Raw genomic sequence first — 264,102 nt, forward strand, 5'->3', positions numbered from 1 at the left:
GTATAAGCGCAGGGGGAAGGTTAACACCAAAAATGTACAAAGATTCATAAGCCATCCCACTTCTGTCTTATCAGCACTAATTTCTAAGCTGTCCCTAGTTATTTTCAATTTCTCCAGCCTTCAGAAATCCCAAGTCATAAAACACCTTCAAAACAGTTGTAAAATGGTCTGAAATAAATTCAACACAATTCTCAGGATTTTCTCCATGATTCCTTTTTGTGATCAAAAAGCTAGAGTTTCCTCTGAAACTGAAAGTGAAAGTTGCTCAGTCCTGTCCAACTCTTTGCGATCCCAGGGACTGTATAGTCCATGGAATTCTCCAGGGCAGAATACTGGTGTGGGTTGCCCTTCCCTTCTCCAGGAGATCTTCCCAACCCAGAGACTGAACTCAGATCTCCCTTATTTCAGGCAGATTCTTACTAGCTGAGCCACCAGGGAAACCTCTTTAGCTACAAGTCCCCTCTAGAAGCCCCTCTAGAAGTTTCCTCTAGTTCTCAGAAATTAATCAGCTTGAATCAATGCTTTTTTGATATTATTTGGTTAGAGTTCTTTGTGAGTTGTTTTTTCCTACATAGATTTGCACTGTTTCCAAATAACTAGTCTTCCTGTGAATTTTATACCAATTTCTCCCTAATCCAAAGTTAAACATCTACATTTGCAGCTCAGACTGAATTTTGTGTGTGTATATATATATATATATATATATATATATTTTTTTTTTTTTCCTTCTTCAACTAGAACTTCAAAATTAGTTTTATGTATATCTGCCTACAACACAGAACAAACTTCACCACTAGTGGTGAAACATTAGAAGTACTTCCTTTGAGAACAAGAACAAGAAAAGGAAAGCTTCTGTCACCACTTCTATTTAATTTTGTTCTGGAAATCCTAGCCAATGCAATAACAAAAAGAAGAAGAAAGGGAAATGAAGATTTAAAAAAATAAACTGTTATTTACTGATAATAAACAATACTAAAATATTTACAGGTAATACAGATAATGTCTAAAATTGGAACTGTTCAAACTATAAGACACAGATCATTATGCAATTACCAACTGAGTCAAACAATCAGAATATACAATTGTGGAAAGAGATCTTTTTAGATACCAAAAGAAAAATTAGGAATAAACTTAATAAAAGAGAAGCAAGCTTTATATGGAAAAAATTATTACATTTTATTAAAGGACATAAAATAAGATGTAAACAAAAACAGATGTTCCACGCTTATGGATGGGAAGATACAAAATAATGAAAATTTTCATTTCTTCCCCAAACTAAAACATAAATACTTTGAAATTCCAACCAAAATCCCTATAGGATTCTTCAAAGGACATGGCAGGCTTATCTTAAAATTCATATAGAAGATAAAGGGTTAAGAAAAGCCGAGACTTTCCTGAAGAAGAATGAGGATGGGAGACTTAACTTCACAATCATCAAGAGTTATAACAAAGGGATGAGAGCTAAACCATTATAGTAGTGATGCTGGGAAAAACCAATGTAACAAAGGGACATCAAAAAAAATCCCAGAAGCAGACCCACACATATCAGAGAAATGAACCTATGTCCGAAAATGCTGCTGCCACAATTAATTATCCTTGTGGAAAAAAATTAGATCTCTTCCTTATACCATATGCTAAAATCAGTTGTACATTGAGTAAACACATAATTGGGAAAAGCAAACTTTAAGACGTTTATAATATCTTTATACCTTGGGATAGCAAAGAATTTCTTAAACAAGATACCAAAAATAAAAACTACAAAGAAAAAAACTGGCAAATTATACACATAAAAACCTCTGTCCTGAAAATGCACCTTAAAATTTTGAGTAGACAAGGTATAAAACTGGGGAAATATATTTGAATACATATAACTGACAAAGAATTACTATCCAGAATATGTTAAAATTCCTACAAGTTATTAAAAGAAAAAACATCCACTAAAAAATGATTAAAAGATATGAATAGACAATTTACAGAAAATAAAACTCAAGTGCCCAATGGAAAGATGCACAGACTCACCAATAAGCAGAGAAATTCCATTTAAAACTATATTTCATAGGCATGAGATTAGCAAAAATAGAAGAACTGGACAATTAAAGTATTGATAAGCCACTGAGCCACCTGGGAAGCCCAAAAATACATTAAAGACAATTTAAATAAACAGAAAAACTATGCTATGTTCACAGACAGGAAGACTCTACCATATAAAATTTCAATATCTTAAAACTTGATCTGTATATTCTATGCAATAACAATGGGTTTGTAAGAAATATGACAAGCTAATTCTAAAGTTGATATGGAAAAGCAAAGACTCACAGACAACCAAGATATTTCTGAAGAATAAGGAAAAGGAAACTGCTCTACCAGATATCAAGAATTCCTATAAAGCTACAATAGTTAAAACAGGATGATTTTGATGCTGGGAAACCAGTGGATAAGAGTAATGTAGCCAGAAACAGAATCACAAATGTGGGAGAACTTCATCTATGACAAAGGTCTGTAAAACACACGACATCAGCACAGTCAGCTATCTACATGGTAGACTCTACCTCCTACCATACACAAAATTCAACTTCAGCTGAATTACAGACTGAAATGTGAAAGATAAAACTTCAAAACTTTTAGAAGAATATAGGAAAAAATATCCTCATGTTCTCAAGACAAGATTTCTTTAGATAGACTAAAAGTTTTATTCATAAACGATTAATAAGCATGACAACATTAAAATTGAGAACTTCTGCTAACAAGATGATACTTTAAGGAAAACAAAAAGACAAATTAGAAACTAAGAGACATGTGTCCTAGGAAGCAAAAAGTATTTTAATAAGATGTTGAATTATCCCTCAGTATCCAAATTCTAGTTAGTTTTTACATGAAAAGCAAGAACCAAATAGATCTGAAAAGTAGGTGTTCTTCATTATTTGAATTCTGGCTATCTGAATTCAGAAACTGCATAAATGTTGATAGTAAGGAATGTTTTATTTTTAACATATGCCATCAACCAAAGATTAATATCTAGAATATTTAAAGAGCTACTTTCTATACAACAATAAAAAAAAAGACATATTCCAAGGGCATAACTAGAATTTTACAGAATAAAAAATCCTAATTGTGAATAAACATATGAAAAGATACTCAACCTCATGAAAATCAGAAAAATTTACATTAAGATGAAAGAGTTAACCCTTTTGCACTCACCAGATTGGCAAAATCTAAATTTGGCAAGACCAGTGACCAGGGAAGATAGGAATTCTATTCATTGCTGGGAAGAGTATAATTTGATAGAGCCACTTTGAAAAACACTCACTAAGATAAGCAAAACTATAAAATTGTACATGTGCATTCCCTACAGATGAGAAATTCTAATACTAGACACTGTATATCCCCTGTTGAAAATCTCATACCTGTAGACCAGGAGATATGTTGTGAAAAAGTCCACAGTAGCATCATTCAGAGAAACAAAAACTGGAAACAATCAATTATTCAGCAGCAGAACAAATAAGTAAATTGTGCTATATTTACATAATTGCATATTTTAACTGCCTTATTGATAATAATTCACATATCATATAACTCACCCATACAAAGTATTTTACATTCATAGTACATTATTAGTTTTTTATTTGTGGTAAAAAATACATATACATATATAGCAAAATTAACCACTTGAACCATTTTTAAGTACAGTGGCACCAATTACAATTTACCCTGTTGTGCAACCATCACAACACTGTCTATTTCCAAAACTTTTCCATCACTCCAAACAAAAACTATAATCACTAAGCAGTAACTTCCTATTCCTGCTTTCTCCAGCCCCTGGTAACCTCTATATGAATTTTTCTATTCTAGACATTTCATATAAATAGAAACTTACAATATTTGTCCTTTTGTGTATGACTTGTTTCACTTAGCGTAATGTCCTCAAGGTTCATCCATGCTGTAACATGTGTCAGAACTTCAGTCCTCTTTATGGTTGAATAATATTTCATAATATAGATATATCACATTTTGTTTGTCCATTCATCTGCTGATGGACACTTGGGTTGTTTCTACCTTTTAGCAATTGTAAATAATGCTACAATAAACATTGGCATTTTATAAATATCTATTCAAGTCCTTATTTTCTATTTCTTTGGATAGATACCTAGGACTGAAATTACTGGGTCTTATGTTTACCTTTTTGAGAAAGCACCAAACTATTTTCCATAGCAGTTATACGGTTTCACATTCCAACTTGCTGCAATGTACAAAGGTTCCAATTTCTCTCCAACTTTGCCGACAAATATATTTCCCAGTCTTTGACTTGCCTTTTCATTGTTTTAACAGTGTCTTTCTCGGAGTAGAAAACTTCAACTTTAATAAAGCCCAACTCATCAATTTTCTCTTTCATGAAATTGCTTCTGGTGTTGTATCTAAAAAGTCATCATCAAATCGAGTCATCTGGATTTTCTCCAAAGTTGTTTTCTATTTGCCATAGCTTTGTGTTTGGAGCTTAGATCTATGTTCCATCTTGAGTTAATATTCGTGAATGGTGAGAACTCTGCATTTAAATTTATTATTTTGCAATGTGGATGTCCAGTTACTAAGCTGCTGCTGCTAAGTCACTTCAGTCGTGTCTGACTCTGTGCGACCCCATAGACGGTAGCTCACCAGGCTCCCCCGTCCCTGGGATTCTCCAGACAAGAACACTGGAGTGGGTTGCCATATCCTTTTCCAATGCATGAAACTGAAAAGTGAAAGTGAAGTCGCTCAATCGTGTCCGACCCTCAGCGACTCAATGGACTGCAGCCTTCCAGGCTTCTCTGTCCATGGGATTTTCCAGGCAAGAGTACTGGAGTGGGGTGCCATTGCCTTCTCCAAGTTACTAAGCACCATTAGTCAAAAAGACTATCATTTATCCACTAACTTGGCCTTATTTTTTGTCAAAGGTAAGTTAACTGTATTTGTGTGAGTCTGTTTCTGGGCTCTCTATTCTGTTCCATTGATCTATTTGCGTATTTTTTCATCAGTATCACACTGTTATGATTACTGTAGCTTTATATTAAATCCTGAACTTTAGTCGTGTTAAGTCCTTTGACTTTGTTCTTCCTCTTCAGTATTGCATTGACCAGTCTAGGTCTTTCATCTTTCCATATAAACTTTAGAATTAGTTGGTTGATATCTACAAAATAAGCTTCCCTTTTGGCTCAGTCCGTAAAGAATCTGACTGCACTGCAGGAGATCCCAGTTCAATCCCTAGGTTGGGAAGATTCCCCTGGAGAAGGAAATGGCAACCCACTCCAGTATTCTTGCCTGGGAAATCCAATGTACAGAGGAGCCTGGTGGGCTCACAAGTCCATGGGGTCACAAGAGTTGGACTTAGCGACTTAGCAACTAAACCGCCACCATCTACAGAATCACTTGCTCAGATTTTAATTTAGATTAGACTAAATCTATAGATCATGTTGGAAAGAATTGGCATCCTAACAGCATGAAGTTTTTCTCTATATAAACTTGAAATACCTCACCATTTAAATCTTTGATTCCTTTCATCAGAGTTTTGTTAATCATATAGACATTATACATCTGCCTAAATATCTTTTTCTTTCTTCATTTTTTTGGTACTAACATAAATGATATTGTGTTTTTTATTTCAAATTACAATTACAGGAAAGCGATTGCCTTTGTATATTGACTTAGTAATCTGCAACCTTGTTATAATCACATATTAGTTCCAGAAGGTTTTTTATTTTTTGAGATAACAGGGTCTCCAGTTTGTTTTATTGAATATTACATATACAACAATCTGAGAATAAAAATACTAATGTTACAACTCAACAGTATGGTTAATGATAAGGATTTCCTTTGCATGTGTACTCAGTTAGAAATATGAGATTAAATAATTTTTTGGAATGACTTGTAAATTCTATGTGATATATATATGACATACCTGTTATATATATGATATGATATATATGATAAGTATACATATATATCATATATATGACATACCTGTTATATATATGATATGATATATATGATAAGTATACATATATATGTGTGTATATCTCTCAACTTTTACTTTTTAATTAATTTATTTATTTGAATTGGAGGCTAATTACTTTACAATATTGTGGTGGTTTTGCCATATACTGACATGAATCAGCCACAGGTGCACATGTGTCCCCATCCTAAACCCCCCTCCCACCTCCCTCCCCATCCCCTCCCTCTGGGTTGTCCCAGTGCACCGGCTTTGAGTGCCCTGTTTCATGCATCAAACTTGGACTGGTGATCTATTTCACATGTGGTAATATACATAGTGCAGTTCCAGAAGGTTTTTTAAACAATTCTTTGGGATTTTCTACATAGACAATCATGTCATCTATGAACAAAGACTTTTATTTCTTCCTTCCCAATCTATGTGTACCTTCCCTCTCCTAGTCTTGCTACATTCAGTATGATGTTGAATCAGAACAGTGAGTAGAGGAGACATCCTCATTTTGTTTCTGATCTTAGAGGGAAAGCATCTCGTTTTTTACCATTAGGTATGTCAGCTGTAGTTTTTTATACATCTTCTTTACCATGTTGAGGATGGTCCCCTCTAGAAAAGGGGGAACCTTTTTGAGAGCTTTACATCATGAATGAATGTTGGATTTTGTCGATGCCTTTTCTATATCTATTGATACAGTCATAGGATTCTTTTCTTCTTTAGCCTGTTGATGTGATGGATTATATTAATTTTATATTCACTGATTTGTTAAATGTTGAACCAGTCTTGTATACTGGGAGTAAACCCCACTTGCTAGTAATATAAAATTCTTTATATATTGCTGGACTCTGTTAATACTTTGTTGAAGAATTTTGCATCTATTTTCATAAGAGATATTGACCTGTAATTTTTCTTTCTTGTAATATCTTTGTCTGGTATTGGTATTAGGATAATATTGGCCTCATAGAATGAGTTAGGAAGTGTTCCTTCTGCTTCTATTTTCTGGGAAGAAATTATGGAGAATAGGTATTATTTCTTCCTCAAATTCTTGGTAGAATTCATTGGTGAAACCATCTTGGCCATAATTAAATTTCATAAGGATTATACACAAAATAAATGAAATAGAGACTAGAAAAAAATAGAGTAAATCAACAAAACCAAAACTTGGTTCTTTGAAAAGATCAGCAAAATTGACAAATCTTTAGCTAGACTGACCAAAAGAAAAAACAGAGAAATGCATATACTAAAATTAGAAATGAAGGGGGGGAACATCAATATTGATACAACAAAAATAAAAAGGATAATAAAGAAATATTATGAACAACTGTTTGCCAAGAAACTACAAAACTTAGATGAAATGGATACATTCCTAGAAAGACACAACCTAACAAAACTGACTCAAAAAGAAATACATAATCTGAATTCAACCAAAAAGATTGAATTAGTAATTTTCAAATTTCTAGTAAAGAAAAGCCAAGGCCCAGATGGTTTCATTGGTAAATTCTACCAAAAATCTAAAGAAGTAATATAAATCCTTCAGAAATGCTTCCCAAAAATAGAAGAGGAAGCAACACTTCTAACTCATTCTATAAGGCTAGAATTACTCTGTTATCAAAACTAGTCAACATATCAGAAGATAAGAAAATCACTGACCAATATCTCCTATGAATATGAAAAAAGTTTTCAACAAAATACTAGCAAACTAAATGCAATGATCATAAAGAGGACTATACACCATGATCAAGTAGGATTTATCTCAGGAATAAATAATTCATTAAGGTCTGAAAATAAATGTAATATACCATATTAATAGAATAAATGAAAAAAATCTACATGATCATCTTAATAGACTGGAAAAAGTCTTTGATGCAATCCAACACCCTTTCATGATAAAAGCATTGAGCCAAGTAGTAATAGACAGGAACTTCTTCAAACTGATAAAGAGTGTTTACCAAAGGATACCATCAAAAAATTATTAATAGGAAAAAGAACAATTCACAGAATGAGAAAAAATATGTGCAAATAATATGTCTGATAAGGAATTTATAATCAGAACATATGGAAAAGGTTTATAGATCAGTAATAAAAAGACAACCCAATTAAAAGTGGACTTCCCTGGTGGTCCAACAGTTAAGAATCTGCCTGCCAATGCAGCGGACGTGGATTTGATCCCTGGTAAGGAAAGATTCCACATGCTGCGGAGCAACTAAGTCCATGCGCAACAACTACTGAGCCTACGAACTGCAGCTACTGAGGCCCGTGTGCCCCAGAGCCTGTGCTCCTCAACAAGGGAAGCCACCACAATGAGAAGCCCATATACCAAACTATAAAGTAGCCCCTCACTGCAGCTGGAGAAAGCTCACGTGCAGCAACCAAGACCCAGCGTGACCAGAAATAAATTAAAACATAAACTGTTCTTAAAAAGTAGGCAAAAGATTTGAAGAGACATTTCTTTGAAGAAAATATAAAAATGATCCATAAGCACATGAAAAAATTGTTCAATATGATTATGCACTGAAGAAATGCACATCAAAACCACAATGTGATATCACTTCACACTAAATGGGACGGCTATAATAATTATTTTTAAAAAGACATATCAACAAGTGTTGACTAAGATATAGAAAAATTAGAATGCTCACACATTACTGGTAAGAATATAAAACGGTGCAGCTACTTTGGAAAACAGTTTGGCAGTTTCTCAAAATGCTAAACATAAAGTTACCATGAAGTGAAGTGAAGTCCCTCAGTCATGTCTGACTCTTTGCAACCCCATGGACTGTAGTCTACAAGGCTCCTCTGTCCATGGAATTTTCCAGGCAAGAATACTGGAGTGGTTGCCATTACCTTCTCCAGGGTATCTTCCCGACCCAGGTACTGAACCTGGGTCTCCTGCACTGCAGGCAGACACTTTACCATCTGAGCCACCAGGGAAGCCCAAAGTTACCATATGACCTACCAATTCTATTCCTAGGTATATACCCAAGAGAAATAAAAACATATGTCTATACAAAAACCTGTGCACACAGGGAACTATAGTCAATGTCTTGTAGTAACCCATAATGGAAAATAATTTCAAAAATACATATGTATATATGTATAACTGAATCACACACATTAAAAAAAATTCTACTTTTTGAAACAGTAATGTCTATCTTTTTGCCAATTTTTCTAAATGTCCTATGGACATCTAATAACAGTGTATGAGATACAAAGTTTTAAATATATTTGTGTAGGATATGATCAATATAAATTAAATAGAAATATATTTAAATTATTAATGACATCATTCAAGATACTCCTATTATTTTTCCTGCACTTGATAAAAATATTCTCAGAGAAATGTTAGTATATCTCACAATGATTATACACTTTTTCTTTTCCCTTTAATTTCTTCTGATTTTTGCTTTACTATCTTTGCTTCTTTGTTGCAGGTGTCTAATAGTTTATGATGTCTATCTTCTTTGTGAATTGTAACTTTTATCATTAAAAATATTCATCTTTGTTTCTTTTAAAATAAATAAAATTTTTTAAACCTGTGCACAAATGTGCATAGCAGCACTATTCTTAATAGCCAAAATGTGGAATTAAACCAAATGTCCATCAACTGAAAAATAAAGAAAATCTGATATACCAATACAGCAGAGTATTACTGAACTGATCATAAAAATGTTAAGTAATGATACATGTTACAACATTCATAAGCCTTGAAAACATTATGCTAAGTGAAACAAGACAGTCACAAAAGACCACATGTTGTATGATTCCATTTATATGAAATACCCAGAATAAGCAAATCCAGAGAAGACAAAAAAATAGATTAGTATTTGTCAGGGTCTGGGAGTCTTAGAGGAAGAGGGAGTGACTGCTGATATATAATATGGGGCTTCTGTTTGAGATTTTGAAAATATTCTAAAGTCAGATTGGGTAACAATTATATAACTTTGTGAATATACTAAAAACCATTGAAGTATACACTTTAAAAGGGTAAATTTATGATATGTGAAATCTACCTCAGGGAAGCTGCATTTTTAAAATACAGAGATATTTAGCCACAAAAAAGAATGAAAGCTTGCCATTTGCAACAACAGGAGAGCATTATGCTAAGTGAAACAAGTCAGAAGAGAAAGACAAATACTGTATAATCTCAGGTACATGTGTACTCTAAACAAAAACAAAAGCCAAGCTTCTAGATACAGATAACAGACTAGTGGTGGTCAGAGACAAGGAGTGGGGAGTGAGTGAAAGGGGTGCAGGGGGACAAAAGATACGAACTTCCGGTTATAAAGTAAACCAATGAGGGGGAGATAATGCACAACATGGTGACTCTAGTTAATAACACTCTACTGCATATTCGAAAGTTGCTGAGAATAGACCTTCAAAAGTTCTCATCATGAAGAAAGGGGTCAAAAGCTACCCAGAATATGTAAAAAGAATGGTTTAATAAAGCTCCATTTCTCAGTTTCAACCATTATCAACTCATGGCCTACCTTATTTCATAAATACTCTCATGCTGGATTATTTGAAAAGAAAAATCTCAGATATTATTTCTTCTGTAAATATTCAGCATTTTTTCAGTAATATTCAGTAATATCTTTCCAAAAAATAAGGACTCTTTAAAAAATAATGATACTATTATCACATGCAAACAATTTTAAATTAATACCATAAGATTAAAGCAACTGCTTTATTCAAATCAATTTCAACCCATTGCATTTGGTTATTTGTCTCTTCTATTTCTGTGTATCTATAAGCTCTCCATCTTTTATTTTTCTTGCAATTTATTTATCGAGGAACTGGGTTGTCCTGTAGAGTTTCCTACATTCTGGATTTTGCTGATTGCATCCTTGTGGTGTCATTTAACATAATCACTATTTTACAGTGATTCACTTTTAGGTGCTTGTTGCTACCATGTTATTTATTACACTATAAACAAGATAATTCATACTTCATCAAGAGAGTCATCACTCCTTTAGTGCTTACTGAGCACCACATCCTTTGTAGCCTACTTGACACAAATTATCTCATTTCATCTTCACAACAGCCCCATGTAGTAAGTATTAATATTCCCAGTCTAGGGGTGAAGAAAATGAAGCTTAGAAATGTTAATGAAATTTGACCACAGTCAAGCAAGCAATAAATAAATAGGTTCAATCCAGATCTGTCTAGATTGGAAGCCATAGTTTAACCATAGTTAAAATGCATGCTTCTATCCATAAGGTGATAATATCCCTATTCTTTGTCTTGGGTTGTGGTTGTTGTTTGTTTTTATTAACTTCATTCCATCCAAAGAACTTGTTTTCACATTTCATCTGCAACACTTAGGATTCTTTCCGCTTCAAGTAACAGAAAACTCTATCTCAAATGGTCTCAACAATAAGGATATTTATTATCTCATATTACAAGAAATCCAGAAGCTGGGCAGCACCAGGGCTGATTGGTTTACTGACTCAACAACAGCATCACAGACCCAAGTTCATTCTCTTTAATCTGCTGTCATCAGTGTGTTGGCTTTGTCCTAAGCTTGGAACCTCTGATTAGCTCTAAGATGGCTATTCCAGTTTCAGGGAACACAGCCAGATGCAACAACATCCCATGGAGATGGTGGCATATTTCTCTGTATGTCTCCATTTAAAAGCAAGAAAACCTTTCCCAGAAGGCCTTCAGCAAACCCCTCCTTAGGTCTCACTGGCCAGAACTCTGAAAGGCCAGTCAAGAGGATTCCATTCCCCATACCCATGATAGGCTGGTATGGGATGGTAATAGCGTCACGTTCCCCAATAGACAAACATCTGAACAGGCTTCTGTAAAGAGGGAAGAGAGGGGAATGGATGATGGGTAGGCAAGCAACAGTATCTTCTGTGTGTTCTCAGTGGTGTATGCTATATGTTCCATTGAGAATTTACTGTTGATGTATCAGCCTCCTCATTGCATGAGGAAGAGACGAGACAAGATGATCTGTAAGGTTCCTTCCAGCTCTAGGAGTTGTGTTTCAACTTTGCATTTTCATATAAATGGGGCTGGGACTGTTGGATAGCTCTTGTATCTCTGCTTTGACTGTCAACTCTGCCTTTAACCTACGAAATCATTTGTTTGCCAGCTTCTTTCACAGTCTTCAACTGAAACCGTGCTTCATTCACCTCATCACATGCAGACATTTTCCTTGTGGGAAAACACAAGGAAGCCAGTGAGAGGGAGAGTACACCGAACTGTACAAAAAGCTCTTAATGACCCAGATAACAATAATGATGTGGTCACTCACCACTTAGAGACAGATATCCTGGAGTGTGAAGTCAAGTAGGCCTTAGCAAGCATTACTATGAACAAAACTAGTGGAGGTGATGGAATCCAGCTGAGCTATTTCAAATCAGATGATTCTGTTAAAGTGCTGCACTTATTAATGCCAGCTAATTTGGAAAACAGCAGGACTAAGAAAGACCACAGGATTGGAAAAGGTCAGTTTTCATTCCAATCCCAAAGAGAGGCAAAGCCAAGGAATGTTCAAATTACCATACAATTGCACGTATTTCACATGCCAGCAAGATTATGCTCAAAATCCTTCAAGCTAGGCTCCAGTAGTACATGAACCAAGAACTTCCAGATGTTCCAACTGGATTTAGAAAAGGCAGAAGAACCGGAGATCAAATTGCCCACAAACACTGGATCATAGAAAAAGCAAGGGAATTCCAAAATAAAAAAAATCTACTTTTGCTGCACTGACTGTGCTAAAGCCTTTGACTGTGTGGATCACAACAAACTATGGAATATTCTTAATGAGATGGGAATACCAGACTACATTACCTGAGAAACCTGTATGCAGGACAAGAAGCAACAGTTAGAACCGGACATGGAACAATGGACTGGTTCAAAATTGAGAAAGGAGTATGTCAAGGCCATATACTGTCACCCTGTGTATTTAACTTATATGCTGAGTACATCATGCAAAATGCAAAGCTGGATGAATCACAAGCTGGAATCAAGATTGTTGGGAGAAATATCAACCACCTCAGATATGCAGATAATACCACTTTAATGGCAGAAAGTGAAGAGGAAGTAAAGATCTTCCTGATGAAGGTGAAAGAAGGGAGTGAAAAACCTGGCTTAAAACTCAACATTCAAAAAACTAAGACCATAGCATCCGGTCCTATTACTTCATGGCAAACAGATGGGGAAAATGTGGAAACAGTGTCAGATTTCATTTTCTTGGGCTCCAAAATCAATGTGGATGGTGACTACAGCCATGAAATTAAAAGATGCTTGCTCCTTGGAAGAATAGCTATGACAAACCTAAACAGTGTGTTAAAAAGCAGAGACATCACTTTGCCAAAAAAGGTCTGTATCATCAAAGCTATGGTTTTTCCAGTAGTCATGTACAGATGTGAGAAGTGGACCATAAAGAAGGCTGGGCACTGAAGAATTGACGCTTTTGAACTCTGGTGTTGGAAAAGACTCTTGAGAGTCCCTTGGACAGCAAGATCAAACCAGTCAATCCTAAAGGAAACTAACCCTGAATATTGGCGATGGCACCCCACTCCAGTACTCTTGCCTGGAAAATCCCATGGATGGAGGACCCTGCTGGGCTGCAGTCCATGGGGTCGCTAAGAGTCAGGCACGACTGAGCAACTTCACTTTCACTTTTCACTTTCATGTATTAGAGAAGGAAATGGCAACCCACTCCAGTGTTCTTGCCTGGAGAATCCCAGGGACGGGGGAGCCTGGTGGGCTGCCGTCTGTGGGGTCGCACAGAGTCAGACACAACTGAAGTGACTTAACAGCAGCAGCAGCAGCATTCATAGGAAAGACTGATGCTGAAGCTGAAGCTCCAATACTTTGGCCACCTGATATGGAGAGTTGACTCACTGGAAAACACTCTGATGCTGGGAAGGATTGAGGGCAAGAAGAGAAGGGGACAACAGAGGATGAGATGGTTGGATAGCATCACTGACTCAATGGACCTGAGTTTGAGCAAACTCAGGGAGATAGTGAAGGACAGAGAAGCCTGGTGTGCTGCAGTTCATGGGTTTGCAAAGAGGTGGACATGACTTAGTGACTGAACAACAACAAAGTATCTTTGCTATGTTAAACATTTGCTACCCTTTCTTACAATCTGAATAAAATTGCTTTGTTATTTTCAGCTTATGCCTACCACCAGCTTTCTCTGGGAAAGCTACTAGCTTGATCTGTAAGCAGTCCTATTCTTATTTAACAGAAAGCTATAATTTTTGACAAATGTACAACATAACTAAAGTCAAAGGCATCTGGTCTGTTACATAGGACATTTGGAATTAAAAAAATACAGGAAAACACGGGAATGTGATTTAAATTGATGTGGCCACACCTCCCTTTCATTTCACTCCTTCTCTTGCAGATTTGCCACTCTGGTAAGGAGGTTCACCAGAGTCTGTAGTGCATCACTACAGTGTAGTGATAGAAGCTGTAGTCCATCACTACAATGCTGCTGGTGGACACAACACTGGGCTCTCAGTCAGCAGCTATGGGATGCCATTGTTCTAGCTTATAGTTCCAAGGGCCTTTGAGAATTAACTTTATTTTCTGGTTCAGCCCTCTTCCTGGGGAAAGCATGGCCCTGTTTTGAAATGTACAAATGAAAGACAGCACTGAGAGTGCCTCTTCAGAGAAGGCCAGGACAACAGGAGAGAAGAAGGCTTAGTGACCAGCTGGATGGCCTTGAATAACTCATATCATCTCTCTGCGCCTCTTGGAACTCTGACTGAAGAAAATCCTCACCCTGCATCTCACAATGTTGTTGGAAAAGTCAAATGAGAACATGGATAGAAACGTACTTCCACAAATGCAAAGTGATGCTACTATTTTCAAACATGGAATTTTCTCTGCAGCATTTTTTGGTCACGTGACCACTGTACAGGTCATTGCCACATTATGATGCTCTTTCACATCCATTCACTCTTTGCCTGTTTCAGAGATTATGCCAGCAATGCTGCATTCATCCCTTTGGTTCATTTTCCTTCCACCACATCTGGAAAATGCAAACCCCACCATAAGGTGAAATATTGCATTGAAAGTATGCAGCAAGAGTTCAAAAAGGAGAGTTGTCACATGTGGTAGAAAATGCTTTTGGAAAGTAACCCTATTATGCCATGTATTTTCATAATTCCAATCTTTGTCCTAGGTAGTACCACCTCCTGCCTCCACCCCCTACCCCCGCTTCCATGCTTCACAGACCAGACAGTATTTTCTCTGTCTTTGTAGCTCCCAAGATCCTGGCATAGAGGACACACCACAGTACATATTCCGGGTGAAGTGAGCCGGCTAAATAGCTGACAACAGCAAACCCGGTGGGCTTTAACATTTATCTATCCAGACCAACGAGGCCAACTATCTTTAGCTTAGCATTATACACGGGGCTTTCAAGATCAAGTGTGCCCGGGTCTCCCTGTAACTCCTGAGGAACGTTATTGAGTATGTGCTAAGGGCCTGACCACAGGGGCTTCCACATACTACGCACCTAAAATGTATTTGGTCCTCACAACTTACCTTCAAGCTTTAAGTCTATACGTCACAGATGAGGATGCTGAGGCTCTCCTCAGGGAAGCCACCGCGTGTGCGTGGGCTGGCGAACATCCTCACCCACAAACTTTAGATCAGCCTCGCCACACACCCCCTCCCTACCCCCAGGCATGTGCCCCAGCCTCTACTCCCCACGCTCCGCCCGAGGCCAGCGTAAAGCCAGTAAAACCCAGGACAGGCCTCGTCTGTGTCTAAGCCGGTGTTCTCACGGCTTCAAAGTAACGGTGCTCACTCACCTAGCTGCTCCTCACAAGCCTGGAAAGCCTTTGCCACCCACCCTATCCGTAGCCCCAGGCTTCTCAAGAGAGCCCGTCACAGCCTGGTCCCAGGGCTGAGGTCCTGTTCGCCCGCACAGCGCTTAGAGGGTCGGGACTCAGATTCCGGGCGAGGACACCTGCAGCGGAGGGTGGGGAAGCCCGGGGTGACAGCCCGGGGGCAGGGGGTCCAGCCTCCGCGCGGCCGCCGCTCTCCGCTCCGAACTACGCTTCCCAGCCTGCTCCGAGGCAGCCGCGCGCCCCGGCGCCGCGCCCGGCCGGGAGCCGCCTGTTGATCGCCGCGCTCGCCCGGGCCACGGCGCCGCCCTGCTCGCCGGCCCCGCTACTTCGGGGCAGACGGACTGACGGCCCGCACCGCCCGCTCCGGGATGGGCGCACGCACGGGTGAGCGCGCCGGGGGTGGGTGGGGGCCCCCCGGGAGAGGTGCCGTCTGCAGCCCCCAGGCCAGCAGCACGGGGCGGCCGCGCCCTCCCTGCCCGCGGGAGGATGCTGTGCGGGGTCAGCGCTCAGCCGGCGGGGCGCGCGGAGCCGGCACCGCCTCTGGCCTCCTCCGCTCGGCCGGCGGCGCGGAGGAAAGCGCGGTGGAGGGCTGCGCGGGAGGGAGGCGCCCAGCGGGTGTGGGTCCCACGCGCTGCACTGCGGCTCCGCAGTCTCTGCATCCCCTGCCGCCGCAGGGAGGGCGCGGTCTCTGTCCGCCCTGAGCTGCGGTGCCGGGTGTTGCCACGCTGGGCTTTGTTCCCCGCTTCTCTCCTGTGAACATTTGACAAGCTCCTGGAGCCTAATGCCTGCCACTGCAGCGTTAGATCCGGCGGCGGGGAAGGGTGGACTCCGGCTGGAGCTGTCACCCGCAGGGTGTTTCAGCCTCCGAGAAAGCAGCGTTCCGAGAGCGGCCTGATGCAGGTCGTGAGACTCTTTTTATTTTTATTTTTCTGGTTTAGATAATGTTAGCATGTGCTCCCTTGAGTCTTCCTAAATTTTCCTTGTTGACCTGCAGGAGTGAAAATTGGTTTTTCGTAATAACAATGACAATAATGGCTCCTAATGGGAATTTTTGAAATGTTCAAAGATGGGAAGGTGATGCAGGCAAAATGCGAATTAGCAACGAAGGCTGTGAATGCTACGGGCTTCCTCTTGCCTATTAAACATGGGGATCACCAGGTCCTTGGGAAGGGAATGAAAAGAGGGTTGGAGCAGGTATCATAAAAACCCATTTCCCTAGCTCTGCCATTAAGGAGCTGAGGAACCCTGGGCAAGTCTCTTCACCCTCTTTTAACCTGTTTCTCCATGTAAAACGGGGTATTCCGCCTAAATGATTTCCAAACCTCTGTTCTTCCAAGGCTCTCATATCAAGAAACTAAGGAGAGGAGGGTGCGTCTGTTGAACACCATTATAGAAAGCCTGACACTGACAGAACAGGAGGTTTTACCTAGTGAGGAAGAAAGATTTTTCAGGGTTTAGGCAACTTGATTTTTTCAAAACTAGAACTGGTTTTCTCTACTCTCTGCAGTCTAATCCAATAAATCATGCATTACAACTATTTTAATTTTTGTGAATTACTATAAATATGTAGACAACAACGTGCTGTGGATTTTCTGTGTTTGTTTTTAATTGGCTGAAGGTGAACTGATGGACTCATCAGGTAGAGTGAGATGTAAATGGCTCCCCAGGGCAAGGCAGGAGCGCTCAGAGGTGTTGAGCAAGGAGGAGGGGAGGAACCGCGGAGAAAGTAACCAGAGAGTTCAGACACTGAGGGTAGAGAGGATGGATACTGATGGGTCATTGTTTGAATAATAAATACACAATACAAGGAATGAGAGAATCAGAAAACCAGCACTCTGCAGCTCTAATGTAACTGATTACATTACATCAGGCAAGGATTCATCCACAGATGACAAAACCTTTGAGCCAGAGGTTGTTGGGGAAGAGGATTTTGAATTATTTCAAAGTATCTTGCCACATATTAGCTAGGGAAAATGTGTCCTTACAATAGAGAGATGAGAAAGTCATCACCTCAGCTGAATGATCAAGCATACCAACACGTACCATGAGTCTCCTGTTGGGTTATGCAATAAGGTGGTCATAACTTCACCTGCTTAATGTTCCTGCCAAAAAGATGGTGGGGTCAGGGTATTGTAGATTAAAATATTCAACTGACTTAACAATAAATTGGGATGTGTGAACTTTGGATCCTAAATCAGAAAAAAAGGAAAAAGCTATGATTGATGAGTTGGAGACAATTGGAGAGATTTGAATATGGACTACATATTAGATAAATACCATGGAATTACTTTTCATTTTCTTAGGTGCAGTGATGGTATGGTGGTCATGTAGGACACTGTCATTTTCTTTTGAGGTGTAGGTATTAGAGGCAAAACGGCATGACATCTGCCACTTTCAGCCCGTTCAGGGTAGGGGGAAGTAAAGGGTTGGGGAGGAAGCTGGAGAATGTAGCAAAATGATGACAGTGAATCAGAGAGAATGGTATATAGGTGTTCTGTTCTTTTACCTTTTCTGTAGATTTGAACTTTTTAAATTAAAAATTGGGGTGATCAATAAAATAGATAAGCAAACAAAGGGGAAGTATCCAGAGGACAGTGTGGACATCTGCAGTGAATCTGCAGGGAACTCACAGTGAGTCTGTGTCTCACTGCGCTCACTCAAGATTTCAGCCCTGTTGGAGGAGTGAGCGGGGTCAGGGGAAGTTCTCTTTCTTGCTTTGTCTTAACTACTATCAATCGTTTATTCTTAAGACACCCCATCCCCTAATTCCAACCTCAAATTCTGAAATTTCCATACCTTAGAATTTCTAGCCCTCCACACAAACCATCCTGAAAGCGCTATCCCTTTTCTCTCTGAGTTCAAGATCTGCGCCTCTATAGCAGGAAGTTCTAGGTGCTGGTTCTTTTTATTTTGAATTAGGGGAACATTGGAGGAAAAACAGACCCAGCTTTCTGACAGAAGTTCAAGGATTTCCTCTTGTTCGCTTTTTATGTTAATCACATACAACCAAATGTTTCCTTATAGACTATAAGCGGCTCAAAGGAGCTCATAGAAGGCAAGTGCAGAAGAGATTTCCTATTACCAGACTAAGAAAACAGAACCAATTCTTAAGATATAACACTTTAATTTTATACTGAATCTTTTGCTACAAGGATTTTTTCCTACACACACACACTCATATGCTTTTATGTTTTGCCCCCCTGGTTTGGCACCAAGGCTATCCCATCTCTTTCATGTGTATCATCAGTACTCCTGGGTTTCCCTGGTGATAGCTGAATAGAAAGGGAATGAGAAGATCAGCCCTAGGACTTTGGGTAATAGGAGCTCATGAAACAAGGCACAAGACCAGCTGCAGCAAGACAGGATATGAGGAGTAAGGAGCAAATCTGAGGTTTCAGTCCAGTGAAAGAACCAGGAAGCCTCTTGTCAGAGCAGAGGGAGGGATCCGGAGTCTAGGGAGCTGGGCTGCTGTTCAGCCAATATATGCCGGGTCAGCCACCCCTCTTGTTTATAGCCGACATCCATTCTGATGGCCAACGCCCATTTTGTACCAGTTATTAAATATTTTGCATATCATCTTGATAAGCAGTCATGAGTCAAAGGGCACATTGCACCTGTAACCCTTAACAAAGCTTTGATCAAAACCAAACTGGGAAACAGATGCCAGAGAGGGAGAGAAGATAGGTGAGTCAAAGATTCATAAGCAAACGGAAGCCAGCTTTTGTCAACAAACAGTAGAGAACCCTTGATGCCAGTCAGGAAGTGAGAAGCCCATAACTTCCCAAAGCCAAGATGAGGGGACATAGCTAGAACCAACAGACAGCTGGAGACGCAGACACCCAAGTGGAAGGCAAGGCGGTACGCAGAAGTCCAGAAACAGGAACTCCTTAGAAAGCAGAGAATAGGGCCAGACAAGGGGATAGGGCAGCGACAGGGAGGAGGACCTGCCAAGAGAATTAGAAGCCAGGTGGCGGTCTGAGCAGACAGTGAAATTTCCATGCTAGAGCCCTTCTGCCCCCGCCAGGAAGCTTCTTGGCAACTTCCTGCCCAGGTGGAAACCTATCTCATACTTTGGCCAGCCTCCCCATGGCAGCTCACTATACCTGGCAGCGCTGACCCAGGGTTCCTATAGGGTGCTGCCTCTGCACGTTCAACAGATCCCGACAAGGATAATGGAGGGAACAAATAGCCCACGTAGAAGACTGCACCCAAGGACAAAAGAGAAATGGCTTTGACTGAGGGCTCGCATGTGTTAGCAGCTGTTCCTGGTAGATACGTCACCACATTAAACATCACCTCCACCCTCTGAGATAAATACTGCTCTGCCTGTTTCACCGAGGATGAGACAGAGGCTCGGAGAGGCTGTCACTCGCACATGAATTGTAGCCATCAGATCCAGGGCTAGTTGACTCCAAGGCCTATGCTTTTTGTCTTCTGTTCTCTTCTGAACCTGGAGGGAGTGGTTACTGGTGGGCACACTGTTTTAAAAGGAGACTGTTTTGAGCAGTTTAAGTTATGGCCACGTTTGTGTTGTGAGATGGAACAGCTTTTCATTCTGTAAGATCTATTCCTCATTCTCCATTCAGCTTGCCACTTCCAATTGCTTTCTCATATTTTTTGCCTGAAATTCCTCCTTATCACACCCCATTCTCTGTCCCACATCTCCTGCACAGATTTCTGAGGCTATGGCAAGAGCCACTCGGTTATTTAAAACAAACAAACAAACAAAACAGACTTGAAAGAGCCATCTTGAAATAGCTAGGCTATTTCAAGACACAGGCTATGTGTTTTGTACACATCTTTGTATTTGCCTGCAGCTAGAAAGAAATTAAATATGTAGGATTACTATATGTTTTGATAACTAGTGGGGAGCTACTTTATAACACAGGCAGCCTAGCTCAGTGCTCTGTGATGACCTAGTGGGGTGAAGAAAGGGATATGTATATATATATATATATGTGTGTGTAACCGATTCATTTTGTTGTACAATAGAAATGGACACAAATTGTAAAGCAATTATACTCCAGTTTTAAAATTCCTGTTTTGTTTTGTTGGAGGATATATTGATAAGCTGATTTTTTTTTCTAATTTATTAGTTTTAGGAAATGTAGATTTGGCTCTTTTGTTCAAACTGGTTCACTCACTGTTTAAAGATTATTATAAAATATTGAAGATACGTAATAAAGAATAACAACTTCTCACACACTGACTTCCCCTCTTGGGATGAAATCATCATCAGTGAAGTGGAAGGTCAGGTTGTCCTTTCCCAGTCAGATCCCCCACCCCTCCTTCTGAGATGTCTGTCCTTTCCACGTGTTGTCCTTTGTAGCTTTCCCAGATACATATGTACTCCTAAGCAATTCATGGCAGTTTTACCCATTTAAAAAACTTTTTGCTAGGTTTTACAAGTATTTTTTGTTACTCTTCTGTAAAAATGGGTCTTTGGTTTGGAGCAGGCTTATTAAACAGGGCTGAATGTTCTAGGTTTGATTCCAAGTCTGCATGGAGGTGAGGCCAAAATTTGGGCACTTTGTGTTGTTTCTGATTTTCCTCTTTCATACCAGTTATGAAATACATATAAAGTAAGGTAGCGGAAGAAGAAGTAAAGAAAGCCACACTCCTTGTTCTCCTTCTCAGGGTTCATGTCTCGGATAGGAAGAGTTATTGAAGGGCCCACGTCGCCCTTCCTTCAGCTCCGTCCTTGCTCCTGTCTTCTGTTTTCTAACCTTCTTGGTATGCACGTGCACCTGGACTCCTGAAAGCGCTGCTTGGCACTTGCTTCACTCCAGTGTGCCCATTAGTCTCTTGTTGCATGCTGAGAGCTCCCCATGGGACAAGCACTCTGCCAGAGGTGAGACTGCAGTGATGTTTGGAAGCTTTCCACTGTGGCGTCACTAACAGGAGGAGAGGGCAAGTGTGAACACTCGGTGCCCTGGGTAGGGGCTAAAGCAGGCCATCCTTGAGCCAGAAATCTGTGATTTGACTTTAAAAGCTGTGTGAATAATATGTCCACATACCTCCATATTTGTTATTAAAAATAAAACCAGCTTTCCCCCAAATCTTCAAAGTTGTGCTTTAAGAGGGTGCATTATTTTTTTTTCTCTCTTCTGGCTTTCATGCCCTCCTGGTGCACTAGTGCAACACATGCAGTTTGTTTTAACAGGGACTGTTACATAGTATTAACATGTTATTGTAACTGCTTAATTAATGTCTCTCCTACTGCCAAACTGTAAGCTCAGCTCCTGTACAAGATATCATCTGTTTTGTTCACTGCTCTTGTCCCAGCAGTGAAAAAAGGTGGGCTGTCAGTAGATATTTGTTGAATGAATCTACAAGAGACCCGGGAATAGAAAGAATCATAACATCATCCCTGTCCTCTAGGATTCGGCGGTGTAGTTGAATTTGGGGAACAGAGCAACTGTTCTGTGCTTAGGTGGCCTCAGAAAGTTCCATGACAGAAAGTGGAGGCTGTGGATATGGTGGAATGAGTTTTGAACCAACAGGTCACTTCACCTTTCTGAGCTCATTTCCTTCATTTGATATTTGTTGGATGCCTATCCTGGGTCAAGACCTGTGCTGGGAGCCAGGACCATAACAGTGACTAAAACAGATACGGTCCCCACCCTCACAGAGCTTAGCAAAAAAAGACAGAGATAAAATAAGCAGTTGTAATAAAGTCAAGAGAGCTGTGAACAAGGGGTGTGCCTTGGGGTGGGGAATGACTCAGACCTGCCTGGGATTACAAACAAGGCAACTTCGAGGAATTGAAGCTTACATTCATATTTATTTTTTAATTGGAGTATAATTGCTTTAAAGGGTCTGTTAGTTTCTGCTGTTCAACAATGCGGATCAGTTATACGTATGCGTGTATCACCTCGCCTCCCTGCTGAGCTTCCCTCCCACTCACCCCCCCATCCCACCCCTCTAGGTTATTACAGAGTACCGAACTGAGTGAAGCTTACTTTGAGACTGGAAGATGAGCTGAGCTGGCTAGCAGTCAGCCAGAGGAAGAAGGGGTATGAGTGCTCTGAGCAGAGGAAACAACATAAGGCGTGATCCAGGAGTTGGAAGTAGTCCAGCAGGCTGGAGGCAGGGGAAGCTGGGGGGTGCAGTGCAGGATGAGGCTGATGAGGATGACAGAGGTTAGACTGTGGGTCTGAACCTTATCCTCAAGGCAAAGGGAAGCCACAGGAGGATTATAAGTAACTAGGGCAGAATTGTTTAAAAATACCACTTTGGCCATTTATATGAAGAATTGGTCAAAATGGACTAAGACTGGATGTGGAAGTGCAGCTGAGTGAAGCAGATGGATCCTCAACATGTTTAGGTTTAAGGACTGGACTGATGAATGGGAGGAGACAAGGAAGAGGAGATGTCAAGGATGGTTCCCTGCTTTCTTGGCTAAATTTCTGAAATTGGAAATTCCAGAGGAGGAGAAGCTATTTGGCAGGAAAGATGGTACAAGTACTTCTACCATTTGAGATGCCTGATTCAGTGAAGTGGAGATGTTGGTTCAGCAGTGGGAATACATGGATCTAGTCCTCAAGGAACAAAGTCTTAATCAAAGATTTGAGGGTCCTCAGAATGTGGATTATAGTGAGAATTTTAGAGGGGACGAGTTTCTCACAGGGAGAATGTGCAGTGTAAGAAAAGAAATGGTAAGACAGGATCTTGTAACATGCCAGTACTTAAGGCAGAGGAAGAATTGCCGAAGGAGACCAAGAAGAAGTGGTCGGAGAAGCAGGAGAAAAACCATCTATGTTGCTGGACTGGATGTCCCTTCAGGCCTCACTCAGCCCTGACATTCTGTGGTCCGCAGAGCTGGGACCTGAGCCAGGTCTCCAAAGCAGAGCGCGTGGATAGGCCATGAGAGCAGAGAACAGCATTCCAAGTGACATTACAGTATCAGCCAAGGTCCCGACAAGAAACAGAGGACACACTCAACTGAGTAATTTGAGGGAATTTAAATAAAGATCCTATTTACAGGGTTGTAGGGAGGGTGTAAGGAGTCCAACAAGGCGGAAATCTGGCACCAGCCACACAGGGACCCTTCATCACCCCCAGGCCTCAAGTCAGCAAGGCAGGGGTGGGGGCAGCCCTAGAGGGAAGGCTTGCTAGTGGGCCACTCTCTCTTCTGCACCAGCCTCCCTCCAGTTTCCTGGTAGTGCCTCCTGTTGGCCAAACGAGTCACAGAGCTAGGACGCCTGATGATGCCGTGTAAATACATCACCTTCCTGGGGCACAGAACAGTGCCGGGAGTGAAAGGGGAGGGGAAGGGCAAACGAGATGTCCAGAAAAATTATCTGGGAAAATGGAAGTCCATGAATAAGGGAGTATATTAGTTTCCGATTGGAGCTGTCACAAATGCAGGAGCCTAAAACAGCACAAATTTATTATGGCATTGCTCAGGAGGTGGGAAGTCCAAAGCGGGTTTCACTGGGTTAAGATCAGCATGTCAGCAGGGCTGCATTTCTTTCTGAAGCCTCTGGGGAGAATTCATTCCCCGGCTGCCAGAGGCCGTACACATTTCTTGGCTCTTGGCCCCTTCCTCTGTCTTCAAAGCCAGCAGTTGCATCACTCTGTCCTTCTGCTTCTGTCATCACATCTCATTCTCCGACTCTTCTACCTTCCTCTCCCATTTTTTAAGAGCCGTTGTGATTACAGTGGGCCCACCCAGATAATCCAGGGTAGTCTCCCTAGTTTACGATACTTGATTTGATCACACCCAGTCCTTTTTGCCATGTAAAGTAACATCCCAGATTCTGGGGATTAGCATGTGGACATCTTTAGGGCACCATTATTCTGCCTACCACAGAGAGTGAATAAACCATTTTGGCTGGATTGGAGGGCTCCCTTAGGAAAGTTATGAAGAAAGAAAATACAAAGTGCAGACCAAACCCAAATAGTGGGAGCTTGGGATGCTAGGTTGTATAAATTTCATTCTGTAGACAAAAGGGAGCCATTGTAAGTCCTTAATCAGGAAAGTGGCTTGTTTGCAGTGTGAAGAAAGATGATCTAACTATGGTACTCTGGTGGCTTAGAAGGAAGAATAGAATCCTTTAAAAAGGCAATGAGGGTACTCCAAGTCCAAAGGAACAAAGATCTAAAACAAGACTGACAGAAAAGGGTGATGTGAAAAGTACCATGCAGTAAGAATCCAGTGGAAGTGGTAACCAGTGAGACAGGGTGGAAAGGGAGGAAATTCAGCTGATCAGAGTTTTGGAAGTGAGTGGTAGATTCAGCTTCCCAGGTGGCTCAGTGGTAAAGAATCTGCCTGCCAGTGCAGGAGATGCAGGAGATGAGGGTTCAGTCCCTGGGTCGGGAAGATCCCCTAAAGGAGGAAATGGCAACCCACTCCAGTATTCTTGCCTGGAGAATCCCACTGACAGAGGAGCCTGGCAGACTACAGTCCATAGGGTCTCAAAGAGTCGGACACGACTGAACGACTGAACATGCACACGAACACGTATGCACGATTGGTAAATTAATGGTATGATCAAGAAAACCAGAACTAGTCTGTTTCAGGGGAAGGTAAGAAGCTGGGGTATACTTGTAGAATTCTGGACCAGAACTACAAATAGAATCTTATCTAAGATACCATCAGTCATAAAATATACCAATATTTTACATAGCACTGTGAAGAAAAATTATGCCAATTATTGTCTTTACTTTTTTTCATCATTTGTCTACATCGCACAGCATGTGAGATCTTTTTCCCTCCGCCCCACCCCCCATCAGGGATCAAACTTGCATGCCCTGCATTGGAAACATGAAGTCTTAACCACTGGACTGCTAGGGAAGTGCCCATGCTACCAAATAAAATGTGACCCTTCTTGGGAATTCCCTGGTGGTCCAGTGGTTAGGACTTGGTTCTTTAACTGTCAGGGCCTGGGTTCAGTCCCTAGTCAGGGAACTAAGATCTTGAAAGGCATGCAGCATTGCGAAAAAGAAAAGTGATCCTTCTTAAAAATGTATTTTTTACTTTATTGAAGAGCTGTTTTAGATTTACACATAGTTTTTTGAATTGACATTCAACAAATTGCACATATTTGAAGCAAAAGTTTGATGAGTTTTGACAAATGCATATACCTATGAAACCATTATGAGAAACCCACCAAATTTCTTCATGCCCCTTCATACTCCTCTTCCCCTCCCTACCTCTCTTCTATCCCTAAGCAGCTACTGATATGCTTACTGTCATATAGATCAGTTTACATTTTCTAGAATTTTAGACAAATGGAACCATGCCACATACATTCTTTTTGGTGTGGCTTCTTTCATTCAGTATAATTGTTTTGAGATTCATCTATGTTGTTGTGTGTATCAATAGTTCATTACTTTTTATTTCTGAGTAGATTCTGTTGACTTAAAAAATACTCACAACCTAAAAGTTGAGAGTTATGTTATATTCAGTGGGAATTTTTAGGATGTCAAGCCTGGGAGACAGCATCTCAAGTAATCCTGAGAGACCACTTTGAGGAGGCAAATGGGGGTGGCAGATTATATAGAAGTTTTGCAACAAAGGACAAGTAATCTGAACATCAGAAGATTATTGTTAATTAAAGGGAAACCAGATATCTCAAATTAAGGAACTTTGTGGTTTTGTCTGTATGGGAAGATGCAGGAGTCTGGGCTCACTGAAATCATTCCTTTCATATATACCTCACCTCTCTGGGGCCAGTATCCTGTGTTTCACATCCTGACTTTCCTCAAGGCTTACTCTAGAGCATGACTGTGGTCTGATGGCTGCTAGATGGCAGGTATTCTTTCCTTCCCAAGTTCCTTTGGGGCTCAGCATTGATGGTGGCTGCAGTCACTGATGACTGTGAGATCCTTTGTTTACTGATACGGCAGGAAATATTCTGCTTCTCTGTTCCATTAGGTGGATGTACCACAATTTGTTTATCTAGTCACCTACTAATGATCATTCAGGTTGTTTATGGTTTTGGCTATTACAAATAAAGCATCTACAAATATGCATAGTTAAAAAAAATCATATATCACCTCTGTGCATACATAATAAGGGAAAATGGAAATGAATTGGTTAATAGTCTTAAAGCTTCTTCATGCTCAGATTCCAACTTTCTGAATCACTGGTCATTTCCACACAATATCTCCTCCATGCCATGAAGAGTGGTAATTTTTTAAATTTTAAATAAATGGTAAATTATTTAAATTAAATTTTAAAAACCTGTAAAGGATCTAAAAGCCTTTGATGTTGGCTCTTAAACCTTATGATAAGTTTTAAAAGAGTGTTTCACTCTTTTAAAAAGTCCCTGGGACATTTTGCAAATCCCTGACACCCCTTTTGCTAGTTTTGAAGCTGTTGCTTTTCATATTTATGTATATATAGGCATGGCAGATATGACTTCTTGACCACTGCTAGGTCACAAGTAATTGTAGGATCATCAGTTGTGGGACAGGCCTCAGTTTCCGAGTGGTAAATGTGAGAAACTGTGTGTCTTAGAATCTATTCGATAGGGTAGTTCAACCATTTCATTTGATAGCTAAGAGCATGGCAGGCTGAGATTCTTGTCCAGACTCACATAATAAATTAGTGGTAGTTGGGACCAGAAAACAGTGTATACAGTCCAGTTGGTTTCTCTGACTTTAGTAGGATAGGGTTTTTCTGGGTTTTTTTGTTTTTTTTTTTTTTTTACTGAAATATTGCAATTGAAGTTTAAAAGAAGGGAGGCTGGTGGAAGGGAAAGAGAGTTACATTGGATATGGAAAATACACCAAAACAGAAAACCAAAAACCGGTACATGGTAAACAGTAGAAATAAGGAGAGAGGAACAATATTCCAATAGCTCTTAAGTGGCCCACCCACATCCAATCTCTTTCTATAACAACCTGTTTTTCATTCTTACCATTTGAATTATCTTATTGAAAACAAGTCTTCTCAGACCAACTCCTCTACTTGAAAAATGTGTAGTGACTCCCCGTCTGGAACAGAATAAAGCCCAGATCTGGGCGAGATGTATAGCGAAGGCCTTTCACAGGCCTCCCCACCTTGTCTTTTGTTGTTTCCTCTCCCCTCTGCTCCTCCCCTCTAGCCACACCAGCCATTCACCAAGCATCATGTACTTTCTTTCTTTTTTGTCTGTTTTATTTTTGTTTTTTCGCCACACCTTGCAACATATGGGATCTTTGTTTCCCAACCAGCTATCGAACCAGAGTCCCCGGCAGTCGAAGTGCAAAGTCTTAACCACTGAACCAGCAGGAAAGTCCCTCATGTACTTCCTTATCCTGTACCTTCGTTTATGCTGTTGCCTTTCCCTGCATACATCATCCACCTTATGACCTTTTCCTTCAAGACTCAAATACAACTTTTTTCACAGTTTCCACTCAACTCCCCCACCCCATCCTACTGTGTTCATGATTTCTGTTATAACACTTGTTGACTGAAAAAAAAAAAATGCACAACCTCAAAGCTGAGAATTGTGTTTTATTCAGTGGACTTTCTGAGGACTCAAACCTGCTCAGAAGTCTCTCAGATAACTCTGAGAGGTATGCTAGGAACCCGTGTATATATAGGGGTTTTTGCTACAAATACCAGGGAATCAGACCATCAAAAGATTACTACTATTAATGAAAACCAAACATCTCAAGTTAATGAATTTAGCACTTTTTAATGTGTGGGAAGCTGCAAAGGACTGGACTCACTGAAATCATTTCTTTGATATGCACCTTCTCTAGGGCCAGTATTCTGTTCTTTCCTATCCTGAGTCCCCTCAGGGTGCACCATTGGGCTGGCTGCACTGGCTGAGGGCTGTAACATGCTTTGTAGCCTATATATCAAAGGTTATATATCTATTGAAAAATGTATAGTAACTCCCCATCTGGAACAGAATAAAGCCCTGGTTCTTTGGCAAGACATATAGGGAAGACATCCTATAAATATATATGTATATACACACACACACACATACATATATATCACTGAGCTGTGATCTCCTTGGGAAAGGGGTCATATCTTATTTATCTGTGTATTCCTGTTTTTTAAAACCATACCTGGCAAACAGTAGGTTTACACAGGTATTTATTGCCTTGAAATATCTGCTTGATATTAATACTGCCAAAGGAGAAACACAGTCAGTTAAGCACATTGCTATTTCCTGAATGCAGTATTATCTTTCTAGAGAAGATTGGTAAAGTCCCTCTGCCAGAAGAAGGGATTGGAGAAAATTTTCATTCTGAGTGGAAGTTTAGGAGGGAGGTAGTATAAAAATTCACATCCACAGCTCGGTATTTACTGGAGATCAGTGGAGAAATAACTCCAGAAAGAATGAAGGGATGAAGCCAAAGAAAAAACAATACCCAGCTCTGGATGTGACTGGTGATAGAAGCAAGGTCTGATGCTGTAAACAGCAATATTGCATAGGAACCTGGAATGTCAGGTCCATGAATCAAGGCAAAATGGAAGTGGTCAAACAGGAGATGGCAAGAGTGAACGTCGACATTCTAGGAATCAGCAAACTAAAATGGACTGGAATGGGTGAATTTAACTCAGATGACCATTATATCTACTGCTGTGGGCAAGAATCCCTCAGAAGACATGGAGTAGCCATCATGGTCAACAAGAGTCCAAAATGCAGTACTTGGATGCAATCTCAAAAATGACAGAATGATCTCTGTTCATCTCCAAGGCAAACCATTCAATATCACAGTTATCCAAGTCTATGCCCCAACCAGTAACACTGAAGAAGCTGAACGGTTTTATGAAGACCTACAAGACCTTTTAGAACTAACACCCAAAAAAGATGTCCTTTTCATTATAGGGGACTGGAATGCAAAAGTAAGAAGTCAAGAAACACCTGGAGTAACAGGAAATTTTGGCCTTGGAATGCGGAATGAAGCAGGGCAAAGACTAATAGAGTTTTGCCAAGAAAATGTACTGGTCATAGCAAACACCCTCTTCCAACAACACAAGAGAAGACTCTACACATGGACATCACCAGATGGTCAACACCAAAATCAGATTGATTATATTCTTTGCAGCCAAAGATGGAGAAACTCTATACAGTCAACAAAAACAAGACCAAGAGCTGAGTATGGCTCAGATCGTGAACTCCTTATTGCCAAATTCAGACGTAAATTGAAGAAAGTAGGGAAAACCGCTAGACCATTCAGGTATGACCTAAATCAAATCCCTTATGATTATACAGTGGAAGTCAGAAATAGATTTAAAGGCCTAGATCTGATAGATAGAGTGCCTGATGAACTATGGAATGAGGTTCGTGATGTACAGGAGACAGGGATCAAGACCATCCCCATGGAAAAGAAATGCAAAAAAGCAAAATGGCTGTCTGGGAAGGCCTTACAAATAGCTGTGAAAAGAAGAGAAGTGAAAAGCAAAGGAGAAAAGGAAAGATATAAGCATCTGCATGCAGAGTTCCAGAGAATAGCAAGAAGAGATAAGAAAGTCTGCTTCAGCGATCAGTGCAAAGAAATAGAGGAAAACAACAGAATGGGAAAGACTAGAGATCTCTTCAAGAAAATTAGAGATACCAAGGGAACATTTTATGCAAAGATGGGCTCAATAAAGGACAGAAATGGTATGGACCTAACAGAAGCAGAAGATATTAAGAAGAGGTGGCAAGAGTACACAGAAGAACTGTACAAAAAAGATCTTCACGACCTAGATAATCATGATGGTGTGATCACTAATCTAGAGCCAGACATCTTGGAATGTGAAGTCAAGTGGGCCTTGGAAAGCATCACTACCAACAAAGCTAGTGGAGATGATGGAATTCCAGTTGAGCTGTTTCAAATCCTGAAAGATGATGCTGTGAAAGTGCTGCACTCAATATGCCAGCAAATTTGGAAAACTCAGCAGTGGCCACAGGACTGGAAAAGGTCAGTTTTCATTCCAATTCCAAAGAAAGGCAATGCCAAAGAATGCTCAAACTACCGCACAATTGCACTCATCTCACATGCTAGTAACATAATGCTCAAAATTCTCCAAGCCAGGCTTCAGCAATACGTGAACCGTGAACTTCCTGACGTTCAAGCTGGTCTTAGAAAAGGCAGAGGAACCAGAGATCAAATTGCCAACATCTGCTGGATCATGGAAAAAGCAAGAGAGTTCCAGAAAAACATCTATTTCTGCTTTATTGACTATGCCAAAGCCTTTGACTGTGTGGATCACAATAAACTGTGGAAAATTCTGAAAGAGATGGGAATACCAGACCACCTAACCTGCCTCTTGAGAAATCTGTATGCAGGTCAGGAAACAACAGTTAGAACTGGACATGGAACAACAGACTGGTTCCAAATAGGAAAAGGAGTACGTCAAGGCTGTATATTGTCACCCTGCTTATTTAACTTCTATGCAGAGTACATCATGAGAAATGCTGGACTGGAAGAAACACAAGCTGGAATCAAGACTGCCAGAAGAAATATCAATAACCTCAGATATGCAGATGACACCACCCTTATGGCAGGAAGTGAAGAGGAACTAAAAAGCCTAACAGAAGCAAGTGATGAAAGTGAAAGTGGAGAGTGAAAAAGTTGGCCTAAAGCTCAACATTCAGGAAACGAAGATCCTGGCATCTGGTCCCATCACTTCATGGGAAATAGATGGGGAAACAGTGGAAACAGTGTCAGACTTTATTTTTGGGGGCTCCCAAATCACTGCAGATGGTGACTGCAGCCATGAAATTAAAAGACGCTTACTCCTTGGAAGAAATATTATGACCAACCTAGATAGTATATTCAAAAGCAGAGACATTACTTAGCTGACTAAGGTCCGTCTAGTCAAGGCTATGGTTTTTCCTGTGGTCATGTATGGATGTGAGAATTGGACTGTGAAGAAGACTGAGTGCCGAAGAATTGATGCTTTTGAACTGTGGTGTTGGAGAAGACTCTTGAGAGTCCCTTGGACTGCAAGGAGATCCAACCAGTCCATTCTGAAGGAGATCAGCCCTGGGATTTCTTTGGAAGGAATGATGCTAAAGCTGAAACTCCAGTACTTTGGCCACCTCATGCGAAGAGTTGACTCATTGGAAAAGACTCTGATGCTGGGAGGGATTGGGGGCAGGAGGAGAAGGGGACGACTGAGGATGAGATGGCTGGATGGCATCACGGACTCAATGGACGTGAGTCCAAGTGAACTCTGGGAGTTGGTGATGGACAGGGAGGCCTGGTGTGCTGCAATTCACGGGGTTGCAAAGAGTCAGACACGACTGAGCGACTGAACTGAACTGAGTATAAAAAGAGAAAGTTGAAAAAAGAATAGTATGGGGTACAAAGAATTACAGCTTCCCAGGTGGCAGCAGGTGGTGAAGAACCTACTTGCCAATGCAGGAGACATAAGAGATGTGGATTCACTTCCTGGGTCGAGAAGATCCCCTGGAGGAGGACATGGCAACCCACTCCAGCATTCTTCCCTGGAGAATCCTGTGGACAGAGGAGCCTGGTGGGCTACAGTCCATGGGATCACAAAGAATCAGACACGACTGGAGTGACCTAGCATGCACAAAGAATTAGGGAGAATGGCTTTAGAAACAAAAAGAAAGACTAGAAAGAGAATGGGAGATGGAGAAAGAAGAAAAGAAAGGAGAAGAGTGGAGGGAGTAGCCAGAATTTTAGATTCTGTCTTAGTTTACTTGCAGGGGAGTTTCTTGACAATGCTTTCTCACAGGGATCGTTCAAACTCTCTTTCCTGAATGAGCCCCATTTTGTATTCTTCACATCACCCTCCCTCTGAAAAGACACAAGTCTGCTCCTTACAACTGCCTTACAATTAGTGCATTGTTTTTCATTGTTGTTCTCTGTGGAAAGCTGGAGGAGGCAAAGTAATCTGGTGGGAAGGCATTCACTCCATGGGGACTCCCCAGGCCTGGCACATCCCAGCTCTGAGACCTCAAGCAAGGCGCTCAGTCACTTTCATAAACCATGCAACTCTGATTGGGGTTTGAACCTGCGATCTTTTAACTGAGAGCACACACCTGATCTCAGGACTTAATGAAGCATGGGTTCTTGATGTCTCATTGCAGAATGAATTCAGTGAGAGACAAAGTTATAGGTTGCTGCTGCTGCTGCTAAGTTGCTCAGTGGTGTCCAACTCTTAGTGACCCCATGGACTGCAGCCTACCAGGCTCCTCCGGATTTTCCAGGCAGGAGTACTGGAGTGGGGTGCCATTGCCTTCTCTAAAGTTATAGGTATGAAGTACATTTATTTAGAAACACACTTCACAGACAGAGTGTGGGCCGTCCCGGGAGGATAGAGCAGCACCAGGGTATGGGGTTGTCAGTTTTTATGGCAATGGGTAATTTCATAAGCTAATGAGGGGGAGGGGGCAAGTGGACCTTAGGAAGCATCTCTATGAACAAAGCCAGTGGAGGTGACAGAATTCCAGTTGAGCTATTTCAAATCCTAAAAGATGATGCTGTGAAAGTGCCGCACTCAATATGCCAGCAAATTTGGAAAACTCAGCAGTGGCCGCAGGACTGGAAAAGATCAGTTTTCATTCCAATCCCAAAGAAAGGCAATGCCAAAGAATGCTCAAACTACAGCACAACTGTGCTCATCTCACATGTTAGCAAAGTGATGCTCAAAATTTTCCAAGCCAGGCTTCAACTGTGAAATTCCATGAACTGTAAAATTCCAGATGTTCAGGCTGGATTTAGAAAAGACAGAGGAGCCAGAGATCAAATTGCCAACATCCAGTAGATCATTGAAAAAGCAAGAGAGTTCCAGAAAAACATCTACTTCTGCTATATTACTACACCAAAGCCTTTGACTGTGTGGATCACAATAAACTGTGGAAAATTCTTAAAGAGATGGGAAATCTCTTGAGAAATCTGTATGCAGGTCAAGAAGCAACTGTTAGAACTGAACATGGAACAACAGACTGGTTCCAAATTGGGAAAGAAGTGTTCAAGGCTGTATATTGTCACCCTGCCTATTTAACTTATATGCATGCAGAGTACATCATGAGACATGTTGGACTGGATAAAGCACAGCTGGAATCAAGACTGCCAGGAGAAATAACAGTAACCTCAGATATGCAGATGACACCACCCTTATGGCAGAAAGCAAAGAGGAACTAAAGAGCCTTTTGATGAAAGTGAAAGAGGAGAGTAGAAAAGCTGGCTTAAAACTCAACATTCAGAAAACCAAGATCATGGCATCTGGTCCCATTACTTCATGGCAAATAGATAGGGAAACAATGGAAGCTGTTACAGACTTTGTTTTGGGGGCTCCAAAATCACTGCAGATGGTGACTACAGCCATGAAATTAGAAGACACTTGCTCCTTGGAAGAAAAGTTATGACCAACCTAGATAGCATATTCAAAAGCAGAGATATTTCTTTGCCAGCAAAGGTCCATCTAGTCAAAGCTATGATTTTTCCCTTAGTCATGAATGGATGTGAGAGTTGGACTATAAAGAAAGCTGAGCACCGAAGAATTGATGCCTTTGAACTGCGGTGCTGGAGAAGACTCTTGAGAGTCCCTTGGACTGCAAGGAGATCCAACCAGTTCATCCTAAAGGAGATCAGTCCTGAATATTCATTGGAAGGACTGATGTTGAAGCTGAAACTCCAATACTTTGGCCACCTGATGCGAAGAGCTGACTCATTTGAAAAAGACCCTGATGCTGGGAAAGATTGAAGGCGGAAGGAGAAGGGGATGACAGAGGTTGAGATGGTTGGAAGGCATCACCGACTCAATGGACATGAGCTTGATCAAACTCCGGGACACTGTGAAGGACAGAGAAGCCTGACATGCTGCAGTCCATGGGATCACAAAGAGTCAGACACGACTGAGCAACTGAACTTAAGCTGAAACTGAAACTGAATAAGGGGGAGGAGTATTTCAGCTATTTGGGCAAAAGGGTGGAGATTTCCAGGAAATGGGCCACTGCTCACTTTTCGGCCTTTGCTGGTTGACCTCAGAACTGTCCTGGCTCCTGTGGGTGTGTCATTTAGATGCTAACGTGTGACAGTGAGCATATAATAAGGCTCAGTGTCTACTGGAAGTCGCGTCTTCTGCCACCTTGGACCTTGTTGGTTCTAACCAATTTTTGTCATGTCCTATGGCTATGTCATTCTTTGAAAAGTTGTGCCCTGCCCCCTTGCCTCATGTTTCACTTGGGCCTCAGGATATTCACCTGTAAAATGTGGTATCTATATCTCTCCAGGCTTCCTTTCCATGTCATTGTAAAAGTCTAAATAAGGGAGATAATATGTATGAAAATACTTTGTAACCAGACAGGCTGCTCTATAAATGAAGATAATACTACTTATTTTGTTGACTATTTCGTCCAGTGGAAAGACTCCATGGGCAGATAGCATAGCTCTGTCTCCTGCTAATAAGTCCTATTTATCGAAAGGAGGTAACAGTCTTTCTTTCTTCTTATTAGTATTCTGAAGTCTTAGGAAGCTGGCACAGTTAAATGTTCGTGGCCCATGAGAAAGACATATAAGAAACCATGGCACTCCCTTTTCAAAAAGAGCTGGAGAAATACAAGAACATTGATGAAGATGAGCTTCTTGGCAAACTCTCAGAAGAGGAACTGAAACAGCTGGAAAATGTTCTTGATGACCTAGATCCTGAGGTTAGTGACCTGGAACTGAAGCAGGTGGTTCGTGATAAGGTGGGATAAATGATATAACATGTCCTTAAAACAATAGTATAGGAATCCCTGAGCTCCAAATGCAGATTCTGTGTTCTTCCCTAATTGGTTCTGAGTCACTTACTTTTTTATAAACCATGGAGAACCTCAGTAGCCACATATTTGATATGGCAATTTCATTTCTCAAAAACCAGTTTAATGTAAATGCCAGAAAATATTTTCCCTTGACTCCAAGAAGGACTAGACTGACTTGTGGAAAAAGAAAGAGGAAACAAACATGACCAAGTTTTTTCTGAGTCATGTATTCTGCTGGGCCCAGAAGTCCTTGACTTAAATTATATTATCCCTATTTCAGAAATAAGGGGACAGACCAGGAAAAGTAATTTACATAAGATCCCATACTAGTAACCTGGTAAATGTCAGAGATGGTATTTAAACCAAATCTTTAACCCCCAAAGCAGGTATTTTTAATATCTTATTTCTTTAACATATATAAACAAGTTAAAATCTTGGTGATCTCACAATAATGGATAGATTAGAATAACTGTAACTGTAATATCAAATAAATTTAAATGGAGCATCTCATGTTTTTCTGAGCTCTTATAAAGGTAAATAGCTTGTTATAATGTTTGTTTAGCAAGCACTTTCTTCAGCCCTGCTAGTATTGTGTCAAACTTAGAGGCAGAGACATCTAAAATAGTGATTTTACTATAAATAAAAAATCCACTAAAATATTTATGTGATATTCTATAATGCCAGATAATTTGGATATTGTTTTATTTAAAAAATACAAGTATCTTTTTTTTACTTTTTAAACTTAAAAGAAATATTTCTATGTTTAATCAGGCAGGTATCAATAGCTATCATAATGTTCACTTACCACCTTGGATGTTTCCCAGGAGAGATTAGAAATGAGTGTGGGGACTTCCTTGGTGGTCCAGTGGTTAAGAATCCACCTTCCAATGCAAGGGAGATGGGTTCAATCCCTGGATGGGAAACTTAAGATCCCACATGACTCAGAAGAACTAAGCCTGAGTGCCACACCTAGAGAAGCCCACGAGACAATGAAGACCCAACACAGACAAAAAAGCTTTAAAAAAAAAAAAGAAATAAGAGAGTGTGGCCATATTGGCTCTTCCATATGCGTGCCTGGGAGCACTGCTGGACAGACCTAAGTGGGATCTATAAGGAAAGAGGCTGTGAAGGGTGGCTGGCCTTTTGCCACCATGTTCTGGAAGGCAGCTGCAGCAGTCTGAGGCTGTTTCAGCCGCCTGAGTTCTGCCTGAGCTCTTTGGGATCACCTGCCGTCAACACAGAATGTTAGAGTGAATAGGCCCCAGAGGTATGCCGGAGCTCCAGCCCTCATCTCTGCCAGGTGTGGTCTGCCCAAGTTCCCCCTACACAGCAGGGGTCAGGGAGGAAAAACATATCAGACACCCCCTTTCCTGCTCATTCCTCTGTCTCATCAGAGTGCACTGCTGCCAGCTGGATTTCGACAGAAAGACCAGACACAGAAAGCAGCCACGGGCCCGTTTGACCGCGAGCACCTCCTTATGTACCTGGAGAAGGAGGCTTTGGAGCAGAAAGACAGGGAAGACTTTGTGCCCTTCACTGGAGAAAAGAAAGGTAAGGACCACAGGTGCAGTCTGACAACATAAGTACCCCAATATGTTGTTGTGGAGGGTCAGATGAGGGAACTGGCCTGACAGTGGGAACTAAGCCTGAACTGGATTCAGTAGGATTAAAAAGCATCGTGGCTGGTGGACATATGTGTGTGTACACATGTCCAGACCCACAGACTGTACACCACCAAGGGTGAGCCCTCCATGTCTCTACAAATGACCCAATTGTGTTCCTTTTTATGGCTGAGTAATATTCCATTGTTTGAGCATTCTTTTGCATTGCCTTTCTTTGGAATTGGAATGAAAACTGACCTTTTCCAGTCCTGTGGCCACTGCTGAGTTTTCCAAATTTGCTGGCATATTGAGTGAAGCACTTTCACAGCATCATCTTTCAGGATTTGAAACAGCTCAACTGGAATTCCATCATCTCCACTAGCTTTGTTCGTAGTGATGCTTTCTAAGGCCCACTTGACTTCACATTCCAAGATGTCTGGCTCTAGGTTAGTGATTACACCATCATGAATATCTAGGTCGTGAAGATCTTTTTTGTACAATTCTTCCATGTATTCTTGCAAACTCTTCTTAATATCTTCTGCTTCTGTTAGGTCCATACCATTTCTGTCCTTTATTGAGCCCATCTTTGCATGAAATGTTCCCTTAGTATCTCTAATTTTCTTGACGAAATCTCTAGTCTTTCCCATTCTGTTCTTTTCCTCTATTTCTTTGCATTGATCGCTGAAGAAGGCTTTCTTATCTCTTCTTGCTATTCTTTGGGACTCTGCATTCAGATGCTTATATCTTTCCTTTTCTCCTTTGCTTTCTGCCTCTCTTCTTTTCACAGCTATTTGTAAGGCCTCCCCAGACAACCATTTTGCTTTTTTGCATTTCTTTTCCATGGGGATGGTCTTGATCCCTGTCTCCTGTACAATGTCACGAACCTCCTTCCATAGTTCATCAGGCAGTCTATCTATCAGATCTAGGCCCTTAAATCTATTTCTCACTTCTACTGTATAATCATAAGGGATTTGATTTAGGTCATACCTGAATGGTCTAGCGGTTTTCCCTACTTTCTTCAATTTGAGTCTGAATTTGGTAACAAGGAGTTCATGATCTGAGCCACAGTCAGCTCCTGGTCTTGTTTTTGTTGACTGTAGAGAGCTTCTCCGCACAATTGCACTCATCTCACGTGCTAGTAAAATAATGCTCAAAATTTTCCAAGCCAGGCTTCAGCAATATGTGAACCGTGAACTCCTTGATGTTCAAGCTGGTTTTAGAAAAGGCAGAGGAACCAGAGATCAAATTGCCAATGTCCGCTGCATCATGGAAAAAGGAAGAGAGTTCCAGAAAAATATCTATTTCTGCTTTATTGACTATGCCAAAGCCTCTGACTGTGTGGATCACAATAAACTGTGGAAAATTCTGAAAGAGATGGGAATACCAGACCACCTAACCTGCCTCTTGAGAAACCTATATGCAGGTCAGGAAGCAACAGTTCGAACTGGACATGGAACAACAGACTGGTTCCAAATAGGAAAAGGAGTACATCAAGGCTGTATATTGTTACCCTGCTTATTTAACTTATATGCAGAGTACATCATGAGAAACACTGGACTGGAAGAAACACAAGCTGGAGTCAAGATTGCCAGGAGAAATATCAATAACCTCAGATATGCAGATGACACCACCCTTATGGCAGAAAGTGAAGAGGAGCTAAAAAGCCTCTTGATGAAAGTGAAAGAGGAGAGTGAAAAAGTTGGCTTAAAGCTCAAAATTCAGAAAATGAAGATCCTGGCATCTGGTCCCATCACTTCATGGGAAGTAGATGGGGAAACAGTGGAAACAGTGTCAGACTTTATTTTTGGGGGCTCCAAAATCACTGCAGATGGTGACTGCAGCCATGAAATTAAAAGGTCACGTATGGATGTGAGAGTTGGACTGTGAAGAAGGCTGAGTGCCAAAGAATTGATGCTTTTGAACTGTGGTGTTGGAGAAGACTCTTGAGAGTCCCTTGGACTGCAAGGAGATCCAACCAGTCCATTCTACAGGAGATCAGCCCTGGGATTTCATTGGAAGGAATGATGCTAAAGCTGAAGCTCCAGTACTTTGGCCACCTCATGCGAAGAGTTGACTCATTGGAAAAGACTCTGATGCTGGGAGGGATTGGGGGCAGGAGGAAAAGGGGACAACCGAGGATGAGATGGCTGGATGGCATCACGGACTCGATGGATGTGAGTCTGAGTGAACTCCAGGAGTTGGTGATGGACAGGGAGGCCTGGCGTGCTGCGATTCATGGGGTCGCAAAGAGTCAGACACCACTGAGCGACTGAACTGAACTGAACTGAATATTCCATTGTATATAGTCCACATCTTCTTTATCTATTCATCTGTTGATGGATATTTAGGTGAAGTGAAGTAAGTCAGAAAGAGAAAAACAAGTATCATATATTAATACACATATAGAAAACTGGTACAAATGAACCTATTTGCAGGGCAGGAATAGAGACAGACATGGAGAATGGACATGTGGGCATGGCCCGGGAGGGAGGTGGGATGAATTGGGATATTGGGATTCACATATGCGCACTGCCGTGTGTAAAGAGATAGCCAGTGGGAACCTGCTGCATAGTACCAGTCATTACCAATGACTACTCTGTTCTCTATTTGTAGCCTACATCTTTTGCCATGGTTCTTTTTTTTTTTTTTTTAATTAATAGACTTTATTTTTTGGAGAAGCTTTAGGTTGGCATTGGAAAGTACAGACAGTTCCCATGTCTGCCCTGTCCCTAATTCACAACCTCCCCTCTAATGACAGCCCACAGCACAGTGTGTACTTGTTACAACTGCTGAACCTACACTGACATCATTGTCACCCATTGTCATAGTACTATGACTACTACCAGAAGGGAAGAAAGGAGAGGAAGGGTGAGATAGAGGTATGGGGTTAAGAAACACATACTATGTATAAAGTAAGTAAGTAACAAGGACGTATTATATAGCACAGGAAAATATAAACATTCTTTTGTGATAACTTTAAATCTAATGGATTTATAAAATATTGAATCACTCTGTTATATACCTAAAACTGATATAATATTGTAAATTGATTATACTTCAATAAAATTTTAAAAAATACAGACTAATGTGCAGAAAGATTAAAGATCTGAACAGCAAGAACAACAAAAGAAGCTGCCAGTTCAAAAGAGAGAATATTGTCATTAGAAAAGTGTGAATCTGGCTTCTGAAACCCACACAGGTAACCATAATTTATTAAAAAAAAAATATCTACCTAGCCAAGAAAAGTAATAGTCTGCTTGAGTAAGGGGGCAGAAAAAGGAATCCACAGGCTAATTAACTGAATGTGCTGTGCTGTGCTAAATTGTTTCAGTCGTATCCGACTCTTTGCAGCCCTATAGACAGTAGCCCACCAGGCTCCTCTGTCCATAGAATTCTCCAGGCAAGGATACTGGAGTGGGTTGCCATGCCCTCCTCCAGGGGATCTTCCCCACCCAGGGATGGAACCCGCATCCCTTAAGTCTCCTGCATTGGCAGGTGGGTTCTTTACCACTAGCACCACCTGGGAAGTCCAAAATGAACTGAATACTTAAGAGTGTCAGTTCAGTTCAGTCGCTCAGTCGTGTCTGACTCTTTGTAACCCCATGAATCGCAGCACGCCAGGCCTCCCTGTCCATCACCAACTCCCAGAGTTCACTCAAACTTATGTCCATCGAGTCGGTGATCCCATCCAGCCATTTCATGCTCTGTCGTCCCCTTCTCCTCCTGCCCCCAGTCCCTCCCAGCATCAGTCTTTTCCAATGAGTGAACTCTTCGCATGAGGTGGCCAAAGTACTGGAGTTTCAGCTTTAACATCATTCCTTCCAAAGAAATCCCAGGGCTGATCTCCTCTATCGAGTGTAATGGTATTCAAATTTGTTTCATAAAAAAATATTTTTTTAAGCCCCAAAGAAGCAGTTTGGAAGTGTAAAGTAGCATCAAGCACTGGCGTGTTCCTCTTAACCGGGGACTGTCCCAGTTGCAGGTACCCCAGGTCTGCCTCTGTTGTGTTAGATGCTTCCACTAGAGGCCAGTGCAGTTAATCATCTGTTCATCTAGCATCTACCAGCCACCTCCTGGCTTCAGAGCCCTGTGCCAGGTGCTGGGACCACAGAGCAGACCCTGCCCTGCCCTCAGGGAGCATGTGGTGAGAAACATTCTGATAGACCTGGAAGGGGCCTGAGGAGTAAGAGGATGTTCCTTCAGCAGGGAGTGAGCTCTGAACTAAGACAGGAAAATCCTCCTTCCTAGCTCCCCACCCTGAGCTCCCCTTTGGAGGAAAAGTGGCTACCAATCCCCTATCCAGGTTTCTCAGCTGTAACAGTGACTTGGTCCCCAAAATACGACTGGAATCGCTGATAACCTCGTGGCATCCATTGTCTTTTTAAAACACAGATCCGATCATGTCATTCCCCGCTTAATGTCTCGAACCATTGCCATGGTGCACACAGCCATGGAGAGCTCACCTGGCCCACCTCTCTGACTGCGTCTCCCCTCCCCTCACTAAGCTCAGCCCCCCTGTCCTCACTCCATTCCCCAAACCTGCGAAGTTCTCTTCCCACCCCGAGGTTGTCTTCTCTCTGACCTGCCTCCCCATTTTTTACCTCCTGAGGGTCCCAGCTTAAATGTCAGGGCCTCCAGCTTTCCCTGACCTCTCTGTCTAAACCACGCTCCTTCTATCATGACATCCATTTATTGCTCCCATAGCACTGTGACAACATTCATCCTTTTGTTTACTTATTTCCAGTTTTGTGTGTTTGTCACATGAATCTGAGATCCACAGTGGGACTGTTTCTCTCTTGCATCCTGGCACAGAAACTGGCATGGTGCAGGCACTGGACCACTTGGATTAGAATGAATGCCATCTCTGAGCTTCTGTGCTAGGGCCACGGAAGCAGGAGTACCGGCCCCTTGGCTGCTGCCTTCCCTATGCAGCGTCACGGCTGCTCTGAACCATGTGCATCCAATGCCTCGTGAACCACTGATGATGTCATTTTATTAAGAAAGTAAGGTTGGGCAGTGACAAATTGGGCAAATAACCAAGGTTTGCAGTAGAAACATGGAGCTGTTTCTATGGCAGCATGGTTATTGTTAGACTAATTGTGAAGGAAAAAATAAATTGTAATGTCAACTCTTCAATAAAAGGGCAATTAACTTGCAGTAATAGGGTAGTAAGAGAATAACAAGAGGAAAGCTGTCGTCTTCTGTTCTCGGAGCAGAGGTCTGGGGAGCAGCTATGGTGAATTAACTCCTGATCCAGATTAATCTGCAGATGGTTCTTAGGGGGTTAGGCGTCCAGGAGCAGTCAGAGTAATAAATAGGGGTCCAGACGGGGTGGACAGCTGCTCAGGGGAGCTTAGGAGAAGCCACATGATTGGGTTAAAGGAGCAGAGAGCAAGTTTTCCAGAAAGAGTGGAAGGATCAGAGTGAGGTGTGCACAGGGCCCCAGGAAGACCACCAGTGACCCAGGAGCATGTCTAGCCAGGATTCCTTAATTTCTGAAAGGATGCCAATGTCACTAATCCACTACTCCTGGTTAGACCTGCATTGGTTTAATGCTTCAGCTCTTAATGACCAGAGCTGTGCATTCTCTGGTTAGTTCACTTCCCCTATAACAAGGCAGCAGCACACAATGTTTTTGTTTTTCTTCTGATTTAAAGGGAGAGTCTTCATCCCCAAAGAAAAGCCCATAGAAACTCATAAAGAAGAAAAGGTGACCCTGGACCCAGAACTGGAAGAAGCTTTGGCCAGCGCCTCCGACACTGAACTCTATGACCTTGCAGGTTAGTCCTCAGCTCTGGGAAGCTTTTCTGTCTAGCACTGTGACCTCCAGACATCCACTGACCCCCTGGAAGCAGCCTCTGAGCCCCTGTGTCACTGTTGATTGTTATTATGATATCAAGTTGACTTCAGCCATTAGGCAGCTGAGATGCTGGATGCAGGTCACCTAAGCTCTCTGAGCAAACATTTCACCGTATCTCAGCTATAAAATGTAAAATCATATTTCAGTTGTAAAGCACCCACAGTAATGCCTATCCTACAAAATCCAAGAGTTACTGTGAGAAATCAAAGAGAAGAAATATGAAGGAGTGTTGAGAACTTAAACAATAAAATAACAGCCCTTATGCCTTCAAAAAAGCTCCACATTTGGCATTTTATAATCACAAAATTTCCATTTCCATCACAAAATTTCTTGTTCTTTCCCACAGTCGCTGTTTTTCATTCCCACTTAGAGTTATATTAGCCTAACCATGGAGCAGAACCCGTTTTACTGTTACATTTCCCCAGTAAAGTAGATCCATATTCAGCCCAGTCTGCTCATTTTTTTTCTAGTTTTCTTAACAATAGCAACAGTATAATAATAATTATTATTATATGTGAATTGTGAATTGGTTATACAAACAGATAGAAAAAACCCAGGGAAGGGATAGTTAGGGAATTTGGGATCAAATGTACACATTGCTATATTTAAGATGGATAATCAACAACGACCTACTGTATAGCACAGGGAATTCTACTCAGTGTTATGTGGCAGTCTGAATGGGAGAGGAGTTTGTGGGGAGAATGGATACATGTATATGTGTGGCTAAGTCACTCTGCTGTGCACCTGAAACCGTCACAACATTGTTAATTGGGTATGCTGCCACTGCTGCTGCTGCTAAGTCAGTTTAGTCATGTCCGACTCTGAGCGACCCCATAGGCAGCAGCCCACCAGGCTCCCCCATCCCTGGGATTCTCCAGGCAAGAATGTTGGAATGGGTTGCCATTTCCTTCTCCAATGCATGAAAGTGAAAAGTGAAAGTGAAGTCGCTCAGTCATGTCTGACTCTTTGAGACTCCCTGGACTGCAGCCTACCAGCCTCCTCCATCCATGGGGTTTTCCAGGCAAGAGTACTAGAGTGGGTTGCCATTGCCTTCTCCGGTTAATTGGCTATACTCCAATATGAAGTAAAAAGTTTTTTTCTAAGAAAAAACCCAAATAGTACAAAATAATATGTAATGAATTATATAAGCTTCCTCCCTTTTCTTGTACTTCCTTTGAAAAAGATTCCATGCATATACCCGCATATTTGTGTACTAATTCGATGGAAATTTGCATTATTAGGGTCATTAGATCCCCACAGGATAGAAGTGCTTTGAAAAACAGTCCACAGCTTTGGCAAGAATTTTCACATTGTTATTCCATTGGAAGACATGAGTAATAATAATCTCCTTCCTCCCAGGAGAACCAACTCTGCCTTATTCTAAAATTAAAACTTGACAAGGGGAGTGAAATTATAATCACAAGTTGCTTAGTGAATATGGGGCCAAAGCAAGATATGCTTGTTGGATGGTCTCAGTGTCCTGTGTTTATTCTTCCTAGACAATGCCAAAAACACAGTGACAAATTCTTATTTATTTAACAAGAATTTGTAAAGCACTTAGAACAGTGCATAACACATAGGAAGTCATTTAACCCTTGTAATAGGTAAAGTGCAATGATTATCCTTGTTTTACAGATGGGGAAACAGGCTCAGCGGTATTTAATGACTTCTCAAGCCATACTGATAGTACATAGCAGAGTTAGGATTTAAACTCAGGCTGACTGCTCCTGACTGCTGCTCTAAACCCATACACTCACTGGCTCTGAACATTTACCTTTTGTTGGCGATACGGGCTGTCCTTCTAGAGTATAGTTTACAGCAGTTGAGGAGCTCAGAGGTAGGCCCCTGCCACCACTGGCAAATTATTCTGGGATCCTTCCCTAGGAGGCCTCCTGGAATTTCTCACCTGGAGTTTCCTTAAGGAAGGGAATGCTGGGTGGGCAGTGGCAGTTAGTGCCTGCTCCGTGTTCAGTTATGGCCAGTGCTGTCTCCTGCATTGGAGAAGGCAATGGCACCCCACTCCAGTACTCTTGCCTGGGAAATCCCAGGGACGGAGGAGCCTGGTAGGCTGCAGTCCATGGGGTCGTTAAGAGTCAGACACGACTGAGCGACTTCATTTTCACTTTTCACTTTCATGCATTGGAGAAGAAAATGGCAACCCACTCCAGCATTCTTGCCTGGAGAATCTCAGGGACGGGGGAGCCTGGAGGGCTGCCGTCTATGGGGTTGCACAGAGTCGGACATGACTGAAGTGACTTAGCAGCAGCAGTCTCCTGCATACTGTACTGCCCTCTGGTGCAAGTTCTGTGTAGTACAGGAGACTCAAAATAGCCTGCTTACCGGACCTTTTATTGCTGATATCTCTTATTTCCCACCCTGGGATGCTCTAAAAGGGAAAAGAACCACTCTTTTCGGTACTGAGAGATGAAAGCAATGGGGACGCTTACACTGAAATAGGACCATGATCTTTCAGCCCTTTGTCTCCAGAAAAACTACATACTATAGTCTACATAATGTTAGAGCTTAAAATATTAGACTCAGTCCCACGTTCAAATTTTACAGATGAGGAAACATAAGGGATGAATCTACTTAACTAGGAGATCTAAGCAGATTTTCAGTTTTGAGACAACTAGACCATTGTCCCTCAGATGCTACACGATTCCACATATATAGATGTAGAAAGACGCTAAGAATGCTAGTGATCTTAGGAGGAGGGATTTTTTTAAAAAAGCTTATTTAATACTATACATGTGTCACACACTTTGCAAGGCAAGTGAGGTCAAGAGACTTATCTTTATGGTGTGAAGAATTGTTCTGCAAAGGGAAAATTAACAATGTGGACATCTTAGCAAGCTTTCTCAAACTTAAGTTTTATTCACAGATTATTTTTGCTTTTCAGCTGTTCTTGGAGTACACAATTTGCTCAACAACCCCAAGTTTGATGAAGAAACGACCAACACGAAAGGTGGCAAAGGGCCTGTGAGAAGTAAGCTGACGTGAAATCTGTGGTTTTATGAAACCTGGGAGCCTCCGGGTGTTGCTAATAGGAGAGAAGCTTGTTGACTGGGCCCCTGGGGAGTCTGGAATTCTTTTAGGCTTTCAAGGTGGATTTTGTCAATTCACCAAGGATCACTGGGCTGTGAGCAATCAGATCAGAATAGAGTGGCCAGCACTGGGAGCTCTGTCTGGCAGTGTGACTAGTACCGATCAGTTTGTGTTGCCCAGAACACACTCCTGATGAAAGTGAAGTCACTCAGTTGTGTCCGACTCTTTGCAACCCCATGGACTATACAGTCTATGGAATTCTCTAGGCCAGAATACTAGCCTTTCCCTTCTCCAGGGGATCTTCCCAACTCAGGGATTGAACCCAGGTCTCCTGCATTGCAGGTGGATCCTTTACCAGCTGAGCCACAAGGGAAGCCCAAGAACACGGGAGTGGGTAGCCTATCCCTTCTGCAGGGGATCTTCCCAACCCAGGAATCGAACCAGGATCTCCTGCATTGCAGGCAAATTCTCTCCTGATTCAGTCAAAGGAGGAAATGATAGATAAAAAGGTTTGCTTAGTCAGCACAGAAAGGAGAGTTTTATGTCATAACGATGCTTTAATTAGCTATAGTATCTTAGCTAAGTTTTCCTTCTCTATTCGAGAAACGTCTTTTTGTCTTAATTATGGATGTTTGTGATTGTTGCTGTTGTTCAGTTGCCAAGTCGTGTCTGACTCTTTGCAACTCCATGGACTGCAGCATGCCAGGCTTCCCTGTCTTCCAGAGCTTGCTCAATCTCATGTCCATTGAGTTGGTAATGCCATCCAATCATTTTATCCTCCATTGCCCTCTTTTCTTCTTGCCCTCAATCTTTCCCTGCATCAGGGTCTTTTCCAATGAGTCAGCTCTTCGTATCAGGTGGTCAAAGTATTGGAGCTTCAGCTTCAGCATCAGTCCTTCCAAAGAATATTCAGGGTTGATTTTCTGTAGTATCTTAGATAAATTTTCTTCTCTATTCGAGTGCCTCTTTGTCTCAATAATGGATGTTTGTCATTCGAATTTGGGTATCTACTTCCCCCAGAGAGCATGAAAGACACACTGGTGTGGATTTCCCACAGAACATTCCAGACCACTCTCTTCTTTGTCACCGTTTTCTGGAGAAATGTACCCTTCATTAGCCTCTCTCACTTACTCATTCATCAGTCATTTACTAAATATTTACTGTGTCAGGAATGTTCTAGGCTTACGGACAAAGGTGAAAAAGATGATGCCTGCCCAAAGGAACTTATCTATCTGTGGGAGGGACAGATCAATAATCAAATAATTTCAGTACAGTGTGATCCAGCTGTTATGAAAACTCACAGAAGATCACAACTTTTCTTAATAAAATTATATTTTATTCTCTCTGATGGTGACTTTGGCAGTGCTTTCTAGTTTCACCGATGTGTCTGTCAGCCACCATTTTTACTGGGTAATTTACCCAGACAGTGAGCAATATTCCTTTTATTTTCCTTCTGGTTTCTTATGCATACAAATGAAAAATATTCATCCTTTTAATCTCAATACCAAAATGTAACATTCTGACATGTTTGTTATGAAAAAAAAGTCTGGTGCATAGCCTACTGGGCTTTTATACATACACATACACACATATCATTAACTTTTAAAAATATTATTTTTTTAGAACAGTTTTGTGTTCACTGCAAAATTGAGAGGAAGGTACAGAGATATGCCGTTCCATAGGCACAGCCTTTCCACTTAGCCATATCCTACACAGAGTGGTGCATTTATTACAGTTAATGACCCTACACTGACACATCATTATCACTTTGAGCCCAAAGTTTACAACAGGGCTCACTGCTAGGTTTATACATTCTGTGGGTTTGCACAAATGTACAATGACAGTTTCCACCCCTACAGTATCAGGCAGAGTGGTTTCACTGTCCTGAAACTTCTCTGTGCTCTGCCTGTTCATCTCTCCTTCCCCACTAACCTCTAGCAACTGCTGATCTTTTAACTGTCTCCATCATTATGCCTTTTCCAGAATGTCATATAATTGAAACCATATAGTATGTAGCCTATTCAGACTGGTCTCTTTCACTTAGTAATATGCATTTAAGATTCCTCTGTGTCTTTTCAAGATTTTGATAGAGCCTTTCTTTTCTTTATTGGGAGTAACAGTTGATGTACAATATTATATAAATTATAGGTATACAGCATGTGATTCAGTTTTTAAAGGTTATACTCCATTAATAGTATTATATATTACTATGGAGTTGGCTATATTCCCTATGTTATATAGCATATCCCCATAGTTTATTTTATTCATAAAAATTGGTACTTCTTAATTCTCTATTAAGAGAATTCTTAATTCTCTGTCTTGCTCCTCCCCCCTTTCCTCTCCCCACTGGTAACCACCAGTTTGTTCTCTGTATCTGTGAGTTTACTTCCTTTTTGTTGTATTCACTAATTTGTTTTTTTAAGATTCACATATAAGTGACATCTTAAAGTAGTTGGCTTTCTCTGTCTGACTTATTTCACTTAGCATACTACCTTCCAAGTTAACCCATGTTGTTGTAAAATGGTAACATTTCTTTCTTTATCATGGTTGCGTAGTAGCCCATATTTGTTTGTACATATGTGTATATATTATCCTTTCATCTGTTGATATATGTTTAGGCTGCTTCCATATCTTGGCAATTGTAAATAATACTTCTGTGAACATGGGGGTGCACGTGTCTTTTCAAATTAGTGTTTTTGCTTATTTTATGCATATGCCCAGGAGTGGAATTGCTAAATCATGTGGCAGGGATAGATCATTTCTTTTTAACACTGAATAATGTTCCATTATTTGGATATACCACAGTTTATCAGATCACCTACTAAAGAACATCTTAGTTGCTTCCAAATTTTGGAAATTAAGAATAAAGCTGCTACAAATATCCGTGTTCAAATTTTGGACATAAATTTTCAACTCTTTTGGATAAACATAAAGGAGCATGATTGCTGAATCTTATGGTAAGGTGTTTGGTTTTGAATTCCATGAGCAATGAATGAGAATTTCTGTTGCTCCACATCCTCACTAGCATTTGGTTTTGTCAGTGTTCCAGAATTTGGTGATTCTAATAGATGTGTAGTGGTGTGTCACTATTTTAATTTGCATTTCCCTAAACTAAGATCATGTCATCTGGTCCCATCACTTCATGGGAAATAGATGGGGAAACAATGGAAACAGTGTCAGACTTTATTTTGGGGGGCTCCAAAATCACTGCAGATGGTGATTACAGCCATGAAATTAAAAGATGCTTATTCCTTGGAAGGAAAGTTATGACCAACCTAGATAGCATGTTAAAAAGCAGAGATATTACTTTGCCAACAAAGATCTGTCTAGTCAAGGCTATAGTTTTTCCAGTAGTCATGTATGGATGTGAGAGTTGGACTGTGAAGAAAGCTGAGCACCGAAGAATTGATGCTTTTGAACTGTGGTGTTGGAGAAGACTCTTGAGAGACCCTTGGACTGCAAGGAGATCCAACCAGTCCATTCTGAAGGAGATCAGCCCTGGGATTTCTTTGGAAGGAATGATGCTAAAGCTGAAACTCCAGTACTTTGGCCACCTCATGTGAAGAGTTGACTCATTGGAAAAGACTCTGATGCTGGGAGGGATTGGGGGCAGAAGGAGAAGGAAATGACAGAGGATGAGATGGCTGGATGGCGTCATCGACTCAATGGATGTGAGTTTGGATGAACTCCGGGAGTTGGTGATGGACAGAGAGGCCTGGCATGCTGCAATTCATGGGGTCTCAAAGAGTCGGACACGACTGAGCGACTGAACTGAACTGAATAACATATGATGTGGAGCATCTTTTCATATGCTTATATTTCATTTGTATATCTTCTTTGGTGAGATATCTCTTAACTTTTTTGGCTTATTTTTAAAATCATGTTGTTTCCTTATCATTGAGTTTTAAGAATTCTTTGTGTATTGGATAAGTACTTTATCATATGCGTCTTTTTCTGATTTTTTTAATGAATCAAAGATTTTTAAAATTATATAATGTTTTACAAATGGCAAAATTTTCACACAGTTCAGTTCAGTCACTCAGTCATGTCCAGCTCTTTGCAAGCCCATGGACTGCAGTATGCCAGGCTTTCCTGTCCATCACCAACTACTAGAGGTTGCTCAAACTCATGTCCATTGAGTCGGTGATGCCATCCAACCATCTCATCCTCTGTCATCCCCTTCTGGTCCTGTCTTCAATCTTTCCCAGCATTAGGGTCTTTCGCAATGAGTAACTTCTTTGCATCAGGTGGTCAAAGTATTGGAACTTCAGCTTCAGCATCAGTCCTTCCAGTGAATATTCAGGATTGGTTTCCTTTAGGATTGACTGGTTTGATCTCCTTGCAGCCCAAGGGACTCTCAAGAGTCTTCTCCAACACCACAGTTCAAAAGCATCAATTCTTCGGCACTCAGCTTTCTTTATAGTCCAACTCTCACATCCATACATGACTACCTGAAAAACCATAGCTTAAACTAGATAGACCTTTGTTGGCAAAATAATGTCTCTGCTTTTTAATATGCTATCTAGGTTGGTCACAGCTTTTCTTCTGAAGAGCAAGCATCTTTTAATTTCATGGCTGCAATCACCATCTGCAGTGATTTTGGAGCCCCAAAAAATAAAGTCTGTCACTGTTTCCATTGTTTCCCCATCTATTTGCCATGAAGTGATGGGACCAGATGCCATGATCTTAGTTTTTTGAATGTTGAGTTTTAAGCCAGCTTTTCCACTCTCCTCTTTCACTTTCATCAAGAGGCTCCTTAGTTCCTCTTTGCTTTCTGCCATAAGGGTGGTATCATCTGCGTATCTGAGGTTATTGATGTTTCTGCTGGCATTCTTGATTCCAGCTTGTGCTTCATCCAGCCTGGCATTCCACATGATGTATTCTGCATATAAGTTAAATAAACAGGGATACAATATACAGCCTTGATGTACTCACACACACGATTTCAAATAATCCCATAACAACCCTTTTTCACTATACCCATATAGTGTCCCTCCCCTCCTCCTGCTCCCCACTGGTAACCACTAGTCTATCAGATGTGTCTTTTGCAAATATTTTCTCCCAGTCTGTGCTTTATCTCCCCATTGCTCTTGATTGCCAGGAGCCAGCGTGAGGAACTCTGCCCATGGCAAAGGTCATGAGGAAGGAGGCTCGGCATACGCAAAGGCAGGTTCGAGCCTCAGGAGACCCCCTGTTCCCAAGAATCTACCCCCAAAAACCAGAGTCTGCCTGCTTTACTGTGTTATGCTTTCCACCTACTCTTCTGACATTAACAGGGGGCTGTCCCCCCACCACCTTTTTCTGGAAAAATTTAATTTAGACCTTTTAAATAGTAAGTCTCCTGGGCATAAGAGTGTTTCAATCCAAAAACCCCTCTGATGGCTTTCTAGCCTGCCTACAGGACTCTTACAGCTGCGCATGTGATTGTTTGCGGACTCCCAACTGCAAGAGGCACAGGAAGCTTAAAACATCCTAGGAATGTAGGTTCTTCCGAGGAGTCAAAATCATTAGAATAGGACTGATTAAGGGTTTCATTTGTTGAGCCAATATTTGCTGCCAAATTTTCATATCTTTTATTTGTAGATATAGTTGGAATGTAGAAAAAACAGGTAGTAGACCTGGTATTAGCAACATTAGATCTTTGAGTTAAGTACTTTCTTTGTTATAACCCACTGCAGCTTTGTTCTACAGGAATGTAACTTTATTTAGTACTTTGAGGGTGATGCAGATTAAAGAAAAAACACTTCAAGGGAAAAAGAGTCTTCTGGTTGATAGACATTTATCTAGGAAAAGAGCCATAAAAATGTTAACAGGCCCCCTGGCCATAAGATGATGTAAAACTACCTGGGACCTTTTGTATACAGGAAGGTATGCAAAAAGAAAGCCTGGTCTCAATAAGGGTCAGGACTGCTGCCCCTGCGTAACTCTGCATATTCCATTATTTCTTTATGTACAACTTGGGGAAAATCCCACGGATGGAGGAGTCTGGTAGGCTGCAGTCCATGGGGTCGCTAGGAGTCGGACACGACTGAGCAACTTCACTTTCACTTTTCACTCTCATGCATTGGAGAAGGAAATGGCAACCCACTCCAGTGTTCTTGCCTGGAGAATCCCAGGGACGGGGGAGCCTGGAGGGCTGCCGTCTATGGGGTCGCACAGAGTCAGACACGACTGAAGCGACGCAGCAGCAGCAGCAGCAGGGGTATATAAGCTGCTTTTGAAAATAAAGTTGTGGGTCTGGCACCGATGCTTGACTCCCCCATGTTGTTCTTTTCTCCCTTTTCTGGCTGAATTCCCGTCTGGAGCGTGGAGGCTCACCATGTATACTTATTTGCCCTGGCTTCTAAGACCCACGAGAGAGGGAGCCCAAGGCGGGGCACCCTCCGCTATTCAAGCGGGCGCTGGTGGCCTACGTAGATGGTGCAAGTTCCTTGTCTTGGAACTTTATTGGTTCTCCACGTAAACCAAGTTATTCAGCCTCTTTTCTCCACTAATTTTCTTACTATGCTATTCTTTCCTAATCTCTCTTTATATTTCTAAACAAATAAGTTTTTCCTCGCTGACTCCGTCCCCGCTTCGAATTCCCTAGATCCACCGGGGCTGGACCCCGGCACTTGAGAGTATTTTCTGCAGAGTGTAAATGTTTAATTTGAATGCATGTCAGTTTATCAATTCTTCCTTTTAAGGATTATGCCTTTAGGGCTGTATCTAAAACTTCATCTTCAAACCCAAGGTCATCTAGATTTTATCCTATGTTATCTCCTAGGAGTTCTATAGTTTTGCATTTAAATTTAGGTCTATGATCTGTTTTGAGTTAATTTTGGGGAAGAATGTAAGGTCTGTGTGTGCGTACTAAGTCACTTCAGTCGTGTCCAACTCTTTGCAACCCTATGAACGGTAGGTAGCCTGCCAGGCTTCTCTGTCCATGGAATTTTCCAGAAAGAATACTGGAGCTGGTTGCCATGCCCTCCTCCAGGGGATCTTCCCAACCCGTGGATTGAACCAGCTCTTACATCTGCATTGCCAGGTGGGTTCTTTACCACTTGCACCACCTGGGAAGCCCATAACATCTGTATCTAGAGTCACTTATTTTTTCTTTCATGTAGATGTCCAGTTGTTCCAGCACCATTTGTTGAAAAGACTACTTTTTTCTCCGCTATATTACCTTTGCTGCCTTGTCAAAGATCAATTGATTGTATTTATGTGGGTCTATTTGTGGCCTCTCTATTATGTTCCACTGATCTATTTGTATATTTTCACCAATATCACTATCTTCCTTCCTATAGCTTTAAGTCTTCTTTAAGTTGAATTGCTGGATTTGTTTTTCTTTTTCAAGATTTTTTTGGCTATTCTGTTTATTTTTCCTCTTTATATAAACTTTATAATCATTTTTTAATATCTGAAAAATAAATTTCTGAGATTTTCTTTGGGATTGCATTGCATTTGGAAGAACTGACATCTTGACAACACTGAATATTTCTGTACATGGAATATCTCTCCTTCCCACTAACAATATATGAAGATGCTTTTTCCTCCACATTGTTGCTGACTCTGAATATTATCTTTTTACATTTTTTGGCAAATCAAACAGTATCTCATTTTTAAATTTCTCAGAATTTAATTACTTTTTATATTTTTTTGGTTGACTGATAGAGATTCCTCTGATCATTAGCTGTTCATTTTCCACTGGGTTATCTTACTGCCTTGTAGAAGCTCTGTGTATATTGAGATATGAACCCTTTGTGTGTTACATACATTGCAAACATTTTCTGTTAACTGCTTTTGAGAATTCTTTTACTTCTTTTCTGTTCCTTTCTCTTCCTATACCATCCTCAAAATTAAAGCTCCAAGATGGAAATTAGAGGATGGGCCAGGGGAGAATTACGGTTTGGGAAATAAAGGAACTCATTTTTGTGCATCTTAGATTCTTTGGTTTGGTTATTATATTTTGAAAAAGGTCCATATGGAGCAGCTATAACTACCTGTGGATATTCTTTTAGGAGTTTGAGTTTGCTGTAGAGCCTCCTGCACTTTTGGCTCCATGGAGCATCAACCACTGAGACTTCTCATTGCAGCTGAAAACACCAACCTGGGAGGCTGTAACTCAGAGCCACACCATTCCTCTGCTTGCTGAGTTGAGAATAAGCGTGCTGTCACTGATATTAGAATATTATTAGAATCACCACATATGAAAAGAAGGTCATTTGGGGGGAAGTTGTCTCTGATTTTTATGGGAGAGACCTTAAATTTTATTTTTTAAATTAAAACTTGTGTCTTAGATGTGGTCAAAGGTGAAAAGGTCAAGCCAGTATTTGAGGAACCACCCAACCCCACAAATGTGGAAGTAAGTCTACAGCAGATGAAAGCCAATGATCCCAGCTTGCAAGAAGTCAACCTCAACAATATTAAGGTATTTCATTATGATTGTTGTCAGTCACTTGATTTATTGTTCAGTCAGAAAACTTACAGGAGATGACTGCCTGCCTTTACACATGTTCTAAATCCTTTATAGTTGCTGATTTTGAGGCAAAATATCCTATTCAGAAAGAGTGGATTTATTTGCTCAATGCTATGTGGCATCCTGGATGGGAAGGGAGTTTAGGGGAGAATGCATACATGTGTATATATTGCCAAGTCCCTTTGCTGTCCACCTGAAGCTATCACAACATTGTTAATTGGCTCTTCTCTTATATATAAAATAAAAAGTTAAAAAATTATAATAAATAAATGTTTTAAGTAAATTAAAGAAGTAGGTTTTAAAAAAAGAATTATTTCTAGAATTCTTTGAAAAGAATTACAGTACTTGTGTTAAACAAGTGTTATTAGTTTTCTACTACTGAGTAACAAATTACCCCAAAACTTAGAGGCTTAAAACAATAAACAGTTTATTATTTTACATAATTTCTGAGTGTCAGGAATCTTGAGAGTGACTTGGCCAGGTAGCTGTGGCTCAGGGTCTCAGATGAGGCTGTAGTAAAGCTGTCAGCCAGAGCTGCAGTCATCTCAAGGCTTGACCAGGGCTTGGGGCTCCATTTGCAAGATGGCACACTCATGTGACTGTTGGCAGGAGGCCTCAGTTTCCTCAGCACATGGACCTCTTAATAGGGCTGCCAACATATCTTCACGTCATGACAACTTCCTTCCCCCAGAGCAAATGAACCAAGAGAAAAAGAGAGAGTAAACTGAAAGCCACAATGTCTTTTATGACCTATTCTCTGAAGTTACTTCTGCTTTGACAATGTCTTAGCACTCTCAAAGGGAGGAGAAATTGTGTTGTGTGAGAGAGAAAGAATGAGAGAAAGAGAAACACTAGCTGACACCTTTTGTGTTCCTTCTTATTAGGCCAATTTCTAGCATTTAATAATAGCAACTGATTTTTATTGACTACTAACTGGACATGGAACAACAGACTGGTTCCAAATAGGAAAAGGAGTACATCAAGGCTGTATATTGTCACCCTGCTTATTTAACTTATATGCAGAGTACATCATGAGAAATGCTGGACTGGAAGAAACACAAGCTGGAATCAAGATTGCCAGGAGAAATATCAATAACCTCAGATATGCAGATGACACCACCCTTATGGCAGAAAGTGAAGAGGAGCTAAAAAGCCTCTTGATGAAAGTGAAAGAGAAGAGTGAAAAAGTTGGCTTAAAGCTCAACATTCAGAAAATGAAGATCATGGCATCCGGTCCCATCACTTCATGGGAAATAAATGGGGAAACAGTAGAAACAGTGTCAGACTTTATTTTTTTGGGCTCCAAAATCACTGCAGATGGTGACTGCAGCCATGAAATTAAAAGACGCTTACTCCTTGGAAGAAAAGTTATGACCAACCTAGATAGTATATTCAAAAACAGAGACATTACTTTGCCAACTAAGGTCCGTCTAGTCAAGGCTATGGTTTTTCCAGTGGTCATGTATGGATGTGAGAGTTGGACTGTGAAGAAGGCTGAATACCGAAGAATTGATGCTTTTGAACTGTGGTGTTAGAGAAGACTCTTGAGAGTCCCTTGGACTGCAAGGAGATCCAACCAGTCCATTCTGAAGGAGATGAACCCTGAGATTTCTTTGGAAGGAATGATGCTAAAGCTGAAGCTCCAGTACTTCGGACACCTCATGCGAAGAGTTGACTCATTGTAAAAGACTCTGATGCTGGGAGGGATTGGGAGCAGAAGGAGAAGGGGACGACCCAGGATAAGATGGCTGGATGGCATCACAGACTCGATGGACGTGAGTCTGAGTGAACTCCGGGAGATGGTGATGGACAGGGAGGCCTGGCATGCTGCGATTCATGGGGTCGCAAAGAGTCGGACACGACTGAGCGACTGAACTGAACTGAACTAGCTATGTGCCATATACTTTGCTAAATACTTGAAATTCATTATCTCATTTAATCCTTAGTGGGACTTTAAAAGATTCAGGTGTCCCGGTCACAGAGCTGGCCTGTAGTGCTCCATGCACTCATGTTAGCCTCTAGCTGTGCCTGGTATTGCCTGCCTCTCCGGTGCTCAGTACTGTGCTAAGTGCTATGGCAGGGGGAGTAAGATTCATTCAGTCTCGAGTCTGAAGAACTTAAAATTAGGAGAAAAACACTAAGCAGATATTATAACATGATGTGGTAAGCCCCCAAATTCTGTGGAACTGCAGGTAAGGGAAGTTGATTCTGCCTAAGAGAACCAATAAACAAAGGAGGTGATGTTTCTGCTGGGTCTTGAAAGATGAGTAGGAATTAGAGCTAATTTAATTCTAGTCTGGCTAGAATATAGAGGATGAAAGAGAAAAAGAGGGAAGGGTGGTATGTGCATAATTTGGAGGGTGAACAGAAGTGATGCCGGAGTGTCACACTGTGTTAGATTCCCTTATTGGACACTAAGTGGTGCTATTGGCTCTGGATAGGTTGGTTGCTAGAGATGGACGATCAATGTCTTTTAGAGGATAAAATCTAAGGTACATCCAAGTCACCAAAATACGAAGCTTCAAATTGTGAACTTTCAAAGATGCAAACATACATGCCAGCTCCTGTATGCCAGCTGTTGTACTCTACTATTGTACTTTTCAAGGTTCTGTACCGTAAGATTAAAAATGTTTGGTTTTTGTGTTTGTTTTTATATATGCATTATTTGTGTGAAAAGCAGTATACACCTGTTACAGTATAGTATTATCTAGCTGATTGTGTTAGTTGGGTACCTAGGCTAACTTTGTTGGAGTTACGTACACTTGGGACCTGGGAATGTGCTCTCAGAACGAAACTCATGCGTAGGTCGGGGACCTGCTGTATGTAAAAGCTGTGGGTCCTGAGCTTAGGGTGAAGGTGCTATAGAAGGATTCATCAACAATCTGTGTCTTTCTCATAGAACATTCCAATTCCAACCCTGAAGGAATTTGCAAAGTCTCTGGAGACCAACACTCACGTGAAAAAGTTCAGTCTGGCTGCAACCCGCAGCAATGACCCTGTGGCAATTGTGAGTAAAATCCTTAGGAATACAGCCCTCAGATATTTAATTCAGTAGAAGCTATTTTTAATTTGTTTTATCAATTGACAATGTTCAGATCTGGTCAATTTATTTTCTGTATAATTAATAAACAAAATTAGTTATAATGAGACGATAAGAACCCACAAGTCAGGCACTTTGAATTCACTAGAATTTTGTTAACACTACACTTTTACGAAAAAGATATAAGATTAGATTAGGCATCTACCTAAATAAATATTTAGATTTTGTTCTATTCTTAGTATAAATTTTCTGAAATGTTTGCACCTGCAGTAGCATTCCATCACAATAAATGGCTATGAGACCCCTCCCCCCATGAAAGCCTACAGGAACTCAGCACATAGAAAAAATGTTAATGTATATTTCATTTTAATCTTTTAAGTGGATTCATATGTCTCAAAAATATTTTAAACAACCAAATCTTAAAACATTTTTGTTTGATATTGTTAACCAGAAGATGAAAGAAAAACAAAACGGCTATTCCTTCTATGCACCTTAGTTGATTCAGGTAAATAAGGAAACCCCTGAGCCCAAGTAAATACTACTACTGCTATTACATTAATACTACTGTTATTCCTCCTATTAATAGCTCACATTTCCTGAGCAATTAGTAACTGCCAGCTCTGATCCCTGTCCTTTGCTAGGTCATCTCACTGAATCCTCAGTACACACAAGAATGCTCAGCACTTGAAAAGTAAAAGTTTCTTGACTTGATGATGTGATTTAAAGTAACATGTCTTTTGGAAGATTTAAAATAGCATTAAAAAGAGACAGCAAGAAAGTAATGCTACCCACCACGGTGCTAGTGCAGAGTAGATGTTGAAAAACAACTACTCAAAAATACTTGTTAAATGAATGAATGGATGTGCCCTCTAACCTCTGAACAATAGGCAGTATTTCCATGATGACGACAGCAAATGTGAAGTAAGCACTCATGTAAGAGAGTGGCTACGCTACAGAACTGATGTTTTCACCAGCAATTATTACATGTCTAAATTGGTAGGTTGAAAGCAGTTTTGAATTTGAAGCCTATCATTGAAATAGAAGAAGAACAGAACTAGATCATTGGTGAGGCGAAGGTAGCAATTTAAGGGTTCTTATCTATGTATGATTTTGTGTATAATCTCTGCCCTTTACTAGATTTGTTTTCAGTTAAGCAAAAATATTCACAGTGCATTTTGTATGTGAATAACTAAAGGGATAAATAAAGAAAGGATTTGTAATTTCTGTTTAATATAATATTTACAGTAAAATGGCAGGGATGCAACTAGTTCATAGTCTACTGTCAGGACTACTAGTAAATAATCTAACTTCTCCTCCAGGTCAAATAGATAACTTGCTAAATGGACTAATACAATGTATATATCCATTACACAGCCCAATATGTTAATAATATACATTAACACATTATATCTATAATGTATTTATATTCTATATTATTATATAGAATATGATATAGCCCCAAATGTATTAATAATATATTAAGATATATATTATTATATCAAATATAATAATCTGCTTGGTATAGTTTTCAATCCAACAACTATGTATTGAATGTACGCCTTGTGACAAGCACACCATACAACTGAAAGGAATAACTGTTATCCTTTAGAGTGAAAAGAAAAGCCTCTTTCAGCCTTATGCCTGGATGGCTTCATATGGTCCAGCCCTCACCTGGCTGACCCCAGATGGTTTTCCTTTCAGCTAAGAAAAGGAAAGAACTTTCCTATAGGTTGAAGATTGGTTGATTATCCCATAAGCAGCAGAGATATTCAGACTGTGATTATGGCAGAACTGTTGAGAATTACAGATCAGCATTAAAGCAAGAGCTTGGAGACTCTTTTCTATGTAAGGTTCAGAAATAGACTCTACAAAATACTTGTGGGATTATAGTGAATATAGACAAGCTATGTGGATATGAGATGACATTATCCCCATTTTACAGATGTGGCAACTGAGGCTCAGAGTTTGAGTATCTTAACTAAGATTACCCAGCTTGTGACCAAGCCAGGAAGCAAATTTAAGTGATCTGTAATCAAATTCAGTTTACCATGTTCCAAGTACTTCCATATAATCACACCTATAGCAGAAATGTTAATGAAACTTGCCACACTAATGAATGCCAATGTAGAAAAGCCCCAAATATGTTTTTTAAAAATGCTGTTATTAATAGGGATGCCACATAAACATCAGAAGTTTAGGACAGCACTATCAAATAAAAATAAAATGAGAACCACAAATGTAAGCTACACATGAACCTTTAAATTTTCCAGTAACCACATTAAAAAAAATGGGTGGAATTAAATTTAATAATATATTTTATTTAAACCACCATATCCAAAATACCATCATTTCAAAATGTATATGTAATGAGGTCTTTTGCAGTATTTTTTCCATACTACATCTTTGAAATCCGATGTATTTTCATATTTACAGCACATCTCAGTTCATGAGGCACTTTTCAAGGCCTCCATAGCCTCCTGTGGCTACCCCTGTGAGGGTACAGGTTTGGACAGTGCAAGAAACTGCAATTTCCACACAACACTATGAAGTACAGAAAGCAAAACCTTCTCTTTAAAAATGTATTTCTATACTGTTTATACAACCTTTAAGAAATCTAGTCTTGGTTTCACTAACGTTATTATCCTCAGCACATGTAATAGATGCTCAAATATTTGCTGAACTGCAGTGAACCTGGGCCTGGAGCCCAGGGTTGTGTTTGGCTGGGTCTCTCTTCCCTGTTTTGTTCAGTATAAGAGAAGTGTTTTCTCCAGTTTAAAAGAAATTGGCAAGATGGTGGCTACTTGCCAGTAGGTCCTGCAAGTTTTTTTATAAAGGCCTAATTGCTCTGACATTTTGTTATTCTAATAGCAGAAGTAAATCTCAAAGCTTGGAGAATCCATAAGGAAAGGCCTGATGCATTCCTTTTTGGGGCTCTAATTAAAATGTGTACATTTAATTCTAATTAAAGACCTTGCACTGAATAAATGCACTTCAATTTACATGGTGTATACTAACATCAGTGCAAACCCTTGAGCTTTCCTTGTAGTTCAAACAAGTGCTTGACTAATACACAGAATTATTCTTCTAGTCCAGTGGTTCTCAACTCAGGGTTATTCTGCCCTCCAGGGAACATTTGGCAGTGTCTGGAGATATTTTTGGTTGTCATGACTGGGAGGGTACTGTTGACATTTTGTGGGTCTCAGAGGCTGCTAAACCTCCCACAAGACACAGGATACCTCCCACAACAAAGAATTCTCCAGCCTCAGATGTCGATAGTCTCGAGGTTGGAAAACCTGTTCTTGTCCCAAGTTGAAATCCCTCTTCTCTTCCTTCTTCTTGTCCTTTCTGCCATAAAAACAAGAGTTCAGAAGTTCCTTGTTCTACTCCCGAGAGCAATCACTGTTAGCAGTTTGTTTTTCATTCCTTTCATTGTTGTCTATATGATTTCAATTAAAGTGATTTTGAATCCTGGCTGAACATTAGTCACTGAACAGCTTTTAAAAAATACAATCATAAATCAACTACAATAATAAAAAACAAAACAAACAAAGTAGCTGTCTAGGCCACAGTCTGAGATTCTGATTTAATTCATCTGGTGGGGCCCAAGCATTGGTATATTTTTTAAAGCGTCCAGGTCATTCTAGTATACAACCAGGTATTTCTACCTAATACACATGCACTTTTATTTTTGATTTATTATCTCAGAGGGTTTTTGATTCTCCATTAGGAAAGATTGGGCAACTCTGTACTCTCTCTTCTTTCTACTTCATCTTCCTTTTCTAGCTCTAACTTGTAGTTATTCTATTGTTTCACACATTGGAGCTTTATACATTTTATCTCATTATATTCAGTTAGGTGTATAGATTGACACCAAAAAGATTAGAACTTATCTCCAGCATTTACAATTATCTGGCTGTATAAATATATTAAAGCCTGTGTTCTATGGGCCTTAAAGTCTAGTGACTAATGGCAGTCTGATTCTTGTTTCTTTGTGAATAGATTACAGTGTTTTTTCTTTCTCTATTTTCTTTCTTTCTTTTTCTTTTGTGGGGCAAGGTGGAGAGAGTTGATAACATTTCGAAGTTTTACATATTTCTGTTCTCTGAATATTCTGTGTTCCCTGCATAGCATGCTGGCCTGTTTCGTGAACTCAACTTTTCTCCTGGTGTTGGTTTTCCTATTAGGTCTAGCAGTCATTGTTTGCCTGTTCATAGTTCCAAATAGAGAACAAAATTGATTTGTGTAAACTGGGACTATTTCCTCTGCAGTTATGTAGATCTGGTTCACCAAAAGACCTATCCCTTAAAAGGGAAGCCCGTTTATATTTCTCCATTTGTTACCATCTGGCAGGCCATACATTTTATTTAGTAATTACTGACTCTGCCTCTCCTGCTGAAATATAAGCTCCCTAAAACAGGGATTTTGTTTTCTCTACAGCTAGCACAAAGCAGAAGCCTGACACATAATCTTTTCTAAGTGAATGAGTGAATAAATGAATGAATGAGTGAGTGCTTTTGTAAGCAGGCAGATGAGTTGATGAGCAGCCTTCTCTGTAGTGTGTGTATGAGAAGCTAGCAGGCAACCGGGGAATCCTCAGCAACTGCTCTAGTTGGGAGGGCTTCCCTCTGGGAGGGACACGGTCCAGTGTATTTCCATCCTGGGCATTGCCGCCTCTCCTGTCTCTTCTCCCACTCTGTATCTGGTGGAAGAGCTGGGGGTGCCTCCATTTCTGCACTTCTTCACTCTCGGGACCCAGCACCCTCACCGAGCCTCTTCCTGGGAGATTTCTCACTGATGGCTGTGCAGGCAGTTGCTCTTTTTCAGGGAAGCCTCAGGAAGAGCTGGTGTGCTCTCCACCTGCTTTCGCTGATCCACCTGTTCCTAAGGCAGCTTTGTAGTGAGACACCCTAATTGGGGCTTCCCAGGTGGCACAGAACCCACTTGCCAGTGCAGGAGACTTAAGAGGCGTGGGTTTGATCCCTGAATTGGGAAGATCCCCTGGAGGAGGGCATGGCAGCCCTCTCCAGTATCCTTGCCTGGAGAATTCCATGGACAGAGGCATTTGGAGGGCTACAATCCATAGGGCTGCAAAGAGCTGGACACGACTGAGACAGCCGCACACACACGCACACCGCTGGGCCTTACCTCGGGCATCTCAGGCAGTTCTGTGGTCATTTCTCCACCAACCTTTCTGTTTTCTGTATTTTAGCAACTCTTCAAGATACTGGCCCTCTGTTTTTGTCTTCTTGCTCTGTAGGAGTTCCAGCCCCTTAAAAATTATACCTTTTCTTTATGACAGCAGGAAGCTTTGGGAATAAAGGGAACAGACAGGTGTATGTGTGCCATCTATTGTCTTAATCTGGGAGTCTTTAGTGCCGCTCTGAGTGGTGGTTTTGTTCCAAAAGTTACCTTTGAAAAATCCTGATTTACAGATGACCTGCAATAATATGACTAAATTAGTAGTGCCCAAATGCTAGTCAATGATAAACATCTTTATCCATTTGTAGTAAAAGGAGAAAAATGAAATAATTCTGAGATTAATCCTTTCTACGTTTTTTTTCCTAATGTTAAAATGCCTTTTCTCAAAAAAATTAACAATGATAACAGATGGTTGTGGGTTTTTTAATGTCCTTACCTAATAAAACAAAGTTGTTAATTCTATGTCAGTGTCTTTTTAGGGGGGCTTCCTTAGTGACTCAGTGGTAAAGAACTTGCCTGCCAATGCAGGAGACTCAGGTTCGATCCCTGGGTTGGGAAGCTCCCCTGGAGAAGGAAATGGCCACCCAGTCCAGTATTCTTGCCTGGAAAATCCCATGGACAGAGGAACATGGAGGGCTGCAGTCTATGGGGTCGAAAATAGTTGGACACAACTTAGCAACTAAACAACAACAATCTTTGTTTTTTTTTAATTTTGCAAGTATGTGGAATTTATAAGTCTGAGCTGCTGAACTGAACTATTTTATTGCACTTTAAAATTATTATCTTTGTTACTTGAAGGTGAAGGTATGATTTAACTAAGCTTTTCTTTAAGTACTGTAAAAAAATATTTAATATGGTAGTGAGAAGTTTGGTAAATAAATCTTTAGAAACCCTAATGGTTATTTCATTTTCATATCATAAGGCCTTTGCAGATATGCTAAAAGTAAACAAGACCTTGAAAAGTCTAAACATAGAATCCAATTTCATCACTGGTGCTGGGATCCTGGCCCTTGTAGAAGCACTAAAGGAAAATGACACATTGACTGAGATCAAGATCGACAACCAGGTGAGTTAACTCACAGGGTACATGTGAAAGGGAGGGGTACCATAACGGAGGGAGTTAAAAGACAAAGTTCCGTGAAAAAGTTTAATTTGATATTCTGGCTTCCTGGTAATTAGGACAGCTTCTGGCCTGTGGAGGATGAGTGGGAGAACGTTTTAATAATTAAACAATGTCTAGAGGGGCAGCCTGAGACGGAAAGAGGCAGCCCTCCCCCAGCCCTGGGCTGGTCAGGCACCAGAGGAAAAAGAGAGGAGACCGGCAGAGGTGTTGACAGCAGCTTTGTTCGGCCTTCATCATCCTTGCCTGTTAGTAGGAACCTTGGCGCAGTCCTACCCCAGTCTTGCTGTTGCCTCTTACTGGGACTATGGAAAAAAGCAGAGTGGCCACACCCAGAAATAGCCTCCCTCCCAGGCAGCAACCCCAGGCTCCTACTGTCTGGTGCTGACCATAGAGCCTATTTAAAGGAGTTGGGATTCTAGCAGATGGTCTGGTTTAGAGTGACAGGCCTCACCCACAGTGTGATCACAATCTCAGCTCTGCTGCAGCACTTCTTGGGGTCCCAGCAGCCAAAGCAAGCTGCTTTTCCCTGGAGACACCCTCTCCTGTACACTCTTTTCCCAGCCTCAGCCTACAGAGTCGCTGGAGTTGCTCTACCGGCTTCAGCTGGCTCCTGCCTGCAAGCAGCAAGTCTCCATTCTCAGCATGATGTCGTGCCCTGTCCCTTTGGCTGCAGAGACGTGTCTGCCATGGGATTCAGGAAATCTGAAAGGTCTACACACAGTATAGTTGGAATAAAGAACCCTGGAATGGACCAAAAAGAGCGAACAAGGAGACTAGTGCTTCAAGCATCCTCTCTGTGGGGTGATGGGAAGGGCAGTGGGGGGAGCGTCCCCTGCATGTCTGGGAAAATCCCTGGTCTAGACCCCACCTGAAACTGTCACCTAAGCCTGGAAAGCCACGGCAGACCCATGAATAGCTCTTCTCTCCTTTATTTGGCTCCAGGACACATGGGTTGTTTCAGTGTTATATGAGTACATCCCAAATATTTCTTGAAACATACTTGTACTAAAAATTATTCATTGTCTGGTTGAAATTCAAATTTAATTTGAATTAATTAATTAGAGGTAGGTTAATCTATTCCTAGACTCCTCCTGAGGCTTGTTGCCAGGGGAGCAGGGGAGCCCCACCAGGAGACAGGCACCCTTTCAGTCTCACCCTCCCCAGAGGGCTGCATCATCAAAACAGCTTTCCCATGCAGAGATGTGGAGTGAGTCCTCAGGAATGTGCACATGTGGCCGTACCCTCTCAGGAAGCTCACTCCTTGTATCCTGATATGTGTCCAGCTGCTAGGCAATTAAGAGGGAAGCATGAAGGAGGGGAGAGTGGGAAGACAAGCTAGAGGGAAATAGGAAGGGAGTAAAAAGGAGCTATGGTTCAGGGATGTATACCAAATAGACTAGTGTCAGGAAGAAGTAAAGAGGACTCCAGGTAAATGTTTCCAGGAGAGCTAAGACAGAAGTGGATACCTTGTTCCAAAGCAGGTTTAACTTTCTGTGTTGGTTTAGGCCATTGTGAAACCCCTCATCTGAAATAATGTCCCAGATACTGTTTCTAGTTCCTCTTAAGATATTTAATACTACTTAGTTAGGGTTGCCAGATAAAATATAGTTAAATTGGAATTTCAGATAAACAATGAAGAGTTTTTAATACAAGTGTGTCCTATGAAATATTTGGGATGTACTCATACTGAAAAATTGTTATTTTATGAAATTCAAATTTAACCACGTGTCCTATATTTTTATTTGCTAAATCTAGAAACTTTATACCTAGTAAATGTGCTGAAATCCTGAAAATTTAGAATAGAGTACCTTTTAAGAATGCATGTGGGGGCTTCCCTGGTGGCTCAGTGGTAAAGAATCCTCCTGACAATGCAGGAGACATGGGTTCGATCCCTAGTCCAAGAAGAGCCCACTTGCCACGGAAAAACTAAGCCCATGTGCCACAGCTACTGACCCTGTGCTCTGGAGCCCGCAAGCCACAACTGCTGAGGCCATGTGCCAGAGCTGCTGAAGCCTGCACACTCTAGAGACACTCCAGAGTGCTCCACAAGAGAAGCCACTGCAATGAGAAGCCTGTGCACCGCAATAGAGAATAGCCCCTCTCTACTCACCACAACTAGAGAAAACCCCACATCAACCAAGACCCAGCACAGCCAGAATAAATAAATACATAAAAGGTTTTTTTAAAAATGCATGTGACGAAGACCCTGAAATACAATGTCCAAACTTGCACTGAAGCATCAACCTCCTCTTCCTCCTTGGTCAGCTCGGAAGGGATTTGTGTCCTTTTTCAACTTTCATTCCCTAATTTGCCTCTGAAATGGCTTCTCTTCACTTGTGACAAGAGGATTAAGTTCTAGAGCAGCTGGAAAAATTATTTGCTTTATTCCCAGAAGGAGGAAATTCAGAGTCAAAACCTGTCGTCCATCCAAATTTTGTTGTTGACTCATAGACTGTTAGAAGCAGACCTCAGTTTCCTTATCTGTATAATGAAGGGTCTGAAATAAAATCATCTCTAAGATAGTGTCTCAGGCAGGAGCAGCAGCTGAGACCAATTTAGCACCATTGCAGCAGGCAGCTGCACCAAAGCTAAGGCCTGCAGAGAATCCTGCACTGGGCTGGCTGCCGTGGCTAGGCTCCAGGTAAACAAGCTGTGATTGAATCAGGTGCCCCTGTGAGAAGAACAATCAGTGATGTGTATTGGTGTAACAGATGGGTAACTGCTGAATAAATCTGCGTAGAACAAAGTGGTCACTTCAAAAAAGATGATCTGAAGAACCATATGCTTAAATTTTGTTTCTTTTCCTTTGTATTTAGTGGCTTAAAAAAAGAGAAATATATCCAAATTATAAGAAGTTTTGGTGCCCATTTATTGCCCTAGGTTTGTATAACACAAAACATCTCAAAAAAGAAAAAAAAAAAACACTCAGGCTAAGAAAGATGCTCTATGGTGTATCACTTCCTCACCTTCTTTTATGTGCCCTTTTCCCAATATAATTGTCTTGAGATCTTATGTCCTTTATATCCACCTTCGCATACCCAACCTGTGTGTTACCCAAATCTAGGTCTCCAGATGCCTAAGCTTTGTGAAAGGAAATAGAGGGACTTTATGTCACCCTCCTTGGTCAGCTACCTCCACCCTTAGCACCTGTGGCACACCCCGGGGACGTAAGTTGTAACTACGGCAGCCCTGACCTTAGCTCAGGTCTCAACTCCTGGTCCAGTCCTGCTTTTCCAAAGTGTGGGTTTCCCTGGTGGCTCAGATGGTAAATAATCCATCTGTGTAATGCGGGAGACCTGGGTCTTCGATCCCTGGGTTGGGAAGATCCCCTGGAGGAGGGCATGGCAACCAGCTCCAGTATTCTTGCCCAGAGAATCCCATGGACAGAGGAGCCTGGCGGTCATGGGGTCGTGTCATGAGCTAAAGTTGCTCATGAAGCGTTGAGGTCAGTATCTCTAACATTTTTGCTGCCTCTCCCTCCCATAACCATACATTGCTGAGCACACTAATCTCTATGCTGTGGATATCCAGAATTGTTATTGTCTGACTGGAAATATCACATTTTGTTCTTTTCTTGAGGAAAAACTCGTTTGACAGGTTGCTGGATGAAAAGAAAGAAGAGGAGCAGAGTTAAGCCTTAGAACTTGCCTAGGACATAAAAATTCCTTCACTAACTTTTCTTCCTCATGTACTCAGTACTTAAATTTTCCAAACTTAAAAGGTATATGTATTAAAATATATGTTTCAATATATGTATTATATTTTAAAGTATTATAATAATATATAATTTAATATATTTAACTGATATGTAATTTAATATATTTAATCAAAATTACATGAGTCAGGCACAGACATAGACTTGGCAGAACTATAAGGTCCAGAAACACAGCCTAGTACACCTGAGAATTTTGCAGCAAGGTAGCATTTTAACTCAGTGGGGGAACAAATGAAGTAAAAGATGGTGGGACTACTCACTTGCACTTTAAAAAAATTTCATTGGCGTATAGTTTATTTACAACATGACTCTCTCCAGCATTTTGGAACAAAATGACATTGCGGGTATATCTTAATTTTTCTACTAAAATTCATTCCAGGTAAAATGAAGATTTAAATATTAAAATATATGAAGTCATAAAACAAATGAAAGAAACCAGAAGTGGAGAGGTTTCCTGAGCATGATATAGAATCTAAGAGACACAAATTTGACGATATGAAAATGAAAAATGGTCCTGTATAATAATCAAAAGGAAAGTCAAAAGACAAACTGAGCAAAATTTTTTCATCATTTTTGACAAAAAGCTAATTTCCTAATGTATAAATTTTAAAAACAGGAACCACAAGCTGGTAGAAAAGTATACAAATGACAGGTTCAGGTTGGTAGTTTCCAAAGAAATACAAATGCATAAGAAAATTAATTGTTCTTAGTCGTAATTTGAGAAGTATAAGTTAAAGCAATTAAATATAAGTGAAATACATTTTTACCCCTTGGATTGAAAAAGATGAAAAAGATTCGTAATATCCCATGTTGGCTAGAGTAGGGAAAACTAACTTTCTGATTCTATCAGCAGGAGTACAAATTGTCATAACCTTTGAGGGTAAGTCAATCATTTATCAAAATCTGGAAAACCTTCCTCTTGGAGCCAACTATCGTGTACCCTACAGGCACACTGGCAGAAATGCCCCAGGACATATTGGTACTTTGTGTGCAAGGGAAGTTCACCACAGCCTTGTTTGGAACTGTAGGAATGGAAAGCAGTGTAACAGTCAGTAGGATGTAGCTAAATCAAACATGATCACTTACTACAATGGAATGCTATGCAGTTGTTCACAAGGATGAGGGAAACATATATTTACCTACATGAAATGATGTTCTTAATGTTAAATGAAAAATAAAAAACCCTAGAATAATATGCTGAAAGTGAAAGTCGCTCAGTTGAGTCTGACTCTTTGTGGGTCACCTGCCAGGTTCCTCTGTCCATGGAATTCTCTAGGCCAGAATACTGGAGTGGGTAGCCATTCAGCCATTCCATTCTCCAGGGGATCTTCTCAACCCAGGGACTGAACCCAGGTCTCCCACATTGAAGGCGGATTCTTTACCATCTGAGCCACCAGGGAAACCCAGAATAATATTCTAGTGTAATCCATTTATGTGAAGAAAACATAGACATTACATGTGATTACATGGACATGAATGCACAGAAAATATTTCAAAAACTACATGCCAAACTGACTTTCTTCATGGGAAATGGGAGTCTGGAGGAAGGGAGCTTTTTATTTTATATACTTTTTTGTCTTGTCTTTGTAGTTTTTAAAATTAATGATAAAGTATGGAAAAAATGTACTATGTTCCTTAAATTTATCTGTGTATTCCTATATTTACATGCCCCTATTTTTAACCCTATTTTTAAAATTATTGTCCTATTTCTCAAAAAAAACAAGCAAAAAAAGCAAAAATACTCTTTCCGCCACTTAAAAAAACAGAGTTTTCTGTAACTCAATAACCCATTTAGTGTTTGATAATTCACCTGGCCATGGTTCAAACCACACTAATAAAACCTCTTGAGGATCTTCCAGTGAGACTCTGTTCTGAGAGAATGGCCGCCCATCTAGTTGATGATCTTCAGATACCTTTGGATAGAGATCCCAGAATAGAAGATTTTGTAACTGGATTGATTGCTATAAGACTGTGTCACTATAAAAAAAAAAAAATCCTTTGTTTAAACAACAGATACTGGGGTAAAGTGGAAACACCACGTGTTAGTTTTGCTTTAATTTTATATCTGGAATTGTCATTTCCTTCATAAATAATTTGCCTAGTCTTTTCAATTTAACATGCCAGCAGATTCAGCTGCCTCTTGGATTTTCCTTTTAAACAAGGAACAGGTGTATGAGAGAAAATATCTCAAGTGACTGTTTCAAATTGAGACTTTTGCCTTTTTGTCCAACAAATAGCTGTACATCTTTCCGTGCATCGTTAGTGTGAGTAACTATTCCCTCTTCTTTCTTGACCATCCTCTGTTTGTGTCCACATCTGCAATCAGAGACAGCAGTTGGGAACAGCTGTGGAGATGGAAATTGCCCAGATGCTGGAGGAGAATTCCAGGATCCTCAAGTTTGGATATCAGTTTACCAAGCAAGGACCACGAACAAGAGTGGCAGCTGCCATCACAAAGAATAATGACCTGGGTAATGCAGGCATAATATGTGCTGTTAGTAATTACAAGAGCGGGATGACCATTCATTTCTGCACTTCAGATATAACATCTCACAGATACCCATTCCACTGGGCTTTGGTGTCAGCCCTTCATCAGAAGTATATTATTACATGGTCATAGGACTCCACATTATCTCTACAGAGTTTACATTTTATCATGGGATTCTTTCAAGAGAAATATTTTTTCCCAAGCAGCCTTTGATTTTTACTTGGTTTCCTTTGTGTATTTATTTCTCCTTTACTTACTTCTTATGCGTAATCACCCTCTGTTGTTAATCTACACCGGAAAGTGGACACAGTGACATGGAAATTCCCAGTTTACTTATGTTTGACTCCTAACTGTGTTTTTGTACTTGGGTTTAAGTATGGTTATGTCTGATACCTTGGTGATTTACATGTGAAATGACCTAATAGAGCTATGTTTTTTAATGGTTAAACTCAAAAGTAGCTTTTTCAGTTAGTCCCTCTTTCATCTTTCCTGCTACCCACTCTTTTGTGACTTATGTTAGAAAGAGGTGGGGAATGTCCTGGTCAACCACAGTGAAAAGAATGGCACTGATTGGGAAGGCTTGATCTGGGGACATCCTAGCCACCTGAAACAGTGTGGAAAAAGACCATCCAGGTACCAGCAGTCCACTTGGCAATTAGCCTGCCAATAACAGGCTTCAGTCCTCAATAGAGGTACGGGGACATAATGCCAGGCCTTAGAGAAACTGGACAAGGTGTCCCACCAAGTACATTGCTGACCTTGGGGAGGGTTCAGATGGTAGACAAAATGGAAGCCAAGGGTTAGAACTGTAAGAAGGCAGGTGAACGTGAGTGTGCAGTTCCCTGCCCACACGTGCTTACCCACACCCCTGAAGCCCAGCCAAGGTGCACTGAATGGCACCCAGAGAGTGGCTGGGCATATCGCAGTGCTTGCCTCCAAGGTGCAAGGGTGGGGCGCAGTGGGCAGCAAACGGGAATGATTAGCGCAGCAGTCAGAAGATACCTGGGAAAACACGTAGGTCCTCATCTGAACGAAGAGAAACGGGCAAAACTGGAGGTTTAGAGTAAATGGAGAGGTGATCCTGAGCCCAAGAGCAGCAGTCATGGGAATAGCTTTTGTCAGATTTTCTGCATCTGAGGCAGGAGCAGTCTGGGTTATGTAAAGTGAGGAGATGAGATAGGGCACGGGCCAGGGCACTTTTTTTTTTTTTTTGCCAAATCCAGAAAGATTAGAGCAGTCCTCTTCCTGTCCACCAGAGGAGCCTGCAGGTAGGGATGTGAAAGGGGGAAGAAGGTTGTACAAGTTGGGAAAGGCAGTCAGGCTAGCTCCTTTGTTACCAAGTACCAGATTACAGGGGGCTTCCCAGGTGGCTCAGTGGGTCAAGAATCTGCCTATGACACAGGAGATGTGGGTTCAATCCCTGGATTGAAAAGATCCCCTGGAGGAAGGCATGGCAATCCAATCCAATATTCTTGCCTGGAGAAACCCATGGACAGAGGAAACTGGAGGAACCTGGCGGGCTACAGTCCATAGAGTCGCAAAGAGGCTGAAGCGACTTGAGCACTCACGCACTCACACCGGATTAAATGAACCTTAATCTCTGAGTTTGCTAGACACCTGAATAACACCTTCCTTGTTGTTGTTGTTTTGCTCAGTTGTGTCCGACTCTTTGCGACCCCATGGACTGTAGCCTGCCAGGCTCCTCTGTCCATGGAATTCTCCAGGCAAGAATATTGGAGTGGGTAGCCATCCCCTTCTTCAGCACACCTTCCTTGGAGGTTGCTATTTTGAAGTTTCCATTTAAAACAGGTTTAGAAACTTTAAACTTCTGTTTGCAGCTCCTCCTGGTCTTCAACTCAAAATCAGAATTGTAACATCCTAGGGAATTAGTTTTAGCCAGTTGGTGACTGAGTTACACAGAAGCTGAGAAGATTCGCTGTGGATAAACATGAGAGGTTCACTGTCTTGTGGGTATCTTTCAGATTTCTACTCCGTTGAAATTGGAAAGCTCTAAGATTCACGTTCCCAACTATCAGACATAGCTTTATTTAAATGTAAATTCCACAAAGCACTGGGCTATTCTATCATTTCCATGTGTTGCCATGGATAATTATTGAAATTTTTGATAACTGTCCTCAAGCGTGTGGGATTGCTGTTCTGTGTGATTATTGTTGTTTTTCTGAAATTTAAGGAATATTCCCTCTCCTTCATTTTGTCTTTTCAAACCTTTTTCTCTTTCTCATCTAGTTCGCAAAAAGCGAGTTGAAGGAGACCGAAGGTAAACGTCCACAAAAAGAGGCGAAGTTTCCCCACGGCAGCAATTGAAAAACAGAAGCTCTTTTCCTTCTTCACTGGGACCATTTTATCAAAGGTTGTTCATTTCCATTAACCAAGCAACTAATAATTTAGCTGTTATTCTTTTTTAGTGCTACATATTTGTCTTGGATTTTTTTAACGTATGCAACTGCTTTATTTGTCCCTGGACACCTCTGGCGACTTGCACCAATGGATTTATGCAGATCTTAGTCAGTGACAGCAATCAAAAATGACTTAACCATTTTCATATTGGGTTATCTTGCTTTCTTATGTAAACTTTTTTTTTAAGCATTGAAAGGAACTTAATATATAAATGTGTTTGTAACTGTGATTAAGATAGAGGCCTATCTCTGTTTACATGCATAGCTTTGAGTTAGGCTAAATACATCAGAAGTGTTCTGCTGACCACATAAGAAGTTAGTATTGCCAATCTTTCACTGAGTGAGAAAATGTGACCAGCTTAGCACAAGTTCTCCCTTAGTTCCAGAAAAGTCACTAAATGCAAATGCGCTGCTGGTTGAAGATCAGTGGTGTCATCCTCATAAAAAGAAAACAGCATTATGATACATAAACACAGCTTTAGCAAATAAGTATGAAATATTTATTCACCCACATATATAGCTTTAAGCCAGACTCACGCGTAGCAAAATGAATTAGCTACTTTTACTGATTATTTCACATACATTTGATCTTTAACATCACTCTATGGATAACATTTTACAAAACTGTTTTAAAGTTTTCCAGCCATGATGGGAAATTTTTAAATTTTAGTAAGAGGAAAGCTTTTCATATAGTACATTCCTAAATAAAACAGTAATAATTGCACTTCAAGGTTATCTGTTACACAGGATTACATTATTTTGGCAGATTTTAGAAGCATTTATTGCTTTGTCTTTAGGGCAACAAGATCATAGGATGAGATATGAACGTTCAAGGTAATTATGTAGATTTTGTCCACATGGCATGATCCATCCAGACATTTGCAAACATCAGGAAAAAATATGAATTATTATTTATCCAGAGTTTGTCATCTCAAGGACAAAGCCTGTGAAAGTACAACTAAGATGACTGCCTGATAGATGCTTGAATCTTTTCATCCAGCAGCCAACAGTGTCATGTTAAGCTAAGGACATTTGTGACTGCAGCCTCTGGCACCAGCTCTTTGATAACTGTCAGTGCCTAAGGCTAGAATTAATGGCCCTCTGACATTGCCTTAGGCTCCTCTCCCTCCTCTTCCCCCTCCTTGCATTCCAGTTCATTCTCTTTCTTCTCTGTAATTCTGAGCCTTGTAAAGATGATGTCCTTTGTTGATAACACCTGGAGCTAAAGGAGTTGCTGACTCAGGCAGATAAATTCACTAAGTAATTGAGTGTTCCTGAGTTGCTTGATAGCAATAAAACAAATAAATGGGAAAGCATTTCATACATTATTCTAGTTAGTTTATAAAACACACAGAAACTGGAGAGAAAGTCCTTTCATTAGCCACAAAAGTCTGTTGGGTTTTCTGTAATATCTTTTTGACCAACTTTTTTGACCTTTGAATGAACTTTTTGACCAACCCAATAAAATTAGATATTTACTTGTAAGTGCCCACATCTCTAGCTCTAAAATCTTTTGAAAAAAGAAAAAGAAAGAAGAAGAAAACAAAATAAAATCCTTTAAGATCTAAGAATATTTTATTATACTTTTTGAGGGAATAATGAGCAGAGCATATTGAATTTTGGAAATCACAAAGATTGTTTAGTTTTCTGCTAGATTTCCCTATCAAAAAAAAGTAGTAACTACTATTTGATTTTTTTCTTTCCCTTTTACTCATTTAGGTGTGGTATGTTGGAGCCAACTCATACAGGTTTCACCATTATTAAATTATCAAGAATCTTGCAAACTGGTTGCTAAGCACAACCATTATTAAAAATTAACAGCATGCACTTATGATTAAATAATTATATCAAAAAAACAAAAGTAATACTCAAAAATACATTTTGCCATTTTCGTACTCGAGATTATTTGCACCTATTGTGTTTCTGGCACAAATTGTTTTTGGCAGAAATGCTATATCGTGGTATGGTATTATACATCTCTCCCCAACTTGCTAGTTCTTCCCAACTAAGAAGTTCTGTTCTTCTTGTTGGTAGTTTGAAATTGATCATGGCATGGAAATTGATAAATGTTATAAATCAAGACTTTCCCCTATCTCACCTATCCCCAGGTTGCTGGTTCATGCCTCTACCATCAGCATAGCACTGGGTAAAATGGACACAGTTTTTCTTCTTCTTTTTTTTTGTATACATGTTTTGGTTACCATGTTGCCAAAGGGAAGAACACTTCTGTTTCTTAGTTGTCTTTCTCCTTTCCCTTCAGATTTGTTGCAAATTTATTCAAGTGCAGAGACCCTGACATGCCCCACTAAGTAAGGCTTTTTCCTTTCTGGTCTCATTTACTCTCTTTCTTGCCTTCTCCCCTAAGAAATCTTGGATCCTACACAGAGTATTTCCTGCAGCCCCAAGATATTGTGGACCTGGGGCTAAAGCAGTTCTTGGGAAACCCTGGCAGGAAGAAGGAAAAAGGTCAGGACTTGATAGTGACTGTGCTGCAGTTGTTGATAGTATTAAAGCAAAATAATGGGATATTGTCAAAATTTAGCACTGTTTTTAGCTTATAAAATAGTTAGGTCAAATGTATATAGAATATATTAAATCAAATATTATTAATCAACTTATCATTACCTGTGTTTTTGAAGTAGCTTTAAAGGTGGCATTTCCATGAGTATTCACGTAACTATTAGAAGATAAACTTAAATTTAGAGGGCCTATATATCATTTAATTAACCTAGGACTTCATTTCCCCATCTCCACAGTGTTTGTAAGTAGAAGTTCCTTCATGATCCTGAGCATGGTTAATCCCTTACTATCCATCATGGTGGAGCATAATGTATATACAATATCTTTATACATATGCATTTTGTCAAATATTATGTCAAGATATTTGGCAGCATCTGGACAATTGATTGAAGGGAGGTCATCTTTCCCCAGATGACCTCCTTTCCCCTGTTAGACTTGTACAGGCCCACCCTAAGTGTAAAATCATTCACCTGGACTTACAGGCTCCTGTCACCAACACCCATCCCAGCATATGTGGAAGATAACTTTTAGGAGATATTCTGGAAGTCTAGAGAGATCATGTCATTAGTCCAGCACATCTCCCCATCCGCCAGAAGTGTGTAGTGAAAGCTGCTTTATCCTCATTAGCACAATTAAATTCCTGCCTTTCATCTTAGTAGGGCATAACATAAATAAATGTCGTGTGAGTGTGTGTGTATTGCCAAATATCTACCTGGGTATTTGGCTGCATCTGGACCACTGATTGAAGGGAGATATTCTCTCCCCAGCCCCATTTCCCTTGTTCTTTTTAGAGCTGTTTTAGGCCCAGGTTGAATATGAAATCACTCACTAGAAATTGCAGCTTAGGTCACCAACCACCAAATTTCACAGCACTATGGAAGATAACTCTTAGGGAAGCCTGGAAATCATTTCATTGTTCCAGCACCAAATCTCTCCATATGCCTAAAGTATATGAGTGAAAGTGCTTTCATCTCCATCAACATGCTTAGGCCCCTTCCTTCCATTTGTGTAGGATATATTGTATATAAATATTTTGTACATTAAAGATTGCCAAATACTATAAAGGAGGTATTTGGCCAAAGCTGGACTCCTGATTGAAGGGAGATGCTGTCTCCCAGTCTCTCTTCCATCCCCTCTCTCAGTGTTGATACGGGCCTAGGTTAGGTAGAGAATCGCTAACCTGAAGGGGCTCGTGCAACTCACCCATCTTAAAGCATGCATTTCATCTTACAATACAAGCCCATCTCCATTTAAAAACTCACAAAACATCCCAAGGCCTATACTCCTCAAAACAATTTCCATAAGGGAAGCCTGGCACATCAAATCAAAAGAACGGCTGCTTCCCTTCCAGACAGAAATGTGGCCCCTGGCAGGGCACCAGCATTAAGGAAACCAGTGTGTTCTGAATAACTGCCATGAGAACATTTCAGTCAAACCTGAAACCGATTTAAGCATCAACATGCTTTAAGTGTAAGATAGCCCTTTAAAAGTTCCAAGAGTTTGAGGATATTTTCCTTTTTTGTGGTCATGATGTACTTAGCCCTCTTCTAGGCACTGTGAAGGAGACAGGAAGTGTGAGATTATTATAATTTGACCTGTGCTTCTGGGTTTTGGGGTAGAGTGCCCTTTTGAAAAGTAGATACCATTTTTTAGCTCAAGTATTGATTGCATATGCAAAAACTAGCAGGGAGCAGGGAGCTGTGAACACTGGGTTCTGTGCTGTGTTACCTATCCCCAGGAGAACTGTTTCTGGAGTTGGATTTGAAATCATGGTTCTGTAGCTTCCTTCTTCTCTTCCACTAATGAAGCAATGATAGCTTTATTCATTGTAATGAGCAGGGAACTAAGAAAAATTTTAGCTTTGCCTTCCAGTAACAGTAACAGTTTCCCCTTATTGCTCCTAATTTAGAACATCCCTGCCACTCACTGTGCCATCCTCAATACTCAAGGATGGAGACACATGCAAAGGAAAGGTGTGAGAATGCTTGGGAGCATCAGGCATGCCCTCTGGATGAAAGTCACATGATCAGCCCCCTGGTAACAAGCTGGAGAGAGAAAAGTACCCAGAACTTCAAGGATGTAGTCACTGTTCTTGCTCCCAACTCTAGGTCAGATCAAATTTTATTTTGTGGTTCAGGAGTTTAGTAGTGTGGAGGGGCTAGGTGCTGTGGAAAAGGCAGATGCAAATCAATGTTTTTCATTTGCCTAAGGGTAGAAGCAAGCTCTGCTCAGCTTACCTCTTTCTCCTCTGCCCATAACAGCTATGATTAAACATTCAGAAGATGGATGAAGGAGGAGTGGCAAAGTTTGAATTTATAACCTGCCTGTGCTAGGAAGGTTGTACACATATCAGAGATTATCTCAGTTCTGTGGTGCATCGTTGACTTGGAGGAGGGTGAAGGAGACTAGACTTTTCTCTGACATCTTCCATGGTAGTCATTCTGAGCACATTGGCTCTGCTAGTTGGTATGGTGGAAGGGCACCATACCAACAGATTTGGAGACTGACTCCTAATCCCATCACCAACACTTAGCAGGTATATGATCATGGGCAATTCATTCAATTGCCTGACAATTATAGACTATATAGGGGGAAGAGCACTGGATTTGGAGTCAAGACACTTGGACACTTGGCTCCATACTTTCTTAGCTGGGAGACTATGGGGCAAGTCACTCAGTCTCTCAAACCTAAGGTTCTTCAGTTATACTATAAGGGGAATAATCTTCACTAACTACCTCACAGAGTTGTGGTGAGAATATAATCAGCTATTGGGATGAAAACACTATACTGGAAAGGGCTCTACAAAAGTGGGAGATCATTTTTTATTATCTATTCACTACTGTTTTCCACTGCCTCTTGAATCTGTTTTCTTTTCTTCTAAGCAACAATTACATCTTTCACGTGTTTTTGAATATGGGGAATTGAAGCATGAGTATGATGTCGGGGACTGGAGTTATTTTACTTTCAACATAGAAGTAGGAGAAGTGGTAGGTAGGTGCTGTGGGTGTTAGACATACCAGTGAAGTGTGTGGGGCGGGGTGGGGGGAGCATTTTCCTGGGCCATTTTGACAGCACCCTGGGATGTGGTCAGGACCCTTGCAGAGAGCCTAAGGCTGGACACAAGGGGGAAACAAACAGTAATTAAGAATTGAGGGGAGGGTCTGGAGCACCGCTACTCTCCAGTCAGCTCTGTCACTACCCAGGGGGTGGGTTCGGCTAAGGCTTGAGGTGTGATTGGAGGCCTAGGAAAGAGGACTGTTGTTAGGGCCCCAGCAGCTGTGTAACAGGCTTGAGCCCTAATAGCAAAGGGGAGAAAGTATGACTTGTGAGGTCAGCTCTCCCAGGCATCAGCTGCTTTGTTATCACCAGCAACCTTAGCCCTGATCAGTATTATTTTCTGCTAAGATATTGAAACATAGCCTCAAGGGACTTTCATAAGCACTGGGAGGCAGGGACTGTCTCATGAATCTTTGCATCTTCAGTAGCATCTAGTAAGGTGCCTTGTACATAATAGGTGCTTAATAAATGTTGCTTGAATTGAAATGTCCTCCAGCCCCATAAGAATCATGCTCCATTTGCCACCAAGTGATACTTTTGGAAAATAATACTGATTTCGATGTCAGCTCTGTGTGGATTCCCTAGTGGCTCAGGCAGTAAAGAACCTGCCTGCAAAGCAGGAGGCCTGGGTTTGATCCCTGGGTCGGGAAGGTCCCCTCAGAAGGGAATGGCTGCCATTCCATTATTCTTGCCTGGAGAATTCCATGGACAGAGGAGCCTGGCGGGCTATAGTCCATGGGGTCACAAAGAGTGAGATAATTGAGCAACTAACACTCTCACTTTTTTTCACTATGTCTGACTTTGGTCAGGTCTTTCATCGAATCTTCATTTCCTTTCTAAAATGAGTGAGTGGATTAGATGCTGTCTAAGGTCCCTTCCAGCTCCCAAATGTTACAATCCTGTGATTCCAAATGTTTCCGTCACCTGTGAACGTGGGTGCTCTATGTGGCTCCTTCTCTCCTCCGTAGGCTTTGTTCAGAGGAAGGGGTCTGAACATTCCACAGAGCTATTTCTTCTTCAGTGGTTTTTACTGTCTTCAGAATAGTTCTAGAGGAGCAGCCTTTTCAAAAAGGACATTTTAAAATATATTTTCTCCTCAATAGTAGAGAAAGAAAGAAGGAAATGTAAAGAAACTGAGCACAGTAAACATGGCATGTTTTTCATAGATTTTTATTTAAAGATGGAGAGAATCTGAGCACATAAAAGCCAATCGCACAGTACACTGTGCGACTGAGAGAAGCTTGTCCAGGATTAACACTTTCCCATGGATAATCTAAATGTGGATAGATAAGAACTGGCCATATGGTGAGATGGATAGAAGGTATACTTTTAAAGGACATTTTATTTTAGTACCAAATTTTGCCAGTGACAATCTTTAGTTAAGAAAGAAATTCTTCGGAACTAAAATTCTCATCTCTGCCACTTTGCTTTTTAAAAAACCCCATTATATTCATGGAATAATATTTATATTTTAATTAAAACTTTATCTTAATTCTGTTTCATCTATTTAAAGAAAATAAGAGCATTTTTCATTGCATTAAAAAATGTAAAATACTTGCATGCCACCAGTGTGTAATACTTTCCCAGTTCAGATGCTTGTAATATGTGACTTTATGTGTCTCTGTATTATTTTGAAAAGAACAAAGGAAATAATACTTTGTAAGCTGTTTAAACTTATAATGGCAATATTTATTTGGCTAAGTGGTTATTGGAAAATGCACATAGTTTCGTTTTTCACTTTGAAACTTTCCAATCAAAGGTAGATATTAATTATATTCATTAGGGAATTGAAGACTAATTTGCCTTTTAAATGTGAAATTGAACATTTTGTGGGAAATGTGTGAAAAAGCAAAATGTATGAAGTGTGAAGAACTTTTCCCATGATAATTAATAAGGATCCCAGGTGGCATAAATAGATGCAGTGTTTGACTCTTTGGAATTTGCCAGCCTGATCTGACGCTAAGGTAAATGTATACTGTTTTAATTAAACAATATCCTTCTGCTTTTAAAAGATAATAATGTATTCATTTGTGTCTGGAATGAAATTTCCAAGTGAAAATGTACAGAACACTAGGAATTAATAAACTTTTCTTTTTAAAAATGAAAGCAAGGACTGATTTAATCTGGATAATTTTAAGACATCTGATCTTTTTAAAATAAATGGTTGGCACCGTGTTCTCATATTAGAAAAGTACATTTGCTAGAAAGGACCTTAGAGTGTCCCTATTATGAAGAAGATAAGAAGAAGACAGACAACCAGAAATAGCCAGAGGAGAAAAAAGACGCTATTATCAAAAGGAAAACACACACACACACACAACATTCAGCTAAACAGTTCACGTTTGTTCCAATAAATGGGAACAAGAACACAGGTAACTCAAAGAGGTTAAGTGTTTTACCTTGATTTTTTTATATAAACTTTGGAATTGCTTTCTTTGTAAAGTATGCTGGAATTCAAAACAGAGAACACTAAAAATAATAAAGTTATATTGTAAAGGCTTGTCCTGGAAAAACAGGAAAACCTATTCTTTCTGCTGCCCTGTTGAACTATACTCAAACTCTTTGTCACTTGGACTGATGACAAAGCCCAAGAAGAAGCACGGAAGGCCTGTGTCGAGTTTTGGTATTTGCTGTCTCACACCTTTTCATGGTCAAGGAGGTATAGTAATTATTTGAAGGATTCTCTTTCAGTCTATGAGGCTGTAATGAATAGGCATTACAGGTGTGCACTTTGGAATCAGAATCTGACTTCTGTTAGTTGTGTGAGTTTCTGCAAATTACCCAGCCTCAGTTTCTTCACTTCTAAAATAAGAATCACAACCCAGCTTCCCATTAGGGCTATCATGAGGATGCATGTGTAAACATTTAGAGCAGTCCCTGGCATATAGAAGACACTTAGATATTAGAAAAATTCTAATCTAAATAAGTATCCATGAATATTAACAACAACAAAGTTCTCCATTTTATGCTGACAGTGTTAGGAATTTAAGAAGGACTGACTCTTACTGGTTTTTGTGTTTTCATCGTCCATCCCCTTTCTGTCAGATAGGCCGTCCCCCATCCCTCCGTGAATCAAATATGAATAAGATGGAGCTGACTCAGGAGTTACTCCTGACCCACCCCCTCACTTAGCTTTTCGTGAATCCCCTGACGTTTCACCCTGCTTGCATTTGCCCTGCTTGCTGGGTGCTCTCCTTTGGATTTGGCAGTCTGGCCTCAGGAGTGACTCCTTGATTTTGGGTCAGTTGTATGTTATGCTTGATTTTGTTATGGACCACCTTCTCTTGGTTTGATCATACAACCTTTCTCTGGGGCTGTAGGAACTGGTGCTCCACACCCTCTCTGCCCTGCTTCCAACTAACTTCTCAGTCCTACCAGTCAGGGAACACAATCAGATGCCCACAGCATCCTGCAAGTGTCCCACATATTGCAGGGCCTTCACAGGAACTAGGTGTATGTGTGCTTTAGTGAGACGGGCTACACTTTGGGCCCAACCAACCTAAGAAATGAGATGCTGTAGGAGAATCAGTGCATGACTCAAAAGGTTTGGTGGTAGAGGTAGAAGCTGGGCAGAGATGGGAGAGCTCCAAACTGTAGACTACTGAACTTACTGGTCCTGAGCAACAGTTTAGAAAAGTGTATTATCCACTTTAGTGGTTTGTAAGCACGTAGAAGTGAAGCAGTGATCTCTAAGAGGCAGCATGCTGCTACTGTTGCTGCTAAGTTGCTTCAGTCGTGTCCGACTCTTGTGCGACCCCATAGACAGCAGCCCACCAGGCTCCCCCGTCCCTGGGATTCTCCAGGCAAGAACACTGGAGTGGGTTGCCATTTCCTTCTCCAATGCATGAAAGTGAAAGTGAAAATGAAGTCGCTCAGTCATGTCCGACTCTTTGTGACCCCATGGACTGCAGCCTACGAGGCTCCTCGGTCCATGGGATTTTCCAGGAAAGAGTACTGGAGTGGGGTGCCATTGCCTTCTCCAAAGAGGCAGCATAGGTTCATGTAACATAAATGGTAGGAAATCATGAGAGTACCGTCCAAAGAACATACAGTGTTTAGATCTCATTGAGACATTTGAGAAAGTCTCACATTTAGATTGAATCTTTAGCTCATGGGCTCCAGGATAGACAAGGAATACTTTGACAGGTTCAAAACTATCTGGACAGGCCAAAGTCCATGCCTGTATCTAAACAGATAAAATTGAATAGAAACAACAGTACAGTTTTCTACTCTTAATCCAAAAACCAACTACAAAAGATAGAATGGAAAAACTGTGACTTAATTACCATCTGTGCGGATAAAGACTTCAGTGTTGACTAAAATCTTAACTGTGAGCAAGAAGTAGAATGTGCCTGCCTAAAAGTTAACTCTAGCTTAAGTGACTAGACAAGGAGTCCTGATAGTTGGCCAAGAATCTGCTATTTGTCCTGGGCTTTGGGCCTCAGCTTTTGGAATGCCTACTTCACTATTATTTCCGTCATCCTTGAACTTTGTCATGATTTGTGTTTATATGTTTTTAAGTGTTATTCTTATATCTAATCAGTCAACAGTATCACTGATAAGAACAAAGTATGTCATTTAGATTTGCTATTATTTTATGAATGTTCATTTTTAGATATAGGCAGGTATTCTAGATTTAATCTTGTGAAAAATCTCTGTTATTTGTTGCAGTTCTATTGCAATATTGTTGCAATATTAAATTATATTGCTGATTGGCTAAGTAAAATCTGTAGTAATTCCTTTATTTTGTGTTAAACATCAATTAGAAAGAAATCAACTCAAAAATTATTAAGAACTTTCAAGCAGTTAAGTAGAGAAATAGGTTGACAGGTACTACAAATAAGGACTGCATTAGCTAGATACCTTAGGAATAACAAGTATATCTTTTTTATTCAATAAATGTTTCTAAAACTTTAAGTAATGATACAAGGAAGGATAAGAAGAGATTATATCATAACTCTATTCTTTGTGGAAATCTTTGGTGTACCTAGAACATATAATTTAAAACAAGAATTTAATTCTTGCTTGGTTACATTTAGGACATGGCTCTTGTTCATCTACTCACCTCAGCTGAAATATGACTCTCTCCAGTGACTGTACGAGTCTTACAGCTCACAGAGCTTGGAAATTATTATGCCTATGCTATGTTAAGCTTTACTATTTAAGTACTAATACTTTAAATAATATTAAAACAGTAAGTTAGATTTTGGCATCAGTTTTTAGGTTTGTGTATCCTAGAAATTTATTTTTTGATAGTGACATTTGTGAGCAGCTTTGGCTTTGGCTGAAAATTTGAATTAGCCCGTTGTCATCTGGCTGAAAGGTGGGTATATTTAGTGCACCTCCAGTGGAGGCACAATAGGATATGAAAATGTGAGGAATGGCAAAATTAATTCCAGCTGATGGCATTAGGGGAAGTTTGAGTGAGAAACAGGCATTTGAGATGCACAATGAAACATGAGGAAGCTTCTAACAAGCAGACATGGGGGTGCTAAGGAAGGATATTTCAAGGTAAAGGCTTAAATCCTTCCTTTAAAATCATACACACCAGCTATGGTGTCTGTCTTCTCTGATTCCTACCTCCCACTGCCTTAACCAACTCCAGGCTCCCAGGAATGAAATCTTTACCTTTTTTGTTACAACTTGATGTCTTCAGCTTAAGTTTTCTCTGCTGGCCTATAAAATACATTAAAAAAAATAAGTATATCAAGGAAACTATTTCCTAAAGAAAACTTTTGATAACAAGAAAATTAAGCTGCTGGCTTTAATTTGCAAATGATGATTCAGTGTAACAGGCTTTATGAGTTACTCTGGCTGGAAATTTAAAGATAACACTAATTAGGCTTGTAATACATTAATTAAAGTTACTGTGTCACTTTATCAATCACTTTCACTCTCACTAAACCCTGAAAACAGGAAGTGTACTCTGTTCCTTACTCAAATATTTTACCTAACAGCCTCAGATTTGTTCTCTTCTGTACGTTAAACTTAATGAAAGTGAAAGTGAAATTCAAGTCACTCAGTCATGTCTGACTCTTTGCGACCCTGTGGACTGTAGCCCACCAGGCTTCTCTGTCCATGGGATTCTCCAGGCAAGCATACTGGAGTGGGTTGCCATTTCCTTGGAGTGGGTTGCCATTTCCTTCTCCAGGGGATCTTCCCGACCCAGGGATCAAACCCAGGTCTCCCGCATTAGAGGCAAATGCTTTAACCTCTGAGTCACCAGGGAAGCCCCAAACTCCCCCATGCGTTTAGCCCCACTTCAAGTAATTGAAGTAACTTTCTTCAGTGGGGGAGGGGTGCCATACCACTTCTATTTCAGAGGCTTGCCTTTCATGGACTAGTCACTGCAGTAGTCAGCTTTGCTAGGTCAGTCTATAGTAACAAACAAACCTAACTCTCGTTTACTTCCTGCTCACATTACATGTCAACATTTGCTTTTGGCCAAACCTCTGATTCCATGTGACCTGTTCTAAAACCCAGGCAGAAGGACAAGACTTGATCTGAGACATGCCATCCTCCTGGTAGAAGGAAAGAGTAAGCAAACGGGTGGAAAGAGTAAGCACATTGGTGGAAATAGCATTCTTAGAGCCTCCACCCAAAGATGTCTTATTGTCACTTCCACTCATTTTACTGGCCAAAGAAAATTCATGTTTATAAGTTTTGCGATGATGATATTAAAACATTCGTGTGAAGAAAGAAGGAAAAGAAACCTGAAAATATATACAGGGAGGCACTCCAAATCATATAACAGTGGGTAAAGCAGTCCTTACAGGAGAGCAAATAATTGGGAACAATATTGAAATCTGCCATTTAGTTAGATTATTTAGTCAGATTAACCTTTTAGTTAGATTACCCTTTCCACTTAATTATGTAAATATAATTTTCAAGTTTTGTCTTTTTTTTTTTCTTTTCCACAATTGTGCTTTTCGAACTGTAAGCTAATAATGGCAACTCACAAAGCGTAGTCCTTTAAAAAGAAAGCTCTGTCTCCATTTCAGGATGAGTTTCACTGGATCTTGCCTGTGGAGCCAAATCCTATCACAGCTGGTGTTTATGGCTGCATCAGAACCTTGACTGGTCTTTACCATGAACCCTGTGGTTCTGTGTCCCACTCATGTGCAGGAGGGGGAAGGAAGGTTATTTCATGTATTTATTGAATACCTACTATATGTCAGGCATTGTTGCAGATGCTAGGGAGAGAGGGGTAAATGATGTGAACTCCTGGAGCTTACATTAGTATATCAAGCAAGATGTTAGGTAGCAACAGGGTGCTAAGAAGACAAATTAAGGGGAGAAAGGGTAAGATGATCAGAGAAGACATTTCAGAGGTGACATTTGAACAGAACCTTCGTGAAAATGAGGGCATGAGCCAGGAGTATTTGGGAGGAATGCATTCTTCAGTATACTGGAAAGAACTTGAAGTGACTGGAGCAGAGAGAAAGAGTGTGTGTGTGGCAGGAAATAAAACAATCACATAAGGACTGGTGGGCGTGGTAACTTTGGATTGTATTGGAAATATTTTGGGAAGCCCTAAGTGGTTTGGAGCAGGGGGTGACATGATCTCATTTGTTTTAAAAAGACCCATTCTGGCACTTGTATAGAGAAATAGATTATAGTTAGAGAGAGAAAGCAATGAGGAAGATTCTGGGTTTTGTTTTGCTTTTACAGTTTTATCCAATACTCAAATGTTATTCTTAATGCCTCTGGCCCCATTTGTGATATTTAATGTGTGTGGGTTTAGGAGATTCATATTTGTCAGCCTTGTCATTATAATATGATAACACTTGTCTGAAGAAAGGAAAAGAATCCATCACCAAATCACTTTATTTTCAAAAGATGAAGGCATTTGTTAGGGACAAGTTAAAGAGCTAAAAAAGAAAATATATTTAGTGTATGCCTAATACCAAAGGAAATGGCAACCTACTCCAGTATTCTTGCCTGGAGAACCCCATGGATGGAGGAGCTTGGTGGGCTACAGTCCACGGGTCGCAAAGAGTCAGACATGACTGAGCGACTTCACTTTCACTTTCAATACCCCGTATTGGAAGGTCAGGGAGGAAATGTGTCATCTTTAAATCAGTCAGATACTGAATTAAAAGCCCTCTCTGCCTAAAGAGTAAAGCAGAAGAAGCCATATTACTGCAAAGTCCTGAAAATAAACCATATCTGGATAACCCTGCTCCCTTGCTTTTTCAGACACTCTGGTTTGTCAGTTTTTCCTGAGGTGTAGCATGAACTCACAAGAGACTTTCTGGTTAGCCACAATACCTATATATTAACTTATAATGAAATCTAGAACTATCAAATGAATCCACATATTCAGCTCTTCCAGTAAGAGCATCATCTTCCTGGACTGTATTAGAAAAATTTTTAATGTACCTTAGATGTGGTCACAGCAAGGAGATCCAGCCAGTCCATCCTAAAGGAAATCAGTCCTGAATGTTCATTGGAAGGACTGATGTTGAAGCTGAAACTCCAATACTTTGGCCACCTGATTCGAAGAGCTGACTCATTTGAAAAGACCTCAGTGCTGGAAAAGATTGAAGGCATGAGGAGAAGGGGACGACAGAGGATAAGATGGTTGGACGGCATCACCGACTCAATGGACATGAGCTTGAGTAAGCCTCGGGAGTTGGTGATGGACAGGGAGGCCTGGTGGGCTGCAGTCCATGGGGTCGCAAAGAGTCAGACCTGACTGAGCGACTGAACTGAACTGAACTAAGATGTAGTCACAGATTATCTTAAAGAATTTGATGAAATTTAGGAGACAATCTGATCAATGGTGGAAAGCATGCTAGAATTTGAGTCAGGCTACCTGGACCACCTGACCTGCCTCTTGAGAAATCTGTATGCAGGTCAGGAAGCAACAGTTAGAACTGGACATGGAACAACAGACTGGTTCCAGATAGGAAAAGGAGTACATCAAGGCTGTATATTGTCACCCTGCTTATTTAACTTATATGCAGAGTACATCATGAGAAATGCTGGACTGGAAGAAACACAAGCTGGAATCAAGATTGCCAGGAGAAATATCAATAACCTCAGATATGCAGATGACACCACCCTTATGGCAGAAAGTGAAGAGGAACTCAAAAGCCTCTTGATGAAAGTGAAAGAGGAGAGTGAAAAAGTTGGCTTAAAGCTCAACATTCAGAAAACGAAGATCATGGCATCCGGTCCCATCACTTTATGGGAAATGGATGGGGAAACAGTGGAAACAGTGTCAGACTTCATTTTCTGGGGCTCCAAAATCACTGCAGATGGTGACTGCAGCCATGAAATTAAAAGACGCTTACTCCTTGGAAGAAAAGTTATGACCAACCTAGACAGCATATTCAAAAGCAGAGACATTACTTTGCCAACTAAGGTCCGTCTAGTCAAGGCTATGGTTTTTCCAGTAGTCATGTATGGATGTGAGAGTTGGACTGTGAAGAAGGCTGAGCACTGAAGAATTGATGGTTTTGAACTGTGGTGTTGGAGAAGACTCTTGAGAGTCCCTTGGACTGCAAGGAGATCCAACCAGTCCATTCTAAAGATCAGTCCTGGGTGTTCTTTGGAAGGACTGATGTTGAAGCTGAAACTCCAATACTTTGGCCACCTCATGCAAAGAGCTGACTCATTTGAAAAGACCCTGATTCTGGGAAGGATTGAGGGAAGGAAGAGAATGGGACGACAGAGGATGAGATGGTTGGATGGCATCACCGACTCGATGGACATGGGTTTGGGTGGACTCCAGGAGTTGGTGATGGACAAGGAGGCCTGGCGTGCTGTGGTTCATGGGGTCACAAAGAGTCTGACACGACTGAGCAATCGAACTGAACTGATACTGGGTGTAGCTGGAATGTATCTCAAGCAGGCACTTCAGTCCTCTATCTGGATGCATTTTTTTTTTTTTTTTGAAGAAGGTGTATCAAAGTGGAGCTTGCTCGAAGGAATGGTTTATTCCTGAAGGGCAGACCAGGAAAATTACCGGCGAGTGATTAATGAATGCAAGGTCATGGCTGTTTCCTCTCCTCAGAGCTCAGGACAAAAAAGGCAGCCATTTCATAGGCCACCGGGGAGCTGTCTTCTAAAGTATTCCTGCTCTTTCCCTCCTCACCTCCAGAGTGTCCACCTGCCCCAGCTCCTGGCTAAGCAGCTCTTCTATTTTTTCTCCCACTGACATCAGTTCAGTTCCACTGCCTGGCGTACAGTTTGTAGCTAAAATGCGAGGTTGGGATGGGGCTGAAACAGATCTCTGCAACATCATCCCTGGTTTCATACCTAAGGAACTCACTAGGGTCACTATGCCCTTGAGGCGACATCTCCTTATTTATGTCTCTCTCGTGTCTTGGCCTTTGTTTCCTTTCCTATCAGTTTTTCACAAAAAATTTAGAGGACTCAAAGTCATGTTCTCACATTAGCAACCAAGCATACAAGTCCTGCCTTGAGTCCCTCTTGACTAAAAGTCAAAGTAAAAAAGGAAATCTATACTAATAAGCCTTTAGCTTCTGTTTATAGCTCCCAAAGGGTCCAAGGTAGATAATTCCACGAGCAGAGGACGTTTCCTCGGGCTGATGCTAAGTCTTGGTATTCTCAGCCTCTTTCAACGTCCACCAAATAGAAAATACCAGGGTTTCGCCGAGTCGCGCCCTCCTCGCTCGGACTACAACTCCCAGGATGCCTCCTCGACCTGGGAGTGCGCACGCGCGTCTGGGGGCGGAGTGGGAACCAGCGCCGTCGAGCTGGGGGAACGCCGGCGGGTGGATCCGACCACTCCCTGGGAGGCGGACGCAGGCGGACGGGCGGGTACTGGGAACCGAGCGGCAGGCAGTCCCCGCAGGTTTGTGAAGGAGGTCGGTGGCCGCAGCGGACGCCAGTCAGGTAAGCCCAGCCCGGTGCTTTCCAGGAAGGCCGTCTGCGGGCGCGGGCAGGGAGTCGCACCGGCCATGGTGGCTGAGGCGGGAGAGGTTACTGCTTTCCAGCCGCCTGGCTTGCGATCTCCTTCCCTACGGATCCCACTCGGGGAGCGAGGGGACGCTGAGGGCTGCTTCAGAGCTGACGGGCCGGGGTAGCAGCCGTGGGACGTGCTGGGGCGTCGCCCGCTGTGGAGGCGCGCGAACCCCGAGTTGCTGATGAATCACTCGGGGGCCCGGCCTCGCGGGGCTCGGGACCGGCCCCTTCCCCGCCGGGCTGGAGCTCGCGCGGGCCGCTGTCGTGAGAGCTCGAGGTGCCTGCCCTTTCCCCCTCGCCGGGCTGTAGCTCGGGGGACTAGCGTCTAAAGGTTTTTTTCACCAAGACTCCTTCAAAGATTTGATTTCTGCTTGGTTAAAGTTGGAAAGAAAAAAAAAAAAAAAAAAAAAGCAGGGCACACCCTTTCCTTTTTGATTGAAATCTGGCTTGTCTTGCGTTCCCCGTTTTGATCTATTTGCTCTTAGAATAAGTTCCTGGCTCCCATGCAGGACAGCTGGATCCGGCTGTGAAGTTTGTACGTTGGTTTGTTTTGAGGACGTGACTGGGTCGTTATATTTTTGCTTACAGAAATTGGGGTGTTACCTCTGCAAGCTTGCATTCTCATTACAAACAACTGAGAACAGACATGGGGTTTTTTTTTGTTGTTTGTTTGTTTTTTTATGTTTAGTTCAGAATCGCATTTCCAACTTGCCCTTGGCTTCTCTTAAAACCAAAAGTCATCTGGTAATGAACATTGCAGTAAAACGTAATCCCAGGAGGTCGTACTTGAACAGGAAATAAGCCTGTGGAGATTTAAGCTAGTTATGTGCGGTCTCCCTTGGTTTGTAACGTTTTCGTGCACCTCGTGTTTCTTTTTTCTGAGAATTCCTTCAGATTAATTTTTCAGATTAAATTTATTAATTAATTGGCCTGTCCAAAAATATATTAGGCTTAGAAAAATAATTTTCTTCAATCTCATTTGCCTTTGCTAGTCTCTCCTTCCTAGTCCTAGGCACCTTTTAAAAGTTTTATTTATTTGCTTGTTCTGGATCTTCATTGCCTCAGGCAGGCTTTCTCTAGTTGTGGCAAACGGGGGCTGGGGGGCTGTTATTCTTCCTTGGGTGGGAGGACTTCTCATTTCGGTGACACAGGTTAAAAGGCCAAGCGACTTTGCAGCACACAGGCTCAGTATTTGTGGCTCTCAGGCTTAGTTGCACACCGCCTGTGGAATTTTACCCTATCAGGGATTGAATCCGTTTCCCCTGCCTTGGGAGACGGACTCTCATCCACTGTATCACCAGGGAAGTCCTTTGGCACCTTTTTTTTTTTTAACCGTCTCACTTCTTTAAGAGCCAAAGTTATTTTATTAGAATACTTAGAATCACTTAACACATTTCTAGGAAAGGAAGAAAAAGGGAAAATGTCAGATGCAGTGTATTTTGGCTTGTTTAGCTTGCTTGCTTTCAAAGCTCTCAGGATTTCTAGTTTGCTCATCTTTAAAATGAGGTTGTTCGGCCAGATGACCCCAAGATTATCAGCCCTAAATACCTGACTTTAAAAATTCATTTTGTTCATTCAGGAAACATTGGGCACACCTGTCATTCCAAGCCTTTGTACTAGGCAGAAAGGAACAAAAATAGTTCTTTAGGATGTCACTGACCTAATAATGCTCAATTTGTGTGTGTTGTTATGACTAATTCCAAAGTTTTGTGGTATATCTTCCAGGTCAAATAACTCTGCAATGAATAACTTCACCTAAAGCTAAATACAGGTCAAATCCAGTTACAGTGCTCAGGTTCCTCTAATCAGATTTTTCAACTTTCAGCTGCTGGTTTATTTAAATGAAACACAGATTCATCACAACAGAAAGGACTTGAATGGGGTAGAGTGGCTCTTCTCACCATAAATTACCCAGTGTCTGGTAGGTTTGAAGTGGCGCTTTTGTATCTTCTGGTCAGATAGGCAGTACTGTAGTTGCATTGGGAGATGACACTTTGAATATGAAGGGCTGAGAGATGCTTTAGGGTGTTTATAATGACAGTTGAAAGACCAGTGCTAATAGCTGTGATATGAGATGCATAGCAATGGCTTTTTCCAACTCTCTTTCATTACTAAAAAATAATAATCCTTCTAACAAAAATAATTTCCTTAACAAGGTTTCTCCCTTTCTTTTTTCTCTCTTGCTCCTTCCCTTCTCCTTTCTCTTTGTTGTATTCTTTTTTTCCCATCTCTTCCTCTTTTACCCTCACATGTTTTCACTCACATTAATTAGGTAATTCACTGATTGAACATGTGTTTTGCCCCCACCTGTACAAGACCCTGTCTTAGGCTTTTGGTGAATACAGACATAAAGATACTTTTTTTTTTGTCTGAGAGTCTGCTGTCTCTGAGATTAGGCATGTGTACTTGTTTATAGTTCAGAGCACTGTAAGCTTGTCTGTAGGGAATAAAAACATGCTGTAGGATTTCAGAGGGAGAGATCTTCAACAGTCATGGGAGTAGGTAACAAATGAAGTCATCTTTTTCCCACTAAGTGATCATCTGCATTCCCCTAGGCTATACTCTCTATACTGTTTGAATGTATTTATGATATATCTACATAGAGTAGAGTGCAACTTCATAAGTTTATTTATTTGGAATCTGGCGTGAGGTGGCTTTATGAAAATCAGTTAGATCTGAGCACTGTCCTGTGGAGGGTAAGAGGTGGTGAAGATGGAAACAGACCTGGATGGAGGCACGGAGGAGGACTCAGTGATAACAGTAGAAAAGGTCTCAGTGAGTTTTAGGTGTCTGTGTGATGTACACTGCTGTTGTTATTTAAGATATGTTATCTTTTAAAGATCAAATTACCTGGCAAATTATTCTTCATGCTTTTCAGTTGTCCTTAAATTTAAACATACATGACTGTCTTGATTGAAGTAGTTGAGAGCCTTATTCTTTGGGTTTGCCAGGCTGCCTTTTCCGTTCTCAGTTTTATTTCAGACCCTCTAAAATGACAACTATAAAATCATATTAGAAAACAAAATTTTACTGAACTTCTCACAGTCCATTAGGCACGTATTGAAATTTGTGAATAGTCAAAGTTGATTTGACATTAATGAAACCAGAACATGAACACATATACTTTTGATCTATATACCTATAGGCATCTGTAATCCATTAGATGGTTTACAATAACGAAGGAATAGAGGGGTGAATAGCGAGTAATTGAACATGTGTGTGGTATTCTAAAATTTCATTTGAAACAAAATCATTAACTGCTGTCTTGAAGCAGAGCACTACATTATATATATTTTTTTTTACTGAGGTATAATTCACATTCTATAGAATGCACACATCTTCAGTATCCAGTTCAAGGAGTTCTGTCCATTTTATACACTGTAACTTCTACTAATGAGATAGAACATATTTTTATCACCATAGAAAGTACCCTCATGCCCTTTCCAGCCGTTTCCTTTACACATTCTCCAAAGCCCACCACTTTCTTACTCCCTGTTTCTGACACCATAGGTTTGTTTTGCCTAGTCTTGGACTTGACATAAATGGTAACATAATGCTTCTGAGATTTGTCAGTGTTGTGTGTATCAGTGGTAGGTTGTATCAGTGGTTCCTCTTTTACTGATGGATAGTATTCCATTGTATGAATATACTCCAGTTTGTGTATCTCATTTCCTCTTGATGGATATTTGGGCTATTTCTAGATGTGAGTTGTTAGGAATAAAGTTGTTATGAACATTTTATGAGTCTTGTGCGGATAAGTGTTTTATTTCTCTTTATAAGTTCCTAAGAGTGGATTTACTGAGTCATAGGGTAAGATGTACATTTAATTTTATTAAAAAGTTGCCAAACAGGTCTCCAGAGTGGTTTATGTGAGTTCTAGTTGCCAAATTTTAATTTTAAATGTCGCCAAATTTTAGTGCCATCAGCTCTTTTTATTTTAGTCATACTAAAAGATATATGGTACCTCACTGTGCTTTTAATTTGCCTTTTTTTTTTTTTTTTTTTTATGATTAAGGATGTTGAGTGCTTTGCATGCTTGCAGGCTCAGTGTGTCTGATTCTTTGCCACCCCCTGGACTTAGCCCACCAGTCTCCTCTGTCCATGGGATTTCCCAGGCAAGAATACTAGAATGGGTTGCCATTTCCTCTTCCAGGGGATTTTCCTGACCCAGGGATAGAACCGGGTCTCTAGCATTGCAGGCAGACACTTTACCCTCTGAGCCACCAGGGAAGCCCTGAGGCTGCTCAGTATTGTGTTAATATAGAAAGCATTCATTGGGGTCAAGGAATGGTCCTGAGGCCAGCCATCTTTTCAGGGTGAGGAAAGCCAATATACCCTTTATAAACTTAGAGGATCTGCATGTACACGTAATTGGTTTTGATACTCTTACCAGTAAGTTCCCCTGTTTAAGTTACATGATTGGTCTGTTAATCTCTATACTCTCTTCTGTGGAAGAAAGCAGGAGGGCACCTGCCTTTGTTCAGCACGCACGTGCACACACACACACACACACACACACATGTATAAGGCTTCCCTGGTGGCTCAGATGGTAAAGAATCTGCCTGGAACGCAGGAGACCCAGGTTCAGTCCCTCGGTCGGGAAGATCCCCTGGAGAAGGGAATGGCAACTCACTCCATTATTCTTGCCTGGAAATTCCCATGAATAGAGGAGCCTGGTGGGCTACAGTCCACGGGTCGGACACAGCTGAGCGACTGACACACATATATATACACATAGACACATATATATATATAACCCATGCATTGTAGTTTTCATCTTTCTGCTACACTACTTCAGTCCAATCCTTTTTGCCATACAGTTCCTGAATTTGTCTTAAAACAATTTCCAAGGTTGGTTCTTTTTTCTTGGCTATCAGATTATCAGATTTTATTGACTGATAATGCAATACAGTAACATTTTAAAAAGAACATCACCTTAATCATATTACTCTAATATAACTATTTTGTTTTTTCTCATTTCCTTCCAGGCTTTGTTCATCCACATACATATTTTTGTATGGTTGAAATCATAGTGTACATGTCCTTTTCTGTGGTAACCAGTGGACACCGTGTTTTGTATGTGGGTCACCCTTGTTAGTACAAGACTAACAAAGCTGGAGATGGAGATGAGACCACTAAGGGACTTAGCAGTGGGAAATCTTGAAACTAAAGCTTGATTGAAACTGAAGTAGAAGACAGTTGAAATTTTCGAAGATAGGGTTACCCTTCCATGGAAATGCAGGACAACTTTGGTTTCCTTATTCTTTTTCTTTTTAATGTATAACAGCTTTATTGAAATATAATCACATATACAGTTCACCTGAGGCAAAGAGCCGACTTATAGGAAAAGAACCTGAAGATAGGAAAGATTGAAGGCAGAAAAAGGGGACGACAGAGGATGAGATGTTTGGATGGCATCACTAATTCAATGGACATGAGTTTGGGCAGATAGTAAAGAACAGGGAAGCCTGGTGTGCTACAGTCCAGGAGGTCGAAAAGAGTCAGACACGACTGAGCAACTGAATAACAGCATACAGTTCACTCATTTAAAGTATAAAAGACAGTGGATTTCAGTATATTCATAGAGTTGGGTAACCGTCACCACATTCATTTTAGAACGTTCTCATCACATCAAAAAGTAACCCCATGCCCATTAGTAGTCGCTACCCACTTTCTCCCAACCCCCCTAGCCATAGGTAACTGTTGCACTTTCTGTCTATGAATTTGCCTGTTCTGGACATTTTATATAAATGGAACGGACCTCTTTTGCCCTTATACTCTTTCTTTTTTTCCTCTTTTTGCTTGTTTTCTATTTTTTATTAATTTAAATAATAATAATTTTTAATTATTCACCTTTTAATAATTCACTTTGAGAATTGTACCACAGGCTAGGTTCCTCCACAGACATGCACCCTTTTTGACCTGTAGAGAGACACTCCCTCGGGTATGTGTGCTCAAAAACTTATACCTACTGTTTGAGGGAGGAACGCAAACACACCAAGACACACTTAAACTCTAAGGTAATTGATGCACAGAGATTACTCTTTAAAAGTAACAGTTTCATATCTGGACACATCTAAGCACTAATAGCACTACAGGCACACACATGTGAACATAATTCCTGAAGCACATGTGAGAACACTGGTGAAAATATGGTAAGCTGGGAGGGAGGCATGAGTGGACAAGAGTGAATGAGAACTGATGGCAAGTTGAGTTTATTTCAAGTATTTTCTCCTGGTGTTAAAACACTTCCTGAAACTTTCAATCTGTTAAATCAGTAGCAGTCATCTGATGTTTGTATTATTTAATATGTATCAATATATTGGCTAAGAGGTTAAAGCGTCTGCCTCCAGTGCGGAAGACCCAGGTTTGATCCCTGGGTCGGGAAGATCCCCTGGAGAAGGAAATGGCAACCCACTCCAGTATTCTTGACTGGAGAATCCCGTGGACGGAGGAGCCTGGTAGGCTACAGTCCACGGGGTTGTAAAGAGTCGGACACTTTCACTTTCATAGACTTGTAGGTAAGATTGTTGTAGTTAGCTTAGATTTGGTACAACCCCAGGATTTATTTTTGTTCATGGTGGGTGATTATTAACCCAAGTTAGTATTCTTAAAGAACTGTTCTTCCCCCCTCCCCCTGCCTTTGTCATAATGGCCTCTGGGCTACTTTGCTTGGCTTGAAGATGGGATTGGAGGGTTGGTTGGGATGGGGGAGTGGGGAAGTAGGGAAGCAAGATTATTATGATTAGGAAAAATCAGTAAAGGATTATTTAAAAGTCTACCCCCTCCATTTGTTTGTCCCAAGGAACTATAGTATCTTAGAGAAGATGGTAGAACCATACACCGAAATGGACCTTGGCGGATTTACACATTTTTATCTCTGCCAAGCCCTCTGTGCAGCTACACCTGCTTTTGCTTTGCCACTTTTGAGCCCCTGTTAGTCCTCTTTGTCAAAGAGTCTCACCTCCTATTCTCCCCTAAGACATCATTTGCTCTCCACCAGGGTACAGTTCTTGTCACTGCATTCAGCTTCTTAGTTAGCCTTCCCATCTGCCATTTCCTCTTGTCTATCTTTTCCCACTGCTAAATAGGAGTTCTGGCTTATAACTCCTTCTGAGTCAGATACTAGGGGTGCCTCTTCAAAGAAATGTTTGAACTGGTCCCTGAAAGAACAGATCTCAACATGAGCAGAGGGTGAAAGGACATTTCAGGTGTAATGAGCAGTGTTAACTGAGGGCTGGAGGCAGAAGAGCAGGGAACCATGTTTACTTTGTGGCTGTAATACAGAGTATGTGAGGATCACATCTTCCCCTTTAAGTTTCTTCCTTTCCTTTCCCTGGTTCCCTTCTCATCCTCCTCCCATCCCTTTTTAACATGTACTTTGATCTTCTAGCTTCAAATATAGCTCCGCCCTGCTGTCTGGATACAGGATCCTTCCCTGATCACCCACAGTGATCTCTGAACTTCTGTAGCAGTAATTGCTGGTACCATTCTTTTGTCAGTTATTTATATATTGCCTTGATTTTAAAACACACACACACACACAAAAGCTTTATGTGCATGTCTCATTTTCCCAAAACAGAGTTTATCAATCAGGGTTCTTAGGTCTCAGAACACTACCCGCTTAAGCTAGCTTACTCAAAGGTATGGCAGAAAGGCTGGGAATTATAGTGGGTGTTACCCAGTTAAGATGCCTGAGCTCCTTGCACCGAACTACAGCTGGAACCCAGAGCAGGCACTTGGAAAGCCCCTGTCCTTCCTCCCTCTGAACAGTTTGCATGGGCTCTCTTCAGCTTCTTTCTGTGCCTCCACTCCATTCCAGAGCAGTAATTTGGATTTTTAAAAATATCGTCTGTCTTTGTAACTGAGTCTCTTGGTGCCCTCTTAAATCTTACACCTGGGGCAAATGTCCCAGCCCTGCTCCATCCCCTCCTGACTTCCTCTGTTTTCCTTTGGCTTCTGCTTCCCCCTTAGCCTCAGCTTAATTTGTGACTTTGGCTTGCTATGAGGCTACCTCCAGACTAGACTGGATGATACATGATCTCTCAATTTAGGTTTTGTTTCTCAGCTTTTCAGATTCCTGAAGATGGATTTGATCTGTCTTTCTTAGGCTGGGGTATTCCCTGTATGAACATCTGTGAGGAAGGAGGCATTGTTATGGCTGTGTGCTTCATAAGGCCTGAGGTAAGGGAGGTCTCAGACAAGGGGGTTTAGGCTTGGTCATCCCCAGCCATGCTTACTTTGGTACCGGAGGTCATTGTGTTTCTGTATCTGCACTTCATCTGGCAGATTGACAACTAAAAAGTAGGTGTGTCTCTTCAGATCAGTTTATTGCTATGACTTCTGGCCTGGAAAATCCCATGGACGGAGGAACCTAGTAGGCTGCAGTCTGTGGGGTTGCAAGAGTCGGACATGACTGAGCAACTTCACTTTCCACTTTCTGACCATTAGAATTAACTTTGGGGCATAACAGGCAAATCAGCAGTATTTTTAATATTAAAGATAAATTATCAAAGTTTGTTTTATCATCATCACTTGAAAGATTTCTCATTTTAGAGCAAATTAACTATTTTTTAAACATTTTTGAAATGTATTTCCTAGTTCAGAAGGAATAGAGGAGTAGAATATTGATAATCAATTAAATAAAAAGTGAAAACAAGTTGACTCATTGGGAAAGACTCTGATGCTAGAAGGGAGTAGGGGCAGGAGGAGAAGGGGATGACAGAGGATGAGATGGCTGGATGGCATCACCAACTCGATGGACATGAGTTTGGGTGAACTCCGGGAGTTGGTGATGGACAGGGAGGCCTAGCGTGCTGCAGTTCATGGGGTCACAAAGAGTCGGATACAACTGTGTGACTGAACTGAACAGGTTTTTACTGACTCTTCCGCCAGTCCTGTTAGGACTGGTAAAATCAGGTACGCCCATCATTGATCTCAAATCTTACTGAGTCCCACTCCCTTCTAATTTTGTTATACATTTAGTATCTGCTATGCTGCAAGCCCTGTACTGAGCTGATAATATAAAAATAAGTGCCTGCCCTTAAAAGACTCTTGGCCTATGAAGAAAATAGATATTAAGCAACTGATTATATTATGAGATATATGTTGATAGAAGTGTAGGCAAAGTGGTGACTTAACATCTCTCTTGTACTGCTTTCTTTGTACATTTGTCATCTCTCACTTTTTTATAATCTTTTTTTAGTCTTCATTGCTCTCACCCAGAATTTTCAATTAATTTCTTGGATTATATGGATCTCAGTATGATATCTCATTTACCTAGCATGAACTAATGAAGGTATTCCTTTAAAATGAACTTTGAAGATAATGACTTTATTAGCCAAAATTTATCGAACATTTGCTCTATGTCAAGAACTGTTTTGATTTAGATGTATTCATTTGATGAATTAATATATCAGCTGCCTGAGATAGGTACTATTATTATTCTCATTTTACAGATGAGAAAACAGAGACAAAAGGTCACTCGCTAGCTTGCCCAAGTTTGCAAAGTGAACTATCTGTAAGAAGACTAAGTTCTTTTTAAAAATCTATTTTAAATGTCATTTTTGGTAAAATGCATTCTTTTAAGATGATTTGGAGGACATAGAATTCAGAGTTCATTGTGTTCAGCTGAACATGCATACGCTTGGGCATCAGGTATTATTCTGTGCTACTGATTTGCCTTCTGAGGTTGTTGGCAGTTTGGGGGTAGTTATATTAAATTGTCCCACACTTTTCTCTTTGCCTCCAGCTGTGGCTTCTTGTTGCCAATTACTGCTGTTTCAGCAACTTGCTTCTGTTAGTATGTGGTGTGTAGTAACATAAAAGTAAAAACATGGTAGAAAGTATTTTATAAAGGCAGCATGATAGAGTGTGAAAAACGGATTTTAGGGTCAGGTTCAAATCTCACATCTCATTGTTGAGAAACAAGTTATGTATCCTTGGACAGACTTTATCCTGAGCCTCAGTTTTGTCATCTATGAAATGGGGATGGCAATATTTTAAACATTTTGCTATGAGGAGATGTATTTGCGGAAGTAGCTGACACATAACAGGTATGCAAATAAAAATCATTCCTTTATTTTTCTCTTCATTATGTTGGAGTATGACATACGGCCTCTTTGTTAATCTGAGAACTCAGATTAATGAAAGAAATTTGTTTCTAAGATGTAAGATATAGACAGTCTTATTCTAACTCTTAAAAATTTTAGTTTATAGTTGGCATCATAAGTGCCCATTTGAATATTATCCTAAACTCCTGTTTTGGGTCTTATACTAAGCTCTTAGTAGCCTCCTCCCCTTCTCTGCATTAAATTAAGTTGCCTTTATTCCTTTCTATGTGGCTTTCTTGATTTCCTTTGTTTGCTGTTAAAGGAAAAATGTCCCTTAACCCTTTATAAAAGAATGTATGCCAAGGCAGACATTATGACCTTGGGGACAGTAAACCAAGCTTCTTGACCAATAGCAATGATTTCTAAGATTTCCTTTCTTTCATCACTTCTGCTTTTTTCCAACTATCAGCAGTCTTAAATATTAGTTTTTCTTTCCACCCCACCCCTTCCATTTCTCCTTTCTCCAAAACTATCCCCACTAGCTGAACAGTTCTATTTCATTAGTTTTATATGGTTTGGTTTTTATTGTATGTATATGTATTTCTCAAAGACTATATTTTGATAATTTTTATTATTTATTGGAAGCTCTACTATCATAATATGATGAAAATTTTCAGCTTTTGCACCAAAGGTTTTGTGCCTTCTGTCTTGAAATTCCAATAAAAATCTGTGGCACCCTCTCCTTACAGGACTGTTAGATGCTTCACCCCAAGCAAGTACTCCAGCTCAAGTCACCCCAAAGTTTTTTAAACAGTTTTACTGAAGCATAATTTATGTATCATAAAATTTATCCGCTTTAAGTGTACAGTTAGTAACAGCAAATAACTTTCTCTTCTCAAAAATTATTGAGTGCTGTCTTTAGTCTATAGGAGAATAGTCATCTTGGCCTTCTCCCTTTTTGTTCCTGAGATCACTTGTGGTGGGCTGTGTGATCTTGCTCCTGGTTGCCAAGTGGTTACTTACATGTCTCCATCTGTTGGTCATTGCTTCAGTTATTCACTTGGGATACCATAGTATCTCATTAACACTGACGTTCTCTATGCTCGGGACACAAAGTCAAAGTGTTATGATAGTGCTATTTTCTTGGAGAATGGCTCCTTTTTGGCATTAAGTGAGGGATTCTTTCCTCTTAGGTATTCCTCATTCTTTCCTGTTAGGTATTCTTCACCTGATGAGAATTATACCCTAATTACTACCCCTTGAGACATCAAGACATGTTATGTAAATTGTAGGCATGTGCCTCTCCAAACATAACAGCTTGTCTATGTTAGTCTGAAAATTAATTGCTATGGCAAAGCTTGGTGTGTCCCTGGTCTCCTGAAACTGATTAGGGTAAAATGAGTGGTATCCCTAAAAGTCACACGTGTGCTATTTCTCCAATGTTATGTATGAAATACTTCACCATGTAGGAGTAAGGCACAGCCCAAGGGGAGCATGCATTCATAGCAGGTAGGGCACCAGACACTTAATGAAAGTGCTGGGGCTAAATGGTGTGGTTTATCTTGAGCTTTGTTAACCTTCAGAGTGGAAAAGAGGCCAAGTAGGCTGGGAGGAGCTAGGAAAGGCTTTGAGGAAGATGGACTTGAGCTAATCTTTGAAGGGTATGCAAATTTGGATAGGATGGAGAAGTGAAATTTGGCACTGGGGTAGGGAGGATTGTTGAAGAGAAGTGCAGTCCATTTGGGGCAACCAGTGAGGCACAGATGTAAAGGTGAACTTCAGGATATTTGTGTGACCGTGAGCCAGCTTGATTAGGGCTGAAGATTCCTAATCCTTAGTTAAAAAGTAGAAAGGTGGAGTTTTAGCAAAATCACCCAAGAAACTGTCAAAATACAAAACCATTAACAAATAAAAATTAATTCTAAGCAAACAAGTGTAATGTAGAAGCACTGTTTCAGGAAGCGTAGTTGGGTGACTGTGATCAAGATCGTTAGAGCAGGAAAGCACAAGCTTACGTCAGGCGAGGAGTTCATTTGTCCCTAGGAAAGAGGGCTTGGTAAAGCATTGTTTTCACTTCCCCTCTTTATGAGACTCCAGAAATTTTCCTAGGTACTGGAACCATTCCTGGGAAGAGGCAGAGTCCAGAAACAGAAGTCTTTAAAGGCCTGCACAGAACTTTGGAAAAGCTAAAGTGATTCCTCTTGATGTTTCCTTAGAGGAAAAGCACCCCAAAACTGGCCCCTTCCCAGTTTGAGTTTTAATTATATAGGGCCTTTGGTCCCAAGCTTCTGGAGCTTTGGAGAATTGATAATTATGTATCTCTTTAAATGATTTTTACTATTGGTCTCATTAATTGTTAGGTTTTCCTCTTAATGTTCTGAAATTCTTTTAATAGTACTCTTTAATGAAACTTTTTGTTATGGCATGCATAAACCCAGAGGCAATATTTGTCACTTTTTCATACACAACTGCAAAGTATAATGAATGATTTGTTATTTAAATTAGAAATTACATGTTCGTGATACAGAACTCAAAAGGGACCGCTGGAGATCTAGTGCACACTCTCCCTGTTTCTTTAGTTCTCTAATTTGTCTCTGGTTCTTATGAGCCCTTCCAGAGTTGGTCCCCAGGCCCGTAGTTTTAAAACTTGAGTGATCCTAGGGATCATTTGTTTACCATTAGTATTTTTTGTAGTAATAGAGAAAAGTGCCAGATTTGAGGGATGGACATGGATGAATTAATGGGGTTGAGTGACTCCTCTAAAATTTCTTAGACTATCACCTTCTGAAACTAAAGCATTTATGAAGCCTGTTTCCCAAACACCTCTTTCCTAGATTCTAAATGTTTTCCCAGTCTGTTTTCCTTGTTCTAAAATCTTTTCCCTAATATCTTCTAGTACTGTCCTGTTTTTGAGTGTCTTGGTTTTAAATTTTAATTGAAATAGAGACAGAAGTTACTTGTAAATTTATTTTAAAAAGAAAAGATGAAATAACAAGGCAGAAGTGCATATGCTGCTCTATACTTCAGCATTTTTACTATATTAATAAAATTTGTATTTAATTTTGTGATTAAAATTCTTTTGCATTCATTCTTATGATTTATTATATATTGGGAATTCATGTTTTCATAGAACCATTTCTAATTTTATTATGGGAAAATAGGAAATGATCTGTAAAAATGTGCTTGATTTGGCAACTTTCCAAGAAAGCATTTATTAATGTGGTCATTCCACTTTAACTTCTCTAGTGCATAACAGCATAGGCCCATGTTTGACTTCGTTATTTACTTTTTTTGTTGTCTAATCTGTTCTTGTTTTCCAAGTCACTTTCCTAAAGTGTTTCACTGTATGGTTTTTGAGCTTACCTAGCATGATTCAGCACTCATATTTTCCCTTTCTACTTATACATTGTTCATCTTGACAGCGATAAGGGCAAGTTACTATTTTCCCCCCAAGTTTAGATTAGTGTTCCTTTAAGATCACAGACAGTAGAGCTAGCAGAGACCTGAGGGCGTTGGAGTTGGGAATGAAGTTAATGGGCCTCACCCCTTTGCCACTTCTCTTCTGGTGGTAGTGGCTGCCTGAAGACTGAGGCAGAGTTTACGCTGACTGGGAGAAGGCTGTTTGATTTGCTGTGTCTGGACCTGGAGGAGTCTGTTGTCAGAACTAGGACATATTTTGGTTATTCCTCATCTAGCCTGAAAAACTGAGAAGGGAAGTAACTTGCTCAAAGTCGCAGAGCCCTTAAATCCATGGATCTACTGACCCCCAATGTTTGGAACTAAATGCTAAGCTTTTCTCCTCCCAAGAATTGTGGATTTCTTTCTGTATTTTTTGGTTTGTGTTTGTTTTTTTCTCCTTGAGGGATAAGTGGATTCTATTAAGTATTGGGTTGGCCAAAAAGTTCGCTTATTTTTTTCCATACCATGGCTCTAATTGTGCTTGGTGGTCTTTAACTTCATTTAAGACAGTTTTATTAGATTGTATTGTTACAGCTGTTATTATCAGTGTGGCATTTAAAAAAAAGAAAAAATAGGTCAGTTTTTATGTAGCCATTTTAATATTGAAGGTGGAAGGAAAAAAGCATTTTCAGCATATTATGCTATATTATTTCAAGAAAGGTAAAAACACAATTAAAATGCGAAAAAAGATTTGTGCAGCGTATGGAGAAAGTACTATGATTGAACATGTCAAAAGTGGTTTGCAAAGTGTCATGGTGGAAATTTCTCACTGAACAGTGCTCCAGTCAATTGACATTGATAGTGATCAAATAGAACAGTCAACATTATACCATGTGGGAGATAGCCAACATACTCAAATCATCCAAATCAAGCATTGAGAATCATTTGCACCAGCTTGGTTATGTTTATTGGTGGTTATGTTAATGGTTTTCGCATAAGTTAAGTGAAAACCTTGATTGTATTTCTGCATGTGATTCTCTAAAACATAATGAGAATGTTCTGTTTTTAAAACAAATTGTGATGGTGATGAAAACTGGATACTGTACAATAATGTGGAACAGACAGATCGTGGGGAAGTGCAGTGAACCACCACCAACCACACCAAAGACCGATCTTCATCTAAAGAAGTTGATATTGTGTACATGGTGGAATTGGAAGGGAGTCCTCTATTATGAGCTCCTTCTGAAAAACCAAACGATTCGTTCCAACAAGTACTGCTCCCAGTTAGACCAACTGAAAGCAGCACTCTATGAGAAGTGTCGAGAATTAGTCAACAGAAAACCCAAAATCTTCTGTCAAGATAACAGAAGATTGCATGTTTCTTTAATGACTAGGCAAACACTATCACAGCTTGGCTGGGAAGTTCTGATTCGTTTGTTCTATTCACCAGACATTGTACCTTCAGATTCCATTTATTTTGGTCTTTACCATGTTCTCTAAATGGAAAAAAATTCAATTCTCTGGAAGACTGTAAAAAGTGCCTGGAACAGTTCTTTGCTCAAAAAGATAAAATGTTTTAAAAAGATGGAATTATGAAGTTCCCTGAAAAATGACAGAAGGTAGTGAAACAAAATGGTGAATATGTTGTTCAATGAGGTTCTTGGTGAAAATGAAAAATGTATCTTTTATTTTTACTTAAAAACCCAAGGAACTTTTTTTGCTAACCCAGTACTTCAATTTGTCATAGTCTGCTGTATCTTCAGGAAAGACTCAGAAGTTTTCATCATGCAGTTTAGAAATAAAATTTTCCTCATTCTAGGAAAGAAGGGGAACTTGAGTTATAGTCTAGCTAAAACTGAGAACTTTCTTTTCACTTATTTTTAAGACTGAAAAGTTTTCCTATTAAACTTTTAAACCTTGCTATCTTATCCTCATTACAATCCAACCAGACCTCCCCTCCAAAAAAGGCAGGGAAAGTAGAATTTTATTAGAAAGAATGAATTTTATTAGAGATTGTTGGTTCAAAACAAAATCTGGTCTGGAAGGATTAAAACACTAGCAGATTTATCACCTGTACTAGTTGACATTTTGGGCAAGATTGTGCATTATTTTGTAATTACAGATACAAATATCACAGTACACAACACAGATAACAATAGTAGCTGTATTCTGTGTGTATGTTATGGATATGGGCTTATTTTGATGACTTAGGTTAGTTCTAATAATTCCTTAGAGCACTTTGTCCCATGTTTTACCAAAACCTTCACTTTTTTAAGTCTCGCAAATGCTGGGACAGCTTTCACACAAAGTATTTTGATGCCTTATTAAAAATGTTTATCAGCAGGTCTGCAAGTATTGCTAGCAACACTTATGTACATCTTCATATAGTCACATTTTGTTGAGAATAGTGGATTTCTCCCAGGATAGCTTCCTCATTCGGAGGTATATTTTTCTATAGAAACACATTTTCAGTTAAACAGTGAACGTTGCACTTCTTAATCCTTTTCTGTGGCACAATTATTGATACATCGCATTGCTGTAGGATAGGGTTGTACATACCCGTGGATGTTAAAAGGGAGTGGAGAAGCAGAAGTGAAGAGACATCCCAGTGTTGGGTTCATTCTAATGTACCACCTGGGCTGTACTCTTACGATGGAAAGTGGCAAGAGAGGGTCTGAGGGAGAATCAGATTTACTCTCACTGTGTGCCCTGCTTGCTGGTCACCACACTGGCATATTGAGAGAGCTCAGCAGTGTATCTGAAGAATACTTTACAGTGTTGAGTATGAATCTGCATTTATCATTAAATCTGCAGTTGAATATTATGATCTCTATGCCCTATTTTTGCCATGTCTTTGATTCTTATGACCTTTAGATTTCAGTTTGACAAATGTTATATATTAATGTATATACATGGAATCTAGAAAAGTGGTTCAGATGAACCTATTTGCAGGGCAGGAATGGAGATGCAGAGGTGAAGGAAAGACATGTGGACACAGCAGGGGAAGGAAAGGGTAGGGCAAATTTGGAGATTATCATTGACATATATACACTACCATGTGTGAAATAGCTGGCTAGTGGGAAGATGCTGTTTAGCACAGGAAGCTCAACTCACTGCTCTATGATGACCTAGCAAGGTAGGATGTTGGGTGGGGTGGGAGGGAGGCTCAAGAGGGAGGAGATATATGTATACATATCGCTGATTCACTTTGTTGTACAGCAAAAACTGATACCACATTGTAAAGCAATTATACTCCAATAATAAATTTTTTAAAAAATCCTGTTTGATATACAAGCAGCTTATGCAGCTCAATACCAGAAAAATAAATGACCCAATCAAAAAATGGGCCAAAGAACTAAACAGACATTTCTCCAAAGAAGACATACAGATGGCTAACAAACACATGAAAAGATGCTCAACATCACTCATCAGAGAAATGCAAATCAAAGCCACAATGAAGTACCATCTCATGCCAGTCAGAATGGCTGCTATCCAAAAGCCTACAAACAATGAATGCTGGAGAGTGTGCTGGAGAAAAGCACCCTCTTACACTGTTGATGTGAATGTAAGCTAGTACAGCCACTATGCAGAACAGTGTGGAAATTCCTTAAAAAACTGGAAATAGAACTGCCATACGACCCAGCAGTCCCACCGCTGAGCATACAAACCAAAGAAACCAGAATTGAAAGAAACATGTGCACCCCAATGTTCATTGCAGCACTGTTTACAATAGCTAGGACAGGGAGGCAACCTAGATGTCTATCACCAGATGAATGGATAAGAAAGCTTTGGTACATATTTACAGTGGAATATTACTCAACTATTAAGAAAAATGCATTTGAATCAGTTCTAGTGAGGTGGATGAAACTGGAGCCTATTACACAGAGTGAAGTAATAAGTCAGAAAGAAAAACTCCAATATAGTATATTAATGCATATATATGTAATTTAGAAAGATGGTAATGAAGACCCTGTATGTGAGATACCAAAAGAGACACAGATGTAAAGAACAGACTTTTGGACTGTGTGGGAGAAGGCAAGGGTGGAATGATTTGAGAATAGTATTCAAACATGTATATTACCATATGTGAAATAGATCACCAGTCCAAGTTCGATGCATGAAACAGGGCACTCAAAGCCGGTGCAGTGGGACAACCCAGAGGGATGGGATGGGGAGGGAGGTGGGAGGGGGGTTCGGGATGGCGGACACATGTACACCTGTGACTGATTCATGTCAATGTGTGGCAAAAACTACCACAATATTGTAAAGTAATTAGCCTCCAATTCAAATAAATAAATAAATTTTAAAAAATTCCAGTTTGAGGAACATAAAATGGGGAGAGAGAATAGCAATCTGTTTATGGAATTATCTGAAATTCTTTTCCTTTCATTCTCATGATCCTTTTCCTCTCCCTATATCCTACCTGCTTACGTCCAGTGTCTCCCTTCTCCTGGACAGCACATTAAGTATAATTTGCACTTAATAAATGTATACAAATACATTTACTGATTTGAAGATGGGGAAATTGGTAAGGCTGAAAAGGAGTTTTTCAGAATGAAGGAAAAAATCTGGTCTGAAGCCCAGGAAATTCAAAAGGGTGAGACTGAGGAAAGATGTTGCTGTTCACCTTTTGCTCACTGTGTAAAACTCAACTTGATCTCAGCATGATTTCTTTTAGATCTAGTCTAGTTTATTTTAGGATTTAGTATCTAGTTCATTGCTTACTAACTCGGTGTATTAAGCAAATTCTTGCAAGAGGAAGAATGAGTCATAGCAATACTTCCCTTGGGAGAGAGAGAGAGAAAACTCTCAGTCTCTCCATTGTATACTTGGAGTGGATGCAGTATTTTGACTGATGGCTGAGCACTGATAAGCTTTTCCTGCAAGTCACCTCATATTTGGTTTTGCTCACAGTGTGACTGGTAGAAGGATCCTTTAGGTTAACCAACAGAGATAAAGAGCTCTGTAACCTTAATACCCTGAGAGACTTGTTTATGATGTCATTTCTATTTTAAGGTTTTTTTGAGTTTGCAGTAACTTTTAGAAAAGCTTGAACATTTCCTCGTTCACCCAGTCTGTTAAACAAACCAAAAAGAAGACTGGAAAACATGTGGTACTTATAAACTGGGTTTGCTAAGGGTGTGGTTGATGTGGCATTCATCCAAATAGAGTGGGTTCCTCTCTGACCTTGCCCTGGATCTCTGATGCTGCAGCTACACCAAGAATAAAGAGGAGGTGGGCTACAACTGGGAGCTGGCTGGGCTACAACTGGGAGCTGGCTTGGCTACTTTGAACCATAAAAGGAAGTGGGTGCTCCCATGGGAGCCACAAGGTCTCTCAGTAGAGTCTTGTTGAAAGATTGTTTTTGAAGTGGTATGAATAACCTATGAAGTATTTCTCCTAATAGTCACAGAAATGACCTGGTTGCTTTTGCCCTTAAGGTCGCACTGGGTAACCGGCTTCCAGTTAAATCTCTTTTTTGTTCTGGCCCTAACAAGTTTTTCTGGACTGCCCTCAGTCTCCAGACTTTATATTCTTTCCTTGTGCTTTTGGGGTGAGTCTATAGACCTCATTTAAAAAAAATAAATCAAGATAACATCAGTTACAATGGCAAGAAAGACAGCTGCTTAACTAATCTCATACTTAGTGAAGGTTATAAGTTTCCAGGGAACTTTTACACAGAATAATCAACTACCATTTTCTCAAACTTCTGTGTGCTGAGCAACTTCCTCACTCAGATGTACCCCCATCTGGGTCAACTGTAGCATCCTATGAATGCCACAAAAATCATTATTTAACACCCTGCCTTTTATGCTTCATGGTATAGAAGAGGTAGTGAACAGAATAGGAAGATTTAACATCCAATTATCTCCTTTAAAAAAGTCTTATTTACTGCAAAAGTAATACACATTATATACACCTAAAATAAAATGGTTTTTATATTTTAGAAGGTAAATATGGTATGCATAGTATTTTGGACACAGTGGTGTCCAAAGTACATTTTTTGGTTATACTGTTATCTAGAATCATAAGCTCATAAAAAGGAAATGACCTGTGAGACTTTTAAACTCTTGCAGTTGAGGAATCTGCTGCACAGTATTCCTGACAGATATTCCTGTGCTTTAGCAAATGCCAGGAATAAAGGACTTTCTTTACTCCAGCCTTCTCCATCAAAGGGAATGTTCCTCAAACCAGCAGAGTTGAAACTCAGGGCTGACACTAAATAGGACAGATTTAGATGCTTTAAATGTTAGCGATAGCTTATTTTAAAATTGTTTCCAGGTTATTTTTGAAGCCAGGCCCAAACGAGAAAGAAAAAGGAATGTTGATTTGAATTTTTTTAACCAAAACATATTGAATCAGATACTTAACAAGTTTTGGATGGTGAACCATATTCAGTTCAAAAGACTAATAGATATGTACCCAGAGAAAATATTTTGATCCTAAGTACTGTTATCTAATATGTATCAACATTGAAATACTTTTATTGGTTAAAAAGATATATGTAGTCATTAAATTTTCTTTAGCATAAAAGGATAAGACTACTAGCCAATAGTCAATACCTGAAACAAAAAGACAAACCTGAATTTAATACCTACTGTAATTAGAGAGAGAGCTGTACTAGCTAAACACAGTATCTCTGAGCAGAGGAGACCAATTTCTTATATATGGTTTTTGGAAAGAGTGGAATTATGGGACTGGCAATTGCTACACCATTGTGGTATGAGTATTCTAAACTGGTTGACTCAGTTTGCATTCTGTTAGCAAATTATGCATATCAGTTGCTCCATATCCTTTCCAATATTTGATATTGTCATTCTTAACAGTACTTGGTATTGTCATTCTTTTTTGTTTTAGCTATGCTTGTAGGTATTTGTATTTTTTCAAAAAGGCAAATTTTGAAGGAAAAGCTAAAAATATAGAGTTAGCTCAATCAAATGTTAATTTTCCTATTAATTTTTAGCTTGATTTATTTGCTTCTTAGTAAATAAGCATTGATTTATTTCTTAAACAACTTCTTAACTTATATTTGATCTAGGAAGAAACATCCTAAACAAAGCTACTGTCCTTTAAAGGTAAGAAGTTAGTGTTTCAGTAATCCTGAGTGACTCCAGGTTGACTTAACATGACTTTCGTAAGTTTACCCTTAGTCTTAAGGTTAGATATGTTTGCTGTTTTTTAGTTTTGGCCTGTGCCATGATGTATTCTCTGATGATGTAGCACTAAACAAAGCAAAGTCCTTGATGGACTATAGTTTAGGTTTTAGTGACAAGATGTAGATAATACATAGCATGTTAGACAATAATATACAGAGAAATACAGGGTAAGAAAGTAGAGAATGCCTAGTACAGTAGTAGAGGAGCCTGTGAGAGTTGTTATTTTATAGACAGAGTTGTTATTTTATAGACAAAAAATGCTATTTTATGGACAGAGAACTCCTCTCAAATCAGTTGATATTTAAGCAGAGATCTTTTCTTAATATATTTATTTTATTGAAGTATAGTTGACTTACAGTGTTTCAGGTACACAGCAAGGTGAATCAGTTACACATACGCACATATATTATTTTTCAGATTATTTTACATTATAGGTTATTACAAGATATTGACTACAGTTCCATGTGCAATACAGTAAACTTTTGTTGCTTGTTAAGCAGAGATCTTAAAGAAGTGAAACAACAGGTCATTTAGCCATTTTAAGGAAGATTTTTCCAGGTAGAAGGAACATCAAGTGGAAAAGCCCTCAGGCAGGAGTATGCCTGGTTTGTTGGAGGAAGAACAAGAAGATAAATGTTGCTGAAGTGCTGTGAACAAAGTGGAGAATGGTTGGAGATGTGTTGGGGCTTGGGTTGGGGGAGCTGCGATGTTGTACAGCTGTGTGGACCATTGGAAAGCCATTTGGTTTTTATTCTGATTGAGATGAGATGACATTAGAAGATGTGAGCAGCAGAGTTAATGGGATCCGGCCAATTCACACAAGAACCTATACACAAAGGTTCATAGATACTTTATTTGTAATAGTCAAGAACTGTCTTTCAACATCTGAATGGTTAAACTACAGAAAATACATACCATGGAATATAACTTCTAAAGTGAACTATTGATACAGAGCATCTTGGATGAATCTTTAGGAATTTATGCTTATGATAAAAGCCAGATCCCTAAGGTTGCATATTGTGTGAGTCTATGTATATAACCTTTTTTAAAATTACTTAATTTTAGAAATGGAGGGCATTTCTTAATTTTAGAAATGAAAGTGAAGTTGCTCAGTCATGTCCGATTCTTTGCGACCCCATGGGCTGTAGTCTATCAGGCTCCTCCGTCCATGGGATCTTCCAGGCAAGAGTGCTGGAGTGGGTTGCCATTTCCTTCTCCAGGGGACCTTCCCTACCCAGGAATCGAACCCAGGTCTCCCGCATTGCAGGCAGACGCTTTACTGTCTGAGCCACCAGGGAAGCCTTTAAATTACTTAATTTTAGAAATGGAGGGCATCAAATGTTGTTTGATAGAGTTAGAGAAGGAGATGGGTATGGTTATAAAAGGACAACATGGGGAATCTTTGTGATGTTGAAACTATTCAGTATCTTGACTGTAGTGGTGGGCACACAAATCTAAAAGATAATAAAATTGTATGGAACATACTATACGTATATGCCCAAATATGAGTATAAGTAAAACTGGGAAATCGGACTAAGATCAGTGGGCTATGTCGGTGTCAGTATGTTCATTGTGATATGCTATAGTTTTGCAAAATGTTCAGTTCAGTTGCTCAGTTGTGTCTAACTCTTTGCCACCCCATGAACTGCAGCATGCGAGGCCTCCCTGTCCATCACCAACTCCCGGAGTCCACCCAAACCCATGTCCATTGAACCTGTGCTGCCATCCAACCATCTCATCCTCTGTCGTCCTTTTCTCCTCTTGCCCCACTCCCTCCCAGCATCAGGGTCTTTTCAAATGAGTCAGTTCAGTTCAGTTCAGTCGCTCAGTTGTGTCCGACTCTTTAAGAGGTGGCAAGAATACACAGAAGAACTGTACAAAAAAGATCTTCACGACCCAGATAATCATGATGATGTGATCACTAATCTAGAGCCAGACATCTTGGAAAGTGAAGTCAAGTGGGCCTTAGAAAGCATCACTATGAACAAAGCTAGTGGAGGTGATGCAATTCCAGTTGAGCTGTTTCAAATCCTGAAAGATGATGCTGTGAAAGTGCTGCACTCAATATGCCAGCAAATTTGGAAAACTCAGCAGTGGCCACAGGACTGGAAAAGGTCAGTTTTCATTCCAATCCCAAAGAAAGGCAATGCCAAAGAATGCTCAAACTACTGCACAATTGCACTCATCTCACATGCTAGTAAAGTAATGCTCAAAATTCTCCAAGCCAGGCTTCAGCAATATGTGAACTGTGAACTTCCTGATGTTCAAGCTGGTTTTAGAAAAGGCAGAGGAACCAGAGATCAAATTGCCAACATCTGCTGGATCATGGAAAAAGCAAGAGAGTTCCAGAAAAACATCTATTTCTGCTTTATTGACTATGCCAGAGCCTTTGACTGTGTGGATCACAATAAACTGTGGAAAATTCTGAAAGAGATGGGAATACCAGACCACCTAACCTGCCTCTTGAGAAATCTGTATGCAGGTCAGGAAGCAACAGTTAGAACTGGACATGGAACAACAGACTGGTTCCAGATAGGAAAAGGAGTACATCAAGGCTGTATATTGTCAAATGAGTCAGTTCTTCCCATCTCTGTTAAGCAGAGATCTTAAAGAAGTGAAACAACAGGTCATTTAGCCATTTTAAGGAAGATTTTTCCAGGTAGAAGGAACATCAAGTGGAAAAGCCCTCAGGCAGGAGTATGCCTGGTTTGTTGGAGGAAGAACAAGAAGATAAATGTTGCTGAAGTGCTGTGAACAAAGTGAAGAATGGTTGGAGATGTGTTGGGGCTTGGGTTGGGGGAGCTGGGATGTTGTACAGCTGTGTGGACCATTGGAAAGCCAAGGGACTGTCAAGAGTCTTCTCCAACACCACAGTTCAAAAGCATCAATTCTTCTGCACTCAGCTTTCTTTATAGTCCAACTCTCACATCCATACATGACCACTGGAAAAACCATAGCCTTGACTAGACGGACCTTTGTTGACAAAGTAATATCTCTGCTTTTTAATGTGCTGTCTAGGTTGGTCCTAACTTTCCTTCCAAGGAGTAAGTGTCTTTTAATTTCATGGCTGCAATCACCATCTGCAGTGATTTTGGAGCCCAGAAAAATAAAGTCAGCCACTGTTTCCCCATCTATTTGCCATGAAGTAATGGGACTGGATACCATGGTCTTAGTTTTCTGAATGTTGAGCTTTAAGCCAACTTTTTCACTCTCCTCTTTCACTTTCATCAAGAGGCTCTTTAGTTCTTCTTCACTTTCTGCATGTCTGAGGTTATTGATATTTTCCCCAGCAATCTTGATTCCAGCTTGTGCTTCCTCCAGCCCAGCGTTTCTCATGATGTACTCTAAATATGTTATTATATGTATATAATATATTCATGTATGTATATATATAATATATATAATATATGTAGTAATATATACGTATATTACTGTCAGAGAAGACTGGACAACATGTTGAAGGGATCCCTCTGTGTCGCTTCTTGCAACTGCATGTGAATCTATAAATATCTCAATAAAAACTTCAATTAAAAAGAATAAGGTACCTGTGGTACCTTTGCTGAAAATGGACTACAGGCTATATGGGCCTACAGAAGCCCCAGTTACGAGGGGTTTGCAGTAGCCCAGGAAACAGATAATGATGACTTAGACCAAAGTGGAAGCAGTGGAGATGGTAAGTCCATGATGTTTTAAAGATAGAGCCAAATGTTTGATGGATCAGATGCGGGGTGTGAGAGAAGTCCAAGTTAATGCCGAGATTTGTGGACCGAGTTGCTGTTTATTAAATGTAAAATCATGGCGGGAGTAGTAGGTCTGGGGCGGGGGGGAGAGTCTGTTTGTTTATTTGTGTTTGAGATATCTGTAAGCCATCCATTTCTATCTATGTAGAAATGTTACATAGGTAGAAATTTTTAAGTCTGGAGTTTGGGAGAGAGGTCCACATTGAAGATACAAATCCAGGAGTTGTCAGTATATGAAGTCACCTGGGGAGTAAGTATAGAAGAGAGGCTGTCCAAAGCATTAAGTCCTAGGAATGCTTCCTTGTTTAAAAGTAAGGAAGACGAGGAGAAACTAGCAAAGGAGAATGAGGTGAGGCAGCCAAGAGATATGAAGAGACCAAGAGAAAATAATGGCCCCATAGCCAAGTGAGAAAAGTGTTTTGGGATGAAAAGCGTGATCTCTTTAAGTGACAGTTGGATTTGGCACCATGCAGGTTATTGCTGACAAGATCAGTTTGGGTGGAGTAAGTGCTATGAATGAACACCAGATTGAAGAAGGTAGAATAAGAGGGTGGGAACTTGGGGTACCAAAACCAAATAGTTCTTTTTAGGAATTTTGCTATAAAGAGTCAAGAAATAGTTGAGAGGGAGATGTGAAGTGTCTGGAGGGGGATATAAAGTCAAAGGAGTGCTTGTTTTTAATTTGGGAAGGTATGTTCCTGTGTGCTGATAGGCATGATCCTGTTGAGAAAGGGCCAACTTAATGGAGTAATAATGTATATATGCGCATGAATGGATCTTGTCACGGACTATGGGATTGGCCTTAAATAAGAGTCTGAACAGCTTATGAAAACAAGAAGGAAAGTAGACTTATGGGTACACATTCAGGTCAGTTGGTAGACGTAGCAGTGGGAACTTAAACGTATCCTTTTATGATTGCTTCAGTATTCTTAGTGAAATATTAAGGTGGAATCTTCATCTGAGAGTGATAGGTAAGAAATATTAAAGTTTGAGGGAAAATGAGAAAGTAAAGAAAATAAGTAAAATAGTCACATTAGATTGTGAGAGAGTTGACTGGACCAGGGAAATACAGTGGGATTACCCACTAGTTTGATGTTAGTGGGATGATAAATATTAAATATGGTTAGTCAGTTTGTGTGGTTTTTTTTGTGCTTTATCTTCCAGTCTGGTACAGGTGAGAGGTAGGAAGAGTGTTTTAACCAGGATTGGGGTTTTGCTAAAAGAGTTCCCGAGAGAGATAGAAGATCAAAGAAATTGAGTTATGAAGGGATATAATTATTGGTAATGATTAGCATTAGGTTACAGCCATGGGACTGTAGAGCTAATATAGGGCAGAGGACCAGACCCTCAGAAGAAAGTCAGGGAACTCAGACTGGGTGTTGGAAGAGTCAGCTGTGTGGATCTTGAAATCACACTGATTGCTGTGTGCCAAATTCATGATCACCTCTTCCTCAGCAGTTTGACAATAATTGTCAAAAATATTGGAGAGAAAATAAATTAGGAACAGTAGTTGTGTAGTATTTAAAAAAAAAATCATGGCAGATATTTGCTTGTTTCACTTTTTAGACTCAGCTCTTTGCAAAAGATGATGCCAAAAATAGTATTAACAAAGTCATACCCTTTTTTGGGGGGAGGGGCGGGTATGGAGGAGCCATGCCACACAGCTTGCAGGATCTCATTTTCTGGGCCAGGGATTGAACTTGGGCCACAGCAGGGAAAGCCCAGAATCCTAAACAAAATGATCACATGGATCACAGCCTTGTGTAACTCAGTGAAGCTATGAACCATGCTGTGCAGGGCCACCTCCTAAGACAGATGGGTCATGGGAGAATTCTGACAAAATGTGGTCCATTGGAGAAGGGAATCACAAACCACTTCAGTATTCTTGCCTCGAGAACCCCATGAACAGTACGGAAAGGGACACATAGAGGGACTACCAAAAAAAGGAAAGGGGAGAGTGATACATGATCCTGTTAAATCAAAATTGTCTTACCTATGAATAACCAAGTATTGTGCCTCTTGATGGCATCCCAGTAAGAAATGAGTTCTGGGAGAGAATCTCTTCTGCGAGGGACTTACAGTGTCTAGCGAGACAGACAGACAATAACTGAATACACTGTCATTGTTGCTTTGACTTGAGATAGAGGATGTCTTTATAAGTAGTTGGCCAGCCAACCTTGGGATAGAATTTCATGTGGTGGTCCTCAGCTTTGCTTTTGCAGAGGCCTGATTTCAATCCATCAGTAGGTGCCTGATTTCTTAAAAAACAGCCCATACTAACCACGCTCATAAAAGACTGGTGCTTCAGTGAAAACATCAGTTTATTAATTTACAGTGAGGAAAGCTATGGAGAAGACAATGGCAACCCACTCCAGTACTCTTGCCTGGCAAATCCCATGGACGGAGGAGCCTGGTGGGCTACAGTCCATGGGGTTGCTAGGAGTCGGACACTATTGAGCAACTTCACTTTCACTTTTCACTTTCATGCATTGGAGAAGGAAATGGCAACCCACTCCAGTGTTCTTGCCTGGAGAATCCCAGGGACGGGTGAGCCTGGTGGGCTGCCATCTGGGGTCGCACAGAGTCGGACACAACTGAAGCAACTTAGCCGCGGCAGCAGCAGCAGCAAGCTGTGTGAATAGCCAAGTTTTAATTAGATTACTTGGTGAGCACAGAGAAGAATAAGGGGAACTGAGTAAATATTGAATGACATTAAGCATTGGCCATCTGAGCTGCTTCATACAAGGCATATAACTGCAGTGGGAATTAGCCAATCACATCTGCTGATCAGGACACTGAGCTTCCCTTGTGCTGAATGAACACAGCCAAATCTTGGTTCAGTTCAGTTCAGTCGCGTCCAACTCTTTGCGACCCCATGAATCTCAGCACGCCAGGCCTCCCTGTCCATCACCAACTCCCAGAGTTCACTCAGACTCACGTCCATTGAGCCAGTGATGCCATCCAGCCATCTCATCCTCTGTCGTCCCCTTCTCCTCCTGCCCCCAATCCCTCCCAGCATCAGAGTCTTTTCCAATGAGTCAGCTCTTTGCATGAGGTGGCCAAAGTACTGGAGTTTCAGCTTTAGCATCATTCCTTCCAAAGAAATCCCAGGGCTAATCTGCTTTAGAATGGATTGATTGGATCTCCTTGCAGTCGAAGGGACTCTCAAGAGTCTTCTCCAACACCACAGTTCAAAAGCATCAATTCTTTGGCGCTCAGCCTTCTTCACAGTCCAACTTTCACATCCATACATGACCACAGGAAAAACCATAGCCTTGACTAGACAGACCTTAGTCGGCAAAGTAATGTCTCTGCTTTTGAATATGCTATCTAGGTTGGTCATAACTTTTCTTCCAAGGAGTAAGCGTCTTTTAATTTCATGACTCCAAAAATAAAGTCTGACACTGTTTCCACTGTTTCCCCATTTATTTCCCATGAAGAGATGGGACTGGATGCCATGATCTTCGTTTTCTGAATGTTGAGCTTTAAGCCAACTTTTTCACTCTCCTCTTTCACTTTCATCAAGAGGCTTTTTAGTTCCTCTTCACTTTCTGCCATAAGGGTGGTGTCATCTGCATATCTGAGGTTATTGATATTTCTCCCAGCAATCTTGATTCCAGCTTGTGTTTCTGCCAGTCCAGTGTTTCTCATGATGTACTCTGCATATAAGTTAAATAAGCAGGGTGACAATATACAGCCTTGATGTACTCCTTTTCCTATTTGGAACCAGTCTGTTGTTCCATGTCCAGTTCTAACTGTTACCCCCATTTTCTTATATCTGCATGGCAACCCCTTCTTTCTGTGGTTATGTTACTACCATTCTAGAGTCATTTGTTCTACTTTTTTGGGAAACATTCTCTTTTCATCCTCATATGTTGATCTTATCAGTTGAAGATCTTTCCTGGGGGTGGGCATGGAGAGCAGAGAAAATGTCCAGGATGATATGTATGACGTTTACTTAGGCCTTAAAGAATATGTAAGGATTTGAGGACAGAGGAAGATGAGAAAGAGTGCATTCATTGTGGAGAGAGGGAAATAAGCAACAGCCTAGAGACCTAAAACTTGAGGGTCTATTTGGCATATAGGCTATGTGATGGTCATCAGCCAGAGATAATGTTGCAAAGCTAGCTGGGATCCGTTTATAAACTTTGTATCTCATGTTGAGGAGTTTGGATTTTATCTGGTAGGTCAGGAGTTGGCAAATGTTTTCTTTGAAGGACCAGATAGTAAATACTTCAGGTTTGACACACCATATGGGTCTTTGTTGTATTTACTCAACTTTACCATTGTGGCACAAGGAGCAGCCACAGACAATACATAAGAGTGTGACTGTGAGTCTGTTGCAGTAAAACATTATTTATAAAAAAAAGCAGAAGGCCAAATGACACTGTACTTTACCTTATCCCATTGAAGATACTGTGAGACTTAAGATTTTTGAACCAGAACACAAGACCACATGTGTGCATTAAAGAGAGAAAAGATAAGAGGCTGAACCCAGAGCCTGCCCTATTGAAATAGTGATGAAATGAGGGTTAACTCCTCGTATATTAAAAGAATGTAACTCTGAATCATGTAATTCCAGTCGTGGGGGTTTTTTTTTTGTCTTTTTTTTTTCCTTGAAGAATTTTAAAAATTAATTTATCTTTTAATTGGAGGATAGTTGCATTACAGAATTTTGTTGGTTTCTGCCAAACATCAACATGAATCAGCCATAGGTACACACCCCTCCCTCTTGAACCTCCCTCTCACCTCCCTCCCCATCCCACCTCTCTAGGTTGTTTCAGAGCTCCTGTTTGAGTTCTCTGAGTCTTATAGCAAATTCCCATTGGCTGTTTTACATTACGTATGGTAAATGTACGTTTCCATGTTACTCTCTCCATGGTCTCACCCTCTCCTTCCTCCCCCTCCTCCGACCACATCCACAGGTCTGTTCCCTGTGTCTGTGTCTCCGTTGCTGCCCTGCAGATAATTTCATCAGTACCATCTTTCTAGATTCCATATATGTGTGTTAGTATATGATACTTATCTTTCTCTTTCCAACATACTTCACTTTGTACAATAGGCTCTAGGTTCATCCACCTCATTAGAACTGACTCAAATGTGTTCCTTTTTATGGCTGAGTAATATTTCACATATATGTACCATAGCTTCTTTATCCATTCATCTGTCAGTGGACATCTAGTTTGCTTCCATGTTCTAGCTATTGTAAATAGTGCTGCAGTGAACATTCGGGTACATGTTTCTTCTTGAATTTTGGTTTCCTAAGGGTATATGCCTAGAAATAGGATTGCTGGGTCATATAGTGGTTTCATCCTAGTTTTTTAAGAAATCTCCATACCGTCTTCCTTAGTGGCTGTATCAATTTAGATTCCCACCAACAGTGCAAGAGGGTTCCCTTTTCTCCATACCCTCTCCACCATTTACTGTTTATAGACTTTTTGATGATGGCCATTCTGACTGGTGTGAAGTGATATCTCATTGTAGTTTTGATTCGCATTTCTCTAATAATGAGCAGTGTTGAGCATCTTTCCGTGTGTTTGTTACCATCTCTATGTGTTTTTTGGAGAAATGTCTGTTTAGGTCTTTTTTCCCACTTTTTGATTCAGTTGTTTGTTTTTCTGGTATTGACTTGTATGAGCCACTTGTATATTTTGGGAGTTAATCCTTTGTCAGTTGTTTCATTTCCTGCTAATTTCTCCCATCCTGTGGGTTGTCTTTTCACCTTGTTTGTGGTTTCCTTTGCTGTGCAAAAGCCTTTTTTAAAAAAAATTCTTCAATTTTTTAATTGAAGGATAATTGCTTTACAGAATTGTGCTGTTTTCTGTCAAACCTCAACACAAAAGCTTTTAAGTTTAGTAAGGTCCCACTTAATGTGGTGTTGCAGTCCCTTGGACTACAAGGAGATCAAGCCCCAGGCCATCCTAAAGGAATTCGGTCCTGAATATTCATTGCAAGGACTGATGCTGAAGGTGAAACTCCAACACTTTGGCCACCTGATGCGAACTGACTCCTTAGAAAAGACCTTGATGCTGGGAAGGATTGAAGGCAGGAGGAGAAGGGGATGGCAGAAGATGATATGGTTGGATGGCATCACCAAATCAATGGACATGAGCAAACTCCGGGAGTTGATGATGGACAGGGAAGCCTGGCATGCTGAAGTCCATCGGGTCGCAAAGAGTCAGATACGACTGAACAACTGAACTGAACTGAGGTTCCACTTGTTAATTTTTATTTCTCTTACTCTGGGAGGTAGGTCATAGAGGAGGTAGGTCATAGAGGATCTTGCTTTAAATCATCGAGTATTCTGCCTGTGTTTTCCTCTAAGAGTTTTATATAGTTTCTGGTCTTACATTTAGGTCTTTAATCCGTTTTGAATTTATCTTTGTGTGTGGTGTTAGGAAGTATTCTAATTTCATTCTTTTACATGTAGTTGTCCAGTTTGAAGAGGCTATCTTTGCCCATTGTATACCAGTTGTTTTCTAAATAGTGTCAAGATCTAATTCTATTTTTAAAAAAAAAAAGTGAAACTAAGGGAGAATAAGTGGAGACTGGTAAAGTAGAGAAGTATTTCTCTTAAATTATTGTGGATCCTAGTGTTAATTGATTATTTTCACAAAAAAACAAAATTGCTGTCAATGGGAATATGGTACTGACTGCTTCAAGTTCTGTATGAATTCATTATGCCTGTCCGACCATCTGCCGTGTGTGAACATAATTCTTCCTACTATTTTTCTGTATTTGAGCCTCAGAGAATCCTTTGGTTACATAGTACTTTGTCTCTATTTTGTGCAAATGCATCATTTAGGTATTAAAACTGCCTGTGTATTCAGTTCAGTTCAGTTGCTCAGTTGTGTCCAACACTTTGTGACCCCCATGGACTGCAGCACACCAGGCTTCCCTGTCCATCACCAACTCCTGGAGTTTACTCAAACTCATGTCCATCGAGTCAGTGATGCCATCCAACCATCTCATCCTCTGTCCTCCTCTTCTCTTCCTGCCAACAGTCTTTCCCAGCATCAGTGTCTTTTCCAGTGAGTCATTTCTTCGCATCAGGTGGCCAAAGTATTGAAGTTTCAGCTTCAGCATCAGTCCTTCCAGTGAATATTCAGGACTGATTTCCTTTAGGATGGACTGGTTGGATCTCCTTGAAGTCCAAGGGACTGTCAAGAGTCTTCTCCAACACCACAGTTCAAAAGCATCAATTCTTTGGCACTCGGCTTTCTTTGTAGTCAAACTCTCACATCCTTATATGACTACTGGAAAAACCATAGCTTTGACTAGACAGACCTTTGTTGACAAAGTAATGTCTCTGCTTTTTAATATGCTCTGTAGGTTGGTCATAACTTTTCTTCCAAGGAGCAAGCATCTTTTAATTTCATGGCTACAGACACCATCTACAGTGATTTTGGAGCCCAGCAAAGTAAAGTCTGTCACAGTTTCCATTGTTTCCCCATCTATTTGCCATGAAGTGACGGTACCCGATGCCATGGTCTTAGTTTTCTGAATGTTGAGTTTTAAGCCAACTCTCACTCTCCTCTTTCACTTTTCATCAAGAGTCTCTTTAGTTCTTTGCTCTCTGCTCTAAGTGTGGTGTCATCTGCATATCTGAGGTTATTGGTATTTCTTCTAGCAATCTTGATTCCAGCTTGTATATCTCATGATGTACTCGGAATATAAGTTAAATAAGCAGGGTGACAATATACAGCCTTGACCACTTCTTTCCTGTTTTGGAACCAGTCTGTTGTTCCATGTCCAGTTCTAACTGTTGCTTCTTAACCTGCATACAGATTTCTCAGGAGGCAGGTCAGGTGGTCTGGTTTTCCCATCTCTTTAAGAATTTTCCACAAGAACAATTAAAGCAGTTCTACTTGGTGCTAATGCAATGATAAATATAAATGTAAATATGGCATCTGGAATCTCACAATAGTGCTTCATTTAAAGTGATCCCAAAAATCTAGAATATAGCTATTTTAAAAAATTCTAAATAGAAAGCTAAAATTTAAAACATCTGTCAAATGAGATGGCTGACAATCCATCTGGAAGTCATGTGTGGAAAAGGAGAAGGATTCTAGAGACAGGTAATAACTGAAAAGAAGTCAGTTAATGGAATGAAGGCTTTTGGCAGAACATTCCAGAGTTTCCCTGTGTTCCTGGTATTGCTTCCACTAACTGAATCCAAGGGAGCAGGAGTGAAAAGGAAGCCGCGCCCTGGCAACAGCCCCTCTAGCCTTTGGGGCTCTTCTGACAGCTCTCCAGCCTGTGGGCAGGGCAAGACAGCTGCCAGGAGGATGAGCAATCCGGCTGTCAGACCTTTCACAGTCAGCTCCTCCAGAGCAGAGCAGTGACTCTCAAAGCCTGGCTCCAGACTGACTGCGTCAGCACCAGCTGGCAGCTTGCTAAAAATGCAGCTTTTAATAGCCAAGACATGGCAACCTAGATGTCCACCAGCAGACGAATGGATAAGAAAGCTGTGGTACATATACACAATGGAGTATTACTCAGCCATTAAAAAGAATACATTTGAATCAGTTCTGATGAGATGGATGAAACTGGAGCCGATTATACAGAGTGAAGCCAGAAAGAAAAACACCAATACAGTATACTAACATATATATATATGGAATTTAGAAAGACGGTAATGATAACCCTGTATGCGAGACAGCAAAAGAGACACAGATGTATAGAACAGTCTTTTGGACTCTGTGGGAGAGGGCGAGGGTGGGATGATTTGGGAAAATGGCATTAAAACATGTATAATATCATATAAGAAATGAATTGCCAGTCCAGATTCGATGCAGGATACAGGATGCTTGGGGCTGGTGCACTGGGATGACCCAGAGGGATGGGATGGGGAGGGAGGAGGGAGGGGGGTTCAGGATTGGGAACACGTGTACACTCGTGGCGGATTCATGTTGATATATAGCAAAACCAGTACAATATTGTAAAGTAATTAGCCTTCAATTAAAATAAATAAATTTAAATTTTAAAAAAATGCAGCTTTTCAGCCCTATCCCTCAACCTACTCAATCAGGAAACTTGGGGTGGGGCCTCAGGGTGACATTCTAACAAGCCCTCCAGGGGGTTCTGATTCACTCTAAAACTTGAAAACTGCTGCTCCAAAAAGGGAGTCAAGGATAGAGAATTAAAGAGTCTGATCATATCAGAATTTCAAGTTCAAAAATTTTCTACTTCTGCCTTAAAGTTTACCTAATTGGCAAAACTAACTTTTGCTTATATACAACGTTTAAAAAAAATGACTTGAGACTATTATGTTTTAAAAAAATCTATTCCTGTACTGTGTAAATTGTGAAGTGTATTTTTATGAAATGGATTTTACATTAGCTTGGCAATTAAAAGAAGTTCCTGTAGACTCAGTGTAGATTTAAGATACTTCTCTAGGACACTGGTTGAAACCATTTAGCATTTATTCTCCTTCCAATACACAGATGTCAGAGGGCAAGCAAGAGAGGACATGTTATCCATGGACAGAAAGCAGAGCTAAGCACAGCTTCCAGAGCTTCCCTTCCTAAGAAGTTTGAAGCTTCTCTTGCTAATGCTTGGCATATTGTCACTACACAGCTAATCCTCAGTGAAGGATGAGAGGTACAGTCAGGTTAGGAATCTGAACCCTTTTGCTGAGTTTTGAGCAATGTTAGGTAGGATGAACTACCTGGAAGTTCTTGCCTCTTGGCAAAATTTCATAGTCTGAACTTAAAGGAAATGCCTTTGCATTGCTTTGAAAAGGAAAAAACAAGCCAAGGAAGTAAATTCCTTAGATAACTGAAAAACATTTTGATACATTTTCCCCAAGAAATACCTTAATAAATTAGTAAGAGTTAAAATAGAAAAAGAGATTAGAAATGTATAACTGACAAAGATTAGTATCCAGAAGATGGTAAAGAGCATCTATCCTGTTTTTTAAAGATAACACAATATAAAAAAGGGCAGAGGTTCTTCATAGACTAAGGAATACCACTGTGTCTAAGTGACAAAGGCCAAGAACATAAAAAGATGCACAGCCTCATCACAACTCAGCAAAATGCAAATTAAAACCACAATGAAATATCATTTCATATCCACCAGAGTGGGTAAAAATACCCCCACCTCTGATAATATCAGTAGTTAGCAAGGATGAACAACATGAACTGTCATGCACTGAATCTTCCAGGAATCTAAATTGGTACAACCACTTTGAAAATAGTTTAACATTACCTAGTAAAGTTGGTAATACCATACCCTTGTCCCAGCAATTCCATTCCTAGCTTTCGACAACTTGGAGAAACTCTTGCACATGTATACCAGGAAAATAGGCAACAAGCAGCCTATTTCACAGCAGAAAGATAGAGCAGGAAAGACGGCAGGTCTTCAGATGTTCATTTATACAGTGGAATATTATATAGAAATGAAAAGAAAGAATTTCAGCTCTAAATATGAACGCAAAGCAATGTTGAGTATAGAAAGCAAGTCATACTTATGGACACAGTGTGGGGAGGGATAGTGAGATGAATGAAGAAAGCATCAGTGTATATCCACTATCAGGTGTAGGACGGATAGCTGGTGAGAAGGTGCTGTGTCGCACAAGGAGCCCAGTCTTGCGCTCTGTGATGACCTGGAGGGATGGAATGTGGGGAGGGGAGGCGGGGAATGTTTGTATAATTATGGCTGATTTGCATTGTTGTATGGCAGAAACCAACACAGCACTGTAAGAAATTTTTAAATTAAATAAATACATCAGAAAAAAGAGAAAATACATAATGTACAAGTCTACATATGTATATGTACCAAAAATAGCAAAACTAAAACTGTTTCAAGATATGTACATTTGAGGTAAAACTGTGAAGAAAGTAAGAGAATGATTAATTCAAAATTCGATACGTCTACTGGCTACTACTTCTAGAGGAATAGATGGAAAGGGGAACATGAAAGTATTGGTAGTGTTCTCTTTCTGAGACTGGGTTGTATGTTCTCATGGTGTTCATTTTATTAATCTTTAAGCAGTACTATTCAGTGCTTTGTGTGACAGCTTTTACTTTGGGATAAGGAGCCATCGCTTGAAGTATTCAGTCACTTTAAGAGAAGTCATGCTCCAAACCTATAGATTCTTTTTTAAAATTTTATTATTATTATTATTATTATTTTACTTTACAATATTGTGTTGGTTTTGCCATACATCAACATGAATCCGCCACGGATGTACACGAGTTCCCAATCCTGAACCCCCCTCCCTCCTCCCTCCCCATCCCATCCCTCTGGGTCATCCCAGTGCACCAGCTACAAGCATCCTGTATCCTGCATCGAACCTGGACTGGCGATTGGTTTCTTATATGATATTATACATATTTCAATGCCATTCTCCCAAATCATCCCACCCTCGCCCTCTCCCACAGAGTCCAAAAGTCCGTTCTATACATCTGTGTCTCTTTTGCTGTCTTGCATACAGGGTTATCATTACCATCTTTCTAAATTCCATATATATGCATTAGTATACTGTATTGGTGTTTTTCTTTCTGGCTTACTTCACTCTGTATAATTGGCTCCAGTTTCATCCACCTCATTAGAACTGATTCAAATGTATTCTTTTTAATGGCTGAGTAATACTCCATTGTGTATATGTACCACAGCTTTCTTATCCATTCGTCTGCTGGTGGACATCTAAGTTGCTTCCATGTCCTGGCTATTATAAACAGTGCTGTGATGAACACTGGGGTACATGTATCTCTTTCAATTCTGGTTTCTTTAGTGTCTATGCCCAGCAGTGGGATTGCTGGGTCATAAGGCAGTTGTATTTCCAGATTTTTAAGGAATCTCCACACTGTTCTCCATAGTGGCTGTACTAGTTTGCATTCCCACCAACAGTGTAAGAGGGTTCCCTTTTCTCCACACCCTCTCCAGCATAAAAAGGTGAAATTCATTGTTTTGGGGTGAAATGTCCTATAGATATCAATTAGGTCTAACTGGTCTATTGTATCATTTAAAGTTTGTGTTTCTTTGTTAATTTTCTGTTTAGTTGATCTATCCTTAGGTGTGAGTGGGGTATTAAAGTCTCCCACTATTATTGTGTTATTGTTAGCATACTTGTTAGCATTTGTCTTACGTATTATGGTGATCCTATGTTGGGTGCATATATATTTATAATTGTTATATCTTCTTGGATTGATCCTCTGATCATTAGGTAGTGTCCTTCTTTGTCTCTTTTCACAGCCTTTGTTTTAAAGACTATTTTATCTGATATGAGTATTGCTACTCCTGCATTCTTTTGGTCTCTATTTGCATGGAGTATCTTTTTCCAGCCCTTCGCTTTCAGTCTGTATGTGTCCCTTGTTTTAAGATGGGTCTCTTGTAGACAACATATATAGGGGTTTTGTTTTTGTATCCATTCAGCCAGGCTTTGTCTTTTGGTTGGGGCATTCAACCCATTTACGTTTAAGGTAATTATTGATAAGTATGATCCAGTTGCCATTTACTTTATTGTTTTGGGTTCGGGTTTATACACCCTTTTTGGGTTTCCTGTCTAGAGAGTTTAGTTAAGTCGCTCAGTTGTGTCCGACTCTTTGCAACCCCATAAATCTCAGCACGCCAGGCCTCCCTGTCCATCACCAACTCCCAGAGTTCACTCAGACTTATGTCCATCGAGCCAGTGATGCCATCCAGCCATCTCATCCTCTGTCGTCCCCTTCTCCTCCTACCCCCAATCCCTCCCAGCATCAGGGTCTTTTCCAATGAGTCAACTCTTCTCATGAGGTGGCCAAAGTACTGGAGTTTCAGCTTTAGCATCATTCCTTCCAAAGAAATCCCAGGGCTGATCTCCTTCAGAATGGACTGGTTGGATCTTCTTGCAGTCCAAGGGACTCTCAAGAGTCTTCTCCAACACCACAGTTCAAAAGCATCAATTCTTCGGTGCTCAGCCTTCTTCACAGTCCAACTCTCACATCCATACATGACTACTGGAAAAACCATAGCCTTGACTAGACGGACCTTAGTTGGCAAAGTAGTGTCTCTGCTTTAGAATCTGCTATCTAGGTTAGTCATAACTTTCCTTCCAAGGAGTAAGCATCTTTTAATTTCATGGCTGTAATCACCATCTGCAGTGATTTTGGAGCCCCAGAAAATAAGTCTGACACTGTTTCCACTGGTTCCCCATCTACTTCCCATGAAGTGATGGGACCGGATGCCATGATCTTCGTTTTCTGAATGTTGAGCTTTAAGCCAACTTTTTCACTCTCCTCTTTCACTTTCATTAAGAGGCTTTTTAGTTCCTCTTCACTTTCTGCCATAAGGGTGGTGTCATCTGCATATCTGAGGTTATTGATATTTCTCCCGGCAATCTAGCAATTGTTGGAGAGCTGGTTTGGTGGTGCTGAATTCTCTCAGCTTTTGCTTGTCTGTAAAGCTTTTGATTTCTCCTTCATATTTGAGTGAGATCCTTGCTGGGTACAGTAATCTGGGCTGTAGATTATTTTCTTTCATCACTTTAAGTATGTCTTGCCATTCCCTCCTGGCTTGAAGAGTTTCTATTGAAAGATCAGCTGTTATCCTTACGGGAATCCCCTTGTGTGTTATTTGTTGTTTTTCCCTTGCTGCTTCCAATATTGTTCTTTGTGTTTGATCTTTGTTAATTTGATTAATATGTGTCTTGGGGTGTTTCACCTTGGGTTTATCCTGTTTGGGACTCTCTGGGCTTGGACTTGAGTGATTATTTCCTTCCCCATTTTAGGGAAGTTTTCAACTATTATCTCCTCAAGTATTTTCTCATGGTCTTTCTTTTTGTCTTCTTCTGGGACTCCTATAATTCAAATGTTGGAGCGTTTAATATTGTCCTGGAGGTCTCTGAGATTGTCCTCATTTCTTTTAATTCATTTTTCTATTTTCCTCTCTGATTCATTTATTTCTAGCATTCTATCTTCTACTTCACTAATCCTATCTTCTGCCTCCATTATTGTACTATTTGTTGCCTCCAGAGTTTTTTTTTATCTCATTTATTGCATTATTCATTATATATTGACTCTTTTATTTCTTCTAGGTCCTTGTTAAACCTTTCTTGCATCTTCTCAGTCCTCGTCTCCAGGCTATTTATCTGTGATTCCATTTTTAATTTCAAGATTTTGGATCATTTTCACCATCATTATTCGGAATTCTTTATCAGGTAGATTCCTTATCTCTTCCTCTTTTGTTTGGTTTGGTGGGCATTTATCCTGTCCCTTTACCTGCTGGGTATTCCTCTGTCTCTTCATCTTGTTTATATTGCTGCGTTTAGGGTGGCCTTTCTGTATTCTGGCAGTTTATGGAGTTCTCTTTATTGTGGAGTTTCCTTGCTATGGGTGGGGTTGGACGGGTGGCTTGTCAAGGTTTCTTGGTTAGGGAAGCTTGTGTTAGTGTTCTGGTGGGTGGAGCTGGATTTCTTCTCTCCGGAGTGCAATGAAGTGTCCAGTAATTAGTTATGAGATGTCAGTGGTTTTGGGGTAACTTTGGGCAGCCTGTATATTGAAGCTCAGGGCAGTGTTCCTGTGTTGCTGGAGAATTTGCATGGTACGTCTTGCTCTGGAACTTGTTGGCCTTTGGATAGTGCTTGGTTTCAGTGTAGGTATGGAGGTGTTTGATGAGCTCCTGTCGATTAATGTTCCCTGGAGTCGGGAGTTCTCTGATGTTCTCAGGATTTGGACTTAAGCCTCCTGCTTCTGGTTTTCAGTCTTATTTTTATAGTAGTCTCAAGACTTCTCCTTCTGTACAGCACCATTGATAAAACATCTAGGTTAAAGATGAAAAGTTTCTCCACAGTGAGGGACACCCAGAGAAGTTCACAGAGTTACATGGAGAAGAGAAGAGAGAAGAGGGAGTTAGAGATGACCCTAATGAGATGAGGTGGAATCAAAAGAGGAGAGAGCAAGCTAGCCAGTAATCATTTCCTTATGTGCTCTCCACAGTCTGGACCACTCAGAGATGTTCACGGAGTTATATAGAGAAGAGAAGAGGGAGGAAGGAGACAGAGGTGGCCAGGAGGATAAAAGGGGGAAATGAAAAGGAGAGAGATCCAGCCAGTAATCAGTTCCCTAAGTGTTCTCCACCGATTGGAACACACAGAGATTCAGAGTTGGGTAGAAAAGAGAAGGGGGAGGGAGGAGATAGAGGCGGCCTGGTGGAGAAAAAGGAAAGTCCAACGGAGGAGAGAGCAGTCAAGCCAGTAATCTCTCTCCCAAGTAAAAATGGGTACTGAAGATTGGGTTTTTAAAGGTACAAAATTGATAACAAATACCAAAAAGCAAAGATTAAAAATCTAGAGTAGAAGTTGGATTTTCAAAAATATAATATTAAAGAAAAGATGAAGAAGAAAAAAACAAAGTCACAAAAATTATTAAAATATATATATATGAAGTTTACTTTTAAAATAGGGTCTTTTTTTTGAAAAGTAATAGGTTATAAAAATGAAAATTAAAGGAGTAATAGAGGACTTAAAATTTTTAAAAAGTTTAGAAAAAAGAAAAGAAAAAAAAAGAATAATTGTAAAAATAGTAAAGATATATCTAGGACTTTCTCTGGTGGTGTTGTGGGCAATGTGGGGTCAGTTCATTTTCCGATAGTTCCTTGGTCTGGCTTATATTTCTCAAGATCTATAGGCCCCTTCCCATGTAGTCGGTGCTAACTACAGGGTTTTAATCTCCTGCACCTGTCACTTCAAGGCGGTTCCCTCTGTTTTGGCTTCTTCTGTTTGCTGGTCTCTTCAGTGTCTGATTTCTGCCCTGACACAAGGTGGGCGGTGGTGGACACTTTTTTTTTAAGGCTCACTTGTTCAGTTGTGCTGTGGGGAGGGAGGGATGCTGCAAACAAATAACACTGGCGTGTGCTCGCAGTGTCTCAGCCACACTGGGCCTGCCCCTGCTTGCGGGGCACACAGCTCAGGCTCTAGGTTGCTCTCCCGGGAACTGTCTGAGGCCAGCCCTCGGCTGCATGCACCTCCCAGGTCTAAGCCACTCAGGTAGTCCTCAGTGGTGCAGACTCGGTTGGGCCTGCGTTTTGTGCCCTTCCCAGGTCCGAGTAGTTCAGGTGTTTGGCGAGTGCAGTCACTGCGACTTATCGCCTCTCCTGTCCCTGCTGCTCGGTTTTCTGGGTGTACAACTGGTGCGCCTTCTCAGGCGGATGATGACTGTCCAGAACCCCAAGAAGTCTTAGTTAGCAAAGAAGCCTGCTTGCAGTTTGGTAGATAATGTCTCTCTGGGGCTCGATTGCCCCCTTCCAGCCCTTCTGGCTGTGGCTGCCTGTCACCAGAGGGGGATGGTCTGCAGCCGGCTATTTCTGTTCTGTCCTTTGTTCTATGCGTGGTCTTGGCGGTGTCTTATGTTAGAGCTTCTCGCATGGTAGATATCCCACAGGCTGGTTTGCTAGCCCAAGTTAGTTCGCTCTGGTTACCCTTGGGGCATTCGGCCTGATCCTTAAAAAGCAGTGCAGCCCGCGCCTCCCTGCCCAGCACCCTCTTGCTAGTGGCGGATGCAGGCGTCTGCGCTGCTTCTCTGCTGGGGGATTTACCGTTGGGCTCCTGATCTGCGGGGTTTAATTATTTATTTATTTTTCCTCCCTGTTATGTTGCCCTCTGCGCTTCCAAGGCTCGCCACAGACTCGGCAGTGAGAGTGTTTCCTGGTGTTTGGAAATTTCTCTCTTTTTAAGACTCCCCTCCCGGGACGGAGCTCTGTCCCTACCTCTTTTGTCTGTTTGTTTGTCATTTATATTTTTTCCTACCTCTTTTCGAAGACAGTGAGCTGCTTTTCTGGGTGCCTGATGTCCTCTGCTGGCATTCAGAAGTTGTTTTGTGGTATTTACTCAGCGTTTAAATGTTCTTTTGATGAATTTGTTTGGGAGAAAGTGGTCTCCCCGTCCTGTTCCTCCGCCATCTTAGGCCTGCCTCAGGACCAAACCTATAGATCCTGAGTGGCATGTAATGTTGCCTTTGCCCCTAATGCCTTATTCCTATCATATTGCCCGTTACAGTACCTTATTAGTAAGATTGAAATGGAGCAGGACCCTATAGATATTGTCCTTCATGTCCTCTACCTGCCTTTTTTCTGTAGAAACTATTTAGCTAAAGAATAAGTTTAATCAGAGCAGTGAGAACATGCAGAAACAAAGGAAAACAGTCAAAGGAGGCCAAATAACACTAGCTTAGCCGTTAAGCAAGGTCAAGGACTTTTAGTTCCTCCTCAAGGGCTGTATGTATGTGTTAGTCACTCAGTTGTGTCTGACTCTTTACTACCCCATGGACTGTAGCCCACCAGGCTATTCTGTCCCTGGAATTCTCCAGGCAGGAATACTGGAGTGGGTAGCCATTCCCTTCTCCAGGGATCTTCCTAAACTAGAGATTGAACCCAGGTCTCCTGCATTGCAGGCAGATTCTTTACTGTAAGCTCTGGTAAATTCCAGGAACAGAGGGGCCTGGCAAGCTAGAGTCCATGGGGTTGCAAAGGGTCAGACATGACTGACTGACACACACACAAGGGCTGTAGATAATGTTTTGAGCCATGTCTTGTGAGCTGTCATAGATACTGAAACCCCCACCAGGTGGAAAAGTTAATTATATGATGACCAGATTGTAGCCAAGATTTAAGTTGACACAATTCCAAGAGCTGGCCTCAAGAAATGGAAACCAACCAACCCTGGAACTAAAGATTAACTGTACTTACAACATATCAAGATGATGCTGATCAGACCACCAGTGACCAATTTCAGATGCCTGTCAGAGGTGACTGTGCTGTTTCCGTATGTAGCCCCCTCCCTTGGCCTATAAAAACTCTAGCCCACTGATTGTTGGCCGGGAGAGTGGGGGTTGCCTTTGGACAGCCCCCCACCCCCAGCTGCTGGCATCCAAAATAAAGCAAAGTGTCCTTTTCACCAGCCTTGCCTCTTTATTGGCTTTTGAGCAGTGAGTTACAGGATGACCTTTATTTTATGGCCCAAGCTGGAACACTTGAGTAAGGTGAGGGGATGCTCAAAATAATTAATACTTATTTCTTTGAAATATTTATTGAGCAAGGTGTTGGCTTTATTGTATGCTATAAACCTCATGGCAAATAGATGGGGAAACAATCGACAGTGAGAGACTTTAGTTTTGGGGGCTACAAAATCACTGCAGATGGTGACTGCACCCATGAAATTAAAAGATGCTTGCTCCTTGGAAGAAAAGCTATGACCAACCTAGACAAAATATTAAAAAGCAGAGATATTACTTTGCCAACAAAGATCCGTCTAGTCAAAGCTATGGTTTTTCCAGTAGTCATGTATGGATGTGAGAGTTGGACTATAAAGAAAGCTGAGTGCAGAAGAATTGATGCTTTTGATCTGTGGTGTTGGAGAAGACTTTTGAGAGTCCCTTGGACTGCAAAGAGATTCAACCAGTCCATCCTGAAGGAAATCAGTCCTGAATATTCATTGGAAGGACTGATGCTGAAGCTGAAACTCCAATGCTTTGGCCACCTGATGAGAAGAACTGACTCATTTGAAAAGACCCTGATGCTAGGAAAGATTGAAGGCAGAAAGAGAAGGGGACGACAGAGGATGAGATGGTTGGATGGCATCACCGATGCACATGAGTTTGCGTAAACCCCAGGAGTTGGTGATGGACAGGGAATCCTGGCACGCTGCAGTCCAAGGGGTCACAAAGAGTCAGATATGACTGAGTAACTGAACTGAACTGATAAACCTCAAAATATGTTAAACTACAGTAAAGACTTTTTGAATTGATTGTTCAAACATTAAAAAATATCAAAAGCTAATTACTCTTAGTACATATTCATGTACTTTTATCAGTTTCTTACCCTTCAGTTCAGTTCGGTTCAGTTGCTCAGTCATGTCCGACTCTTTGAGACCCCATGAATCTCAGCATGCCAGGCCTCCCTGTCCATCACCAACTCCTGGATTTCACCCAAACTCAGGTGCATCGAGTCAGTGATGCCATCCAGCCATCTCATCCTCTGTCGTCCCCTTCTCCTCCTGCCCCCAATCCCTCCCAGCATTAGAGTCTTTTCCAATGAGTCAACTCTTCGCATGAGGTGGCCAAAGTACTGGAGTTTCAGCTTTAGCATCATTTCTTCCAAAGAACACCCAGGGCTGATCTCCTTCAGAATGGACTGGTTGGATCTCCTTGCAGTCCAAGGGACTCTCAAGAGTCTTCTCCAACACCACAGTTCAAAAGCATCAATTCTTCGGCGCTCAGCCTTCTTCACAGTCCAACTCTCACATCCATACATGACCACTGGAAAAACCATAGCCTTGACTAGATGGACCTTTGTTGGCAAAGTCTCAAATACCATATCACTGATACTTTAATGAAGGAAGTATTTTTTCAAAATGTTTTCTATTTTTTCCCCTTTAGTTACCTACCACCTTCTTTAAAATTGCATTTTATGGTTAATATATTTGAAAGTGCTGATACCTTCTATTGAATAGTCTCCACAAACTTTATTGTTTTTAGTTGAGCAGATACACTCCCTGGATGCTTGATAAGCGTGTATTCCTAAAGTTGGAAGTACAGAGGAGGTTTACCAAGCTTAGTAATAACAATAATGATAATAATTATGTGTTCAAAAAAGTGAAAAATAATCCAGGGTTGCTGCTAAACCAGATGAGGCGCCAGCAGAACAGGTGTAAGCCAGACCCATCTAGGGCTATTGTACAAAATGCCTCTGATTTAACATCTGCGTAAGTACGGCTCCATTTATTTGCTTGTTATTGGACCCAGATGTTCGCTAGCTGACAGACCCCTGTAGTGAACCTTCCTTTCTTCATAGGAGATGAAAACACATAAAAGGATCCACGAAGTGTTACTAGTTTGAGGAGGAAAATGTATTAGTAAAAATACTAAGTTAGGAAAAATTGGGAGAAGGGAGTAGGAAGTGTATCCCAGCTTTAAAGTACTGGGCGTTTTATAGCCGAGAAAAATTTAGCCACATCACTGGGTCTCAGGATTATTTCTTAATCACACAGAAACATTTGTGAGACAATGATCCACATATGTGGCTAGCATTTCTAGAAATACTTCATTTTTATTTCACACTTTTTGTGGTACTTATTTTAAGTATTTTTTTTCCTGTGGTACAGTCCTGCTGTATCTGGAAAGATGCTGCTTTTTGAGTCACTTCAGAGCTGTTTGGGAGGGATGGACATGGTGAGGAAATGGTGGGATCCTTTCCTATCACCAGACCCACCTGACCAGTCTTTCTGGTCAATGAATGACATATCGCAGCATAGTATTGAGTTTTTTCTAAAGCATTTTCAGAATGCTGTGTTGTTTTTTTTTTCCTTTAAAGATGCCTTTTCTTAAGAATGTTAGTATGTATTGTTTAAAATATATATAATATTTCATATTTAAAAAATAATCAGTACACTTTCTTCAGAATTTTATTTCAACTTGGAACCTAGATTACTTTGCCAAATAAATGTATTATTTTCATAATGCAGCAAAATATAAATTAGAAGGAAAAATGCCTTATCAAAAATATTTTTTAAATGTATCTGCTCATTTTTTTCCAACGGCCGCTTCTCCTGTGGAAAGTATATTAATATCCCCTCTACATTGAGTCAGAAAATACTGTTCTTCTAAGCAGTTTACAGCAAAACACGCATACCTCAAACATACTGTGCTTAAACAAAGTACTCTGGTAGCAATCATTCGAAAACCATTGATGGAAAAAAAAATTATATTTTGATATATAAATTCTTCCCCCCACTAAAACAGAGTTATCAGGAAATCTAAGTACTATCAAGAAGCTGTCTTAATGGATTTGAATTATATTCGCTCCTTCACCTCTTTCTTCCTAGTTGTGGCTTTCTGTTTTTGTTTGGTTGCTTTTTGTCAACAAAAGGCAAAAGGTAAAGGCATTTAATGATTCATAGAGGAGGGTAGTGCGTGATATATGGTCAAAGAATTTACTACACATGGAAATTACATTTCATTTAACCTAGAATAGATTGAAGTAAGGTGGACATGACATAACATTTTAAATGTTTTTGTTTTCTCTCTGTAGTTTTGAGGAAAAAAAAAATCACTTCTCACTGTACTGGATAGCAAAAATTAAGTGACTTCCTCTACTGTGAACCATGGCGCTGTCATTCCGGAAGGACTTAGAAAAATACAAGGACCTGGATGAAGATGAACTCCTTGGGAATCTGTCAGAAATAGAACTGAAACAGCTGGAAACTGTTCTGGATGATCTTGACCCTGAGGTAGGTGCTAGGTCATAAAGAGAAATGAAATAATTTTTGAAACCCTTTGATACTAAGTAGCTGCCTTCGAGCACTTATCTTTTTCATGACTTCCCTGACACTGCCCTCCCACTCCTTCTCTTCATCCAAATGAACTTTTTGCCTCCTTCTCAGTTCCCCCACTTTTGCCTTGTATCTCTAATAACATAACTAGTCTAAGCATTTTTTTCCAACATTTTTATTTTCAAACATATCCCGAAATTTTCTCCCTTTTAAGAAATCTTTTCTTTCTGGGCAGGGAATAATGTTTTGGGTAAAATACAGCATATGCCAGCCTCTGTGCCTCTTCAGGGCTTCTATACCAGGATGGTTGCAGTGTAGAAAGTGTCTCTAGAAGGTTCTTCATGACCTTAAATCTAATGCTTACCTTTCTGAAAGATGCTGAACAAACTAGATCAAAGTTTCCAGTCATTGGTAGAATAGATCTAAGCAGACTCTGGGCAGTACTTCAATCCATGTAAAGCAGACCTGAATATATGTTTTGTTTTCCAAAATGGATGTTGTTTATCTTATACATTACTTAAGGCTAAGGTAGAGACCCTTGATCCTTGAATTATTAATCCCTGATATGTTTTGGGGGGCAGCAGCAGATGGGTAGGGGGTGAAGGTAAGTGGCAGTGAGGGGAGAACACTGAGTTAATGGCTCCCTAATCTAAAGGTAATGACTATTTGCTGTGCTTCTTTACCATGTTTTATTATGCCAAAACATTGATTTTTAGTGCCTTTTATGGATTGTGGTAGAGTTTGTTTTATGAAAGTGTTCTTGTCACTACCACACGTTTATTTCCTGTGAGAATATTTTTTAATTTTATTGAGCATTACACTCCTATTCTCAGCATTACTTCAGCACGTGGTTAATGTGTCTGTACTACAGATCAAATCCCTTAACCATAATTGTTATTGTAAGGAAGATTTTTTAGTGCACCTAAGTCTGTGGGTTAACTCAGAATAACAGTGCTCTTTTGCATGTCACAGCAGAATCTTCCCCAGGTAGTTCAACCTATCAGCCCTATTTGAATCAAACAGTAGGAACGTGAAGCTTTCATCTAGTCCAGAGTTTCTCAACCTTGGCACTATTGACATTTGGGGCTGGGTAATTCTTTGCTGTGGGCTGTCTGATGCTTTATAGGAGGTTTAGCAGCATCCTAGACCTCTGCTCACTACATACTAATAGCACACCCTCCTGTTTTAAAATGTACCTGGGATTTTGTTTTAATCAGGTCTGGTAAGATGACATGTAAAAATAACTTACTTGAAAGAAGAGTTTATTACAGTTCCCAACAGCAGGAGGCACACCAAGCTGCACAGGGCTGCAGGGGAAGCAGGGGGTTGGCCAGGAGTCAGAAGGAATGAGGAGCAAGTGTGGCCTAGAAATTTTATTGTGCTTTCCAAGGGGAAAAACAGGTGAGACAGAGTAAGCAAGTGTGGGCAAGCTTAGGATTGGGCAGTTTGAGTAATTCAGTGTCTCTGGGCTACAGGAGTGGCTTCTAGTTATCTGGTATCTGGTCCTGGGTCGATTTAGGGCAGAGCAAGTACTGGCTTTGTGTGTGAGAGGTAAAAGAGGTGGTTGGGGATATAGTCTTGGTTTTCGTATGAAAGGCACACTGATGACAGACAGAGTTGTTTGCTATCCCTAGGAACTAACTGATTAGCCCTGCGAGGGGCGTTCTTTCCAGGATTAGCAAGGCCCCCACAATGTCAAAGCATCATAGAATACAGAAAAATTTAAAATATGGTTAACATGCTCTCCCGCCAGTTGTGACAATCAAAAATATTTCCAGATATTGCCAGTTGTCCCCTGGGGAACAAAAACACCCTTAGTTGAGAAAAACTGATCTAGCTCTTGTCCTCTGTTTCACAGACAGAAAACAAAAAGTTAGGTGGCTTGCCTCAGTTCTACAACTATGGAAAGGCCTGAACTAGATGCCTCACTACCTGATTGATGCCTTGTAGAGTCTAGTGGTCTTTCTGTTAAATGACAGCGAGTCCCCTTTAATTTGTGCCTTAAGCTGTAGGTCTAAAAGCTGATGGCTTTTATTTTCTTATTTGGAAATTCATAGCCTGCTTCTTGTATGGAGAGACTTGAGTTCTAACTTTTGGATGTATTTTGTAAACTCCCCAATCCTAGTTGTGACTCCCCGACCCCTGGTACTATTAGTTGAGACTAGAAGAACAGTGATGTTTATTGACACCTTGATGCAGTGTGAATATGATATCTCATTATAAATATTTTGGAGGGCTATTTTACTTTCCTTATGCTACATTCAGTTTACTTATTTGCTAACTTAACTGTTTTTTGAAACTTCTGTCTCCAAAAGACAGCCAATCAGTCTAGCAAAAGCTATTTTTTCAATTCTAAACTGGGAATTAATTATTAAACAGCATTTCACTGTAAGGGAGAAGCGTGTAATTTTAATGAGATTTTAATCTATTTATTAATAGATAAAATATACTTTTATCTGGGGCTTTCCTCGTAGCTCAGTCAGTGAAGAGTCTGCCTGCGGTGCAGAAGACCCGGGTTCGATCCCTGGGTCGGGAAGATCCCCTGGGGAAGGGAATGGCAACCCACTCCAGTATTCTTGGCTGGAAAATCCCATGGACAGAAGAGCCTGATGGGCTACAGTCCATGGGGTCACAAGAGTCAGACACGACTTAGTGATCAAACCCAACTTGATTAAAGTGTACTTCTAATAAAGCTTAGCTTTTGGCCTCCAAAGCCAGATAGCTCTCATTTATTTTGTGGTCAAAGAGTGTATTTAAGGAGCCAGGATTCTAGCTAATGTATCATTTAAAACCTGTATGTTTAATATGGGCTTGAATAGGCAGGTGGAACACTGCAACTCTATTGCTACCACCATGAAATAGCAGTATATGTATAAGGGTCTTATTGATGGTGAAGGGAAGTAGCTTGTATTAATTTGCCTTAATGAGCATTTTTCTTTAAAAATATCCTTGGGACTTCCCTAGTGAACTAGTGGTTAAGACTGTGCCTTCCAATGCAGGGGGTATGACTCTGACCCCTTGTCTGGTAGGTAAGATTCCACATGCTTTGAGGCCAAAAGAATCAGAATATAAAACAGAAGCAGTGCTATAACAGATTCAGTAAAGACTTTAAAATGGTCAACATCAAAACAATCTTTTTTTAAAAAGTAGTCTCAAAGCCTTATTCAGGGACTTCCCTGATGGTCCAGTGGCTAGGACTCCACGCTGTCAGTGCAAGGGGCGCAGGTTCAATCCCTGGTCAGGAAACTAGGTCCCACATGGGGCAGCTAAATATCCCGCATGCCACAACTAAAGACCCCATGTGCTGCAACGAAGGTCAGAGGTGCCGAGTGCTGAAACTGGGACCTGGCACAGCCAAATGAATACATAAAATAAATGTATTTTAAAGTCTTTATTCAGTAATTATTGGGGGTGGGAAGCAACCTATATATCTCAGGTACTGTGCTAGGCTTAGGGATGCAAGAGTGATCTAAACAAGCGTGGTCTTTGCCCTCAAAATAATCATGCCGTATAAGAGCATATAATGGGAGGTTAGGAAAAGCTTTCTGTGGAGGGATGAAGCTGCATTCTGAAAAATGAATAACAAAAAAGGATGGACAGAGCATCCCAGGGAAGGAAGTATATGGCAGGTAAAAGGGAGGAACAAGGGCTGGTGGAGCTAGAATGGAGAGGGTATGTGAGGTGAGGCTGGGATAACCTCTAGGGTGGGTGGATGGGGTGGGAGTGAGTGTTGAAGAGTATTTGGCAACTGATCCAGGGAGACCAGTTGAGAGGCCTCTGCAATTTTCCATCCCAGCTTGGATTGTAGTGTAGACCAGAGTAATTGTGTTAGAGATGGAGGAAAGTTAGACAGTTCTTTAGGAAGTAAAAATGGTAGGATGGTTGATTGGGAGTGGATTCCTCATGTGAAGCTCTTGCCTTGATTTCAAAGCCAGAGGATAGAAATCTTGTGTTTCTTTTTTTTGTTCTTATAGACAGTTTTGTGATGTAGAAACCTTTTTGGGGCATGGTTAGGAACAGATCTCTTTTGTATTTCATCTTGAAAGATGAACTTTCTGTGTAATACATGCAACATTACATGAGGAAAACACAAAAGATGAATTTTATGAAAATTATTGTGGATTTCAGCAAATGGCCAGAGTTGAAGTGCCATACCATATTTTTAGTTATACAGTGAAAATTTGTTTTTATCGTTATCCATATAAGATTACCCCGAATGAAAAATGATCTTATAACAGCCAGGAGATTCAACATCCTCACGGATATTGGGAGGAACTTCAGAACAGAGTTGGCCCTTTTATGTGACTTTTTCTCTGCCTCCCATTTTCAAAGCAAAGAATACTTAAGAACTGTGAGACAAGGTAATATCACCTCTTTGGTTTTTGACAAGCAAAAGGATGACCCTCACGTTGTCTAGTCACTGCTTATTATTCTTGGGCTTAGTGAAAATACAGAGTGGGACCTAAAAGAGACAACTTTAGTCCATCGCCTCCCACCTCTCCCCCAACCGTCAGTTGCTCCATGCACTCAAAAAGACTGTACCCATATGGAAACCTAGGGATATAACTCTTGCCATAGAATCTCTGAGTGTCTTAGTGCATGAGTAGCCAATGACAGTGGTTGCTCCAAATACATCCTAGTTCTGATGTATACACACATACGTACACATAGAAGTTGAACATATTGCGTTTAAACACAAGTAAATGTTAATTGCGTGATATCCTGTATAGATATACTGTATGTATACATATTTGTCTTATGAAAAAAATCTTTATGATGAAGTAGACATTATGAAGGACTATGATGTATATAGTCATTTAGCATTCTTTTGCAATGAATGTTACAATATTTTCCATATATACATATATGTTGAGCTGTTATTAAGCATCACAAACTATTTTTTGTTACTGTCCCAGAACACTTAAAAAATAAAAGGTGTTTCCTGCTAGTAGAATACTCTCTGAAGAAGAGGTAAATGTGCCTATTTTAAAAATAGTGTAAGTTAATTCTACGTAATTTTAAAAAACTTCATTTGGAATACTTTTATGTTGCTGCCCTCGAACCCTGTAATGAAGTGTTTAATGCCTACATCTCATTCTAGTCTATAATTCTTTCTTAGATGGGTAACATCTGGACGCATACAGCATTAGCATTCTTGCTGGTCATAATGGCTGATTCATTCTCTTTGGCAGAACGCCCTTCTGCCTGCAGGGTTCCGGCAGAAGAACCAGACATCAAAGTCTGCCACAGGGCCATTTGATCGAGAACACCTCCTTTCATATCTGGAGAAGGAAGCTTTGGAGCATAAGGACAGGGAAGACTATGTGCCCTACACTGGAGAAAAAAAAGGTAAGTACAAAACTTTGAAGCACAAAACATGATTCAGTAGCACTTGATTTTTTTTCTTATAGGTAGAACTGGAGAAAATATTTTTAAAGCTGCATCATGGGTAGCCTCAAAGATATAATACTGTTGACTTTAAAAATTATTAGGTAATTTGGGCATTTCTTTTACATTCATTAACTTGGCCCGTAAGTTCCTTGTTAATGATTTGTTAGTGAGGTTTTATTACATAGTGATTTTTAGTTCTCTGAGGAACTCTTTAGTTCTCAACTGTAACAAATACTAAAAGTTAACTGAGGTAAAATTTTAAATGCAATACTACATTACGAAATGCAGTGATGTCAAAGCGCCATTCAATCCTAACTCTTATGTTTAAAGTGGAATGCCATTAAAAAAAATTCAGGTCATATTTTCAAAGACTTTTTAAGACCCTACAGCCTTCTTTACAGCCTCTAATTCAGTGATTCATAACCATTATAATTTTAATTATCAATGCTTCATAATTATTACTTTTGGGAAATTCTTCGAGCCCAGGTCCTTCCCACTGAAGATTTTGACCTTAGCCTCAGTGGAGAATGAGTACAGCTATGTTTTTTAAAGCTTGCTATGTAATAATATTTAACATGAAATAGGTTGTTTCTCAGCTTTCAATACAGGTTGGCCCGAGAAGCCAGGTTCTGCTTGCTCTTCTGTTGAGAATACTGTGCCCAGAGCCCTGGGGAATGGTGGCAGCAGTAGACCTGATCTTCATTTCTTCCAGGCACTGCTTTTACATCTGAATCCTTCGTAGACCAGGCAGGGAGAATGGTTAGAGCATGGTGCTTTCTCCTAGTGAGGCTTTAGCTTTTTATTCAGGACGGAAGCCATTCTCAAGAATATGGCCACAGCTCTGTCACAGGGTTACCCCTTAGCTGCAGGCAAAGGTAGAAAATTCATTTTAGCATTTTCATCTCTGTAATAGACAAAGGTTGTGAATGGCTTTTGAATCAGTATTCACAAAGTCTGCATCAGGCCTTTTCAAAATTACCTATTATCCCCAACTCCTTTGCTCTTTTTATCAACCCCACATCTCCCTCATCTCTAGTTGAGAATCAGTGCCTTACTTAGATACTTATGTTTGTCAGTGTTCTACAGAGAAAGAACCAAAAGGGTGTGTGTGTCTGTGTGTAGAGACAGAGATTTATTTATTCATTTGTTCATTCATTCCTTTTTGTGAAAATTGAGGTATAGTTGCCTTACGAAATATAAGTTTCAGGTATACAACACAATGATTCACATTTTTAAAGGAGATACTTCATTTGGTTATTAAAAATATTAGCTATATTCCCTGTGCTGTACAATATATCCTTGTAGCCTGTTTATTTTATACATAATGTGTCTGTCTGTGTGTTCATTTGTGTCTGCCTCTTTGCAACCCCACGGACTGTAGCACACCAGGCTCCTCTGTCTACGAAAGTTTTCAGGCAAGAATACTGGAATGGGTTGCCATTTCTTACTCCAGGGGATCCTGACCCAGGAATCAAACCCACGTCTCTTGAGTCTCCTGCATTGGCAGGCAGATGCCTTAACACCGAGCCACCTGGGAAGCCCACACATAGTAGTTTATGCCTGTTAATACCCTGTCCCTATTTTTCCCCTCCCCCTGTCTTCTGCTGGTAACCACTAGTCTGTCTTCTGTATCTGTGAGTCTGCTTCTTTTTTGTTATATTCACTAGTATATTCTCTCTTTTTTAGATTCTACATGTAAGTGATAACATACAGTATTTGTCTTTGTCTGTCTGACTTATTTCACTAAGCATAATACCATCCAAGTTTATCTGTTTTGTTTCAGATGGCAAGATTTCATTCTTTTTTTTTTTTTATAGCTGAGTAGTATTCCATTGTGCATACATACCACAACTTCTTTATCTGTTCATTTGTTGATGAACACTTAGGTTGCTTCCATATCTTGGCTGTTGTGTTATAAATAATGCTGCTGTGAATACTGAGTGCATGTATCTTTTTGGATTAGTGTTTTTATTTTTTTCAGATATATACCCAGGAGTGGAGTTGCTGGATCATATGGTAGTTCTGTTTGCAGTTTTTTGAGGAACCTCCATACTATTTTCCACAGTGGCTACTCCCATTTACATTCTCACCAAGGGTCCCCTTTTCTCTACATCCTCACCAACGTTTGTTATTTTAATTCTTTTTGATGACAGTCATTCTGACAGGTGTTGTGTGATATCTCATTATGATTTTAATTTGCATTTCTCTGATGATTAATGATGTTGAGATGTGCCTGTTGGCCATCTGTTTGTCTTCTTTGGAAAAATGTCTCTTTAGGCCTTTTGTCCATTTTTAATTTTTTTTTGATGTTGTGTTTTATGAGCTATTTATGTATTTTTGGGTAGTAACCCTTTATCAGTCATATCATTTGCAGATATTTTTTCCCATTCAGTAGGTTGTCTTTTCATCTAGTTGGTGATTTCCTTTGCTGTGCGAAAAGCTTTTAAGTTTAATTACATCCTTTTGTTTATTTTTGCTTTTCCTTTGCCTTAGGGGACAGATCCAAAAAAGGACTGCTAGGATTTATATCAAAGAGTGTTCTGTGTATGTTTTCTTCTGGGGTTTTTATGGTTTCCAGTCGGACATTTAGGTCTTTAATCCATTTTGAGTTTATTTTTGTATATGGTGTTAGAGAATGTTGTAATTACATTATTTTACAGTTAACTGTCTAGTTTCCCCAGCACCACTTATTGAAGAGACTGTCTTTTCTCTGTTGCATATTCTTGCCTCTTTTATCATAGAAGATTTGACCATAAGTGCATGGGTTTATCTATGGGCTCTCTGTTATTTTCATTTGATCTATGTTTCTCTTTTTGTGCCAACACCATGCTGTTTTGATACCTGTGGCTTTGTAGTATAGTCTGAAGTCAAGGGAGCCTGATTCCTCCAGCTTCATTTTTCTTCCTCAAGATTGTTTTAGGGTCTTTTGTGTTTCCATATAAATTTTAAAATTATTTGTTGTAATTCTGTAAAAAGAAAAAAATGCCTTTGATATTTTGATAGGGATTACATTGAACCTGTAGATAGCCTTGGGGAGTATGACCATTTTAACAATATTAATTGTTTGAATTCATGAACATAGTATGTCTTTTCATCTGTTTGTGTTGTCTTCAGTATCTTTCCTCATTGTCTTTAAGTTTTCGAGTACAGGTCTTTTACCTCCTTAGGCAGGTTTGTTCCTAAGTATTTTATTCTTTGATGTAGTTGTATATATAATAGGTTGTTTCGGTTGTTTCCTCAGTGAAAATAGATTTATTGTAAGGAATTGGCTCATGTGATTATGGAGGCTTAGTAAGTCTAAAATCTACCAAATAGGCTGGCAGGCTGGAGACCCAGGGAAGAGTTACAGTTGTAGCCCAAAGGCAGTCTTCTGTCAGAATTCCTTCTTGCTCTCAGCCTTTGTTCTGTTAAGGCCATTGACTGATAGTAAGACCCACCACATTATTGCTTTCTCAAAGACTACTGGTTTCAATGTTAATCTCATCCAAAAAATGCTTTCACAGAAACTTCTAGAATAATATTTGACCAAATAGCTGGGCACCATGCTCAGCCAAATTAACCGTCAGACTGCTGTTATGTTGGGTATGTCATGTTCCTTGGGTGTTTGGGGCCCAGAAAAGGCATTGAAAACTAATGCCTAGTTTTGAAGTGTGGAAAATCACAAAGACAGAAAAAGCATCAATTTCTTTGCATTTGTCAAAGGAAAGACTGCCGGCTATATTTTCATATGTACAGCCATACTTGTAACACTATTTAAAGCTTCAGTCCTGTTTATATAGAGGAACAGAATTTTACAAGACTGCTTTTTACAATTATGTGCATTTCATGTGAACTCAGGGTGTATAATGAGGAAGAAGAACAGATGTAAGAAACACAAGGAGAGATATGAGAAAGATATGGTGGGAAAAATATGGAATTTGAAGACAAGAAGAGAAAATAAGAGATGTGAAAGAGCTGCATTTGTCCTCAGCTGACCCAGGAAGCTCCCCAGAATGCTCTTGTTTCATCATCTCCAGTTATCTTGAAAAAGATCTTGGAGGGTTAGAGGAGATAGGAAAGAAGGGGGAGAATTGTGGAAAATAAGAAAATATCAAAAGGGAGAAATGATAGAGGTGGGGAATATGGTGATGATAGAAAAAAATATTCTTAACTATAAAAGTTTTTGTTTCCTTTTTTCTTATTTTTTACTTTGCATTGTAAAGGGGTATGAAATAAATGGAACTGGCTGAATTAAAAAGTAATTTTTCATTCACAATTAGTGGTTTTCATTTTATAATACATTCAGTATTTTTACTGGCTCTTTCACCATATATGTCTGTTCAGTTCTACTTATAAGCAGCTTTGATGCAGTGATTAGTACCACATCATTTTAAAAAATAAACTTTTTATTGAAGTGTAACATGGTTACAGAATATGCCCAAATAAGGAGGATACAAATCAATGAACTATATAGTGAGCATACCCATGTAATCACCAGCCAGGTCAAGACATCAGCACCTCCAGAAGATCCCTTCATGCTTCTTCCCAGTCACTTGTCTTTCTTCTTCCCAAAGGAAACCACCATCATAACTTTTAATATAGTCATTAGTTCTGCTTATTTTGACATTTGTGTAGATGGACTCACATAACCTGCACATCTGCCCTGCCTACTTCATATAGTTTTTGAGAGGATCAAATTTGTTCATGAATATAGTGAAATCAGTGTTAAAAATCTTTTATAGTGTAATCATTGTACAGGATCATATTGTGTAGTTACCAAATAAGAGATTTCCATTCTCTGTCATGAAGGAGTGGTTCAGAACCACAGAACATAGGTGTCTGTGTGTATGTTTTTAAAGATTTATTGATTTATTTTATATTTTGGCTGTGGTGGATCTTCACTGCTGATGCAGGCTTTCTCCGATTGCAGCAAATGGGGGCTCCTCTCTAGTTGAGGTGAGTGGACTTCTCATTGCAGTGACTTCCTTTGTTGCAGAGCATAAACTCTTGAGTCACGTGGGCTCAGTAGTTGCAGCTTATGGGCTCTAGAGCTCAGGCTCAGTAGTTTTGAGTGCATGGGCTTAATTGCTTCACAGTGTGTGGATGTGACTGGTGATAGAAGCAAGGTCTGATGCTCTAAAGAGCAATATTGTATAGGAACCTGGAATGTCAGGTCCATGAATCAAGGCAAATTGGAGTGGTCAGACAGGAGATGGCAAGAGTGAATGTCGACATTCTAGGAATCAGCAAACTAAAATGGAAAGGAATGGGTGAATTTAACTCAGAGAACCATTATATCTACTACTGCAGGCAGGAATCCCTTAGAAGAAATGAAGTAGCCATGGTCAACAGAAGAGTCCGAAATGCAGTACTTGGATGCAATCTCAAAAACGACAGAATGATCTCTGTTCGTTTCCAAGGCAAACCATTCAATATCATGGTAATCCAAGGCTATGCCCCAACCAGTAACACTGAAGAGGCTGAAGTTGAACGGTTCTGTGAAGACCTACAAGACCTTTTAGAACTAACATCCAAAAAAGATGTCCTTTTCATTATAGGGAACTGGAATGTAAAAGTAGGAAGTCAAGAAACACCTGAAGTAACAGGCAAATTTGGCCTTGGAATATGGAATGAAGCAGGGCAAAGACTAATAGAGTTTTTCCAAGAAAATGCACTGGTCATAGCAAACACCCTCTTCCAACAACACAAGAGAAGACTCTACACATGGACATCATCAGATGGTCAACACCGAAATCAGATTGATTATATTCTTTGCAGCCAAAGATGAAGAAGCTCTATACAGTCAGCAAAAACAAGACCGGGAGCTGACTGTGGCTCAGATCATGAACTCCTTATTGCCAAATTCAGACTGAAATTGAAGAAAGTAGGGAAAACCACTAGACCATTCAGGTATGACCTAAATCAAATCCCTTATGATTATACAGTGGAAGTGAGAAATAGATTTAAGGGCCTAGAACTGATAGACAGAGTGCCTGATGAACTGTGGACGGAGGTTCGTGACATTGTACAGGAGACAGGGATCAAGACCATCCCCATGGAAAAGAAATGCAAAAAAGCAAAATGGCTGTCTGGGGAGGCCTTACAAATAGCTATGAAAAGAAGAGAAGTGAAAAGCAAAGGAGAAAAGGAAAGATATAAGCATCTGAATGCAGAGTTCCAAAGAATAGTGAGGAGAGATAAGAAAGCCTTTCTCAGTGATCAATGCAAAGAAATAGAGGAAAACAACAGAATGGGAAAGACTATAGATCTCTTCAAGAAAATTAGACGTACCAAGGGAACATTTTATGCAAAGATGGGCTCAATAAAGGACAGAAATGGTATGGACCTAACAGAAGCAGAAGAGATGGCAAGAATACACAGAAGAACTGTACAAAAAAGATCTTCACAACCTGGATAATCACGATGGTGTGATCACTCATGTAGAGCCAGACATCCTGGAATGGGAAGTCAAGTGGGCCTTAGAAAGCATCACTACCAGCAAAGCTAGTGGAGAAGATGGAATTCCAGTTGAGCTATTTCAAATCCTGAAAGATGATGCTGTGAAAATGTGCTGCACTCAGTATGCCAGCAAATTTGGAAAACTCAGCAGTGGCCACAGGACTGGAAAAGGTCAGTTTTCTTTCCAATCCCAAAGAAAGGCAATGCCAAAGAATGCTCAAACTACCGCACAATTGCACTCATTTCACATGCTAGTAAAGTAATGCTCAAAATTCTCCAAGCCAGGCTTCAGCAGTACATGAACCGTGAACTTCCAGAAGTTCAAGCTGGTTTTAGAAAAGGCAGAGGAACCAGAGATCAAATTGCCAACATCCTCTGGATCATGGAAAAAGCAAGAGAGTTCCAGAAAAAACATCTATTTCTGCTTTATTGACTATGCCAAAGCCTTTGACTGTGTGGATCACACTAAACTGTGGAAAATTCTGAAAGAGATGGGAATACCAGACCACCTGACTGGTCTCTTGAGAAACCTGTATGCAGGTCAGGAAGCAACAGTTCGAACTGGCCATGGAACAACAGACTGGTTCCAAATAGGAAAAGGAGTACATCAAGGCTGTATATTGTCACCCTGCTTATTTAACTTCTATGTAGAGAACATCATGAGAAACGCTGGACTGGAAGAAGCACAAGCTGGAATCAAGATTGCTGGGGGAAATATCAGTAACCTCAAATATGCAGATGACACCACCCTTATGGCAGAAAGTGAAGAGGAACTAAATAGCCTCTTGATGAAAGTGAAAGAGGAGAGTGAAAAAGTTGGCTTAAAGCTCAACATTCAGAAAATTAAGATCATGGCCACTGGTCCTATCACTTCATGGCAAATAGGGCAACAGTGGAAACACTGGCTGACTTTATCTTTTTGGGCTCCAAAATCACTGCAGATGGTGATTACAGCCATGAAATTAAAAGATGCTTACTCCTTGGAAGGAAAGTTATGACCAACCTAGATAGCATATTCAAAAGCAGAGACATTACTTTGCCAACAAAGGTCCGTCTAGTCAAGGCTATGGTTTTTCCTGTGGTCATGTATGGACGTGAGAGTTGGACTGTAAAGAAGGCTGAGCGCCAAAGAATTGATGCTTTTGAACTGTGGTGTTGGAGAAGACTCTTCAGAGTCCCCTTGGACTGCAAGGAGATCCAACCAGTCCATCCTAAGGGAGATCAGTCCTGGGGATTCATTGGAGGGACTGATGTTGAAGTTGAAACTCCAATACTTTGGCCACCTCATGCGAAGAGTTGACTCACTGGAAACGACCCTGATGCTGGGAGAGATTGGGGGCAGGAGGAGAAGGGGATGACAGAGGATGAGATGGCTGGATGGCCTCACCTACTAGATGGACATGAGTTTGAATGAACTCCGGGAGTTGGTGACAGACAGGGAGGCCTGGCGTGCTGTGATTCATCAGGTCTCAAGGAGTCAGACACAAGTGAGCGACTAAACTGACTGATGTGTGATCTTAGGAATCGAACTGGTGTCCCATGCATTGTAAGGTAGATTCTTAACCATTGGACCATCAGGAAAACCCAAAGATACTGGTGGAAGAAAACACTACCACTCACACTTGATGGAGCCAAGCCTTAGCAACCATGTTACAAGTGTCTTAGACCTAAGGAAGGGCAAGTTTGTCTTCATCAGTTGGGGAACTTTGGTTACAGAGCTCTGTTTTGAAATACAGCTAAAAGAGGGCTCTAGGCTTTTTAAAGCCACCCTGGATCTCATCCTTAAGTTAGTTGGCCTTGGTTGTCCATAGTCACTAATCTGCCTTCCTTTCTTTGGGTCTCATCCCCAAGATCTTGATCACATTCAGAATAAATTATCTACATCGTGTTAGCATACCTTCTAATCAAGCTAAATGTGAATCCCCTCCTTAGCTCTGAAAATTTAGAAGTTTGTTTTTTTTAAGCTGTTACCTGAATACCTGGGTTGAGTCCCAGGTTTTTTAATGCCTTATTTCACAGGAGATAGACTTTCAGATGAAGGATGTCTTCCTAGATGGAAGAGGTTCTCCTGGTTCTTCTTAAAACAATTTTGCAAACCTATTAATAAATAAAAGCATTTTACTTTTCTGCTGTGCTCAGACTAGATAAGAATCTATAAAATGTGCCATTAGTCTCTAAATCATTTTTCTTACTAAGATGACTGGTCTTAGAGTTCAGTCCCTACTGGCAGAATTAGCTTTCTGTGCCAGGGAATGTTATAGCAATTCACTCAGTTTCTTGAGCTCCTTCCAGCTCTTTCTAGAATCCCATAGGAATCTTTCATTGTAAATTATTTTAAAAGATCAATCAGGTGACTCAATTCTTTAAGGAAGAAAATTGGAAACTGCTAAAAGGAATAGTTATCCAACTACTTTCTCATATTCTGAGACTAGATGATGATTAATTATACTTGTTACTTTTTCACTTAAAGGCACACTGTCTTTCTGGGGCTAAAATTGTACAGAACTAGTGTGATGAAAGGGAATCCCCATAAAATTGAAAATTAGACATTTCATGATTTTTCTTTTTGACCATGAACAAAAACTGTATACTCATGCCAAATTTCATCTTTCTGGATCATCTCAAAATGCCTTGAAAAGACCTACAGAGTAAGAATACTTGAGGGTTGTTATATAGAAATAAATTAGTAATTTCAGTTTGTGATTTGTGAAATAATTGTAGTTGTACATTGTATGGAATTAAAAGCATAGGTCAAAATCTGAGAAGGAGGAGTTAATCCTAATTAGGTGAATTTTAAGGCATTATATCTTCAATGCATTTGAGGAATGTTTTGTCCTACACTAATAAATGTTCTGCTATTAATAATTGTAGTTTTTTTTGACAGCAAGAAGAAGGTATTAGGCAGCTAATAAGGCACAGCTGTCAAAAGATATATTAAAGATTGTTTTTAAGTACATTGTTTACAGTAGAATCCACAATATACATCTATTAGGTCATCTAAATCTAACCGTCTTGTGCTGATCCTGGAAAGTGAAGTCAAATGGGCCTTAGGAAGCATCACTGCAAACAAAGCTAGTGAAGGTGATAGAATTCCAGTTGAGCTATTTCAATTCCTAAAAGATGATGCTGTGAAAGTGCCGCACTCAATATGCTAGCAAATTTGGAAAACTCAGCAGTGGCCACAGGAGTGGAAAAGGTCAGTTTTCATTCCAATGCCAAAGAATGCTCAAACTGCCACACAATTGCACTCATCTTACATGCTAGCAAAGTAATGTTCAAAATTCTCCAAGCTAGGCTTCAACAGTACGTGAACCTAGAATTTCCAGATTTCAAGCTGGATTTAGGAAAGGCAGAGGACCAGAAATCAAATTACCAACATCTGCTGGATCATCGAAAAAGCAGGAGAGTTCCAGAAAAACATCTACTTCTGCTTTATTGACTATGCCAAAGCCTTTGACTCTGTGGATCACAACAAACTGTGGAAAATTCTTCAAGAGATTACCAAACCACCTTACCTGCCTCCTGAGAAATCTGTATGCAGGTCAGGAAGCAACAGTTAGAACCAGACATGGAACAATGGACTGATTCCAAATTGGGAAAGGAGTATGTCGAGGCTGTATATTGTCACCCTGCTTATTTAACTTATATGCAGAGTACATCATGCAAAATGCCAGGCTGGATGAAGCACAACCTGGAATCAAGATTCCTGGGGAAAATATCAATAACCTCAGATATGCAGATTACACCACCCTTATGGCAGAAAGCAAAGAACTAAAGAGCCTCTTGATGAAAGTGAAAGAGGAGAGTGAAAAAGTTGGCTTAAAACTCAACATTCAGAAAACTAAGACCATGGCATCTGGTCCTACCACTTCATGGCAAATAGATGGGGAAACAGTGACAGCCTTTATTTTGGGGGGCTCCAAAATCACTGCAGTTGGTGACTGCAACTATGAAATTAAAAGATGCTTGCCCCTTAGAAGAAAAGCAACCTAGACAGCATATTGAAAAGCAGAGACATTACTTTGCCAACAAACTTCCATCTAGTCAAGGCTATGATTTTTCCAGTAGTCGTGTATGGATGTAAGAGTTGGACTATAAAGAAAGCTGAGCGCTGAAGAATTGCTGCTTTTGAACTGTGGTGTTGGAGAAGACTCTTGCGTGTCCTTTGGACAGCCAGGAGATCCAACCAGTCCATCCTAAAGGAAATTAGTCCTGAATATTCATTGGAAGGACTGATGCTGAAACTCCAATACTTTGGCCACCTGATGCAAGGAACTGACTCATTGGAAAAGACCCTAATGCTGGGAGAGATTGGAAGTAGGAGGAGAAGGGAGTAACAGAGGATGAGATGGTTAGATGGTATCACCAACTCATGGACATGAGTTTGAGTAAACTCCAGGAGTTGGTAATGGACAGGGAAGCCTGACATGCTGCAGTCCATGGGATCGAACACTACTGAGTGACTGAACTGACTAACTGAAATCTAACCAGCTCAAGGTAGGAATGGTGTCATGGTATCAAGTAATCTTGGTAAAGATTAATGGGAATATCTTCCTTATGAGCCTACTATGTTCAGAATGTTGAGAAACTAAATATTTAGGAAAATTAAAACAGCATAATTGTAATGTAATTCTCCTTTTAGTTGAAGGTACATGTTAAAATGTTGGGAAGCTTTTTACCTCTTTCTCCTTGAAATGTCACAAAAGATGTAACTGAGGCATAGACTAAGGGCGAAGGAGAATATTCATGCAGCTCTTTCTTACTCTTGAGAATGTTGGAAATGCAGAGTTTTGACTGGTCATTATTTCTCATCTTCTTTTTATATACATTGAGTATTCTGTCTCAAGGATAGATAAGGCTTAGAGCCTGGCCATGGATTTGACACTTAGAGGAATATTTAAACTCAGTTTTCAGTATTTCTTACAGACTCTCACTTCACTTTGCTTTGCTAGGAGTCTTCCTCCCCACTTCTAATATCACACTTCCCCTAATCTAGCCTAGCCTAAGACTTTTTTCCCCTCATTTTTCTCTTATTTCATAGACTGGAGTGTATTGTACTTTGTACACTCACTCCAGTGCACCATCAAAGAATTCCTCTATTCGAGCCACTGATGCCCACAGTTTGGGTTCCTCCTCTCCTTGAAGAACACGCCTGTACTCTAAGTTGGCCCTTAGGGTGGACATCTCTTCTTTCTGTTGATTTCCCTTCCTCTCCAGATAAAGGAATGCCCTTGGGTTTTCTTCTCAAGAATCTCCTATGCCCTGCTCTGTTTAACTAACTAAAGGTGAATTTAACCGATTAAACTTAAACTAAGGGTTTCTCATAAACTTTCCAGATTCTTTATTCACAGTTACCTTAGCCTTCCAGAAAACTTACTATAGTCACTCTTTTCTGAAAGATGCTTCTCTCATCTTGCTGAGAATATGATTTCCTTGTGGAGAAAAGGCAGATCTGATTCCTTAGTTAAACCAGAAAGATCATAATTATAAACTGCCTAAATCAATCAGCAGGATTATGTAACTGGCAGTAGGCAGTTGTTTTCCACTAAATTCAGAATAAAGACTGAGTCTATTTTTATGCTCAAGTTTTGTGAGTTGTAAATGTCATTTATATACCTCTAGAAAGTGGTCTTCTCAGCCCAGTAGACTGGGCTACTTAAATTACTCATGCAGATGCAGGCATCCCCTTTGCAGACTGGTCACTGTATCTTTTGAATGATTTCTCTCACTACTAGTTAGCCTGATGGACTATTCATCATTCATGTTTTATGGAAAACTTCCCCTGAATAAACATACCTGCTCTGGATATTCCTTTCCCTCCAATGTGTCTGTATATAATTTACATACTGCAGAATTTTGATTTTTGTTGCTCCAGAATCTTGCACTGTGAGGCTCTAATATTAGGTTTTTCATTTTAATTGATTTAAGCTTGTTATATCCTCTTGATGAATTGCCCATTTTGTCATTATTAAGTGACCTTCTTTATCCCTGGTAATGTTCTTGCTCTGAAATCTACTTTATCTGATATTAATATAACCAATATTGCTTTCTTTTGATTAGTGTTAGCATAGTATATGGAGAAGGCAATGGCAACCCACTCCAGTACTTTTGCCTGGAAAATCCCATGGACGGTGGAGCCTGGTAGGCTGCAGTCCATGGGGTTGCTAAGAGTCGGGCACGACTGAGTGACTTCACTTTCACTTTTCACCTTCATGCATTGGAGAAGGAAATGGCAACCCACTCCACTATTCTTGCCTGGGGAATCCCAGGGACGGGGGAGCCTGGTGGGCTGCCATCTATGGGGTCACACGGAGTCGGACACAACTGAAGTGACTTAGCAGCAGCAGCATAGTATATCCTTTTCTATTTGTCCTGTCAGTTTTTGTTCCTTTTCCTTTTTTTTTGGTTTCATATCTTCCATGTCTCTACATAACCTTTTGAACATATGAAAACATATGAATGTGTGCAATATAGTAACTATTTTAATATCCTTACCTGCTAATTTTATCATTTGTCATTGCCAAGTCAGTTTTAATACATTGTTTTCTTTCTGTTATGGATTGAATTCCCCTGCTTTGCATGCTGGTAATTTTTATTGAATGCCAGACATTATGAATTTTAACTTTTTGACTGCAGGATATTTGACCTACAAATAGTTCTTGAGTTTCATTCTGAGACATGATTAAGTTACTTGGAAACAATTTGATCCTTTGGGGTCTTGCTTTTTAAGATTTGTTAGGTGAGACTAGAGCTGTGTTCAGTTTAGGGCTCATCGTTTCTCCACTACTGAGGCAAGGGAGACCCTTCTGAGTTCCCTACCCCCTGAGCTGAAGAATTGATGCTTTTGAACTGTGGTGTTGGAGAAGACTCTTGAGAGTCCCTTGGACAGCACAGGGATCCAACCAGTCCATCCTAAAGGAAATCAGTCCTGAATATTCATTGGAAGGACTCATGCTGAAGCTGAAACTCCAATACTTTGGCCACCTGATGTGAAGAACTGACTCATTTGAAAAGACCTTGAGGGAGGGGGGTTCAGGATTGGGAACTCATGTACACCTGTGGTGGATTCATGTCAGTGTATGGCAAAACCAATACAGTATTGTAAAGTAAAATAAAGTAAAAATTAAAATTAAAAAAAGAAAAGAAAAGACCTTGATGCAGGGAAAGATTGAAGGCGGCGGGAAGAGAAAGGGACGACAGAGGATGAGATGGTTGGATGGCATCACCGACTCAATGGACATGAGTTTGAGTAAACTCCATGAGTTGGTGATGGACAGGGAGGCCTGGCGTGCTGCAGTCCATAGGGTCACAAAGCGTCGGACACGACTGAGCGACTGAACTGAACCCAGCGCCCTGTGAATTGAGGTTTTCCAGGCTGGTCAGTGGGAGCACGTTCTATGCCCAGCCCTGCATGAGCCTGTGCACTGTTATTTCTAATCTTTTCAGTGGTTTTTTTCGTTGGCCCAAGGTAGTTTCATGACTCACATGTGCTGATCCGTGCTGAATGTTAAAAGGCAGCCCTCTGCAAATCTCCAGAGTGTGCTCTCTGTGTAGCTCTTCCCTCTCTGATGCCCTGTCCTATAAGCACTGACTGCCCTCGTCTTTCTGGACCTCAGCTGCGTCTCCTTGGTTCAGAGTTCCCCAGGCTCTACCTGGGTTCTTCCCTGTGCTGCAGCCTGGGTTCTTTTCTTCAGGCAGTAACCTGGGCAGTCACGGCGCTCACGCTGTTTCTCACCTCTTAGGAATCACTGGTTTTTTTTTGCCTGATGATCAGTGTCTTCAAAACTTCTTCCTTATATTTTGCCCTTTTTGGCATGCAATCATGGGTAAATCCTGACCCTATTCCTCCATGTTGGCCAGAAACGGAAGACTCCAGAATCACATACTATAGATACATAATTTCCTCAACTAGAGTATAAGTTCCTCAAAGTAAAGAATCTCTTATTTTCCTTATGCTGTCTTTCTGGGTCATTAACTAGACTATACAAGCTCACTAAGCATTTGTTGAATAAAGAGGAATTTATTGGGACTTCCCTGGTGATCCAGTGTTTGGAAATCTGCCTGCCAATGCAGGGGACATGAGTTTGACCCCTGGTCCAGGAAGATCCCTCATGCTGCAGAGCAGCTGTCTGTGCACCACAACTATTGATCCACGCCCTAGAGCCTGTAGGCTGCAACAAGAGAAGCTACCACAATGAGAAGTCTGTGCACTGGGCCCAGTACAGCCAGAAATTAAATAAATAAAACATTTTTTTAATTACCAAAAAAAGAGGCATTTATTGGTGATCATATTGTAATATTGAGCAGGTGTCATGGGTGCTACTGGGTCAAAACAAAAATTCCTCTCCAGAATCTGCCCCCTGGTCCTTTGATTTGTTTGATTTCAGGTTTGTACACTTCCTATCAAAAAGCTGTCCCAAAATCCCCTGTGGACATTATAGTGGCCGAGTTCCCTTAAATCTTTCCTGGAACAGTGTAGCTTATAAACATACATGTAGCAAAATTAGCTAGGGCCTTTCTCTTTAGAAATGAAATAACTAAGAGATGACTGTTTCTATTTATTGTACCTTTTATATACTGAGCAAGGATGGGACCATGACAAAGACAATATTTAACATTCTGGTAGTTGTAACTTGATATCAGAGCAGAAGAGATGAAGACTTTTGAAGAAAGGTCCTGGCAATAAAATTAATATGGTTCATAATATTTTATTGATTTTTGGAACAATAACAAGGGTCTTGGCAAAATATTCCTTTTTTTTTTTTTTTCTTTTCTCCTCTTGGCACAAACACAGTCTGGATAAATGCCTACATTTCAGCTACTATTATATAAATTTTATCTTGGTTTCTTCTATTTCCTTAGCTGCCATTTTGTAGTTGCAGAAACATTACTGAGCTATTTTAACATTCTTAGCAACCAAGAGTCATAGCCTTGCTTTTCTTTTATTGCATTTGGGAGTGGTGAAAGATTTTTTTATGATCTTATCATTCCTTATTTTCATATTTTGCTACAATGTAAAGAACTCTAATTTCAGTTTTAAAAAAATCGTTTTAGACATTGCTTTGTTAAATAAGGAAATTAAAGTTGTCAGATAGAATGCTGTATACTGAAGAATAGAAGTGAATAGCCGTTTTTTTTAGACATTGTATTATTTCAAATAAATACAAATATTAAAAGTTAGAAGTCAGGCTTTCTGACCATACTTCAAGGAGAGAAAAGGTAAAATTAGTACAGATTATCATCCTAATCTTTTAAGAGCTGTAATTATATGGATTACCACTTTATCAACATGAGTAGATAAAAGTAAGAACCATATAGGGAGCATTTTCAAAAATATCCATGCCTAGCCAATCTTCATTTTCTGAATTAAAGAATCATGGATGTAGACACTTGGGACTTAATGGTTTTCAGTACTTCAGGATTGTTTTTGGAAAATGCTCTCTATCTCTCCAACATACACATGCAAGAAATTCCAGAGAAAATAAGAATAAAGAACTAACATGGGTCTATTGTGTTTACTGTATACCAGTTGCTTTATATGTGTTAAATCATTTTATCAGAATGAGATTGAGAATCCATGATTTGAAAAAACACATCAGAAGGAAGATGATCGTAATGAAATAGTATACTAAGGAAGTTTGTTAACAGATGGTTTTGGATAAAAGTAGTATCAAATTTATGCGTTTCCCTATGCACTGCAAACACACACACCCCTTTACACCCCTACATAATAATTGTACATCGAATAAAAGCTGAGCGTTTCACTCATTCTGTAAGATATCGAGGGCACATATCACATTAATTGTTATAATGGAGATCTATTTATCAGCATCTCTTAGTAATTAAGATTTGTAACTTAAATCTCATTTATATGAGACTAAATGAACACCCATGTTTACAAAGGCATTTTCTGTTAATATGGAATTGATCAAGCAGTTTGTTAACTATGTAGTTCTCAGAAAACAGCTTATTTTGACACACACACTGTCTGGCTGAATGTGTCTCAGAAAATTACCTTTTTTTAAATCTTTATAATTTAGGGGGCCAAATATAAATTTACTCAAAACAACAACAACAACAAAAAGCCCTTATTTAATATAGCAGCCCCTTCAGTTCAGTTCAGTTCAGTCGCTCAGTCGTGTCCAACTCTTTGCAACCCCATGAACCACAGCACACCAGGCCTCTCTGTCCATCACCAACCCCCAGAGTCCAACCAAAGCCATGTCCATTGAGTTGGTGATGCCATCCAAACATCTCATCCTCTGTCATCCCCTTCTCCTCCTGCCCTCAATCTTTCCCAGCGTCAGGGTCTTTTCAAATGAGTCAGCTCTTCGCATCAGGTGGCCAAACTATTGGAGTTCACCCAGGACTGATCTCCTTTAGGATGGACTGGTTGGATCTCCTTGCAGTCCCTTAGTGTTTTTTTTAAAAAAACATCTTTATTAAGATGCAACCCATATCATAAAATTTACCCATGTAAACTGTACAACTCAATGATTTTTAGTACATTCACAGAGTTGTGTCACGATCAATAGTCTTAAGTTTAGAACGTTTTTATTATCCCTGAAAGAAACCTTAAACCATGAGCAGCCAGTCTCTACTCCTCACTGAAACGCTCCAGCCCTAGGAGACCACTCATCAACTTTTTCTCTAAATTTACCTGTTCTGGACATTTCAAATAAATGGAATCATACAATATGTGTTTCTGACTGATTCCCTTCACTTAGCCTGATGTTTGGGTTGGGAGTTTCATCTGTGTTTTAGTAGGCATCAGTGCTTCATTCCTTTTTATATGGATCAATAATATTTCCTTGTATGGAAACACACACTTTGTGTATCCGTTCATCAGTTGATGAACGTTTGGGTTGTTTCAACTTTTTAGCTGTTACGAATGATGCCGCTGTGAACATTTGTGATTCCCAGGTGGCGCAGTGGTAAAGAATCCGCCTGCCAATTCTGCGGGCTCTATCCCTGGGTCGGGAAGATCCCCTGGAGGAGGAAATGACAGTCCACTCCAGTATTTTTGCTAAGAAAACTGTGCGGTCGCAGAGTCGGACACGACTGAGCGACTGAGCACACAGCCTGCTTTCCGTTTTCCTGTGTACAAGTTGCTATTTACACCTACCAGTGAAATTGCTGGGTCATATGGTGACTGTTTTTAACAATTTGAAGAACTGCCAATTTGTTTTCTAAAGTGACTGCGCCATTTTACATTTCCACTACCAGTATTAGGGTTCTGATTTCTCTCCATCCTGGTCAACTCTTGTCTTTTTGATTATAGCCATCTTTGTAGCTGTGAAGTGATAACACTCATTGTGGTTTTGATTTGCATTATCCTAATGACTGATGGTATTGAGCATTTTTTCTTGTGCTCTTAGACATCTGATATCTTCTTCAGATAAATGTTTCTTCAAACCCTTTGCCTATTTTTAAATTGATGTCTTTTTATTCCTGATTTTTGTCAGTCAATATTTGATTTATTATTGATAAATATTCTTTGTATATTCTAGATTTTTTATCACATATGTAATTTGAAATTGGTTTCTCTCATTCCAGAGCTTACCTTTTCACATTCTTGGTGGTGTCAGTTGTCCCACAAAAGTTTCAGATTTTTATATAGTCCAATTTATTTTTTCTTTTGTTGCTTGTACTTTTTTGTGTTATATCTAAAAAATCATCGCCTAATTCAAGATCATGGAGATTTACTCTTATGTTTTTGTTTTTTTAGTGCTATAGTTTTAGCTCTGATATTTAGATCTGTAGTTCACTTTGAATTATTATTTTTGTATGGTATAAGATATAAGGGTCCAACTTTGTTCTTTTGCTATTGTCCCAGCACCATTTGTTGAAAAGACAACTCTTGCTCAATTGAACTGTCTTAATATCCTTGTATTGATAGAAATTCAATTGACCATAAATACACTAATTTATTTCTGGGTTCTGAACCCTGTTTCATTGATGTAAATGTCTTCCCTTGTACATCAAAACACTATCTTAATTACAATAACTCTGTATTAAGTTTTTCAATTGGAAAGTGTGAATCCTTCAGCTTTGTTCTCCTTTTTCAAGATGATTTGGCTATTCTGGGTTCCTTGGATTTCTACATGAATTTTAGTGTTACCTTGTCACTTTCTGCAAGTAGCTGAGATTTGTTCAAGGGATTGTTTAAGTCTGTAAATCAATTTGGGGAGGACTCCTTAGGTTTTGTATTCATAATACTAAACTTAAGTTCTGCCTGTTTTATCCTTTTTTAGAGATATTTTCTTTTAGTTTTCTGTAAGATTTTATACATACTCATCAAAGTATTCTTACAGTGTATTCATGTTAAACTAATCATGAAGAAATATGAAATGATTATTTTTTGTATTGTTAAAAGCACAAAACTGTGTAAACGAAATACTGCTACAGCAAAAATCTCTACATACAGAGAAATTAAGTAGAGGAGTATCAGAGGAGGCATCAAATTATTTCACAGCTGTATAAATTAAGCAAAATTCTGTCACAGAATTTCCCTAAGTCCTTGGAAATTTTGTTTTGCTTTGTTGTTTCTTCTGATGAGATTCATTTTGTATTTGTAAGTATTAGCAAAGGTTTTTGGGGAAAAATTAGATATGAATAATGCCTTTATGGCCTGTAGGTAAGGATTACAAAAATAAACATTTTAGAGTTTTGTAACACTTTAGATTCCATTGGTCCCTAGAATAAGATGTGGGCAGCTATTTGATAGTTTATGTAGTTTTGTTTACCAAGTGAATACTATAATCCAGTGGTTCTTGACATTGGCTGCTATGCATTAGAATTCCTAGAGAGCTTTTGAAAATCCAAATGTCCCATACAGCACATCAGACCAATTAAATCAGAATCTCAGTGGGTGGGGTGGGGTGTTGGGACTTGGACATCAGAATTTATCAAAATTGTCCAGGTGAATCCACTGTGCAGCCAGCATTAGCCATGGTGATAGACATTTGAAAGTCCTGATAAGATTTTGCTCAGGAAAATATAATTATCCTGAAATGGCATTTAAAGGCATACCATCTGAATTGTATGCCACTTTGTTACATCAGCCACTGTGAAAAGTGTTATGGAATTATCAGGATGTTATTATTTGGATTTGCCTTTGCCTGTGAACTAATGATAAAAGATTATCTAATAATCACCAGAATTCCAAAATTTGATGCTAAGATTAATTATGTTCTACCATATAGATGGGCGCTTCCCTCCTAGCTCAGTCAGTAAAGAATCTGCCTGCAATGCAGGAGACATGGGTTTGATTCCTGGATCGGGAAGATCCCCTAGAGAAGGAAATGGCAACCCACTCCAGTATTCTTGCCTGGAGAATCCCATGGACAGAGGAACCTTGCAGGCTACAGTCCATGGGGTTGCAAGAGTCGGACACGACTAAGTGACTTTCAATTCACTACTGCCATAGAGATAGGGATTTGAGTTGAAATGTCCACTGCTAAAGGGTTAAGTTTGATAAACCACCAGTTTATTGGAAAAATTACTGGGTTGAGAGTTTGGGAACCCGTGTTCTTGTGCTCACTCTGCCATGTAACTTTGAACCAGGGTATTTAGGTTATAGTTTATACAATGAGGAAACTGAGCTGGAGGTGATCACCAAATTATTCAGTAAATTGAATTGCCTGTTATGAGCAAGGCAAGAGTGTGGGATTGGACCAGAACATTGGAAAGCTCACAGAGGACAGACAGACATGCCAAATGTGTAAGTGTAGCTATAGTGAAATGTTCAGGGAATTAAGGGAGCACAGTACTTCATCTGGTTCAGTATTGGGACAAATGTTTTCTGTTTAACAACCATTCACAAATCCTTTCTTTCTTGCTGGCAGAATCCATCTCTGAAATAGACTGAAAAGGCCAGATGTTGCTTTTCTAGCTACTCTTGCAGGGAGGCATGGCCCCAGCGCTGGTCAGTGAGACCAGCGGAGGAATCTGTCAGACAGTTTTCCTTAACAACAGTTAGCAGTTGAGAAAGTTCCCTTCCTTCCTGTCATGACTTTGCTGCATGAGGTTGTGATATATACTGTTACAAAGATCATCTTGAGACTAATGGCCTGAGAACAAAGGCCTCCATGCTGGTTATAGTCAAAGAGAAAATATAGCCTGAATTTTTTATGTCAACATTGAGCTACTGAACTAAACCTTCAGCCACCTCCCTGTGGAGTTATTAAATGAGATAGAAATACTTACTGTTCGAACCCTTGGTGCTTTGAGAGTGATCTGTAGATCACTGGACACCTGGGAGGCTGGTTAGAAATACAGGTTCTTAGTGCTTGCGTCAGACCTACTGCATGAGTCTGCACTTTAATAAGATCACTAGATGGATGACGTGCACGTTAAAGCTTGAGAAGCGCCAGTTTAAACCACTTTGAATTGGGTATTCTGTTACATGCAGTTGAAAGCTTCCTTACTAATATAAGTGAATTATAGTTTGCTTAAAAGACTTCTAATTCAGATGTAGGAAGTTGCAAGAAATTTCTTATTCTCACCAAAACAAGCAATATAAACTACATAATCACAGTTAAAAAAAAAAAAAAATACCAGAGAGCTTGAAGACACAAATCTTAGTCACTCCAGAAAGTGGTAAGTCTTCCATAAGAGAAGTGACCCTCTCTCTGCCTTCTTTCCTGACTGAAATATAGGAAAAAGGCAGAAAGCACCATAGAGAGGAATAAGGAGAATTTTTAAATTTCTAATGGCTGTGTATGGGCTAACATGATAGAGTGTAAACCAGTGAAGTTATAGTCTGTATAACTAAATGGCTTATAGTTATAAAGTTCGGTCCACTAGAACTTCCTGCCATGATGGAAGTGTTCAGGATCTGTGCTAACCAGTGTGGCAGCTAGTAGCCTGATGTAGCTAGTGTGACTGAGAAGCTGAATTTTTATTTTAATTAATTTAAGCCTAGTCACATGTGGCCAGTGGCTACCATGCTGCACAGTGCACTGCGTGAGATAGAGTGAGACTACACTGCCCTTTAGGTCTTCGTCTGTGTTAGGGATCCTACTGCAAGAACCAAGGCAGGGAAGCACAGCTGAGAGAAAACTCCCGAGGTATGGTTTTAGCTCAGGAGATTGAGAGAAAGAGAGAGGAGAACTGAGAGAAATCCCGTTCAGCCCACCTCCACCTTCACAAAGTGTAGAGCAGACAACACGAGAGCAGGGCTGAAAGAAGCAGGCATCTCAGAGCTCTCAAAATCTCACCGGAGCTCTAATGCCAGGCCTTGCTGAAGATTAAGTCCTGATCTTTCCTCAAGCGAGGAAATGAATCAAACTAAAGTTGCAACAAAAAGCCCAAGTCCAGCTCAACTGTAAAGCATATAACTTCAGTCTTGACCTGAGGGGCATGCCCCTTTCTGGGGACAAATATCATTTCCTTTAGTCTCTGCTATACTTTTCTACAAAAACGCCCAACACAAAATCAAAGATCTTAAGACATGTGTGGCCCATAATCAAGGAGACAGTCAATAGAAGACCCAGAGGTGATCCAGATATTGGTGTTACGAGTCAGAGACTTTCTGACAGAAATACCAGATCTGGTGGACAAGGTCACCACATGTATGAACAGATGAGGAATTTCAGCAGAAAAATGGAAACTGTTTTATTTTGTTGTTTTTTTTTTAAATAAGAAATGGAAATACTAAAAAATAAGAAATATAATATCAGAAATTAAGATATTTTAGATGGGCTTAGCTGAAAATACCTGACAAGCTTTGGCCAGATTCCTGGGAGCAGTGTGCATTGTGGGAGGTTTCCTTATGAGTTACACTGATTGCTGTTTACCTTGAATAAGAATAAACAACACTCACTGCCCTGATTATTAAGCCCACAAATATTTCTTTTGATAGAACACTGCATAGATTTACCAGCCACATGGCCTCATATTTTCCTGGTAATTTTCTGATAGAAAAGAAAATAATTGAACTTCTGTGAAGACACACCTGTAAAGGCCTTCCTAGATTCAGTTCAGTTCAGTTGCTCAGTCATGTCCGATCTTCGCGACCCCATGAATCACAGCACGCCAGGCCTCCCTGTCCATCACCAACTCCCAGAGTTCACTCAGACTCACCTCCATCGAGTCAGTTGATGCCATCCAGCCATCTCATCCTCTGTCGTCCCCTTTTCCTCCTGCCCCCAATCCCTCCCAGCATCAGAGTCTTTTCCAATGAGTCAACTCTTTGCGTGAGGTGGCCAGAGTATTGGAGTTTCAGCTTTAGCATCATTCCTTCCAAAGAACACCCAGGGCTGATCTCCTTCAGAATGGACTGGTTGGATCTCCTTGCAGTCCAAGGGACTCTCAAGAGTCTTCTCCAACACCACAGTTCAAAAGCATCAATTCTTCGGCGCTCAGCCTTCTTCACAGTCCAACTCTCACATCCATACATGACAACTGGAAAAACCATAGCCTTGACTAGACGGACCTTTGTTGGCAAAATAATGTCTCTGCTTTTGAATATGCTATCTAGGTTGGTCATAACTTTTCTTCCAAGGAGTAAGCGTCTTTTAATTTCATGGCTGCAGTCACCATCTGCAGTGATTTTGGAGCCCCCCAAAATAAAGTCTGACACTGTTTCCACCGTTTCCCCATCTATTTGCCATGAAGTGATGGGACCAGATGCCATGATCTTAATTTTCTGAATGTTGAGCTTTAAGCCAACTTTTTCACTCTCCTCTTTCACTTTCGTAATTTTTACCTCTCTCAGGAACTAAATGAGAGGCAGTCTTGGTAACTTGGTCCCACTGTGTGTAAGTATATCTTGTTTGGTCAGCTTGTGCTGCAGTTTTTTTTGTTGTTGGTTTTTTTTTTTACTTTATTTACTTTACAATTCTGTATTGGTTCTGCCATACATTGACATGAATCCACCATGGGTGTACATGCGTTCCCAAACATGAACCCCCCTCCCACCTCCCTCCCCATAACATCTCTCTGGGTCATCCCCGTGTTCCAGCCCCAAGCATGCTGTATCCTGCATCTGACATAGACTGGTGATTTGATTCTTACATAATATTATACATGTTTCAATGCCATTCTCCCAAATCATCTCAGCCTCTCCCTCTCCCTCTGAGTTCAAAAGTCTGCTCTACACATCTGTGTCTCTTTTGCTGTCTCATATACAGGGTCATCATTTCCATCTTTCTAAATTCCATATATATGTGTTAGTATACTGAATTGGTGTTTTTCTTTCTGGCTTCACTCTGTATAATCGGCTCCAGTTTCATCCATCTCATCAGAACTGATTCAAATGTATTCTTTTTTAACGGCTGAGTAATACTCCATTGTGTATATGTACCACAGCTTTCTTACCCATTTATCTGCTGATGGACATCTAGGTTGTTTCCGTGTCCTGGCTATTATAAACAGTGCTGCGATGAACATTGGGGTACATGTGTCTCTTTCAATTCTGGTTTCCTCGGTGTGTATGCCCAGCAGTGGGATTGCTGGGTCATAAGGCAGTTCTATTTGCAATTTTTTAAGGAATCTCCACACTGTTCTCCATAGTGGCTGTACTAGTTTGCATTCCCACCAACAGTGTAAGAGGGTTCCCTTTTCTCCACACCCTCTCCAGCATTTATTGCTTGAGATTTTTGGATCACAGACATTCTGACTGGTGTGAAGTGGTACCTCACTGTAGTTTTGATTTGCATTTCTCTAATAATGAGTGATGTTGAGCATCTTTTCATGTGTTTGTTAGCCATCCATATGTCTTCTATGGAGAAATGTCTGTTTGGTTCTTTGGCCCATTTTTTGATTGGGTCGTTTATTTTTCTGGAATTGAGCTACATAAGTTGCTTGTATATTTTTGAGATTAGTTTTTTGTCCGTTGCTTCATTTGCTATTATTTTCTCCCATTCAGAAGGCTGTCTTTTCACCTTGCTTATATTTTCCTTTGTTGTGCAGAAGCTTTTAATTTTAATTAGATCCCATTTGTTTATTTTTGCTTTTATTTCCAGAATTCTGGGAGGTGGATCATAGAGGATCCTGCTGTGGTTTATGTTGGAGAGTGTTTTGCCTATGTTCTCCTCTAAGAGTTTTATAGTTTCTAGTCTTACATTTAGATCTTTAATCCATTTTGAGTTTATTTTTGTGTGCGGTGTTAGAAAGTGATCTAGTTTCATTCTTTTACAAGTGGTTGACCAATTTTCCCAGCACCACTTGTTAAAAGAGATTGTCTGCTCCATTGTATATTCTTGCCTCCTTTGTCAAAGATAAGGTGTCCATATGTGTGTGGATTTATCTCTGGGCTTTCTACTTTGTTCCATTGATCTATATTTCTGTCTTTGTGCCAGTACCATACTGTCTTGATGACTGTGGCTTTGTAGTAGAGCCTGAAGTCAGGCAAGTTGATTCCTCCAGTTCCATTCTTCTTTCTCAAGATTGCTTTGGCTATTCGAGGTTTTTTGTATTTCCATACAAATCTTGAAATTATTTGTTCTGGTTCTGTGAAAAATATTGCTGGTAGCTTGATAGGGATTGCATTGAATTTGTAAATTGCTTTGGGTAGTATACTCATTTTCACTATATTGATTCTTCCGATCCATGAACATGGTATATTTCTCCATCTATTAGTGTCCTCTTTGATTTCTTTCATCAGTGTTTTATAGTTTTCTGTATATAGGTCTTTAGTTTCTTTAGGTAGATATATTCCTAAGTATTTTATTCTTTTCATTGCAATGGTGAATGGAATTGTTTCCTTAATTTCTTTTTCTACTTTCTCATTATTAGTGTATAGGAATGCAAGGGATTTCTGTGTGTTGATTTTATATCCTGCAACTTTACTATATTCATTAATTAGCTCTAGTAATTTTCTGGTAGAGTCTTTAGGGTTTTCTATGTAGAGGATCATGTCATCTGCAAACAGTGAGAGTTTTACTTCTTCTTTTCCAGTTTGGATTCGTTTTATTTCTTTTTCTGCTCTGATTGCTGTGGCCAAAACTTCCAAAACTATGTTGAATAGTAGCGGTGAAAGTGGGCACCCTTGTCTTGTTCCTGACTTTAGGGGAAATGCTTTCAATGTTTCACCATTGAGGATAATGTTTGCTGTGGGTTTGTCATATATAGCTTTTATTATGTTGAGGTATGTTCCTTCTATTCCTGCTTTCTGGAGAGTTTTTATCATAAATGGATGTTGAATTTTGTCAAAGGCCTTCTCTGCATCTATTGAGATAATCATATGGCTTTTTTTTTCCAATTTGTTAATGTGGTGGATTACATTGATTGATTTGTGGATGTTGAAGAATCCTTGCATTCCTGGGATAAATCCCACTTGGTCATGGTGTATGATCTTCATAATGTATTGTTGGATTCTGATTGCTAGAATTTTGTTGAGGATTTTGCATCTATGTTCATCAGTGATATTGGCCTGTAGTTTTCTTTTTTTGTAGCATCTTTGTCAGGTTTTGGTATTAGGGTGATGGCCTCACAGAATGAGTTTGGAAGTTTACCTTCTCTGCAATTTTCTGAAGAGTTTGAGTAGGATAGGTGTTAGTAGGTGTTAGCGCTTCTCGAAATTTTTGGTAGAATTCAGCTGTGAAGCTGTCTGGACCTGGGCTTTTGTTTGCTGGAAGATTTCTGATTACAGTTTCAATTTCCGTGCTTGTGATGGGTCTGTTAAGATTTTCTATTTCTTCCTGGTTCAGTTTTGGAAAATTGTACTTTTCTAAGAATTTGTCCATTTCTTCCACGTTGTCCATTTTATTGGCATATAGTTGCTGATAGTAGTCTCTTATGATCCTTTGTATTTCTGTGTTGTCTGTTGTGATCTCTCCATTTTCATTTCTAATTTTATTGATTTGATTTTTCTCTCTTTGCTTCTTGAAGAGTCTGGCTAATGGTTTGTCAATTTTATTTATCCTTTCAAAGAACCAGCTTTTGGCTTTGTTGATTTTTGCTATGGTCTCTTGTGCTGCAGTTTTATCATTATCATTTTCCCTTCCTTTCACATTTTCATTTTTTCATTGAACATATGGTAATAAAATATCAAATTTTCACATACCAAGAACTATGGGTTTCTAGAAGAACTATTTTCTTAAGTAACCTTGTTACTGTCCAACAAGGCTTAGAAGAACAGTGCCAGAAGGTTTCAGATGACCACTCAGTACATACAGAAATCTCTTTTCAATTAGAACTTAAATTTTTGGAAGTTTTAAAAAATGTATTTATTTATTTTTGGCTGCATTGGATCTTCTTTGCTGTGCAAGGGCTTTCTCTAGTTGGGGCAAGTGGGGCGACTCTTCCTTGTGGTGCACAGGCTTCTCACTGCGGTGGCTTCTCTTGTTGCAGAGCCCAGGCTCTGGGGCTCAAGGGCTTCAGTAGTTTGGTATACAGGCTTAGCTGCTCTGTGCCACGTGGCATCTTCCTCAACACTGAACACGTGTTCCCTGCATTGGCAGGCAGATTCTTAACCACTGCATCACCAGGGAAGTCCAAATTTTTGGAAGTTGAATTGCCTCTGCCATCCCCCAAGGGACTCTACCAATTCTTGGCTTAAGAGTAAGCAAGTGAATTGTTTTATTTCCTTAATCTGTTCATAGATTTTTTATGATTTAGTTTTTTTTTAATATTTGTACAGTGGCTCATTATTACTCCAAAAAGCATCTTCCCTGGTGGCTCAGAGGTTAAAGTGTCTGCCTCCAATGCAGGAGACCTGGGTTCGATCCCTGGGTTGGGAAGATCCCCTGGAGAAGGAAATGGCAGCCCACTCCAGTATTCTTGCCTGGAGAATCCCATGGGTGGAGAAGCCTGGTGGGCTACAGTCCACAGGGTCGCAAAGAGTCGGACATGACTGAGCACCTTCACTTACTCCAAAAAGAGCCTATTTTACTTTCACAAATGGGAAAATTTCTCAGTTCATTTTTTTTTTTTTTTTTGGTTCTGACTCTTATGGCCAGAATGTTGCATTGGAAACTTATAAATACATGCTGAAGATGAAACAATTATTGTAGATGATAATTTTTTTTTGCTTTCCTTATTTATTTTTTAAGTTCTTAATTATATTTATTTTGGGGGATATCACTGATTAAAAATGCTGTGATAGCTTCAGGTGAACAACAAAGGGACTCAGCCATACATATATATGTTGTAGATGTTAATCTTGATTTTTTATTTCAGCTTCAGTTGTACATACTTCTAATAATTTCTGTTAGAACAAAATGGTAATGAGTTACTAGCAGTAATAGTGAAATTAACAAACTGCTTTATTTTACAGGGAAAATATTTATCCCCAAACAGAAACCTGTACAGACTTTTACAGAAGAAAAAGTATCTCTTGATCCAGAACTAGAAGAAGCTTTGACAAGTGCTTCTGATACAGAATTGTGTGACCTCGCAGGTATCTCCTAAAATAAACTAATTTGTGAGTGAGAATAGAGGGGGAAAATGCCAACACACACCTGTATTCACTACACAAATGCTGTCTTTGCCTAGCGAAGTGCTCCTGAATATGTAACCATATATTTGGCTTTGTTTTTGACACTATAAATCTGACATAAAGGATTTTGTTTTTTTTAATTCTCTTAGTGATCAAATTTTAATGTTAATGGAATTTATTGATTATTGGATGTCTTTTTTCCCCCTTCTTGCCATCTTTGAAAGTCTTTATAAAAGACTTTCATCAGCCAGTGCTCAGCTAAAAGCCATCTCCAAGGTCAACTGCTATCCCATTTTATCAGAAGACCCAGACATGGGTAACTTGAAATTAGATAAAATAGTCAGTCCTGAGCTATCATCCCACTTTCCTAACTTTTCTGCAGTGAGATGGAACTGCAAACCTCCCTGTGATTTTTCACTACCCATTTCTTATCTGGACCAGTGTCTGCCCCCAGCTACCTCCACCAACACCCATTTTCCTAGACAGAAAAATATGATGCCTGGGAAGATCTTAGTACCAAATAACCCCAAGAATTAACAAGAGGACAGTCAGGGTGTGGTACCATAACTGGAGCAGGTATCTTATTCCCTGGGGGGCTGAGGACTAATGAATTTGTAAACAGTACATTCATCAGAATGGAATGGGCCAGTACAGTAGTAGCTTCTGCCTCATTTGTGCAAAAGGGCAGCAAAACAAAACCACATTTATTTCTAGTCCTAAGGGATGTGATTTTAATCTTAAATGTGAGAATTCAACTGTGCTTTTTAGTACGCTGCTCTCAGCTGAAGTACAAATGTAAATTAATATTAACAGTCAAGGTTAAGTTGAAAAATCTGTTTTTTATCTCATTCTGTTTGGAGAAACATTGTGAGAAGGGTGGATGGATAGCAGTAGATCATTTCCATTTTCTCTCTTGGCCACCAGATGGAGCTAAGCACAGGTTTACATTTAGGGTCAAGCTGGCTCCAGCTGCGTATAAATTCAGAAGTGGGGAGAAAGTACAAGGGTATTGATAAGAAGGAGATTGTAGGGGATTTTTTTAAATCATGTTGTCTCCTTCTTGGTGCTACAAAATGTGTGTTTAATTGAATATGAAAATGTCTAGAGAATATTAAAATCATTGATAGAAATTTGGGGGTATAAAATAACATTCTTTTTCTATATTTATAGCTATTCTTGGGATGCACAATTTGATAACAAATACACAGTTCTGCAACATAGTGGGAAGTAGTAATGGTGTCGACCAAGAACATTTTTCAAGTAAGAACTTACAAAGCTTTGTGAATTTTAATCTTTTGTTAATTATGTTTTGTTTCCTCCATGTAATAACTTCAGTATTTGCATGCCAAATGTTACGTATGTGTGTGGGAATCCTGAGATTCCAGTTACATGGTATTGACAATAGAAAGTCATTGAAAATAGAATATTAAATATTGTATGCTTAATGTGTCAGCAGACATAATAGGAACCACTCTCACCTTACTAAATAATGCTAATGGTAGATGCTATAGAAACCAGTCTAACTTGGCTTTAATTGACATTTTGTTTTCAGTGTTCCTAATTTTCAGGAAATCTACAACAGTGCTGACAAAGAAACTATATTATAAACTCAGATTCAGGAGAAAGCAAAGAATTCTTCAGACCCTAAACCTTTTTGTCTGACGCAGTGTTAGACAGACTAAAGCAAAGCTTTTTTAAAATTTTATGTGTAAGACATTTTAAAACTACCAGATTGTGTAGTAAATTCAAACATGACTTAAGTGTGCAAGAAGTAAGTGTCTCTATTCACAGCCATCCTGCCTTCTACTTCCTGCACCACCACCCACCCTCAGCCATGACTATTAACGATTTGGAATGTATCCTTCCTGACTTCATGTTATGCCTGTGTAAACTTATATATGTACACATGTTATAAATAATCTTTTTTTTTTTTTACAAAAATGGGATCATACAAGAGGTATTTTTTGTTACTTAAGTTTTCAGTAATAGTACTGCTGGCTTTTTTTTTTTTTGAATGCTTACCATGGGCCATGTTCTTCTGTGCACAGCTCTTGAATGTAAATTGTTCTCAATTCTCACAACAGTTAATAAATATTATCATCTCTAATTTGCCTATGAAGGAGCTGAAGTTTTAGAATGATGAAACTAGCTTTAATATCCCAAGAACTCAGTGGTGAGGATTTTAATCTATGCTATATAATATATTGCTTAGCAACATATCACATTTCCTAGTGAGTGCATATAGATTTACCTCATTCAAACATCTTTATAACATTTTTTATGAATGTTCTATAATTGGCAATTCTCCTGGGTTTTTTTGGGTTTTTTTTGCTTTTTATTGTGGAAATGTTCAAGCATACATAATAAAAGAGGGAATAACATATCCATTATCCTGCTTCAACTGTTTTTCACATCTTGCCAGCTGTGTTTCGTCCACTGACTGCCTCCTTCCCATCCGTTCTGCTTTGTTCCCTGAAATATTTTAAAGCAAATTCTATTTGTTTATATTACTTCACCCATTTCCATATGTGTCTCTCACAAAGGCTCTTCTTGTAACATAACCACAATGCCATTATCAAACTTAAAGATTTTGAGCAATTCTTTCATGTCATCCAATAACCAGTCCATGTTCAGATTTTCCGTATTCTCTCAAAAATATCATTACACAGCTGGTTTATTCAAATCAGGATCCAGAAGGGTCACACATTGCATTTGGTTGTCATTTTTTTTCAGTTCTTCTTAATTTCTTAACAGTTGTTAAGATTTTGTCATATTAGAACTTTATCTTGAACATTGCTAAAAGTAAATGGGATCACCATTTGTGTCAGCTTGTATCAGCAATTATACTTTTGTGATAAAGATATCTTGTAATACACCAGGAAGTAAGAGGCAGTGAAAATACTCATTATTGAAGGCTGATACATTGCAAACAAATTAAATGTTGAATTATGTTTGGTACTTATATTCAGTAAAATTTTATTTCAGTGCTTTGTATGTCAGCACATAAATTCTTTTAGAAATTTGGGGGGAAAAACTTATAAATTAGTTCTACTGAATGTGTGTGTGTGTTTGTGCTATGTGTTTCCAAGTTAATATATGCTCTCATTCTAATAGTGTCAATCAGTGAAATGCCTGCTCTTTCCATTTGTTACTGCAGATGTGGTAAAAGGGGAAAAGATTCTTCCAGTATTCGATGAGCCCCCAAATCCAACCAATGTTGAAGAAAGTTTAAAGAGGATTAAAGAAAATGATGCTTGTCTTGTTGAAGTTAATTTGAATAATATAAAGGTAGGTGTGATAAGCAGGCAGAAAACTGTTTTGAGTTGCTTTGACTCAGTCTGATCTAGGCTGAGAGCTGGGTAGTTTTGATATAGGCTGATCCCTTCTACTTAATGGTGAAGTTTTTACTTCTAGTAGTATGCTAACAGAGATTTCTTCAATTTTAGAAGTTAAGATGTAACAGTATTTTCTGATTTACTTTTTAAAGGCTATCATATATTAATAGAAATATAAACTCTGCAGATGTCTATATGTCTTGGGCTTCCGAAGTACTGCCCTCTTATAATAGCGTTTTAGTCTTTCAGTTTTTGTTTTTTTAATCAGGTCCCTTGAAATATAATGTAGATGTTGTGAACTTCTCCCTGTCTAGTGTGCACTTCTGTGAGTGAAAGCAAATGCATACAATTGCGCCACCACCATCAGATGTAGAACATGTCACACCCCTTTGTCATCATTCCTGCCACCAGCTCCAGCCCCTGACAACCATGGATCTGTTTTCTTTCCATTATCATTTTGCTTTCTGCAGAATTTCATATAAATGGAGTCATATAGTGTGTAGCCATTGAGTCTGGTTTCTTCGCTTAGCATAATGCTGTGAGAGTCATCCGTGCTGTTGCATGTCTCAGTGGTTTGCTGTTTTGTTGCTGAGCAGTATTTCTTTGGATGTGCCACGGTTTGTGTGTCCATTCACCAGCTGATAGACTTAAGAGACTTAAGAGTTGCTTCCAGTTTGGGATAATTGTAAATAAAGCCACTATACACATTCACATACAAGTTTTTGTGTGAATATGTGTTTTCATTTCTCTTGATTACACACCCAGAAGTGGGCTTTATAGGATCTTACTGGAATTTTTAAAATGCAACTCTTCCATGAACTAAAGAAAGAAGAAATGAGTTAGGAGAGCATAGGGATAATTAATTACCAAAGAGTAAACTCAGATGATCTCTTAGGTATTATTAGCCATTGCATAATAGCCTTGTTACAGATTCCTCATTTTAAATGTTAATTTATCTGAATTGAAGGCAGAGAGAACATCTGGAAATTACAGGACCCTAGGGAATTAGACCTCTGTGCTCTTTCTGTGGGTGTTCCTTCCTGTGAGTGGAGGCAGGACAGCCTTGGAAAAAGCTAATGTGCCTAGTTGATCACTAATCTTTTTTTTTTTTAATTTAGTTCTCATGTATCTTGGTCTCTAAATCAATAGTAATGATCTGAAAATAACCAGGCTAGAGGAAGTTGAAGTCTTGATACTAAGAGGAAAAACAGATGTCTCCTAAAACTGTCTCTTCCTCATTTCAAGTTAATCTCTCTTAACACCTTACAGCTTGTGACTGAGAACAGTATGTCATCTGCCTCAGAAATCACTATACGTAGATTCCCACATCTTTCTCTTTGTAGAAAAATGGAACCATTTTAAATACTCATAATACAAATAATTAAAAAGAGAATAGTGAGAATTTTCTTTAACCTCATGCTAGTAAAGCAGTGATGTATGCTTTGCTCTATGCCAACAGTTTGTGCAGATATACCGTACTAGAAAAGTCAAAGAGATGAGGTGGCTGAGTTGTTAGTTTTCATTTGTAGGCCAGCGGGTTATATGTTACATAACTTCTGAGTACATTTTAAGCAAAAGAGAAAGTAGAGATGTTTTTGATTATTGGACTGAATTTACTGAAAACTAAAATGTAATAATGTTTCACATTTTCGTCTTTCAAGAATATCCCAATTCCAACCCTAAAAGATTTTGCGAAGGCTTTGGAAACCAACACACATGTGAAATATTTCAGTCTTGCAGCCACCCGAAGCAATGACCCTGTTGCTATTGTAAGTAAGCTGTGACTAATAATATTGAAATTATGACTGTGCAATACCAGGATATGTTACAAAGGTGATTAAACTGGTTTTATAAAAAGATGTATTTAACTGTACTGCAATAAAAAATAAATAATTTTAGTATAGTTTAAAAAATTCTGTGTTCTAAGAGCTACTGTTAGTAACCATGATGTTCAGCAGTCAATAAAAGCAAGTATCAGTTTAAAAAAATTTTGTTACTCTTTTCAATTTCTGATTACTCACTGTTAGGCAATACGTTATTTACTATCCTTTTATATTTATTTTTTCCATGTATTTCCCGTCTTTGAAAATTTTTAAACACGAATGGAGTCATGCAGTGTAAGCTGTTCTGCAACTAAATTTTTTACTTTAGTATATCTTAGAGGTCTCTTCATATCAGCATATGAAGTTCTACATCATTCTTTTAAACCTGTAGAGGGTTCCATTTATGGATCTACAGTGTTGGATTTTTATCGATGCTTTTTATGTGTCTGTTGAAGTGATCATGTGGTTTTTCTCCTTTATTCAATTAATATATATTACATTGCTTAATTTTTGTATGTTTAATCAGTTTTGCATTTCTGGGGGAAGTCCCACTTGACAATGATATAAACCCTTTTCTTCTTGACTTTGAGGGTATCAATCCATTTCATTCTCCTCCTACCTGCTTGGACATTCTTCCTCTGGTCCCTAAACTGTTTCCTTCTCATCTTCCCAGCATCTGAACCTCTGAACGGCTCAGAGCTTGGCCCTAGTCCCTGTTCTTTTTCTTCATCTACACTCACTTTCTGGGTGATCTCATTCTGTTTCATTGCTATATATTATCCATGTATGCCGGTGACTCCCAACATTATTATCTCCCCTGAACTCCAAACCCATGTTCAGCTTCTCCTTAACAGCTTTACTTGGATGTCTAACAGACGTCTCAGACCGAAATCCCAAACCAGACTCCTGACTTCCATCCCATACCTGCCTCTCTCACGCTCTTCCCTATCTCACTAAATGGGAATGCCATTCTTTCATTTGCTCAAGTCAGGATAATAATAATGGAGTGACTTCCCTTTCTCACAACCTTAAATGTATATCCCACTCTGTCTTCAAATATTTCCTTTATATCCAGCCACTTCTCACCATCTTTACCACCACCACCCTGGTCCAAGCCACTGTCTTCTCTAATCTGGATTATGGCAGTGGCCTCCTAACTTAACTGCATGCTTCCACCTTACTGTCCCAGAGCCAGCTCTTTATACAGCATCACAAGTGAATCTTAAAACTTAAATGATTTCATTCCTATACTCAGAAGCCTCCAGCAGATCCCTGTCTCACTAAGTAAAAATCAGATTCTTTCAGTGGCCTAGTAAGGCCTAAGCTGAGGAGACTCACCTCCTTTCTTGCTGTTTCTTTCATTTTATTCCAGCTGTACAGCCTCCTTGCTCCTATTTCCCTAAAGATGCTCCACATAGTTTCACTTCATCACCTAAATTATTTGAGTCCTTGCTCAGATGTCCCCCTCCAGGGGCGGCCTTTCCTGAGCCCTGTATATAAGATAGCAAGCCAGCTCTTCCCCCAGCACTCCCCATCTACCCTGCTTTGCCTTTTTTTCCTCCTCTATAGCCCTTTTTACCATTTGACATTATGTTTTGCTTTCTTATTTATTATCTGGGCCCCCCACTAAAATGTAAGTTCCATGAGGTAGAGACTTGTGTGTTTTACTTCAGAATCTATAGAGCAGTGCCTATCAAAAATAGGCTATTGGTAACATTTTAATAAATGTGGGTACGGATAGATGGATAAGGAATTTACCTCAGGTCACATGGCCAGTTGTTGCTAATAGGAAGTTCAGGAGTATAGATACCTGCCCCAAGTTCTTTATAGTGTGGCTGTCCCTGTTGCCTTTAACGACTTTAAGTTTGATCTTACCCCATGTTCTCTGGAGTTTGGCCTTTCTTTTGACCCCTCTGCAGGGCTGTATTAATAATCTCACATTCATATTCTTCTGTTACCCATCTCCCCAGCCCTTCTCTTTCCTCTCTGCTCACTTAACAGGCTTTGTTAATTATTCAGTATAGTGTTTATTAAGCACTGGGTCAAATGCCTAGCACTGCCACATCCTGTGAGAAATTGTAATGCAACCAGATGGAAGACACTGTTCTCTGAGGTGGTGAATATTTAGTTAGGCCCTTCTTTTCCATAGTTCTTGTGCTCTAGCAGTTCCAGTTATTTGTGTCCTTTCAGTTCTTGCTTTGGAAATTAGTTCATAATTTCGCCTCATTTGGGCTTCACTGTAACCTAGCTGCAGCAGGACCCAAGTAAGAAAACTTGTTCCAGAGACATTGATGAAGTTATTCCTACACAGAGACTGAGAGAAAGTCTGAGAAACATGGGAGAAAGAAGCAAGAAGCAGAAGCATGAATAGCAGTAGAGAGTGTTACCAATAGAGAATTACACATGACAACAAATTTAAAGTTTGTGACCAAGTGCACGTGAAAAGTAGATACATATGAGATCTGTGAGGTGGCCTGTCAAGCTTAAACAATCTAATAAGAAACATTAAGGCAGCTGTATTGATTTATGTATTTCTTCAGGCTTGTTCAGTGTTTATTTACCAGGTGCTATCAAACTAATCTCCAATTATTTTCTGTAATTTCCAGGCTTTTGCAGATATGCTAAGAGTGAACAAAAATTTAAAGAGCTTAAATATGGAATCCAACTTTATTACAGGAGTTGGGATTCTAGCACTGATTGATGCTTTGAAAGAGAATGAAACCCTGATGGAGCTGAAAATTGACAACCAGGTCAGTGGTCTACAGCAGCAGCTTTGAAGAAGCTGCAGCCCACACTCCCTGCAGAGCTTGGGGACTCAGGAGGCAGGCAAAAGGAAGGCTTTCCAGGGAGCCCTTGGGAAGGCAAAGGCCTGGAAAGGGATGAGAACTTTTGGGGCATCCAGAATCTTAATGTATAGAAAGGTATACAAGCAGCTCTCTCTGGTTGGTCTGTAGAGGATTGAGATCGCTAGTGGTTTTGAACTAGAAGGATTCTTAAAGGTGACAGTCTGGCCTCAAAGTTTTCAGTTCTTAGGTAGCAATAGCCACATAATAACCTTTTTGTGGCTATAACATGTCAGTCCCAGACACGAGGTGAACAGAATAGTTCATGAAAAACAGAAAACTCCAGTATCCAGGGTACCCTGAGGGCACAGCTTCTGTCCAGCCACATTGGGTGCTGACCCCCTAAGATATTGCTGGATCACCCAGAGCCAGATGCACTTTTCTTTAGAGAAGTAGAGAAACACATATGTTTCCATCCAGAGTGTAGTTAACTAAAAATAAAACAACATATACATTTGACTGAAATACTTCAGTTTATTTTATTTGAAAAGTGACTTCAGTTATTTTTTTTAAATATGTGGTAAATGACTCCCTCAATTCTTCAACATAAATAAATTTTGTACATTATGAAGATAGAATTATATCTTCAAATTTAACCAGAATACTATTTAATCAGTTTCCAATCTTTTATTGAAATTTAATTCACATACCATATAATTTATAGAGTTGTATAACCATTACCACTGCCTAACTCCAGAACACTTCCATCACCCCAGAGAGAGGTTCAAACCCACTAGCAGTCAATTCCTATTCACCTCTCCCACCAGCCTCTGGCAGCCACTGATCTACTTTCTGTCTCCATGCATTTGCCTGTTTTGGACAGTTCATATAAGTGAAGTTATGTAATACGCAGTCTATTGTGTCTGCTTTCTTTCACTTAGCAAAATGTTCTGGAGGCTTATTCATGTGGTAGTGTGTTATCAGTATCTATTCTTTTTTTATGGTTGAAGAATCTATTATATTTGGATACTTTCCACTTTTTGGATTGTAGAAATATGTTGCTATGAGCATTCAGGTGCAAATTCTTATGAATGTGTTTTCATTTCTCATGGGTATATACCTAGGAGTGTAATTGCTAGGTTACATGGTAACCCTGCACTTCACTTTTTGAGGAATAGCCAAATTGTTTTTCATAATAGCTGCACCATTTTACATTCCTGCCAGCCTATCTGAGGCTCCTAATTTTTCCATATATCTTGCCAATACATATTATTGTCCATCTTTTTGATTATAATCATCCTAGTGAGTATGAAGTGGTATCTCATTGTAATAATCCACATTTTTTTGATGTCTATATGATCATACACTAAACTTTTTTTTTTCTCTTATATGTTGTAAGAATTGGGAAAATATTTTTAAAGAATCAGCATGTACATGAATGTCTTAGACTTGACTTATATTTTGAACTAGCTTATTAATACTATTCTTTATTTCTAATTATTCCAGAGGCAGCAGCTGGGGACAGCTGTAGAATTGGAAATGGCCAACATGCTTGAGGAAAATACCAATATCCTTAAATTTGGATATCAGTTTACTCAGCAAGGACCCCGAACCAGGGCAGCTAATGCAATAACAAAAAACAATGACTTAGGTAAGACATACTTAGTATGAAATCAAAATTCTGAACAGTAATATTAAGCTAATGTATTGGAGGAACTTTGTTTTTAGTAAGTTTTTACACAGGATTTGAAGTTCTTTTAATATTGACTGAATGAGAGTTCGGTTTAAATGAAGTTGTAGTGATTATTTAGGTTAGTGGATGAGAACCTACTTCGTAGCTTTTAGTGAAATATGAAATAGTTTTCTACAACAGATACTTTGTTTCAGTTATAAGTTGCCTCTTGGAGCTATTAAAACAAAGATTTCAACATTATAGGAAAATTTTGCCCTTTTGATCAAACCAGAAAGTTTCACCCTTTTAGAAATTCAGTTTCACACGGTGATATATAAAATAGTTGCAGTTTTTGAATTTTAAGTTTGGTGTTTCTTACTGAAGGGGCTTCCGTGGTAGTTCAGACCATAAAGAATTTGCCTGCAAAGTGGGAGACCCAAATTCGATCCCTGGGTTGGGAAGATCCCTTGGAGAAGGGAATGGCTACCCACTCCAGTATTCTTGCCTGGAGAATTCCATGGACAGAGGAGCCTGGAAGGCTACAGCCCATGGAGTTGCAAAGAATGAGACATGACTAAGTGACTAACACTTCTCATTGAAATATTTTTTAAATACATGCAGAGAATTAAAATACTTCTTTTTAAAAAATTAATTTATTTATTTCAAATGGAGGCTAATTACTTTACAGTATTGTAGTGTTTTTTGCCATACATTCATATGAATCAGCCATGGGTGTACAGGTGTCCCCCATCCTGAACCCCTCTTCCACCTCCCTCCCTATCCCATCCCTCAGGGTTGTCCCAGTGTACCAGCCCTGAGCGCCCTGTCTCATGCATGGAACCTGACAGGCAATCTATTTAAAGGGAGTCACATTCCACTGTGATCCAGTTCTTTTAGGCCTCAGCCATATTTGCGTTTGCATTTTTAAAGATTTCTGGAGCAGAAAAACCTTTAATCCAGATCACTGTGAAAAATATTAGTTCAGACTTTCTGTTCTTTGATGACTGTAGTTTCTCATAGCAGATTTTAGCCTCTTTTCTTTTTTTAAGGGAAATTTGGTGTGTTGTTTATTTCAGATGTAGTTTGGAAAGTATGCTGATTATTTAGTATTTCTTCGTTAGTTACCTTCTATTTTTTACATTTCAGGAATTTAAATTTTGCCTTGTTTTACAGCAGTGTTTCTCAAGTCTAACTGAACTTCACAGTTAGAAAACCTTAAGAACATATACCTTATTGGTTCTAAAAAGTTAGTTTTTTACTTACTAGGTTATACTTCATTCTAATAATCTATTTTATTTTCTAAGACTTTAAACTTTTGAAGGTCAGGGGCCATGTGTATCTTTTGAATCCACAGCTTTCTTTAAAACCACGTCTGACAATAGTAGGTACTTAATAAAGATTTATTAAGTAAAAAAGAATGTAGTAGAATTTGAATCCTGCTCAAAGTGGAATTTTCTCGTAACTAAACAGCTTTCCTGGGACACTTTCCCAGAATGGGAGATAGCAGAGAGGAAGAATGGAGAGGACAAATGGAGAGAGTGTCTCCATTCGTTCTCTCCTCTGAAACCACCTTAGCTTTCCTGGGATCCCACCAGCATCCTTGTAGCCCTAGCCATCTGTCACCTATGTCCCTCCTAGAGAAGGTACCAGCAGCCATCTGGCAGGAGCAGCACAGCGAGGGCCTGTATGTGTACAGCCCTGCACATGGAAGGGGTGCCAGCCTCTCAAGGCTCAGCAGTTGTGCCCTTCTGCATGCATGTTGTGGCAGGTGCTTTGTCCAGATCTCTGTCAGAAAGGAAGGCCTGATATCAGAGCAAGACTTTTGGCAGATGGAAGATGCAGGGAACAGATGAAAACAGTTTCCTGGGCTGCCTTCTGTCAACACTGAGAAGTTAAGGAGTTGTGCATAGGCGTGTGTAAGAGGATGAGGAGGCCTTGTGGTTGGACACAAAGCTGAGGGCAAACGGCTTTGTGCTGGTAGCTCTCTAGACAAACCACCTGCCTTCCCCACGCTGTTTCATTCTGGTCCAAACCAGAGCTTCAGACACGGGTCTCAGGCATGAAATGAGAATAAGGATATTCCTGGAGTGAGGAATTGCATGGATAGAAGCTAAGATTTGGGAGTAAGCAAGTTATTTATATGCTGAAGACAGCCTGCAGATTTTGAGAATTGACTCTCATAACAGGATGCAGAATCCAGAATAAACTTTGCGTAAGTGCTTGCTATTTGAAGCTAACAGAATGAAAATAAAATGCTGCCAGCGGATTAAGAGGGAATACTGATAGGAGGCACTAAAGTTACATGGTCAGAAACTTAGGTTTGTTTGGAATTTATGTGGAGGTATTTGAGAGCCATTTTAGGCCACTCACTGAGTGCATGATTAAAATGATGCTTCAAAAACACGATTCTTACTACTCTTCTAGAGATGGAGAAGAAATGAAATCAGTTAGGATTTCTTGGCAATTGACTAATCATGAAGTATGGAGAACTTACATTAGTGGAGTGGGTTTTGGAAAGAAATTGCTAAAGAATTGTGAATAGGGCCAAATTTATTAGTCTCTCATCTGTAGGCTGAACGGAGGAATTGCTGAGATAACACGTGGGCACCAGTGAGGAACGGGGGTCAGGAGTGGCCCTCTGCCTATCTTCTTCTGCTGTCGTGTGCTCACAGCAACAGCAACCTATCTTCCCTGCACCCTCAGCTGGTTTTACTTTTTACCCTGCACTTTGATTTCTGCCTGTAGATCAAGATGGCAAGCCTAAAGACTGTTTTCTTACAAGCATTCTAGTATGTGGTAACTGGGCAGCGATATCAGAGAACAGAACTTAACAACTTGTACAGCATCTCTGGGACATATAATTTTCCTTCAGCTTGCAAATGGGGCTGTATCCTAGCTTTAGTGTCCCGATGTTGATAATGTCTCCCTCTCTCATTGTTTTCTTAGTCTCAACTTTTCATTGAAATAATCCTACCTACTTGCCATCTCTCCAGCTAAGAAGTATCACGGCTATAACAGCAAAGAGGTTATATGGTGTATGTGCAACATTTGATTGAACTCTGTCTTATATTCCTATCTTGACACTCACTATGTAATCAGTTTTCTATACTTTGTTCTATCTGTCCTATCGATCTTGTTTTTAATGTGCATTTTTAAAATAACATGCATTTTAACATCTGAAATGGTCTGCCAATAACATCCAAACACTACTGCAATTCAAAATTTTCTTGGAAATGTTCTACTTTAAAGAATGATATGATTTGCCTTTCAGATATATCTGTGTGGTTCAGATATCTATATACATGAATTAAGTTTGTATTTGCAGACTCAGTTCTCCATTTGATTTCTTCCCCTAATATTTCAGTAAACTTGTTCTTTGTTAACATGGGCTAAAATCAGAGTTGAGGTGCACACAGTTAAATTAAGTATATAAATGTTCATGGGGACCTGAAACTGCAGCCCTCCTGGTTTTCATTTTCTAGCCAGCGCCCAGCCAATAGCTGGACAGGCTTTTATGCACATCACTTGATTGTCCAGTATCATCTCTTAAAGCTCAGTGAACAGAAGCCAGCAGTCAGAACGACATGAGAGCAAGACCTGTAGCCTGGCCAGGAGGCCTGTGCACCTGTTGGCTTTTCATTCCTCTGTTAAAACAGCCAGTTCAGGCTGCACAAAGGCAGGTGCCTTCTTGCTTTTTTCCACAGAAGAGAGTATAGAAATTAACAGGCCAACCATGTAACTTACACAGAGGAACTTAACTTACTGGTAAGAGTATCAAAACCAGTTATGTGTACTTGCAGATCCTCTAACTTTATAAAGGCTAAATTGGCTTTCCTCACCCCGAAAAGATGGCTGGCCTCAGGACCATTCCTTAACCCCACTGAATGCTTTCTATATTAACACGATACTAAGCAGCCTTGGGGCTTCCCTGGCGGTTCAGAGGGTAAAGCATCTGCCTGCCATGCGGGAAACCCGGGTTTGATCCCTGGGTCGGGAAGATCCCCTGGAGAAGGAAATGGCAATCCATTCCGGTACTCATGCCTGGAAAATCCCATGGATGGAGAAGCCTGGTGGGCTACAGTCCATGGGGTCGCAAAGAGTCGGACATGACTGAGCAATTTCACTTTCAAGCCGCCTTGAATTGCACAGCCATGAGGTTCAGGTGTCACTATTCTCCTGTTACAGAGGATGAGTTGAGGCTCAGAGAGGTTGCCTTGCTTGCCAAAGAGCACACTACAAAAAGCAGCAGGTTCCCACTCTGTTGCTGACACAATGGAGTCAGCAATAGGAACTGGCCCAATGCTGAGGAGCCCTGAGCTGCCAGCTCTCAGCAGATCTTCTCTGGTGGCTGACAGGTGAGAGAGAAGGTAGCAAGATCCTGACTGAAGACTTCGCCCTGCTGCCAACGAGCATGGCCTCGCAGCTCAGGGTCTCCAGCCCATGCCTAGGCTGGGCACCCTCAGACGTGCACCTTTGTGTACTCTGCTAACTGTGGGTCAACCACTTTGACCTCCCGAGTTTATGGTAGCCAGAGGTGACACCACCATATTACTAGGGTCTAGGATCTTCATTACTTGGCATTTGTTGTATTCTCAGAGCCCCAAACTGGCTCATTTTGTAGGAGATAAGAGAAGGAAAATTTGGAGAGCAGTAGTAGCAAGTCACTTACCTTTGAAACTTTCAAAAGTATTTTTGGTATGTTCTTTCACAAACTAAGGAAATAACGAGAAGGGCATGCAAATTACCTTTAATACTTTCTAATCCCAGCTGCCTGTGTGTGATTTCAAAATTTAATATAAGTTACCATTTTTAATGGAGGTATAAAATTTTTTAATACATGGATGAGACAGGCACAGTGAGTTGAAGGTGACTGCTGACCATTCTACTGTGCATTTCTAATGTTGCTGTTGTATAAGCACAGGGGAGCTTAGCTCCTCAGTTCTCAGCAGGTAAGTGAACATAGTAAAGGATACGAGTTTTTTATTTTAATAATAAAGGATATGAGTTTTTATTTTAATGGCTGTGTGAACTGCAAATGAACAATCCATTTTTTTACAACTCTAACTGGATTGCACAGAAACTTGTTTGTTACAAGCAAATGAACATTGTACAACCTAACAGGGATTTCTAACATTCTTTCTTTTTCTCATAGTTCGCAAGAGACGAGTTGAAGGAGACCACCAGTAAGTCTGCCAACCTGTCATATTTGGAAGACGCTGAAAGGTCTTCAGATATCAGATGTAAAATTTTCCTAGGTAGAAGGGAAAAGACTGGAAATTTTTTTTTTTAATTACATGTATCTTTTTTCTAGTTTAAGGTTGTTACCAGTTTCAAACTGCAAAATCAATAGTAGGTGATATTTTGTATACTAAAGCATTATTTCTCCTAAAATTGATTTTAATTTAGTTTAATTAAATGTTTTGTGATGAGTTGGGTTAAAAAAAAATACAGTTGTAAAAAAGTTTAGGAAGTCATTTATGTAGAATAATATGAAAATTTTAAGGACCAATATTTTCTAAGTCAAAAAGGGACATTGCTGATGTCAGAACTGCTGTCGTACTTCTTAGGTACAAGGCACTTCAAAGCTTTCCTCCTTCCATGGCATGGAGACTTTTCCATGTTTTCTAGAACACACACACTTCTTTCTTGCAAAAAGCAAAATGCCAACATCTTAAAACAGATGACTTAAAACTTGGTCATCTGTCTTAGAGTCAAAGCAGGTTTCCAGGTGAGAGGAAGCAGTCTCCTATGCCTCCCCAACACTGCACCTGTCTGAGGTGTCTCAGCACCTACAGTTTTTTTAAACAAAGTCATCATCTTGGCTAGGTTACACACTTTGTTTAAAAAGTAGCTGTGTCTAAATTCATTATAGGCTTTCATTTTAATAATGTGGGCATTATTAAATTTTTGTGAAAGTTCATAGTAAAAAAAAAGAATCTGAGTAGGAAAGCTATTTTCTTCCCTGTAAAAGGCATACAGCTAACTCTGTTATTCAAGGTTTAAAAAAAAAAAAGCTGTTGTTAAACACATGAAATCAGACTTATTAAATGGTGGAGATTAAGTCTCAGGAGCATGCAGAACAATCCTTTAAATTGATGGTTACTGTAAAGTAAATTAGAAGCTGACCTGTGTATAAATTAAGAGTTTACACAGGACAGTGAGATGTTCCTATATGCAGTGCAGAGTTGTCTGGATGATATACAATCACCCCTTACTACAGATTTTCCAACCAATAAGAAAAATGACTATTCTTGATAAATCTAATTTTTATTAACTGTTTCATCTTGAACTTTGTGGTCCATACTGTGTAAAAGTAGTTTTTCCTAACAAGATGTCTTCCTATCACTAAAAGTATTAAAGTGAGTGGTTGAACAGTGTAGCGCGGTGGCAGGCCACTCCAGGTCCAGTAGTGTGACAGATGACGTGGACATGTATTCATGCCAGGTTCCAGGGCAGTCCTGGGAGCAGGAAGTGGCAGAGGCCGTACAGCTAGAGGACAGGGCACAAAGGAATCTGAACAATTCAGGCCTGGCTGTGTCACTTACAGGGAGATTTTTCTAAAGGGAGGAATCTCTTTCCAGAATAGGGGAGAGATGTTTCTTTTTTTTTTTTTTAAACTTCTTGAAACCAAATTATAAAATGTCTGCTCCTTTGTCTTGGACTAGTCAGTTTGTCTCGAGCTAGATGGCTCCCTGTATGCTATAGAAATAAGCCTTCTTGACAGGTGAAAGCTCTCCTCATAAGGACTGAGTGTGGGTTTCTTTGGAATCAGTATTCAGTGTTTGAAAGGGGCCAAAGATTGACTTTGCACTGTTCCACTATTCCCTTTTGGTTATAGGGTGCTGGAGATTTTTTTTTTTTTTTCAAGTTAGCAAGTCAAGCTCACTCTCACTGGCTCTCCCTCTCTCCTTTTTCATAAATGACTTTGGGAATGTACTTGATTTTTAGAGACTGCACAGTTCCAACAGAGGGGGGAGTTGGCATGGAGCAAGAGTACAGAGCTGCCAGTACACTTTTAGCAAGGCTTCCTTTTTTGCCCTTCCCTGTAGTCAATGAATTGATAAGTATGTTACCCTGTCTTCACAAAAGTCTTTTTTTTTTTTTTAATATAGGTAGGTAGGGCCTCACCTAGAATTCCGTATTAGACTTATGGGTAATATCTTTTCATTTATTATTTATCAAAGTATGAAGAAGTTGAGTGTTGTGCTTGTACCATTCCAGTTCTGAGCTACAACAGTTCATTATATAATGGAAGAAAAGATTTGTTAATAAATAACTAAAGGTGAACATTCATCTATCTGAATACAGAAAATCTTTCACAAATTGTAACACAAGGGAGAAAATGGATGTTTACTTTGATCTTTAAAAATCTGGCATCTCTCAAAAAAAAAAAATCTGGCACCTCTTATCCTTTTAGTAAATTTCAATATTTCTATATAGTGCTAAAATTTTATAATAGAATTGTGAAATAGTCTTGATTTTTAAACCAAAGATCTTCTAAGACATTTAAGTTTCTGTAGTGTAACCAGTATGGACTTATCTCGTTATCCAAGCAAAGACTGTTCTTTGCATTTTTAAATTGCTGTTTTTTTAAAAGCTTTTAATTTCACATTTTATAAAATTTTATGTTCATATTTGTCAGAAGTTCTGATTTTTCCAGTTTGTCTACATGAAATTATATGTATTAAAATCAATATTAATGATATTATTAAAATGGATTTTGGTGCTATATACTTGTAGCTAAAGCCTAGTATCAGTCTAAAGAATAGGTGGAATACATTCTCTAAGGGTGCCTGTCATTTAAAAGACCAAATAAACAGTTTCTGTTTAAAAAAATTAGACTGTTATAAATTCTAAGGAGAATTAATTACCTTGACTGTTAAATTGCAGATTGTCATGATTTGAATGAAATAACCCACATACTTGCTTTGTGCAGTAGGTACTCCCTCAAAAAGTTAACAGGTATAGAGCTTTGGAAATTCTTTTTTCCATTGACAGTATCTGATGTTTTTTCATTTAAAAAGGGGAACCCATGGTATAAAGAAAATTATAAAAGAAAACATGTTTTGATTAAAAGTTATGTTCTGTTGTACTTTATTTTTAACCCTTGCTGCCATTAAAATAAGATTAAACAATTCATGAGGTTTCATAAAATTGTAAAATTTTGGCTCTGTGGTCCTAGAACTTCTAACTTTTTCCGTTTAAAATCAGGAATCACCATTATCTCCTGGCAGAAAAAGGGATCATTGTTTTTCTGGAATCTACAGCAGTTTCCATTCTCTGTAAGTTCAGTACTGTCTAGTTTTCCTCTATTACAATGTCACATCACTTAAATTTTTTTTCTAGTTTTATTGAGATAGTTGACATATAACATAGTTTAAGGTATAAAATGTAATGATTTGAGATATACACATACTTGCAAAATGGTTACTACAGTAAGTTTAGTTAACATCTATCACTTCACATAGTTTTTAAAAATGTTTTTCCTTGCGATGAGAATTTTTAAGTAACTTTCAAATATGTAATAATACAGTATTATTAACTGTCATCACTATGCTGACATTACATTCCTAGGACTTATTTTTCTTATAACTGGAAGTTTATACCATTTAACCACGTTCATCCATTTCACCCACTCTCCATACCTCAACTCTGGCAACCCGCAGTCTGTTCGCTGTATCAACGGATTTAGTCTTTTTAGGTTCGAATACATGAGATCATATAGTATTGTCTTCCTTTCAGATTTGTTTCACTTAACACAATGCCCTCAAGGCCACTCCACTTTCATATAGTATTAACTGAAGACACAGCACCCACAAGACCCAAACACATTGGATATGTCAGAGCAACTCCTGTCAAGGGGTGTGAGTTCTTCAGTCTAAACATCCATAGAACCCTCTTTTCCATCACTTCTCACTGAACATTCATGTTTCTAGCTACTTCTCACTCAAAGGAACTCTTCACCAAGTTTTAAATTGAGAAAATTGTATTTACAATCAGCAAAGAATTTATATTAGGTCATTTTAATTTGGTCATTCTTTCTTATGTCGTATTTCTTGTGTGTTGTAATTTAGTTCTGTATGTCTTTCCCTACAAAAACTGAACACATTGGAACATTTTTATAATAAAACATTTACAAGTTTGTTAATGCTAAACTCTAACATGCAGCCTGATCTTTCAGAGAAGCCAGTCTTTAAACCTCTACCAAGCATTTTAGACAGCCTTCACTGATACATAAGGACTTTTACTTAGGATATCTGCTCTGGTAGCTAGATAGATTGTAACACTGTGAAACACCACCAGCCATGTTTTGTATTGAGCACTATTGTTCAAGTTCGTACACTTTTAAGATAATCAAACTCTCAGAGTACACATATGTGAGTGAGGCTTAACTTCCTTTTCTACAGACAATCAGTATGTGTTAAATGTTGCAGAGCAATTAATAGGTCTAAAATTCTTCTGTCAGATATTGTAGTTCATCAGAGAGTAAGATTTAAAAACAAATTCTGGGTGCTTGTTTGTGGCTATGTAAAGCAAATTTTTAGTTTAAATTTCACCTTAAGTCAAAAGGAAAACAGTTTGATTCAGCTGTTTAAACTGTTTAGATTTGTCTGCTTAAGAACTGTAAAAAAGATAAATTGTAAAGAAAATTGCTCATGCATACATGTGCATGCACAGAGTATATAAAAACCGTTGTAATTTTGAGAAAGTGCCCACTTTTTTTTTTTTTAGTCTTTTGGATGAATTCTATTTGGTTTCAGGTGCGTTTAAAAGCTTGAAAATTACTTTTGTAACAGTGCATTCTTTGTCACATGAAATTGGGCATTTACATTTTTTTTAATGCTAAAATATAAAAATGCTATAAATGCTTACTTTTTCAATTTTAATAAAAAAATCTTAACAAAATATTCATATTACTAATACTGGTTCATAATAGCACAGTGAATTTTCTTTTGAAGAATATGGATTATAGGCATTTAGAATTTACCATTTCATATTGGAACAAATAATTTCAATAAAGTCTATCAAATATACTGTAGACTTAGACTGTTTGGAAAATCCCGTTAATGCCTGTGTTCTAAAGCTCACTCCTTACATACCTTTTAAGAACAAGTTTATTAATTTCCTTGATTTATTCTGAAACTGTCAGGACTTGACCATTTACACCCATAAAGCAGCAAGTTCATATGGTTCAGTCTCATACCATCAGTACTCAGCCTGGTCTGTCCATAAAGTCAAATTGAGTTGTTGTTTTTTTTAAACTGAGTTGACAAATAGAAAGAGGGACCTATGATAGAGTGCGTCTGGGCCTGAGCGGAGCCAATCCTCCTATTAGAGATTATTTCTAAGGTAAAGCAAAGATATTGCTTATCAGTCACCTAAATCCACCAACCAAAAGAGAAAATCAGTGAAACGTGTAATGGGTTTGAGGAAACTTTTAGGGATAAATATCAAATAATTCAACTTTGAAACTTAAGGAATAAAGAAATTTCTCTTGAATCTTTAGTATTGGCTGGCTTTCCAAGAATGGCTGTTGGGCTTACGTTCACATGTGGGAAGCCTTGATGCCTGTCCCCTTTGGTGAGTCAGAGGCTTGGGTGCTTCAGTTGTCAATTAACTTCAGCTCCTCTGAGTGGCCCTGGAGACAGGAGCTGTAGCCGTGGGGAGAGTGCCTTCTTGCTCAGCCAATGGCACCTCACTCCTTTAGGGACCAAATATTAAGCTTTCCAGCATGTCTGCAAGGGTTGGTGGCCTCTAGGCTCAGCCCAGCTTTAGCCCTAGTCCTGTTGCTAAAGTAGCAAAGACTCAAGGCCACCTCTATAAAGAATAGCCAACCTAACCTATAGATCTAATGCAATCCCCATCAAATTAACACATTTCATTTTTCACAGAATTAAGACAAATAACCCTAATATTTATAGAGAACTATAAAAGACCCAGAATTGTCAAAGCAGTCTTGAGGGAAAAAAACAAAGCAGGAGGCATAACCCTCCCAGACTTGAGATAATACTACAAGGCTATAGTGACCAAAACAGTGTGGTACTGGCACAAAAACAGACATCCTACTATATACAGGATGGATGAACAACACAGAGGACTATATCCTGTGACAAACCATAATGGAAAAGTATGAAAAAATATGAAAAAGCACGTTTATGTGTGTATAACTGAGTCACTTTGCTGTACCAAAAAAACTTTATGTACCCATTATGTTCCAGCTACCGCACTAGTCAAAAAGCTAGAAGTCAAATCTAGTATTTTGTTTCCCATTGCTCTTTTTTCCCTCTAAACTTCTGGTGACCATTTTTCTCCAGGGTTTTGGATGTCTGTCTCCCTAAGATCAGTAATAGACCTGCTCAGCAGTATGATGGCTGTGCAGATAAGTTCCTGATCCTTGTCTCAAAAATGCTTTTTTTTTAAACTTGAGAAGAAAAAGCTTTGGTTAGAAGTCTTAAGTTCTAACTTAGCTTCCATATCTGTAATATGAGAACAGCAGCAGCCCTTTGAGTTGTTCTGAGGATTAGAACTGGTAAGGCCCATACGGCACGTAACAAAGCGTTGAGTCTCCAGTGAGCTCTCTTGTGCTATGCTTGCTCTGACGAAGAAAACCCAAGACACAGCACAAACTGTTACCAAAATGGTCTCACCTGGGAACAATGGATTTTCTAAAGTCACAGACTTGCTTCCAAACATTTTAAAACCACAACTAGGATTATGCAAAAGGAACTCAGTTCCTCACTTCAATCCCAAGTCATTTCATCATTGTTTTAAAGCAAGCAGTTGAAAACCACATTTATAGTGAGTACACGTTTTATGCTTCAGTCATCCTCTTCCTCTTCACCCTCTGCTTTCCTCTTTCTGGAGGGTTCATCTGAACAGATAACGAGAGAAGGTGTAAAATTCAATACGGAATGTTTCTGGAAATTCTGTCTTAAGTAGTTCTGAGCTGATGGGGGAGCCAGCCTTTCAAGTTAGAACTCGACCCCCCAATAATGACCTTGTCCACAGACAGGTCAGACAAGGGGAGCCCAGACTTCCAGCGTTCAAGGCCAAGGAACACGTCACTCTGTTTTGGTGTGGATTCCCCTCATTACTACTTGAAATATGTTCCTCTGCTTCCTCAGTACTTCACTTTCTCTATCTAAAATTCACTATTTTAAAGCCTGTTGATTTTTTTTTAAAGGACTGCTTGTGTTTTATGTGCTTTTTTCAGTATGGTTTCCAAGTTTTAAATAGATTTTTTCCACATGAAAAATGAGTGCTTCTTTTACATAGTAAGAGCCATTTCTGTTACTGAAATGTTTTCTCTGACCTGTAACTCAAGACCCATAGTGGAGTGTGTTATGTGTTCAGAAAACACTGGATAAATGAATATGGTACAATGGCAACAACAGAGTGAGTCACTTTGTGTAATTAAGACTGAAATTTTCTTGTGATCTTTAAGTGGAAAAGGAAATAAAATAGATAATTTTAATAACATGGAAAAGAAATAACCCTGCGCTATTATTATGCTCCTGGTGATCGTGAGAGGCCCCTTGACCTATTTCACTGAACTACTTCTAGTTCTCTAGTTGGGCCCTGGGGTCTCAGCCACACGTCTTTTCTCACAGGCCTTTCTGTCCACTGGCACACCCACCCTAACACTTCCTTCAGCGTCCAACAGGAGGTGACTGTTCTGGCTGCCTCCCGCTGCACACAGGTGTCAGGCGTTCCTCTGGGCCACGCCTTAGGCTTGTTACCGCATTCATCTCACCGAGGTGTAGGGCGATGTGTAGACACCTGTCTGCTCCTGGGCTGTGAGCTCCTTATTCCGGGAGTCGGCTTGTGGCTACAGAACAACCCCCTTCAGATTGAATAAATTTGGTTTTACCTCATCAGTGGTGAGTTTCTTTGCTGTCAGTGATCTTTGAGCCCCATCTTCATCTTGTCCCTCATCACTCTCTGGAGAATAGATTCTGGTCCCTTCCTCTGAAAGCAAATTTGAGGACTTTAGATATGGGACTGACCTTCAAAGATGAAGACTCATTTATTCCTGAAAATTTTTTTGTTTACTGTTGAATGTTGTTACTTCCCACTGTATATTTCCCTTTGTTGAGACACCAACCTTTTTTTTTTAAAGTTTTCATGAAGAGATACATACAGCTTTCAAACATGCTTAAATGACTTATATATTGGAGAGATTTTTTTTCCCTCAGAGAGACTGATCACTTTTAAATACCTGAAGGGCTGCACACACACATTTTTTAAAACTACAAAGTTTAACACTGGGTCCTTAATTATACAATCAGGCAAACTGCCTTTTATACATTTTTTACCATGAGGACATAAATTATTTGGTTGATTTTCTTAATTATGGGGGTGCCTTATTTTCCCAGCCAACTTTTCATGTTGAGAAAGTGGTCCTAACAGAAACTGGAGCAAAGGCCTTTGCATTGTCTTCAGTGAATGACAGCAGGACAGACACTCAGTGGTCACCACACTCACCTCCGCGTCCCCCTTGGTCGTGGTTTTCGACGGCTTCACCCTCCTCGTCACTGTTGGGGTCCTGGTAGGGGGCACTGGGGCCCCCCTGCTTCTGCAGACGGATTGTCTCCTGGTGAGCAGAAGCCCTCAAACGTGCTGCTTCTTTCTGTAAAGACTTTAAAAAAATGAATTCACTTAGTGCTCACTTGAAACTAAAGAACATGAAAATGCCTTGCCCAGGATAACACCCGCTCCTATGTCCTCAGGGTGAGTTCTCTCCGTTTCACACCTCTGTTACCACACACGGTCGTCGCCATGTTCAGTTCTAAGGCATGAAGACACCACAGGGTGGACAGGCAGAAGGCTCCCTCACATCAACCTCCCCATCACAACTGGCACGGGCATGGCCTTGGGAGCTGCAGCGTCCCCTCTGCTGCCAGGAACAGTCCAGAGGGCACGACCAGCCTGAGGAGCCTCGTCCATGCCCAGCAGATGCCTGAGGGAGGCAGGTTCTCTTCACCCTGAGACACACCTGACTTGCCCAGGCTCCACCAGATTACCATGGCAGCCAGATATTCCTGCCTGGGGCCGTCAACCCAGGGCACTCCCCACAGCTAACAGGAGGATGAGGGGGGTGCTGGTGGGGAGGGTCCCTGAGTCCCAAAGTAGAGCCCTTGTTCCCTTCCATCCAGCTGGCTTCCACATGTTGGGTTCCACGGGTAGGGCCAGTGTTGACTGAGTCAGGAATGTCCTTTTTTTCCTTTTTTTAAGAAATGTCCTTCTGACCTTCCTACATCACCTTCCCTCTGGCTAACACAGCTTAATGATACGTGTCAAAGTTTATGTTTTTTTAAAAACTGTCAGTTTTCCTCTGAGAGCTCACAGATTGGAGAGAGAACACATGAGTGTCTGGATTGCTGTGTCTCACCACTGGCCCATTGACTATGACCATTTCTGTGGTTAACCACACACTTGGAAGCTTAAGCTGGCTCCCTGATAACTACAAGAGATAAAATGACTGTGACAATAAGATGATTTAATATTCTGAAAAGCTCAGTTCTTAATGCTCCCAAACAATCCTAGGATAAAAGCTCAGTCAACATACCTTAATCAACTCTACACGCTGGCATTCAGGATCAGGACCCACCACTGGTAAGATTCTAATCGTCTGCATCCTTGAGCATCTACTAGCAAGTGGCAGGGTCACCTTTTTATGTGTGGCATAGTCTGTAGCATGAGGTCTGCGGGAAACAGACAAAAACGACTCACTATCTACTAAGAACATTTGCAGGCAATCACAGCAACAGCAAACAGCAGCGGACAGTAACATCAGCACCCACAGCCCTCTCCTCTGGCACGTGCACACACCGAGAGCATGCTTGGAGTCAGCCGGCTTCCCAGGTCAAAGGCCCTGAAGAGAAGGGATGTGCTGACCAGCAGAGTGGCACAGACAGTTCAGGCCTCTTACCAGGTGTGCCGATCAATGTGAATTAATAACTGGTCTTCTGGTTTAGACAGCAGCCTCGTGTTGGTTTCCATAGCATGAACTGGCTCCCTGAGAGACAGGAACTTGTTGCAAAGGTGAAAAATGGCATGGGAACCAGACCATGGGCCTTGGGGAGCTGCACTTCAACATCACGTCAGTCAGGCTCTTTGCACATCCAGCCTCTCTAACCTGTTGCTCAAACTGCCAAGCAGCAATAGGTCACTATGAATAGTTACCTGAAGGTGAGTTGGGACTTAAAGACGGCTTGTCCCTGCAGACCAGTGTCTTCCCTGATGAACAGGTGGTTGTGATTGGCCTGCATCGGGGCCTTGTAGATATCAAACACCTCGTTGCCTAAATGTAGGGACAGGCTGGAAACAGAAATAGTTCAGTTATTAGGATGGATAGTTAACAAATCCTATAGCTTCCATTCTGTCATGCTGTTTTGTCATTAAGTTGTGCTCGACTCTTTGCAACCCCATGGACTGTAGCCCGCCAGTCTCCATGGGATTCTCCAGGCAAGAACACTGGAGTGCATGCCATTTCCTTCTACAGGGGATCTTCCCAACCCAGGGGTCAAACCTGCATCTCCTGCATTGGCAGGTGGGTTTTTTTATCATGAGCTACCAGGGAAGTCTCCTCTACCCTGTTAGCAATTCTTAAAATGCTATGGAACTGCAGGATCCTGTCCCCATACTGAAGATTTAAGACAGACAAAAGATACTAGAAACAACTAACCTACCTCCTTTCAAAGTAAAAGGTGGTAAAATCCATCTTCCTTTCAACTTGAAATCTAATTGTTTTATCATTTCCCAGTCTCTACGACTTCATTAGTAAAATAGAAATCGTTTTTTCAAACATACCAATCTATAATGTCTAATGGTCACGTATGGGCTCTGATACTAGGTTTTCATCTCGTTAAGGTAGATACTGTGAATTTGATTACTTCTTGGGTCTATGTCTAGAGTCTCCCGGCACAGCACTGTGACCTCAACCCTGTTTATTTCTCCCAGGTTTCCCAGATAATGCCAGGAGCCTCAGTTCAGTTCAGTCACTCAGTCATGTCCTACTCTTTGCAACCCCATGGACTGCAGCACGCCATGCCTCCCTGTCCATCACCAACTCCCAGAGCTTGCTCAAGCTCACGTCCATTGAGTCGGCAATGCCATCCAACCATCTCATCCTCTGTCATCCCCTTCTCCTCCCACCTTCAGTCTTTCCCAGCATCAGGGTCTTTTCAAATAAGTCAGTTGTTCCCATCAGGTGGCCAAAGTATTGGCGTTTCAGCTTCAGCATCAGTCTGTCCAATGAATATTCAGAACTAATTTCCTTTAGGATGGACTGGTTGGATCTCCTTGCTGTCCAAGAGACTCTCAAGAGTCTTTTACAACACCACAGTTCAAAAGCATCAATTCTTTGACACTGAGCTTTCTTTATAGTCCAACTCTCACATCCATACATGACTACTGGAAAAACCAAAGCTTTGACTAGTCGGACCTTTGTTGGCAAAGTAATGTCTCTGCTTTTTAATATGCGATCTAAGAGGCCTAGATTTTGTTAATTCCGTAATGAAAAAAGATCCCCAAATATGGTCCTACACAGAAAACTTCATTCATTCCAGGCCTCCCTCTGGGTGTTGCCATACTCCTCAGGTCTGTACTCACCTTCCATCCGACCACTTGACTATCCGAGCATTGCTTTCTTTAATTTTAACTCCGTCTTTATTCTGGCGTATCCTCCATCGTATAGTATTTTCTATCTGATATAAAACACAAAGGCATACAAAACCAGCTGGTAAAGAATCTGCCTGCAGTGCAGGAGACCTGGATTCAATGCTTGGGTAAGGAAGATGCCCTGGAGAAGAGTGTGGCAACCCACTCCAGTATTCTTGCCTGCAGAATCCCATGGACGGAGGAGTCTGATGGGTTACAGTTCATGGGATCGCAAGGAGACATGACTGATCAACTAACACTTTCACATACAAAACCAGTATTACTGACTGCATGTTCTTTTCTTCTCAAGTGATTTATAATCACATGCCAAGAATTCAGAGGTGGTGAGAAAATAAGCTCACCGAAAAATAGATGATTAGGCAACATGGAAACCCTCCTACTACAGATACCTAGAGACACTGGTTAAACTCACCAGACGTTCTGTTTTAATCTTTTCTGAGCTCCACCTCATGGCAGTGGAAGCAAAAACTTAGGGCCCATATGAGGTAGGAGGTTATAACTCAGATTTCTATTGCAGCCCCACTTGAAGGGTTATGAACCCAATGAAAGGACTAAAGAAAGGCCCAGTAGGAAAGAAAGCTCTGAGCGTTAATTTTTTTAAAAAAATTCAGTAATAATAAATTAAAACCTGAGACTTTTGCTTTACCCATATGGTGAGACACTCCAAATTACAAAAGTAGTATAAGAATGGCTACCACTGTGGCCTCTGGCAAATGCTCATTCCATACCCGGTTAAAGACAATGCCATTCCTGTGAGAGCAATAGTAGGGTTTTGCTTTCCAGGTCTTCTCAAGGGGGACCCCCTAATGACAAGACTTCTTCTCTGTGCATAAGCTGAATTTCCATAAAGAGTCTGAGATATTTTTACTATGGGAAGCAGCTCAGATCTATCCATGATAAAAATTGGAGGGGCAGTGTTGTTTATCTAGCTATATTATTATTTATCCTGAAGGAAGTAGCTAACAATTTTCAAGAATTCTTATCTTGACTGCTGTCAAAAAATTACAACTGCCAAAGGTTAGAAAAGTGATAATTCTACAACAATTTTTTAAAAAGGATATGTTCCTTCTCTCCTAAAAATATTCTGAAAAGACATTTAATTCCTCATTCTAAACAGGTATTTATTGATCAAAAAATAAACATAAAGATCATTTTGTAAATTCATCTCAAACTGTTATCCCTGTGTTTTATTTTATAAAAAGCTTAAAAAAAAAATAAAGTGTGGAATGGTACCTTTAATTTTAACCTGGTTCTCTCTTCATCAAGCATTTTCTTATTTTCAAATTCATCTTCATAATACTGAGGATCAAAAGGCCTAAAAATTGTTTTTTAATATATTAGCCATCTTTAGTATGAATATAAAATAATAGTCTTTATAACATGTACCAATGTTAAAAAAAATCACAGTAGACAAATAACTTCAAGTAAAACTTCAAAGAAGTATGCAAATTAGCTTTTTAATTGTTTTCTTGTTTGGTGAAATAGTCCTCTAAAGTATAGGTGACACATGATCTGCCTTTTCACATTTTTTAAGAAAGGTGTCATGTTTAATTGCACAAGAGCTTGCACTTGTGAACCATCATGATGCCCAGCCACACTATTTTGTTTTCAAATATCATCATCTTTTCTAGATTCACAATGGCTTTTGCACTGAACTTTTGTGATTGTTCCAGCAAACTTTCTCACCTTCGTTTACCAAATTTTCAGCTTTTATGAGAATAAAAACCATCTTCATCAGCTATGATATCTGCTCAAGGATAAGAAAGTGCCAAAATGCTAAAAGAATTATTAGCAGTAAAGCTTTCTCATGCCAGTAAATTCATCATTTTCTACCATAGCACACCCTAAATTTAATTTTTTCAGAGTTACATGAAAAATCTCCCACCTCCCACCTCTGTGATTAGCCAACGCATTACAAACAAGAACATTTATAGTCCACATACTTTTACTCAATATCTTGCAGGAAAAATAATACTTTAAATCAGTCCTCTTACTTGGATTCTATGCTGAGAAATTTGGGTAGTTTAACAAAGTATAATTCATTTCCTAAATCAGAGTTGATGTTAGGAATTTCTACTTCTATTTTGGTTTCAGAAATCGGCTCTTCCTCCTGCTGGTTCTGAGGCACTCCACATCCATCCTAAGGAAGGAATCAGAATGTGAGAGCTTGAGGTGACATTAGAAATGCCCTAGCTGTCCTTCCGCAACAGCCAGATGCAGGTTTGACAGGAAGTAAATTTAGAAACCACTTCAGAGATAAAGTAGTCAGCAGCCCCTCCAGCCTCACCTCAAAATTTCATCCTTTCTATCCTACTCCCCCCAAACCACCATGTAAAACAAGGCCTGTCAGCCTGCATTACCAGAAAAAAATGTTGACATACCTAGTTTTCATAAGATATTTAGCAACACAAGTGTGAAATTATACAACACTTCAATACTAAGTAACTATTAAAATCAGAGAAAAATGTCAAATAGTACACACTTCTCTGCACAAGTTTGAGTAAGAAAAGCTTTTGAATCAAAGGTTTTCAAATTATGAGTCCTCACAGTCTAGCCCCTAAAGTTTGGCATCAAATTCATTCTGAGCAATTCCTTCTATGCCCTTTAATATCCAGAAATTCCCAACATAGCTAAGAAAGTCACCTATTCATCAGATGTTCCAGACTCTCTATATGAGAGAGTCAGGCCCATCAGCCTGTGAAACTTTTTTCTTAGCTTTGAACAATAGGCTCAGTTGAGATTTGTACTTACTTTAACAGGCTGTTTTTGAATGGGTGGTTGATTATCCCCATCACTGTCTGAAGAAATGTCATCTATGTCTCCAAACAGATCCATTGTCCCACTATAATCTTCAATGTTGGGAAAGAATGCATTGTATTAATTAATTTCTCTTGACTGAAGTTCTTCACATAGTTCTTGGCCCATCATTTCACTATATTTCCAAGATTCATAAACCAAATTTCTATTAAGCCATCCTGAAACTGGCTCCATAAGCCTGGGCCTCAGAAGCCTAACGAGCAGGAGTGACTACAGAGAAGGAAAATGGGGGTTAGTTGGTGGAAGTCAAGTTGCTGTGAAGGCCAGGTTTCAAGGTGGAGCCCAGGGGTTCCCGCCTCTGGTATGCTTGCCCTTGTGCAGTCCCCTCCAACAGGCCTCATGGTTGGTTTACGTGATCAACAGAATACAGCTTCACTTCCAAGGCTCAGCATGACGTCATGGCCTTTCTGCCTCACTTTCTCCCTTGGGTCACTTGCCCTGGAGGAAGCCAGCTACCACGATGTGAAGACACACAAACTGCCATGGAGAGGCTCATGTGGCGAGAAACTGAGTCCCCCCGCCCAAGCACCATGAGAGTGAGCCATCCTGGAAAAGGATCCTTCAGCCTGAGATAACAACCTGACTCAGTGTTGGATGAGCCAACATCCTGACTAAAGCCTTGTGAGAGACCCTGGGCCAGGGCTACACCACTCCTGACCCTTAGGACTGTGAGATATATGAAATGTTTATTTTAAGCTGGCCCTCTCAGGGAATGTAGCTGGGGAAGGTGAGGGGTGGTATGCAGATCATACAAGACATGTCTACTTCGACACTCCTGTCTCCCTGTTTTTGGATTCCCTCTGCACAATGCCAGGGAAGCTTTGGTATCTCAACTTCATTAAATGTAGGCCACCCCTGAGTGTTCTTAGTTAACCAATCAAGTACAGAACCATGTCCAGAATATATAAGTGCACCCATATCAGTAAATTTGGCCCAAGGTAGTCAAGTGTTTTTTCATCTCACATTCTTAGAATCCACTTTCCCACATATTCCCCAGGCTTTTGCCCATATGTATTATCAAAACCTTGCAATTGTTTTGATGTATAAATTATTTCTTCTTCAGTTGAAGTTTATGCTTTCTTTGCCAGTATATAAGATCCTAGTGATGGATCTATTGGTAAAAATTGGGTAAGACAGCACTCAGCTGAGTGGTTCTCGCGGAGAATGAAAACTGACCCAAGTGATGTTATTACAGGATTTTCAAGCAAGAAGACTAGTTTCACAACCTACTGAATGGGAGAAAATATTTGCAAACGATATGACCAATAAGAGGTTAATAAAAACAGGTCATCCAATTCAATATAAAAAGAAATTAATTAATGGGCAGAAGACATTAATAGACATTTTTGCAAAAAAGACACAGAGATGTTCAAGAGGCACATGAAAAGATGCTCAACGCTCCTAATCATTCAAAATAGAAATCAAAACCCCAGTAAGATACCACCTCACTGAATAGCTACCATCAAAAAGTCTGTAGATAGCAAGTATCAGTGAGAATGCGAAGAAAGAGAGACCCTTGCATGCTGTTGTGGAGAATGTAAACTGGTGCAGCCACTATGAAAAATAGTATGGCGGTTGCTCAGAAAACTCAAAGTAGGGGCGTCCCTGGTGGCTCAGAGGTGATGAATCTGCCTTCCAATGCAGGAGACATGGTTTCAATCCCTGATCCAGGAAGATCCTACAGGCTGCAGAGCAACTATGCCCGTGTGCCACAAATACTGAGCCTGTGCTCTGGAGCCCACAAGTTGCAGCTGCTGAGCCCACGCACCCTAGAGCCTGTCCTGTGCAAGAAGAGAAGCTACCACACTGAGAAGCCCATGCACCACAACTGGAGAGTAGCCCCTACTCACCTCAACTAGAGAAAAAAGCCCACAGAGGAATGAGGACCCAGCACAGCCAAAAATAAGTAATTTTTAAAAAAAACTAAAAATAAAACTACCATCTCGTAATTGTACTCCTTGGTTTATATCTGAAAAAAACAGAAATCCTAATTTAAAAAGATACATGTACCCCAAGGTACAATATTTACAATAAATATTATAATATTTATTATTGTAATATTTAAGCAATATTTACAATAGCCAAGATATCGAAGCAACCAGTCCATCAACAGATAAATGGATTTAAAAAAAGATACGGTGTGAATATATATATCTAATGAAATCCTACTCAGCCATAAAAAAGGAATGGAACTCTGTCACTTGCAACAGCAGAGACGGACCTAGAGGGTACTATGCTTATTAGTGAAATAAGTCAGATGACCACAGATACAGTATGACTTATATGTGGAATCTGAAAAATAAACCAGTGAATATAACAAAACAAACAGACTCACAGACATAGAAAACAAACTACTGGTTACCAGCAGGGAGAGGGGAGCGGGGAGGGACAAAATAGGGGCAGGGAATTAAGACGAACAAACTACTGTGTATAAAGTAATAGATTACAAGGATATAGTGTGCAGCACATGAAACATGGCCAACATTTCACAACTTTAAATGGAGCATAATCTATAAAAAATATTCAAATCACTATTTTTGTACACCTGAAACTAATAAATCAACTATATATTAAAAAAAAAAAAACTCTATTAATAGTTTCCTCAGACATAGGGAGGCAAACTGCTTCTCACAGGCAAGGGAGGCTCAGAGAGACTACAGACTTTGTTTTTCACCTTCGTCTGAATCCAAACAGATATTCCCATCCTGTGACAAATCATAATGAATAAGAATATACAAAAGAACATATACGTATAACTGAAATACTTTGCTATACAGCAGAAATTAACACTGTAAATCAATTCTTCAATTAAAAAAAAAAGTTAACCTAAGCTTGTAAACTTTCTAGTAAGTGCTCCAGGGCACTCAGAAGCATGCACCCCATACCAGTCCTTAGTCATCAGGACTGCCTAACAAGTATAGCAGCCACTTGAGCCCTCAACCACAGGGGATAATCGGATTCATCATGAGGCCAAGGCAGCACCATTTCCCTTTGGCGAGGAACTCGGACCTGCATTCAAACCCAAACCAACCCATGCACTTCATCTTTGAGGATTTGCTTCCTGGACTACCACTCAGGTCCAAGTTGGGCCACAGAAAACATACCAGTTGTTTATACAGATACATTTTAGTATTTTTTTTTAATCGCAATTAGGTTTAAAGCTGTTGATTTTGGTTACAAGAAATACAAAGAGAATTCCTAAAGGGGTGACAAAAGTAGCAAATTCAGAGAGCCACTTCCACCCCTAGAGATAAGGGAACAAAGGGAAAATGTAATTATTCCTAAACTTAAAAACGTATAACAGAGCCCCCTGGAGCTGAAACTCATACCTGAGGAAGAGAAGTGTTCGGCAGGCACTGATGTCTCTCAGGAGTACAACGAAGCTGGCTCCTCAAGTTTTCGTAAAACTGCAAACTGGACTGAGCAGCTGTGGGTATAAACTGCCTCAGCTGAGGTGAACAAGTCCTGGTTGGCTCCCTTCAACAGGAAGCCCCCACGAAGTTCTATAAGCAAACAGGAAGGAGTAATCTATTCGTTGTTATCCAGGCTCCCAGTTCTCTCCAGCGCCCCCTAACAGGGGCAGCTGGCAAAGCTGAAGTATGCTTGCAGAGGCTTGACCTTTCACCGCCAAGCTCTGCATGGAAGGGGCAGGTTTGGAGATGGGAGACTCCAAGAGCTCAGTCATTGTCACATAAGTGTCTACTAGTAAAAAAAAAACAGAAACTATGTTGTCCTAGAAAAGACAGAGTCAAAAATGAAGGCTCTCAGGGGCCAGACATCAGTTTCAACTTGATAAGCCAATAGCAAAGGGGCTACAGGTTTGCGAGTTAGGCAAGTAACACAAAGGTGAGCTGGACCTTCTCTTTCAGTGTCACGTCTCTATAACCAGGTTTCAGGGACAGCCTCCCATGCATAGCCACCATTCCTGGGCTGTATTAACAGCCCTAGTCCATATGGAAAGATGAGTCTGTATAGAACGGCACCGTAGAAAACACAAATATGTGTCTTATAGATTTAAAATATATCTAACTGAGCCATTTCTACTATCAAGGGGAGTCAGATTTCCCTCCCTCTGAATATGGGCTCACATTAGTGATTCACTTCCAATGAACAGAATGTGGTGGATTCTGATGTGACTTTTAGTGCTAGCCATAAAAGGTACTCTCAAGAAAAGGTAAAACAGCTCTCTTGGAGTGCTCACTGTTGAAGCCTGTCACCATCTGTGAGAAAGCAGGGCCATGCCTATAAGGGGTGCCAAAATCTCAGTGATCAAGATAAATAATATTGCAATACATTTTAAACCACAAAAAATCCCATTGAACAAAACATCTAAATTTTAAATAGAGATGATCCATGGAGTTCTGTACTTGTACAACTCCTGTCACTTGCCTTACCCTAATCCCAGACCTGCTAGATCATGTTTAGGTGAATTTTTGACACTTTCTCCATCATATTTTTGCATTAATTTTAATTTTTTAAAATGCTGTATCACAATTTTATTTAACTTGATTACTGTAGTGGGCTGAATAGGGACCCTTCCAAATTCATATCCAACCAGAACCTCAGAATGCAATTTTATTTACCAATAGGATCTTTGCAGATGTAACTATTAAGATGCGTGGACACAGGACGAGGGCTGACCCTAAACCTACCAATGCATGTCCTTAAAGGAGAGTGGGATCTGGCAATGCAGAGCAGACACACAGCGAAACAACCCATGTGAAGATAGAGGTGAGATTAGAATTATGCTGCTACCAGCCAAGGAACACCGGAAGCCTCCAGAAGCTAAGGCAACGCAGGAGAGGAGTCTTGCCTAGAGCCTTTGGAGGGCGCATGGCTCGGCTGACACCTTGATTTAGGACTTCAGGCTTCCGAACTATGAGAGGATACGTTTCTATGGTTTGAAGTCTCCCAGTTTGTGGTACTTTGTTATAGCAGCCCTAGCAGATGAATACAATTATGGGAGCTTTTTGTGCCAGTTTTTGAAAACTATGCACCCCAGAAGAATGCCTCACTTTTTTCACTAGGCCTTGGCCAGGTTCTTTGGAGGGCCTGGGAGGAATGCACTAAAAGCTAAGATTCAGGGTCAAGCATGAACAAAATCAACCTGCTTCGGAAGAAGTCCATTCCTTGAACAGAGACTTGCTTTTTAAAAATTTTTATTATAATTAAAATTAGTCAAAAGCAAATCAATTTCTTTTGATCAAAATAACTCATGTTTACATCATATTTATAAAACAAACTGTACAGTAAAATATATATAGTTTTCACATTTTGTACTTCAATCGTCATCATCTTCCTCTTCATCACTGATCACGTATTTCTTGTGCTTTTTATTCGCTTTATCGTCATCTTCTGCTTTTCTTTTTCCAGAAGGCTCACCCTCCTAAACAGATAAAAATCTTTAAAAGTTCATAGAGACTATTTCTAGAAAGGTTTATCAAAAGTAGCTCTGAGCTGAATAACCCTCGGAAAACCCAAAATAACATAACTGTTGTAATGAGAATGTTTACCAGCTGTAAAACCAGTGGTTTAGGTCATGGCAGTTTCCAAATCTACAAGTACTAGAGGTGTTCAAAATGACTCCAGAGTAATTACAAAACTAATCCTAAAACCCAGCTTCAGGACCACAAGGGTGAACTGATAAGCAGCTGTGACCCAGTCTCACAGAGGGAAGAAGCTGCTGTACATGGAGAAGGGCTGCAGGAAAGTGGGAACGGGCTTTGCCCTGGGAAAGGTCAGCACTCTCCCAAAGAGGTTAGCCTATTAACCACTGTCCTGCTGAATATTTTACTTAAACTCTTTTTCTTCACTTCCTCAGATTTCACTTCATTATGTTAAAAAAAATTTTTAAGCCTGTCAATTTTAAAAAATAATTTCTTGTTTTGGATGTACTAAAACTCATAAAGATTTTTTAAAACAACATTTGAGGGAGTTCCCTGGTGGTCCTGTTTAGGAGTCCTCCTGGCAATGCAGGGAACGTGGGTTCGGTCCCTGGTCTGGGAACTAAGATCCCACATACCGCAGAGCAACTAAACCAGCTTGCCACAACCAGCGAGCCCATGTGCTGCAATGAAAGATCCCACATGATGCAATGAAAACCTGACGCAGCCAGGTTTTTTCTTTTAATTTTTAAACAACTTTGAAGAAATTAAAGGCCTTCACAGACAAGTTTCCAAAACTTAAAATCATGCTGCACAGTGTTCTAACAGAAACAAAAAAACTCACGAAGTTAAAACAATTTTTACAGATAGAATTCAAACAGATCAACACTGAATAATATAAAATATTGATTAAAATGAAATGATACTAAATATGACACTCCAGAACTACCTCAATGAAACTCTTCGCCAAAAAGAAGACAGGGTGAACAGTTTAAGGCTGAAGCTGGGCAAGGCCAGGCCTCTTACTACCCTGTCCAAAGGACTGCTTCTGGACATAGCATCCAAGCAGGCACGGCCACTTTTTCTGATGGTCCCTATGCCTGGCCTCTGAGGGGCAAGATCGTACCTCACACTTGTTTCCTGCCTTATTATCCCAAATGCATCCCCACAGATCCGAAGTCATAGAATTCAAACAGGACAGTTATGAATCCACAGGAAGAGATCCAGAGGTCCCCCTGCACTTACTTCCCAGCAGGTGGCAGTAAAGTTACCCCAACAGCAAGCCTGGAAGATGGATCCTGCCCCCAGGCTCTGACTAGCCTCCTATCTACTTCCCAGCCTTGGGCAAACCCAGATAACTTCTCTCCCAAGCCCACACAGGCAAAAGCAAAAAGGACACTGACTACTACCACTATTTTTCATTTATTTTCAGCTGATGATTCTTATCTTAAACACTTTATATGCAAGCCTGTTTGTGGCAACCTTGCCCAAGTAAACTTCAGTGTGTATGGTCTCTTCAGCTCTAAAAATTTTTAATGGGTTTTGGTGAATAAGGAACAGCTTTCTAAAAAGTGGGAGCAACTGTCCTGAAGGGTCCTAGATAATGCCCAGCAGCTAGGAGGGCAGGAGCCAGGTCAAACCTCTCCCAAAGAGGTCTAACCAGCACCAGTTCTAATCCTCTGTCTGGGGTAAGACGCTCCAGAATTCAGCTCTGAAAACCCTTCCAGGACTGGCAGCTACAGAGAAGCACAGTGAAGTCCAGCAAAGGCATGCAGGCCTGCTACTCTCAGGATTTAGAAAGTTAGTGGCACCCTTCAGATCTCATTTTCAGAAATTAGGAGTGTGGGATTCTGCCTCAAACTTAGCTGGAATAAACCCCTGTGCCATGTAAATACAACACATGACAAAAATATATTAGATGAACACAAAGCTTCCTAATATAATCATGAATTAGTTCCTGCATGCTTCAGTCATGTCCAGCTCTCTGCAACCCTATGGACTGTAGCCTGCCAGGCTCCTCTGTCCATGGGATTCTCCACGCAAGAATACCAGAGTAGGTTGCCGTGCCCTCCTCCAGAGGATCTTCTCGACCCAAGGATCGAACCCAAGCCTCTTATGTCTCCTGAACTGGCAGGTGGGTTCTTTACCACTAGCATCACCTGGGAAGCCTCATAGTCATGAATGCAGGTCCCTAAAGACAAAGGAACAGGCAACCCACAATTATACAGGAACTGTCTTCTAACAATTTATTTTTCAGGTTGATTGTAAAACTCACATTATAAATAGCTGTCAGAGTTTACATAACCCAAAATATACCTAAGAATATATACCAATTAGGGTATCTTAAAGTACAAGAAACCAACACCTAGAGAGCCAAGGCTTCCAGGGAAACATACTCTGAACCTCGGCCTTGAGAAAGCCTCAGCCTGGAGGGGCAGCTGGAGCTACAGCTGTTCCAAGTTGCTGATGGTTCCATAAAAACAGGGGCTTCTAACAGAAAAGGCAAAGCTGCCAAGGGGGGAATGCAGGTTCTATGAGGCAGAACTGGGGGAGGAGAGAGACACAGAGAGGAAGCAGACCACCAGCACCACATTCTGGGCAGTCTCAGCAGGTCGCCTCTTTTACTCAAGAAAGCTGCGGCCTGGACATGCCACCCTTTCTCCCCATTGTCTGCATGTTCCTTTCCATGGGATCTTTCCCTTTTCCAGTTTCTTCTACTACTACCAACCTTTCACTTTGGGAGTAATTTAGGTTTTCTAAGATTTTCTCTGCTTACAAAAGTAAGGGAGGATAAAAAGCTCTGTTTTTTCTTTTCTGTAACTTAGTCCCTCCTGGGGAAGGGAAATGAGCATTCACTGTGATACCTACGTTCACATCTTTTATTAACTAGAATACAACTTTATAAGGCAGACAGCATAAGTCCCATAGAACAGGTGAGGAAACAGACTTGGAAATGTGAGATGCCTTGCTCAAGCCAATGTAAGAGGTAGAGGGCAGCCCCAAGATTCAGCAATCCAGAGCCCTGTCCTCCCCCACATCAAGGAATGCTCTCGAGACAGTGGGCATTTTCTGGTGCGGGGACGTAAGGTTTGAAAACTGGCTTAATCTCAGAGGAATACCTAGATTCATGGCGTGTGGGTGGGGCTTAGAGTGCAAATAAGGAGAGAGGCCTGGAGCAGGTTCCCCTCCCGCCCTCCCCCCGCCCCCACCCTGCTATCCCACTGTAACCCATTCCAGGACTTGAACTGGGGTAGTGAGGAGGTTGGGAGGTCCAGGCAAAAGCGAAGTCTCTGTTGTCAGGAAAGGGGAAGCGGAAGGGGGACTAGAGGGGAGGTGGTTGGCGACAGGAAGATTTAACAGCAAGTATTCAGGTGAGGGAGGTAGAGGGCAGGCAGCTCCCGTAACAGACAGCTAGGAGGCATTCGCAAGAGAAATTTTTAAGTCACACAGTTACAGGTTTGTAATTGCCCGGCCTCGAAGAAGGCTATCGGATGGATCACAGCTAGAAACTTCATTTCTGAAAATTCTAGGAATAAACAGAAGTCCCATGACACTTTTCAATTTTCACTCAGTTTCTGCTTGCCAATAAATAAAACAGCATCTGCTTAGATAACAATTGCTGTTTGCCAATAGTTTAACACACTGTAAATGCATCATTAAGACAATATGTTGCAGAATAATTTAACAATTTTGTCTATTTATCTTCCATAGCATACCACTTCCAAGGAAGATTGGGAAATACTAAATATTGTGATTAACAAACAATAACACAAGGACAAAATTCCGTTTCACACGAGAAAAGAGCTCATGCAAGTTCACAGTTCATAGAAGGCCAAAATGATCAAAGTACATTAAAATCATGAATAACAGGAACACAACAATGTTTCCACAATATGGCAGAACAGTCCTTTGAATAACCCTCTCACTGAAAATAACAATGATGAAAAACTATAAACAAACCCAAGTGATGGCAAGAAAATAAAGTATACTCACAAGCCAAAAATTAAGCAAAACCAAGAACCCACAGAGACGAGCAGAGCACTAAAGCAGGCTTTCTCCTTGAAGACAGTTACCAAACTGCATGAGCTACAAGCTTTGCTTCTATGCCTTGCAGGGTGCTGAGGACAGGACACAAAGGCCAAGTGCAGCAGGTTAACAACAGACCCCGGAGGACTGGATCTTTACTGTTCAGGTGAACTAGCGATAAGCCCAGGCCCCTTTCTCTGAGGCAGGGGTCAGCAAATCATTCTGGTAAAGGGCCTGAGGCCAAATGTCTTGGGCTTTACAAGACATATGGTTTCTGTTGCAACTAATCAACTCTATCACCACAGAAGGAGCACATCCAGAGACAATACATAAATGATTAACTATGGGTAGATTCTGAAAAAAGTTTATTTGAAAAAAAAAACAGGTGGCAGTCTATATTAGTCAGCAGGATATAGTTTGCCAACCCATTTCAAATGCCTGCAAGGGTAATTTCCAATCTCTAACATTTGAACTAATTAAGAGGGGATTAAGAAAAAATTTAAACATTTCTAGGAAAGTTCATAACAAGTCAGAACCCATACTTCCAATAAAGCTAAAATGATCTGTTCCAAGAATATAATTTAAAGTAGTCCCAAGGTACCCGGCAGAAGCAAATATATATCATCTTCAGAGGAAGCCATCAATCTAGGCTATAAAAATGTCCACTGATCTGAGTAAATCAATCATTTAATCACAGAACACATGGAGAAATAAGTCATCATGAAACAGCTATCAGAAATAATCAGAAGTAAAACCACATATGTAAAGGCTTCAGAATTTTCAGATATAAAAGACCATACCGGTAGGTTTAAAATACTTAAAGACATAAAGGAGAAACTGAAAAATATGAATTAGGAGCAGGATTTTTTTAAATGACCAATTTGAAAAACTAAACCTCTAGAGATTAAAAAAACTGAAACGATTAAAAATTGAGTAAAAGAGATCAACAGTGTATTAGACAGCTAAAGAAAGAAACAGTGAACTAGAAGAAGCTGTCCACGAATGCAAAGCTAAACAGACATGGAAAATGTGAAGGGCAGCTTGAGAGTCACGGGGGATAAAGTGAGAAGGAGTAACATGCACCTAATCAGAGTTCCATGAACAAAGGAAAAAGCATGGTGGGAAGTAATATCTGAAGAATTAATGGCTGAGAAATTTTCAGAACTAATGAAAGATATCAATCTATAAATTCAGAAAGTCTAACAGATCCCAATCAGAGAAATTAAAAGAAATTCAAAGTAGGATACCGCAGAACAGTTCAAGAACACCAAAAATAACAATAATCTATAAAGACTTAAATATAAGTAGGTCCCGGGTATGTAATGCACAGCACAGTGACTGCAGTTAATAATACTCTATTGTACAACTTAAAGTTGCTAAGACCATGGATTTTAAAAGTTCTCATCACAAGAAAAAAATATAGATAACTATTGTGGTGATGGATGTTAACTAGACTTACTGTGGTAATCACTTTGCAATATATACATGTATCAATCAAATCATTATGTTATACACCTGAATATAATGTTATATAAAGTTACATGTCATATCATGTATCAAGTTACATATATCTTGAAAAAAAGACTTAAAAATTTCTCAGTATCTGAACTCTCATAATTTGAAAAGGATAGTTAAAAATATAAGTTAAAATTCCTTTGAAATTTTATTATTTCAGTAACACATGGAAATTTATTTTACTGAATTACTCAATACTATTTCAAATACTACTTCGTCTACATAAAAAGAAAACAGATTTTTCTACCATAAGAATTATTTCTGTAATTTTAAAAACATATTGAAAAATTTTTAAAAAGAGCAAAAGAAAGAAGAGAGACACACACTGTCTACCCACACTAAACGATTTCTGTAACAGTTCTCCAGGAAAGCCTGACTATCTCAGGGCATGTCTTCTCCCAGGCCTCTCCATCCACCTGGCATGCCCGTCCCGGCTGGTGTGCCCTGTGCTAGCACTCTTCCTTCAGCGCACCAAGAGGCCTCTCTCTCTAAGCAGAGGTATTAGACGCTCTTCTGGGCCACTCCCAGCCCGTTTCTGGATTTATCTCACTGAGCTTCAGTGAAGGGTGTAGACCTATGTCTGTGCTCCTAGGCTGTGAGCTCCTCCTCATTCCAGGCATTAACATGTGGGTACAGGGTAAACCTCTACAACTGAATAAATTTGGTTTTACCTCATCACTGGTGAGTTTCTTCGCTTTGAGTAACCTTTGAGCCTTATCTTCTTCTGATCCCTCATCACTGTCTGAAGAATAGATTCTAGCTCGTTCCTCTGAAAGCAGAGAGTAAGATTTGTGAGTGACTTTCAAAGATAATCCACTCCTGGATCTGTCTTCTGATGTATATCTTCAGTTCCTTCTGTATACTGTTTATAGAGAAGCAAATAATTAAGACCTTTTCAAATTTCAGATTTCCCTGGTGGTACAGTGAATAAGAGTCCACCTGCCGATGTAGGGGATACAGATCCAATCCCTGGTCCAGGAGAAATTCCACATGCCACAACTAAGCCCATGCGCCGTAAGTACTGAAGCCTGCGCTTCTAGAGCCCATGCTCCACAGCAAGAGAAGCCGCCGCAGTGCATCTGCGCACCACGACAGAGCAGCCCCTGCTGGCTGCAACTAGAGAAAGCCTGCGTGCGACAGCCAAAAATAAAAAAACAAACACTTTAAAATTTACAGATAAATGCAAATGGAGATCTGTTGAAACAAAGTACTTGTCCTCTCAAATACGAGACTAATTTTAAAAAAAATTTTTTAAGGTTTGTGTGCAAGATGATTAAAGAGACAGACATCACTATTCTTCCAAAATAGCTTTAGTCATTCTTTCATAGAGGTAACAGTTAACTCAAGCTTTGGAAATAAAACAGGAGGTGGTCTCCAGGGCCTGTAAGACCAACTATTGCCAGGCAGCCATTTCAAAGGGAGATGGAGACGAATAAGTCTGTGCTGATGCCCGAGCTCAAGTGAAGTATGGGTGAAATAAGAACAGTTGGTATTAGACCAACCTGCTCACTTCATAGCCCAAAGCCCTCCCTTTCTCCTTACTCCCTGCCTACCTGACTACTGGACAGAACTGACTGTTAATAAACTTGCCTGTTAGGACTGTAATCACTGGGGAACTGAATATTATAGAACTCTCTCCTAAAGACATCCTCAATTTTTTGTTTTTATTTCATTTATATGGCATGTATTTCTACAATTAATCTTTTCTGTGGGAAATTAGCACTAACGAAAAAATAAAAGGTCTTATACTGTAGTCCCAAAATAAGTAATAGGCAGGTAAGAAGAGTGTAAAAAGTCCACTAAAACAAATGCAGTTGCTGTTTAAAAAAAAAAAAGAGAAAGGCATCTCATGGGATGGTCAGAGAAAGAGAAATTTCTTAAAATTTATCATTCTAACAGAGCAAAACCATTAACATGGTGACCCGAGGTTTTGTACAGTGATTTCCAAAGCTCTATTAAAGCTCATCTGGAGAAGATTAGAGCCTCATTTTACTGAAGGGGAATGTGGTATATTCAGACGTGGAGTCACTCCTAAAGCTGATGAGTGCTAAGTACAATGATGACAGTTTTGTGTGACGTTTATTTAGTACTTGTTATATGCCAGGCCCTGGATACAGTATTTAATATGCAGTATGTCAATCAATTTTCAAAACAACCTCATGGCATAAATACTTACTAACAAGCAGCTTTTTTCTTGATAAGGTAACAGAAAAAAGAGGTAACTTCCCAAAAGTCATCCAGCTAAAAAGTGGCAGGGCTAAGATCAGAGCAGGCAGAGTCAGGGTGTCCAGCCTGGCCTTCCACCTTCGGGTTCAGTTTACTTTTCAGCACAACATCTCACTTGCTGGCTGTGGGGAAACCGCTGGAGGCAGTACTGTGGCCAAGACAGATGCCTCGGAAGTCAGGCCGCCTGAGTCTCGAAGTCTTTGTGTACCAGCTGTGTCTTTGCACAAGCCACTCAACCTCTCAAAAGTCTCAGTTTCCTCAATAAGGGTGAGACAAAAATGGGCCCTGAGGCATTATACTAAGTGAAATAAGTCACAGAGGGAAAGACAACCACCATATGATCTTACTTATGGGGATGTGAAAAAAAACGGAAAACAAAGAACCAAGCTCATAGGTACAGAAGCCAAATTAGCGGCTGCCTGAGGTGTGGTGTGGAGGGTGGAGGCAAAGGGAGTCAAATGGTACAAATGCCAGTTATAAGATAAATAAATCCTGGAGATATAATGTACAGCATGGTGACTAAAGTTAATAATAATGCACTGCATATTTTAAAGTTGCTGAGAGCAGATATTAAAAGTTCCCATCACAAGAAAAAGAATTCTACAACTGTCTTTGGTGGCAGAAGTTATTAACTAGACTTATTATAGTGATCATTTCACAATACATACAAATACCGAATCATTAGACTGTAACCCTGAAACTAATGCAATTAGTTTAGTATTCAATTAAAAAATTTTTTTAAAAGAACAAGACAATAATAGTAACTGGGTCATAACATTGTTATAAGGACCAAACAGGATCCATGTTTTCTGCCTGGAACTCAGTATGTGCTGAATGACCATTATAAATTACTGGTACTTGTGAAAGAAAAGAATACACAATGGAGAAGTTTGAAAGAAAACACATGTATTCTCTGAAAAACTGAACTTCCTGATTTCCAATTAGTAATTTTAAAAGTTGAGAAAAGTTCCAAGATACACAGTTGGCAGACTTTCAAATCAGGGAGCAGAAGCTCAAGAGACGAGTCAAAAGTTAAAGTACAAGCAGCTTCTACTCTTTTAGGCTGACCCAAAAGAATTTCACAATGACTAGCTCTTGAGACCTTGAAACATCTCACTCATTAACACTGATTCCTTAAAAATAAAATGCCCAATGACTCGGCATTCACAGTATACTGAATGCAAAGATGAATTCCACGACCCTGAAATGACGAAATTTCATTTCTGCTCAAACTCACCTCGAATGCCCCCTTTGTATCGGTTTTTAATGGCAGCCAAGCTGATGGACTCCTCGCCTTCCTCCTCCTCATCGTATCGATCAGGTTCTAGGTAACTGGCACTCAGTCCTCGCTGGTGCTGTTTCTCTCTCATGCGGCGCTGCTGAGACTCCCTACGAATAGAAGCCCTCAAACGTTCTTCTTCTTTCTGTAAAGAAGCAAATTAGTGAACTTTAAAAAAGATGAACTCACTTAATGCCCACTTGAAACTACTTCACTCTAAAGAACATGAAAATGCCTTGCCCGGGATAACACCAGCTCCTATGTCCTCAGGGTGAGTTCTCTCCATTTCTCACCTTTTACCACACACGGTCATCATTGTGTTCAGTTCTAAGGCGTGAGGACACCACAGGGTGGACAGGCAGGAGGCTCCCTCACACCAACCGCCCCATCACAACTGGCACAGGCACAGCCTTGGGAGCTGCAGCGTCCCCTCTGCTGCCAGGAACAGTCCAGAGGGCACGACCAGCCTGAGGAGCCTCGTCCATGCCCAGCGGATGCCTGAGGGAGGCAGGTTCTCTTCACCCTGAGACACACCTGACTTGCCCAGGCTCCACCAGATTACCATGGCAGCCAGATATTCCTGCCTGGGGCCGTCAACCCAGGGCACTCCCCACAACTAACAGCAGGATGAGGGGCTGCTGGTGGAGAGGGGCTCTGAGCCCCAAAATAGACCCTTCATTCTCTTCTATCTGCCTGGCTTCCACACCTTGGGGTTCACCAGGCAGGGCCAGGCTATGAGAGGTCAGGGATGTTCTGGCATTCTCTTGATTCCTTGTTTAATTGCTTTATTACTGCATATAACTCTAATCCTGTAAAAATCACTGTCAACAGAACAGGGATTAAAAACAATCTAGCGGATTCCTTGTGCATTTCCACAGAAGTTGGGGAAGTGAAGAGGGCCTGGGAATCTCTCAACGTGGTCCTGGAGTCTGCAGGTCCTTCAGCCCCACTACCTTCAGTGAAAAACGGAGGAAACTTCTGGTCTTTTTATATTCTATCTAGACTAATTCTTGAGCATTTCCACTGATTTTTGACATGGATGCCAGATCAGCCACGGATGACTTAATTTAATCATCCTTGAAATTATCTGTGCAGGTTCAGATTCTTTTAGTCAACAGGTTGCTCTCAGGACTTGCTGGGAGAGAAACCAAGCCAGGGTCTGTTTTAGGACCCTCACCACATCACACTTATTTGCCAAATGTTTAGGAAATGGAAACCAGCTCCCTGTTCATTCCAGCTGGAAGGAGGAAAGGAGGGTCAATAAGAGATGATGAACAATATTTTGGGAAATGCTTTTCTTAATATATCAAAATTCTAGGATAAAGTTCAGCCAACATACCTTGATCATCTCTGTGCGCTGGCACTCAGGATCACGACCAGCCATTGGTAAGATTCTAATCTTCTGTGTCTTTGAGCATCTATCTGCAAGTGACAGTGTCATCTTTCTATGTGTGGCACTGTCTGTAGAGTGAGGTCTGCAGGAAATAAACAAAAATACCTCACTATTTACCAAATGCATTTGTGAGCCAGCCATACCAATATCAGAGGAGGCCAGTGAGCATTTCCCATTCTCAAGAAAAAATAGGCAGAGACACAAAACAATATAGTAGATGGGGATTCTAACCTTTCCTCATTCTGCAGCTTACTAAACCATTCTGACCTCCACAAGTGAAGTAAAAGATGGAAAGCTTGAGTAAAAAAGGCTTACACAGCATGATCACCCTCTAAAAGCAGTAAATTGATGGGCTCATGCAGCATTCATTAAAAAATAAGAATTAAAAGAGAAAGAAAGAAAACAAAAAGAAAAAACAAAAACCAAGAAGCATTCACTGAATACTGAGTGCGAAGCACTGTACTCTTGTGTTTTATTTATTACATGACTTCACTGTCATAGCTCCTCTATGAGATAATTATTACATTTTATATATTAGGAAACTGAGGCAAGGAAAAACTGAGAAAAGTTGCACAAGGTCATGCATGTGGACGTGAGACTCAGATACAGATCTGTTTGATTCCAAAGCCTATAATCTTGACCATTACAATTTTGAAAATGTAACTCATAACCAAGAATACTGTGCCATCTCTAAAGGTAAGCATTATCCAAGGAGGATGATCTGCTTAGACTCAAGTAAAGAAGAACATGAACATTTCACTGTACTGCCTGTCCTGTCTCGAGAAGGGGAATGCGCTTGCCAGCTGACCCAAGTGTGCAGGGCTGCTTGAAGAGGTAATAGATGCAGGGGCCTAAAGAACAGATGACCTTGGCCTTCATACCCACCAACTCACTGCCTTTCCTCTGATCGCATGCCCACTAAGAACCTCTAACTATCAGTCTCACAGGTAAATTTTACTAAAAAGGAAGATACAATGCCCAGTTAGTACTCTTAGGCCTCCTGGCAGCTATAGTAATCTCTAGAATTAATACATTGTCGTTCTGGTTTACATACCAGTCTCCTGGAGCGCTGGTTAGCATGACCTGGCTCCCTGCGAAGCAGCAGCTTTCAGAGCACTTGACAAAAGAGCCTTTGAACCTTCAGAGCTGAGAACCAGATCTTGTCTTTGGGGAACTATACCGTGAGGTTATGCCAATCAGGAGTCAGGCACTTTGAACAACCCCTGTATTTCACTGCTTTTACTGTTTAACAAATAGTACGTTGATGAGAGTAATTACCTGAATGTGAGTTTGGTTTTAAAGACGGCTTGTCCCTGTAGACCGGTACCTTGTCTTATAAAAAGGTGGTTGTGATCGCCCTGCAGTGGAGCCTTGTAAACATCAAACACCTCATTGCCTAAGTGCAGGGACATGCTGAAAAGAAGGAACACTTCACATGTTAGTCAGAAAGCTTTCACTCTCTCATTTTACTTCACTTCGAATGTGATTCAATGGCTGTTTTCTCTCCTAACACAGAATTCAGAAGCAAGAGAAGAATAAAAAGGCATGATGTGAAAAAAGACTTACATAGCAGTACAGAACGCTGTGTGTTTATGTTTAGGAAGCAAAACATGCTGTGACATTCACTCAGCCCCTACCACCTTCCCAGTGAAGGCCAGCTTTACTAAAGCGTCAACTTCTAGGGAGTAGTACGCAATGGGCAGGGGAGCTGGTCTAATTTTCCTGACTATGGTGATATAGCCAGAGGATGATCACATTTCCAGCCTACTTTTAACAAGTCTCCCACCAGCCTGTATGACCCTCAACTGCTTACTTATTTCTGAGGTTTCTATACAATGCCAGAGGCTAAATAACAGAAATCCTTTAAAAAGAGGTATACCCCAAATAAGGCCTTATTCCAAAACATCATCCTTCCCAGCCACATTCTGTATGTTTCCACACTCTTCAGGCATCTGTGCTCACCTCCCATCGGACCACTTGACTATTCGAGCATTGCTTTCTTTAATTTCATTTCCTTCTTCATCCCGGCGTATCCTCCACCTTATGGTATTTTCTACCTGTTTTAAAAACACAAGCGCCTTAGAACACTGTCATTTTTGCGTCTTCTCGCCACAAGAGATACATAATCACAGAATAAGCATGGACAGATAGTGACAGAAAAGAGGACACTGAAACCTTGTTTTAATCACCTAGAGACATTAGATAAAATAACAATAGGAAGGAAAATATGCCTATGTGAATTTCTACTCCCAGTGCTGGAACTACAGAGAGCTCAGTGCCAGACCATCTGAGCAGGTGCTAAATCTGTAGTAACCTCCAGAAGTTATAAGACACAGGAAGAGCTGGCAGGACAAGAAATAAGGTTTGAAGCTATATGAAATAGCAATTTAGGACTGAGACTCCTATATAAAGCAGAACTAAAAACCCAATAAATGTGGGACTAAAAAACTCTGCCTACTGGCTTAGAAAGATAAGGAAACCCCCACATATAGGTAAGGAAAAAACAGCACCTTATGAAAATAAAAACCCCAAGTTTGAGCAGGTTTAGAGTCTAACTTGATGGGGAGGGGGAATATCAGGCAGATTTGCAAAATATTCAAAGGCTTCCTAAAATGAAAACCACTGTTACTGAAATTAGAAATTCAATGGGACTTCCAGGAAACTACAGCACACTAAATGCATGTAGTTTATCCATGCCACATCCTGGAAACGCACTAAAACGACACTAAAGAACTGAAAAAGGATACACTCGCGAGGAGAAACAGAATGTGAACCAAGACGGCATCAAAGAAAAGCCAGCATTCTGAAAACCAACAGACGGAAGCCCAAGCATCCCCCTGCCTCTGCCCCTACCATCTACCTAACAGCAGCCACTCCCACTCCCAGCGAGATTTTCTGGATCTCCTCTGTCAACTAACTGCCTTTACAACTGTGTCCTAATGATTTCTTTCCAGTTTCCCCCTGTCCTTCTTTATTCCTCACTAAATAAACAACTATGAGGCTGCCTGATTAAGAATGCAATATCTCAGTTGGTAAAGAATCCACCTGCAATGCAGGAGGTCCCAGTTCAACTCCTGGGTGGGCAAGATCCACTGGAGAAGGGATAGGCTACCCACTCCAGTATTCTTGGGCTTCCCTTGTGGCTCAGCTGATAAAGAATCCACCTGCAATGCAGGAGACCTGGGTTCGATCCCTGGGTTGGGAAGATCCCCTGGAGAAGAGGAAGGCTACCCCAGGATTCTGGCCTAGAGAATTCCATAGACTATATAGTTCATGGGGTCATAAAGAGTCGGACATGACTGAGCGACTTTCACTTTCAAAATTAAATATGATGTCATATCTGAGATTTGTTTCCAAACAGTCTGGGTAAGATAGGGTGAGGAATACAGATGAAATAAGATGTCCAACCTGACAACCACTGAAGTGAATGATGGGTACGTGAGAGTTTACTTTACTGTTCTTGCTATTTCTGTTTATGTTTTAAATTTTTCTTAATAAAATAAGGTAAACAAAATGATCTCTCATTATCCCTGCCTTCCCCCTCAAATAAAATAGGTTTGTTGTTGTTGTTGTTCCGTTGCTAAGTTGTCTGACTCTTTGCAGCCCCATGGACTGTAGTACACCAAGCTCCTCTGTTCATGGGGCTCTCTAGGCAAGAACACTGGAGTGGGTTGCCATTTCCTTCTCCAGGGGATCTTCCCAAAGCAGGGATCGAACCCAGGTCTCCTGCACTAGCAGGCAGGCTCTATACCACTGAGCCACCAGAGAAGCCCTATAAAACAGGTGGAGTGAGTGAGTGAAAAGTGGCTCAGCCGTGTCTGACTCTTTGCGACCCCATGGACTATACAGTCCATGGAATTCTCCAGGCCAGAGTACTGGAGTGGGTAGCCATTCCCCTCTCCAGGGGATCTTCCCAACCTAGGGATCAAACAGAGGTCTCCCACATTGCAGGCAGGCTTTCTACCAGCTGAGCCACAAGGGAAGCATAAAACAGGTTAGCCACATACAAATATGAAAACACATGGGCCATTATTAACTGTGAAGCCACTTTGAAAACGCTTCCTATTATATAAGGTGATTCAAATAATAACGATGCTATGATAGAATACTCTGCCAGGTCTTACCCTATTGGGATGAAAGACACATTAAAGTACTTCTAAAGACACAGAACGTCAAGAGAGGTACATAAACTGTACCTGGTTCTTTGTTCATTAAAGAATTAATCACACCACCAACTGACTCTTTAAGAATGGTAGGCCTTGTCTCAAAGCATCATTCAAAAAAGCCAAGGATCCAAGGTTATTTTCCATCACCCATCAAAGTTTTAAAAAACAATAGCCTGCTATACACTGACATTTTGTAGTCTACACACCAAGGTTTCAGAGTAAAACATTTATTTCTAGACATTAATGCTGATTAATTAGAGTCTGGTATTATGTGATCTTAAAACATAGATACATTGACACTTGTCCATGTACCATGATAGAAGATAAGGGGAAAATGTAAAAATCAGTAAAAAGTAAGTAAATAAGGAACTATCACATTAATTTATATAAATGATGAGAAATAAAAGCAACAGAGTACCTCCAGAGGTACTAAAACAGTCATGAAAAATTAACAGTGCTAACCTTAAATCAGTAGATATACACATGTTCCAAGGGAAACATTAAGAGATAATCTAACATGGAGACAAAGGAGGGGAAGTAAGAAAAAGGGCAAAAAAAAAAAAAGCCTAAGTACTATATATTAATGCTGTGACCTTGACCAAGTTAACGGTGCCTGTTTATCTCCATTTTCTCATCTGATTTACATTTCCATTAAGTGGGAGGAGTAATGAAATTTCACTGAAAAGCTTTGGAAGCTCATGCATTTTAGAGAAACCATCTTATATCAAGGTTCTTTAGGTACTTATGGATCCATTAAACTTGAAAAGATGGAATTATTCTAAAAGTTCAGCCCCTGAATTCTAAGAAGGCTGGACTCTCACTTCTTAATATTTTAATACCATGTACAATATCTACTGGGAAAAAAAAAGTATTTACAGGAAATCTTCAGATTTAAGAATTTAAAATGCATAGCACCAGTTTCGGTATCATGAGTTCAACTGTTTCTTGTTACTGTGCTACAACTCAGCTCTAAACCATCTACTTAAACCTACATCCTCCTTGATTAAAGGAAGATTAGAGGCCCTCCTTGGACAGAGTAACCAGACAGTACAAGATCTCAAAGAGAAGCATTAATAGGAATTTAGCACAATAAAAATCTTTCCTAATAGTGAACATGAACAATTGGAAAAATACAAAGACAGCCATGTGGTGAAGTGTTAGGTACCAGTAATAAATTCTTCTTTTGTATATGATTTGTTCATCCATAGATCAAAGAGCCTGAAGATAATTTCCCCTCGCAGGAAGTTGCTAGAACTTAACCCACAACAAATATGGAGGGAGCTGTTCTAAATATAAACCACAGTACAACTTATTCTGAAGAAAGTAGCTAATAATTTTTTTAAAGCACCAAAAGATGTAATATAGCAAAAAAAAAAAAAAGTGATAAAAAAGTGACGCCTTTACAGAGAAAAAGCTATGCTATTTTCTTTCTAAAAACTATTCTGCAAAGATAGACAATTCATTTGTTGATGACACAGGAAACAGAAGATCATTTTCAAGAGCTTAAGTCTCAAGTTAGTATCCCCAGGTTTTACTTTATAAAAGAAAAAAAGAAAAGGGTAAAGCATAGAATGGTACCTTTAATTTTAACCTGGTTCGACCTTCTTCATCCAGCATTTCTTCATCTTCAAATTCATCTTCATAATACTGAGGATCAAATGGTCTACAAATTGTTTTTAAAATAAACTATTAGTCATATTTTGTAAGAAATATTCCTGCTATATAAAGCAACTTTAAAAAATCATAAAGCAACTTTAAAAAATCATAATAACTGAAAATCATAAGAGTCAAATATCTTCATGTTCAGCTATTAGGATGTCTTCAAATTACTGCACCTTCTTGAAATTTGGTATTAATACATACTGCTTGAAATAAAGAGCAAGCAAGGCGAAATATTCAAGTACTCTTAATTCTTAATGTAAGTCTCTGAACAAGTAGGCCACGTATACCCTAGCTTTCCACATTTTGCTTAGGAAAAAATTTTTAAATAGCACAAAGAGCTTGCTTGTCACTTAGTGAATGATATCCATCAGTGCTGTTTAACAGTCCAAACCATTAGTTTTTCTAGATCCACAATGGCTGCTATAGAGGACATCTGCAGTTTTCTAGCAAACTTCACTACTCTCAATTTCAGTTTTTTCAGGGCTTGATTAGTCAGAAACACCCAAGACTAGTGATACCTGTTAATTCATAAGAAAGTAACAGACTGCTAAAAACAATTACAAGCATTATAAATCTCCTTTATCAATAGTCCATACTTTTTCTATAAAAGGATATATTTGGTTTTTATTTTTTCAGAGATATATAACCAGTTTTCCATTTTGTGACTAGTCAATTCATACAAAGTAAAAAAAAAAAAAAAATCAACATTCTATATATTCCTATCCAACATTAAAAAACTATCAACTGATCCTCTTACCTGGGTTCTACGCTGAGAAAGTTGGGCAGCTTAACAAAATATAAGTCATTTCCTAAATCAGTGTTTACTTTGGGTATTTCTACTTCTATTCTGGTCTCAGGAATTGGCTCCTCCTCCTGTTGATCTTGAGGCAATCCATTTTCATCCTAGTAAAAGAGTCACAGAATTTTAGAGCTTGATGGGACTTTAGAGATGGTCCAGCTCCATTTCCACACTTTAATCGTTTAGGCAGATAAGAAGCATAATGAGACATGACTTCAGGGCTATTATCCATCCCTACCAACCAACCCCCCAAAACCCTCACGGAAAAACAAGATTGGTTTAGAAGCATCAAAGTAAGAAAACATCTCTTTTATGATAAATCTATCTTCCACATACTCACCAACAGAAATGTGAAATTAACAGACACTTGAATATGAAGTCACTTTATCAATTAAAATTAGAGAAAATTATCAACAAAACACACTTGTTGACATGAACGAGAAAAACGTTCAAATAAACGTTATTCAATTCACAGGTCCATGCAGTCTAGTCTCTTAAGGTGTGGGCCCACCTCACCCTGGGCAGTTCTTTCTATCTTCTTTCCCTCAGTGACATCTTGCAAAAACTACAGTACAATATCCCAACTAGGAGACTGACCTGACCCAGGCGGATAGAGGACATTCCCATTACCACAAGGATTCACGCTGCCCTTTTACAGCCAATATCCACTTCCCTCTTGCCCTCATTCCGCTGCTGTAATTTCCATTAATCTTGTCTCCATTTCTATAATTCTGTCATTTCAAGACTGTTATAGGAGTGGATTTATACAGTCTTAACCTTTTGGGACTGGCTGTTTCTCACTCAACATAATTCCCTGGAACCTTATCCAACTTGCTGCATATATCAGTAAATTTCATATATCAGTAAACTTTATCCAAGTTGCTGCATATATAAATCCTTTTTATTGCTGAGTAGTATTCCACAGAAGGACGTTTCAAAACAGTTCTTTCTAATCCTCCTTATAACCAGGAGTTCTCTACATAAATGAGGAAGTCACTTGTTCACTGTATTTCCATACTGCAATTCAGTTACCAACTTCCTCTTCCTGGCATAAAAGAGACACTTAGTTCTCTCTTCCAGTTCTCACTGGTAATTTTACTTACAACAGGCTGTCCTGGAGTGGGTGGTTTATCTTCCCCATCACTCCCTGAAGATATATCATCTGCACCTCCGAAGAGATCCATGGTTCCACTATTATCTTCAATGCAAGAGGAAAAAGGCACAGTGTTTAATACCTGTAACAATGAGTCTTCAAAGCTATCACTTCAACATATTCCTCAAGTTCCTAGACCCGGCACCTGGAAACCACCCAAACACAACTCTGAGCCTGGCACTCAGAGATCTAACCAGAGTGTCTGTGCAGAGGGAAGAGGGCAAATCCAGTGAAGGGCAAAGTGTACAGGAGGCACCCCTTTCCTCCGTTCCTTACCGTTTTCCCACTTTCCTTTATCCCTCAGGAGCCCAAATATCCTCCTACCGTCCAGATACTCAAATTTGGGGCTTAAGCACACCACACAGGCCTATTCTCCACATCATCCTTCAAGTTTTAAAATTACAGGTCATGTCTACCCAGGCTCCCTTCCTCTCAGGAAGAACTTCACCCAAGTACCAGCAAAACAATAACATCAACTATAACCTGTAATAAGCCAAAGTTGGGTAGTAAAGGAGATGACAGAAAGATAGGAGGGTGGTCAACAGGTAGACTGCTTGAAACTGAGATTATAGAAGAGTTACAATTTTGGTAATGACATGGTCTAGGGTAAAATCATGAGAGTGAGTCACTAAGACAAGGTAAAGGACAGACCACAGAAAAAGAGAAGGAAACCTATTAAAATGGTCAAAATTCAGAACCCTGACAACATCAAATGCTGGCAAAACTGTGGCATAACAGGAACTCTCATTCACCAATTCAGGTAGGAATACAAAACGGCACACCCGCTTTGGAAGACAGTCTGGCAGTTTCTTACCAAACTAAACATATTCTTACCAGATGCCCCAGAAATTGTGCTCCTTGGTATTTACCCAAAGGATCTACACACTTATATCAACACAAAAACCTGCACACAAATGTCTACAGCTTTACTCATAATTGCCGAAATTTAGAAGCATCCAAGGTGTCTTTCAGTTCGTAAATGGATAAACTGATAGATCCAGACCATGGAATACAAGAATACCTTGGAGATACCTCAGGTTTGGTGCCAGACTATGTTCATGTGCCCACCTGATTATTTTCTTCTTAGGTTTTATCACCCCTAACATGCTATATATTTCATTTACTTACTGTGTTATCTCTACCCTACCCTGACCCCAACAGAATGTGGGTTCTCCAGGGAGACGTCTTTGATTATTGCCACATTCCGAGTGCACAGAATAGTACTAGTACAAAGCAGATTCTCAATAAATGTGAACAAAATAAAGTAATTAATATATCTGATTCTCACAACACTATAAGGTGATAGCATCATCTCTCTCTTACGGATCAGAAACTGAAATTTAGTAAGTAATTAATTTGACCAAAATCATACAGTTGGAATGTAGAACCACAAAGATTCTAACTTGGGTTATCTGATTCCAAAGTCCATGTACATAACCAGGAATTATAGACCCAAAGATCTTTAAGTAAATCCCAGGGCTTGTTATTCTGTCCAGCTGTCTCCTTTTCTCTCTAGGTGATCTGCTAAATATTTGCTTTAGTTATACTGTTACTTGTGATAATTTATATAAGCTATTTAACATTAATGCCTAACTATCATTCAGCACAATAATGGCTGTGCAAATTAAATTATCAAAATTATGTTATTGTACCTTTTATACTAACATCTTTATTGTATAGCAATTTGCCATTTGAAATGTAGTCATACATAAACAGGTAGATCTTGTGTGTGTGTATGTGTGAGTCGCTCAGTTGTATCTGATTCTTTGCGACCCCACGGACTGTAGCCATCCAGGCTTCTCTATCCATGGAATTCTCCAGGCAAGAATACTGGAGTGGATTGCCATTCCCTTCTCCAGAAGAACTTCCCAACCCAGGGATCGAACCCTGGTCTCCTGCATCACAGGCAGATTCTTTATCGTCTGCACTTCAGGGAACCCCCTCAAAGTCACTCAGTCATGTTTGACTCTTTGTGACCCCACGGACTGTAGCCACCAGGCTCTTCTGTCCATGGAATTCTCCAGGCTATTCTACTGGAGTGGGTTGCCATTCCCTTCTCCAGGGGATCTTCCCAACCCAGGGATCAAAACCAGGTCTCCCGCATTGCAGGCAGATTCTTTACCAGCTAAGCCACCAGGGAAGTCCAGGTAGATCTTCTCTCCTTACAAAAAACCTACCTTATCTAACACTGGGTTTTTATGAACTCTTCATCGAAAATAGCTTGAGGAAACAGCTTCTTCATCTAATATTAACCTATTAAAAACCTAAGAACACGCTAACAAGCTGTCCTGGAACTGTCACTATTCAACCTGAAGAACAGGCAATGCCACTTCCTCCTCAACAGAGCCTCGGGCCCCTAATAGCAGACTCACTCAGACTACAAATGAAGCAGGTTCTTCAACTACTTAAGTGTGAGCAGTTTCTCATATCTGTACAACTTCCCTGGGTACACTAAAGGTATCCACACTCTTTTCTGTGAGTCCTGTAGTCGGGGGTAATGCCCAGGGTTGCAAATGTACCATAGTTAAACGCAGAGAGAGGAATGGAAATACAGATATATAAAGAAAGTAAGTAGAGTACCTTTTGGTACCTCAGTGTCACTCTCCGCTTCCGAATCAGATGCAATTGCATTCTTGCGTTTCATTCGTAAAACTTCATCCTCACTATCACTGCCTCTTGCAGATTCTGTAAGAGTAGAATCAGAAGTTCTGCATAATCATAGTCATACCATCACTTTGATTTTTTGTGTTTGAAAAGCAACACTGGAGATAAACAATCTATGGACCACCCATACAATGGAAAATTACTCAGTAATAACTAAGAATGAACTACCGATACAAGTAACGATTTGGATGAATCTCAAATGCATTACAGTAAGTGGAAGCAAAAAGGCGCCACTACCGTCTGATTTCATTTATAAGAGGACATTCTCAAAAAGACAAAACTGCAGTGACAGGACAGAGCAGGAGTTGTTAGGGGTCCCAGGTGGGGAAGTATCTGACTACAAAAGGGACAGTATGAGGGAGTTTTTTAGGGCTGAGAAAACCATTCTGTATCATGACTGTGGTGATGGTTACAAAAATCTATACATGCGTTAATGTTAAGAGAACTCTACACACACACACACAAATCAACTTACTATGGTTAATTTTGAAATAAAATTTTAAAAGGAACATTGGTTTTTGTATGCAGAAAAACTTGGGAGAATGAGAAAAGCAGTTCTGAAATTTTAAATTTATATACCATTCAATACAGAAGACAAAAGAAGTAAATATACTGTAATGGAAGACACAAATGTATCATTTCTGGATGGTACAACTGTTCACATAATTTTAACCTCAAACCCAACCCCTGTAGGACTAGTTAAGCAGGATGACCAGCGACAAGACTCCTATTCTTAGTTTTATGTTAGTCTGCTAGTATTTGGGAAGTAGTGCATAAGCCTTAATGATTCTGGGTATTCCCAGTACAAGTAACTCTACCCAGAATTAGTTATTGAATACTTACCGCAGTCTCATAGTCTATATAGACCTATATCCATCTCTGGAAACTTTTTGACCTCCTCTCCTAAATAATGTTAAAATGCGGTCTTGAAAGCTATCCTGAGGTATGTATTCCAGGGGAAAAGACCTCCCACTCCCCATACTGCAGCTCTCTAAGAAGACAGAACCAATATATAATTATAATCAATTACTTATAAAAATGAAGCAACCCAGATATTACTACAGGAAGACTTCCAACTTAATCAAAGTGACTTTTATATAACACAAAGAAATCAGATGGTTAACTTTTAATATTCTATATGAAGAACGTGTTAACTTCAAGAAAACAGTGTAAGTGGCTATTATGAAAAGGGATCCCAAAGCCAAAGTTCTGCTCTGTTTCCCGCCGTGTTCAGGGAATGAATGTTCTGATCCAAGCAAATCTCCCAGGATGGGGATGCATGTGCCAGGCTGTCATAACTCACTGAGATCAGCCAGCCTGTGTTGTCATTCTGGATATTATGCCCCTCAGGCAACCTCCTGACCTACAATTTGGTAACCAATGCAGATTTCCCCCCAAAAGATACAATGATAAGAGAAAAATAACTGATGCTCTTGAAACAATTTTGCAATTCAACTTTGATAACTTCCTGTGGTTAGTCTGAGTAAACTCCTTAGAGCCTGATTACCTCTGGAGGATGAAATTTTGGATCTCTAATAAACTGAACTGGAAACCGGGCATTTCAATGGCACTGGGGTTTTTCCCCCCAGGCACATCTGTTCTCATCTGGGGCAGGCTCTTCAGTTACCCACAAAAATGGAACTAATTCTATTCGGTATCTAGCTACTTTAGCACTATACACCTTGCTCTAAGGCTTTCCTGTTTAAATTTTTTTCTTCCTGATCTATCAATGAAATGGAAGGGGAATAGACAGAAATAATACACAGATTGGGAAAATGTTTACAAGTAAAATGTATAGAGTTAGAAAAGGTTGAAATAAAGGAACAGAAGAGAAAAACCAGAGTATTAAAGGTGGGACTGTAAGAAGAATCAATGAGCCCCCGCTGTCCCTCAATGCTTCTACTAAACCACCTTGGTTCTCATAAGCATATTACCTGACTTATGGTCCTGTTCCTCTTCATCATCTGAATGCCTATGTTCTTCATCCGAGGGCTGTGGCCTTTCATCATCAGAATTTTGCATTTTCTCTTCATCAGATATCTGTGGCCGCTCTTCATCATCTGAGTTCTGTTTCTCATCATCATTATCAGAAGCTGCTGGCCGTTCATCATCAGAATTAGCCTTCTCTTCCTCAGACAGCTGTTGTCGCTCATCCTCTGAAAGCTGGGGCCTCTCCTCATCATCTGTGTTCTGCATTTTTTCATCATCATCAGAATTCTGCAGTTTATCTTCATCAGACCCTTGTGCCCTCTCCTCATCATCAGAATTTTGTATCTTCTCATCATCTGACTGATCGCTTTTATCTTCCCTGCCCCATTTTTCATCATCTGAGTGTGCTTTTTCAGAACCTTCTGCTTCCGAGTGATGACTTCCACCATCTGATCTATGACCCTCATCCTCATCATCATTGTCATTTCGGGTTTCTGATCCACTGTGCTGATCTACATCTGAGGGATCGTTGTCTTCATGGTCAGAGTGCTCAGAAGCTTCTGATCTATTGTCTGATCCTTCAGAGTGATTATCACTCCCACTATGATGAGAGGCTCCCTCATCCTCACTGTCATCTCCAAACAGTTCCTTATTACTTGGTTTTCCTGCGTCATCTCTTTCATCTTGATCGCTTTCACTCCCAGAGGCGTTACTGCCAGAAGCAACATTCTCTTGATCAGAATCCGAGCCTGATCCAGAGTCAGAATCTATGGGATCATATAAACGCAGAGTGATGTAAGCAAAAAAAAAAAAAAGCAGAATAAGGAACAATAAAAGTCCATCCCAACATAAAAGCAAGGAAAAAACTTCTTAAAAGCTGTTAGAATCTGTCTTCTCAGACTCTGGACACTAAAAGTTGCAACCACCAGGGGAATGTTTAATGAGACAGAAAAAAAAAAGCTGAATCTCAGTAAAAAAACAGAACTTAGGGATCTTCTAACATACTCTGGTCCCTACCCCCACCCCACACTGCCCGCGACCTACCCCTTGGTCAACACTGCCTTGAAGATAATATAATACCCTGAATTTCTGGCGCATGTGCCACTAACGGAGGGAGCAGACAGCACCTCATTCGCAAAGAATCATGGTTGTTAGTTCTGATCTGTCTGGTGGATCACTGAAGGGACTGGCTCAAAGGACTTGACTTTATCTCACCTAACTTGGAACTCTCTTGTTGCTAAGGTGGCTACTCAAAACATCTTACAGGTAGATGTATTAGTTGTGTCTGCTTGAGACAGTGAATAACAGGGCAAACAATAAACTAAAAAGCTTGGTTGAAAAGGCTGAGGAATGACATAATATGGGGAGTAAGGACTTTAAAAGGATAATAAAACTTCTAGAGGAAAACAGAGGCAGAACACTCTCTCACATAAATCACAGCAAGAGCTCTTTTAATCCATCTCCCAGAATAATGGAAATAAAAACAAAAATAAACAATGGGACCTATTTAAACTCCAAAGCTTTTGTATAGCAAAGGAAACAATAAGCAAAATGAAAAGACAACCCACAGATTGGAAGAAAACATTTACAAATGATATGACCAATAAGGGATTAGTCTCCAAAATTTACAAACAGCTTATGACACTTAGCAGCATCAAAACAAATAACCCACTCGAAAAATGGACCGAAGACCCAAATAGACACTTCTCCAAAGAGGACATACAGATGGCCAACAAGCACATGAAAAGATGTGCACATCACTAATCACTGAGTGAGTGAGTGAGTGAGTGAAGTCGCTCAGTCGTGTCTGACTCTTTGTGACCCCATGGACTGTAGCTGACCAGGCTTCTCTGTCCATCGGATTTTCCAGGCAAGGGTACTGGAGTGGGTTGCCACTTTCTTCTCCAGGAGGTCTTCCCGATCCAGGGATTGAACCCGGGTCTCCTGCATTGTGGGCAGATGCTTTTACCATCTGAGCCACCAAGGAAGATTCTCTGACAATTATTAGAGAAATGCAAATCAAAACTACAATGTGCTACCACCTCACACAGGTCAGAATGGTTATCATTAAAAAATCCATAAACAACAAACACTGGAGAGGGTGGAGAGAGAAGGGAAGCCTCCAACACTGTTGGTGGGAATGTAAATTGGTCCAACCACTATGGAGGACCTATGGAGGTTCCTTATAAAACTAAAAATAGAGCTACCATATGAGCCTGCAATCCCACTCCTGGGCATATGCCCAGAGGAAAACATGATCTGAAAGGATACATGCACCCCAATGTCCACTGCAGCACCGTTCACAATAGTAAAGACAAGGAAGCAACCTAAATGTCCATCAACAGAGGAATGGATTAAGACGTAGTACATATATACAATGGAATATTACTCAGCCATTAAAAATTAGTGAAATAAGGCCATTTGCAGCAATACGGATGGACCTAGAGAGTGTTATACTGAGTGAAATAAGTCAGACAGAGGAGGAGAAACATCGTATAACACCCCTTTTATGTGGAATCTAAAAAGGAATGATACAAATGAACTTACTTACAAAACAGAAAGAGACTCATAGACTTAGAAAACAAACTTATAGTTCCTGGGGGGAAGGGATAGTTAGGACTTTGGAAAGATCATGTACACGTTGCAATATTCAAAATGGATAACCAACAAAGACCTACTGTATAGCACATGGAACTCTGCTCAACTTTATTTGGCAGCCTGGATGAGAGAGGGTTTGGGGGAGAATGGATACATGTATATGTATGGCTGAGTCCCTTCACTGTTCTCCTAAAACAAACACAACATTGTTAATGGGCTATATCCTAATACAAAATCAAAAGTTTGTCATAGAGAAAAAAAAAAACCGCCCACAATAAATGAAACAAACAAACAAATAAAACCCTCCCATACATTCTTAGCAATCTGGAAAGCCATGCACTTTCCCAGGGCTGTGCACATGCTCAAGAAAGAACCAAGAGGGCCCTACAACCTCACTTCTGGTTGACCTTCAGGCTCCACGAAAGCAAGAAATGAAAGCAAAGACAGGGCATAAGCTACTTGGAAGAGTGCTGAAAGCATGCCCTAACACACAGAGAGACAACCTGTGAAGTCTGGAAGTTCTTCTGTGATTGCTGTTGTTTCTTTTTCTACATATAGGGAACCTCTGTCCAATCACTAGCTGACCACTAAGCTAATGGAGCAGAAACTTTAGTGGTCACATACAACAATTGCAGACTTTACAAAATTAGTTCAAAAGAGTCAACAATAATTACTACAACAAATAGCAACAATAGCATCAAATAGCAACAATAATTACTACAACAAATAGCAACAATAAACGCTGGGTGGGGAAGGAATGTGCTGTCCTGAGTTGCTGCAATATAATTTCAAAATGTCCAATTATCAACAAAAACTGCAAAGAAACAATGAAGTATGGCCCATACATGTGAAAGAAAGGTTACAATTTTTCCCTAAAGAAGCCCAGACAATGAAAATGATATCTTATCAAATACAGAATATCAATAAAAAGACAGATATTATTTTTCAAAAAACTGAACAGAAAATCTGGAGTTGAAAAGTATAACTGAAATGAAAAATTCATTAAAGAGGTAAACAACAGATGTGAGTGAGGAGAAGAAAGAATCGGGAAACTTTTAAGACACATAATTGAGATTATCCAGTCTGGTGAACAAAAAGAGAAAAGAATGAAGAAAATGAAGAGTCTAAAATACTTGTAAGAAAACAGCAAGTGTACCAATCTATGTATAATGGGGGTTCCAGAAGAAGAGAAAAAAAGAGAAAAGGAAAGGAAATACATTTGAAGACGTAGCAGCCAAAAACTTCCCAAATTTGATGAAAGACATGAGCATACACATCGAAGCTGTTTAACAAATACCGAGAATAAAGTTGAAGAGACAGCACCCAAGCGCATCATTATCGAACTGCCTAAGACAAAGAAAAATCCTAAAGGCAGCAAAAAAGAAACAACTCATCCCATACAAAGAGATCATTGATAAGGATAACAGCTGATTTCTCATCAGAAACCATAAAAACCAGGAGACAATAGGATGAAATATTAAAAGTGCTGAAACAGTCAATCAAGAACTCTATATTCAGCAAAACTATTCTTCAAAAATAAAGGAATTATAAACAACAACAAAAGATAAACTGGACTTCCTCAAAATGAAAAGCTTTTGTGCAAGAAAGGACATTATCAAGAAAGTAAAAAAACCTATAGAATGGGAGAAAATATCTGCAAACCATATATCTGACACATATGTAATGAAAACAGTGAGAGACCTTATTTTCTTGGGCTCCAAAATCACTGCAGATGATGAATGTACCATGGAATTAAAAGACACTTGCTCCCTGGAAGAAAAGCTATGACACATCTAGACAGCTTATTAAAAAAGCAGAAACAATACTTCGCTGACAAAGGTCCGCCTAGTCAAAGCTATGATTTTTCCAGTAGTCATGTACAGATGTGAGAGCTGAACCATAAGAAAGCTGACCATTGAAGAACTGATGCTTTTCGACTGTGGTGTTGGAACAACCTCGAGAGTCCCTTGGACTGCAAGATCAAACCAGTCAATCCTAAAGGAAATCAACCCTAAATGTTCATTGGAAGGACTGATACTGAAGCTGAACCCTAAGGCTGGGAAAGACTGAAGACAGAAGGGATGAGAGAGGATGAGATGGTTGGATGTCATCACCGACTCAATGGACATGAGTTCGAGCAAGGTCCGGGAGATGGTGAAGGACAGGGAAGCCTAGCATGCTGCAGTCCATGGGGTCGCAAAGAGTCGAACATGACTGAGTGACTGAACAACAACAATCTGGAATATAAAAAGAATGTTTACAACAACAACAACAACAACACAAACAACCCATTTAAAAAATGGACACTGAACTTGAATATACATTTCTCCATGGTTACACAAGCATGAAACAAGTACATGAAAAGATGCTCAACATCACTGGCCATTAGGAAACGCAAATTGAAACCACAGTGAAATATCACTTGACACCAACAGTGATGGCTATATTTTAAAAAGAGGTGAAGAAAAGGTAAAATAGGTACTGGCAAAAATGTGAAGAAATAGAACTCTCAAACATTGCTGGTGCTAATGTAAAATGGTTACAAAAATGGTTGGCTGGTACAAAAACGGTCTGGTTGCTCCTCAAAAAGTAAAACAAAGAATCATATGACTCAGCAGTTCCACCCCTACACATATATATACAATTCCACCCCAAGCGAACTGAAAACAGGCACTTACACAAATACTTGTAAACAAATGTTCACAGCATCACTATTTAAATAGCCAAAAGATGGAAACAACCCAGTGTTCACCAGTAGCTAAATAGATAAACACTGGGATATACACATAGAGTGAATACTATTCAATCATTTAAAAGAAATGAGGTATTGATAAATACAATATGGATGAATTTCAAAACCACGATGGCAAGAGGTAGAAATCAGACACAAAAAGCCACATGTTGTATGAGTCCACTTATATGAAATATCCAGAACATAGAAAAGCCATAGATGTAAAAAGCAGATTGGTGGTTGACCGGGGCTAGTGAAAGGAGCAAATGGTAAGTAACTGCTCAATGGGTGTGGTGTTTTATTTTGAGGTTATGAAAATGTTTTAGAATTAGACAGAGGTGGTGGCTGAAGGACATTTTAAATGTACTAAATACCACAAAATTGTTCACATAAAAATGGCATATTCAGCAACCAAAATGAAAAGAACTAAAACTGTCACTATTTGCAGATGACATCTTATATATAGAAAGTCCTACAGACTCCACCAGAAAACTGTTTGGACTAATAAATAAAGTTAGTAAAGTTACAGAATATAAAATCAATACACAGTTGTATTTCTATACATAAATAATAAGCTAACAGAGAAATTAAGAAAATAATCCCACTTATAACTGCAACAAAAATAATAAAATACTTAGGAATAAATTTAACCAAAAAAGGTGAAAGACCTGAAGAGTGAAAACTGTAATACACTGATGAAAGAAACTGAAGACACAAATAAATGGAAATATCGTTCATGGATTGGAACAATCGATATTGTTAAAATATCCACACTAACCAAAGTAATCTACATTTTGAACACAATCCCTATCAAAATTCTAACGGCATTTTGTATAGAAATAGAACAAAGAACTCTTAAATTTGTGTGAAACCACACATACACACAAACCCATACAGCCAAAGCAATGTTGAGAAAAAAAGAATAAAGCTGGAGGCATCATGCCCTTGATTTCAAACTGTATTACAGACACATAAATCACTGCAACAGAATAAAAAACTCAGAAATAAAGCCACACATATACGGTCAATTAATTTACAACAAAGGAGCATGCCAAGAATACACAACAGGGAAAGAACAATAAATGGTGTTGAGAAAGCTGGATAGCAATATGTAAAAGAATGAAACTGGGCCACTATCTTATTATACTATACACAAAATTTAACTCTAAATGGATTAGACTTAAATTTCAGACCTGAAACCATAAAATTCCTAGAAGAAAACATAGGCACTAAGCTCCTTGACACTGGCCTTGGTTATCGTTTTTTTGGATTTGACACCAAAAGCAATGACAACTAAAGCAAAAATAAACAAGTGTGACATATCAAACTAAAACACTTCTACACAGCAAAGGAAACCATCAACAAAATGAAAAGGTAATCTACCAAGTAGGATAAAATATTCACAAATCACATATCTGATAAAGGATTCAGTTTAGTCACTCAGCCATGTCCGACTCTTTGCGATCCCATGAATCGCAGCACGCCACCAAAACTATATAAAGAGCTCATATTATATATATATATAAATGGACAGAAGACCTGAATAGACATTTTTCCAAAAAAGGCATACCAATAGGTACATGAAAAGATGCTCAACATCACTAATTGAAAGAGAAACGAAAATCAAAACCGCAGTCGTAATGACTATTATCAAAAAGATAAAAAATAACAAGTGTTAGAGAGAATGTGGAGAAAAGGGAACATTTGTACACTGATGGTAGGATTGTAAAGAGGTGCAGTCACTACGGAAAACAGTATGGAAATGTTTCAGAAAAAGAACAGAACTACTATATGATCCAGCTAGTCCACTTCTGGGTATTTATCCAAAGGACACAAAAACATTAATTTGAAAAAATATATGCACCTATGTTCACTGCAGCATTATCAAAACATGGAAGCAACCTAAATGTCCACCTATGGACAAACAAAATGTGGTGCATATAAACAACAAAATATTATCCACGCCACTATAAATATGGCATATATGCAAAGGAATATTATTCAGCCATAAAAAAGAAGGAAATCTTGGGAATTCCTTGGTGGTCTAGTAGTTAGAGCTCAGAGCTTTCACTGCCATGGCCCAGGTTCAATCCCTGGCTGGGGAACTAAGAGCCCACAGGCCACACACGTTTTGTCAGAACTCTCCACCATGACCTGACCATTCTGAGCGGCCCTGCATGGCATGGCTCATAGTTTCATATGTGATCATTTTGGTTAGATTTCTGCGATCCTGGTTTTCTTTTGAAAGCTGTGGGATTATTAAGTTCTTGCTTCTGTCTGCCGTCTGATGGATGAGGATAAGAGGACTGTATATGTTTCCTGATGGGAGGGACTGGCTGTGGGGAAAACTGGGTCCTGCTCTCGGGTGCAGGGCTTTGCCGAGTAAATCTTTAATCCAATTGTCTGCTAATGGGTTGGGCTGTGCTCCCTCCCTGTTAGCTGTTTGGCCTAACAACTCTCAGATGGTTAAGAATGTAGCAATGCAGGTGATGTGGGTTCAGTCCCTAGGTCAGAAGGATCCCCTGGAGAAGGGAATGGCAACCCACTCTAGTATTCTTGCCTGGAGAATTCCATGGACAGAGGAGCCTGGCGGGCTACAGTTCATAGAGTCACAAACACCTGGACACGGCTGAGTGACTAACACTAACAATTGAGGCAGCCCAGTCTTGGAGTCTACAGGCTCTATGTTAGGGCCTCCGGAGACCTCCCAAAAGGACTTATGTCAACACACGCCTCCCAGGACTGCAGCTGCCAGTGGCCCTGTCCCTGCGGCAGGCCATTTCCGACCCTCACCTCTGCAGGAGACCTTCAAACACTCACTACTGCTTCTGCCTATTCAATTAGTTATGTATTAAGCAATGAAGTTAACTGAGGGAAGGTGATGATCTTTGCATCATTATAATCCCTACACTTAGCAAAGTAGCTATAACATGATAGGGGATCTATAAAGGATGGATGAATGAACTTCATGGAAATGGTTCACATGGCTCCGGTCCCTCGAAGGGTGAATGGGATAAGGACAAATACAGATGATAGGGTAATGAAAACATTAGAAAAGTAAGTGGAACAAGAGTTAGTATAAGGGCTCTAACTTCCAGACCTATCCTGACCATAACCTTCAGGACATCCATCCTGGTAGAGCCCTCACACTAGATTCCACTTGGTGCTCCCCTGCATCATGAACATACATTAATTCACTTCACCACCAAATCCTTCATCCCTTCTCTCCAAACACAGACTTCATATGCTCCCCAGTCTAATACCACCGACTCAAAAAATTCTAGAGTTTTTGCACAGGTTCCCGGAGGACACAGCAATCCACTCCAGTATTTCGACTGGAAAATCCCATGGACAAAGGAGCCTGGTAGGCTAGAGTCCATGGGGTCGCAAAGAGTCAGACATGACTGAGCGACTTCACTTCTTCGGAGGACACATTATCTCCCGTGCGTAACACCTATATGCAGCCCTACCCCAGTAACCTTCTCAGTCTTCTCACCCAGACATTTTAAACTTTCCATCACGCCATGTCCTGGTTTCATTCAAAAGGACAATCAGAGCCCCTTTGCAAATTCATCCAGCCCATACCCATGTTCCTGAACACGTAATTTCCATTCATTCACAACAGTCCATGTGCAAGGCAGGACAGAGCAGAACTCTAAGGTTCCTCCTCTTGTTGCGCCGGCTCACCGGCCTCCATTCCTGCCCCGCGCCTAGGAGGCTCGGCTTGCTCGATGGACACCAAAAACCTCGAGGCACACACTCTGCATCTGTCCCTTCATGCCCTCCCTCGGGAAAAGGCTGGCACCGCCGGGAGGGCAGGGGGCGCTGAGGCAGGAGTAGCGGAAGCGCCATCCGCCAGCGGCGCCAGAGCGTTCGCAGACCCGGAATCGGGTCGCTGTGGGGCTCCCGCCGGAGAAGGCCCGCCACGCTGGCCTCCACCGAAACCCTGCGGACCCCACCTTTACGCTCAGGATCGCTGTCGGCGTCGCTCCCGAATAGGTCCTCTATATCCGCCATTGCAGCGCACGTCCGCCGCAATCGACCGGGAGCGGCTCCCCTACTGCGTTTACGGCACGGAACCAACGAAACGCGACAGTGTCGCAAAGATTTGCTTAAAAAGTCTCTTTTCTTCTGGAAGCTTGTTTTCGCTTGCACTTTGAACCCGCACTTGCCCACGCTCTTACGTCCAGCAACCCCGCCCTTCGTCAATATCTGTTCTTATTTCCGAGGATTCTCACCTGGGTACATCAGGTCTGAGTGTCAGTGGAGGGGGTGGTATTTGGGGACTCCCAAGCAGCAGCAGCAGCAGCAGCAGGAAGGGCCTGTGTCCGTGTTAAACCTGCCAGGAGTCAGGCCTGCAGTCCTTTGTTTTATACGGATCAGTTCTCAAATTGTTGCGGACTCAAACATGCTTTTGTTTATGTGGCTTGTATCTATTGGTATTTACTGTAATAGTAATTAAGGCAGAAATTTTAAAACTTCGTTGTACAATAATAAACGAGTTAACATAAAATAGCATTTTAAGATTTTAAGTGACTTATTTCTGAAAATTGAAGAGTGGAATTATTTACAGTTTAGAAAGCGTCTTTGGTATCTGCCTCAAATGAAAACAGCTGAATTCTCATACCTGCTTCTGCATTCAATCTTGAGAAAGGTTTTGGTTGAAGCCTGTGAAGAAAATCTGTCCTCACACACACATATGTGTGTGATTGGAAGAGGAAGGACCTCTCATACCCCTAAAAGGGTCATCTTCTGACCAGTCTGACCACAACTTTAGAGTAGTGTATGTCAGACATCAAAAGTGTGCCATCCTAACCCGGTACACACTTTTATATAAAATTGAAACAAATAATCACAAAACAGTACTGACTACTAAGATGCAACCTGAGATTTCCTATTCTCGTTAAGCTTGTTTTGTTTTATGCTGACAGGCAGTGCATCTACTAAATTGATTTCGTGATTTATTTAATAGCTGGCAGCCTACAGCTAGAAAAACACTATTCCGATTCCATTGACTTATTTTTTCAGGAAAAAACTAGTTTTGCTGGGGAATGTGGCTAAACAATTGCACATTACAAAATCAGGCAGTCATAGAATTTTTTAATAGGTCAGTGCTAGATAAACCCTTTTGCTTTACAGAAGCTCAAAGAAATGAAGTGACTTGGATATGTTAAACAACTAGGTCCTTTCTAGGAATTTTGAATTTTCAGAAATGTACATCCAGTGTTAAGGCAACAGTAGAGTTTTTAGTTTGGAGGTTATGAGGTATGTTTTTGTTGTAAATAGGAGTGCCTGATAGGGTTTAAATGGACAAGAAGTGGGACTGAGTATGTTATCCTAGAACTATTGCGTATAAAATGGATGATATAGGAGTAAGCAGATGGGATCACTTTAAAACTTTCTGGAATGCTGGAAAAACAAGTATTCTATGTGATTGTGATTCAGTTTCATTTTCATTTGGAATACTATCCTTGAAATGAATATTGATTAAATCATAACAAATTGAATTACAGTGAGGCCTGCTGAATCACCCTACCCACCTTGACTAGCAGAATTAATGTGTTTATCTCATATGAATAGTGCAAAACAAATAACTTCTGATTCCTTGATTTGTTCTTTGTTTGTTTGTTTTTGCTATACATTGCTCTTCTATTCAAGTTGTCTTTCTTCAGACAGGATCTAATACATTTAATTAGATTTCAGCTTAATCAGTCACAGGTAGTGCTTGCCTGAGGTTACACCCAGATCACTATCATTGATGTTTACAGTGTTCAAATAACCTTTTCATTTACTAGCAGAGCTGGACAGGTTTATCCTATTGGGTTTGTGTCTTACTAATTTAACTTTGGGTATTAAGATAATCTCTTCTTTTCTTCTAGGGATGGAGAATTTCATGTTAGGTGAGTAACTGGAGAAAACATCTCCAGGATAGCTTTATCATTTTTTCCCAGGTTTTGAGAGTTTGTCTTTTTCCCATGTTCTGCCTTCATAAGATCCTCAAAATAGTAACCAATACCCCCTAGTCAAAGAACAAAGATTAAACTAGGTTGGCTAACACAACACAAATAACATGACACAATTAGTGTATCATTACAAACATTTCTATAAGATATCTATCTTTAAGATTGATAAAAACCTATGCTTGCATCAAGTTGCAAAACAGAAATATGTGTTATAAAGTTTGTATAACATCTGAAAGACTTAGAGGAAAAATGACAGTTTGATTAAACAATACATTAACTGCATATTCACTCCATTTTTGGTAAATCGCCACCCCATGGGAGGATCAGGTGGCTCATTTCTGAGTACTTTGTGGATGGAGTTAGCCTTTAGGAGGCATAGGCTGATCGGAACTAAAGAGAATTCCCAAAGTCTCTCCAGCAGCAAATGAACAGTGTGTGCTTGTGCTCAGTCGTACGACCCCATGGACTGTAGCCCGCCAGCCTCCTCTTTCCATACAATTTTCCAGGCAAGATACTGGAGTGAATTGCCATTTCCTACTCCAGGGAATCTTCCCGACTCAGGAACCGCACCCACCTCTTTTGAGTCTCCTGCATTGGCAGATGAATTCTATACCGCTGTGCCACCTGGGAAGCCCTGAATGAACAACGGGGCAGCTCATTTCTTAGAAAACACAGAGCATTCACTTATCATCTGCCTTTATTAGATTTCTTACTGAATTGAGTCCCTGCAGTGGGTGCTATGCAGATGTAAAAATAAGAGCAAAGATGATTTTTTCATATATATAGAAGCGCTTTGAACTACTGTCAACGTTTAAAAAATGCACAACGTGAGAGTTGCAAGTTAAGCTTTATTTGGGGCAAAATGAAGACTGCAGCCTAGGAGACAGCCTCAGATAGCTCTGAGAAACTGCTCTGAAGAGGTAGAGGGGGAAGAACAGTATATATGTAATTTTGGTGGAGGGAGAGTACATGTATTCAGGCACATATTTTTCCAGAAGCTTCTTCTATGCATGAAAGAGAATCACCACCGTGAAGGATTTTGGTGCTTTTCTAGATATGAAGTGAAACAAGAATTGCACTCATAAATTGACTCCTGAAAATATCTTGCTATCTGAAGACATGTTTTGCCAGTTCCCCCACCCCCAGCACAGAGTGCCTCGTTTCTGCTCTCCATCCTGAGCTCCTTTCAGGGAGTGTTGAAAATCAGCAGTTGCAGCAGCACATAATTTAATTTTTGTTGAGGTAAGTGGCAAGTGCCAGTTTGTTGTTCAGTTGCTGAGTCATGTCTGATTCTTTGTGACACCACGGACTGTAGCACGCTGGGCTCCTCTGTCTTCCACATCCATATCCTGGAGTGTGCACAAGTACTTGTCCATTCAGTGAGTAATGCTGTCTAACCATGTCATCCTCTGCCACCCGCTTCTCCTTTAGCCTTCGATCTTTCCCAGCATTAGGGTCTTTTCCAATGAGTTGGCTCTTCACATCAGATGGCCAAAATATTGGAGCTTCAGCTTTAGCATCAGTTCTTCCAATGACTTTTGCAGTTCAACTTTGAATTGATTTCTTAAAGGAAACTAGTGTTGATTTCCTTTAAGATTGACTGATTTGCTCTCCTTGCAATCCAAGGGACTCTCAGGAGTCTTATCCAACACTCCAATTTGAAAGCATCAGTTCTTCAGCACTCAGTCTTATTTATGGTCCAGCTGTCACATTCGTACATGACTAGTGGAAAAACCATAGCTTTGACCATATGGACCTTTGTCGGCAAAGTGATGCCTCTGCTTTTTAGTATCTTCTCTAGGTTTGTCAAAGCTTTCCTTCCAAGGAGTGTCTTTTAAAGTCATGGCTGCAGTTACCATCTGTGGTGATTTTATGTGCTCAGTTGTTCAGTCATGTCTGACTCTGTGACCCCATGGGCCATAGCCTGTCAGGCTCATCTGTCCACAGGATTTTCCTGGCAAGAATACTGAAGTTGGTTGCCATGCCATCCTCCAGGGCATCATGCTGACCCAGGAATCAATGGGTGTCTCCTGCATCTCCTGCATAGCAGGCTGATTATTTACTGCTGAGCCTCCAGGGAAGCCTTCCAGTGATTTTGAACCCCAAGTAAATAAAATGTCGCTGTTTCCACTTTTACCTCTTCTATTTGCCGTGCCGTGATGGGACTGAATGCCAGGATCTTAGTTTTTTGAATGTTGAGTATTAAACCAGCTTTTTCGCTCTCCTCTTTCACCCTTAGGCTCTTTAGTTCCTCTTCATTTCTGCCACTAGCGTGGTATCATCTGCATATCTGAAGTTGTTGACATTTCTCCCAGCAATCTTGATTCCAGACCACCGTTTCGTATGATGTACTCTGCATAGAAGTTACATAACTTAAATAAGATAAATATACAGCCTGTGTTACTCCTTTCCCAATTTTGAGCCAGTCCATTGTTCCAACTGTTGCTTCTTGACCCATACATGTTTCTCAGGAGGTAGGTAAGGTGGTCTGGTATTCCCATCTCTCTAAGAATTTTCCACGGTTTGTTATGATCCACACAGTGAAAGGCTTTAGTGTACTCAGTGTAGCTGACATTATATTAAAGTGCTGAAGAATGGGGAGCCAGAAAATGATTAATATCCCTAGGAGTTAGTCGAAAAAGGTTTCTTAGTACAGTGGTCTGAATGTTTGTGTCCCCACAAAGTTCATGTTGAAATCATAGTGCTTAAGTGATGATATTAGAAGGTAGGGCCTTCAGGAGGTGATTTCAGTTCAGTCAGTCGCTCAGTCGTGTCCGACTCTTTGTGACCCCATGAATCTCAGCACGCCAGGCCTCCGTGTCCATCACCAACTCCTGGAGTTCACTCAGACTCACATCCATCAAGTCCGTGATGCCATCCAGCCATCTCATCCTCTATCATCCCCTTCTTCTCCTGCCCGCAATCCCTCCCAGCATCAGAGTCTTTTCCAGTGAGTCAACTCTTCACATGAGGTGTCCAAAGTACTGGAGTTTCAGCTTCAGCATCATTCCCTCCAAAGAAACCCCAGGGCTGATCTCCTTCAGAATGGACTGGTTGGATCTCCTTGCAGTCCAAGGGACACTCAAGAGTCTTCTCTAACACCACAGTTCAAAAGCATCAATTCTTAGGTCATTTTAAAAGGATTAATACTCTTATTTTAAAAAGACCCCATGGAATGGAATTCGTTAGCCCTTTCTACCATGTGAGGACACAGTGAGAAGTCTTTTGCTATGAACAATGAAGACAGCTCTCACCAGAATGCAACCATGTTGGCAGTTTGACCTTGGACCTCGCAGCCTCTGGAGCTGTGAGAAATAAATTCCTGTTATTTATAAGCTACCCTGCCTGTGTTATCTTGTTATAATAATGAGAACAGACTTAAGACAGACAGGATGATTCAAGCTAGAATAAAGGAGTAATGGGAGGAAGCCCAGTTATCAGGATATAAAATTGAGTGGAACTTAAAATTCAGTCAAGCAAAACTTCAGTTAGTTTATCAAATCTATTCCTTGATTTTCATGAAGTTCCAACACACTGAGGATAAAGAGATTATTCTAAAAACTTTTAGAGAGAAAAATCACCTGACCTTCAAAGGATCTTGAAATTAACACTAAACTGTTCAACAATTCTGAAAGTTATGAAACAATGGAGAATTGCTTTTGAAGCCCTGAAGGAAAATAATCCATTCTAGACTTTTATACTCGACAAACTATTGTACACGGGAAGAACAGTAAGATTCAGTGGAAACCAGCCTATATGTCAGCAGTCCTGAGACTGCCGTGCTGTGAAGAAACCCAACTAGCCCATGCAGAGGAACTACATAGAAATGTATGGCCAGCCCTCAGCTTCCGTGCACCCCCTGCAGCTCCAGCTCCAGTCTATAGGCCACCAGTGCTTAGTTGAGCCTTTCTTGCATATCTGTCTCACAGAAACCAGGAGATAATAAGTGAATGTTGTGGCATGAGGCCACTAAATATCGAAGGGGTCTGTCACACAACAATAGCAATTGAAAGAGTTACTCAAAAACTGTACAGTTGATGAATGTGGCCAACCAAAAAAGATGGACTAAACCAAGGAAGAGAAAAACTTGAGAAGCAGGAAACTTAAGACTGCACAGAGGCAGAGATTAAAGTTAGGTCTGCAGGCCTGGAGGGATGCTGGTCCAGATTGGAACAAGAGGACCAAAGGCTCCATGAGAGGACAGGATGAACAGATTGTGAAGGAAACAAAACTAATAGAATACCTGATAGATTCATCCAGTAAGGATTTAAGTGCCTTCTCTGTGCGAGAAACTATTCTAGGCACTGGAGATACAACAGAGAACAAAATAGAACAAGTGTCTGTTCTTAGAAGCTGGCATTTTGGTGGAAGATGAGACAAGAAAAGACAGAAATATACATCTCACAATACAGTTTCAGCTGTTTTCCAAAATGACAGCAAGTTCTTTGGCCAAATCTTTTTCTTCTCACTATCATTAATCTAACTCACTTTTATAAGACAAATGTCAACTCCAAAGCACTAGTAAATAATTGTTCCCTATGCAAACGAAAGTTTGGACATGCAAATATGAGTTTGGAAAACATCCTGGTACACTTCCTATGAAAACTTGTACTTATGTTGAGAAAAAAGAACAGAAGTAAGATAATGAGTCAGTTATTTCTTATGACTGAGCTAAAATTGTCTTTTTGAAACCTTTTGTCTTGAATCTAGGGTTAAATTTAGGGAGTGGCTTCCTTGAAGAGGTAGGATTTAGATTCTTCCTGGGAGCTTAAGGGTTACCAGGAAGCTGTGTCCTTAAAAGACCTAAGATCAGATGAGGTCAGTGCTCTCCACACTTGAAAAGCTGGAACATCAGCTACTGGGGGAAGGAGTTAGAAGGAACAAAGAAACGAGGATACAGAACAGAGGGTGGGGGCCACCATGGGTGCAGACGTTAGTACAAGCCACAGAATAAGTCAAGTGATCTGCTACAGGGATACCAAAGAAACTGAAAGTGAGGATAAGGAGGGAGAGAAAAGAAGGGAAAATGTATTAACAAGACAAAAAAAAAAAAATAGAAGAAGCATCTACAAGAGAAAAGGATGAAAAAAAATTTTTAATAATAAAATAATACTAAAGTGGGGGAATATTGAAACTAAAGTGGGGGAATATTGAAACAAAAATGAGAAAATACTCTGGCAGTATAACCAAAGAGAGGGGAAAGATTTACAGGCTCCCATGACAACCAATATTTTTACAGATCAGAAGGAATCACCAAAACAGATTTGGCACGCACAATACAAAAGGCAACCGAACATTCCAGTTTCCAGTAAAACTGCATCTCTTCCCTGGATTTCCTTATGCAGCTGGTTGTTTCAGCATCATGTGAGAGTACGACATAAATGCAGAGACACCATTTCACCATAGGGTGGGAACTCTGCACGCAGGCAGTTTCTGGCCCTCAATTTATTTCATCTAATCCAGAGAAGGATTACCAGAAGAAGATACACTGTATTTCATGCTTGCAACTGCAAAAAAAAGAAAAGCATTATGGTGTTAAAACATTTAACAGTAGTATGGCAAAAGGCCACAAGATGGTGATGGCATACCCTGAAGAAACCCTGGGTCTTCTGCAAAATGACACACACACACCTCCATCTTGTGCAAAATGAGATACACACACCTCCGTCTTCTGCAAAATGACATGCACACACGCACCACCCACACCCAACCCCCTCACCAGTTTTTCTTTAGTGAAAAATTGACTTGAGGAAATGGGCAGGGGGATGTGAAGGAGAGATTTGAAAAACTAACTTTAAATAGTAGTCAACATTAAAAACACATTAAAAAAGTTAGAAATACTTGTCCACTTGTTTTCTTTATCCCAATTTTTAAAAAGCAGTACATTTAAGACTAGCAAACATTAAGGAAATATTTTTCAGCTGTAGGCATTCTGATTTTTATGTATCTATTGAAAAGTGATCAGTTTAAATAAAGTAACTGTTACCTTTTGGGAAAATTTAAATTTTTGTCCTTGTGCTTCATAAAATGAAATTTACCTAAAGAGTTCACTGAAGATTTCATTTCTTTGACTGCAATTTACTTCCTTACTCTTCAAGGAAATGACAGGTAGGGTTAATCCTACGTGTTAAGTGGTGTGACTGCAGGTTAATAATAATTCATATGATATATGGATATATTTAATTTTCCAACATGCAAACACATTTATAGCTTATCTGCTACTTAACACAGAAACAAAATTTGGGTGGGGGAACAGGGTAGAATCCTGGGGCTAAAATCCCAAAGAAATAACTAAATGGAAAATAGCCTAAAGGTTATTTGAGAGCCCTAAGACTTTATTTGCAAAAACAATATTAGTCACTGGAAAAAAATTCTATTTAACATCAAGTAAATTCTTTAAAAGAATGTTAAGTTCTAAATATTGACCTAAAGCTAATAATATGTATAAAAATGTCATAAAAATATTCTTACCTTTGACTCTGTAGTTCCATTATCAAAGAATTTTTCTTAGGAAAACAAGAGAGTCACATGAGTAAAAGGGTGCTGATTATAAATAACATTGTTTAAAGAAATGAGAAATGCTATAAACAGCATAGTAAGAAATTGATCAAATAAATTATCAGACACTTATAAACTGAAATACTATGCAATCATTTAAAGTATGTTTTTCAGGATATTAACATATACCAATGATGAGAGTATAGGAAACTGTTTAAAGGGCAGTTTGTTATCATCTGTCTAAATTGTATCTGGGAATATTCTTTGATTCCACCTTTCCTGTCTAGAAATTTATCCCAAGAAAATGATTGAATAGATATGCAGATCGTGCTCATGTTCAGTCATGTCTAACTCTTCGAGACCCCATGGACTGTAGCCCACCAGGCTTCTCTGTCCATGGGATTTCCCAGGCAAGAATATTGGAGTGGATTGCCATTTCCTTCTCCAGGGGATCTTCCCCACCCAGAGTTCGAACCTGTGACTCCTGCATCTCCTACATTGGCAGGTGGATTCTTTACCAGTGAGCCACCTGGGAAGAACACATGCAGATATATACGTACAAAATAGTCATTGAAACTTTGTGTGTGATAGCCAGAAACTGGAACCAATGAAAGTACCCATCAGTGCAGAATTGTTTGAATAAATTATAACGCAGTCACAGAGTAAAATGCTAAGAAGCAAGGATTAGGCTGATGAATGTATATTGAAGTAGAGGGGCATAATATATTGTTGGATTGCCAAAGCCAGCTAGAAAAAGTGGATATTTTATACAGTATGGAAGTGCCTCAAAAAATTTAAAATTAGATTACTATATGATCCAGCAATTCCACTTCTGGGGAAGGAAGTGAAATCACCATTTCAAAGAGATATCTGGACCCCCATATTCATTGCAGCATTATTTATAATAGTCAAGACATGGAAACAGCCTAAGTGTTCATCAGTGGATGAATGGACAAAGAAAATATGGTAAAAATACACACTAGGATATTATTTAGCCATAAAAAGAAATCCTGCTACAGACAACATGGATGAAACTTGAGGGCATTTTTCAAGTGAAATCAGTCAGAGAAAGATGCACACAATTAGTTCAACAAGCCAGTGTGAGCAGACTCCAGCACACTGCACAGAAGTCTCGGTACCTCTTTGAGGTGAGATGAAGACGTCCGTGTCCTACCTACACAGTTCTGTATTCGTTTCCATTTTTTACAACAAAATTTCACCACTGTTATAATCCACCAAAAGAATAAAAATGCCAATTTAAGAAAACAAAGATTTTAAAAAGAATATTTAAATACATGGGAGGATGCTTATGACACATTGTCAAGTAAAAATTGTATGTCTTGAAGTATCTTGTATTATCGCCATTTCATTTATGTGCATTCCTTTGCACGGGAAAATGTCTATGACAAAATGTACATAGTGGTTATAGCCGAGTGATGGGATTCTGGATGATGTTATTTGTTTTACCTTTCAATATTTTCCATGTTTTCTATAAATGCTTTTATAATTATATAATGCTTTCATAATCAGGAAAGACATCATTATACATAAAATACTTAACCCTGCTGTCACTGCTTACAAAGCAATTTCTTCCCTATGGGACTCCTATTACTACAATCAGAGCATATGACTAACTTAAAATGTGGATAAATGGGATCTTTCATCTTTTTTCCTCTCTTAAAGCTAAAAGGAGAAGTTAGTTTTTATTGATGTGGCCTTAGATCTATAAATATATAAAGATATTTCCTAACTCTTAATAGAAAAATGTTCCTTTGGTGTCTCTAATTTTCTTGAAGAGACCTCTAGTCTTTCCCATTCTGTTGTTTTCCTATTTATTTGCACTGATCGCTGAGGAAGGCTTTTTTACCTCTTCTTGCTATTCTTTGGAACTCTGCATTCAGATGCTTGTATCTTTCCTTTTCTCCTTTACTTTTCGCTTCTCTTCTTTTCACAGCTATTTGTAAGTCCTCCCCAGACAGCCATTTTGCTTTTTTGCATTTCTTTTCCATGGGGATGGTCTTGATCCCTGTCTCCTGTACAATGTCACGAACCTCCGTCCATAGTTCATCACTCTATCTATCAGATCTAGTCCCTTAAATCTATTTCTCACTTCCACTGTATAATCATAAGGGATTTGATTTAGGTCATACCTTAATGGTCTAGTGGTTTTCCCTACTTTCTTCAATTTGAATCTGAATTTGGCAATAAGGAGTTCATGATCTGAGCCACAGTCAGCTCCTGGTCTTGTTTTTGTTGACTGTATAGAGCTTCTCCATCTTTGGCTGCAAAGAATATAATCAATCTGATTTCGGTGTTGACCATCTGGTGATGTCCATGTGTAGAGCCTTCTCTTGTGTTGTTGGAAGAGGGTGTTTGCTATGACCAGTGCATTTTCTTGGCAAAACTCTATTAGTCTTTGCCCTGCTTCATTCCATATTCCAAGGCCAAATTTGCCTGTTACTCCAGATCTTTCTTGACCCTGCTTATTTAACTTATATGCAGAGTACGAAACGCTGGGCTGGAAGAAGCACAAGCTAGAATCAAGATTGCCAGGAGAAATATCAATAACCTCAGTTATGCAGATGACACCACCCTTATGGCAGAAAGTGAAGAGGAACTAAAAAGCCTCTTGATGAAAGTGAAAGAAGAGAGTGAAAAATTTGGCTTAAAGCTCAACATTCAGAAAACGAAGATCATGGCTTCTGGTCCCATCACTTCATGGGAAATAGATGGGGAAACAGTGGAAACAGTGTCAGACTTTATTTTTGGGGGCTCCAAAATCACTACAGATGGTGACTGCAGCCATGAAATTAAAAGAAGCTTACTCCTTGGAAGAAAAGTTATGACCACCCTAGATAGCATATTCAAAAGCAGAGACATTACTTTGCCAACAAAGGTTCATCTAGTCAAGGCTATGGTTTTTCCTGTGGTCATGTGTGGATGTGAGAGTTGGACTGTGAAGAAAGCTGAGTGCCGAAGAATTGATGCTTTTGAACTGTGGTGTTGGAGAAGACTCTTGAGAGTCCCTTGGACTGCAAGGAGATCCAACCAGTCCATTCTGAAGGAGATCAGCCCTGGGATTTCTTTGGAGGGAATGATGCTGAAGCTGAAACTCCAATACTTTGGCCACTTCATGTGAAGAGTTGACTCATTGGAAAAGACTCCGATGCTGGGAGGGATTGGGGGCAGGAGGAGAAGGGGACGACAGAGGATGAGATGGCTGGATGGCATCACTGACTTGATGGACGTTTGAGTCTGAGTGAACTCTGGGAGTTGGTGATGGACAGGGAGGCCTGGTGTGCTGCGATTCATGGGGTCACAAAGACGTGACTGAGCGACTGAACTGAATAGAAAAATTCTCCAGTCTCTTACTTTGTCAGTTACTGCCATAGCCATTACCCTAATATTTTTGCCCAGATTGTTTTATCAGCCATAGCTTTCCCCTTTGTTTCCATTTCTCCCCTAAGTACAGTCTATACTGTAATTAGAACAGATGCAGGAAATGTGCATGCAAGAGATCTACATATATGTTGCCAAAAGATTAATCATCCTACAATATGATTTTCCTTTTCATTTTGCTCATCTTTAATGGTAGGTGGCAAACAGATATTTACAGCATAATCCATTTCTCTATTAAGTATATAAGCAACATGACATTATGTACAGAATATATGTCAAGTTGATAGCAAAGCATTTCTCCAGGAGTAGTGGAATTATAGGGAAATTTTTACATTCTGATTTTTATATCTCTAAAATATTTTAAGAAAAGTCTAGACTACTTTCATACTGTAAAAAGAAATAACAGTAAGGATGAAATTCATGATGAAAAATCACTGCCCAGAGGATGAAATCTTAACTCTTCTCCTTTTGTCCAAATGCCTGACTTCAAAATCCACCTATTCAATAAAACCCACCCAATTTACCCTATACCTCTCGCAGACTACTTACTTTTCTGAATTTCTACAGCACTTCCTGTCTTTGGGGTTTATCTTTGCACTTTATCACATGTTGGCCCATAACATTATGTAAACTTTCTTAATTAATTAAGGATGGAGATACTTAAGGATGGAATTTATGGTTATCCTTTCTGTCCCCTCAGAGTTTCTAAACAATGCTAGAGGTTCAGTTTATGGTCTTCAAATGTTTCTTAAATTGTTTTGAAACCCAACAACTAAATACTGAAAAAGATATGAAAAGTTATTTTCTTAGGGACACCCACAGGAAAAATCTATTAGGAAAAAAAGAATAAATGGGAGTTAAAAATATATATATACATATCTAGGCTAAAAAAGAGTGAAGTGTTAGTCATTCAATCATGTTCAACTCTTTGCAACCCAATGGATTATAGCCTGCCAGGCTCCTCTAGCCATAGGATCCTCCAGGCAAGATTACTGGAGTGGGTAGCCCTTTCCTTCTCCAGGGAATCTTCCCCATCAGAGGTTGAACGTGGGTCTCCTGCATTGCAGACAGGTTCTTTACCATCTGAGCCACCTGAGAAGTCCCCAGGCTAAAGAAGGGGAACAGTAAAAAGAAAGTATAGAAACATTTGAAATATAAAATACTATATTAGTTTCCCTTAGCTGCTATAACATATTACCACACAGTTGATGGCTTAAAACAACAGAAATGTATTCTTTCACATTCCTGGAGACCAGAAGTTCATCAGGCTCACTGGGTTGAATAAAGATGTCAGCAGGGCTCTGCTCCCTCCAGAGATAGTATAACAATCTGTTTCTTCCCTATTTCATCTTCTAATGACTGTTGACACTCAGCTTGTGGCCACATCACTCCAATCTCTGCTTTTACAGTCGTATTGCCTTCTCTTCTATGTGTCAAATCTCCACTGTCTTCCTAGTCTAAGGATGCATGGAATTGCATTTAGGTCACAAGGACAGAAATATTATGGACCTAAAAGAAGCAGAAGCTATTAAGAAGAGGTGGCAAGAATACACAGAAGAACTATACAAAAAATATCTTCATGACCCAGATAATCACGATGGTGTTGATCACTCACCTAGAGCCAGACATCCTGGAATGTGAAGTCAAGTGGGCCTTAGGAAGCATTACTATGAACAAAGCTATGGAGGTGATGGAATTCCAGTTGAGCTATTTCAAATCCTAGAAGATGATGCTGTGAAAGTGCTGCACTCAACATGCCAGCAAATTTGGAAAACTCAGCAGTGGATGCAGGACTGGAAAAGGTCAGTTTTCATTCCAATCCCAAAGAATGATCAAACTACCGCACAATTGCACTCATCTTACCCGCTAACAAAGTAGTGCTCAAAATTCTCCAAGCCAGGCTTCAACAGTATGTGAACTGTGAATTTCCACATGTTCAAGCTGGATTTAGAAAAGACAGAGGAACCAAAGATGAAATTGCCAACACCCGTTGTATCGTCAAAAAAGTGAGATAGTTCCAGAAAAACATCTACTTCTGTTTTATTGACTGTGCCAGAGCCTTTGACTGGGTGGATCACAATAAACTGTGGAAAATTCTGAAAGAGATGGGAATACCAGAGACCACTTGACCTGCCTCCTGAGAAATCTGTATGCAGGTCAAGAAGTAACAGTTAGAACTGGACATGGAACAGACTGGTTCCAAATTGGGAAAGGAATACATCAAGGCTGTATATTGTCACCCTGCTTATTTAACTTATATGCAGAGCACATCATGAGAAACGCTGGGCTGGAAGAAGCACAAGCTGGAATCAAGATTGCTGGGAGAAATATCAATAACCTCAGATATGCAGATAACACCACCCTTATGGCAGAAAGTGAAGAGGAACTCAAAAGCCTCTTGATGAAAGTGAAAGAAGAGAGTGAAAAAGTTGGCTTAAAGCTCAACATTCATAAAACGAAGATCATGGCATCTGGTCCCATCACTTCATGGCAAATAGATGGTGAAAAAATGGAAACAGTGACAGACTATTTTGGGGGGCTCCAAAATCACTGCAGATGGTGACTGCAGCCATGAAATTAAAAGACCCTTACTCCTTGGAAGAAAAGTTATGACCAACCTAGACAGCATATTAAAAAGCAGAGACATTACATTGCCAACAAAGTTCTGTCTAGTCAAAGCTACAGTTTTTCCCATAGTCATGTATGGATGTGAGAGTTGGACTATAAAGAAAACTGAATGCTGAAGAATTAATGCTTTAGAACTGTGGTGTTGGGGAAGACTCTTAAGAGTCCCTTGGACTGCAGGGAGATCCAACCAGTCCATTCTAAAGGAAATCAGTTCTGAATATTCATTGAAAGGACTGATACTGAAGCTGAAACTCCAATACTTTGGCCACCTGATGCAAAGAACTGACTCATTTGAAAAGACCTTGATGCTGGGACAGATTGAAGGTGGGAAGAGAAGGGGATGACAGAAGATGAGATGGTTGGATGGCATCACTGATTCAATGGACGTGAGATTGAATAAGTTCTGGGAGTTGGTGATGGACAGGGAGGCCTGGTGTCCTGCAGTCCATGGGGTCACAAAGAGTTGGACAGGACTGAGTGACTGAACTGAACTGATGATCCAGAATCATCTCCCCATCTTACAATTCTGAATCATATCTGCAAAGTCTTTTTTTCCTTTTTGCCATACAAAGTAATATCCACAGAGTGCAGGGATTAGAACATGGACATTTTGGGGGAGCCATAACAGCCTACTACAGATACCTGTTAGAAGGAATTCTATCACTAAATGGGAGAACTCTTTATGGTGCTCAACCTTTGTTTCTCTACCAGTTCTTCCAGCTTCAAGGCATGGCATAGAAAGAAGCTTAATGGAATTCCTGGGCGGGCCAGCAGTCAGGACTCCATGCTTCCACTGCCGAGGGTGAGGGCTCAAGTTGAATCCCTGCAAGATCCTGCAAGACACAGCCAAAACAAACAAAAAAGATAAAATTCTTTAAACTGCTAACTCTAAAAACTTTATGCAAAAGCTATCAGGCCACTAGGGATAAACAGAGGTCCAAAAACAGTAAAACCCTGCAGGAGAACACTAAACGTTCTTAATTTTGGCTTCTGAACACAGCAAGTTTAGTAGGGAGAGCCCAGGGAAGTGAAGTGCTCTAAGACTAATTTGGTAAAATCATTCATAGTGCATCTACAGTGTGCTATTATCATCTAAAAAAGAAGGATACAAAAGACTTGGAAGACACTCCCAAGTCAAAGAGTTTACAACCTAATGATCGCCCTTGCAATAAACAGTTAAATGGAGAAAAAACATGGCAAAGCAGCCTAGATTTTTGATAATGCCCTACTTTGGAACAGATTATGAGAATCCAGGCTAAGACCAACACAAAAGAAGCAGGTCGGTCTCCTACTGTAGTTACATAATTCCTATGGGGAGTGAGGAATTGGGGCCATCTCTCTGCAGGTGAAAATATGATTTTGTTCACTATGCAAAGTAATGCATATGTTCTAGGACAATGTCAACATTTAATAACTTCAAAAGTCAAAATGGTATGCCATTTGGGCAGGATAAAAATATAGGCTTGCATAGGCAAATATGAATTTACTTTGAGATTAGATTTTGCTTCTTGGTATACTAAGACAACCTATTGCATCAAGTTGAAAAAAGATAAATATATTAACTTCCTTGTCCTTTAGATGATAAACATCTTTCTCTTCTGTGAGGGAGAAAATGTAGGTCTCTCTCTTGCCAGAAAAAAAAAAAAAAGGCTTGGAAGTATAACTGTTTTGAAGAGTATACTATGTAAAAAGAAAAATTAATATAAAAGAAACCTTTATTATGTGTCAATTCAGCAAATGTATAGAGTCTCTGCTATGTGCAAGGCCTCCAGGTAGAAAAGAAATGGTACCTATAACCAAGGAACTAGTTTCCTGTCTCCTAGCAATGATAATGTCAGAACAGGATTTATGTCCTAAGTACATACAGAGTTCTATTGAGGTTCAGAGCTGGGGATATTTGTAAAGACTTTGGTGGGAGGTAGCATGCAAAGTGTACTTTTCAGGATGTAAGGCTTTGATCTCTGGAGAATCAGTGAGAGGATAGACCAGGCAGAGGTACCAGCATGAATAAAGACACATAGAACAGCTTGGAGAAGAGTAGTGAATAATCCATTCTTATTGGGATCTGAGAATACCTTTGAAGTATCTTGCTATGGGAACATGTCTAGCAGAAAGTTAGAGGCAACTGAGATTCTATTTGAACTAACCTAGCAAGATTAACCAGAGAAAGCAATGGCACCCCGCTCCAGTACTCTTGCCTGGAAAATCCCATGGAAGGAGGAGCCTGGTGGGCTGCAGTCCATGGGGTCGCTGAGGGTCGGACACGACTGAACGACTTCACTTTCACTTTTCACTTTCATGCATTGGAGAAGGAAATGGCAACCCACTCCAGTGTGATTGCCTTGAGAATCCCAAGGACGGGGGAGCCTGGTGGGCTGCTGTCTATGGGGTCGCACAGAGTTGGACATGACTGAAGTGACTTAGCAGCAGCAGCAAGATTAACAAACTTCTGATAGGAAGAGAAAAGGAAACAGAGAAAAGAAATTGGAAGTGTTGAAGCAAGATGCCCTTTTCCTAAATACACACACCCATATCCATATTATCCTAAAAACCCTACTGAAAATAATGGTGACAGGGGAACTTTTCAGTTGACCAACCTGTTGTCTATTGACCTGTGTGAGCCACCTGGTTCTTTTAGAGGAGATGGTGGCCATCACAGATAAGGAATGAGCTGCCAGGCAGCTTGGACTTTTTTGGCAAAAAATAAATATAACAGACATGATGTCAGAAATAAATCTAGTAAAAAAAAAAAAAAAAGGAGAACTAGATCTACCATAAAGCAAAATGGAAGTGAATCTCAGAAAAATTATTCTATTAAAAATGAACTTTAGGGAATTCCCTGGCATGGTTAGGACTCTGAAGTTTCACTGCTGGGGGCATGGGTTCAATCCCCAGTCAGGGAATTAAAGTCTCACAAGCTGTGCAGTGTGGCCAAAAAATAAATAAATAAAAATGAATTTTAAAGAATGAATTAATGGTCTGCCACTTCTTCCTCTATCTTCCCATTCTCTTCCTTTGCCTTTCTGCACAAATCAATCCAAAAGCCAATACATGGAGCCCAAGCAAAGTGGATGTCCATGATGAGGTTGTGGAACTGTGGTGGCTGAGATGTATGAAGAGGGCATCTGGGTAAGAGGTCAGGCAGGTGCAGATGTCAAAGCCCAAGACCGATGAGAAGAGTATCTGGTGGAAGGTGGCCTGACTGAGATGAAGAGGGTGTCCCTCCCCCTTCCCTCAAGGAGGGGATACTAGTGTGGTACCCTGAGCAGAGTGAAGAATGGTGTCCCCGCAGAGGGACAGCCTGTGGTTGCCAGGTGTTGGAACCCAATGAAGGTAAGATCGCTATCCACATGGGGCGGGAGGGTGGGCGGTGGGCAGGGAGAGGAGGAAAGGAGGCTGAGTTATGGGTGCAGAGATCAGACTGGGTGAGGAGGCCCTCCACTGAGGGAAGGCCAGCTGGCACAGGGTGTCAATCAGACCAAGGCGAGGAAGGTGACTGTGCAAGGCATGGTCCATCTTGGAGCACTGGAGATAAAGTACATGGGCAGAGCAGTAGTCCAGTGCAGTGTAGGGAGGTGTCCGCACGAGGTGGTGGGGAGGGCCAATCATAGGAGATTATTTACACACAGAAGGATTGATGAAATATGATAGTCATACTAAGGATAATGGGAGTTACATTGGTCACTGGTAGAGATGGTAATTATACACATGAATAGTGAAAAAACTAGAATGAACTAGTTGGTGTTGGATTGAAATTGGAGGTATCAGTGTGAATTCATGATTTGGAACATATATAGAGCTATAGAAGTAAAATGTGGTAAACATAAATGTAAATTTATATACATAAATAAATATATATATTTCATATAGTCCCTAGATCTGTCCACTGAAAGGCTTAAGAATCGTGACATCTCAATAGCAATGAGCATGCTTAACACTGGGGTCTTAGTTTCTGAATGCCATTCTCCATCAAAAGGAGCCAGAGCTGCTTGGAGAAATGGCTGATTCCAGAGCTGGGGCAGGAAAAGTACAAAATAAGCTTGGACGATCATGTGCCGCAAGCAAGGGAGTGCAAAAGAATGATGGAGATTTGTTAAAAGGGTAAAGAAGTAACTTGAAGAGGCTTCCACTCACCAAATGTGGAACAGTCTGGGTGGTGAAATGGTGACAGTAATGGATCACAGTCCATTGAATACAGTAGGAATTCCTTGGCCAATATGGATGTAAATTTTAAAAATAATAAACGGGAAATTTGATGAAGAATGGGATATCTACATAGCCTTAAACTAATTCCTCACAAAATGCTTAATTGCAAGGCAGATACCACCTTAATCAACTTAGTATCACGAGTGACAGGTTGAAGTCATGTGCCACCTGGCGGGATGCAGTGAGAACACAGCACCACTTCCCTAACCATTCCACTGAAGATGCTAACCTGTATCTAATCATGACAAAACTTCTCACAAACTCTGAAGGAGGGACATTCTACAAAAAGAAGTGGTCCATAATCTTGAAGAGTGGGCTTCCCCGGTGGCTCAGCGGTAAAGAATCCGCCTGCCAATGCAGGAGACGGAGAGGTGGGTTTGATCCCTGAGTCAGGAATATCCCCTGGAGGAGGAAATGGCAACCCACTCCAGTATTCTTGCCTGGGAAATCCCAAGGACAGAGATCCCTATGCTACTCCTGGCAGCATAGGAGTCCATGGAGTCACTAAGAGTCAGACATGACTGAGCATGCATGACAACCAATCTTAAAGAGTATCAAGGTCATGAAAGTAAAGCAAAGATTAGGGAACCATTCAAGACTGAAGAAGACAGAAGAGAACCAAATACAATGCATAATTTCTGAGCAGGATCCTTTTACTGTACAAGGACGTTACTGGGACCACTGCCAAAATTTGAATGAGGTCTCAGGAGTAGATAATAATATATCAAAGTTAAGTTCCTGATTTTGATATTATACTGGGGTTATCTAGATGAATATTCACTAGTAAAAAATAATGTACTAAAGTATTTGTGATGATGGGGCATTTTCACAGTTCAGACTCGGCAGGAAGAAGACTGAGTCAGAGTTTAATGTCCAGGATGTTTATCTGGAGTGCCTTTGGGATCGACACTTGTGGAAGGGAAGAGAAGGAAGCAGGCTTAGCTGGAAGGAAAAGCAAGCTGCATATGAGGAAAGCCCAGTAGCCTGAACTAACCCCACGCAGAGCTTTGGAGATGAAACAGCCCTTTAGTGTTGTCCCAAACCAGGCTGAAATGACTAAGCTTTAAAACCATGCCTTGATTAGTTAATGGATGTAAAGTGAAACTTGCTCAGTCGTGTCCGACTCTTTGCGACTCCATGGACCGACCATACAGTCCAGGGAATTCTCCAGGCCAGAATACTGGAGTGGGTAGCCTATCCCTTCTCCAGGCAATATTCCCAACCCAGGATTCATACCAGGGTCTCCTGCATTGCAGGCGGATTCTTTACCAGCTGAGCCACAAGGGAAGCCCTGAAGGATGTAAGTTGTCTCCAAAGTGGTGTGAGCTCTGATAAGGCAGCTCTCTGCTGCCTAAAGCCTAAAGACTGTCTGTTGACAGACCAGCTGGGACAAGAAGTCCCTCTGCAAAGGGGATATCCTGGTGGGTCGTCTCCGCCTTCATCCCTGTGGTGCTCCTGGCTCTACTCCTTCATATATGTCGAGAAATAGCTTCTTCAGGTTTCTGATGAGCCTCTCTTGGTAGGGAAACTTAGAGGAGGAAGGCTTGTAGGACAAACAAATGAAGGCTCCCTGCTGCAGCTGGTCTTGGGGCTGATACCGAAACTTACAGACTCCTTTCTCAACCATCTTTTCTAAATTTCTCTCATTGTCAGCTAACACTTCTCTTGGCCTCAGTGACTTACCTGGAAGCATGATCTATATTTACATCCCAGAGAGGTTCCTGGTCACCATATCTTTAATGCACTATGCATTTACTATTTCACCTAGGCAAGGAATAACAAGAAGCACCCAAACATTGTCCGGGTGCTGAAACATTCTTCTCTACCCTTACTTTATAACAACAGACCTAAATCCTTCCGAAGATTAGGGTTAAAACCCCTAAGATGGTTCCTCTACTTCCATCCCACTCATCCCTGAATACTAGGAGCCCAAAGTGCCCAGCAGAAGTTTTAGCTAGTAAGTCAAAGGGACTTCTGCTGTATCCTCTGGTGGGAAATATTCCCCTTTTACAAATGAGGTCCTCTGACCCTGCAGAGTTCTGAACTGAAGGAACAGGAAGCATCAATTCCCCAAGGGGTCACTGGGAGTAATGATGAGCAGGTCTATTCCTACTTCCATGGTTTGCTTCTCAGACTCATGTATTCTTCCTGTTGGGGACACAGAACCAAATAAAGAACTTCGATTCGATGTGTTGAATGCTTCCAGGGGGATGGCTCTCACAGAGCGTTGCATTTCCGCTAATACTTCAGCTGTGCCTTCAGCATGGCACGCCGATGCTCTGTCAGGCCAGGAGCTTCACAGTGTTTCAGTAAGCAATATGACCAGCTGATACCATTGTTACGAGTCCACTTTCACGTATTTTTTGCTGTAAATTGGGTTTCCTGGTGTGATACAAAGTTATATGAAGCTCCTGCTGGTGGATCAAACATTAAGTCCAGAGTGAGGCCTGAAGGTAAGACTTTTAAACCTAGAATATTTGTCCATTCCTATCAAAATGAAACAGTCTACCTTTCAGGGTAGAAGAGCCTCAAAGAAATCAACTTGCCATCAACTGGTTGATTGATCTTCTTGAGGAACAGTGCCATATCAGGAGCTCAGCATTGAGCTCTTTTGCTGTCAAATTGGGCATTTAGCAGTGGCAATAACTAAATCAGCTCTAATAAGTGGGAACCCATACTCATGGGCCAAAATAGCCTCAATCTCTGCTGCATGGCCACTTTATGGCAATGGTGTGGTCCGTGGAGTCCACGGGTGGAGTCCGAAGGTGGAGTCAACTGAGTCATTTTATATTAAAGGATTTACAGCTACCATTTTGCCTTTTCCGTATGCCACGGCTTTTTTCCTCCTCTATTCCTATTTTGCCATCCTTTGTGTTAAAGAATGTTTTCCAATGTAATATTTTTAATTCCCTTGTCTTATATATTTGAGTTTTTTTAATGGTTGCCCTGGGAATTATGATTAATACCTTAATGTATAGCAACGTTGTTCCAGTTAGTACCAAAAGTATTGGTACTTTTGTACCAATTCCAGTAGTATTCAAAAACTTTGCTCTCAAATAGTTCCATTCCTTACAGCAGTGTTCCCCAACCTTTTTGGCATCAGGGACCAGTTTCATGGAAGACAGTTTTTCCAGGGACTGGCAGGGAGGTGTTGGTTTCAGATTGATTCAAACGCATTGCATTTATTGTGCACCTTATTTCTATTATTATTACATCAGCTCCATCTCAGATCATTAGGCTATTAGACCCTGGAGGTTGGGGCCCCCTGCCCTAAACCATCTTTGTTTTCTTTTGCTTGTACAAACTGAGTAGTACCCTTATTGGCTGCCCATCTATTTTGTTTGCAAGTGACACCAAGTTCCATTAATTATCTCCATAACTCTCTGCTGGTCAAGTCCCCCTGGTTGCCAGTCTGATCTTACCACTTATTATCATAATTGTACCCTCATGGTTTCTGACACTTGTGTGATGCCATCTGGTTCAATTATTTCTGGGTTGTATTAACTCCATTGCTAATAAGGCAGTCAGTTTTACAACATCGCCTACCATCAGTCCAGCCTGCGAAAGAGCGGCCACTGAACTTCATAGCCAGGCTGGTACGTTTTCACCAACACATACTTTATTGCTTTTGTAGATGGTGTATCCTCCCCGTCCTCCCGTGGGACAGTCATCTGGTGGGGTTTCTGGTCTTTCATAGTATATCGACACCAGCATGCTCACTTCCCTGAGTCCTTTTTAAAGCACTGAGATAGCATTATACATTAAATTCACCATTTTGAAGTGTACAGCTCAGTGTTTTTCAGTATGTTCACAAGGTTGGGCAACCATCACCACAATCTATTTTAGAGTAATTTCATCACTCTAAAATGTAACCCTGTGCCAGTTAGCAATTCACTCCTTATTCTCCCTGACAGCCCCTGGCAACCACTAATTTACTTTCTGTCTCTAAGAATTTGCCTACTCTGGACATGTCATTAAGTGGATGCATACAATATGCAGCCTTTTATGCCTGCCTTCTTTCACTTAGCTTAATGTTTTCAAGGTTTACCCATGTTGTAGCATATATCAGACTCTCATTCCTTCTTACAACTGAATAGTATTCCATTTTATGGATAGAGGAAATTTCATTTATCCAGTTATCATTTGATTAACATTTGGGTTGTTTTCCCTTTTGGGCTATTATGAATCATGCTGCTATAAATATTTGTGTACAAATTTTTGTGTGGACATTGTGTTTTCAGTTCTCTTGAGAATACATGTAGAAGTGGAATTGCTGGCTCAGATGGTAATTTTATGTTTAACATTTTTCGCAGTTGTCACACTGTTTTTCAAACTGGCTGCACCATTTTACATTCCCACCAGCAGTGTATGAGGGTTCCAATTTTCCCACAACCTCAGCAACGCTTCATTTTCTTATTGTTTAAATTATGTTTATTCATTTATTTTTAGCTGTGCTGGTTCTTTGTTGCTACATGGGCTTTTCTCTAGTTCCAGCGAGCAGAAGCTGTTCTCTAGTTGCAGTGTGCGGGCTTCTCGTTGTGCAGGCTGCGCTTGTTACAGAGTACAGGCTCTAGGGCTTGCGGGCTTCAGGAATTGCATCTCGTGGGCTCAGTAGTTGCTGCTCCCAGGCTCTAGAGCACAGGCTCAATAGTTACGGCACACAGGTTTAGTTGCTCTGAGGCATGTGGGGTCTTCCCGGATTAGGGATCGAACCCACGTCTCCTGCAGTGACAAGCAGATTCTCTATCACTTAGCCAACAGGGAAGCCTTCTTTCTTTTTATTATAGTCATTCTGTTGGTGTGAAGTGGTATCTTATTGTGGTTTTGATTTACATTTCTGTAAAAGTCACTGATATTGAACATATTTTCATATGCTTTTTTATCCATTTGTATATCTTTCTTATTGAACTATCTATTCAAATATTTGGTCTATTTTAAAATTGGGTTGTCTTATTACTGTTAAGTTCATATATATATATATATATATATAAAGTCACTTCAGTCATGTCTGACTCTGTGTGACCATGTGGACTGTAGCCTGCCAGGCTCCTCTATATATACATTCTGGATATTAGACTGATATCAGATATATGATTTGCAAATATTTTCTCCTATTCTGTAGGCTGTCTTTTGACTTTCTTGGTAGTGTTCCCTGAAGCAAAAAAGATTTTAATTAAAAGAAAAGATTTTAATTTTGATGATCTAAACTTTGGTTGACTCTGTTTTGTATCATGTCTAAGAAACCATTGCCTAATACAAAGTCACTAAAATTTATACTTTTTTTCTAAGAGATTTATAGTGTTAGCTCTTACATTTAAGACTATGATTCATTTTGACTTAAGTTTTGTGTATTTTGTGAGATAAGGGTCCAAATTCTTTCTTTTGCATGTGGATAGCACCATTTATCAAAAAAAAAAAAAAACCTATTCTTCCTTCACAGAATATTTTTTTGGTATTCTTGAAAATCCACGGCCCCATAAATGTGTAGGTTTATTTCTGGACTCTCAACTTTTCTTCCTTGATCTACATGTCTATCCTTATGCCAGTACTACAATAGCTTTGTAGTAAGTTTTGAAACTGGGAATCGAATCTTTCACCTTTGTTCTTTTTCAATAATGTTTTGACTATTTGGGGTCCCCTACAATTTCATATGAATTTTAGGATCAGTTTGTTAAGTTCTGTAGAAGAACCAAGTGAGATTTTGATAAGGATTACATTCAATCTATGGATCAATTTGGATCATATTGCCATCTTAACAATATTATGTCTTCCAATAAGTGAACATGGACTATCTTTCCATTAATTTAGGTCTTCTTTAACTTTCTTCAACAAAGTTTTGTAGATTTCAGTGTATACATCTTGTCAAATTCACTGCAATCCATGTCAGTTAAATCTTGTTACTCCTTTGGGATACAGCTTCTTTCCTCCCTTATCAGACCTAGCATGTCCCCAGCTGAGTTATGCTTCCACTTAACTCTATGTATAGACTTTGTGGACAGGAGGGTAGAGGGGGAAGATCCTGAGGAGACACATTTTGTACTGTAGGAAGAGTCCTTGGCATTGTCTCAAGCAAGGGGAGTGGTTGGCTCTTGACAGAAAAGGGTGGCTCACTTTTTCAGGCTCAGAGGATGAAAAAAAAGCTGGGAATGTGTCAGGGTCTCCTTCTTCCTCAACAAAAGCCCTGTCTTTGGACTAGGAGACCTGGTCTAGTTAGTAGTTTAACCTTCTTTGGAACTTGGCCACACTGATGAATTAGTGTTGTCTGGTCCTTATCTTTCTCTGTGCTCCCTCTGCTGGTTATTAAAGTCTCTTTGCCAAAGAGACTCTCTGGCTTTCACAGTTGGCTTTCAGCTGCCTGCTATCCACTTGCTCAGCTTTTTGTTTTCTTCTCCTAGAGCTTCAAAAGAGCTAAGCAATACCCATACAATTCCACTGTCCTTATAGTTACTACTCTCTCCATATATTGCACCAACTAATTAATACATTCTCTTCCACGAGTATGCTATTCCAATTCACCCCTGGTGGAAGTGTAAGCAACTAGACTGCTACCTTATGCCAGGGGCTATCTGTGCTCCATTCATCACCAGCGATGTGGTCCTCCTACAAGTCAGGTGGTGATCCAACTCCAAAATCCCATCTTATCAACTGCTTTCTCAGGTCTCTCCTTGCTCCAGCTGTGCCAGTTTGGGTTTTCCAAGAAGCAGACTAAGACAGGCTTTAGCGTTCAGGATAATTATGAAGAAGGGCTCTTGGGATCAATATCTATGGATTGAAGGGGAAGGAAACAACACTGGGCAGACAGAGATACTGATCTGAGATGTGAACTGGGTGAGCTCAACTAACCCCACTGGGAGCTCTTTAGCAGAAATGGCCCATTGCAGTTGTCCTGCACAGGGCCAATATAGCCAGGCTTCTCTATCCTTCCCTTGATCAGTCCTTGGATTTGGGCCACTTGGGAAAGGGGCATGTCCTTGGGCAAGGTGGCTCTTTGCAGGTGAGGCCAAACCTGAAGAAAATGACCACTGACAGATGTGTGTCAACCATAGTCCTCATGACTGGGCAAAAGATCCTTCCTTGACGGGCATCTGGTCAATGCATCTCAATGTCCACCACAGTTGTCATGCCAGCAACCTACTCTCCAACTATTCAGGTAAAAAAAAGTTAATTATCCTATGTGTGCAACTTTTTTGTAAGCTTGAATGTTTTCAATTCAAAACAAAATATATGAACATGCTGCTGCTGCCGCTAAGTCACTTCAGTCGTGTCCGACTCTGTACAACCCCATAGACAGCAACCCACCAGGCTCCCCTGTCCCTGGGATTCTCCAGGCAAGAACACTGGAGTGGATTGCCATTTCCTTCTCCAATGCATGAAAGTGAAAAGTGAAAGTGAAGTTGCTCAGTCGTGTCTGACTCCTAGCGACCCCATGGACTGCAGCCTCCCAGGCTCCTCCGTCCATGGGATTTTCCAGGATTTTCCATGGAGTGGGGTGCCATTGCCTTCTCCATGAACATGCTAATATAAATTAAATGTGACTGAGGAAACACCTAGGAAAGAGCCTTCTGTTGCCAATACAAAGAAAGGGGAATGGTATTGAAAGATGAAAACTCATTTGAATGAGTAAAATATGGATCACCAGAAAATTCAGTGGGAGGTAAGACTGAAAAGGCAAGTTGAGGCTTCATCCTTGCTGTTACAACATACTTCAGAATAGGGTAATAACAGGAAGTGCCTATTTCATCACAGCTAGACCTGCCTTTAATTTCACCTCACCTCTTCTGAGTAGGTGAAATCTTTTTCAGATTATTGTTAATGGTTACTGTTTCTTATCTCCCTCTTTCTTTTGTTCCTTCCTCTCCAAGCCCATCACGGAACTTGAAATGTGAAGATGCATGTCTTTGCTCAGCTTCTCATACCGTGATGAAGATTATTTTTAAAATTAATCTCTGAGTCACAGAGCGAGGAGGGAAAGAATCATTTTAATCTCTTCCTTTTCCCTCCTTCATAATCTGCTTTACGGCTAAATCATTTTTAAAAATCTGTCTTTTTCCCTCTTCCCCAAGAATCGTTTGCCTTTTATTTTTCCTTTGTAAACAGTCTTTATAAACCCTCAGAAGCTTCAAAAACTGGAAGAAAATTTTCTTTGCTGAATGGACCACCAGCTACATTAAAGGCTTCTGAAAGCTGTTTTCATGTAAGTAAATCTTATTTCTGATAATTCTATTGGGGCCTGTAGAGATTTTACACAGTTTCTCTTCATCCCCTTTGCACTGGGTCATCAGCTGTACCTGTCTGAGCTTTGCTTTGTCTCTCCTGGGCTGCAGAGAGAACACTCCTGTTTTCCGTGGGAGATGCAGGCAGAGTCTTCTGGCCTTCTGTCTGCAGCATGCTCCAGCATGTCTCATGCTTCACTATTTGATCACGATTCTTTGAGGGATAAATAAGCATGGAAGCAGTGAAAGCTACATTCTTCAAAACTTTTTTTTTTTTAACCAATTTACACACTAAACGTTGAAGAAAAGCCCTACCCAGCTAAGTTACTCAAAAAATAAGGAGAAAGTTCTACCTTGGATAAAGCAGGCACTTAAAAGGAATGTCTGTGAAATGAATTGAGTGAAAGAAGAGAGAGAGCTGGCTTAACTTCAGGAAACCATGGTTTAAACAGGCAAGCTTCTGGGTGGAGATATTAATAGCACCCCTTATTTATACAGTCATTTAGCATTTTCAGAGTGCTTTCACACACATTATCTCCTGAGATCCTTGGAACAAGCCTGCAAGGGAGTGAGGCATTTTAACGATAAGATTAAATGACTTGCTTGGACTCTAACAACTAGTAAGTGGCGGAACTGGGGCCAGTACCAAGGTCTGCTGACTGTTGTTGGTGCCAAAATACTGGATGGATTTTTCTGATTTCATGGAGGAATCCTCAAGGATTACTAGAGGACTAAACTTAAAAAATTTAATAGACTGTTTGAAAGTGGGCTCATACAAAAAAATTCACTAGACTGAGATGTCCTTAAGCTCTCCAGAGTAGTAAACACCAAGCAGACCAATCTAAATTGAAGTAAAGATAAATTGCACAAAGCTACGTGAGTGGACAGAAGTATGGCAAATGAATTTCATTCTGTACTGATTTTTGATAATCCTTTTAGGTGGTTAGTCTGAAAGACACGTGAAAGAAGACAAGCTTGAAATTATGTTTTATTTCAAGAAAGAGAACCATGAGTTATTGCTGTTTGCTAAAGTCATAGAACAATAATTTCCATGTTAGCCTCTTTGCTAAGAACGTGGAAAACAAAACTGAGAGCACTGTTTTGTTCTACATTTGACAAAATGGTAATGAGGCTAAACCTAGTGTAAAGCATCTAATTCTGCCTCAAAACCTTAGAAAAGAGCCTAGTCTATATACCAGGTCAGAGAAAAGAGCAACTAAAATAATCAAAGATTTCCTAAGAAGACAGTTGCTTTAAAAATAGTAAATAACTGGATATTTGGAAGAAATTCTTATTTACCTTTTGAAGTTAATGTCATGGGGGCAATTGCGATATTCAAAAACATTTCATTTTCAACAAACATTTTATTGGGAGGACACTATATTCAGATACTATGCCCCACACTAGAGTTTAGAGTAAATAAAATGTAGACATTCACAACCATTGTCAGAGAATAACAGGCTGGATGAATCTTTAGTCCAACTCAGCACAGCTTTTCTTGTGTTCTTTACAAATTGGCATCGAGTTTACAGTGAAATCTCTTGGGTTTGGTTGGTATGTGTTGGTTGCCAGAGACCAGTCAACTGTGGTGAATTTGCACACAAGTTCTTCAAGCAGCAAGTCTGAAGGACTGGACTCTTCATACCATGTGGAGGATACAGTGAAGTTATTACAATTAATAACCTTTCTCATTAATGTTTAATTGTTTATCTGGGTCTTACACACACCATCCTTCTCGAAGATCTCAGCATTTCTTCTGAGTTAGCAAAATACAGATAGTCCCTGAATGAGAGTTATGTTCCCAAACTTTGATTTCTAATTTAGTTGTTTGAAACTGAAAATGCATTTTTCCCAGAGAATGTGACAAATACTGGTTAGGTTCTCAAGCCAACTCTTAGAAGCCCATTTAGCCCACAAGCAGCTGGACTACAAGAGGATGAGAACTGTGACCTACAACATTGTTTCCATGGGAAAATGTGCTCTCCAGCGGAACAAGGACTTCCTTCCGCCCCCACTTCCTACCTCCATGAGTAGAAGCCACTCTGTTTACTACAGGACATGCAGCTCCTGTGAGTGGGCAGCTGGGTGCTGCAGCAGCCTTGGACGCCCCATCCGCAGAGCAGAGGTCCTCTCTCACCTCTCCTGCCCTAACCCTGTCGTCAGTGAACAGGATGCAGGTAGGTGGAGTGTCTTTTCCAGACCCACTTTCTCCAGAGCAAGGCTATTGGGACTCTTGTGGGCTGGGGGGTTCAAAGTTGGCTACCTAATTTCTGAGACCTCTTATTCAAAGAGTAGGAAAAAAGAAAGGTACTAAAATATAAAGCTTTTCTCCTTTCTTTCTGGTCTCCCTTGACTTACAGTGTTTAATTTAGACAGTCAATAATTATAACAAATATTCTAGGTAAGGAAAAATTAAAAACAAGTTGTCAGCATGAATTTTATTGTAAGATGCAAATATAGTTTGAAACACAAATATGAGTGTTTACCTCCTATGTGAAATCACTAAAATGACCCAATTTCTATGTTGCAGCTCTTATGAGCATGTGTTTTGATCTCACCAAAGCAGTGGAAAGCAGCTAACCATTAGCAGCAGAAAACTAACTTAACCATTATTTTTTCACTTCTTGATACACACATTGAACCAACACTCTCTACCTTTGACTTACTGAGGTATAAGAAATGGCTGAAAGGAAAAAGAAATATTTTCGGCCTGGAAGGAAAAGGCAAGCCACTCCAGTATCCTTGCCTGGGAAATCCCATGGACAGAGGGGCCTGGCAAGCTACGGTTGCAGAGTTGGACACAACTGAAGAGACTTAGCATGCATGCAAGTGGTTGACTA

At 40.1% G+C, this 264,102-nt stretch overlaps 4 protein-coding genes across 8 annotated transcripts; 2 read left to right on the forward strand and 2 right to left on the reverse strand.

Annotated features, from left to right (window-relative positions):
* The first annotated feature begins 35,231 nt into the window (after positions 1 to 35,231).
* TMOD2 (tropomodulin 2) lies at positions 35,232 to 72,261 on the forward strand. Of its 2 annotated transcripts, XM_068964396.1 has the most exons (9): positions 35,232 to 35,357; positions 36,845 to 37,001; positions 42,709 to 42,831; positions 45,811 to 45,897; positions 54,236 to 54,366; positions 57,314 to 57,421; positions 63,576 to 63,719; positions 69,818 to 69,962; positions 72,227 to 72,261. In XM_068964396.1, the coding sequence occupies exons 1-9, from the start codon at positions 35,232 to 35,234 to the stop codon at positions 72,259 to 72,261; spliced, it is 1,056 nt and encodes a 351-aa protein (XP_068820497.1). The 2 variants fall into 2 exon arrangements, with proteins under 2 accessions (XP_068820497.1, XP_068820498.1); XM_068964397.1 differs by lacking the exon at positions 57,314 to 57,421.
* Positions 72,262 to 88,740: 16,479 nt separating this feature from the next.
* Positions 88,741 to 187,407, forward strand: TMOD3 (tropomodulin 3). The gene is made up of 10 exons (XM_068962602.1): positions 88,741 to 88,839; positions 134,263 to 134,461; positions 139,696 to 139,852; positions 167,556 to 167,678; positions 168,888 to 168,977; positions 170,875 to 171,005; positions 172,714 to 172,821; positions 175,482 to 175,625; positions 177,165 to 177,309; positions 182,483 to 187,407. The coding sequence occupies exons 2-10, from the start codon at positions 134,336 to 134,338 to the stop codon at positions 182,515 to 182,517; spliced, it is 1,059 nt and encodes a 352-aa protein (XP_068818703.1). The 5' UTR covers positions 88,741 to 88,839; positions 134,263 to 134,335; the 3' UTR covers positions 182,518 to 187,407.
* Positions 187,408 to 189,142: 1,735 nt separating this feature from the next.
* LOC138096263 (RNA polymerase-associated protein LEO1-like) lies at positions 189,143 to 196,848 on the reverse strand. The gene is made up of 10 exons (XM_068992388.1): positions 196,765 to 196,848; positions 196,008 to 196,153; positions 195,247 to 195,328; positions 193,945 to 194,039; positions 192,517 to 192,651; positions 191,900 to 192,035; positions 190,816 to 190,960; positions 190,202 to 190,299; positions 190,085 to 190,159; positions 189,143 to 189,202 (listed from the first exon to the last, which is right to left on the reverse strand). The coding sequence occupies exons 1-10, from the start codon at positions 196,846 to 196,848 to the stop codon at positions 189,143 to 189,145; spliced, it is 1,056 nt and encodes a 351-aa protein (XP_068848489.1).
* Positions 196,849 to 202,068: 5,220 nt separating this feature from the next.
* Positions 202,069 to 234,412, reverse strand: LOC138072805 (RNA polymerase-associated protein LEO1). 4 transcript variants are annotated; one of them, XM_068963994.1, is made up of 14 exons: positions 234,315 to 234,412; positions 225,032 to 225,793; positions 223,014 to 223,118; positions 220,384 to 220,478; positions 219,239 to 219,384; positions 218,398 to 218,482; positions 214,616 to 214,710; positions 213,932 to 214,066; positions 212,600 to 212,735; positions 211,219 to 211,405; positions 208,427 to 208,524; positions 208,212 to 208,216; positions 206,389 to 206,398; positions 202,069 to 202,216 (listed from the first exon to the last, which is right to left on the reverse strand). In XM_068963994.1, the coding sequence occupies exons 1-14, from the start codon at positions 234,370 to 234,372 to the stop codon at positions 202,112 to 202,114; spliced, it is 2,022 nt and encodes a 673-aa protein (XP_068820095.1). In that variant the 5' UTR covers positions 234,373 to 234,412; the 3' UTR covers positions 202,069 to 202,111. The 4 variants fall into 4 exon arrangements, with proteins under 4 accessions (XP_068820095.1, XP_068820094.1, XP_068820096.1 ...); XM_068963993.1 differs by lacking the exons at positions 206,389 to 206,398; positions 208,212 to 208,216; XM_068963995.1 differs by lacking the exons at positions 206,389 to 206,398; positions 208,212 to 208,216 and having other exon boundaries at positions 202,069 to 202,207; positions 208,422 to 208,524.
* Positions 234,413 to 264,102: the final 29,690 nt, after the last annotated feature.

The sequence above is a fragment of the Capricornis sumatraensis genome, chromosome 2 (assembly GCF_032405125.1).
Source record: "Capricornis sumatraensis isolate serow.1 chromosome 2, serow.2, whole genome shotgun sequence".
Lineage (NCBI taxonomy): Eukaryota > Metazoa > Chordata > Mammalia > Artiodactyla > Bovidae > Capricornis > Capricornis sumatraensis.

What these genes read in the sequence shown, in the direction of transcription:
- TMOD2 (XM_068964396.1), top strand. Translation starts at nt 35,232, where the DNA reads ATGGCACTCCCTTTTCAAAAAGAGCTGGAGAAATACAAGAACATTGAT. An exon ending in TGAACTCTATGACCTTGCAG is followed by an intron (nt 42,832 to 45,810) that starts GTTAGTCCTCAG and finishes TTTGCTTTTCAG; the next exon opens with CTGTTCTTGGAGTACACAAT. An exon ending in TGGCAAAGGGCCTGTGAGAA is followed by an intron (nt 45,898 to 54,235) that starts GTAAGCTGACGT and finishes CTTGTGTCTTAG; the next exon opens with ATGTGGTCAAAGGTGAAAAG.
- TMOD3 (XM_068962602.1), top strand. Translation starts at nt 134,336, where the DNA reads ATGGCGCTGTCATTCCGGAAGGACTTAGAAAAATACAAGGACCTGGAT. An exon ending in CTACACTGGAGAAAAAAAAG is followed by an intron (nt 139,853 to 167,555) that starts GTAAGTACAAAA and finishes TTTATTTTACAG; the next exon opens with GGAAAATATTTATCCCCAAA. An exon ending in TTAATTTGAATAATATAAAG is followed by an intron (nt 171,006 to 172,713) that starts GTAGGTGTGATA and finishes TCGTCTTTCAAG; the next exon opens with AATATCCCAATTCCAACCCT.
- LOC138096263 (XM_068992388.1), bottom strand. Translation starts at nt 196,848, where the DNA reads ATGGATCTGTTTGGAGACATAGATGACATTTCTTCAGACAGTGATGGG. An exon ending in AGAAACTCACCACTGATGAG is followed by an intron (nt 190,160 to 190,201) that starts GTAAAACCAAAT and finishes GTTGTTCTGTAG; the next exon opens with CCACAAGCCGACTCCCGGAA. An exon ending in ACACATCGCCCTACACCTCG is followed by an intron (nt 189,203 to 190,084) that starts GTGAGATGAATG and finishes TTATCTGTTCAG; the next exon opens with ATGAACCCTCCAGAAAGAGG.
- LOC138072805 (XM_068963994.1), bottom strand. Translation starts at nt 234,372, where the DNA reads ATGGCGGATATAGAGGACCTATTCGGGAGCGACGCCGACAGCGATCCT. An exon ending in TTTCTCAGCGTAGAACCCAG is followed by an intron (nt 218,483 to 219,238) that starts GTAAGAGGATCA and finishes AACAATTTGTAG; the next exon opens with ACCATTTGATCCTCAGTATT. An exon ending in ATACAAAGGGGGCATTCGAG is followed by an intron (nt 208,525 to 211,218) that starts GTGAGTTTGAGC and finishes CTCTGCTTTCAG; the next exon opens with AGGAACGAGCTAGAATCTAT.